General features: G+C 39.9%; 4 protein-coding genes and 1 long non-coding RNA gene across 15 annotated transcripts; 2 read left to right on the top strand and 3 right to left on the bottom strand.

The window, feature by feature from the left end:
- Positions 1–3,521: 3,521 nt before the first annotated feature.
- On the bottom strand, positions 3,522–56,666 carry fasn (fatty acid synthase). The gene is made up of 42 exons (XM_048232636.1): positions 56,274–56,666; positions 43,681–43,821; positions 43,075–43,227; positions 42,790–42,963; positions 42,476–42,676; positions 42,092–42,214; positions 39,472–39,587; positions 35,737–35,871; positions 35,046–35,520; positions 34,750–34,937; positions 33,894–34,083; positions 33,223–33,317; positions 32,930–33,064; positions 32,062–32,265; positions 31,781–31,896; positions 29,254–29,429; positions 25,022–25,213; positions 24,819–24,899; positions 24,536–24,715; positions 24,168–24,347; positions 22,835–23,038; positions 22,163–22,476; positions 21,381–21,764; positions 20,289–20,453; positions 19,883–19,998; positions 17,387–17,541; positions 16,876–17,079; positions 16,522–16,672; positions 16,106–16,284; positions 14,544–14,663; positions 14,309–14,431; positions 12,223–12,446; positions 11,904–12,108; positions 11,498–11,649; positions 11,203–11,294; positions 10,115–10,512; positions 9,817–10,005; positions 9,013–9,240; positions 8,531–8,742; positions 7,214–7,312; positions 5,357–5,608; positions 3,522–4,677 (listed from the first exon to the last, which is right to left on the bottom strand). The coding sequence occupies exons 2-42, from the start codon at positions 43,805–43,807 to the stop codon at positions 4,555–4,557; spliced, it is 7,530 nt and encodes a 2,509-aa protein (XP_048088593.1). The 5' UTR covers positions 43,808–43,821; positions 56,274–56,666; the 3' UTR covers positions 3,522–4,554.
- An 870-nt stretch (positions 56,667–57,536) lies between these two features.
- On the bottom strand, positions 57,537–178,441 carry ccdc57 (coiled-coil domain containing 57). Of its 8 annotated transcripts, none has more exons than XM_048233079.1 (19): positions 178,276–178,441; positions 169,365–169,775; positions 169,107–169,215; positions 161,081–161,182; positions 159,174–159,331; positions 151,856–151,930; positions 150,491–150,691; positions 146,503–146,661; positions 129,255–129,417; positions 121,877–121,996; positions 112,025–112,202; positions 100,199–100,369; positions 100,007–100,107; positions 99,539–99,649; positions 86,892–87,045; positions 86,663–86,748; positions 85,952–86,071; positions 85,667–85,847; positions 57,537–57,875 (listed from the first exon to the last, which is right to left on the bottom strand). In XM_048233079.1, the coding sequence occupies exons 1-19, from the start codon at positions 178,320–178,322 to the stop codon at positions 57,676–57,678; spliced, it is 2,847 nt and encodes a 948-aa protein (XP_048089036.1). In that variant the 5' UTR covers positions 178,323–178,441; the 3' UTR covers positions 57,537–57,675. The 8 variants fall into 8 exon arrangements, with proteins under 8 accessions (XP_048089036.1, XP_048089037.1, XP_048089039.1 ...); XM_048233080.1 differs by having other exon boundaries at positions 169,365–169,769; XM_048233082.1 differs by having other exon boundaries at positions 178,360–178,383.
- A 2,117-nt stretch (positions 178,442–180,558) lies between these two features.
- Positions 180,559–192,292, top strand: galk1 (galactokinase 1). The gene is made up of 8 exons (XM_048233602.1): positions 180,559–180,870; positions 183,674–183,863; positions 187,841–187,960; positions 190,345–190,480; positions 190,571–190,752; positions 191,497–191,647; positions 191,770–191,932; positions 192,053–192,292. Exons 1-8 carry the CDS (start codon positions 180,703–180,705, stop codon positions 192,122–192,124), a joined length of 1,182 nt encoding a protein of 393 aa, XP_048089559.1. The 5' UTR covers positions 180,559–180,702; the 3' UTR covers positions 192,125–192,292.
- A 1,111-nt stretch (positions 192,293–193,403) lies between these two features.
- Positions 193,404–197,929, bottom strand: nme2a (NME/NM23 nucleoside diphosphate kinase 2a). 3 transcript variants are annotated; one of them, XM_048233604.1, is made up of 5 exons: positions 197,808–197,929; positions 195,728–195,860; positions 195,029–195,130; positions 194,790–194,902; positions 193,404–193,726 (listed from the first exon to the last, which is right to left on the bottom strand). In XM_048233604.1, exons 2-5 carry the CDS (start codon positions 195,854–195,856, stop codon positions 193,612–193,614), a joined length of 459 nt encoding a protein of 152 aa, XP_048089561.1. In that variant the 5' UTR covers positions 195,857–195,860; positions 197,808–197,929; the 3' UTR covers positions 193,404–193,611. The 3 variants fall into 3 exon arrangements, with proteins under 3 accessions (XP_048089561.1, XP_048089562.1, XP_048089560.1); XM_048233605.1 differs by lacking the exon at positions 197,808–197,929 and adding an exon at positions 196,058–196,205; XM_048233603.1 differs by lacking the exon at positions 197,808–197,929 and adding an exon at positions 195,936–196,070.
- Positions 197,930–219,866: 21,937 nt separating this feature from the next.
- Positions 219,867–222,739, top strand: LOC125287085. Of its 2 annotated transcripts, XR_007192314.1 has the most exons (4): positions 219,867–220,323; positions 220,953–221,072; positions 221,408–221,507; positions 222,418–222,739. It is a non-coding gene; the product is annotated as an uncharacterized LOC125287085 (long non-coding RNA). The 2 variants fall into 2 exon arrangements; XR_007192313.1 differs by having other exon boundaries at positions 219,867–221,072.
- The last annotated feature ends 11,953 nt before the right edge of the window (positions 222,740–234,692 follow it).

Here is a 234,692-nt window from a genome sequence, read left to right as displayed (position 1 = left end):
TTACTACGATGCAACAAAAAAATACTTTGGTCACACCCAAATGCACGTCTGATGACACCTAAGTGCATGACAAATTTCTAAACTGTAAGGGTCTTAAAGCCACTGTTCCTTATCACCCTAGTGGAGCTACATGCTTGTTTAGTTTCATGTGTGCCGGTGTTACGGTGTCCCGCAAAATTTCTTGGAAACAGGAGATGCTTTATTAGTAAATGGTTTGTTCATCATTTGTAAAGTATTGCTCATACATTATTTCTCATTAGTAAAGCATTCGTATGGCTACACAGTTATAAATTGTTTGTTTATAGTAAATAAGACTATATCTTACCAATAATGTAATAGCATAATTACATAACTGGCTTTATTACATTAAAATTATAATGGTATTGGTCATTATTACATTATTGGTTGTTATTACATTACTGGTTGCTACACAAGATAAGAGCTTAAAAGAAAAAGTGGTAAAATTACACAAAAAATAGCCTAGGCCTCAAAGGTAATATATGTGGTATTTAACAGTGGACACTATTAAAGGAGTACGGAAGCTTATTGCTGCCACACTAAAATAATAAAAAAGGCTCAGTATTATGTAATTACGTGAAAAGTTTACAAGGATACAAGGAAGTTTATTGTCACATGCATACAGTATAGTTACTGGAAGTAAGAAATGCAGTGAAATTATGTCTGGTGTCAGCCTATTTGTGCATTTATGGGGGTAAAAAGTGCAGTAGAAGGGGTTTAGTAGATTAAGTGGCAAGGGCTGCATAAGAAAGGTGGGGGAGGATTGGGATTGGGCGGGGGGGCACCAACAAGGAGCACCCAAGAGCAACAGGGGCAAGGAAAAACTCCCTTCCTCATGAGACAATGTGCTGTGTATTGGGGGGGTGTCAGTGTGCTGTAAGTATGTTGGGGATGTGTGTTGGAGAAGCTTCCTGATGAAATAATGTGCTGTGTATGTAGGGGGGGGGGGAGTGTACTGCAAGTATGGTGAAGGGACTTACTATTGCAAGCAGAGTACTGTATGTATGATGTATGTGAGTGATGACAGTGAAGATGTGTGTGTGGGCAGGAGGGGAGTGGAGCAGTGACTGTGTGTGTGTGTGTGTGTGTGTAGTATTATGTAATTACGTGAAAAGTTTCTTGTTATAACAATATCTTCTTCAAGATATGTATCACGTTATTACATGAAATTATCACGTTATTTCATGATAGGCCTACTGATATTTTCACGTTATAACGTGAAAATATCATGTTATTTGAAGATATGATATTTTTACAAGATATATATCACGTTATTGCATGAAATTATCACGTTATTCAAGATAATGAAACTAAACGAAACGAGAGGCAAGAATAGGATATGCTCGTTTACATGACTCAATCAAATTCTATTTTAAGCTCGGTTTAAGACATTCTCGTTATTGAACACGGAATCCTCCCGACTCTCCCGATTGGTACTCCGCTAGCCTACTGCACACAGGTGCAGACTGGACAATACTTGGGTGTTCGCATACGCTATAGGCCTATAAATATCATCCACTGTGTTCAATAATGAGAATGTCTTGCGAACGTGATAATTTCATGTAATAACGTGATAAATATCTTGTTAAAACATGAAAAAGATAGTTATAACAAGAAACTTTTCACGTAATTACATAATACTGAGCCTTTTTATTTCTTTTAGTGTGGCAGCAATAAGCTTCCGTAAAGGAGGATATTGACCTAAAGTGTGTTGAAACATGATACCAAGTGTGAACGTATGTCTCATAGTTCATCATGGCTTGTCCCCTGCACTCCGAAATCTGGCGCTAGTTAGCCGATGCTACCAACAGTTTTTCGATGGGGTTGCGTCGGGCATCGGCCTAGCCATGCAAATAAATCACTGTTTTACACCATTTACAAGGTTCAAAGTAGCTCCACACTTCATTGGTAGACTTCTGAGGGCCTTGACATTTAAAACGAGACATTGAGAACTTTGAAAAGGCACTGGTAGTTTATTTACAAGACGATTTATACAGACAGTACTTCAGGAAGTTTACCGTTCGCCGCCATCTTGAATTTAGTCACGATAAGTCGAGCGACGAGTACAAATGAACAGGTATGATAAGGGATCAGATTCCAAAAATAATTCTGTGGAAATGCATGGATTCCAGTTGCTTCAAGTGAGCTTGTTTTTGAATAAGTTCACTGGAAGTTTGCCATTATTGGCTAAATGTGGTGGCAAATCACCTGTGAAGACATTTGCCACTATTGGCAAACTTCTCATTGTTGCACAATGACAATAAAGTTGAATCTAATCTAGCCTACTTTAAGAGAAAATACGTGACAAATGTCAATTTGTTTTTCCTTGACCGGCCCAAAAGTGAAGCGGCCCACCGATAATTCTCCCGATTCTCCACCCCGGGCCTGGAGATGATGAGGTACTGACTGAGATGAGGTACTGACTCAATAAAAGATTTATAAAATAATGTCATTCATTTTTGTGCACACATCCCAGATTGCAAGAGGCTGGCGGTCCGCTGGCATTTTGCTCATTGGTTCTCTGGCGGTCCGCTGGCGAGTTGCAGACAAATTGCTCAATATTTTGCCACTACTGGTTTAAAATATTTTTTATTTGTTCAGTTATACTCCATATATAATTGTAATAACTTTTCTTAATATTCATGACAAGTTAAATTTAAAGAGATGGTGGTCCAACGGCGGACCACAAGTGGCACGCCACCAGCAGCATAGCCTACCACCAGCGGTCCGCTATCTGCCAATCTGATTTTGCTATTTGGGCATTAAATTAATTCATTTTTCTTAAAAAGTAGAGACACTGTTGGACCTTCTTATAGATGGCTTCTGAATTAGTCTGGGAACTCAGTTTATTATCTAGCACCATTCCGAGATATTTCTCAACTAGCTCCACCTCCAGTCCCCTTATCCCAGTAGGCTTGGAGTAGATGCAGACTTCCTAAAATCAAATCACCATATCCTTGGTTTTGGACACGTTCAGTTCAAGATAGGACTCCTCACACCAAGAGACAAAGTCATTCACCACTGGGCAATGCTCTAGTTTCCCTCCCTTAAGCAGACTAATTATGACAGAGTCATCGGCATCGCTAACTTAGATATCCATCTGATTGTTTCTCGTCTGGTTTCCTCTCCTTGCTCGTTTCAGGCCATCAGTGAGTCTTCACCCTAGTAACTTTACTCTGACTCGACTTGCATGCACAGAATGCAAATTTCACTGGCTGAGTAGCAGCAGGCAAAATGATGCTTCCTGAGGCTACTGAAGTAAATGCTGTTATCCTACAAAACATTTAGTGCAGCTTTGAAATCTTACGTGAAAATCTAAATTAGGCTATTATGGTCCGGGTCGGGATAGGATCACGTCAGGGTCCGGACTCGGACCGCCATTTGACGACCTCTGGTGTACACTTTTCAACTTTACAATTCACCATTTCTAAAAGGTAATTATTTGAGTATTACATGAAAGGGTCTTATGGAGTAAACGAGAGTGAAAACAGGACACATCAGACTGAACTGTTAGTGGTAGCATTTAATTGAGACTAGTGCAATAAATACTTGAAAAATTACAATAAAAAAATAAAAATGAATTACAAACCTTTTGACAACTTGTGCAGCAATTCACAACACTAAATCAGAAGTTGATGCATTCGTCATAGACTTGCCGAAAAGTCTCAGAAAGACCAAGAGACTAGTGCCAGAAGTAACTAATCCCACTTTGTTGTATTCAACCATAAAAAATAAAATATGGTACTTACACATTTCTATGACTTTGACAGAGCAGTGTTAATCTACAAGAAAAATAACAGCTATATGCCTAAAAGTTGACCTATAGTGACTGAATTAATTCCACAGGTGCCTTTCACATATACATCACAACATTCACTGTGGATAAAAAATAGTCCATTTTTGGGTAAGCTCACTATGCAACACATTACAAGTTATCCTATTGATTAGATAGATAAGCAATTTAAAGCGGCATTGTTTACCAATTATACATGTAACAGACCAAATACTTCTTTTCAAATAATAGTTATTGACCCACTTACAACTGTTCCTTTCAACAGTGTACCATGTAAACTTCAAGAAAAAAAACAAGATTTTGGGAATGATGAATGGGAATCACTGCAAAAACATGATGCAATAGGGATGTGTATGACTAATGATACCTGTAGAGGATTATTCTTTAAACTGGATCCCTTTTTAAGAGACACAGTCATCTTTATTGATCCCTTTTCAAGAGACACATTAATCTTCTACAACTGTTGATACACTCAGTTCATGCTGACATGATATTGACATACTCCATTTGTGCAAGACTTGCATTAAATCAACATAAATGTAACAATGCAACACCTGTAACAAGACTACCCAAATCCTTGTTTGAGCAATTAAAGGTAAACAATCTAGAAGCCAGAGATGAGTTTTTGGTCACAAATAGAGAAATGATGTTGGGGAACTGAGATGATCTCACAAGGTGATGTTTAGGAAGCATGCTGGAATGACGAGTTAGCTGTCAAATAAAGCCAGTATGTCAGCCCTCCCTTACATGGTAATGGGTTTCAGTGAGCTGTGGATAATACCAGTGATGGACTCCACGCCTTCACCTTCCAGGAATGTGTGGTGATCGCCTTCAATGACCTGAACGGACACTTTCCCATCACAGACCTGTCAGGGATAAGACACAACTTAACAAAGTTACTAACTAACTAACTAACTAACTAACTAACTAACTAACTAACTAACTAACTAACTAACTAACTAACTAACTAACTAACTAACTAACTAACTAACTAACTAACTAACTAACTAACTAACTAACTAACTAACTAACTAACTAACTAACTAACTAATATATATATATATATATATATATATATATATATAGTCTGAAAGGAGACTACCAGAGACTAGTGTCTCCTAGACTAAGGGTCACATGTCTCAATGGTGCATACACATGAGAAAATACTCGCTGGGAAAACGTGTATCTCTGTAAAATATAACTTGCCATCTTGAGACAATGCACAAATTGCCATCAACAAGAAGAACTCACATTAATGCAAGCTTAAAAGTCCATACATTGATCATTGTGTTCTTGCGCACATATGTTTATTGTGTAGGCCTGCTGCTGTAACTGATCTATAGCCATCCTGCCAGTTATACAGGAAATAGTCACTTAAAACAATATTTAACTGAATTTAACTGTACAGAGCCGGATATTAAAATTGGTTTTGCTCATTTAACAGATTCAGCACTCACAAATAATTTAAACTGTGTTTTATTTGTACACTTTTTTTTTCTTCAGAAAACAATTATCTGCTATAATGTAAAATATCTGAAATATCACCTCATGGAGCTTGTAGTCTGCCCCAAGGCCTTCTCCGTAATAGCTACTGGTCTTGGCCTTCAGCAAGGTGATGGTGCCATGGTATTTGGTGGCAGGTACATAGCGGTCTGCAGCTTTCAACTTATGGTAGAAGGTGGAAGCAGCAAAGTGTAGTGATTGGCGGCTGATGTTCTTGTGGCTGGAGGTGATTAGGTCTACAGCCACATTCACTCTTGCTTCCAAGTCTGACAGTGGCAAAAGAGTCTCCAACAGCTAGTAAAAGACAGATTTTTCACTTTTAGTTCATTCACAGTAATCTTTGCAAAAATTAAAATATCTTTATAATTAGTAGACAGGATATACATTCATTCTTTTTGCCATGAGAATGTATTTTTATAACCTCCCCAAAAGTGTATTTTAGTATATGACTTTGCATTCATCTTAGTCGTACTTATCTAATTGTGGTCTACATTTTCAGCATTATATGTCTGCAAGAAATGCTACTACTAGCCTCGTTTGACACCACCGCATATCTCAATTACGATTGAGTGGCTCTGGAAAGGCTTCATTGACTTCCAGGGGCGTAACCAGCAGTGAAATGAAACTTAAATTGGTGCATTAAACTTATCGTATCTGTCATCATATAAAGCCCGCCCGCCCTATGCCAGACAAGCAATTGTGATTGGTGCCTTTTGTTTTTGGAATGTTGGAAGAGGGTGTCACAATGGCCTATGGGGGATGCCACGGCACGGTTTGTGGGCCACGCCAACAGTGCAGTTTTGGTATTTTAATATATATATATAAAAAAAAAATACCCTACAGATTCAAACAATTACATATATTTTGCCTATAGACAAAAAAAAAAATGGTAGCGTGACTGATTGACTAGGCTTAGTTTTTAGCTATAGGGTAGTTTTCAACTGCTTTCTTCAAACTATCAGTGGAGAGAAATGGGGTACCCCTGTGTCAATCTATTTTAAATACTTTTGAACAGCAAACAACTGTATTGACAGTGAGAAACAGATTCTCGTTGCAGGCTACTAGCAAAGAAATCCGGCTGGGCGATAGGCTACATCACCACATTAGAAACGTCGACTCCGGTTGACTGTATTAGCAAAGTAGGCCTAATGCTTGTGGGCTGTAGGCCTAGCCTACTTTGTTTGTTTAAACTTTACAGTCTTCAGTTTGTACTGAAATTCTAAATATTCTCTTATAGTGGATGACAGACAGCAGCACCTACTCAAAATTAGTGTCAGTCTCTCGCTAAGGTCCAGTCCATTAACGTTGAAGCAGCTGTTTGTCAAACTCATTTGCATACAGAGTGCATCAACCTATTGGTGCTTTGCTACATTAGCAGGGAAGCACTGATAGGTTGCAGCGGTGTGAGGGCCCATGCACTGGTTTTCTGTAGGTGTCTGGTGAATGTCTAACGTTTGTGTAGTTTGCACAGCACAATGATATAACGTTTGCAAATCATAAGTTACAGATGTACCGCGGTTCATGTCGGTTCAATAATATACCGTGTACCATTGCATCCCTAATTCTTTCACATGTTGAGTTACTCCAGTCTAGATTTTTTGATGTTAAATCACTCCTATATTGCTATTGTCTATCCAAAGTAAAATACCTGTTTCGAAGTTAACTGATGGTCAAATCAACCAAAACTCTGATATTGTTTGTACCTCCAAGTGGTCTGTGACCTATGTTTGTGTGAAAGAATGGCCTCCTTGCTAGACTGACCTGCAGTGTGAATTCAAATTTGCCAACAGGTTCATCTGGGCTCTCCCAGGCTATGGTACTGCCACAATAAGGATATGTTTGGGGAACATACAATATATGATTGAGGTGTACCTGTAAGAATTGTATGGGTCTTTTTACCTTGTTGTACTCAATTCCTGTGAACTGCTGGATGAAGGCACAGAGGGCCTCGGTCTCAGCTTCTGACTCTTTGCCAGGGGTCAGCTTTGCTCTGTAGCTCTGCACAGGGGTAGAAGAAATTATAGATATAAATCCAATACGTAGCAATACGTTGCTATAGAACATTTAAAACTTTGATGTGGTGGACTACTTGTTTCTCAGCGCAACCCACAAAATGGTGACAAATTGATTTTAGAAGTTTATTTTTCACATGCTTGACCTCTGTAGAAAGCTGTGATGTACTGGCACAGAGTTACAGAGGCTAGAATATTGTTTTTTTTCTTTCTACTGGGTACATTTCAGCCCTCTAGGTCACTTGAGTCACCTGAGAAACACAACTGAGCCCTAGCACCAGGTCTTGTGAAGCTGTGTGTAAAAGTAGATCAATATAGAAGAAAAGAGGAGTAGATTACATAGTTATTTGTAAAGGTATGTCCATGCGTTTGGCAAAATGCCCTATGGAGACTCCATATAGGACTTTTGGTTACCCAAAATGTATACTGAAAATAAAAGGCTTACTGTATATGAACCCCTTGGTAGAAGCATAATCATAGTCTCAAATGAAGGGTAACTCTGAAGTTTTATTATTGGTATGTCAGGGGTTCTGATATAGAGGGACTACACAAAATATGGAATAATTACATAAAAGTCTCTATTTTTGGATTTTTGTTGGGTTCAATGGGTGTGTATAAGATGGACTATACACCTGCACAACTTATATTCAATAACACAACAGGGACATTCTATTTCTATGGATTCTTGTGGTTATTTCAAGACCCAATATGCTGCATCCACTTATTGCTAAGGATTCACACAGTGCAAGTTAGGGAAGCACCAAAGGTGGAGGAGGGGGAGGAGGGCATTTTTGATTAAATTTAATTGAGACATAGTAAGATTCATTTGACAATGTAAAGCACTATACAGATTGTACATGAAGGTTGTCATGTATGGATCCCCAACAGTCCAAGCTCAAATGGTGTATAATATTACTATGCTACTGTACATAGCAATGTGGTCCATACAATTGATTTAGAATGTTGGGGGGAGTGGGGTAGGCTTCACACAGTCTCATACAAGAACAAACATTTTATAAAATTTCTGTTGTTCAAATACTGTATTCATGTGAGCAATATTAATATTTGAACTCATAGACCATATACATTATTCGTACGTTGTATCATTGCTGAAATTGGGCTACTTAAGCCCTTAGGTATAAACTAGAATGAAAATCGTATAGGGGACATCAAATTGCAGTCAAGAGCTATAGACTCTACTCACCTGAGTATAGGCTGCCACATAAGAGTGGGAGCCATCAAACAAAAATAGGTGCTCAACTGGGTAGCCAGCTTCTTGAAGTTGAGAGGACATCTCAAAGGCTACACAAGCACCAAAGGAATAGCCAGCAATTCGGTAAGGCCCCTCTGGCTGCACCTGCTGCACACACTTAAGGTAATACGCAGCCATACTGTGAATGCTGTCCAATGGAGCAGCTGTAGAAGAGAGATAGAAGTAGTAACAAGAAAATTAATTGTCAAATCTAAACAATATAAAAAACAAAAGTGACAATGGCAAAGCTTAAGGATGAGAGAATCACAATAACACACACCCCTTTACCCAACAACCTATTTACCCATTACCCAACAACCTATACCCCAGAACATTACATACACGTCTATATATATACATGTGTGTGTGTGTGTGTGTGTGTGTGTGTGTGTGTGTGTGTGTGTGTGTGTGTGTGTGTGGGGGCAATCCCTTACCTTTTGTACATTGCAGCCCATAACAGGGCACACTGAGCTTGCTAGAGAGGGTGCGTAATGCAGAAATGGAACCCTCAATAGGATGGACCAAGAAGAGAGGCCTCTCATTGCTCTGGACCGAATTGAGTGGAGTGACAGTGGGTCCATCTGGGTTCACTAACATCAAACTAAGATCTGACTCCAGCAGAGCCCGTGGGCTGAATTTCTTTGATGACTGCTGCCGAGACTCTGGAGGGAAAATAAATATATCCATTACTGTATGTATGTCTAGAGAGATTAGTGATGTTATCACTGAAATAAATTCAATTGTTTCAGTTCAAGTAAATTAGAGTAATCTACCATGTATTTACATCTGTGAACATGGGTAGTTTCATGATCAGGGTAAGCTCTTGACATTTTCCGCATACATGCCTGTGTGCCTCAAAATAACTATATTTTAACTCTAAATAACTGTATAACTCTTTGTTGTCATTAATGACTAGACTTAGGAGTATCTTGAAAATTGGAAAAAGAAGAAGTGCAAAATACCATTTGTTGGCAACCTGTGTATATTTTACTGTGAGCAGAAAACTGGACCATACTAGGCCATTCTGTAATACGTTACAACTGTGATGTTGAAGAAAGCAGAGAATTATCATAATTTCAATGGAAATGGCGCATATTTGAAATGTGGTCCAAATTCTCGTGAGCTCATAAGTAAACATTCTGTAACTTCAGTGTAGGCCCAACCTTGTTAGTTAGAATAAACTACGTGAGTAACAACAAAATGTAATCATAAAAGACAATTCAGCCTCAAACACATACCTTCCTTGTCTCCTGGCTGAGAATTAAGTTCCTTTAACTTGTTGATGGTTAGCTGACGAATCTCACGCATTCCCATGACAATGTCATAGTCACGTTCCAAAGTCTGCCGCACCTCCACACCCATTAGTGAATCCAGTCCAAGATCTGCCAGTGAAGCATCAGCATTCAGGCTGCTCACATCACGCACACCTAAGACGAAAACGGAGATAAGAAACACAAGAAGAACAAATGCAAAATTACACAATATGTTTATTTAAAAAAATTGAAAATAGTTATTACAGAATGAGATGGTACCTACCCAGTATGTGTGCCACTGCTTCTACCAGGTCCTTCTGCCCACCAGCTTCTCCTTTTACTGCAATTACTTTCTCTACCATCACAAAACTAGACATCACAGGTCTAGACTGGCACAAGAATCTATCCAGTACCTCCATACAGGAAGAAATACGCTGGGGCATGGTGCCACCAATAACTGTGTCATTGCCCCCCATGGTCTCTAGAACAACTCCAACATCTCCAATAGCACCCCACTGGATGGCTAGGGCAGGTAGGCCATCATGACGCCGGCGTTCACAGAGTCGTTCCATTGCAGAATTGGCAAAACCATAGTTGCTCTGGCCAGCATTACCACGGCCACAGCTAACAGAAGAGAAGGCCACAAAATGCTTAAGATCTGGGCAGTGCTGTCTGGTCACCCTGAGAGGAAAAAGCAAGAAGTTGATCAGCAATGGATAGAATTTTTTACGCTGGTTCAAGTCACTTGTTTCTTTTCACCACTAATCAATTTTAACACAAAATGGTTGGATGGATTTCTTCTTATATGTATATTTTTAACACAGAACAGGGGTACTGAGTGAGATGGTAAAGATCCTCCTAGGGTAGATCTTTTAAAAGTGTCTGATAGCCTAACTTCAGGCACATAAAATGTCCTTGATTTAAGCCCTGTAATAGGCCTAGCCTTACCTATGTGTGGTGCTACCAACTACAGGACACTAGGCCTAGTTTCAGTAATTTAGGTTACATTCTTGGAAAAGGTGGTTAGATAGTGATAGTGATTACTAGTCTATTATACAGGGGAGACACTAATTCATAAAATCTGACTAAATTCATTTTATAAGGGGTCTGGGGAACACTGAGTGGGCAGGTGACTTAACCGGTTTTCTAAAATAGAATCTAGAACAATTGAAACTACAAATATCACATACATTGCCTGAGCGCAATGTATCTGTGAAAGGTATACCCTACTGTGGCAAAACATTACCCTTCATTACAGCATTCAATTAACAGTTTTGCAAACCAGTTACCATATCAAAACACCATTAAACAATTGTGTCAAAAACATGACCAGAGAGTCAACAAACAACAAAAAAAGCTCCTTATGGGTACCTGTCAAGGTGGATTGTTCCATGGTATTTTGGTTTGTTGACATCGAGATAATGCTCTGGAGAGAGATTTTCCAACATTCCATCTTTCAGAACCTTGAAGAAAAGAACACTTCCATTTTATGCTTCAGTGCAATATCTAACTTTATTTGCATCTACCTAAATACACATTATCAGTAAATACAATATCATGAGCTCACAATATTCAATGTTTTACATTCCACAAATGAAGTTCCTTCACTGAGGTAAGTTGATTTTAAAGTTAGAAAAGCTACAATGCAAATCAGGATAGTGGTTACCATAGCAAGGTGAAACACCCCTCCTACAGGTCCAAGTTTGCAGGCTTCAGCAATGAGTCGCTCTGTCCCTTCGAGAGTGCTGACATCACAAGTGGAAACCATCACCTTCACACCCATGGCCTGCCATTCTTGAACTCTCTTAGTTTGGTATCCTAACACATACATATCATGTTACTTCCTAATAAAGCAAACACTCTACAACATATATGATAAGTACTTTTTTCCAGCTGGAGAAATGTTCAATATTTTTCTGTTTTCAATGATTCAACGACAAAAAAATAAATAAAAAAATTCAAGACTAAATATCAAACATTAAAGCTAAATTATATGAGGTCTCACCACCTCACCATTACAGGAAAAAATAGTATTATTTAAAAACGTATTTATGTTTTGGTCAAGCAGTTACCATTGCGGATTCCAGAGCGGGAGGTCAAAACCAGTCTGCGGGCCCCTCTCTCTGTCAGCCAATGGGCCAGCTCCAAACCAAAGCCCCCAAGGCCACCGGTGATGATATAAGAGGATGTTGATGGGAAGAATGTGCGGCAAATGGCAGGTATGGAGAGAGGAGTGACTTCAAGAGATACATCACTCTTCTTTGCCTCAGGGCACACCTTACAGGGAGGAAATATTATTATAAATCATTATCTTAGGTGACAGTATCTGTTTCAGAGAAATTCTTTTTTTTTTTAAATCAAAAGAAATTTAGAAGGTGTTTAAGTTTCAACCTGTAGGAGGACTTTTCCGATGTGCTTGCCCTGGGCCATGTAGCGGAAGGCATCCTCAACTTTACTTCGTTGAAAAATGGTAGTGCGCAGTGGCTGTACCACTCCATTGGCAATGCCTTTCTTCAGGAGTTGAGAGACTTCTACCCATTCACGGTTTCCCTCCTCAAACAGTGCATCCAGAAGGATCCCATGGAAAGAAATGTTCTTCAAAAATAGAGCCATGCCTGCATGGGTGTAAAAAAGAGAGTGTGTTAGGTCAAAGTTAAAGCAGTGCTAAAAAAATAACTGCTCTCAGGGTCCCCCTACAGTTGAGAAGTGCAATTGTCTGTGATCACTGTACAACGCGACAAATGAGTCTCTGTAACAAACTATAAACATAACTCGGAGACGATATAGAGGGAATGTATGGACAGCAGTCTGTAGAAAGAGAGCTCTGAATTCCTGTAAATATGTATTTTTACAGTCTATAGCATAGCAGTTCGATTTTTTTTTTGCTGGAGATTCAAATGGAATGATGCCACTCACTTTGTCTTTTTGCCACTCAGTGATAGTAGCGACAGTGACTTGTGCTGTGACATATTAGTGAACATTATATCTTTAGAAGTAAATTACACATTCACAATCAGACATTTATTGTGGTTAGTATCAGTAACTAGCATGCTAGCTGTCGAAGCCAGTAGGCATAACATTAGCTAACCCATGGCTAAACCGATGACTACTTGACTTTTGAACATAGACTGAGGAATCGGCAATTGTGTTCACAATCAGACATTTACAGTATGGTCATCTTTTGCAGGCTTACTCTATGCACATCACTCGCTAGCTAACTACCTACACCGACAAGCCTCCTAGTGGTGGCAGGGGTTCAGTGTTCCTGCCCACTACTAGCTACTTGCTTAATCTTATTCCAAGCGATGAGACACCACACAGAGTGCAGCAAAAGTCCCGTTCACCCCCCTATTAGGACTTTATGTCGTCATCAAAATTATTTTGGGAACATTATATTAAGGTAAACAACTCTGTTTTAATAGCAAAGGTAAGGATATTAGCTTGTATATTGACTTTGCCAGACATTTAAATTAGGGTCCAAGGGCCTCATTACAGAAAATTATCCTAACAGTCGGTTTCCACACACACCAAAATTTTGCTTCGCTCTCATTGAGGTTGAAAGGAGACGAAATTCAGGCAGGTTAGGTTAGGTTACATGCTGCAACACAGGTATGAAATATATTATCTCTTCGTCAAAGATCCTGACTACTCCGCTTTAGCCCTCAGAACACAACAAACATGAACATAAATTGTTGTTTATAGGCAACATCAACTTATGGCCACCTTACACCAAACAACTTTGACAAGATTTGGGAAAGATTCTTGAAAGATTGTAGTTTTTTAACTAATGCCCCCCTTTCAAGCTTCCCTCAAAAGACCCTTATGTTCCCTCAATCTTTGAAGAATCTTTCCCAAATCTTGTCAAAGTTGTTTGGTGTAAGGTGGCCATTAGTCGAGGTATATCTTCATTAAGTACTTAAACCTTTGAACTAGCTGATAGCCTTAGCTCGCTTGCCACCACTGGCTAGACACTGCAGTGAAACGGTTAGCGGTTTGGCCGTCCAGGCCCCCCGAGGCAAAATTTCACTGGCCAAAATTCGTGAGGTGTTTCGCTGTGTGGAAACCTACCGTAACTGCTTGTTATATCTTACCGTAAGTACTTGAGTGGAGCACAAAATGGACTACCAACACATTAACATGAATTAATTACCTAGGTATGTTATAATTTCACAGGAGTTTTCTCAAGTGATCCCAATAAGCTTACATTTGGAAAGTTGCACAGCTTTGCTTGTTGCTTGTTTTCAAAGGAACAACATAATCATAGTTCCCTACTAGGGGGAGAAGAGTTTAAAATGGTTCATCAAAAGATGAATTTGTTATAACCCTTTTTTCCTCTTCATCATCTGTGCTAATAATTGTGAAGGGCACGGTGGACAGATTATGATTCATTTTGCAAAATATTTCACCATAACTTTTTATAACACAACATTTTGGCCATGGAGGCACATTCTCCAAGACTGTTGGTCCACAAACTTACCAAGTGGAGTGTTGTTTGACAGGTCATATTTGCCGATCTCTAAGAAGCGTCCATGTCTTGCCAAACAACGCAGACTTGCTTGTAACTTTTCTTCAGCTAGAGAATTAAGAACTACATCCACCCCTGAATGACACAAATGAAGGATCATATTAAGATGCACAGTATTAGACAGTTGTGAATTTGTAAACTGATGTGAAATTACAGAACTGTTTTAACGAAATGTGTCTGTGTTCACCTTTTCCCTGTGTGTGCTGTAGGATGTGTTGCTCAAATGAAGCATCTCTTGAGTTGGCGAAGGATGTAGTACCGAGCTGTGGAAATCGCTCCTGTAAGTATTGGCGCTTTTCTCCAGAGCCTACAACACAATAAACATTTACACAAATTATATATCACATAAATACTGAAGTGCAGCGGAGGGCAACACATTATCCCACTTATTATGCGGCTACTTGCCAAACTAAGAAAATAAATGTAACATAATGGGTCTTTTAAAATGATATTGCTACGTTTTTATGGCTTCCGCTATAAAACTAAATAAATAGTTTGCCACACAGATAGAACTTGACAGTTTCAGCTGTTGCGTGGCAACATCTTACTGGCTAACTTTCACTTTCAATGAAATTCCATTGCAATAAGCAGACTTCTTGTGGAATGATATGAAAGACGTGAATCAAAAGCACAAAACCCGTTGCCATTGACAGTGGTCATCATACACTTTGCAGCGGTAATTACGTAAGGGATAATGTATAGAACGCCGGTCATATTCTGGAAATAGGTCCCGACCAGAACCCCGATGCGCAGCGGACGGGTCTTGTTCCACCCTGAAGGGACCCATTTCCCGATTATGACCGGTGTTCTATACATTATCCCGCTTATTACACGGCTACTTGCCAAAACGAAAAAATAAACTCCCCACAATATGACTCTTTAGCCTACATACTATAGCCTATTTGTTACTGTTTCATCGTGGCTTTTGCTGAGAAACAAATAGTTCGGAACAGCACAAGCTGAACTTGAATCAAACATTCTTTAGAACACAGCTGATCAACCGTCTGCTTTCGCTTTTGAATGAAGTTCCAGTCCAGTCCAGTCCAGACCACCGAACGTTGGGAAGGCCCATTCTGGTGAATGGAGCATTCTGCAGCATTATGAAGAGCCGTGTAATAAATAGATTTAACAGACCTCTGAATGTTGGGAAGGCCCATTCAGAGAGGGTTCAAGCGGAGCTAGTAATCAAGGATCTTTGGCCCATTCATGTGAATGGAACCAGAAGAAAACTGCAATGTTTCATTCGTCCTCCCTTTCAATCGTCCCGAGCGGTTGTTCTCTCTCCAAACTAACTTTATTCTCGAAATGTCGAGTTTAATGTCGACATGTCGAGTTTAATCTCGTCATGGCAAAAAATATTTTTCTCTTCATGTGTGGCCCTAATACTCCGTCGTACCAACTAGAGCAGGGACATCCCTCTCCATCGTCAAAAAACTCCTGAAGACCCAGCTCTTCAGAGAATATCTCCTCTCCTCACTTACCACCTGACTATATAAAAACAGCACTCACTGATGCACCTTTTCTTATTGTACTCTACCTTTTAAATTGTATTAAATTGTTCTAGAATTGTTTAGAGAATTGTTTTAAAAGCTTTTAACTGTTTACCATGTTGTAAGTCGCTTTGGCTAAAAATGCGTCAGCCAAATGTAATGTAATGTAAAACCCTGTGGAAACCCTGCTCATAACCGGGATACTGAAGTGCATGTTTACACAGCCAATGTTAATTAGATACAGTGTGGTTATTCTTACCCACAGTAGTGAAGACCTGGCAGTTCATGCTAAGTGCAATAGTAATAGCAGCTTGGCCCACTCCACCCGAGCCAGAGTGGATGAGCACACTTTCTCCAGTCTGCAAGCGTCCACGAACAACAAGGGCGTAGTATGCTGTGGCATACACCACTGGCACAGAGGCTGCTTGCTCCAGTGTCCTGTAAAGATAATATTTTCTGTACATTAATATAAGAATGGAGAAGATAAACCAATATAAAGGCCATGTTTGGTGATAAAAAAAATAAGGCTTGACAACACGGTCCTAGCGAGTAGCATTTGACCTAGTTTGACTTTGGTGAGGAGTAACATTTCAACTGTACATCACCATTATTTTGGATCACAAGACATAATATAACCATCATTTTGTTTCATGCACATTCTATAGGCTCCCTCACCAGTTAGATGGCACCTCCCAAAGGAAACGTTTATCTGCATCAACACATGTGGCAAGGCCTTTAGCAGGCAAAAGGCCCATCACACGTTGACCACTGGGGTCCCGCCCAGAGAATTCCATTCCAAGCATGCACTGCTGAAGCGCTAGGTCACCTACAAATGAAAAAAAGAGCAATAATATTTTTTTGCTTACCCTGCCAAAACGAAAAGTATGGCACCGTTAGTTTTCTAATGCATACACAATAAATGTGTATCTGTTTTTTTTTTTTAAATAATCAATGAAAACACAAATGAACAATTACTAGAGGCAAACACAAAACACATTAGAGGAAAATATCAGAGAGAGAGATTCCTACCAGGGATGGCATCTGGTGGCAATTTCCCTGTGGCCAACATGATATCACGGAAATTGAGAGAGGCATAGTACACTTGACACAAGTGCACATTGGGGTTAGAGGGTACAAAGTATTTCAGTGGTGAAGTTATCCAACGCAGAGAGGACAGGTCTCCACGTGTCAGCACATTGACATAGGCATGCTCCGTCTGCTCTTCCTCCAGCTCTGGTCAGCCCAAGACAAAAGTGTAAATGCAAACTGTAAGCTTCAAAAAGCAATAATATAAATAAAATACCACTTCTGTTACAGGATCACAAGACAGAGCACACAGTATATTCAATTACGTTTTAGGAGTTGACATCCCTTTTTATTTATTTATTTATTTATTTATTTTCTTTGCCTTAGCTTTCAGGTCAAGCTTGGTTAAGCTTGCACCTTAATACTGAGACAATATGGTCACTGATGGCTCTAGTCTATAAATTCTGTGTTGAGAACAGTGAATGGTATAAATGTCTGAAGAGACAGGCAATACTTTGTGGGATTAGATGGTGTCTAAACGCTCCCCAGAGTCCGTCACGAAAGACATTCATGGTGAGGTCTTTCTCGATCACATCCTGCATGTCTTTGTTGGTAGGGAGTAAAGAGGGAATGGTGGAGGATTCACTGAGGTTTGACACAAATGCGCACCTACCAAAGAAACAAGAAGGAAGTTCAGCATGGGAAAACAAGTTACAATGACTAAACTGCTCATAGTCTTCACTGATTATTTGTGATCAATCTTTATTGCTTGCAAAAATAGCTGGTTTTCCATTCAACTTTTTAACACACAACTTGGCCATTCACTTAAGAAATTCCTCAAATATTTAAAAAAGAGAATTAAAAAATTGATTTGCTAATGGTTGGTGGATTGATAGACAGACAGACAGCTAGGTATTTTATTAATCCTGAAGGAAATTCAGGTGTCCAGACATGAATGTGGTATTTTAAGTCAGTGTTTGGAGTGGTGCTGGCATACGGTGCAGGTGCCCCAGCCAGTCGCGTCATGGCTGGGGCCACATGATGCATGTTTTGACTGATGCGACTTATACTCCGGAGCGACTTACAGTCCGGAAAATACGGTATAATATCTGTTAGGGACTGAGCCTCATTTTGTGTTCTCGCCATCAGATATTGCTAATTTACATGTCTGGAAAACTTTTAACTAATTTACATGTCTGAAAAGCTTTATGCATAGAAACGCACATCTTTTTTCAGATAGAATGTTTCTATAAATGCTGAGGTTTGCGGTGAAAGATGCATACAGTATGCACATTTCAGCCCTGTTTATGCAACTTTTTTGAGAGTGAGCAGCACAAAATTTCTGGGGGTGCACATCAGCGACGACCTCTCCTGGACCACCAACACAGCATCACTGGCGAAGAAAGCCCAGCAGCTTCTACTCTAACGCAAATTGAAGAAGGCAAGTGCCACGCCTCCTGTCATGACTACATTCTACAGAGGGACCATCGAGAGCATCGCCTCCAGCAGCATCACAGTGTGGGGCGGAAGCTGCACAGATCAGAACAGGAAGACCCTCCAGCGCACTGTTAACACAGCTAAGAGGATCATTGAGCACCACTCCCCCCCTGCAGGACATTTACACCACCTGCCTCACCCCCAAAGCACTAATGATTGTCAAGGATACAACCCACCCTGCACACCTAACTGTTCAGCCTCCTGCCCCTCTGAAAGCGGTACAGGAGCCTCCGCCTCCCGCACCACCAGACTGGCAAGTAGCTTCATCCACCAAGCAATCAGGATGCTGAACACTCTACCCACTCTCCCATCACTGACAGCCCCCCACTCCACCAGCCAGCCAGGAACCTAGGATCCTGTCTACCCTAACCCTCCCCCGTGGAACTGCACTGTGACTGCGAGCCTAACGTGTTGCTGCTTCACATCAAGCCTGATATACTTGAAATTACTGCATACTGCATATCAATGTAAATATACAGGTCACACAAGCACAAGTTTAAACTTCATGTAACTGTTAAGACTATATAAATATACAACACAACTACCTATTTTTATATATATATATATTTATATATATATATATATCCTATATTTCTATTTTGATACATACATGTTCTATATTTCAGTCTTGCACTTTAATTTAATGTTTATTGTCTATGGCTATGTCTATAGTATGTCTATGTCTGTATTTAAAGCATGTCTATGTCTGCATGGGAAAGTAAGAAACGAAATTTCAATTCTTTGTATGACCAGTGCATGTAAAGAAATTGACAATAAAAGCCGACTTGACTTGACTACGACTAGAAATGTCAAACAAATTTCGCCTACGTAGGAACTCGCGACTGCACAGTTTGCATACCGCTTCGTCCTTCTCCATAGTTTGACCCGAAGTGCTTCCATATCGAACTCCTCAAGTTATTAGGGCTTATCACTCGTCTCTCTCATGTCGCAGAGGTTGATCACGCTGTCCTCCATTTTTTGACAAAACACTAGCAGCACAGCAGCCGACTGAAACAGCTGTTTCAGGTGCGTAAAATTGGTGGGAATTTTCTTTTTAGCTTTATGCATTCTGCACTTTCGGAATTCTTTATTTTCTTTTTCTGCTTGTTTGTGAGTTTTGTTACATTTATCTTTTTTATTTGTTTAAAATTAATAGTGTACATATTTGGTTAAAATCGATTCCCTATTTTAGTTTTCGAAATTGTGTTGGTTGGTCCAATCGGTTGTGCAATCGATTTTCGAACGTAAAGTGGCAGCCCTACTGCCTCTTGCTGTAAACATTTCTCTGAACATGCCTGTTGATCCCGCAGCTGTTCACAACTCTTCCATTGATAAAGAGGTTGTCTATTTCTAATTTGCATATCACAGTAGATGGAAACACATGCAGAAATGAATCTTCTTCCGCTGATTTTGTTTTATAAAATGTGCTTCAATTATATGAATGAGCTGAATGGATGGAAACCCAGATTGTGAGCCTTGTATTTGGATAAAGAACAGTAATGCATAACATCACCTTATACGATTGCCACCTGGTTCTTGTTTCAGGCAGTTGACCATACCAACAACTCCACTGTGACTTTGAGTGGCACTGAGCCACAGAGTACTGTCTGAAGCTTCAGCCAATGTATTCTGGGAGAAGAAAAAAAATATTAAATGAAAATGTGCCAAAAACTTGGTTTTACAATGTAGCATGTAATAAAAGAGAACATTATGCTCCTACATGATGACTGATGAGGCAAATGATGGCTGCATGTACGTAGGGCTGGGTTTGTTTCATTGTTTCACAATTTCTACATCCAAGAGGGTATCTTGACAATATTTTCTATCATTTTGGAAAATGTTGCAGAAGCCTAAAGCCTGGTAGAGTACTGTCCACACCAATTAAAATGATGTGTTGTTGTGTTTTCGACTTATCCTACCTTTAAAGTTTCCACCCATTTGTACTGCATGTCATCCACAGACAGGAAGACGGGTTGCTTGCTAGAGGTCCGCTTGCGACAAAGAAACAAAACTGTGCCATAGAAGGACTTCTTCAGAGCAACAACAGTGAGAGAAGCCTGATCAATCAACTTCTCCCATTCAGCCTGCAGAGAAGAACAGGGGTTAGTGACTCTTACACAAACAGTTTATATCTCACACAACCAACATACATTGCATTAATACAAAGCCAATAAAAATGGCAACACTTTATATTAAGGTATACACATTCACCATTAACTAACTGCTTACTGACACATATCATCTAGTAACTTGAACTTAAACGCATATCCAACTTTGACCTGTTGGTGGCGCAAGAGCGCTCGAGGTGTGGACATAAAACTTGGTGAAGAGTCATGGGACTGTTCCGAATCAGTGTGCCAAAATTTCCAGACTGTTCTATGGGCTGCTATTCAGCCATTTCAACACACAGATACAAGAAAACTGCTTAAAGGGACACCAGGCAACGTTTTCGTGTTAATTACTCATCTTCGTAAGTCGGTATATGGTTAAATGACTCGTTACAGGGCGAATGAAGATTCTCTCGCCCGCCCCTACTGCCTGTAGGAAGAATATCCCGCTTGCAAGTTCAGTGTATCCTACCTGCCGACCGAAGCAGGCAGGCTAAAGAAACGCTAAAGATTGTTGCAAACGTGTGTATAATGGCAGAGCCGGCGAAGAAACAACGAAAACCCTTGACTGAAGACGCAAAGAAAAGGAAAGGAGCTTCAGACCAAGCGAGGGGGAGTTTCGTAGAGAAAAAGCATCAGGCTTGCCTGGTGTCCCTTTAAGTGCTCATGTTAGGGGCATGATACGCAAACTGATTCAAGCAATAAGATGGCAATTTTCACAGTGTCATTGATAATTTTGAGAAAGAAAACGTATCTGGGACTCTTCTAAACTAAAATTTCAGATCAACCAAATGGACGGACAAGGTTTTTTGCTTCAGGAGGCAATATTGTTGAAATTTTAATCAATCCAGAAAAATGTGATCCAGAATTCATATCAACATATGAAACCCATATGTACTGTACCTGTGTCATTAGACCCTTCTGGTTGTTTTGTGAGGTGAGGAAGGCCAGCATCTCCCCCAATGTGTCTCCCTTCAGTAGGGTGTGCAATAAGACAAATCCCCCCTCCTTTGCAGCTGAGGCTAGGTTCCCCAGTATTTCCACTGTAGAAATACAACTCAAGACACAGTTGCAGATAACCAGATCAGCCTTTGTCAGAGCCCCAGTTGCAGCACTCTGTCTGGGATCCCATACAGCTGAGGAAACCCCAAGGTCCTCCATAGAACTTTGAAGAGAATCCAGCATATCACCAGAGGCATCTGAGGCTATGTAGTCCACATGCAACATGGGCTGAATATTCAGGAGGTCAGCAGCACGAGTGAAGATCTGACCCTCACCAGACATAACCTGATGAACATTAGAAGAAGGTGTGGATGGAGTAGCTCACATTTTTTTTAATCTGATGGGCAACCCACAAAAGTGGATGATGTTTATGCTACTTACACAATGCATTTAACTACTTGTACACAGCATTCTGAAAACAATGTTGAAAGCAACATTAAGCTAAAGCTATTAACTACAAACGTTCATTATGAAAGTAGCCTGAGTAGGAGTGAGATTAATGAGAATAGAAGAGGGAAGAGTCCAAAATGAAAGAAAGGAAGTGTTTATTTTTGAGGGACAGAGTGCAGGTGTGCGTGTGTGTGTGTGTTGCAAATTAGTAACACTGCTGAATGCATGTAGGAGAAACACTGTGGTGCACTAAAACATGAGGCTTGTATATAGTCGTACAACAGTTCACTAACCTCCAGTACTTTAACTTTTCCAGGTGTGCTGTTCTCTAGGACTGTGTCAAGACAGTTTCTCAGTACTTTGGAGTCCAGCAGACCATTAAGTAGAGAATCGGTGAGCAGACAGTTACGTTCCTTTTGTACAGTAAGCTCCAGTTCAGACTGCAGGTTGCCATTCAATTCCAGACCACAAAGTACTGACAGCAGCCTTAGCAATCCATCCTCAAACTTATCGTCAGTCAAAGGAGCCTCACTGACTTTCTCCAGACCTGGGATAGAGATCTTCACACCCTGATTTTGGAGCTTTCCTTGTAGATGATTGATAAGGACTACAAACACACACACACACCAAGTGAAATAAGTTTTTTTGGGGCTTTCGTCAGTTTTGGGTCAATATCTTCCTTGAACTCTAATAGTTTGTTCATCTAAAACTGGTGAGCTAGCTACCTAAAAGGATTACAAAACCTTAATAATTATTATTAATAAATGATAATTCCTTCCAAACCAAACCAAAGTGAGGCAATGTATTCTAATTGCTATATCTTTCAAGCATATTCCAAGTATATTAAAAAGCCCATCGTTCAACAAAAAAGTTACTATTCTCAAAGTTATCATTGAAGTAGATATGATTGGCTTATATCATCATCATGTTGTGGAATACAAGATCTTTAGATCATGATTGCTTACCTTTGCAGGCCTTCATCTGTTCTCTGAGCTTCGCATTGGTCTCTAAGCAATCAGTCTGCCAGTAGGGAACAAACACGAACTCCTCAAGTGTCGGTGGGCTCTGTTGCTGCTGGCGACGGGGGGCCACAGTTGCATGGAGACCGCAGATCTGTACCCCACCTGCAGTTATGTTGTCCAGGCAGTGATTGACAAAGACATCCACAGCTGAAAAGACAGGAGAGGAGGCGCACATTTATTAACACTCTATCTACAATTGTAATTGTAAATTAAACAGAATTTTCACAATGCAGCTCTAAGAAATGTAAAGAAATGTAAAGCCTTTTAACAAGAACACAGATCCATTCTTATATGGCTAGTGTGAATTAATTAAGATAACTTTTCAGACTTTAAGCATGTGTTCTATCAATTGAATTGATCAGTGGTGCTATCTATGTATTTACTAGCGCTGTGCCCATATCAAACAATGCCCATTCCTGCACATATCCGCAGCTACTTTGAAAGTGGATAACCAAATATTCCATTGAAAGTGGATAACCAAATATTCCATTGCTCAATTGACCATCAAACATTTAGTTACAGATAAAAATGGATAGAACACTAACAAACTGTTTTGAGTGTAGGCTACATTCAATTCAATATCTTTATGAAAGATATGAAGACAATGTTTGGAATGGTTAAATATTGTTTCAAATGTAGAAGTGCCTAATTTGTCACAAAACAGCATCTGCTATAATAACCAGTTTAACAGATAATAGCTGGGTTTCCATTACAGCTTTATGCAAAACGTAATCAATATTTTCACCATAGTGGTGTTTGTTATATTTGTATTGTAGCCTATTCAACACTATTAAACATTGTGTGGTATTGAACAGTATTTTAAGCTATGACCGCTATGCTCTTGCACTATTTTTTCCCCATGATCATATTGTTTCAGTTATTCAAAAGGCTCGAAGGATGTTCTTTATTATATGCCAATTTTGTAAAATAACAAATAATAAAAGTGAGGTGAGCTACCCCCCTGTCAATGCAATGAGGCACCCCCCCCACAGACTGCTTTGGTTTGTCAATACATATTTTAACATCAATAAATTCATTAGTTTATTTAGGATAACAGAGACGAGGACAAGACCATTTGACCTTGTGCTGGTGTCAGTTACTCCAATTTAGAAGCCTAATGACCAATCCTCTACTTTATGTGTTATTAACAAATTGTAGAAAAGTTTATCCATGAAGTCTATGTATAAGACACATATACACTCTCTACACACTCAAATAATTCTACATAACTACATGCTGAAAGAAAATGCATTTTCTTGTTCTTGTTTTTATGTACCTTTCTTGTCATTTATGTAGTCATGTACAAACTTCTTGTGCCATGTAGGGTCCACAGATACAGAGCGGATTCGTGTGGGCAGGCGGAGACTGCGGCCAGACAAACCCACTACAATCATCTGCAACATGGTATCTAGAAAGGTAACCCAGTTCCCGGTCCACTCCAATTTTCCTTGGTCACCTACAACATCCAGTCAGAATCAGACCACTAAAGCTTACATACGGTCTATGAATATACACATTACTGGTTGCTATGAATGCTTGCTTCAATTTCATCACTACAGCATACATATTAAACTGTTCAACTCAAATAATATTTAAAATGTGTCTTAATTAATGTGTAATGGCTCAAGGCATTCAGGAACACACCAGCACAGTTAGATTCCAAGATGCCCTGGAAGGTTTTGCGATAATCATAACCACGCAGTCGCAGCTCTTTATAGAGGTCACTTGACTTCAGCTTGGGATCCTCCTTCACAGTTTTCATTACTTCAGCCAGCTGAGAGTGGTAGTAGTTCAAAGCAGTATCCTCAAGAAGACTAATTTTGCCTATTGAGGGAAAAAAAAAAAAAAATCATCCAGAGGTCTCGTTTTTAATGTTTAATTAGGGATGTTTTTACTTTGAACAGATTTGTGTCTGCCTGTGACTCACCACTGACAGCCAGATTGCCATTCTCAGACACCTCAAAGCGATTCGTCACAGGCATGAGCCTTACCTCCAACTGGACAGAACCTGTAATCAGTCAAGTAACAAAGTTTTCAGCAGATCATTCTTTAACTTCTCTAGCTCATGTCCAAGTCTTCACTGGACCACTTTAACTTGACAAATACTTCAACAAATGTTGTCAGTCTTACCCTCCTTAGGAAGGATGGTGGCATTGTGAATTGTGACATCTTGGAAGGTTACAGGTGTTTGCTCCATCACAGTTCCCAAACTCTTCATCAGAGTTCTCCAGGCTAGTAACAAGTAGCCCGTGGCAGGGTAAAGAACACGCCCATCAATGCAGTGACCCTCCAAGAAGCAGTCTGGAGACTCAGGGTTCAAATCTATTTAAAGGATTGAAAAGCATACATATTTCAGAACAGATGTTTAAATATTTACAGTCCTAGTTATGTGATGATATCTCCTGGTGATAACATGACCACAAACACACTACTTCACAAGCTGTATGGCAAGTGGTAAAGGTTGAATAAAGGCACCATGTAGGCAGATCCCAGCTGGCATTAAGTCGAAAGTTTTGTTAGAGCCGACCAACAGCAATTGTCAAGCAATACCCTTTAACAGAATGAGTCAGATGAGATTACTGTGTAAGAAGATGGCAATATCTCCTGTCCAACTGATCTGGACAGTTTTACTACAAACTGTAGCTAAGTCGTATCAGTCAAAAAATGTGTAATGAAGAGGAAAGAAAAAAGTTAAAGTTAAACTAGAAAAAACATAAGTTGCACCGGACTATAAGTATTTAGAACTTTATTTCACAAATATGTAATTGTACACAGGCGCGCCTGCAGGTGTACGTCCGTACCCTCTGTGTGTACCACCAGGCTACTCAACAACGAGAGAAAATTTTCCTTGTGTGTGTGTGTGTGTGTGTGTAATAATGTGTATTCACACCAAATTGGCCCACCATACCTTCCCAACTATGCACAGTATACCATTAGCTGCATGCCATCAGGATATTTCCCATTTCTATTACGTAAAGTTAGTGAACAGGTTATCAAAATAAACGCGCACACAATTTGTTTGAGCAGGAGACAGAACGCAGGCACGCAACTAGGCTACTTGATTTATTTTACTCGGCTATCTATATATGGTTATCAGCACACAATGTTAAGCTAATTCACTAACTCAATACTCATCATGGATATCACAAGTTTAAACAACGAAAACAGAAAGGATGGAGGCAGCAAAGCTAGAGGAGTTATTTGGGCAAGAACAATGTAGGCAATTGGTGCGCTTGTCAGAACGTTAGACCGCATTACAGCTGTTTAAAGCCAGACGTAACGGTAGGCTACGCTAGAACAAAACTAAAGGTAACTTTAGCCTGTATAGGGCTGTATCAAGTTGTCCAAATGAATAGGTCATTGTAGACGTTGTTGTTGTAGTATTGCATGTGGATGTTGTTATGCTATCTAGGCTACTTTTTTGTTGACTAATGCACGGACCTAAAACCGGGAGATGTTGTCCACGCGTGATTTTTATTTTTTTTTGGGGGCGTGGGTGATGGGTGTGCGTACCATAGCATTAATTCCTGCAGGCGCCTGATTGTACACAGAGGCCAAAAAGATTGAGAATGTTAATGAAGACGAAGGAGTGAACCCCCCGAGCTACCCCCGAGAGAGCGAGAGAAAAAAAGATGGGCGTTTAAAAGAACGTGCGAACTTTCAACAACGCTATACTAAGGAAACAACCCTTATTTTAGAGACTGTTCACATGCCTTTCTTAACCAGTATGCACATTTAATCTGCAAAGGCAAGTTATTCAACTAGCACACAGAATAGGATGACCAGAAGATGCATGTACCGAGTCCCAACAAAAGCCTGTCGGGACGCTAAAATGTCCCGGTTTACACCAACCACTATTAAAGTGTGGTCTTATTATAGCCCAATCATTAACTAAACCCATGTAGAAAGACTATAGCCTAAAGCAGTGGTCCCCAAACTTTTTCTTCCGAGGGCCAGCTCACTATGCCTGGCTCTAAGAGAGGGCCAGAGACTCAGAGTATATCAGTAACCATAAATAGCTTAGAGCTGTAAACAAAGGCAGTCTACCTTAGTTGAATATTCCATTATATTTAATCTATAAGGTATTGCAATTTAATACCATCGTTATCTGTGTTTATATTGCCATGTTGCCATATCAGTGTAAAATGTAGCTCAAATGAAATAATACTAATAATAGCATTCTCAAAACTATAAGCAGGGAGTCCCAAAAGTATATTTTAAACTCTGAACTTTGCATGCACAGCTCAAGTTGTGAACAAGCAATATCCTACAAATTTAAAGTTCTCAAACTATGAGTTTTATGAAGTGGTGGCAGAAACATCTGAAATGACCACCATTCTAACTTTCACTCACCTGATGAGAACTTTGTGAACTCTGTATGAATATTTGAATGAGTGAATAAAAAATATAAATTATACCAGAAAGTTCCAGAATTATGACTTGAACAGAAGTTAGTTAGTTATTAACAATTAATTGATAAACTTTTAGAATACTTTGAGCACTGATGCAGTCAGCAGAGGCCTCTTACATTGTTTGCAGGTACAGTAGGCCTACTATGCATTTCATTCCGTTTTCGATGGCAAACGCGAAACAGCGCCAAAACAACCACCAGTGGACAAAAAGAGTATTTATTACATGTGTACTGTTAAGACCCGCCATAGAGAATGAATGGGGGAAATTACGGAGGTTATAGTTTGACGATGTCGTACTCCCGTGCGGGCCGGATCCTATATACCACGGACATGTTTTGGGGGGCCACCTAAAATGAGGTGGCGGGCCGTAGTTTGGGGACCACTGGCCTAACGCGTCCGGTGTATGATTTCGAAATGTGTGTGTGTGTGTGTGTGTGTGTCGTAACAGTCTGCATAATCTTTGCAGGCAACTTTACAGTGTATCTCTGTAAACATTGTTGCAGTGTCTTGCCATATCTGCCTCGTTTTAACGGTTAGGACAATGCTGAAGAGAAAGTCATCATACATAACAATATTTAACACATTTTCCCGGTGGTGACACCCCCGAACCCCCTCTAACCTTTGGGCTTAAGTATGAAAAAATGTCTGACCTGGCTGTCGCAAGTTCACTAAGCTCCCAATCTCTCGTGGCTGTAGACGGTAATGTTTCACGTAGGGTTCATGTCAATTCATACTGACTAACATTTAAAACCATGTTAAATTATATATACTATGAAAAAAGCGTCATAGATACTATAGTTGGTAACTATGGTTGCATGAAATGGGCCTATGGTATTCTAATTTGATTCGATTGAAATGTTATCCTTTTGATGCATGGCCGTTTACTTAGAGTTTATACAGTTTTTACCTACAGTTTGTTCTATCTGCTGCAGTTGGTTCACCCTAAACCCCGACAGAACCGAACAGGTGAGAGAAAGCCTGTTTAGCTGAGCATTGTTTTAGTGGGAGAGAGTGGCATTGTGATCAAATAATTCACAGATAGATTGCATGTATTTTAAGCGTGGCCTTTTGAAGTAGTGACATTGTGCTAATCATGAAAAGCGGCTTCTACTAGAATTTTTGTAAGATATTTGCCATGTGTAACATTAGATAATATACACAGTAGCTTATAGACAGGGGGCAAAGCTGATGTGTAAAAAGTAAAAGCATCAGTGATCAGTAGCCTACATGATGAACTGGGAATACATAAGCTGCGAGTTTGTGAGCTATGTTTCTGTTTTGAACTTGAACATTTCGTTCTGCATTCACAATCATGAAAACAGAACTTCAATGGAAAATGCATTGGCACTCCACTTCTTCAGTCTAATCAAACTGTAGGCCCTATATGTAAATAAAAAGCAACAAACTATTGTTTACGTCATAGATGACCCATTCTGGGCATTAAATCCAACTGCTTACTGGGTCCAAAGCATTCCATAAAGGTTTGGTCTTGCGGATACAGAAATATGTAGGCATAACGCACCATTCATTCAATGAAGGGAGCATGATGGTTCTTCGCCAGATGATGAATATATCAGACTTGGAAAGTGGTAGCTTGTGATTGCCGCATTTAAATGTTCCCTGCCAAAGAGGGCCACGCATATCCAAAATCCACATCTCGGGGTAAGTTTCTTTTATCACCCGGACGATAAATAACCCACCAAGGTAGAAAAGGCCAACACTGCCAAGGGATTTTGTTCTCAAACTAGACTTTACTCATTACAGAAATATTTCACTGAGTTGATCACTGCAAATCTATTCTGAAAAATGTCCTACAGAATTTTTTAATATTAGGGTTGATGCACATAGAAAAATTGTGGATTAATCAATACATTTAGAAGACCACATTAGTGAAGCAGCACATGTAAAACTAAATATCCATCTCAAAATGTATGTGTCAACTCTTCTCACCAATGTTGTAGACTACAGCAGAGGAGGAACCTCCCGATCCAGAAGGGAAGTCCTCTGCTTTGGGCACATCCCATACTTGTGCATGGTCCCACAAAATATACGGGGAAAGCGGAGTAGTCCCTGCAGGAACTGGGTATTCCATGGCTGGGTACAGTTGGTTGCTGTTCAAGGTGATACTATTGGGGGTGGGGAGGAGAGAATAATATTTATTTATTTATTTATATTTATATATATATATATATATATATATATATATATATATATATATATATATATATATATATATATATATATATATATATATATAAATAAATAATAAACCTCAGCAGTATCTAGCTAATACTCAATTTTAATTATCATATTTATTCTTTGATGAATTATCTATTAATGGAACAATTACAGCAGATTTAGTTGGGTTCATTTTGACCTATTAAATGGTTTGAAAGGACATCCTGCATATTAATGAGGAACAATGTACTCAACAATGTACATAACAATTTCCAAATAATATAAAAACATGTATTTATTCCCTGAAGCATTTGCTTGTGGCAACATCCATGTTGCAGAATGACTTACAGTACTATACATACTGTATTTAAAGAACAATTCATCATCCTGCTAATCATACGGCTACTTGCCAAAGCCAGAAGAGAAACTTCACACAACATGTCTTTCAATTACTCTGTCACAGTTTGGTGGCTTCCACTGGGAAACAAATAGTTCACCACAGAAATACAACTTGATCGTTTTAAGTGTTGCATAGCAACAAAGGACTTGCTGAGTTTCATTTTCAATTAAGTGAATGGACTACTAGTGGGGCCATCCTTAAAAATATTTTCGTTTGCCGTAACCCGACCGACCCTGTCAATTTAGAACCGACCCAAATATTTATTTTTTTCCCCTTTTAGTCCGACCGACTTGCCGGTTGTAAACTTGCGTTAATACCGACCGATTGTTTTTTTACTCTAAACAACCAATACAAATGCAATAAAATAATATTTCTTTTAGTAGGCCCAAGTATTGTGAATATAAATTGCCTACATGCAAACGTGGCTCACTTAAAAAACCTGTGGCGTCATCTCTACACCATTGGTTTTAGCCACGATGTCACACTATGGCCTAAACCCGTTTCATTCACACAAACTGATAACGCTTTTACTTGGCACGCAGTTCTGGAAGAACTGTGGCCAGATCTTTTTCATCCCTCCTCCCCTAGTCTAACGATGACCGTGTCGGAGTATTGAAATTGGTTGTGGTCTATTCAGCATTTTCTCAAAATATGGGTCCGCGAACATGGAGACTGCTGGTCGGCGGAGTCGTGGAGGAAATTAGGCCGGTGCTTCATCTGATAATTTGCTGCGCTTGATCAAGAAACCGCGGATCGATTTAAAAAGAAAACAAACGTTTCTGCTATCGATGTCATTAAACATGGAGCCCTACAATTAAGTGGTGGTATGAGCATTCATTCATTCTTGGCGTCTGTGCGAGAGAAACTGAAACTAATCGATAACGTTGGTATCAAAGCTCCGCTTCAACCTGTTGGAAGGCTATTTATTTATTTAACAAAACTTAATAGAACGACGTTGTTTTTTGGAACTTCCTTAGAAACAGAGCAGAGACTGTATAATACACTGTATAGCATTGAGTATTGTATAGTCAAATTTCAATATAACGTGGCCAAGAGCTATTGTAGCCTTCTTTCTGGGTACATGTAGATGAGCCCTATGACCCAAAAGTCTGCCATGACCGGGCCTCAGGTCAAAGAAGTTTGAGAAAGGCTGGTCTATATAACCTGCATCAGAATGAGGTTTGCAATGGTGCGCCTGAAGGCACGGGTTGAAGACCCAGTCAGTTACGATCCACGATATGCACATTTGTGTAAATTCATTCCTACGTAATCACCATGACCAAAATTGTACTTTTTTTTTTTACTTTGAATCTTGAAAAAAAAAAAAAAAAATATTGACCTACCTACCGACCCATTTTTAATTTTTTTTGGCTGTTACTGCAAACAAAAATATTTTTAAGGATGGCCTGGAATGATATGAAAGACATGAATCAAAAGCACAAAACCCAATGCCATTGACAGCGTTCATTTTTTGCAGCAGTCAAATATAAAAAATATCTGGAATATAGAAAATGCTGGAAAGATCCATTCAATTAATTCATTCTGAAGAGCCATATAATAAAGTGTATTTTCTGTACTATACTTTATATACTATTAAGTATAACAAATATAGTTAGTATAGTGATTTAGCATAGCCTAAAAATAGTGTATATAAACATAGGCATTTCTCATTATAAATGCCATTTGCTTGCCAAGTACAGTACAACACTAATGCAGGTAAACCATCTATAACCAATATCTATGATCCACACCAGAGGCAAGGGCTTTGGTCTATGAATTATAAAGTAATACAATGTATAGACAGCAAGGCCATCTACCTTTGCTATACATCACCAGTTGGACATGAGTTTTCCATAATTTTTGGTATAAGCATATTTTTAAAAGCCAAACTATGCCTACCTGTTCATGTACACTTTGCCTATATGGGACAGGAAGAACTCCAGGTTGTTTCCATGGCCTCTCTTCATCAGTGGAAGAATGGTGCAAGTAGGCTTGAGGCTCCGTTTAAGGATTGCCTGAGTCATCACACAATACATTGTATATTTAAGTACAGACCCACACACTGTTACATTCAGTAGAATTGTGGACAGACCGTTGGGACAGATTAATCCCTCATTACATTATTGCCTTCATGAAATGCAAACAAACAAAACAGAATGCGTGCATATATATATTCTAACCTGGAGAAGAGCATGTGGGGCAATTTCCACCAACACAGCATTGTCTGGCACAAAACCGAGGGCCTCTTGGAAGAGCACAGGGCTCACCAAGTTGTTGACATGGTACTCTGCAGAGGAGTAGAGTGCCAGTGGGCTCTCCCAATCTGCTTGCGGGATAGAGGTGCTGATCCAGCGGGCTGAGCGTGGCTTAGGGCTTTTTATAACCTGAAACCATTTAAAACAGGTTACTGATGACTGCTTAAACATGCCTATCTATCAGGTACCAAGATAAGTTAGACCTTATTAGCCTCTCTGAAGTACTCAGTTTGACAAAAGGAATTCCATTTTGACCAGATGTTTTATCACAATCATATTGTTTCTCTTCTTTAATACTAGTGGTGTAACAGGTCTGTGCAGATCATGGATCAACTATGGTCAAAGTCGGCCCTTAATTTCCAAATTAATGTACTTAACATAATTTTACATGATTCCCTTCTCTGTTGTGCATTAGAACATATGGTATGTTCAATTGGGGCATAGTGTAGGGTCTGTAGTTTGGGAGATACATATCTTTTGTTTGTTTTAAAAGATATACAGGGCTAGACAAGGCAAAACAGCCAAATAGCTAAACTGTGACAAGTTGGTAAATGAGTTACTGATTCCATTTGCTGGTTGAAATCCTTGTGTCTTTTTCAAAATACATATTTGACAGACAGACTTCAACAATAATAAATATAGGAACGTTTTGAGATAATGACCCATATCATATACTTTTATACTATTGTGTCATGTTTTGCATAAAAGTTTGAATAATCTAAATGGGTCAGCATATTAAATAGATATTCTATAGCTGAAGTCTCAATTTGTGCATGTATTCTGTTTTACTTACCCTTTGCAGAGCAGCCAGTAGGTTGGGTGCAATGGAGGCCATGTAGTAAGAGTGAAAGGCCACACCAGCACTGCGCACCTCTTTGGCAAAAATGTCTTTTTCCTTCAGTTCTGCTACAAATTTACTGACTGCCTCCTATGGATAGACAGATTAAAGGCACATTTACTCTGGCATTTATGCATTTCAGATTTTTCATATAGACAATTTGTTACATATACTGTAATGGTGCTTACTACAACAACATTTCCTATCAACTTTTTTTGGCCAAGACAGAATTAATGGTCTTGGAGTACCTGGGGCCCTGAAATGGTGACTGTGTCCTCAGAATTATGGCAAGCAGGAACAACGCCTTGTGGGCACTGGGATTTACACTCTTCCCATGTAAGACCTGGTAAATTAAAAGTAGAAAATGGGAAAATATTATTAACAGAAGGCTTTTTAAAATGTACAGTAAATTGCAAATTCAGTGAGTTATCACAACCTTGTCAATGTTAATAAACAAACATATGGATGTTGGTTGGTTAGTAGTTATGCAGCATTTATGTTAGTAGTTATGTAGACAAACTGATTTTAATAATGAAATGTGAACTGTGTTGTCTGACCGGTTAAGCTCTGAAGTTACTGGAATCTATGAGACTGTTCTAACTTTTCTTCTTTTGAGACCAGACATAGGGTGCGACAGTGCATGTGAAATCAGACACACCACCTGGGCTGAATCATGCCGAAGTTAATTCTTAAAAGATGAAAGTTGACATGTGACTACATTGTGCCAATCATGTGGTATGTTGTGAATACATTATGGCAATTGTGATCTCGCAGCTGGAGCGAGGTTGATGTGTCGTGATTCTTGAAGCCTTGCGCACATGCAGTTCTGCCTGAAATAGATGGCCGATAAGTGCCCAAAAAGTGTTGCCTAAAAGGACTTTATTAAGTCCTAGTATTAAGCACTTGTCTGACATCTTACCAACAGCAGCCATTCCTCCTGGTGGCAGGTTGGCCTCCTTGATGCAGCGTCCCCGCCAGTAAGCTGCAAGGATGGCCTCGGTGTGACTCAATGATCCATCAGCATATCCACAGGCCAGCTCACCTACAGAGTGCCCTACGATCCCATCAGGCTGTAGCCCCATTTTCTGCAGCATATCAATCTGGGCAATCTGGAGGGGCACACACACACACACACACACACACACACACATAAAAGGGCTGGGCCTACAAATAATATTATAACATATACATAACATATGGTAGAGAAATTCTCAATTTTAGCATTAATCATAAAAGAACACATTCTGCCCTATTTGCCAGTAAAATCTCATAGCAAAAATGGGAAGGCATGTTAATGCATGCGCATTCACAGTAAGTTGAAATCGGACAGTCAAGCTGAAGTACATAAGTAAAAGGTTTGGTCCAAGTCGACTAACAGCATTGTTGAGCAATTCCTTCAAACTGACTGCATCAAAGCATTTTATAGCCTAAATCATAAGGCACATGTCTTCTTTTGTTGTTTCAAACAATTACATTTGTTACAACATAATTGTTTGTCAGATCTGTTCTAAGATGTTTCACATATTTCCATACACGGTATGAACTTTTAATTAGGGCACCTGTGATTTCGAACCTGCTTTGCTCGTTGAGACACAAGTCTAGGCTACCCATATCAGGGAATGTTTGATATGATAATACTGAAGAAACCTGTGCTTGCATATGTGCAGATGTCAATCTTCCCATGTCTACCTGATCAAAACGTGTGGTGTTGCCAGTTCATTCATCTCTTTTTGCAAATGTAACACCAGACAAATGTAACACACACACACACACACCTGAATAGCTGCCAGGCCCACAAAAGCATGAACGGTGTCCTCAAAGGTGGTCTCGTCAGCATCCATGAGCAGCTTTGAGATACACAGACCTGTGTCCTTCAGTGCAATGTCTGAGCGCTTGATGGAGTCCCGAAACACCTGGAGCTGCATTAGGCTACGGCCCATACCTGCCCATTGTGTGCCCATACCTGAGGAAATGCACACAGATTTCAGATATGTTAATAGAAAGCAATCTTCTCCGCTTAGATTGTTTGCATTGTCTAAATACAAATTGAGATTCCAGTGTTGTACATCACCTGAGCAAATATACCACAGGGGTCGTTGTGCAGGTGAGGTCTGGAGTATCTCACGGTTATCAGTTTCTGTTCCAGTGAGTACATACCCCCTGTAAGGCATGCTGGCGGTTGGCATGCCTGACACCTCATTCAACAGGGTCAAAAAACTGTGGTCCTCAGCGTGCTTTTTGGCCTGAAGTAGAAGTTCATCCACGGCATTTTCAGTGCGTCCACATACCTGCACCAGTTTTGGCAGCTGGGTGGACTGTGTCTTGACTTTGGATGTAGTTGAGATCTTGGACATGGGGGGTTGCAAGATTATATGTACATTGGATCCACCAAAGCCAAAGGAGTTTATGCCCACAATACCACCACTTGTGGGAATAGGCTTGGTCACCACTTGTAAACGACCATCCATAAGCGCTGGAATGTCTGGATTGGGGTTTTGGAAATGAATATTTGGAGCCCACATGCCATGCTCCAGAGACAAGACCACCTGTTATGAAATGTACCAGGGATAATACCCAATTTAGTTCAGAAAAGCAGAAGTGAAAGTTGTATGACTTAGTATTCAGTTAATGTCTAGTTTATTGATAATTATGCTCAGAGTTTAGGATACGACCAACTGAAAAAAGGTGCTGAAATTGAATGGGGTCCTATCTGAACTTGATACAAATAGTGAGATTTAAAAACAAAAAGTATAAAGACTTACCTTGGCAAGAGCAGCCAAACCAGAGGCAGGCTCTGGATGACCCATGTTGGATTTGGTAGAGCCAATCAGCAGGGGCTTACGTTCTCCCTGGCAGAAAACACTGACAATACCATTCACCTCCTGGGGGTCACCCACCTAAGGAAATGAATTCAACTTGAGTTAGAGCTGAAGGACTAGCTGCACTGTACCGAACATAGTAAACAACCATAGCAGTAGTTCCACATAATTGTGTAAAATTCAAGATGTCTTGAGTTTTCTGCTCTTACATAGATTTGCATTTACACTGTATTTCATATAGCACCTATTGAGGTAAAATGTGGTATAGCGAAAGAGTGAGTCCCGAAGCAGTCAAAGATAGTTGGTTAGCATCATGGTCATTTGAAGTAAGTAAGTATAAGTATATATACACTCTTTTGATCCTGTGAGGGAAATTTGGTCTCTGCATTTATCCCAATCCGTGAATTAGTGAAACACACTCAGCACATAGTGAACACACAGTGAGGTGAGGCACCCACTAATCTCGGCGCAGTGAGCTGCCTGCAACAACTCGGGGAGCAGTGAGGGGTTAGGTGCCTTGCTCAAGGGCACTTCAGCCAGACCTACTGGTCAGGGTTTGAACCGGGAACCCTCCGGTCCGAAGCGCTAACCAGTAGGCCACGGCTGCCAATGGATATCTGGGCAACATTTTATTAAAACAATTATTTCTTCACATTCTTTTAAATAGGTAATTTTGTAAATGTCTTGAACTAAAAATCCTACACATAACACAATTGAGGAAAGGGCCATTCAACCAACCAATCACCACATTTACACAGGGGCCCCTTGACTGGGAAATTCAACAAAGATAAGTGAAAAGATCATGGCCGATAACAGTAAATATAATTGGGAACCTAGAGGGAAATTCCTTCACTATAACATTTTTAAACCATTTTGGTATGAATCCAGGGATTAAAGTGAAAAAAAAAATCGTTTGACTTAACTTTTTTCAGGCCATAAGTCATACGTTGTTCATATCTACCTATAGAGATAGCACCCCTTTTGCGGTCGCGACCTATTGGTTTTCAATGTACAAAAAGATGCAAACAGCAAAATAAAGGGAGTATTCGCCTTATTCACACGGCGGCCATTGTTTAAACCAAAACGAGGCTACAGGGTACACTTACTATAAAATTAATGCCACCTACAGGTGAATGCATAGAACATAACAATCCTATGGTTTGTGTACCCTGTAGCCTCGTTTTAGCCGCCAATGGCCACCATGTGAATAAGGTGAATTGAGAGTGTTCTTGATTGAGATTTTGAGTTTGAGTTGAGTTTTCCTGATGAACAAAAATATATTTTAGTACCATCCCTGACCATTGCTGATTAGCCATTGATGTTCTTTTCTACTGCAGCAATATTGTAGAAAGGCTTTAACACACTCTTATTTAATTACTTCAGGCCAAAAGTGTTTAAAGGGGAGATTTTTTTCTTGTTAATATGCAATTCTACACCAAGTAAAATCTATAAAATCAAGTTTGCAAGACTTGCCATTTCCTCATCAAAGTAACGAATCAGAACATTCTAGATATTGTTCATATTTCCATTTGTTGCCTCATCCGCATTTAATGAAAACATGGTAATTTTGAGTTTTACAGACAACTCAGTTTTCCAATGAGCAGCAATACTGTGTGTGCTCATGCAGGAGGTCTGCGCGATTTGATAAGCGACAATCTGGAGACGGTGCTTTTGTCTTCAGCAACAGATTGAATAAGGTTGACAAAAGGGTTGCGATATGGTGAGGGACAGGTAGGTGTGGCGCTATGAAAGAACATCGTAGCCTACTTTCTAAGCGTAAAAGCGGTCAGCCATAGATAAGCGTAGCCTACCTCTGTCGTGGTGGCTAGTTGCACCAGGTAGGGAAGATGTCCTGAAGTGCCTGAACGTTAACCTTATGGCGGTCTTCTGATTGGTGGCGTGCTAAAACGTTTTCCTATTGCATCCATAAACAATTTTCTTGCAGCGAACCGCGCAAAAGCAAACCCCCGGCGCTTTAATTTCTTTACACCGTGGCTTGTTAGTTCTCCCCCGTTTCCACCAGCTGCCCATCTCCATTTATTTTTTAACTTTTGACACCTGCCTTCCTTTAGCAACAACGCATCCATGACAGCTAGTGGCCTTGCCAAATAGGCCGACACAAATCATGGCGCTAATATGCGAGGGTTCTGGTAGGCCTACTGGTTATGGTTTTGTGCTATAAATGAATAATATTTTATAGCAAAGTTTTAAGTTGATTATTTTAATTGTATGGTTATTTTTTGTCAACATACACTCACAACCTACTGTCGTTAAAAGTGAGGCCTAAGCAAAATAGGCTACAAGGCTGTCTGTGCGTCACAAACAGACTGACCCCCTTACTCAACAGTTGCGATGATGACAGTGATATTATTTTTACAATTAACCGCAGCGCAGTCAAAACCTTCCGTCGCCAAATTGTGAAAAACATTGTTGTACACGCGTCATAACAGGCGGGATAATAAATTGCATAGGCTACGGTTTATATTGCGTCGCTTTACACATAATGTTAGTTGCATTGATTAAAAACTGTAACAATAATAGTAGCCAACATCGGGTGGCATAGAAGGCTATCTGTTCAAGTCATAGGCGACACCCAAAATGAATGACCTCCCCTGACAAGAGGTCGCGATAGTAGAAATTGTCTACATTGATGCGGAAAGAACACAGCCTACGCTTCTTCTCCGAATTCGCACATTGAGCTCACAATATCATATCCAAAAAAGTTAAACGGATTGGCCAACCTCATCAGCTCTCTCTAATGTGTCACTATAATCCAACTTTTAGACCGTTATAGTCCTCCATATGTGTTCTTTGGAAAAGCAAAGGTGATAAGCCGCCGCCCCCCCTCCTATTTTTTTTTCTCATCGGATCTGCATCGATCTTAAATATGACATTTCTAAAATCAAAATGACGGAAATCAGTCCTATGACTGAGAACTTTAATCCTTGGGTATGAAGTGCTGAAATTTTGGAGATATGGATGTGACAAAAGTTTGTTGAGACAGTTGATTTGCAATGACACCATACTGTGCACGCTGTTCATGCCATTTCACCAATGGACTAATTTGATTTATGGATTTGTTTTTTTGGTTTGTCTTAATGTCTACATGTAAAGCACTTTGTGCACATAAATTGTGTTATATAAATAAAAACTTAAATAAAAATTCAATTGCTAATGAGTGAAACAGCATCTTAATGTTAGCTTGGACTGGAGAGATTAAGAGTGACTTGTGTGAATGTAATAAAGCACAAAGCTGTAATCAAATGAACAGGTTCATTTTTTGCATTTGATATATTTCCCTTTTTTGCCTTCTGTAGAGGTATCAGAGGTATTTCATGTCGTTTTCATGGCTTGCGAGGCAGAAGAACAGTTTGCCGCTGCGCCCAGACGAGCCCCGCTCAGTGAGCTCTTGTGACGACCATGGTCATTGTTCAACAATGAATGCTGTGGCAACTTTTATTTCGCTCTGAATCCAGTGGCCACTTTGTATGAAAGACCTATAAATGCTCCCAACTGTAGAAGACCACTGATTTCTAGTTAGGTTAAATCATTAATGGAGACCATGACTTACGAGGGCTTTGTTTTTTTTAATACTCACATATTACCACCTGCCTGGATTTTATTTTGAATGAGAGGCAGGGATTGTACCGTGTTAAGGCTCTGTGAATTTGCCCTTACCTTTGTACCAGTACCATGGGCCTCAATGTACTCCACCTCCTCCAAAGAGATGCCAATATCCTGATAGAGTGACCGAACAAGACGCTGTTGCATCTCTCCTGAGGGGAAGGTTACACCTGCAAGCATCACATTCACATTAGTCCCGTTTTCTCTCTCGGGACCAAGCCTTAACCCCAAGAACTCCAGCCATTTTTTGCAGGTTTTTGCATTACTATGTTTTAATGACTTTATAGAGGTCTCAGGAAAGTGCAATACTATCTTATATCCAGTGGTGTAGTCTACAGGATATGCAGGACTACACAGTATACCCACTTAAAAAGCATCACCATCTCAGTATACCCACTTAAAATGGGCAAGGATATATATTAACATTTGGGGTTGATCACAGAATACCCACTACAGCTAACTAGACTACACCACTGCTTATATCCTTTTATTCAGCACAACCTAAGCAATATGATTAAAGTACTGCCGTTTCATTTTACCAACTATACCAACTTGGTTCTACTTGATCGGAAAACCAGCCAACCAATAATAAAAGTCTGTTAAAGTACGCCGGCGTGGAGTTCTGAGGGTTAATATGACCGTAGCAAATCAAGGAAAACTGTCCCTGTACTATATACAGACTAAAAACATTTTGACATGATTATTGTGCTGAAAGGTGCGGTCTGTGATTCTGTATTTTCACTGACTTACACAAGGTTTGTATCAAGTTTATGTTAAACTGGCAGTGGTTCTACAGAAAATTCAATTTTGATTCAACTTTAAAAACAGGTGTGAGCCAGGTGGTGAGCCAATCATCCAGATGGGCAAAATACTGAAAATACTCTATACAAGGATGTTTATGGTCACATGCATATAGTTACTGGAAGTAAGAAATGCAGTGAAATTATGTCTGGTGTCAGCCGATTTGTGCATTTATGGGGTAGATTAAGTGGCAAGGGCTGCATAAGAAAGGTGGGGAGGATTGGGATTGGGGGAGGGCACCATCAAGGAGCACCAAGAGCAACAGGCAAAAAAAAAAAAACTCCATTACCAAGGAAGAAACCTTGGGTAGATCCACGGCTTAAGGGGCTAACCCAACTGCCAGGGGTCTTGGTGTGTGTGTTGGGGGGGATGACAGGGGAGATGGGATAGTGTGCTGTGTATGTGGGGAGAGGACAGTGTGCAATATGTGCGTTGGAGAAGCTTCCTCATGAGACAATGTGCTGTGTATTGGGGGGAGAGGGGGGGATGTACTGCAAGTATGGTGAAGGGACTTACTATTGCAAGAGTACTGTATGTATGATGTATGTGAGTGATGACAGTGAAGATGTGTGTGTGGGCGGGAGGGGAGTGGAGCAGTGACTGTGTGTGTGTGTGTGTGGGTAGGTGGGGGCAGTGTGCTGTAAGTATGTAGAGGATGTGTGTTGGAGAAGATCCTGAAGACAATGTGCTGTGTATGTAGGGGGGGGGGGCAGTGTGCAGCAAGTATGTAGAGGAGGCTTACTGTAGCAAGCAGTGTGCTGTATGTATGTGAGGTGATGACCGTGATGATGTAAGTGTGTGTGTTTTTTTGTGTGTGTGTGTGTGTGTGTGTGTTGGGGGTGGGGTGGGGGCAGAAAAGCTAGGCAATGAAGGACATGGGTAGATAGATGGAGGAGAAATCAAAAATAACAAATAAAAAGTTGTATGGAGATGTGCAAAAGTTGGCGAAAGTCAGATATGGGTGTGTGTGTGTGTTTTGACGCGTGATGAAATAAGAAAATGTTTCCTAACCCCTTCTTTTAATTCATTTTTGAAGGAAATTAGGAAGAAACGATAGGAGGATGGAGAAATGAAGGAGAGACAGATATGAGAGATGAGATGTCCTGCTTACTCACGCATCACTTATAAGAGACGTAAATTACTGATGATGCGGCGCATCACCTCTTAGGCTAGAATAAACAGACACGCAAATTGCAGAGAATATGAACTTACACCAAAGCCTAAAAATACCATGTGAACATGGACTCTTCCCACTTAGACATGAATAAATACTTATTATACAATGCGTGAACACAGTTTGAGTCTGCATGGTAGCTCATAATAATTCCAGCATAATATACAAAATATTTTCTTGGTCTGTCTACTAGTTTATTGTCGCAAATAAATCCCTACGAACTTGTTTGAAAACGAAAATTGACAGGGAACTTTTTACCTTGGCATCTTGGACCAATGATCGCACAATATAAAGAAAATATCATTTGAACATGGACTAATCCCACTTATGAATAACTACTTATTTAAATACAACACGTGAACAAAGCAGGCATCAACTTTTTTAAAACGTTTGCATGGTAGTTGATAATTCCAGCACAAGCTGGAGGACCAAGGACCGAGGAGAGGCGCCGCCGCATGCAAATAGAGGGATGGGATGCACCTAATGAAACAAGTCCAGACCGAATTTCCTGACCTCAAATTTTGTGGGCAGGGTTAAATTTGGACTGGCTTCCAGGCTAGATGAAAAGACTTCAGGCAATATCCACTGTTTTATCATTAGGTTTCCTTATTCTGCAAACTACAGAATCCCCCCTCTGCAATCTAATTCAGCCTACGAATGGAAAAAAAAACTTTATTTTTTTGTTTTCTAAGTTAGTACCTTGCTCTTTGTAGCCATCTGTGTTGTTGCCTGCATTAAGCACTGTAGCATAGACTCTTTTGGCAGCAGACTTCTTAGTCAACAGCACCACAACAGCTGCTTCAGAACGGCAGTAACCATTTCCTGAAGGATACACAAAGACACACACACAGCCAGTCATTAATGATTAGATAAGTTGCTGTGGTCTACAACAATCCACCAATCCAGTTGGTACGACAATGTACCAAACATAGAAAACCAGGAGCTGTTCAACTAGATTCTTCAGAAGTAAGTAGTAGTAGATGTAAGTATATTCTAAAAGCACTAGGGAGACATATATGATTTTGGGCGATGTAATTAACTGTAACTAATTACCTCAGCAATGACAGAAACATTAATAGTTACCTGAAGAGTCAAATGACTTGCAGGTTCCATCTGGACTTAGCATGCCAAGCTTCATGAACTGTACTGAGGTGTTGGGCTTCAGTAACAAGTTTACCCCGCCTACCAGTGCAGCATCACATTGGCCGTTACGTATGGCATTAAAAGCATTCTCCAGAGCTAAGAGACTTGAAGAGCAAGCGGTGTCAATGGCTGTACTGGGACCTGCAAAGTAAAAAACAATTGTCTGAATGTAACATTTTCCACAATATCCAGAGTCTTTTGGATGAGTTTTAAAAAAAATCTGTTGTGCTGGACTTAGGAAAACAAAAGCATACCATTGAAGTCAAAAAAGTAGGAAATACGATTCGCAAACATGGCACGCTGGCAACCGGTCATGCTGTATCCCAACAACTCCTCTGGATCTCTGCTGAAGGCCTCGCCTGCCTCTGAGCCACTGACTCCGATATAAACTCCAGTTTTAGAGCAACGCATTGTCATCGGGTTTATACCTGAGGCCCCACAAAAAATGACAAAAGACAGATATTTCATCATGGGTGAGATCATGGCTTTTCCAGGCGCAGCATTTTTGACACAACTGATATCTACATCCTTCTCCTCACCTCCATCAACAATGGCCTCATATGAAATTTCTAGCATGAGGCGGAGCTGAGGATCCATGGTGTGGGCCTGCTTGGGGTGCACACCAAAGAAGGCAGCATCAAACCTGTCAATTTCTTTGAGTTTACCATTTCTGCAGGGCAGCCCATAAACACCTAGACAAGGAATAGATTTTTCAAAGAACAGTGAACTACCACATTAATGAGACGTACAGTACATGGTTTTCTTTTTCTTTAAAATCCTATTTACCGTATTTTCCGGACTATAAGTCGCACCGGAGTATAAGTCACACCAGTCAAAAAATGTGTCATGAAAAGGAAAAACACACACACATATATATATATATATATATATATATATATATATATATATATATATATATATATAGCACCTGAGTCGCAGGACCAGCCAAAAAAGTGTGACTTATAGTCCGGAAAATACGGTAGTTCAATCTACAACCAGGTGACCAAGAACCTACATATTTATCTATTTATTTATTTTATCATTATTCATTATTTGGGTGTTTCAGCCAACAGTAACCATAACAGAACAATGAGTAATATCATCCTCCCAATTGTACACTTAATGAAATTAAATGTTTGACTTACCTGGCTTCCACCGTCGGTCATCCTCTGTAACCATATCGACAGAATTAAAAAGATTCTCCCAGAATTCTTCTAAATTGTTGGATTCAGGAAGTCGCCCTGAGATGCCAGCTATGACGATATCCTCCATTGTGTCAAAAAGTGCTGTGAAGTGGGAGGAAAAACACTTATTAATAATTGCAAGATAAAATACAGTTGCATGCAAAAGTCTGGGCACCACTGAGCATGTTTGAGGTGAAAAGAAGCAAGAGACTTTAATGAACTTAAGAAGAATTTAATGTACATACATACATAAATAAATAAATAAATAAATAAATAAATAAATAAATATATATATATAACGATTCCATACGATTTGCGATTTTAAGTTTATGATGCAATTTTCTCATAATTTCTTTAGTTAAATAAGCTTAAGTCAATGTTTCCCACAGGAAATATGTTAGTTAAGGTGTCCGACCAAGAAGAGAGGGGTATATTGGGCTATGTAGCCGATAATATTATTATAATATTATATTGTTATTTAAACTACTGATCTAAAAAGAAAAAAATACTGTATTTCTGACGATTTATTCATGACAGCACACATTATGCAGATATTATAGACTGCATAATGTGTGCTGTCAAGCTACATTCGGTCTCTTGTTGATTCAGCTGTCAGCAGCACTGGTTGAAGCCTGGAAAATATTGTAAACAAAGTAGCCAAACGGGCTACCTCATCATAGTCTACTGGTTGGACCTGAGAGGGTTGAAGAATCTATGGTTGGACTGTTCAGTTTCTCCATGTGTGTTTAAGCAGAGACTTTCTAATGAGGAGACACAGCACTCAAAAAATCCTCCATAGAAATGCATGGGGTTATAGTTTGTAACGCCAATATGGCCGTTGTCTACACATATCCCACCCCTTCCTCGGCAAAACGTCGACATGTGAATACATTGAGCCAATCATGTGGTGTGATGTCAATACATTGAGCCAATCATGGTGTGTTGTGAACTCGCCACTGGAGCAATATTGGTGTCGTAAAGCCTTGCGCACGCGCATTTCTGCTGAATAGGATGCCCGGTGAGTGTCCAAAAAGCGTTGCAATATGGCCGCCGAGTGGAGGGACTTGCCTAAAAGGACTTTGGTTTAGGTTCCAAAGTGATCCTTTTTCTCCTTGGGACAGGCCCTTTGAGTCTGGGAAAATACTTTTCTATTTACATTGTGATTAAGATGATAAAAACTTGAATGCAACAGTTTTGAACAAATTTGCACAGCGTGCACAGCCACTACCACCATGCAGAACACATTGTGCGTAGGGCACCAACTGATGTCGGGGGCACCAAAATTTAGAAGTACTGCTTTTAATTCTTTCAATACAATGTCAAAATGCAGCAATAGCATGTTACATGCAAGGAAGATATGGGTCCTCTCAATCTCCACTATGCAGCAGATCTAATTTGAACATTATGCTACATTTAATTGGGATCACATCTTGAGCACGCAAGAGGGAGAGAGAGAGAAAGAGAAAGAGAGAGAAAGAGAAAGAGAAAGAGAGAGAGAGAGAGAGAGAGAGAGAGAGAGAGAGAGAGAGAGAGAGAGAGAGAGAGAGAGAGAGAGAGATTCCAGCTGCCTTGTCATTGATATCTCCTTTTCGATATAATTTCATGAAATCATGAAGGCAACAAAGACAAGGCTAGAGTTGTCCAGTTCCCACTACTGACCATTTATAAACTGCGAGAGGGTAGGCTACTTTAACAGGCTGCTCTCACTTTGATTTTGAAAATGGACAAGAATATAACAAGTGGCCTTTGCCTTTGTGTAGCCTAATGGAATTAGTGAGTCTTGAAGTCTTAAATAATTTGTTTCCCTTAAACTAAGCATTTACATGAAGCACATGACATGCCGATACGCATTCCACTCAGACAGGCTTATAACTCAAACAGAAAATGTCTAGCTAGCATCATGTCATTAGATGCTTCCATTTCCAAAGCAATGAAGGCTCTTTATACCAACTTAATATTATGCATATGTTAATACTTTGGAATTAAAATAGCCCCACATCACATACCCTTTACCATACCTAGAGATTGGCATGGTTTTATTTCAGTTAGCCTAATTTTGATTTGAATTGAGATGAGCTTGGAAGTGGAAAGTGCCCCATGCCAATCTCTAGGTATGGTTAAGGGTATGTAATGATGTGGGGCTATTTTAATTCCAAAGGCCAAGGGAACTTCATAAGGGAACTTCATAAGGGAACTTCATAAGGGAACTTCATAAGGGAACTTCATAAGGGAACTTCACTGCATAGTATCCTGGACCCATGAAATAACTAGGGCTCAAAATAAAAATATGCCTGCCTCTATGGGAATTTAACATAGGGGTTCACCGACTTATGCTCCCTGTATATTAAAGAAAAACATTTATTTATTTACGATACATTATTCATTCACAAAGAAAATTGGTGTCCTTAAAAGGTTGTATTTTTCCTATGTTTTTTTTTATTAATTAAGACATTAAGAGCAATTTCCAAAAGATGATTTTTTTTATTCCTCTTTTTATTTAACTTTAGCATGGGTGTATCTTATGCTGCTGAGCACTGTATGTAAATGACACGTGTTCATGTGCTTTATATGTGCTTCTCTGCGTGTGTGTTTTCACTTGTGAGTGTGTGTGTGTGGGGGTAATGGTGTGTGTGTGTGTGTGTGTGTGTGTTTTATGTGTCTGTGCGTGTGTGTACTGTATGTGTGTGTGTTCACTTGTGAGTGGGTGTGTGGGGATAATGTGTGTGTGTGTGTGTGTTTTTATGTGTCTGTGCGTGTGTGTACTGTATGTGTGTGTGTTCACTTGTGAGTGGGTGTGTGGGGATAATGGTGTGTGTGTGTGTGTGTGTGTGTGCGACTGCGCCTGCCCTGCATGTGTGTGATTTTATGTGTGTGTGCGTGTGTGTGTTTGTGCATGCGTGCATGTACGTGTTTGTTAAGGTGTGTGTGCATGCGTGTGCTTGTGTGCGTGCCTGTTTGTGCAAGTCTGTGCGTCCGTGCCTGTGTGTGTGTGCATGCGTAGTAATGCCTACTGTGTGTGTGTGTGTGTGTGTGTGTGTGTGTGTGTGTGTGTGTGTGTGTATTTATGTGTGCGTGCCTGTTCTTGTGTGTGTGTGTGTGTGTGTGTGTGTATGTGCGTCCGTGCCTGTGTGTGTGCACATGTGCGTGCCTGCGTACGTATGCCTACATGTCTACTGTGTGTGTATGTGTGTCTTTATGTGTGTGTGTGTCTGTTCTTGTGTATACACGTTAATTTATTGTATGGTCAACCATGAACAGAATTCCACAAAACTTCTTAATTTCTTCTTCCACACACACACACTTACATACAAAAAGTTGCAAAAGTAGGGTATGGAGACAAATTGACAAGTGTGATTTGTTTTTGCGGAGGGTCATATTTTGTACCGCAGTTAGTACGTTAACCCTTAGAACCCTAGACTGTTTTAAGGGCATTTTCACTACCTTTAGTGAGCATTTATCCTGGTCATTGTAAGTGCCATACACACATGCTATATATTGTTTTTTTCAGCTATGAGTCTAGGCTACCCAAATCTGCCACAATTTCATGTATTAATACTTGCATTGATTTAATTTTGATCCTATTTCATGGGATTTCATGTATCTCACCACTGCAAGCTGGCAGCTCGACTTGCCTTTCATGTGTGTATAGAGCAGACTGTCCTGAATCTGGCAATATCATTGCCATGGTAGAGGGATTCTCTGGGGCTGAGCAATTTACAGACATACGTGGTGTGCGCCTTACAGAAATAAATGCCATTTTTTTTTTATTTAGTGATTAAAAATGACCTTTCTGCACTCCATATCTGTGACACAAACTGATCTGACCCGAGTTTACGTGTTAGCCTGTGTGTGCCTATGGTGTCTGCACTCATAATCTACACTCATCTCTACAACTTTTTACTGCATTGCCATGAACAAAGTAAAGGCAAAAAAGGTGTTTCTTTGTTGAACAAATTGGGATGCAATGGAATGCTAGGATCTCAAAACCGGATTATGAACATTCTTTGCCATAGAGAAACACACAATAGTGTTGGATTATATACATGCTTTGCCACAAAAACAGACAAAATCGTGAGGCAAGTCGAGCTATATGAAGTTATTATTTTGCCGTCACTTCGTCTGTTTTGATACCAAGTACATCCTTTTGGGTTATAAATGATAGCTCTCCGCCTTCATCTGACATGCGTGGCATATCTATCCGATCACAGGTCCGCAAAGTAATTTGAGAAAACGAGAGTAATGGGTGTGCAGCGTTGGTTTTTGTACATGACATTATTTCAGTCACTTCATCTGTTTTCATAAGCCAGAAGGATCGACATACTTGGTAACAATGGATAGCCCTGGGTCTCCTCTTTCATCTGATATGCTTGCCATATCTATGCGATCATGGGTTCGCGAGTAATTCAAACGAGTGTAATGGGTGCGCAGGTGAACGCAGAGAAGTACAGACTGAAAATATGATGCAACCCTAACGTACAGACAAGTGTGAGGTGTCGTTGGAAAGCCCTGTGATGAACAGTTGCGGAGCAATGTAACAGAGAAGAAACGGTGTTTTTTGACGCACTTTGCGTCAATCGGGTTCTAAGGGTTAAGTAACTGTGCAGTATTACATGTCATTTTTTTTTTTATCTTAAACAGTCCAGCCAACGCCTTAATTCCGGCACAGAGAAAGTTAGCCCTGATGACTCAGAACTTGTCTTTCAGGATGGATAGCTCATGACATTTCTAAAAGCTTTTCTATGTAATTTTGCATTTAACAGTGTTTCCTCTATGTTTATTTTAGGATGGCGGCCCGCCACAACAAAATGAATACTGCCATGGTATCAGAATCAGGGCAGACGCACAATGTAGTGCCATAATCCTGCCGACGTATCCTTCCCCGCTGGCACTTGCAATTTAACAATAAGTAAAACTAGTCAGAGGTTATTACGACCAGTCCAGTTTCACTTTACATATTGTATTGATGTAGCGCCATCATGAGCTTCCATGTTTGTCAGCATTGCAAAAACTACAGGTACAATTTTGGCCTGGCCCCACTTGTAAATCTAGAGGAAACAATATAGCTAGAGGAAACACTGTCTAAGTACTTTCCCCTTTTCAGAAAAGTGGCCTTGAGCTGTCTGACCAACATCAGACTTTTTATCTCAGTAAATAGTAGGCCTACTACTTGAATTTTAGGTGTGCAAGCAGTCCAGGCAATTCAGTGTCATCCATGTGTCCAATACCGGTCATCTGTCATACTGGTTGAATTACTAGGCCTATCTGCTGTTGACGGGACAGTGTCTTCCTTGTTTACCCTCTCCATATTGCCAAAGTCAAGATGATTTGCACAAGAAGAATTCAACTTCGAGAGCACAATACACCTTTGAAAACATTCGTAGCCTTGCCAAACAGAAACTCCTTTGTGCATGGTGACTACTTTAGCCTATGTGCTTATTATTTAGGCCTAGTTCTGTACAGGTGACATTCTTTGCCTCTCCCTACTTTTTTCTATCCAGTGTACAGCTGCTACTCTTGATTGTGGAATTTGTATGCAAAAAGGATATAGGAGTGCCAAATAATATCTGTTTAACTAACTTGAGTGTTCATACACAACATATAACTAATCTAATGCCATAACATTCCCAAACCAGGTTAGCAGACTAGTAGGCCTACAGGCTTAAAGCCTAATGTGGACATGTCCGGCCACTTTCATGAGTCATTTTTTTCTGGCCATCCCAAGAAAACATTTACAGTACCAAAAATCTATTCCAACCATTTCTCCTGTGTTTCAATCTAACATGATAATAGCTCATGTGAAAAGATATAGTCTTGATGAAAACTGCAGTCCCATTTAAGGAAGCAATGAAACTCATTAATTCAAAAACACATAGTCTGACTAACAGATGCTTCACTGATCCTCAGTCTGCAATTTTATGAAAACACACCACCTTCATCTTCAACAATTAGAAAGTTGCTTTAAACCCATTAATGTCCATATTTTTCCTATACAACACTTAATGCACTAAGTCTAGCTTTTGTCAAAATGGTAGGCCTATGTTTTTTTTTTTTTGACAAAACAAATAGTTTTTTTTAAACATGAACGGAGAACATCGGACGGACAAATCTTGCGAGAATCGTGAAACAACACTGTAGATATCGGAACTCCCCCTATTACCGTCGGTCCCGTATTTCCGCCGTCTTGCGTGTATGTATGTGTCACTTAATATCCATTTCTATACAAACCAAGACGGTGGACTCCTAAAAAAATGCAACCACCCACACCATAGGTGTATCTAAATTAGCTATGTACCAAAAATGACATTTTGCCGTGACTCGAAGAGCTGTCAACAGTGTTGTAAGGCTGTGTGTACACATCCACTTGGAGCTCCAGTGGAATTTTAATTTCATGACGAGAAATCTTGATCTAACCGTTCATGCGCCGTTGAAACGGAGTAAATAGGCAACCCATCAGGCCAGCACTATAACTCTGAGCGTGGTAAACAAAATCGGATATTTCAGGCAGTACATTTTGTTCAAATCTACACACCTATGGCTACTGAAAAATGTAAGGTTCATTTAGCAAATGTTATTTTGAAGTGTTAAAAAACATTGTTGTTTTAGAATTTCTGAACAAAAGTGGTGATAATTGGGGGTGTTACGATACAGCTGTTTGTAGATGGGATTAACAGGCAAAAACTTCACCTCCACAACATGACAACTTGAATTTCCCCTTGGGGATCGATAAAATATCTATCTATCTATCTATCTATCTATCTATCTATCTATCTATCTATCTATCTATCTAACACATTTTCATTGTGTACAGGGGGATAAGTCACAAGAAGTTTGCTATTTACAACAGCAAAGGAAAAAAATCTAAATATATCGCGACTCTAGAGCAGTGTTTCTCAAGCTTATTCAGACCAAGGACCAATTAACCAATAAAAACATCACAAACCACCTAGCTAAAAAATAAAAAAACAGTTTATCTACTTCAACAGTATATTACACAATAGGCCTACTCACTGAACCACCTTGCTTATTGTCTTTGCACTCTGCTTATTGTGTGATTTAAATTGTCTCTGTCTCCTCAGATCCTGGTGAACTTTTACCGCTGCACCATCGAGAGCATCCTCACCAACTGTGCCACAGTTTGGAATGGCAACTGCTCTGCCTATGACTAGGGCTGCAGCTATCGATTCTTTTTGTAATCGATTAATTTAGCACTTTATCAATTGATTAATCGGATATTTTTTTTTTTTTTATTTTTAAACGACCAAAACAAATAATGCATAACGAAAATGTCATTGCTGTAAAATGATCAAGCAATTGGCACAGAGGTATTTATTCTAACTCAAACATTTGGCTCCAAAACTAAGCCCATTTATTGCAATTTACCCATTTAGTGTTTATAAGTGCCAGTGCCAACAATTAAATAATGTTCAAAATGTTCTCTGTAAAATTGCAACCTCTTGTGCATGACTTAGCTGGGTGAACAAAGCTGTCCATACTATGTTGTTAAGTAATGGGAGGGAGAAGAGGGGAAGCAATTTAATGTATTAATATGCACAACAGGTTTCATGCTGATGTAGACCTGATATCAAAGTAAATATCTGTTTTATGTAGATTTCTACACCTGCAGTATTTGGCATTAGGCTACTAATATATAATTTCACCATTACTAAAAAAATAGCCTACCATTAGGCTACTAACAAATAATTTTACCATTACTAAAAATAGCCTACCATTAGGCTACTAACAAATAATTTTACTATTAGGCTACTAAAAAATAATTTCTGGGGTGAGCCCTAGGTTACCATTTGCTATGGTAACCTAGCAACCTGTGTGTGTGTGTGCACGCGTGCGGTGCGTGAGGGAAGATGAGGGTGCATGCATGTGAGGGGTTCTTTTTTAGGCATACTGTCTTGCAATTGAACGTGAATAAGTTTACTAGGCTACTTAAAAACATCAAAGCTAAACATTATATCACGACATCGCTACAAATATAGTATGTGATTAAAATCAGCCAACATCAATGTAGGCTATAGGCTACGTAGATAGAAAGATAGGCTAGATAGATTGATAGATAGCCTACATTATAGACGCTTGGTGAAACAGCATGGAGTGGATGTTTTCGGTTCAGATGCTCGTTCTTTTCCTTTTTGAGTATGTAATGATCCCAAAACTTTACTTGAAAACTTTAGACATTCTCTGCCATTTATGGACATCTTGACTCTGCAATCGCGCCAGCTAAATTCAGAATGCGCTAGTGGTGTGCTTCCTGAACAACAGTCCGTGTGGAACAATCAGATCCCTGTGCGTATAGTGCGCATCATAGGAATTTAACGAGGCTTCGAGGCAGGGTTTTTGCCTCGAGTAATTTTTGTAATCGAGTTATTCGAATAACTCGATGCATCGTTTCAGCCCTACCTATGACCGAAAAGCACTGCAGAGAGTGGTGAAAACTGCCCAGGGCAACACCGGTTCCTCACTTCCCTCCATCGAGGCCATCCAGGACAAGCGATACTTGCATAAGGTGCGCAGCATCATCAAAGACTGTTCACCCCACTCCCCTCCGGGAGGCGCTACAGGTTTCTCCGCACCCGAACCAGCAGGTTCAGAGGAAGCTTCTTTCCTGTGACTTTGCATTGGCACTATGACATCACAATGGGCTAAGTAAATTGATTTGCACCTGTATCAACTGCCAGATGCTCAACTAGGCCCCCTCAAAGAGTCAATTGACCGATCCCAAGCCCCACCTCCCATTGTCAGTCCCATAGTTACTGTTGCTAAGTCGGACAAGTTTGCAGGAAAGTGTGCGAGAACGCATGTTCAACATGGGGATGCAGCTCCCCTATTTAGCCTAGTGCAACAGTGTATGCTGGATTTTTGAGCGTCAAGTAATATCAATTCAAACAACAGAGGCCAGAAAGGCCTTCAGTATGCGGAAGGACACATTCACAATGTCCGCTGTTATCAACGAGGTGAAACCATGGAGGTATTATATGGGTGGAACACCACAAATTGAGGACAAACCAATCCGGTGTTACGGATCTTAATGGGATGCATGTTAACTGGGGATAAACAATTAGCAAGTTATCACAAGCAGGTAGTTTACCTTATTTGCTGCAGATGCGATCTGATTCAATAAACAGGTCTGTGCAAACACATGGTGTTGACGTGTCTATAACAAAATCTAACCATTTTTCGAGGATTAATTGAAGACGGGACCAAGTGCTGCAGATCCAAGTTCCCACGCAACTGTTAAGCAGCTCATGTTGAGGTGGAGAGATAGCTTCGCTACGGTAGGCCGATGGCCTACTTATTATTTTGAATGGCTGCTTTAGAAGGAAGAGTTCAAATAAACATGATGCAAGTGTATTGAAAAGAAACCACTAGATCTATCCGAGTTTAAATCCATACCACGCACGACATATCTGCATGGCAGACGCTATCAAGAGCAATTGCAGACGTGATTTGTCTTGAACTAGACTTCATCAGTGCCCGCTTATAGGCAGAAACTTAATTTAAAATATGGGCAATGTAGTCTATTGGCGATTTCGAGACTGCATAGCCTATACAGCAAGGCATAGTTTTGAATCGGCACATGATTTTATCTTTAGAAGACATTGGCTATCTCGCATTCAGCCATCAATAATGCAGTAGGCCTAGGCTATTATTGCGTTTGTTGAAAAAATGATCGTTAATTATTTCTGTAAACAGTCTTCTATCCCAAGTTAAACAAGGCAAGGTAGCCTGTGCCTAAAAGCTGAAAGTATTCTTGTTGTGTGTAAGGCGATACGTGATTGAAGGTGTAGCCTATTTGCACGTCTTCCAATCGTATTCTGTGCGAGTTCAGGTCCTGCAAGGTATCATTTTTTGCATAGGCTTATGTTGATCGTTTCAACAGTGTAAACCAGGTTTAATTGTGTTTTTGTGTGTAGTTATGAACACAAATAAAGGGAACATTTTCGTACACACTCAGATTTCTTTACTGAAAAGTAGCAGCCTATCAAAATGCAAAGTTAGGCCTTTGTGTGTTAACGTTTCACACAATATCGTATGTCACTTCTACAAGTACCCAAGGCATATATTTGAACCTTTTTGAGCTCTTTAGTTATTTAGGCTAAAAGCAATAGAAGCATTATAGCATTCGCATAACCGGCGTATTGTCATACAGAATAGACACTAGAAAATTCAAAATTGACCAAGGTTGAATTGAAAATGGACCTCTTCTCTGTGTCTCTCTCCATTGAACTGGATAGCTCACTTTTCTCTTCCCACTTTTTCACTTCTTTTTCTTCACTTCATACATTAAACTATCTGTCTATTAACATCCATTAAACTATCTGCACATCTATTAATTCACTATTAAATAATACTACTAAAACTACTGTCTACACTGCACTATATTTCTTGACCTGTCTATGCACCACCTGTCTATACTTTGTATCACATTGCACTTCTCTGTTTTTTTTGCACTTCTGGTTAGACGCAAACTGCATTTAATTGTCTTTGTACTCTGCACAATGACAATAAAGTTGAATCAAATCTAATCTAAATTGGCGTATCTTATATAGCCAGTGTTGCAGAACTGTTTGGATTTACATACAGTACAAGTTGGTTCAATCTCATCTATATTATATTTTACCACGTCTGCTCGCCAACCACTTGGGATAGCTTGCAGACCACCAGTGGTCCCCGGACCACACTTTGACAAACACTGCTTTTTAGGCAAAAAATACCTAAACCTGCATACTGTACCTTTAATTTTTGTTTCTAATATGTTATGTACTGAAGAACTGCAGATATGGAACTTTATTAGAATCCATATTAGTTGAATAGGCTGCACATTAAATCTAGGGAGCACTAGGCCTACTGCATCTGATTCAAGGATCCACAAAAACAACTGCCAAAGCTGTAGATGTGCGCCTGGTATGCCTCCATCACATGACACTGACAGAAACATGGAACCAGCTTCAGATGTGAGATAGAAAGGTTTGAAGTTGCATACAGCCTTAAGGTACAATACAAAGTTCATGTACTTTGCATAGAGGCAATGCAATGTGCCTTTATAAAAGCTAAAAACAAACAGACTTCCTCTAGATAAAAAATGACATAATTCTGAGATGGGCCTAGTTTCCATCTGTAAATTAATTTGACAGATCGGTGTGATTTTCATAAGTATTTTTTTTAAATTATGAATTTCAAGTACCTACCAACAAGGAAGCTTAGGCCTAAACCTCCATTTTGTCTGTGGATGCCGGCTGATTGGAGTTAACTCCACCCGACAAAAAGACAATGGGCAAAGTTTGAGAGTGGAATCTCACGGCAATAACTGGAGTGCATGTGTAGTGTTGCATATGTGGTAAGCGGTAAGGTGTGATCAGGGGCACTAAGTGGGCTGATTCAGGCTAAAGTTAATTAATCTGTGATGACATCACGGCATGGAATCGCCATCATTATTAGTAAGGCCTCGCCCATATCAGTCCCCCTCCAGAGTAAAAAAAATACCTGCCAAGGAGATTCTGTTCTCTCACTCACCCAATGACTCAAAGAAGTGCTCCTAATTATGTGCAGTCAATCTTTTATTCAAATCACATTTTTGAAAGACGTTTACATTAATCATTACTACAACAAATATATATATATATAAACTTTCAGCAACAGCTGAATTGCTTAACGTTAGGCCTACTTCCCATAGCCTACACAATGAGTGTAGCCATGCAATCCTAACCGTCGCTGTATACAATCGTTAAAGCACAATGCATTGACTGATAGTAATTAAAGTGGTAGCAAAAAATGATCACACCAACAAATTCAAATGTAATAGGCTCGATCTGTTAGAAGACGTGTCTGACAGCACATCGCTTGAAAGTGAAACTTCCTCAAAATGATGGAGCATCATGACTAGGCAGCTGCAGGCCCTCAAGACCTCTGCGGGTCGGATTAGACCGATATCTTGACGCTGCAGACCTTATATTTTATACTAATGCAACAATATTTCAATAGGTTGCAATGCCCTGATGAACATCTCATGTAAAGTAACTACATTAGCATGACACACTGCAGTTATAACGTTCACAAACAACTGATGTCAAAAGAAGTTAGCTTCCTGACTTGCTAGCAGGTCATCTTCAAAAGTGGTTTATTACACATAGCCTACGTTACATTATGCAAACACCGTGAACCACAACCGTAAAGTTACGAATTCAAGACATTCGTTCGGTTTCAAGGTTGGTCTGCGTCAGATAGCACTAGCCCTAGAAGCTATCCGTCCCATCTGCGACATGCGTTGACTGTTGTTCCACTCCTAACTTTATTTTAGGATAATAACGATAGCCTACGTTGACTCACCAGTATACGGTAACTTACATCCACACAATTATCATAGTCAAGGACCACACTGCGATGTCGTCCTCGACGTGGAAGTAGCTATACTGCCAAATTACGTTTTTAAGAGCTGCCATCAATTACATAGAATAATATGTAATGCTAGCTATTAATGTGCTGACGATAGCCTATAACATTGCAAAGCATCATTGACAGCAGTTAAAGATGACGCCACTTACCTGTGAACAGTTAACGTTAACGGCACCTGACAGATCTGAATATCCTCTCCGTAAACTGTACCGTGAACTTCAATATTGAAGCAAATTGAGGACAACGCACTAATATTCCTGTGGTCGCGTTTATCCTCGTTCACTTGATTTCACCGAAGTCTCTCCTCGGCAGAACTAACCCTACACCTCAAAAATTGTCTTGCCGATTTGGTTCTTTCACTGCTTAATTTAAATGGCTGACATGCTCTGAAGCCACGCCACATGGGCTGACAACTTGGCTGTGCAGCACAGTCCAATAGGAGAGGAGGAAGGTCTCGTATACCCAGCCAAAGATGGGGTGATTGCCCGCGGTCCTGTAGTTTCATACAAAATTTGAAATGTCTAGGATGGGTTACTCGAGTTCATTCAGGAAATGATGTTGCGTTTGAGACAGACGAATTGCATGTTCAGTCTTGCCTTCACGTTCAAGGTGATATCTAGTCATAGGATGGCTTTGTCAACAGACCAATACAAACTAACATTAGGCAACATTTCGAAACTGATGAAGAGTGGTGATTGTAGCGTGCAAGACCGGTGGATGCATTTCGGTAGGACAGGTTGCAAGATTGCACAGCATATTTTGAAACAGTAACGTTATTGAGGTTTAAGTGTAATTTTATTGTTTCAAGAATTCCCTACTTCCAATGAATTTCCAAATTGCAATGTAGGCTACTAAACACTGCAGGGTATCAATGCTGAATGTAGCCTATCATAGACAACAAATAGGAAACGTTTCAGGCTATATGATATATCGGAGCCACTTATATATACACATAATTGTATGGTTTTGATTCTCATTGTAAATTAATGTGATGTGTTTGTAAGCATAACAATGAGGAGGAAATGCCGCTATTGTCAATTCAACTGTTTATTCTGAGTTGTTGAAAAGTGAGCATAAGCCTATCAAAAACAGAGGTGTGTCCATTCCTCCAATCACAATGAATGTAAGGGTGTTGCTAGGTGATAGGGTGATGTGATGACACTGTGGGAGGTGGAGCTTCACCCAACTAATGATGTCATGTACCGCCAGAGGGTTACTAGAGTTCATAGAACTGCAGACATGAACGTGAATGATCCAATGCATTGCAAACATTTAGTAAGTATGAATACCTTATAAATTATATGAAGGAAAAAAACTGGTATCTGCAAATTACAGAGAATTAATAATAATAATTAAAAAGGCAACAACAGTGCTGTCCCGTGGCTTACAGAATTCAACCAATAATCACATTATTTTCATATAAACAATGTATTTATTAAATATTTATCTTCCATCATATTCTAGCTAACAGTCATTCTTATATGGAAATTTAATGTATAGCCTACAAAATACAAAACAATTCTGGGGCAATATCTACTAAAAGTTATTATCTTAGTCTTTAATGTTGTAGTGCCTTATCTCCACTCTCTTTCCAGGAGCCCTTGTTGTTTTGACTTTGTGCATCATTCCTGCTTGTTTCTTTCCCTCCTGGTCTGATGTGTTATACTGAATTCTGGGGGAAACAGTGATGGTTATCGACTCTGATTTTTCTTCACAACCCTCTTTGAGCTGTGGTTTGAAGACAGGGAGTACTGGAAAAGAAAAATAAATTCAACATTAAAGATTAGGCTATGGGTCTCTTAACCTGTTGTTAAGCTCTTGTGAAAATGGCCTTAATATTTACTTAAAAGTTAAGATGTTTTACTTTTGCCTTCAAATGTAACCATATATGGCTACATTTGTGTATGGTCTAAATATACACTTTCTAGTTCCTCCTTAATCATGGCTAATGATAATCACTCATCTCTCCAACAGACAGCCAAGTATGTTAGGTATATACTGTAAAATGATATTAATTAATGAGGTGAGAGACAAGAAGGAAGGGGAGGATGAAAGAAAGAAGAAAGGAAACGGAAACATATTACCAATTTATATAGCTTACAATAGGGAATCAACAGGAATTTGCAGGCCAAAACTTAATTCTTATTCATTGGAGCTGTGAGACAAGTGGAGCCCCAGTGGTAAATTATAATTGCAAATATGCAACTAAGTATACCTAAGTGTAAATGTATCAGTAAGTGAAATGTTGAAAATGACACACTGATCATCATGACATCCTTTTTAGATTAGAGAATTTTTCAATTAGTCATCACAGTCACTTCATCACAGAATCCTCAATAACTCATAGTACCCAGGAAAGCAAGATCATATTTGTTTGTTTGATGTCAGTGGGCAATGCCCTATATCTTTTTATTGTGGCAAATAGAGTTCTTTGTCTTTCCTGTCAGTACAAGTAATGGTTTATAACTTTAGTTTTCATGGAGGAGGAAGAGTTGTAAAACCAGCAACTTAAAGATGACTTTTTATTAATAAAATAAGACATTTAAGATAATTTCATATTGAAAATGCATAGGCATGTTATGAGAGAAAGTGGAATAGAGCATTATGTCCAATTCCAATATGTGGTTTAATGTTCTGCATTATGTCCAATATTCCAATATGTGGTTTAATGTTATGCATTTCTCTCTAGTGGGTCACTTTGACACTAAAAGTAAGATTCTATGTAATGACTGTATGATATCTGTAACTGTCCCTGTGTATATCTGTGTGTGACTAAGTCTTTAGAGATAAGCGGGAATATTATGTCTTTGCAATGTTTCACTGTTCTGTTCTAAAACCTAGAGCATGTGACAAAACCTCAATGCATCACATCAGTATATTTATTTGACATTCATACAAACGTATAACAGTTACACTTATATTCTATTTATTTTCTTTATTTATTTACTGTATATCTACATGATATACAGTACACACTGCACAGTCATTTAAGTCAAAGGACTAAGCATTTCACTACATATTGTACTTTGTATAAAAATGCATGTGACAAATAAATAACTTGAACTTGAAACATGATGTACAATTGCTTTCTTTGACTTAGAACACTGGGTCAAATGAAGTACAGTGAAGCAACTTTCATGGATTGCAAGACCTCAGATTTTGCCTCGTGGTCTCTTGATTGCAAAGACTCTTGGGTTTAGACCAAGACACACAGAGACAGCAGTGGTCTGATAAGCTTGCTACTGTGCCAAATCCGAGCAGAGATTCATATGATGACACAAAATAGTTTGGATACAGAAGTGGAAATGGATCTCAAACATAGACATCTCCAATGTTATGGGACATCATTAACCAGATTTATTTCAAATTAAGGATATACCATGTCACCTGGCATTACAAAGGGTCTTGGTCAGACAGCTAACCAAGGACCCATTGGCCACTATGAATAAGATCCAGAGTTTGTTTGTGGAGATGGGAGAATTCCCTAACAGAATGACAACCATCAGTGCAACTCAGTGCCTGTTTCTTCCACACACACCATTGGGAATTGTGGGCAAATACAGTGGGTCCCAGTTAAGAATTGACACTTTATTCACCATCAAGGTGATTCACGCAGCTGGGTGAAATGTAAGTACAACTGCAGCCGCTTGGGGGCAGCATAGTCCGCTGTGGCGTTCCATGGTCGAACCGGATGGAGCATTCGACAGCAAGGGCTGTGATTGGCCGAGTTTTCAGTGCATTTCTCTGTGTTTTTAGCAGCCCCTGCAACATGCTAGTCCACTGTAGCCTATAAGCTTTGTCCATAATGTTAAACATAGTTTTGGATTCAGTGGCAAGATGTCTTGATTGTACAGTGCCTGTCTCTCAGTAATGTTTTAAAATGAGAGCTTCGTCAGCTGGCAGTAGGCTACTTTGTCGGCGGTCAAGTGGGTTAATGCGCGTATTTCCAGAACAGGTCTGCAACTTTCAGGCAGCTCTGACTTCGATTCTAGGCAGGAGCAATATAAAGGCCTATTGTTATCATTTTTGCAAGGTGTTGATAGCTGTTTTGGGACACGTTAAACGTTCTTTATAATGAGCGCATACGGGGAGTAAAACGACTGTTACGTGCTGTTACAACTGTAGGCTACAATGATTGCAATTTTTGCACTTTTGCCTCATGTGTTTTCAGGTTTGAGGGCTTTTTTGGCAAGATTGACCTTGGTTAGACTCTGCATATGGAAAATAAAGTCAGTTTTCGACACACGTCTGTTATTAGTTCAATAACAAGTGTTCCTTGTTAAAACATGTGACTAGTGAAACTCAAATGATTTTAGAAATATTTAGCCAAAGCCAAAGTGTTAGAGAAGAGAGTTGCGGTGCAGCTCAGATGTCTTCTTAATTTTTTTTTATCCTTTAGTAAAAGGTGCAGAACATTATTAAACTTTGACTAACGTTTCGATGTTAGTTAGTCAAAACATCGACACATCGAAACGTTAGTCAAAGTTTAATAATGTTCTGCACCTTTTACTAAAGAATAAAGAAAATTAAGAAGACATCTGAGCTGCACCGCCGCTCTCCTTCTCTAAAATATCTGCCCTGGCCTGGTTGCACCGGATTGTCGCCAAACGACAGAAGCTGGAGAACCCTCCTCTGTCTACCAAAAGTGTTACTTTGTGCCCGCCTCCCCCACTGCTTGTGAAAGAAGGGGTGGGGGAGGGGGCTTAATGTGAAAAAGCTTAATGTCCCAAAACGACAACAAGTCATAATGGTAGGCTACAGGAAGTGGGGGGAGGGTATGGGATGACCAGAACCGTCTTCGCTGTGCTATTCAGAAAGCATCTTCTATTGTTTTTCCAGACGCACACAGCTCGTTATAGCCTATCGAGTGCCTTAACAGATAGGCTCTGCTCTTGGGTTGGGCCTCACAGCGAACTCAACCCTCTTGTTGCTTGCAGTTTGTTAAATAAAGCGATGCAGATTACATTATTTATTTCTGATTAATTGCGTCTTTTGATGTCTTTTGCAACATCTGCTTGTTAGGCTGGGCTAATGTCCTGTACAGGTAAATGTTCAACAATTGCTGGTGTAGGCCTACAGGCTATCATCAATTAGGGACTGTTCAGGGGCTACCAGAGGAGTTTTGGGAGCGTTAGTCAAAAAGACCCTCCCTCGCCAGCAAGACATTTCAGCAAAGGGGTGCGAGACCCTGTGCGAACTTGACAGATGCATGAACTTACGTGCATGAAATCATGCGATAGCTTACTTTACACATAGCCAAGGCTACCGTCGGTGCATTTTAATAGTAGCCTAGTCTAATAAGCTACACCAGCTTGTCTTTAAGAGGGGAAATTGAATAGCCTATAACATTAGGGCAAATTGAATAGCCTATAACATTAGCTGAGTCACATATTTGGCCATATGGTATCATAGGCTACATCACGAAACCAAATAGTGTAACAAAGGCGAACACTTTAACAGGGGAAATTAATTGGGCATGAATCATTGTGCTGAACGGTATTTGTCAATGAGCAGAAACACACACGACATTCAAACTGTTGATAAGATGTGCACTATGGAAACTGGTCTGTAGGCTAACATTGGACAAATAAATGACACTGACTCGCCATATCTTGCTTTGCCGCAAACTCAGCAATGAAATCATAGGCCAGTTTGCAGGTAGCATAACGTCTTTTTCAATTAATAGAAGGGAGAGCCCAGTCTCTCCTGTGACATTGAGGCGCGCAAATAGTTTTTAATAGCCTGTTCAACTTCGAAAAGCTTCGTTCACCCGATGCCAGTCACTGATCGCAATTTCAAATTTCGAAGTTTTAAGTGCAGTAGGCCCCTATCTGCCCCCTTTGGAATTATATCTCGAGCCTATTATAAGGTCCAGTGCGTTATGTCCTGGGATTCGGACGTGCTCAAAAAGAAAAGAAAAAACACTTTTTTTTATAGACGGTTATGATCGGAGCAATATGAGTCGTGTCATTCAGACTCAATCCTCTTGTTGCTTTGATATCTTTTTCGTTGTCGTTTGAACGTCGGCAAGCAGGCATGCGGTTGCAATTTAAATGAAATTTCTACAGTAGTCCTACAACATGCAACATGCTTGTTAGGCTGGGCTACTGTCAATGTACTTGTACAGGTAAAATGTTCAACAATTGCTGGTGTACAGGCTATAATCAATTAGCTAAATAATTTGTCCAGCTGTTTAAAAAAAAATCGTGCTACATTCAAACGCAAAAGATGCTTTGATATCTTTTTTCGCTTGAACGCCGGGCAAGCAGGCATGCTGCGGTTGCAATGAATGAGGATAATTGGTTTTATCTGCGGATTTATTTTTGCATTATTTTGAATATGACTCGCTCCAGTCTCAACAGCACGCCTACTTTTTTCCACACGATCTAAGTTCTAACACACCCCTCCCTTTTCTCTCTCCATCCCCCGACGATGCTTTCTTAAAGGAGCTGCACCTCTTACAACAATTGCATCTACATTTTCATATTAGAATGTTTTGTCAAGTGTGTTTAAACTACCGCGGATCAATTTAAGTTCCCGGTCCCCCGCTGAAAGTCTCATGTGCTTATCGTTACACTATCAAATCTATCTTTGTCAAGTAACCGTGACAAATAGGGTATGATATATAAACTCACGCTATTGTATTATCATATATGTTTGGTAATGGCTCAGCTTTCTCTGATTGTTCTACTGACTTGGAAACTGCATCATGGAAGCAGTAAGTCAAGTCGCATCAAAAATAGTAGTGGCAGAACTCCAAAGTGACACCTTGTGGTTGTTTGTGTCGACTGCAGTTTGTGCCATTTCTGCTGAGAAAATGGGGTGCGTGATTCCTGAAGGAACCCGTCCAAACTTAACAGGGACCCACTGTAGTTCAATCTTTGTTTCATCAGACCAAAGGATTTGACTTCTTAAGGTCTGAAAGTCATTAAGGTGCTTTTTGTAAAACTCCCAGCAGTCAATGGCTTCCGTCTGGCCACTACCATAAAGGCCTGGGGTTCGTTTCCTGAAAGCATAGTTGCTAACTATGATAGCAACTGTCCTGGTAGTGTGACTACCAAATGTGAGTCCGTAGATTTGAGCACATGCACAAACACTTAAACTCCTTATTAAAATGTGATCGAAATATGACCAATATCAACACTGTACGAATTGTACGAACTGTACGAACACCATGACTCAAATACGGTCGATGCTTTTGGGAAATGGACCCCTGATTGGCAGTCTTTCTATAAGGTTCTTCCATCTCCACAAAGTAACTCTGGATCTCATTCATAGTGACCATTGGGTCCTTGATTACCTGTCTGACCAAGGCCCTTAAATTTGGCTGAGGGGCCAGATCTAGGAAGACTCTTGGTTGTTCCAAATGTTTTCCATTTGAGAATGATATACCGTGCTCAGCACTTCAGTGCTGTAGAAATGTTCTTGTATCTTTCCCCAGATCTGTGTCTTGACACAATCCTGTCTTGCAGGTCTACGGACAATTGTCTCGACCTCATGGCTTGGTTTTTACTCTGACGTACAACATCAACTTTGAGACCTTATAGAGACAGATGCGTGCCTCTCCTTATACTGTCCAATGAATTCATTTAAGCACAGGTGGACTCCAATTAAAGTTGTAGAAGCATCTCAAGGACTTTTGATAGAAGTAGGATGCACGAGAGCTCAATTGCAATCGTTATAACAAAGGGGTCTGAATACTTCTGTATTCTGTTGGAAGACTCATTGCACGTTGATATTACTGCGGCACCGGAAACGGGGGCTGTTTACATTTGGTTGTAGTCTTTCCACGAGACCTTATTTTATATTGAGTGGAAGTTTATACGCAGTTGTTAGGTATCTGAAAAAATAGTTCCACAATAGCAAATAACACGGCTGGAAATCATACATTGCGCCGATATATTTGTTTTTAATAATCAAAGAACACCACTAACCACTCGGTGAGTTGCACAGTTTTGAACGTTAAGGGTTGTTTTAAGGACATGTTTGTGCATGCCCATAGGAAGCCACTCTGAAGCAGTAAAGCCGATTCAAAACGAGTCAGAAAAGTCGAGACAGGATCAATCGTCAAAATTTCGGTGTCCACCACTCTAGTTTATCCAAGACAAGCCAACAAGTGTTAGACAATCAGAGAAAAGAAAAGAAAAGTTGCGAGCGTCTTGTTGCCAGCGTCCTCTTCTATGCTGTGGTATGCTGGGGAAGGGGAAGCACTAAGAAGAGGTATGCTGGGTGACTAGACAGGCTGGTAAGCTGGCTCTGTCGTGGGAGCTGAACTGGAGTGCATCACTTCAATATCAGACAAAAGGACCCAGACAAACTAATCAACATCTTGGACAATGACTGTCATCCACTCCACAGCACTATCATGAAGCATAAGAGCTTGACCAGTTGGAGACTATACTCACTGCCTTGCACAACTGACAGACTGAGGAAGTCATTTGTCCCCAAGGCCATACAACTCTTCAATGCATCACTTAAAGGAAGAGGAGTTAGACTTCTCTGCATAGTCTATCTGCCGCCACACCTCCCTCCACACTTACACATCTGTGACCTCTGACTGTACTGACTGTCCACTAGCCCACTGTGTTACTGCTTACACTGTCTGTCTACACTGTTTACTGGCTATATTAGCCCATATGTACAACCCCTCCCTCCATCTCCCAATCTGGACTGTGGTCTAACATCACTTGACCAATGGCTGATACCCTATTACTGCAACACTATGCTTGCATTGCTGCTATAATTCTTATATTACTATGTTTACATTTTTCTCCATTTTGTCCATATACTATACCTGTTATATTACTGTGCTTACATTTTTCTATTATATTGTACATATTTAATACTGGTCTCTTATATTGTCCATATTTATTGCTGGTCACTAGACTTTAACCCTGCACTGTTGCACTTATTTGCACTACCACCATGACACACAACTTACTGAGTACCTTACCATGGCATATTGAATCACAGGGTCAGTCCCTGCCCTGTCATTGCAAGTGCCTCATGCTTATACATTACATTCATGTGATCATTCATGCTTATACAGTACAGTACATTCATGTGGATCCTTGTTTTAGTATCTTTAGTGTCTTTTACTGTTCATTTTAGTCTTGTGGATTTGTTTTTTTTTTATCATCCTTTTTATGTTGTTGTGTGTGGTGTCATAAGCTACTGGGACGTTGAATTTCCCCTTGGGGATCAATAAAGTAAGTATCTAACTATCTACTGTATCTAACTATCTACTGTATCTATCTATCTATCTAAAGCACGATGCTACAGATGGCGCATGATGTGCAGTGATGCCTCGTGTTTTAAAAAAAATGCTGGAGACTTTAGTGGCATCGAAATGAGGCACTTATATCCACGTTGTTATTCGATGTTGTTACTACCATCTGCCTCGGTGCCGGTTACCTATTGGAACCGAGTTTCAGTGCCCAACCCTAGACTTAGTTAACCTGACTCTCGCCAGATGAATTTCGTTCCGCCTAGCTACGCCTAACTTCACTCACATCCATCTGGGATCGGTTCCGTTGAGAGTGATTTCAGCACGAGATTGTACGGTAGAGCCAATCAGGACGCAGGGCGGGAGTTTCATAGATGTGACATAGCGTAGAAGCGACTGTGAGACTGTTCTCAGCGTCACGGGTTGGCTTCGATGTGAGTGGTTAAAGTAGCACTTCAATAGATGACGGACAAGTGGCTTATCCAATCTTATGCAAGGATTTTTTAATAATGCCCAGCCTTCTGAAGCACCACTCCAATGGATCGATCCCAGATGGATGAGTGGAGCTAGGCGGAACGAAATTCATCTGGCGAGAGTCAGGTTAAGACTTAGCTACTCTCAATGCTTCAGTCACAGACAGAGGAGCAATTTGAGTAGAATGATGTAAGACCTGAGACAGTGCAGGCTGCATGATCACAACAGACATGTCCACTTCAGCCCTGCACAGCTTCTCTGGAGTTTTAACTACACCTAGGACTAATCACTAATTAACCTGCCCTTTATATTCACTTTGAGCTCCTCTTCTCGACATGAGGTATTGTTGTTTGTGACTCTACTAAGCCTGTTGTACTAGAACTTGTTTGATTCCGAACTCTTCGTTTTCAACCTGTTTGCCTGTTCTTCGACTAACTCCTTGGATCTCGCTACTTGGATTGTTTATTGGACTTGTAACCTGCTACTTGAACTACATACAAATAACTTGGTTGCTGCATTTGAGTCTGAGGTTCATTCATTACAAATGACTTCTTGAAGCCAGACTGCATAGGGTCTAGTAGGTTATTCTGATAAAGGAAGTCACACTTCACAAGTCACAAGGAAGACCACTTTCTCCAAAACCTTTGATAAGAAAGAAAGAAGGGAGACAGGTCTGTAGTTCTTCACATCAGTTTGATTAAGTGTACTTTTCTTTAGCAAAGGAGCAACCCTTGTCTGAAGAAGGAACAATTCCAGAACCGAGTGAAGTATTAAACACATGTGTGACTGCCCAGGATGGGACAGGATCCAAATGGCATATTGTTGGACGACTTTGCTGAAGCAGTTGAGAGACTGCTTCCTCATCAAGAGGAGAGAAATAGTCCAACGATGCCGTCATTGCAACACAAGGCAAAGGCCCCCTTATAGGTTCAACCTGAGCACTTATTTTAGCAACTTTTTCAATGAAGTCATCTGCTGACAGTGAAGTAGCTGATGGCAGTGGTGGAGGATTGAGAAGAGACGGTGGCGCTCTTAATCTTGCTCTGATAGAATGCCTTTTTTGCAAGTGTGACAATTGATGAAAAAAGATGACAGCAAAGACTGGTAGTTATTAAGATCATTTCCATCTCTAGATTTACGCCATTTCCTCTCAGCGGCTCTAAGTTCCTTTCATACTGATTCGTACTGATATACTGTTCGTCAGCCATGGATGATGAGGTTTAGAATGAGTGGGTCTTGAGGAAAGAGGATTGCTGCATACAGACAAGATGCCAGTGTAGAGCTCTGTAGCATCATTAACCTCATGTGTCAAGAATGAGCTCGGAGTAGATAAAGCAGATGTTACTAATGTTGGAAAAAATGGTCGTTTGAGAGGCTTCTGAGGTTACGCCGGAAAGAAATTGTCGGAAGAGGAGCTGCTGTGTTATCTAGGAGACTAGGGATGGGCATTCGATTCAATTTTCTTAGTCGAACGTCGGGAGAATTAACGATCTACTATCGATTAATCGTTAACTCATTGAATGCCAAGCTGTTTCCGGAAGCTTTGTCCTAGAGTGCCAGCAATCTAGACCATTGTTGATGATTTTTGTACAGCCACAGCATATTCTGTGTTATAGCTATTAACACATACAATGGCTTGTTTGAAAGGTGAGACTTTAAGCTCTTAGTGGGTGCAAACCGTGTATTTCTACACGCTTCTGTTCCTGAGAAATCGCAAGCTAAACAGTGGCTAGTTTTCATCAAAATCGCTGTTTTTTTCTAGAAATGTTGCCTGTAAAGTTTCCGGGAAGTGACCTAGCGAGACCTGACGAGACTGCCACCTAGTGATAGACCCAAGAAAATGGCCTGGTTTTGAGCTGACGTGCATGTGTCACTGATTCGACCCAAAGCGGCAACCGAGTTATGATAAAATGTCCAGATAAAATGTCCAGATTGTGCGTTTTCATGAGTTTTCGATCGTCATATATTTCATTTCCATTCATCACAGAGTTCCCAAAAGCACATATAAGGTGTGTTAGAGTGTCTAGTTTCGTAATTTAAAAAGAAAAGCTAAAAACGTAATATTACGTTTTTGGCACTCAATGAGTTAATATTTCTTTTATAAATTTAAAAATGCAATGAAAATACAAAAATACAGCCTGTTTTTCCTCGATGAGATCTTTCTCACAAGAAGAATAATTTGTGGACGTTTGGTTAGGCTAAACTTGAAGATATTAAGCACTGAGGTGCTCTAAAGCAGCGGAACCTGCAGCTGTGAGCCGGCGTTCAGATTAAACAGAGACCCTTGATTGTTCGAAAATAACAAATTATAAAAAATAATCATGTTAAACAATAACTTAACCAAAAACATAATAATGCTTAGATCTGACAGGTTTCGCCAAAATGTAACTCAAAACTATCCAAGGCACGGAGTCGGGAAAAAGGGTGAGAGATTAGCTTACAATTAATAAGGCTATTTAACAAAGCCTCATAAAAAAATAACTACCCTAAATCTTCAAATTATGGCCAGGGTCTTTTTTTATTTACTTAGGCTGCGCAAAGCACAGGGCTTTATTTGGGGCAGGTGTAGGCTATATTGAGCAGGCCTTTATTTCTATGTGTGTTTTATTGTGAGACATGCGGTTCGTTTGGAGCGCATACCGCTATCAAAAGCAGAAGATTTACCGTTTGGTTTGGGATTTAATTTACTTTTGGACAGTTTGTTTATATTGCTTGTTGGGACTGATGAGCACTGAAATCTGGGGGGTATTTGATGGCTCACTATTACATTTCGTGCAGTTGAATAAGTCGGGATTTTCACTGGCTGTTTATTGCGAGACAAGGCAGCCGCTTTCATTCATTGAAAGCGTGCGCTGTGCTGTAACTTATTCCCTCGCCAAGTAGCCTAAATTGAGTTTGATTTGTATGTATGATTTACTTTATTAAATTTGTAGCCTGGAATGCCTCCAGTCGCGGCAAAAAATGTGTTTAAATGTAGTACTAGCCTAGGCCTACTGCTTCAGCCTCTGGCAAGCTTGAGAGCGATGTGTTGGAGACCCATGGTGTAGGACAACGACGTTTCGTTGACTAAGTTCGTTCGTTGTTTTGCTAAGAGAGAAGCTACAAAGGGTGCAGGTGGAGACATCAATAACATCATGGATTGTTGATTACCTGACGGAAAGACCACAGTTTGTACTGATGGGAAGATGTGTGTCCGAGAAGGTGGTTAGCAGCACAGGAGCACCGCAGGGGACTGTACACTCTCCTTTCCTCTTCACATTATACACCTCGGACTTTCAGTACAACTCTGCAACCTGTCATCTGCAGAAATACTCTGATGACTCTGCAGTTGTAGGGTGTGTGAAGGATGGGGAGGATACTGAGTATAGAGAACTGGTAAACAGCTTTGTGGCGTGGTGTGGAAACAACCACCTACTCTTAAATGTGGCCAAGACCAAAGAGATGGTAGTGGACTTTAGGAGGGCTAGGACAAAGTTGAACACTGTCTCCATCATGGGGAAAGAGGTGGAGGTAGTGGAAAACTACAAATATCTGGGTGTACATCTGGATAACAAACTGGACTGGAAGTGCAACACTGAGGCTGTTTATAGGTCATCAAATTTAACATAGAGAGAAAAAAATTGATGGTTGCCTAAATAATTCGGAGAATAATGAAAGCATACATTTAAAACAACATTGCTAATGGTTTGAAATCAATTACTGGAAATGCAGCCATGATGATGATGATGAATATTTATTTTGGCTTTCTAATGAGTTTGATTGTCTTCACTCTTGAACAAATTGCATGAATGAATAAATAATATAAACTCAAAAACAATTTTGGCATATGGCTATTCAAAACTATCTATAGCCTACGTTCTTAGATTAAAAGGGTTCACTCCAAATTATTGTCTAGGTGTAGATGGTCATAAAAAATAAATTATGTATTCAACATAATATGGCCTATTGTCAGGGATGGGCAGTATTTCTAATACGGCGGTCATAATTAGTATCAACATAATATGTATTTAAAATGTATTTCAAATACAAAATACTATTTTGTAATTTGTATTTTATTGAGATGATGAAAATGCCTTCATTATTTTTGTATCAAAATACTTCAGTGTTGTGTATTTTGTATTTTCAAAATACTGTAAAATACTTTCTGTGAAACACTGTGATGACATCTATCTAACTATCTATAAAGCACAAAATCTCTGTCTCTGTCTGTCTGTGGCACCCTCACATGGTCAGACCCCATAGGCGTCGTCTGAATGCAACACTGTTTGAGAAGTTAGTTGTGCTTAAAGGCATCAACTGAGGAGACACGACTAGCTAAGGATACACACACTCCTTTGCTCACACAAGGACAGCACAAGGACTTGAGTTCACAAGTTTATATTGCAACACTTGAGTTTGCTGTTTTGCCATGTTCTCTGACCTGTGAAATATTTCAGTGCTATGGTAACTAAAGATACCTCAAACAAGGGCATTTCCAATTTTGCACATTTTAAATAAGAAATGATTGATAATGTCATAATAATTGGCTTCTAATTGGCTTAACTGATTAGATGGTATTAAATGTGACAACTTTTTACTTTTTTTTGTATTTACATTGACAGAGGTTGTGCACACACCAGTTTCAAGTGTATACAAAATTAGATACATTTCTAAATAAGTCATCTATTTGGATTGTTTGTCTGAGTTATTGTCACTGATGTCACTGAAGAGGAGTCTCTTGCTTTCAGATGTTTTTCCAGGTAGTGTACAAGTGGGGAAAGACGAAAAAGTCTTTTAGAAAGTATTTTGTAGTATTTTGAAAATACAAAAATACAGTATTTTATTTTGATACATTTTTTGGCTGCTGTATTTTGTAGCTTATTTTGATACATTTTTAAGGTGAGTATTTGGTATTTTATTTGGAAATACATTTTGATGTAGTTGTGCCCATCCCTGCCAATTGTCTCCCATAAGTCCCAAAGTAAATGTGAAATATAATTATCTAAAAATGCAATGGCACATCTGAGTCAATGGGCTACTCCAGTGCCAAAAAGAGAGAACATGGTCAAGCAAATAATTTTTGCTTCATAAAAATGTATTTGCTTTATGATGTAACCTTTGCAGATGATTTCTTATCTTTTGCTACTGGGAATGTCCAACCATTCCAGGATACACAAATACGGGTCAGCTGAATGTAGGCTAGTTTACCTCCCAGTGTTAAACTCTGTGATTAAGAATACTTCACAACTTGTATAGTAAAGTGACATTCGACTTCATAAAATATTCATGAAATATTTACAAAGGCTGGAGAGATTAAATTAATGGTATCCAGGTTACACAAATACGATGTTGGACTTTTATTTTGACAAGTTGTCATCATTCTGTCTTCCACATTCATGAAAGGTTTGGTCTGAATGTTGAGTCATGTCTCATGAAACAGTCATGAATGCTTTATGTGCAGTTTATGACAGCTGCTTTGAATGTGTTATGGACTCACCCGTCAAGTAAAGTGTTACTGAATTATCCTTTGGCTGGCATCAGATATAATATAGCCCACTGGCAAAGCATATTTACGGTCACTGAACAGCCTACCAAATGTGCATGACCCTTTATCAACAGTAGGACATGTCTTTCAATAAAGAGTATAACTAAAAAATCCATTATCAAGGTGATAAGCTATGTAGCCTAAATACTTTGTATGGGAAGCGAACCTGTGAAGACGCAGGAATATAATTCCTTTCCCATGCCGTCTCGCTACATGTTGCACCATCACATAACGTAAATGACACAGAGTAGCTGGAAATGAAGATTCCTAGAACCACATGCATGTCAAGTTAAAACATTTTAAGTCACATAATTTTCATAAATTCTTTGGAGCTAGTGAATGTGTAAATCCATGCTTGGTGACACTGTCGAAAAAAAAAAAAAAAAAAACATTTTTACTTCTATTTTTGAAGTTGTAGGCTACAAGTGACAAAAGCACAGGTTGACAGAACCATCATTTTGGACTCGTTTTCCGACTGATTGTTTTTTTTTTGCAACACAGCTAGTGTCATGTCACTCTTATGTCGATACTGTCAAGTAAAGTGTTAACGAAAGTTAACCTGCTACGGACCAGGTTAGTTTTGTGGCATAAATTCCCATAGTTACCAAGCTGGGATTCACGTTAACCTTACTAATGGAATGGAACTCTAACTAAAATTAAAACACATCGAAATAAGCCAGGTTTGGCCTTTAGCGAGGTTGATGGAATACCCCTCTGGACCAGGGCTCTCAAGTTTTGAAGTTTGCAAGGAGTGAGACTTTGTTTCTCCCCCCGATCGAAGTACATAAAAGTCCTACGTCTGCTTGAACTACTCGTGGCGCCACGCCCCCTCCCCCGATCAACAGACCCACCCTTCCCATAACCCATCGACCCAGCTTAATGAGAGAGCACAAATTCCATTATTTCAAACACACTGTTTTATTTATTCTAGAACCCTATAGTAAATAATAATAAATAATAATAACATAAATTATAATAATATTTTTTACCCAAATGGGCCCTTTGAACAGCAGTGGCTCGTTCTGCTCTAAACAAACAGAAAACAACCAGATGAGAAAAAGCACATTTAGCCCCAAAATGGTCTTTTGAACAGTGGTGGTTCTGTCTGTGTGTGTGTGTGTGTGTGTGTGTGTGTGTGTTTATGAGTGATGTTGTGTGTTGTAACTGTTTGTGGCAGATTTTGATGCCTTGATGACTGATACTGGGGGCTCCCATTTAAAGCACTGTGGTTCAATGTCAGCCATTTTCACAGTCATGAGGCCATCCTTAAAAATATTCTTGTTTGCAAAAAAACAGCCAAAAAAAAAAAAAAAAAAAATGGGTCGGTAGGTAGGTCAATATTTTTTTTTTTTTTCAAGATTCAAAGTAAAAAAAAAAAAGTACAATTTTGGTCATGGTGATTACGTAGGTATGAATTTAAACAAATGTGCATATTGTGACGTAACTGACTGGGTCCTCAATCTGATGCAGGTTATGTAGACCAGCCTTTCTCAAACTTCTTTGACCTGAGGCCCAGTCATGGCAGACTTTGGGGTCATAGGGCTCATCTACACGTACCCAACCCCACTCCCTCCAAATCAAATTGTCATTATCATTATCACAATCATTATTATGCCTATATTGTTACACATGCACTTTTACTTAAATGTTTTGTGACATGCACATCAGAGGACTGCTTTACTAATGTAAGATATAATTAGTTTCATTGCTTTTGCATGGTTGCATGATGCTTGCATAAGAAAATAAATACTTCTCAAAACACTGACTATACAATACTCAGTGCTATACAGTGTATTATACAGTCTCTGCTCTGTTTCTATGGAAGTTCCAAAAATCAACGTTGTTGTCAAGTGTCGTTAAACAATTAAATAACATTCAACAGGTTGAAGCGGAGCTTTGATACCAACGTTATCAATTAATTTCAGTTTCTCTCGCGCAGGCGCCTGCATTGAATGAACGCTCATACCACCACTTTATTGTATGGCTCCATGTTTAATGACATCGATAGCAGAAACGTTTGTTTTCTTTTTTTGTAGGTCCGCGGTATCTTGATCAACTGCGCAGCAAATTATCAGACGAAGCACCGGGCCTAATTTCACTCCACGACTCCGCGGACCAGCAGTCTCCACGTTGCGGACCCACATCAAAACAAAACAATTTCTTGATTGGTTGAGAAATCCTATTTTCGGATTGGCCGATAGGTTAGTAACTCAACAGCAGCTCTCTGAGATGAATGAGCGCACAGACAGCAACGTTGTGTGACACGTTTGTAAAATATAGCCCTTAGAAATTTCTGTGCGGGCAAGTTAATAATTTCTCGGAGTGAGAAATGCCATGTGTGGCGTGTGAGCGTATGAAGTCATTGAAATGCGTGTGTCTCACGCTCAATGCGTGAGACTTGAGAGGTCTGCTCTGGACTATACAAACATAACAAACTGTTCAACCCCTTCACCAACGAGATGCATGTTTAGGAGAGTTTAAAGGGGAGGGAGTAGTGAGCTAGCTCTCTGTTTTGTTTGAATGTCAACAGAATTGACGTTACCTAACATCGCCTAGAGCACCATTAATTAATGAAACAAAACTTGAAGCAAAAATACAGAGGACATGACCCTGGTGTCCTCTATGGTAGCCATGCATGTAAGCCACTCTTTCTTCCTCTCTCTTAAACACGTCCCTGTCCCACATGTCCCTGTCCCATACTAACAGTAGTAGTAACAACAGTCAGTAAGTAAATTGCCAGCAATCAGCATAGAAAAGTTTTAGCTTACTTCACATGTAAGGCTTATGTATAATATGATATCGCATTGAGGGTCCAGTCCTAAAATCTCTTCCCCTTAGCTTTTGCAGCTGTAGTGTTGCGTCGTCGAGCTTGTTAAAGTTTGGCAGTGACATCCATGGTAGTGTTTGATTGATTTTTCAACATTATTTGGACTGATAGGGTTTCCAATGTAGACTGGATCCCTGAAGATGACAGATGTAACTTGAATTGTTTGAATATATGTTCATGATTTGATGCAGTGTTTGAGGCATATTGAAACAATAATTGGCTATTTTATAATAGGTCTACTTGAAATACATTTATTATGACCGCCGCTAGCGAAGATAGTGAAGCGGTAATTTAGGGACTATCTACATCCTGAATTTTTGGTCAACGATACCCGGGACACCGAAACACCGGGGCACATGAAATTTGGTGGGTATGTAGCCCCACTAGACTTTTACGGGAAAATTTTGTTTGGTCCCCGGGGGCCACTCCCCCCGCGCTGGGCCCCCCGAAACCCAAAAAATGCAGTTTTTCCTAAATAACTACCTGAACCGTGGCACTGAGGATGAAGATTTTTTTATGGTATGTTGGTCTCAAGGGCCCACATTCTGCTTTAATCGCCCCTATCTTCAGTTAAGATGTTCAGAACTGCACCAAATTTTATGTGTATGATTAACCTGGCATTCTCTGGGGGTAGGGGGGTCTAAAAAAATTTAAGTTATGTGTACATTTAGTGACTGTACACTCATTGTAAATGGCGGTGCACACACACACACAGTCACGCACATACTATCGGTGTCGGCAATTAGAACGGCCGATACATAATTACAAATTCAGTAGGATTAAAGGAAAGCCGTCTCAGTCTCACGCATGTATAGCCATAGGCAAAACTGTATCGGACCGGTGTAACGTTGGTAAATCATCCATTGCACAGAGTGATTTTTGTAGCACGTGCAACAAATAATATTACGATTATGTGTACAGCCCTGCCTTGGATACATCTCTCAAAGTGCGCTCTAAAATATTTTGTTTAGATGTAGATCATCATGGGTGCGTTAATTTTGAAAATAGAGTTTTGAAGTAGCCTAGTGGGTGTTTGGGAATGAACGTTAGCTTAGATGCTTTTTGAGACTTTTTGTGGTCTTAATGCAACACTTTACAAACCACTGACAGGGCCACCAAGGACTGTGACCAAATCAACAGCAGAAAAAAACCTTTCTGTGCAGCTGCACACACACACACAGGCATGCCAAACAAGCATACACAAAAGTTTCAAGAGTGGGGGATGGAGTAAAAGATGGAGACAAATTGATTATTGTGATTTATTTTCGCGGAACGGATGTACAGGACTGAGCGGCGGTCATATTTTGTACCGCTATGCGGTACATCTAGTTTTTATTCGTATACATTTCTTCTTATTTTATAAACCGTTCAGATGTATGCGGCTTGAATGCAATGCAGTAGCAAAATACATACTTTTTTGTTGCAAATAAAACTCAATAGCCTATTTCAAAATGAAAAATAAGGGCAAATCATGAATTTGTATGACTTGACTTGACCTGCTTGACCCAAGCTATGACTTGACTTGACTTGCTTGATTGTCGCAAAAAACGACTTGGACTTGCTTGAGACTTGGTTAAGACTTCAGATTTCCTTTTGATTTGCACATGTGTGACTTACTGCCATCTCTGTAAAACACCATCCATTGCCATTGGTTGAGCAATGTATGCGTTTAAGGCTTCATAGCCCAAAACTCTTACTGCTTGTCATTACACTCCATTCTTCTGCCGGTAAGTGTCCCTTGTTCAAATATGGCGACTGTGTCGACGTATTCTGCCTCTGGCTTTAGCAGGCAAGGGGACATCTACCGATATCTATGCTAGACGAGTGCAGACACATGTATACTCTGATTCACACACATGTTTTAACAAGGCAAGCAGAATCCTGCTGTTGCATACACAGTCTTGCGTGCAAGAAGATTCCTTCTGCAGAGATGCGCTCACTCGTCATCAAAATACCAACACGCTGTTTGATTTTGCGCTACCATAATCTGAGAATTGCTTCAACACCTCACCCTCGACATTCACGTTAATGTTTGATTCACCTGTTGCATCCTCTGTTGCAATGTGACAGTTCATTTAAACTTATATCGTAATGCTGCCAAATGCTAGCCTAGAAATCTAGACGCACCCTAGCGGCGGCAAATTAATTTGCTCAGCCTGTACGTCTAGTATCAAACCATAGGGATTTCTATTGGCTGACGCCATGGACGTCATCCAATCACAGCGCTCTATTTTGTTAGAGAGTCTTAAGGCGGGCTTAACAGGATAAGGCGGGATTAACAGTCCTGCCACGGTGAACAACAAGGAAGGTGGCTATGGCGAATGAAGAGCGGTTGTTTGAATCGGCGTTGGCGTCAACTTTGGAGGAGTTGGACTTGTGCTTTTCTTTGAAAGTTGAGCAACACAATGCACTTAAGTCATTCCTTTCAAAGAAGGATGTATTTGCCGTTTTGCCGACCGGATATGGATCTGGTCGTAGCGCTGGCCTATTGAATGCCTAGGCAGTTTGAAAGACAATTCTCTGCTCGCCCCTTGGATTAAGCGAGGTGAATGGTTCGATTCCAGACTATACATTTCAATGATATAGGATGGCCCGCCAGGCTAGCCAAATGCTCAAACTACTTCATAGTTCTGCAAATATCTGAAAGTTAAATGAAGTTCTAAAGAGTGCAGGAAATTCAACTAAGCAGTGGTATAATTACTATTTTTGACACAAACATACCGGCATTTGTGGGTGGTAATAGGTTAGCCATGCTGTTGGAGGTGCCAACAAAAGCTGCATCGCCATCACATAGAAAGAAGCTGGCTCAAGGGATATATAAAAGTATTTTGTTATGTCAATTTGTATAATGAGAGCACAGCTATCCATATGTGTTCACCTCTGGCACTTTGGCTATAATTTTGGTAAAAAGCTATTTAACATTTTCAGAACACTAAACATATTGGAGGTACCTAATGTTGAGTTACTCAAGGCTAGATTTTTTGACGTTAATCACTCCTCTGAAATAATGCTATTGTCTATCCAAAGGTGCCTGTTTCGAAGTTAACTGATGGTCAAATCAACCAAAGCTCGTCTGTCAATCTGTATATTTCAATCCACAAAGCTTCAACTTACATTTATGCAGGGGCGGAGCCAGCGGGGTAGCTACGGGTGGCACAGGCCACCTTTGAGATTCGATTGGCCACCCCAGGTGCCATCCCAAAATCCTAGTCTACGATTGGCCATTAACATTGTCAAACACGCTTGCCGTTATAGGCTACATGGCTTATGGTTTTTAGAATGTGAGTTTACAGTAGGCCTACAGGCTACTGCTTGTGACACGCAAAGATATCTATTTACCTATCGCATCTGCCAGTGCCTGTTTATCTAAATCACACACACAAGTACCGTCTGTTGAATCACGTCATGTAGGCTAATTTTTCTACCTGCTTATTATGACCGCCGCTAGCGAAGCGGTCATATAGGGATTGTCAAAGTTTTATTTTTATTTATTTATTTTTTCCCCCGTCATCTACTTCCTGAATTTTTGGTCAACGATACCCGGGACACCGAACCACCGGGGCACATGAAATTTTGTGGGTATGTAGCCCCACTACGGAAAAAATTCGTTTCGTCCCCGGGGGCCACAATCCCCCCCCACCCGCCGTGCTGGGCCCCCCGAACCGCATAAAAATAAGTTTTTCCTAAATAACTACCTGAACCGTGGCACTGAGGATGAAGACTCTTTTATGGTATGTTGGTCTCAAGGGCCCACATCAATCTGGCCCATAATCACTCATTGGTGATTTGCACCCCCACCGGTAAAAAATGAAAATGCAATATTATTCTGCTTTAATCGCCCCCACCTTCAGTTAAGATGTTCAGAACTGCACCAAATTTTATGTGTATGATTGACCTGGCATTCTCTGGGGGTATGCCAAGTTTCGTAGAATTTCATCCATGGGGGGGTCTAAAAAAAATTAGGTTATGTGTACATTTAGTGACGGTACACTCATTGGCCTGTAGATGGCGGTGCACACATATACACATGCACACACACACAGGCACCCAAATACTATCGGTATTAGAACGGCTGATACATAATTACAAATTCAGTAGGATTAAAAGAAAGCTAAAATAAATATTCATCATCATCATCATCATCATCATGGCTGCATTTCCAGTATTGGCGATAAGTAGTCGTTTGTCCACTAGATGGCGCATCGTTGCAGTGAGACGTAATTTTGTTGGAAGTTAAAAGTGGGTTGGAAAAACAATGGACGCTTCCTACAGGACTGTAGTTTACCGCAGAGAACGTCTAATAAGGATAGGATGATGTTCACATGAAATATAATTCCCATTTCTTCTTGAAGCCGAAATAAATCTGAGGATGTTTATCGGACATGCTTGGTTTTTACTGCAGGTACGTTAATCTTATAATATCAATAAGGACCTAGGTAATGTTACCGTTAGCATTGGTTGAGTGATGGAGGCCAATTGATTGATTGCATTTGTAGAAAACTATAAATGCGGTTATACCAAGCAAATTGATAGCAGCGCTGTAATTGTATCTTTCGACTGTCATTTGTTGCACGTGCTACAAAAATCATTCTGTGCAATGGAAGATTTACCGTTACACCGGTCTGATACAGTTTTGCCTATACATGCGTGAGACTGAGACGCCTGTTTATTTTGTTTTAAGTGCATGCAGGGTGTGAGAGGGGAATCGATGTGCTTTGATTCCAGCTTGATAGTTGTAGTCTGTGAAATTAAAAAGCACGTGTGTGTGAATTATCCAAACAATGACCCCTTCATTTCATTATGGCTGCTTTAGCAACACACCTTAAGCTACTGTGTAGTGGGTCCCATTTAGAAGTGGCTACTTCATTCGCGCTTTCCTTGACTCATGGAGCTGCGTGAATTTTATTACAACTTTTCACCACGATATGGCAGTTTAAGTCCGCTTGATACTGTAAGGCGTAAGCCATTGGTTTCCAAAGGAGATTTTATTTGTGTAGCCAGCATAGCCTATTGACAATTTATGTTGTAAATAGGCCTACCTTAGAAGCCTACCTGTAGCTTAGGGAAGCTAACAGCTTTCTATTAGGATCTAGTTTGTTAGTTACAGTTTTGTCAAAACTCCCTGATGCATTTTTGCATTTAGAATAGCCAGAGCGTGGATATCGCATAATCGGAAAATTAAACAATATCGGTGCCTATGGACTAGGCTGGGTGAACCCAGCCTGATCTGCCCCAGCTATTTTTTTTTTGATTTCTTAAAAGATTGAGCTTGGTCTGGTGAAAGCCAGACTAGCCATGGACCTCAGTTACACAATGCAAGGGAACATGGATCAGCCTATATTTTAACGAACAATAACGGACAACAGCTCTTCAACTTTGGCCCGTTAAAATGTGTATGAACAGTCTAGAAACGCATTTCATCAAGTCCCATTTGGACATGTCAGTTATTTGCATCACTGGTTAGATGTAAAACAGCATTTCGTTTCAGACTACTGTTACTTAATTTGTGCATTAACAATAACGTTTCAGACTACTGTTACTTAATTTGTGCATTGACAATAAAGTATTACATGAACTAAAGATGACTAAAATCTTATGTAGAAGAAGAAACATTCACAAAAAATCCATCCATCCAAAAATGACCTTTGTTTTTGATAGCTGTTGAAAACGGCATGGAACTGACAGAGATGTTTTTGTTTATAAATAAATAAATAAATAAATAAACTAGAAAAGCATTTCCTGAAGGAAATACAGTGCATGAAAATGCAAAAATATGGAATATGATGTAAAATATCATACAGAGTAAAAACAAACTATATTGGTTGCTAAGTAGATGAGGTTTAATATAGTTGGAATGACTGAACAGTTAAATAGGTGGATAGTTTATATAGTTAAATGATTTACTTGGTAGATAAGGTTTAATATAGTTGAATGATTGAACGGTTAAATAGGTGGATAATTTAAATGGTTAAATTATTTAGGTAGATAATTGACAGTTGGAATGGCTCTAATGTTTGCTAGCAGTTATGCTAGCAGATAACTATGTTTTCAAAGATAATAATGTTAACCAAGTTACTTAGCTAATGTTTTCATTTTTAGTAGTTATGTTAACTATGCTAACTAACATGCTAACATGTTAAGTATGCTAACCATGTGACTTAACTAACTTAACTAATTATTTTTAGTAGTCATGCTAACTAGCATGCTAACATGCTAACTATGCTAACCATATTACCAAAGATTGTTAAGGCGGAGCAAGATACTTCGTCGTAGTTCATGTCTATAGGCGCGAAATGGGGATCGAATCCTGTCTGCATAAAGAGGCGTGTCGATGACGCATTGATGGCGTAAAGTTGCAACCGACCAACAGCAGCGGCAGAAATAACCGGCGCACACCTGATATAAGGTTGATTTTCTCCAGACTGGATTGCTCAAAAATGCTAAAAATGTACCTGAAAAGTTCAGAAGGGTTTGAGGATCATGAAAATGTGCCCGAAATTCACATTCCTAACTCTATAGAACCAAGACCTTAGCATATGTGGTGAAATTCTGAGCTATGCCCATAGACTTCAATGGAGCAGTCGCTGCCTCTGCTCTGCATAAAGGGGGATTTTGACCCCCCCCTCGTGCGATCCGGGTTCCCAGAAGTGGCTCCTGATGAAATATCTTGCTCCGCCTTAACAATCTATGATATTACTTAGCTAACTTAGCTAATCATTTTTAACAGTTTTGTTAAAAATGCTAACTAGCATGCTAACATGCTAACTATGTTAACCATGTTACTTAGCTAACCTAGCTAATCATTTTTAGCAGTTATGCTAACTATGCTAATTATCATGCTAACATGCTAGCATGCTAACTATGCTAACCATGTTACTTAGCTAACTTAGCTAATCATTTTTAACAGTTTTGCTAAAATGCTAACAATGTTAGCAATGCTAACATGCTAACTATGATAACCATGCTAACTAGCTACAGTGGGTAGGAGTCATAGTTGATGACAAGTAACAGTTACAATGGCTGAACAGTTAAAAAGTTCAGTAGTTTAAAGGGTTAAATTGTTTAACAGTGAAATATTGTAGTGAGGGACTTTTATTTTGAAACAGTTTTGGCAGAGGAAGCAGTTGAATAGGGTGTGTAGTCTTAATAGGGCCAGTTTGTATGCTTAAAGCCTGAGACTGGCAGTTGGGACAGGTGGCCTGAGCATGCCATAGGATTCTAATTGCTTACTTGGCTCTATTGTGATGTCATCAGCCCATGTTAAGTCTATGGGGAAATTTTGAGTAGTTTTTAATTAATAGTTTAAAAAGTATAAAAGTTACAAAGATGAAAAATGCATAGCCCACATGTCCTAAGTAAGACCTACATAACATAGTTTGAATGAAGTTGCTACGTTAAACGGTTGAAGCTGCATTAACTGCGTTAGAAGAAGAAGAATAAGAAGAAGAAAATGCCTAGGAAGAACAGTACAGTGCATTTTCTTACACTGTAATAAATTAATAAATAACATTATGCTGATACCTTTTGCTTTTCCCAAATACAATGTAGCCTACAGGTGTAAGTGACCTTTCATCAATCCAGTTGCAATGGATGAACTGTGATGAACTGCCCTACTTGTGATTGTTTAGAGATTTTAAAGGTTTTATAACAATGCTACATCTTCTTTGGCTATTCTACAATCTATTCACCTTTTCAGCACCAGTAGGCTACTTTCTGTGCAGCCGCACACACACACTCAGGCATGCCAAACAAGCATACACAAAAGTTTCAAGAGTGGGCGATGGAGTAAAATATGCAGACAAATTGAAGTGTGATTTATTTTCGCGGAACGGATGTACAGGACTGAGCGGCGGTCATATTTTGTACCGCTATGCGGTACATCTAGTTTTACCTAGCCTACCCAGCCGACATTTGCTAGGTCATTAAGTGTTAACTGTAGGCTAGGCCTACTTTTGTAAAAGTGTTTAATGACAATACTGCCCTAATGTAATGTTAAGAAAACTTTTCATTTATGGTTCATCAACTCACTCACTAACACTAGTCACATCTAGGCTAGGCCTGTAGCGATAAACAATCCGATGACATGTATGACCATTCAACCAGTTAAGCATTTGTTGTAAAATATTGAAATTGTGGGAAGTTTACATAGCTTAGGCTAAACTGTATGTTACTTTCGTACCCCATGCCTGTGTTATTAGTCCCGATCAGGAGGGATAAATGAAACATTGTGCACGTTCCACTTTTGCTTAAATAATTCCTGAACGGTTTTGTTCAGAGATGAAAATGCAACTGTATTTGACAAAAGACAGATGTAAGTTATTGCTAGTGACAAATTATTAACTTTCAGTGTGGTACAATCTCTTTGTAAGTAGCGTTTAATTAACTCATTGAATGCCGTTGAAGCTGTTTTCGGAAGCTTCGTCCTAGAGTGCCAGCAATCTAGACCATTGTTGATGATTTTTGTACAGCCACAGCATAATCTGTGTTATAGCTATGAACACATACAATGGCTCGTTTGAAAGGTGAGACTTTAAAGTGGAAATGAAGCAGTGAGAACTGTGACCATTTTTGGTTGCTTTTTCATTTTTGAAGATACATGGATTTTCATTAAACCCGATATTCAAGTAGTTTCACTGGAAAATTACATGTCAATGCGACTTTAAGCCACTAGGGCTGACCATGTTTAAAAATGCAGGCTTCACGTCATCAGAATGGTTAAGCGTTTGTTAGTGGATGTTTTATCCATTAGCGGTATGTTCACTTTATTTCAACATAAAATTATGTTGATGTTTGTTTTGTGTTTGTACAAGAACAAGGGCGCTGTAATGTAGCCTGTAGGCCTATCAGAGACAGTGCAGTAATTAGATTTAACTTCAGTTGCAATAATGTGTTTGGATTTTCTCGCACAATTTGTGGATTACCGCGACCTGAAAATGCAGTTGCATCGTTGATGAATTGGTGAATAAACTCGGGGGAGCGAACTTCATGTGTGAGTAAGATGTTTCTTTTTGTGATTGAGTAGTATCGATGATTGCATTTGTTTCGCTCAAGTAGTAGTGGAAACTATTTGCACAGACTTGCGAACCTGGTGAGAACCTGTTGTGGGTACGCTAGCCTACGTCTGACTTGTGTAGGATACTCTGTAGTAGCCTAGGTCTGTGATTGTGACAGGCATGGTTTTGTGGGTAGACGTTGTTTATGGACTGTAGGCTAGGGGTCTGAGTTTTTATTTGTTTATGTAAGCTGACAAAATAACAAGCTGTTCACTTTAAGTAAATAAATGCACGGATGTGCCGCTTGTAGCAACCATAGATTTTAGGGTTCATGCTATGCTAGTTACAGTATGTGCTTGTTATGTTATGCTATGCTAGTACTGTATCGCAGCTTCTACCATGATAATACATTGCAGAACAACTGAGTATGGGTGTAAAAATTAGTGTAGTCTCAGGTGATCAGTGTAGTCCCCTAGCCTACCCCCTCCGCACAACCTATAAAGTGTATGTTAGTTGGTTAACTGCTGTTTTTTGGGCGTTCCAGTGTTTCGGCTCGGATGTCCCTCAGCGACCGCATTGCGACCTCCAACGTCTCGCTTTAATGATAGCATTTGGCACGTAGGACTGGACATGATATATCTATTATTTTGGATGAGATGTCCCAGGTTCATTTCCTAGCAGCAGACACTCTCCATGTGTGCCATGTCAGTGAACATAGGGACACAACCCCCACATAAGCACCACCGATGGTTTTCTGTGCGCTCAGATACACCTCTCTCTCGATCATCTATTTCTCCTCCATAGTAAGGCTCTGTGGGGGGCACTAAAACTCCCACTGCTCTTACTGGCTCAAAAGCATAGGCAGTTGGATGCCTGTCCTCATTGGTGGGTCTATCCCATTCGTCCATATCCATTTTGTTGAGGCAGTAAGCTAACTGTGAGGCTATGACAGCCGCTGTGTAAACAGCATAGAATGTTGTACCAACCATTCTTGTGACGTCATTATTTTCTGAAAACAAAGATGGCGGCGCACAGCTGAAATTAATGCAACTTGTTTGTGCTTTATTCTGAAAAAAGGGTCATATTTCTGACTTTATTTTGTATTTATGGTATATTTAAATATTTAACTAGTGCTATAGACATCTGTTTTATTTGACTGCTTCATTTCCACTTTAAGCTCTCAGTGGGTGCAAACCGTGTATTTCTACACACTTCTGTTCCTGAGAAATCGCAAGCTAAACAGTGGCTAGTTTTCATCAAAATCGCTGTTTTTTTTTCTAGAAATGGAGATGTAACGTCTTTCATGAAATATGAAGTGTTGCCTGTAAAGGAAGGGGAAGTGACCTAGCGAGACTGCCACCTAGTGATAGACCCACGAAAATGGCCTGGTTTTGAGCTGACGTGCATGAGTCACTGATTCGACCCAAAGCGGCAACCGAGTTATGATAAAATGTCCAGATAAAATGTCCAGATTGTGCGTTTTCATGAGTTTTCGATCGTCATATATTTCATTTCCATTCATCACAGTGTTCCCAAAATCACATATAAGGTGTGTTAGAGTGTCTAGTTTCGTAATTAAAAAAAAAAGCTAAAAACGTAATATTACATTTTTGGCCCTCAATGAGTTAATCGTTTCAATCGTCCCAGCTGTCCCCATGGGCTAGTGGTGTCGCATACCCAAGGGGAATATTCTCACCCCTATGTCTTGCCACTCTGTTTTGAGGGACAAAGGGGTAGGCTAGAGGAAGGGCTAGGCTAGAGGATGGAGAAGAATGAGAAATGAGATTGAGCCTTAGGGTCTGTTGTAGCATTATGAATATAACATTATGCTTGTATAGACACTACCTCATGGGTAGATAGCTGGCCTAATGTTTTTAAAAACTGACTTACTGGTTAGGCCAGCTATCTACCCATGAGGTAGTGTCTATACAAGCATAATGATATAATCATAATGCTACAACAGACCCTAAGGCTCAATCTCATTTCTCATTCTTCTCCATCCTCTAGCCTAGCCCTTCCTCTAGCCTACCCCTTTGTCCCTCAATTGGTGTTTATTTCATTCCTGTTTCATACAAAAATATTTTAAGCATTTAGTTGAGAAGTGTTTGTTGATTTTGGACGACTTTGTTAAGCTCTTTGCCAGGTCAGACAAAAAAGCAGGTCAAATTATATTTTGACAGCTACAAAAATAGATAGCCATAGATAGCATAAGTTATTGTGGGGGAAAATGTCTTGGATGAGTATATTTTTGACTCCACTACTACTTGAGCGAAACAAATGCAATCATCGATACTACTGAATATAGAGTAGAGTTTATTTACAGACAACTTACTCTTTAGTGTGTATACCTGAGCATGGGGCTGATCCATCCATCTTTGTGTGTAGGATGTGGATGGTATCAATTTAGCAAAATTATTTTGCCTACTAATTAAATTCATACATCAACAGCGTTGCCTGCCAATGCGTGACACAAAATAGTCTAATATGTTTCTATTTACCTTGGTCAGTACTTCCTGTGGGTGTGAGGACAGTTGGACTCAGACCTTTCTCTAATATTTGCCAAACATCTTGCAAAGAGCAATCTGTGTCAACAGAGGATATCCAGGGAGATGATGGAATGGTGGAGGACTTAAATTCACTTGACAAGGTGGGGGTGGTGTCTTTCCTGCAAACAATATTCTTAGAGGTATAGAAATGGGTAAAATAAGCCAGTTGTAGAAATGCTTCAGGATATCTTATCAAAAAAATGTGATGTAGCTTCTGATGCTTTTCTTTTGGCTTACCTGTGTCCATTGATTAGTTTGACTGGGTTGATATTTGTCTTCATGCTGACTATTTGAGACAGCAGGCTTCATTATTGGGAGTGACTTGTTGCTATGATCCAGTTGAGCATACTGTAACTCCTGACAGACAACAACACAGCTATGGTTTAACTAAATAATTCTCAAAAAGAACAAGTTATTTGATAGTGAGTCTTTGGGGAGGGTAGCACTATAAAACATGAAACATTGAAAATAAACTTTCATTCCTCTTCCATTCCAATTGAAACTATGCAAAAGCCCTGATAATTGATTTGCAAATCCCTTAATTTTACCTTAATTTAGCCAAGCCAATAATAACAATAACTTAAGCAAAATTCAAGGTGTAGCAAAAGGAGAGAGCAGTGACTTTATTTAATCCAGCGCACAGCTTGTCCACGACGGCAAAGTCAAGTCAAGTCAAGTCAAGTCAAGTCACTGCTTTCCAAACAACAAGCCTTGGATAACCAGCAATGTCAAGAGCCTTCTCAATAGGAAAAAGATGGTTGTGTTTTACTTGCAGTTTTTACTGTATGTCTTGTGAATGAGAAAAATATCAGTAAGTTGTTAGTCTTATTATGGATTCTCTTTGATGACAATGATTTAACTTGGTATTAAATCAGTTAAAATGCAGTAAATGAGATGAGAGAACTAAATAAAGATGAGATGTAGAATGGATATAGAATATATGATTACCTGAGAAGTGAGTTGGTATTGCAGGAGCTCCAGGGTGGACAGGTGACTATGGTCTTGTCTTTGCCCTTTTGTTGTTGGGACCAGTTCTTCCTCATGGTGAACAAGTACCATGAAAAAGAAATTCACATTGAGTATATCCATGGCAGCCAACAATAACACCACCAAAATTATCATTAGCATTATTATCATAATCATTATTATTGGAACTCGTTTTCCAGTCTTAATGTACCTTCCAGTCCTGCCTCTGTGAGTTGTGCTCGAAGACAGTTGCCTAGCTCAATTAGCTGTTGTTTTTCTCTGCTAAGCCGTGACATCCACCACACTGCTTGTCTGAGTTTTTCTGGTAATGTGGAGTCTTTAATGATTAGGTCCTTTGAAACATCCTGGTCAGAGAATACTGTACATAAATATCTCAGTATACTGTTGTTTGTTGTTCCTGAAGGTCATGTTAATGGGCTGGGACTGTTTATGGCCCAGTCTAAACCACTACGTTGGTTTACCATTTCCCCTTACAAAAACAACACATTTGCGGCAAACTTGTTGGTGATTTGTGGCAAACCAATGAGTTCACTAGAAAATGTTGCCACAAGTTTGCTAATGTTGGCCACTAGAGGCAAACTTTCAGCAAAGTTCTGGCAACAATCAGAAGCCCTAGTGGCAAATGTGTTCGCCAAGGATTTGCTGCCAAAGTTAGCCAGTAATGGGAAACTTCTAGTGAACCTCTGGTGACAAATTTGCCAGTAGTGGCAATCGCCAGTTTTGACATCACAGTTAGCCAGTAATGGCAACCTTCCAGTGAACTTCTGGTGACAAACTTGCATGGTAGCACCAAAATCGTGAATCCTGTTACATATTTTAACACAAAACACTGCTGGATCAAACAAAGACGGTCCACATATAAAATTAACAGAAAAGTGAGAATGTAAGATTGATTGTTAAAGCTAATTTATTGTATGAAATGATTAGCCATTGCTAATCAGCACATCGGTATTTTGATAGTCAGCAGTGATGGCAAAAAAATTAGGGTTTCAAAACTAGTTTTAGTTAGCCATGTGGCCCTTCTTGGCATTAAACAAGACACCCTCCCCTCCCCCAATGAAATGCTAATGTACTGGTTCCAAGGGCTATCAGTTCCACAAGAGTTATACTATGCTATACTGTATCCATGTCATGAAATGTTAATGTATTCATGTTTGGCATCATTGTAATAGTCTCAGTACAAGGATTGTAATGATTTAATTGTAAAAATGTTTGGAACGTTCTATAAGTGATATTTCTGATGCATAGGATATCTCTCCTCATGCTGATTCAGATAAGAATGCATAGGTGTGAAGTAGGTGTGTGTAGGCGTGTCTGATGCCATCTGGAGAACCAACCACGTGGGCTTGTTTTGCCGCCAAACTTCTTTCTTTGTTTAACCCATACAAAAGTGACTAACTTGCATTGTTAGAAGAAGAACAAGATGGAGAACTGAAGAAGAGAGGGAGAGGTTGATCCAACAGAGGTCAACTGAAGTTTGCCAGTCTAAGTAAATATTAAGTAATTATTCACCACAATTACTTTCAGCAGTGCATTGGAAGGAATCTGCTTGCACGCGAGACCTTATGGAACAGGGATTCCAGGGATTTTAATTATGTTTTGGGGGTCTAAATGTTCACTTTTTTGTTTGCTATTGAACTATTATTTGACTGTTTAATGTATGGTGGTTTTCTTTGTACACGTTCTAGTGTAGTAGCCTAATGTTTTATGGGCTCTATCTTGCACTCCAGCGCAATTGACTTTGTATAATCGCGCTTTTGTCTTTTCTATTTTGCAGTTAGCGCATATTGGAATTTTCCTTCCACAGGTACATGTCTGTAAATTAGGGAATTCAGCGAAAAGACGGGCCGTGTTCCAGTGCAAACGCTCCCTGTTGATATTTTGCAGTTTCAGAAAACAATTCCGCCACAGACCAGGAAGTTTCTGGTCTAAAGTCAGTGGCGCAAATGCGCAGATGCTATTTTAAGGGCGCATGCTTGACCAGAGGCCTGCAGGAATGAATGTGTTGCACACCGATCTACAGACACCCCCGTGCACAGACGGAAACATTCAAAGCCTTGATAATATTTGTCCATTTCCCGGTTTTGTTTGTGCATTGGTCACCTAAAAATTTAGTAGCCTATATAGTACAACATCTACTGTACATGCAATATCTTTACAACAACAACGCCTAATTACGACCTATTAATCAGCCCTATAAAGGTTAAAGTTACCTTTAGTTTTGTTCCAATTTACCATTGTGTATGGCTTTAAACATTGTGTGCGCTTTAACATCAGCCTAAGCATTATTCCAGCTGCGCTAAGGTTTTGACAAGCACCACAATTTTGCCTACCTTGTTGTAGCCCATCTGAAATAACTCCAAGCTTTGCTTGCTGCAACTGGAATCCATGCATTTCCAATTAATTATTTTTGGAATCTAATCCCTTATCATACCTGTTCATTCGTACTCGTCGCTCGACTTATCGTGACTAAATTCAAAATGGCGGCGAACGGTAAACTTCCTGAAGATACTGTCTGTATAAATCGTCTTGTAAATAAACTACCAGTGCTTTTTCAAAGTTCTCTGATGTCTTGGAGCATTAAACACAGCAAAGTAATAATCCATGCCTTCAAAGGTCCACCCAAGGTTAGTTTAAAACTGGAGTTACAAGGCGTAAGGTGAGATGGGTGTCAGTCCAAAACTACACGTGTCCACTACAGTGTGTCACATGCCTTTTGGCGAATACCCAAAAAATAGCAATATTCAGACCTGAATATCTCTGATGAGCAACCTCCTTTTTTCAAAATTCTTTCTGCGCATGAAAGGGCCATCTGTGGTCTTTATGAATCAAAACAAGCCTTTTTATTATTTTTGTCGCTGTAACTGCCTAAATAGTGTGATCCAGCCAGTGATTTCAAATACATATCTACTTCAATGATTGGTTGAAAAATAATATTTAGGTAATTTATGGTGGACAAATTGAGATATATTATCATCAATCATGTCTACTGTTCAAATTCAAGCTAGATTTAATGTCCTGAGTGCAATATTCCTTAAGGTAGCTCAAAATGACATCATTGGGTGAAATACACCAGTATACCCGTAGGTCCAATATTTGCAAAATGTGATATCTCCAACATATCTCAGGGCTAGACACAGTCACTTGGACTCAAATAATAACTTGTTAGATTTTGATAGCCAAAGGTCAAAGATCAAGGCTACTGTGACCTTGGTGTCCCCTTCTTTCAATATTCTGCCTTGCGCGCGACTAACATCAATTTTATTTAGCCTATGGTCTGTCAAAATGCATTCACAGTGCAAATTAATTTAGTCTTTTACGCAATGGAGAAAGCGCATGGCAAGAAAGAAAGTGCGTCCAAATTCACTTATTCTTCTCTGTTGAACTACCCGCGAAGTAGCCTACTCATCGCACAGACATGCTGAGAAAAAGCTTGTTTATGTGATGTGATGCATGTAGCATCACATCACATAAACAAGCTTTTTCTCAGCTTTTAAACAATGTTAGCGCTAGCTGCTTTGGTAAACGGTTCGCCAGAAAAGTAACTTTAATTACAGTATATGAAAATGCACTGTTATGTTATCCGAAGTCGTCTTCTTATTACAGTGCATGAAAATGCACTGCAGGGGAGAGCCAGAACGATTGAAACACGGGACTACTATGTCCTTTTATCACAGAGTTTTGATGGTCAAAAGTAAACTTCATTAGCTGTTACATTTTTGCGATGATGGTCAAAAGTAAACTTCATTAGCTGTTACATTTTTTAGATTATTAATGAGTGTTTTTCATTTAAAGGTTCGACTTAATGCTTACTCAGTAGACCATTTAGTGTTCTCGACAATCCCAGACTTTCATATCGCATGCTTGTTTACATGGAAAGCAAACAAGCTATAGTGACATATGTCTTTGTCGGGCCCGACCAGGCTGTAACTCCATGTATTTTAAGTAAATGCACAAATATCTGTGTTTAAACAATCATTTATGGAGGTGAGACATGGAAAAACAGTTTTAGGAAGATGAAAATATATTTGGGCCCACCAGGTAGGGGGTCGAGTTTTCCCATGTTATCCTATGGAGACTGATAGCCTGTGGGTCGTAAGGGTACTTATTTGGATGTGCAGTGGCCTAACCCACATAAAAACCTAGTGATAGAAACAACAGAAATTTAACAATAGAAATATGATATGGCAGAATCATCCACAGGGCATGATGTTAAAAAAAAACGCTTCATATACGCTTCACGATGATGGCAATGAGTTGTTAACAGACATGCACGAAGACGTATAGCCCTGCAACAATCTATCTAAAATAACACCTTTTGGGAGTACCATTAATGATATGTAGTAAAATTTTGAAGTTGTGGGAAGTTTATATGGCTTAAACTGTATGTTTCATTTGTCTCCTTATGGTGTTTCAACTGTCCCGACCAGGGGGGGACGAATGAAACATTATGCACATCCCACTTTTGCTGTAGTAATTCCTGAATGGTTTTGTTCAAAGCTGAAAATGCATTTGTATTTGACAGAGGACATATATACAGTAGGTTACTAGTGACCAAATATTAGCTTTTAGTGTGGTACGATGGCTTTGTAAATTACGTTTAATTTCAACTGTTCCGGCTCTCCCCTACTGTTCTTCCTAGGCTTCTTCTTCTTCTTTTTCTAACACGTTTAATGCAGCTTTAACCGTTTAATGTAGAAACTTCATTCAAACTGTGTTGCGTAGGTCTTACTTAGGACATGTGTGCTTTGTAACGTTTATACTTTTTAAACTATTAATTAAAAACTATTCAAAATTTACCATAGATTTAACATTGGCGATAATGACATCACAGTTGGGCCATTAAGCAATTAGAATCCTGTGCCAGGTGTTCAGGCCACCTGCAGCAACTGCCACTCTCAGGCTTTAACCCTTTAGTGACAAACCATGTAAATATTGTTCCTCCAGCCGATGGCATCTCGGTTGTTATGACAACTAAATATCATCTTAAAAAGCCAAATATATCTTGCAAAATCCTCTCTGTACCCTAGCCAATTAAAATACAAAGACAGGAAATTTTTAATTTGAGATTGGTTGAGTTTATCTGTCAGATTTTGAGTAATGCCCACATCAGCTGAGCGTGGTACATTCGAGATGGCGTCCCTTCGTAAACAGTTCACGGTTGCTCAAGTAAGGGCAATGCTCTAAGATGGGATTCCCTTGGATATTTAAAGTAAATAAAGTAAAGTTTTTTGTGTGTCACTTTGGACAAAGGCGTATGCAAAATCCCATAACCATAATATCGACAGTGAAACTGGCTGCTTCTCCAGCGATGATGAGATAGATTTTGACCAGGAATTACAAGGTCAAGAAAGCGATCCTGAGTCTGAAGAAAGGTGAGGCAAATTGTTATCTTCCATAATGTTAGCTGGTGAAATCATGACAGCAGTGAACAGCTGTCATACGACTTCACATTTTGGCTCTATGTTACTTTCCTCTGTGGTTATGTAAAATGATGCTCGTAAGGATCCCTAGCATGTTAGTTAGAAAATAGGCCTAGTTTCATTCATTTGAACGGGAAATGTCAAGCGGAGGAAACTTTTCGTGAATGATCATAGTAGCCTATTTTTCAACGAGGCAAAAGAAGGAGCTGCTCACTTGCTTGTTAGCTAATGACGTTCTACCGCGAAAAAAAACATGTTAGCGCAGCATAGGTCAAAATAACATGCTGTATCGATGGTGAAGATTATATTGGGGAACAGTATGATTTTGATTAGGAAGTCAAGCGAATTTAATCCTAAATGTAATGTCGTTTCCCAATCTTGTAATCAAAACCGTTTAAACGACCACGTTTCCAAACTCCACTACCAAGGAGTGGCAGAGGAATAGGCAGATGAAGAGGTCGAGGAAGACCCTCAGCGATGTGCTGTGGTCCAGGGTATGAATGGCTACAACACACCTGACACACCAAACCTGTTGCCAGCATTCACCCCTAGAAGACCACCAGGTTTACATTTGGAGTTCCCTCTACTCAGAGGTGGTATGAGCAATGTCCTTGATTTTTTCCAGCTCTTTTATACAGTTGAGCTGATGCAGCAGATCTGCTCTGGATACACCAATGCCTATGCATGGAGTGCAGTACCCAACAAGGCAACATATGGCGACAAGCATGGGGCATGGACAGAGAAAACACATGAGGGGCTGTATAAGTTGATTGCTCTCATTCTTTGCTGCGGCCTGGTCAACATCTCCTCATTCTACCGGTACTGGAGCACAAAAACCATGTTTGTACCATGGTTTGTGGGCTCGCACCATCATGCCACGTGACCATTTCAAAGCACTCATGGGAATGCTCCATGTTGTTGACCCTGATGCTGAAGAGGAGAATTAAAAGCTACAAAAAATAAATAACGTCCTTGCCCACTTCAGACACCGATGCATGTCTCTCTATCAGCCATTTCAGCAGGTTGCTGCTGATGAAAGAATGGTTAAGTCCAAACATAGATCTGGCATAAAACAGTACATAAAAATAAGCCTGTAAAATTGGGGGATCAAACTTTGGGTGTTGGCAAACAGTCTGAATGGCTACACTTGTGATTTCGATTTGCTTAATCAAGGCTACCACTTGTACTTTGACAATTTTTACACCTTGGTCAAGTTGGTGAAAGATTTATTCTATTTTGGAACACCATCAACAGGGACTGCATCAGAAAACAGAAAAGGCTTCCCAGAGTCCATGAAAAAAGGGAAGGTGTGGGCAAGACATAAGCAACATGGGAATATGCGGTGGGAAAGAGACGGTGTTTGTCTTGCACAACAATGGAGAGACAATAGAGCGGTAACTGTGCGGTCATCTATTGATAATGGCAATGATTTTGTTATAGCGGAGAGGAGAGAAAAAGTGGCATGGTGGCACACGGTTCAGGTGCATGAACCAAAAGCAATTCATATTTACAATCATTTTATGAATGGTGTTGACCGCTCTGAACAATTGATGATGAGCAATAATGTTCTGAGGAAAGGTGTGAGGTGGTGGAAGACTTTGTTCTTTCATATGGTGGACATAGCTGTTGTTAACAGCTACATTTTGTTCCAGTTGCACCAGGCAGGAGGAGCCTTTGCCCAAGAGGCCTCAGAAATATTTCATTGCTGAGTTTAGGGAAGAGTTTGTGCAACAGTTAGTGGGAATGGGCGAGTATGGTGATCCACCTGTTTTCAGACCTCTAAATGGGAAGGCTAAACTATAACTCTGTCCATCTACCTCAGATCAGTCAGACAAAGAGGAATTGCAAGGTGTGCTATGCTACTACAAAAAAAGAACTGAAAGTTCTTTCTTTCTGCAATGCACCACAATGCCAAGTTTACCTGCAATGCACCGCAGATAAAAACTGCTTTGCGATATGGCATAGCAAAGAATATCAAAATAAAATGTAATGTACTGTTAAATTAATTTTAAGACAAACGTACATGGCAATGGTAATGGTTTCTCTTGCTCATGTACGCTCTCTCTCCCTCTTCCACTCTCTGTCTTTCTTCCTCTGTCACTGTACAGCTCAAAATTACTTATTTTTTGTTTTTTTATTACTTAAAATTAATATACAGTAAGAGTGGGACATTTCTATAGTAGCTGGGGGTGGTGGGATGGTTGGTGTAATCCTAGACTGGAAGCATATGTATGGGAATCTGTGATGCCATATGACTTGATTTATTTTGTATGTATTTCTACAAATAATAGTTATATTCAAAGTCAATTACTAAAACAAAAGAATGGACATTTTTTATAGACCAGATACAAAATAAAGATAAAAAACAGTGTACTTGTCTTCATTGCCAGTTTTCATGCTTTTGTGTTTTCGTGGAGAGAATGTGTTTGAGTAAGAATTCGGACAACATTCTAAATCATATTATTTGTATTATACACTAAATTCATCACAACCTTTGAACAGAATAGGATATCCACCTTCAGTTTTTTTTCCTCGAATATCACATAAAATTGTGAATATTTCATACACTCTACATTTTTATCTACCTTGTAGAAAAATACTGAAAATTGATTTTTATGTCAAATAAATGATTTATTTCTGATTTTAGGACATATATTTGGAGAGGACTTTCAAATACTACTCATTACTTTGTCAAAATTACCAGATGTATTTTACCTCATTTAATAGAGCTGATCCTTCTTATTAAAATGATATGCCCATTTAATTGGTGGTGTGTAGTATGCTTGAGAATTAGACCTTTTTTGTGCAAGGTGGACATCCAGCAACAAAAAACAGAATGTTCAGCACAGGCACCAAAGGGTTAAGCATACAATCTGGCTCTTTTAAGACTACACATCCTATTCAACTGTTTCCTCTGCCCACAACTATTTCAAAATAAAAGTCCTCACTACAATAATTCCCTATTTAAGCTGCTGTTGGCAAACATTTTTTGATCATATTCACTGAAACCGACAGAACAACATACATCAGCCGGTTTTAGAAAAAAAAACCTCACTTCTACCTCCACCTAGAGCCTGTTATTTGTTTTACAAAAATCCACAGCTCCCGGTTCTTCTGGTCCAATCAGAGCAGGGCTGTGTGAGATCTGACTGGCAATCACAGTCTGGTGCAGTCTGGTGTGCACTGACGAGCACAAACTCGATGAGAGGGTGCTCGGTGGTAGTGGGGGAGGGGCATGAGAGTTGTAAATATCCAAAATCCAAAGAGTCCCCTCAATCTGTCAGACTTGCCAACTGCAGCCTTAAATAATTTAACCATTTAAACTATCCATTTATTTCACTGTTCAGCCATATTAAACCACCACCTACCTAACAAACAACATACCAACCATTGTTGCCACATTGCCTAGTAACGGGGACACTGGCCAGATGCGCCACTCTGTTTGGCCTATTTTTGTTTGATTATTTTCTAATATTTACATAACTTTATTTACATATTTTTCTGATATGTATATTTTATCAAGTCATTCGTTGGTTTTGTTGCGTTTTTTTTCTCTATCCTTTTTGTGGTAGTTTTTTGTTTGTTTTTGCCTAAGAGACGGCATCCATTAAAAAGACTGTCATAATTTGCTATCCAACATCATATTTGCAATCCAACTCATCAGCATACGGAGTTATTGGCTGTTTCAGTCGGCTGACTGTCAGTTGAGAGTAAGACTCCTCATCAATTTATGTACTTCAATGGCTGATGTAGTCAGTTGACTCTCAGCTGAGACATCAGTGGCTGATCTAGTCTAGCTGGCCTAATGCAGGAGAAGGATGCAGCTTGTGCATAGCTCTCGTTGGACTGTGTCAGTTTGAGCATGCCTTGCTGATGTTGGCCCTTCGATACACTGCCCTACAACTTTTGCAGTTGTCATCCATCATCACGGCTATCAGCGAAAATGTGCTCCACCTCTGCCGGGCGATGGGAATATTACGCAGGAAACGCTACATCCATCGAGGATCCGGCCGCACTTTCATCAAGCGGACAACAGAGGATGGTATCCTCCTGTATCCCTGTGTCCCTTCACTCAGGTACAACCCCTCAACTCATCTTCCTGGTGCCTGTCAACAGCGATGGTCAGATGAGTGCGACTCACCAGAGCGTAGGACAACTGGCTGTCATGTCAACTACAAGCCATCTCATCTGCCGAAGTTCTGCCCCAGCAATTACAAGTGTAAAGAAAAAGGAATCATCTGCGAAAATAGAAATAAACAACAAAAAGGCACTTTTAAACATGCCCACTGACAGCGCACTAACTCTTGCTGGCGAGTGCTTATCTGATATTGGCGATCGTCTTTTGGGTATGCCTATATTATCACAACATTTTAAGGGCTTGGTTTTGTTCACATAAATGCTAGGAGCCTTTTGCCAAAGATGGACATTTTAAAGATGTGGGTTAATGACTCCAACCCTGACGTCATTGTCATTTCAGAAACTTGGTTGAATACCAATGTTAATGACTCAGATATTTCCCTTTATGGTTATAATATTTGTAGAGCTGATAGAGTTAAACGGGGTGGTGGCGTAGCTAATCATGTTAGAAAGAAGTTAGGGTCAGAACTGTAGAAGTTTAACAGTTTTCTCTATAAGTGTATCCACCTCTGTCCCGGGTCAATTTGATTTATTAGCCATTGGCGTAAAACTCGGTGGCTGTTCTCTGGTAATTGTGGGCGCTTACCGTCCACCCTCTGCCAATCCTGATGCACTACATAGTCTCTCAGAGCAATTTACTTCTGTAGTTAATTCTGAAGCTGTCATTTTAGGGGACCTTAACCTAGATTGGATGTCTCCAGCAGCTGATGACTTAAAAATATGTGTGTAATGAGTTAAATCTTACCGAAATAGTCACAGAACCCACACAACCTAATATGAAAATTCCCAGTCGTTCATCCCTGTTAGATCTCATTCTTACCAATAAGCCTCATAATTATATGCATCGTTGTGTATTCTCAATGGATTTCAGTGAGCATTGTCCTGTGGGCTGCATTAGAGATGGCAGAAGAAAAATATCAGGGCCTCTGTATGTAAAGAAGAGCATTTGTACATGATCTACATGCCAGTGACCTTACTTCTATAAATCTTATTCCAGATGCCAATCCAGAACACCTTAGCAGATAAACATGTCCCTTTTAAGAGATTTAGGATAAAAAATAGATGCAACCCTCGGTTTAGTCATGATCTAGGTGAGATTATTTCTCAAAGAAACAAAGCTTGGGCATTGGCAAGATCCACTGGTAGTGATGGAGATTGGCAAACTTTCAGACATCTTAAATACATGCACTTACTTGGTGAAAAGGGCTGAATCTACCTATTATTTGAACAATCTGTCTGACTGTGGTAGCAATCCAGCAAAATTCTAGAAAGTGATTAAGTCACTTAAGTCCTTATCAATCTGGGTTCAGAGCTGGCCACAGCACAATTACAGCAGCAACTGCTGTAGTAAATTATATAGCTACTGTTGTTAACAGTAAGAAACATTGTGCAGCTTTGTTTATTGACTTGTCAAAGGCTTTTGACACTGTTAATCACAGGTTACTTCTTGAAAAACTAACCTCTTTTGGTCTAGATAAAGTTTCCTTTAAATGGTTTCAAGACTACCTCTCTAATAGAACACAGTGGATAGATGTGACCGGATCAACCTCAGAGCCATTGAGACTAAATAATCGTGTTCCACAGGGCTCAATTTTGGGGCCACTGTTGTTTACATGGTATATCAATGACATCTGTACTTCAATAGAAAATTGTAAAGTGCATTTCTATGCAGATGACACAATCCTTTATGCTTATGCACCATCTGTAGAGCAAGCAGTGTCATATCTTCAATGTGCATTTGATTGTGTGCAGAAAAGATCCTAAACTGTAGCCTGGAAATCTAGACGCACCCTAGCGGCAGCAAATTACATTTGCTTTCAGGGCTAGTCTAGAAACTCTCCGTTGGCTTGTGAGCTCGAAAAATTAAACTTCTATCAGGCCAATCAAATCGTGTATAGAGTCGTTAGGTGGGCTTAACATAATGATTGATGGCAGAGTTACAACGGTTTGGCTTGAATTCTCTGCTACTTGAAAACAAAGAAGATGGATGTTGCTGCAGAGGGAATTTGAAAGACAACCGATTATCCCGCCCCTCGGACTGAGCACTGCGAACGGTGAGTGCCCAGACCCTACATTTTAAGTACAGGCTACTTAAACTGGTTCTGAATGAAGACAAAAACTAAATGTATGATCTTTACTAGATCGGGAAAGTGTGACCTTGATACCTATAACATTTGTTCCCTAAATGAGACACAAATTGAGCAAGTTTCTCAATACAAATATCTGGGCATTTGGCTAGATAACGAACTATCATTTAGAACACATCTGCTTGATCTCACAAAAAAGGTAAAAAATAAATTAGGTGCACTTTACAGGATTAGGTCTTGTTTCTCTTTAGAAAGCAGAATGACCATTATTCAAGCAACTATAATGTCAGTCCTAGACTATGGTGACATTGTGTATATGCAGTCCCTTCCACTCTGAAACCACTTGATGCGGTTTACCACAGTGCACTATGTTTTATAACTGGAGATGGGTTTAGAACTAATCACTGTAAATTATACCAAAAATGTAGGATGGTCTTCCCTCTATGACAGGAGGGAAAAGCACTGCCTCCTTTGTGTTTATAAAGCATTACTGGGAAAGTTACCTTTTTTACCTAAGTTCTCTTCTGAACATGAAATCAATCTGCCACAATACACGCTCACAGGGTTTTATATCTCTTCAAAATCCTCAAAGTTTTCAGTTTCAAATCTCATATCATTAAAGCCCTAATAATTATCACTATTCCTCAATGCTATCACAGAAAAGTGCCACTATCGGTTCTTTGAAAACAGTTTGGGAAACAGATCTGGGAACTATGCTAAGAAAATGAACAACGCTAACTTATGTCACTAATGAATAGTAGTAAAACTGATGTAGATTATGTTGACAAATGGAAATAAAAAAGAACAGTAAATAATAGGGCCTGTGGCGGTAGATGTGGTAGCTGCCGAACAGCTGATTAGAACGGTATTGTTTTAAATACTAAATACTTTTAAATACTTAATACTAACTTGCCGTCAATGCTAAACACACATTGCTACTAAACCCCTCTTCTACTGCACCCCCCCCATAAATGCACAAATAGGCTGACACCAGACATAATTTCACTGCATTTCTTACTTCCAGTAACTATATGCATGTGACAATAAACTTCCTTGTATCCTTGAATGCATTCCCTCTATATTGTCTCTGAGTTCTGTTTATAGTACAAAAAAAAAAGTTATTTTTTCCCATGGTTTCTAATTACTCAGATTTATGTTTCAATTTCGTACTTGTAACAGGAAGCCTTTACCTGCCCTGATTTCTGGCTATCTTTTTCATCTTCTTCTATAGTAACACTCCATCTCTTTTTACTGAACAGTTCTTGGAGTAGCTCCTCATTCTCTGTTTGCGTAGAGTGACTCTGGGAAAAGGCACACAAAATATACATAGAAAAGGCAGAACACAAGAACCTGAACTGAAACTGAACTCAACTTTTGTAAAGTAGAGAAAAGTTGAAAATTTAATATTTAAAAAATTAATTACAATATAAATATGTTATTATTCATATTTTGTTATTTTACTATTCATATTTTAATATTAATTCAATTACTTAGACTCACACCATTCTCGGTAGTCATAAGAAGATGCAAGACAACAAATCTAAACATCTATAAAGCAAATTCAATAACATTTCACAAAGCAAGCAACCTTTCAAATAGTTTTATTTCAAAGCAGAATATTTTGTGAATTAACTAGGAAGTTACAATTACGTACGTACCTTTTGCAGAAAATGGGCAACAGCAGTCTCTAGAAATGCTATCCTGATTTGTTTTTCCTTCAGTGCTGCAAGATTGGATCCTTTTTCCATTTGAAGTCTATCTGGAAAAAGCAAAAGATTTTTAGACCATAAGTAAGGCAATACCGTAAACTCAAAAAACATTTCAAACAGACTTATTAGAGGTAGATTTACTTATGGTGCTCCTTAGACTTCTGATATGGCTCACAAGTTTCTCAGAGGCAGTAGGATTGAGTGTAGGTGTGGCTGTCGTAGAGCCCTCTTCCAAGCAGCCATCAATGTACAAGCACCTGGCTTTCAGTTCTTTCATTTCTTCTTCCATGGTATGGGTATCCTCTGTTCTATCTGTGGAAGTGCCATAACAACTGTCTTATACTGATGTCAAATATAATGGTACTTACTGTAGCATAGGCTGTTAAAACAAGTTAAAACTACTCGTTTTGGTGTCATTCTGTATGCTATAGAAATATATCGTACTGACTTGACATTATATCTGAAATATGAATATGCTTACGTATTATATTATTAATAAAATACAAAAATTGTAAAATTTGATTACCCCCCAAGGCCACATTATAACTTTTTACTTTAGCTGAAGCTGATACAAATTCAACAAAACACAATAAATATTTGAAAGTTCAGTTTTGAGGACAGGGATGAAAGTTTTAGGACTTTTTTCTAGGATAGGGGGTTTAAGGAGTAAAGAATATTCTATGAACTAGAGAATGTAATTCCACGGAATTACGAGTGCATGAAAATTACGCTAGGACAGACATGGTGGTTGCACAGCTTAATAAAACTTGATAGTTTAAAAGTAAACAGTTTAAAAGTCAATCGCCAATGTTAAGTCTATGGGGAAATTTTGAATAGTTTTTAATTAATAGTTAAAAAGTATAAAAGTTACAAATATGAAAAATACATTCCACACCTGTCCTAAGTAAGACCTACGTAACACAGTTTGAATGAAGTTTCTACATTAAACAGTTAAAGCCGCATTAAACGCAGAAAAAGCGTTAGAAGAAGAATAATAACTAGAAAACGCAATTCCAGGGAATTACCAGTGCATGAAAATGCAAAACATATGGTGTGAAATATATTGTTAAAACAGATGATGTGCTAATTGGCAACCAACATAATGAGGTTTAATATAGTTCAAATGACTGAACTAGGTAGATGAGGTTTAATATAGTTGGAATGACTGAACAGTTAAATAGGTGGATAGTTTAAAAGGTTAAATTATTTGCTAGGTAGATGAGGTTTAATATAGTTGGAATGGCTGAACTAGGTAGATGATGTTTAATATAGTTGGAATGACTGAACTAGGTAGATGAGGTTTAATATAGTTGGAATGACTGAACAGTTAAAAAAGGTGGATAGTTTAAATAGTTAAATTATTTGCTTGGTAGATGAGGTTTAATATATTTGGAATGACTGAACTAGGTAGATGAGGTTCAATATAGTTGGAATGACTGAACAGTTAAATAGGTAGATAGTTTAAATGGTTAAATTATTTGCTAGGTAGATGAGGTTTAATATAGTTGGAATGACTGAACTAGGTAGATGATGTTTAATATAGTTGGAATGACTGAACAGTTAAATAGGTGGATAGTTTAAATGGTTAAATTATTTGCGAGGTAGATGCCTACTGGAAAAAAACCCTCAGAGACCTCTTTGCAATGCTTCGCCAGCTGGGTACCCCAACATTCTTCTGTACATTTAGTGCTGCCGAAATGAGATGGCCAGAGGTCATACAAACAATAAAGGCACAGCAAGGAGAGCAGGTTGACTTTTCTGAGCTCGACTGGGCATCAAAATGTGAGATTCTACGTAGCAACCCTGTCACCACCATGCGCATGTTTGACAAGCGTGTTGATGCACTTCTCAGACACCTAATTTTGTCACCAGCACAGCCCATCGGTGAGGTCATTGACTACTTTTTTCGAGTGGAGTATCAAGCTAGAGGTTCGCCTCATATACATATGTTGGTTTGGTGTAACAACGCACCTGTATTTGAGGAGGACCCAGATGAGAAAGTGTGTGAATTTGTGGACAAGTACATAACATGTCAGCTGCCTGACCCAAATACAGACCCTGAGCTTTTCAAAATAGTGACAGAGGTGTAAACCCACAGCAAAAGGCACTCCAAGTCATGTAAGAAAAGAAATAAGCACTGTCGGTTTGGATTTCCGAAACTGCCTGTCGAGAGCACATTTATAACACGCCCAATGCCAGCAGAGCTCATGGACGAATCTGACGATGAATCTGATCATGACCGCTCTTCCATGTCTCCTGAAGACGCCAAAACTAAGCTGAGGCCTTTATGGGAATTGATGAATAATCCAACAACATCATTTGAAAGCATCCCACAGCTACTTGCCCAATGCAACTTAGGCTATGAGGAATACCTAAACTGTGTCAGTTCATTAACAACGTCCAGTGTGCTGGTAATGAAACGTCAACCAAAGGACTGCTGGATTAATGGCTATAATGAACATTTGTTAAGGGCCTGGAATGCAAACATTGATATTCAGTTCATCCTGAACCCTTATTCCTGTCTGATGTACATCTTGTCATACATTTCCAAAGCTGAACATGAGATGAGTGAGTATTTGAAAAGAGTTGTCTCTGATGCTTCTCAATCCAATACCTCTCTGACTGTGAGGAAATGAAACAAATCATGCAAGCATACTCCAAAAACAGAGAGGCTAGTGTTCAAGAGGCTGTTGCACGAGTCTGTAGCTTGAAACTGAAGTCTTGCTCTCGAAACGTGATATTTATACCCACTGATGACAATGCTTTGAAAATGAGCGTCCCTTTAAGGTACCTGAATGACAGAATCCCTGATTCAGAGAATGTTTGGATGTCCGGAATGGCAGATAAATACAAAAACAGACCAGATACACCAGAGTTTGTGACAATGTTTATGGCAGAGTTTGCTTCCACTTATAGAGTTGTGTATGGAAGGCAGAAAGAAGGAAAAAAGGTTTTGCCACTTCAAAATGAAATGGGCTTCATTCAGAAGCTTAACGAAAAGGAAAGCCTGCCATTATCAGATACGCCCGATTTTCTGAGCAAAAAGCTCCAGAGAAATTCTATGGCACATTGCTCAAACTGTACCTCCCTTATCGTTCAGATTCACAGCTGAAACCCAGAGGTTTTCCAACATATGAGTCATTTTACACATCAGGTTCTATACGTCTTCCTGGAAGAGACTATAATGAGAGAGTAGTTTCTGTTGTCATGGAGAACAGGTCACAATTTGAAAAGAACAGTGATGCAATAGAGAAAGCTATTGAGAACATAGAAGAAAATGGACCTATGGAGGATGCATGGACAACACTTGCACCTGAGACAGAGCTTCTTCGGCTTGAGTGCATTTCTGAGCATGAGGAAATAAATCCAGACGAAATGAATGAACGGGATGACATTCCTGAATATAGCTCAAGTACCACAGACAGAGGAAGTGCAGCACCAATGTTTGAGGCTCCTCAAATAGACCCTACTGTAGTCTGTAACATGTATCAAAATCTAAATCAAACGCAGGCATCTATATTCTATACAGTGCGTAAGTGGTGCATGAGACGAGTGTGTGGACAGAGTGCCGATCAGTTTTTTTACTTTGTCACTGGTGGAGCTGGAACTGGCAAATCTCACCTTATCAAATGCATCTACACAGAGGCATCAAAGATACTCCACAAGTTACCCCGCATCACAGAGGAAAGAGACATGTCCATGCCCACTGTCCTTCTCACAGCATTTACCGGCACAGCAGCTTTTAACATATCTGGCATAAGACACTGCATTCTGTCCTGAAACTGCCAAGAAGCCTTAAACCACCTTATCAGTGCCTTGGAAACCGTCTAGATGAAGTGAGAGCAACCTTGTCCAATGTTGAAATAATTGTCATTGATGAAGTGTCCATGATATCAAAATCACTCTTTGCATATGTCAATTGGAGACTGCAAGAAATCAAAGGCAGCAAGAAACCCTTTGGCGGAGTCTCAATCCTGGCCTGTGGTGATTTCAACCAGATAAGTCCCCCTGGTAAAGCCAAACCTCTCTGTGTGTTTGAGAATCATGTTCTTGATATCTGGAAAGATCGATTCCAAGTAGTCACTCTCACAGAAATCATGCGCCAGAAAGATGATGTGCCATTTGCTGAGCTGCTCAACAGGATAAGGGTGAAACGCAAAGGAGAGGCATTATCTGAAGCAGACAGAGCTCTACTTGGCCAGGCCATAAGTCAAGCTGATGACTGTCCCAAAGACATTCTGCATATTTTTGCTACAATTAAACAAGTAAACCAACACAATGCAAACACAATATCTGCTCTATACTCTGAACTGGTCAACATTGATGCACATGACTATAAGAAAGATCTACAAACTGGTCGGATGGAAAGGCAGAGAGCACCTTTTGAAGGACGTAAAGGGGATTTACCAGACAGACTACAAGTTGCTAACGGTGCCCGTGTGATGCTCATGAGAAACATAGATGTGGAAGATGGACTGGTGAATGGTTCATTTGGAAAGATTGGTAAAATTGTTTATCACGACCAAGATGGCAGATCACTTGTAAAAATGCTTGGTGTTGAATTGGACAGTCCCAATGCAGGGCAAAGACATCGCAATAAAGGACCAGAAGGACCGGACAATTTGGTGTACATTGAAAGAGTAGAGGAACCTCTTAGTAAAAAGGGTGTGGTTCGTCACCAATTTCCAATGACTCTAGCCTTTGGTTGTACCATACACAAATGTCAAGGCATGACGACAGTTTCTGCAGTGGTCTCGTTGCAGCGCATATTTGAACCTGGTATGGCATAACGTTGCTCTCTCAGCAGAACGACCTCACTACATGGTCTACGCATAGTTGATTTTGATGAAAACCAAATATATGCTGATCCAGAAGTCACGGTTTCTGTGGACAGTATGCAAAAAGTTGAATTTGGAAACACCATGTCCCTTCTTCACGGTCTCCCCACTCTGAGATCACCATCTTTAACACTGGTCCATCACAACACTGAAGGACTGTCAGCCCACATCGATGACGTGAAGAGACATCATGAACTGTGCCTCGCAGATATTTTGTGCTTTACTGAAACACACCTTTTTGGCACATTTGTCCCAGAAAATATCCAGTTGGAGAACTATCAAATGTATAAGCGCAATAGACATGTGTCATACACTACTCTTTCACATTTTGCACAGAAAAATGGTGGGGGAGTTGCTATGTTTGTAAAAAGCCATGTTCTAGCCCATCACATGCCATACATACAGGGTGTGACTGATCTCGAATTCCTGGTATTGAAAGTTGTTGCTCCAGTTCCACTATTAATTGCAGTGATTTACAGACCGCTGGATTACAACACAAATCTATTTTTGCCAAATCTCTGCCATCTACTGGAGTCTTTACATGTTATTGCTGATAGTCCAGTTATAGTCTGTGGGGATTTTAATGAGGACATGTTGACCAATGGAAGGAAGCCAATCTATGAGTTGTTCCAGTCAAAAGGATTCACAAATCTCATTACTACCTCCAGCACTGAGAATAACACATTGTTGGATAACATCTTCATCTCTGATCCTCAGCACTGTGCCCATTCAGGTGTTCTACAAACATATTACAGTCATCATGATCCTGTTTTCTGTATTCTTCATTAATTTAAATACATCATCATTTACATTCCTCCAATCCATTATATCAGCTTCAGAATTAGGTTAGACACAATGTATGAAATATCGATGTGCATGGTGTGTCAAGAAGTATGATAACATTAATTAATTTGGCAGATGCATTTGTCCAAAGCGACTTATAGCAATAGAATAACATTTAAGCTATTAACATTGAAGCATTTAAATATTTAAGATACAGAGCTATAACTACAACAATATAATAACATTTAAGCTATTAACATTCAAGAATTGTAACATTTAAACTTTTAAACAGCAGTTATAACTACAGCATTAAAACAAAATTTAAACTACAATGAAGAGAAGACAACAGTGTTTGAGGTTGTCAAAAGCACAAGGAGAGGAGGTATTCATGGAAGAGTTGTGCCTTTATAGTGGAGCTGACAAATACAGATGAACATTAAACAAGTTACACAAAGTATATTATGCAGAGTTAACTAAAATAAAATAAATTTGAATATTGATTGCTAGATTGATTGTTCTTTGACCAAAACATACTGGCACAATTTTAATTGATAGTCAAGCTCAATAAAGCCTTTTTACTTGCAAATATCTTCTTGAGTGTCTCAGACTCACTACTAAAGATTGATTGTTAGACATTACAGGGTTCCTTTGTGCAAATATAATAGGTATAAACACTCATTTCTCCCTTTCAGTGAATGTATGTCAATGAATGTATGAATGAATGTATGTTTATGACTGTATGTACAGTATGGTTATGAATACAGGAATTAATGCATATCTATGATTGAATATATGTATATATTTATGAATTAATAAATTAAGGTATTTGTAAGACTGAATGCATGGATGTTTATGAAAGTTTGTAACATATATGGTAGAATAGAAGAATACATGAAGGATGGCAATTTACACAGCACATTTTGAGTAGCCCAAATGTTTACTGAACATTTTCCCTTTAACTTTTTTTTTTTTTTTTTTTTTTTTTTTGTGCTGGTTGTGTATCTGTTTAGCATTTATTGCAGAAATTTTCCTGGTGACCAGGTCAAATTTCTCCCTGGGGAAACTAATAAAGTAACTTTTGCTTTTCGGCATTATTAAGGGCAATTCTTGTTTTTTTAGAATCCGCATAGCATTTAATTGCAACGAGACAACTAGATGACAGTCCAGAGGTGCAATACAACATAATAGGTAAATATGCAGTATGCTAATAGAACACTGTATGAACAACCAATTTAATGTAATCATGTTGATAATGTAGTGGGACAAACATCTAACTGAAGTCCAAAATGAAGAATTCTGCTGATTTAAACTAAAAGTTCAATCCAGAAACACCAACAATGCATGAAAACGTGTCAGCAAATAATGAATAAAGCAAAAGAAGACTGTTTGGAACATTTGACCTACCAAACTACCAACCTTGGTTGCGTAACTAGTTAACTTAAAGAGAAAAGTAGAAAACACAAACAAGGAAGTAAATGAATGAATTGACCGGTTTATTGATAAATCAAAATAAAAGTTCAAACGGACAATAACAAAGCTAAGGTAATTGTAGGCTTGGCCCATGACAATGTACACATACCGTAACAATCAACAAACAAACAAACAAGCCATCCAGGCTATAAAATGGCCACACAAACTCCCCGCGAGGAGCCTTTTTGCCACACTAGGCCAGGATGTGCTACATCATAGTCACTCAATCTCCCCACTGGGAGAGTAGTTGCGGCACTCAGCACACACTACCACTTTAACCTTACCGTACCTTTAAAATGAGCAGGTCAAGATCTCACAGCATGACAGCAGCTGAGGACAAGACCCAACATAAAACATACTGTACACACTACACACAGCCATCCATGGCTCTCACACAACCAATGCTGGCGGGCTCAAAAGGCACTGAACTAACGCCATCTTTTAAGGGCTGTCCAATCAACCCCAACTAGCTGACACACTGACAATTTGAAATAGAAGTTTGTCTACAAATCATAACCTTTAAAATTATATATTGCATTAATCAATTAAACAAACAATCCATATATTTTTTTACTGATCTCATTTGATACCATATGAAGGAAAATGACATTGGATGTTAAAACTAAATTTCTCTCTCTCTCTTACTCCCTCATTGTGGTGCATGAACTATATTATAAATTGAATCTCTTACTTTACATCTGAATTCAATTTCACATCTTTGCATTTTTGCATTTTCATGCACTGCATTTGTGCATTTTCATGCACTGTATGCTTTTATAGTTATTATTCTTCTTCTAACGCAGTTAATGCAGCTTCAACCGTTTAACGTAGAAACTTAATTCAAACTATGTTGCGTAGGTCTTCCTTAGGACATGGGGCTTTGTATTTTTCAACTTTGTAACTTTTATACTTTTTAAACTATTTATTAAAAACTACTCAAAATTGTCCCATAGACTTAACATTAGGCTGATGACATCACAATGGACTAATTAACTTGATTTGCACCTGTATTAACTTCCAGCTGCTCATCTAGGCCCCATCAAAGAATCAGTTCAACTGATTGCACCTGTATCAACTGCTTTCTGCTGAACTAGGCCAACTCTCTCTGTGTCTCTCCATTCTACAAGGATATAAGGCACATTTCATCCAACTTTCTATCCATTCATCCTCTTCAAACCATTCACTCATCCACCCATTAAACTATCCATCAACATCCATTAAACTTTCTGTCTATCAACATCCATTACACTATCTACATTTTTTAACTATATACTCTGTCTCAGGCTTTAAGCATACAATATGGCTCTATTAAGACTGCCGTTAAGCAATTAGAATCCTAGGCCAGGTGGCCAGGCTATATTAAACCTCATCTACCTAGTTCAGTCATTCCAACTATATTAAACCTCATCTACCTAGTTCAGTCATTTCAACTATATTAAACCTCATCATGTTGGTTGCCAATTAGCACATCATCTGTTTTAACAATATATTTCACACCATATGTTTTGCATTTTCATGCACTGGTAATTCCCTGAAATTGCGTTTTCTAGTTGCTATTGTGATGTCATAATCCAATGTTAAGTCTATGGGGAAATTTTAGTAGTTTTTAATTAATAATTTAAAAAGTATAAAAGTTACAAAGTTGAAAAATACATAGCTGAAGTCACATAAGTAAGGTCTACGCAACACAGTTTGAATGAAGTTTCTACGTTAAACAGTTGAAGCTGTATTAAACGCACAAAAAGCGTTAGAAGAAAAATAATAAGAAATCGGATAACAATAGAGTGCATTTTCATGCACTCTAATTAAGAATAATTCGGATAACAGTAGAATGCATTTTCATGCACTCTAATAAGAAGAAGTAGGGATCGACCGATATGGATTTTTTAGTGCCGATACCGATACCGATTTTTTTCCATCAGCCTTAGCCGATGACCGATACAGGCTGCCAAATTTTCTTGAGCTGATATTTGGAGCCGATACTGCTTTTGGTCCCTCAATTTACATCATACAAATGACACATAATTACACAAATGATGATAACAAATGTTATAAGTCTCAATTTAACATTTATTGAACTTATGGATGGGTGCACTACATATATGGTTAACTGTGCAAGGGTAGAAGGCTTTCATCAACATCCTACAACACAGCCTTGATGATGCATTGCTTGCTGACATATTATTAGACATAATTCAGGTCATCATAAAATGTCCTGTCAACACATTTAAATAATTTAAGAAAACAATGAGCCTGAAAAGTAGCTGAAATAAAGTGCTTGATTTGTAATTTAAGACTGCATGGTTTCAATTTTATTTTCTAAAAAGAGCTGCCAGATTTGTCAACCACAGAACATAAATCAGCAGAGGAAAATAACGTGGCGTCAGATGTTTCTGTTCTAAACGGCATCAACGTTTAAAGGTATAAAAACATATCTCTCAAAGTTTTAAAAGCGCTCCTTCAGGTACCGCAGCACTCTCATATCGCTGTGATGCATGTGTCCCACTGAATGAGACAGACCAGACGCACACACAAACTTCTGTTTGGCAGCTGACGAAAACTCAACTACCATTGAACTGGATTGATAATGATAACGTTAGCAAACAGCTCTAAACACAAGGCATACACGGTACATTTATGTCTGGTACATGATAAACGTTAACACGAATTAATATTCCACAACGTTTAACACGTCTCTCATTGTTAAAGCTCTGATATCACTGCGATGGCAACTCCGCCCAGCTCAAAGGGAGAGGGGTAGGGAGAGACACACACACACACCACACGTGTCCAAAACTCAGCCAGGTGGTCGCTGAATTAAACTCCCACAAATACCACGGAACAACGTCGGCATTAGGCTACTTAATCATATGATTCGCCAGTGTTCGTAACAGCTACCGCTACCGCATAGGCCTACATAGTCTACGGATAGCCTACAACTTAGCAAATTTGCAGCTCCCTAAATACAATGGAAAGCAGTTTTATAGACGAGGCATTCAGGTAGGGAGACACACAAACACCACACGCGTCCAAAACTCAGCCAGCGGTCACTGAATAAAACTCCCACAAATACCACGAACAACGTTGGCATTACTTAATCATATGACCAGTGTTCGTAACAGCTACCACATGCATATGGATAACCTACAACTTAGCTATTTGCAGCTCCCTAAATACAATGGCAAGCAGCTTTATAGATGAGGCATTCAGCATTAAATAAAGTATCTATCTATCTATCAATCAATCATTTGCGTTTTCCATTTGGACCCACAAACTTGCTTCCACTTTCAAAGTATGGCAATATTTCAGATCATAAAAGATGTTTACTGTTGTCTTGAAGAGCATGCCTTCAGCACTCTGCTAGTGGGGAAGGGGCACTCTGCATGTGAATTGCAGCATCTCCAGCAACAGCCTGTATGTAAATAATGCGGGGGGAAAAATATCGGCGAACGCAGCCGTTTATTGGCCGATGCCGATACACTTAAAAAACGCAAATATCGGCCCGATATATCGATCCCTAAGAAGAAGAAGAAGCCTAGGAAGAACAGTACAGTGCATTTTCATGCACTGTAATAAAAAGACTTGGAAGAACAGTATAGTGCATTTTCATGCACTATAATAATAAGAAATCAGATAACAGTAGATTGCATTTTCATGCACTCTAATTACATATGGCTATTTTACTTGCAATTACAGTAAGATCCATTGGGTGTGTGCAATCTACATGGGTTCTTTCTTTTTGACATTATGGTTTGGACATTGCTCAGGGCTGAAAGCAAAGAAAAAAAGTTTTCAGATATTTTTGAAGATGTCATAGGCCTATGTAGCCTGGAAAGCCAGCCCGAACTTAGCCCCGCCCACAAAATTTGAGTTTGGGAGGTTCGGTCTGGATTTGGTCCATTGACAAGCCCCTTTGAAAACTTGAGAAATGCGCGGACCAATGGAATCATCCGGGTGGGCTTTATACAATTATGGACAGGTGCCTATTCATTCACGTGACCTGAGCGCACTTAGGTTACATTTGTTTACAGCAAAAAGCTTGTCGCTAGAGAAGCTACACATTTATATCTAGGGCTGCAGCTATTGATTCTTTTTAGAATTGAGAATTCTATCAATTATTTAATCAATTAATGGAGTAATTGGATAAAAATATTTTGCGTTATTAAGTGCAATTTATTAATATGCACAACAAATGTCATGCTGTAAACATTTATGTAGATGTATGCATCTGCAGCATTTACCATTACTACCAAATAAGCAATAATAATTATGTCTGGGTTAGGCCTAATAGGTGGGGTAACCTAACACTCGGGAGGGTGTGTGTGTGTTTCCACACATACCGTACGTTCTAACTAGCGCTAGTACATTAAATCAGCTAACAGCAATGTTTACGTTGCCTTGTGTCGGCTACGCTTGGTGAGCTGGTGTTAACAACTGGATGCTTTTGGGTCAGATGTTGAATCATCGTTGACGTACTGTTGTGGTATGCCAGTTCTGCTTTGCAGTGGACACATTTCACCTTGTATTCTTTTCTAAGTTTGAAATGATCCCACAACTTTGGACACTCTCTGCCTTTTACGGATGGTTTCTTGGCTCTCTGTCATCGCGGCCATAGATACAGCAGGGAAAATAAGTATTGAACATGTCAATCAAGTAGAGTTATGTGTAATAAAGCGGAATGACACAGGAAAAAGTATTTCTAATATTCTAGTCTAATATAGGAGATTACCTACTCTCTTAGCACTACTAACAACTGGACATGCTTTATCTAGCATTTACCACTACCTTTTTCCCTATCCTGACTATCCCTCTACAATGGCAAGTGGTTTTATGACAACCGTTGCTGAAATAAGATGTGTTCCATTGGAGGACTCACCTGTTGGGCAATATTGCATTTTCTTGTTCTCAGTGTGGCTGACCGTCGGTGTGGGAGAAAGCTCTCTAGTTAGGTTCTCCATCTCTTTTCTCATTTCAGCAACCACAGCACGCAGACTTGCATTCTGCTTCTGCAGCTTGTAAATCTCTGAGGTGGCATGACCGAGTTCAGGAGTCTGCTGCAAATCACCACACATTAAAGCAATAGTCATGAGGTGTTATCAGGTCACCCTACAGTACTTGCTAGGTTCCTCATGGGGGCCCTCAAAAACTTAACTGATATGCGTTGGCATACACACTTCTGCTTCCATTTTATGGAAGTTGTTTACTGAAGTTTTTTCAAGCTTCCAGCTTCCTTCTGGGTTACCCTTCCTTTTGGGACAGCCCTAAAGCAATGCGAACAGCAGCACCGACATTAACCCGATAAAACACACCCTTCCTTCTCTGTTACATTGCTCCGGAACTGTTCATCGCAGCGAGATGTTTAAAAATCAAAATCAAATCAATGTAAGTACTAATTTATGAAATGTTGGCAGATTTGGGTAGCCTAAACTGTACTGAAAAAAATATATAAAATAAATGACACTTACAATGACCAGGATAAAAGCTTATAACTAAAGGTAGTGAGAATGGCCAAACATAGATAGGGCTCATAGGGCTAAAAAAATGGCATTTATTTCCGTAAGGCACACACCACATATTTTTCACATTTGCTCAGCCCCAGAGAATCCCTCCACGATGGCAATGATATTGCCAGATTCAGGACAGTCTGCCCTACACACACATGAAAGGCAAGTCGAGCCGCCAGCTTGCAGTGGTGAGATACATGTCAAAATATAAGAATTTGTATAATAGGCTTTTTGTATTTTTATTTTTTAAAAAAAAAAAATTAAATCAATGCAAGTATTAATACATACAATTATGGCAGATTTGGGTAGCCTAGAATCTGCTGAAAAAAATCAATATCTGTACAATAATCTGCACCCCTTATACTGTTGCTAACTCGGTCAAATTTTACTGATTAGAACTGCAATGAGAGCTGTCAGCATATGTCAGTAATAATTAACACTCAAGAGGCACTTTTGGAGACTGATCAGAAAGATCTGATTTCGTTTACAACCCCAAATCAGAAAAAGTTGGGACATTGTGTAAAATGCAAACAAAAACAGAATGTGATCTGCAAATCTCGTAAATCCATACTTAGCTACAAAAAGGACATAGACAATAATGTCATCTTTTTGATATAATAATGTCATCTGCTTCTCCACCGCAGTCTTTTAATGCCATCTAATCATAACGTTAGCGTGCACAGTCTGCACCATACTGGCTTAAGCCCAATTCACACCAAAGATTCGCGACGAGATCAGTTGCAACATTCTATAAACCAGCAACTTGATGCAACATTCTAAAACCTTGCAACTGTGACTAGACATGGTGAATGATTTGCAATGGCGTGCATCATCTACTTCACACCGCCGCAACTCCTTTCTGCAATGGTTTCATCTCAATGCAAATCTTTGGTGTGAACTAGGCTTTAAAGGTTGTATCAGCGATAGCGGGGATACGTCACTTCTGTTGATGTTCAAACAAAACAGAGAGCTAGCTTGCTACTCCCTCCCCCTCCCTCCCGTGCATTTAAAACTCTCCTAAACGTGCATCTCGTCGGTTATTGGTTGAAACACTTTATTTTGCCTTTGAGTGGGTTGCCAACCCTTGTTGGTAGCAATTGAGACCAGGGGGGGTATTCCATCAACAGTGTTGGGCAAGTTACTTTAAAATCGTAATGTATTATGTATTACTGTCATTTCAAAGTAATTTGTTACATTATAATATTACTGTCTCTGAATTGTAAGGCATTACACTACTATTGCATTACTTTTAAGTTACCAAAATATCTAGAAATATGGATTTGTCATTCTAAATGCAGTTTATTACGCTCAATGCAGCTCATTGCTCTTCCAATGGAGGGAGATGTGGTATAGCATAATGATTGAGCTAGGAATGCAATAGGAGCAGTGCTCATGATGCAATACAAGGAACAATCATAGTCAGAATTTTGTTAAAAACCGACAAAAGGTCAAAGTCTGGTAAATTATGATAGAAATACTGTAACTTTAAGGCCTAGGCCTTCTCATTAAAATCAACAGAGAGCCTAAATCAAAGCTTACATAAAGAAATGTCAAGATGGTGGCCAGCTGGCCATTTCGGTGCCCTAAGTGAGTGGCTTTGAGTGAGTGACATTTAAACTATAACTCAAACACCTAAAGTAAAATAAAAAGGCTTATAATTTAAGACCATTACTGTGTGTTTTTAAACATTAATTTCTGAAGAAATGCTGTTTTACTTATAAATGGTGCACTGTCACTTTAACAACATTTATCTTTACGTTCTCATAATGCCCTTTTGCCAGCTCTTGTTTATTTAAGTTACATTGATAGCACAATATTAACAATAATATGCACAATGTTAAGTTGTTATAAGCAGCCTTCATTGCTTTGGAAATGGAAGTGTGCAATGACATGTTGCTTCACATTTCTTTTTGCAATTAAAAGTGAATTAGGTGCCTGGTAGCCACCTAGCTATCTGAATGGAATGCGTTTCAGTCGACTCGGCATATCATGTGCTTCATGAAATGCTTGGAAAACGAATTATTGAAGACCCACCAATTCCATTCTAGTACTACGTGGTGGAGATTGAGAGAACCCAAAAAGTATCAAACTTGCATGTAACATGGTGTTAGTGCATTTTGACATTGTAAACGTTATTGAGTGAAACGCCGTTTGCAGTAAAGCTACTTTTCATTGGCTATATTTGGGTGCCCCCTCTGTCCTTTGGTGCCCTATACGCAAAGTGCATGATGCGGGTGGTGGGAGCGGTGGCATTAGATAGATAGATAGATAGATAGATAGATAGATACTTTATTGATCCCCAGAGGGGATCTCAGCAGCATACATACAAGACAAACACATTCTTTAACAGCAGAAGAGTAATTAAAGTATATAATATAAAAACACAACTAAGCAGTAAGGACAGTAGAAGATAAAGAATATGCTAAATATACTAAAATACAAATTATACTAACACTTAATACAATATATAAAAATATACTAAAATACAAATAACAAAATTACAAATTATACTAACACTTAATCTAAATCAATTCTAAAAACAGTATCCACATAGTGGTGATTAATAAATCAGAGCGCTTTGCAATGACTGAGGCAGGGACTGAGCCTGTGATTCTCTGTGCATAGTAAGGTATGGTAAGGTGCTCTAAGGTGCTCTGTGTGAATGAGTGTCATGGTGGTAGTGCAATTGTAGTAGTGTAGTGCATTGCCATGCTACACAATCTTTTTCTGCATTTCTATCCCTTTATTCTCTTTAATTCAAGTTCACAGCATAAAGCTGACATGCACTACTAAGAGCATAGTTTGTGTTTTAACAAGAATCAAAAAAAGATTAGCATGGCACCACTTTAGATGTTTCATTAAACTACTTGTGCTATTTTTCATGGAGGCATAGAGAGATCTTTCGGTTTCGCACACAAAGTGCACTTACTTAACTATTATGTTCTTCATATCCTTGTGTCTGACAAGCTGAAAATAATAAGTTTTAGGCTTATGTCTATCCAGCAAATAATCCGACTTGAAGTCTGCTGCAGCCACAGTCATCTTCAACTAGTATCAGGAGATAACGTTCTACTATTATGAGCGATTTTTTTCTTCTCTGTTGTTCTCAAGCGGTGGTGTTTTATAATATGTATAAAAAAAAAAAAAAAACCACTTAATTTCGGGTTAAAATGCATTGTAACGCGCGTTACTGAAGTTTGTACCGAGTAAAATATTACCCATTTTTTTTTAATAATGCCTTACATTACCGCGTTACTGCAAATAGCAATATATTACAGTAATTACCAGACATGTGGACTCGAGTCACATGACTTGGACTCGAGTCAGACTCGAGTCATGATTTTAATGACTTCATTCGGCATGACTTGCGACTCGACTTGGACTTGAATACTATTCACTCGAGACTTGACTCGGACTTTGCCTTTTTGGCTTGTGATGACTTGACATGTCTCGAATCAAAAACTAAATTTCCTGATCGTGGACCAGTCACCCCAGAGACGTTTTCCCTCCGCGACTAAAAAATAAATAAATAAATAAAAAAATAGCGGAGACAAGCGGCCAGAGCACAGTTCAGTGCTGCCGCTACCTCCACACGCGTTACGCACTGTGTGTAGGGCACCAAGAGACCGAGGAAGGACCAACATTTCGCCGATAACTAGTAGCTTTACTGCAAACTGATTTGCACTCTTGTTAGAGAATGTTTAATGTCAAAATGCACCAACAGCATGTTACATAAAGATGATATTTTTCTAGTCCTCTCCATTAAGATCCAACTTGAACTTAGCCTACTGCATTTAATTAAGAACGCATCTAAGCATGCACGAGAGGGAGAGAAAACGAGTAGGTTCCAGCTGGCTTATATACTCTTTTGATCCCGTGAGGGAAATTTGGTCTCTGCATTTATCCCAATCCGTGAATAAGTGAAACACACTCAGCACACAGTGAACACACAGTGAGGTGAAGCACACACTAATCCCGGCGCAGTGAGCTGCCTGCATCAACAGCGGCGCTCGGGGAGCAGTGAGGGGTTAGGTGCCTTGCTCAAGGGCACTTCAGCCGAGCCTACTGGTCGGGTTCGAACCGGCAACCCTCCGGTTACAGGTCCGAAGTGCTAACCAGTAGACCACAGCTGCCTTAAATTCAAACATTGTTAAATATAAGAAACGTATAAAAGGAAATTGTGAAGGCAACAAATACGAGATTAGGAGATTGCGAATTTATCCGGTTCTCACTAGCCTACTGATTTGAAAAGTGGACAAGAATATGAAGAGTTGTCTTTGCCTTGGAACTGGTGGTGATGGTAATGGAACTGGTGAGTCTTGAAGTATTCAATAATTTATTTACATGAAGCACATGATATGCCGACTGAAACACATTCCACTCAGCTACTGTAGCTAGGTGGCTACTGGCTACCAGGCTCATAATTCACTTTTAATTGCAAACAGAAAATGTCAAGCAAGCATCATGTCATACATGCTTCTCTTTCCAAAGGAATGAAAGCTGTTTGTGCCAACTTAATATCATGCTTATAATTGTTAATATTGTGCTATACATGTGGCACAAACAATGTTTGAGTTTGTGGACTAGCCATAGGCTATATTTGAATGGAGCTGGTAAAAAAAGATCATTATGAGAACGTGTGGACAGTGGCACACAATGGGCTTAAAGTGACAGTGCACCATTTACAAATGAGATAAACAGCATCAAATGTGTAGTATTTCTTAAGAAATTAATACTTTAAAACAAAATTACTGTCATTATTATCTTTTAAATAATATAAAAGTGTTGACCTTGGCTTCCCTTATGAGTCGCCACTGGCAGACAGCCTAATAATAATATAATACCTATAATATATAATAATAATAATAATAATAATAATAATAGTTTGCAGGCAAATCTGTGGCATAGCGCAGTGAAATGCCATCAGTCAAATTATTACTCATCCTTACAGTGGGCTCCGCAATTTGGAAAAACAATATATATATTTGCAGCTGTGCTGAGTGTCATGTAGCTATCCGTTTTGTACAGATTACTCAGGTATGCACATGTGTATATTACACAGGTATGCGCATGCATATGTCGTAAAAGATTACAAGACAGAAACATTGAACATATTTTAATCTGTATTTATATAAAAAATACTGTGGATTACATGGAAGTGCTAAAATTATGATCGATAGTCATTATTAAGAAGAGTACCTGATGACTTGCTCAGGACTTGAAAAAGATTGGGACTTGGACTTGGACTCGACTTGGCTTTGATGTGACTTGACTTGGACTTGACTTGCCCTTCTCTGTATTTACTTGGGACTTGACTTGGACTTGACTGCTAAGACTTGGGACTTACTTGTGACTTGCCAAACAGTGACTTGGTCCCACCTCTGGTAATTACATTACTTTTGTAACGCATTACTCCCAACACCGTCCATCAACCTCGCTAATAAAGGCGGCGTTTTACAGAAATAGCCTGGCTTGAACTAGCGTAGACTTTCACTTGGGGCTGAAGTCGTTCCATTAACTCAAGTTAGTAGTGATGTAGTACTCGAGTCCGGTCTCGAGACCAATTTCTGCTTTCTCAGTCTCGTCTCGGACTCGTTCCTTCAAAGACTCGGTCTTGACTCGGTCTCGGACCACAGTGGGAGGAGAAGGACTCGTAATTTCAGACCGAATCCTCGAGAAATATAAAAAAACAGACAACACATAACAACAATAATAATAAAATGCAATGTTGACCGGCATTATTTGAAAATGACATCCCATGGTGCAATGCAAAGATACTGCCGTCAGAGCAGTTTTTTTATCTCTATGGCTCTGCTGCCGATGAGTGTCTGTAGGTCAGCATAGTCCATATTAAGACGTTAAGACTGCTCCTCTAAACAATTCCCAATCTAGCTTAGTCTGTAGGCCTAACTGTTGATTATTAACTGGGGTGGTATTAAATTATGAATATTAAAACTGAATTTTTTTTATGGTCTTGGTCTCGACTCGGTCTCGACTCCTCGTCCCCATCACTACAAGTTAGCGGCATCTTGGCCTCGTTTATTCAAGCGAAGTTTAGTTCAGCTTCATCTCTGCTCGTGCACGAGGTAGAAAAGTAGACCAAAACAGTAGATTGACGAAAAGACGATATATGTCGTAAAATTAAGACAATACTAGACGATTTCTGTTCGATAGGCAAGCGCCATCTACAGGATTTTCATTGAAAGTCATCAAATTTAACATCGAGAGAAAAAAATAGATTGCCTACAGAAATTGGAGAATAATGAAAGCATACATTTAAAACAGCAATGCTAATGGTTTGAAATCAATTGCAAGTTTTATAGGCTTCACTCTTGAACATATACAGTCTTGAACAAAACGAGTGAATAAATAAATGCTATAAACTTAAATACAACTCTGAGCTGCTCACGCTGGCTATCCTCACATACGCGTTGACGTCATATCCATGTACAGTACAGCCAAACAACAACAAACGTCGGATTATTTCCATCAGTCGGACATTCAAGTTGCCTTAGCTGCTTATGATAGCTATTCAGGAGTCCTTTCAGTAGCATAATGAGTGTCTCTACATGTAAACCGAAGCATTGAGAACCTTGTAAGTGTACAGGCAGTGAAACTTCCTTCTACTTCTCTCCGTAGTAGTGTTTCACATCCCAGAGTTTTCCCAAGGCGCCTGCCTGTATGTGAACCAGACGTGAAAGGTAATGTGTTTCTTTTTAATAAACTGCCTGTACACTTACAAGGTTCTCAATGCTTCAGCGTGAGCAGCTCAGAGCACACTTTTGCGTTTTCAACCCTTTAGACGGGAATGCGACAGTGGAGCGTCTTTAAGATTTCCACTCTGGAGGGTGTTTTCATTTTTTTGCGTTTTTAAGCCCCCAAAACGCTGTCGCCGTCTAAACGAAAGGCACATCTGATAAAATATTTTGTCGGTTTCACCCGGGAGCGTTGTCGTGTAAAGCCGGCCTTAATGTAATGCAAATGAGGACCATTGTGTTCCCCTACCATGGATTCAGGGAGAAAGTAGGCAAACTTTCTTGCATGATTTCTCAGCTTGTAGCTTTGAGATGTGTATACTTTAAATTGGCTACAACTTCTTCAAATGTTATCGGATTTCCATGTGTAAGACGTTGTTAGAAAGCTTAAAATCTACACTTTCAGAATCTGTGAATAACTCAAAACGCACTTGTGACCCTCAATTCCATGCCTGGTCACAATTGCTTTTGTGTACAGATCTTGGAGTCTAGGCTGCCTACAGGGACGTGGTTTCTTGATGGCCTGCTTATGGGGCAGACAGCTAGCGGATCATTAGGAAAGATTAGATGAATGTGATCATTTATGTTTGGGCCTTTTTTGGGCCTGAAATCGCTGATACAATCTTTAAACACACAATCTGACGGGTTTTACAGTAGAAGCCGAAACGAAATAACAGACCAGGCATTTATTTGAGACTGGCCTTTAACCCAAACCTGTAGCCACGCCAGGCGTTTAAAAGAGACAGGCGTCTATTTGGGACTCGGCTATTATTTGTATAAGTTTTATGATATACGATTTTCTAGGGGTGCCAATGTAACGGTGTTAATAAAGTGCTCCATATAGTTCATGTTAAATCCTGCATAAATGGGTCAAGACTTGTATTTTGCATTCTGTACAGTAGTTGCATTGTGGGTGTCCTGCAGCAGAAGGGAAGTTAACTGCTGCAGGTAAGCTGGGCAAAAGAGGGTCTAGTCCGGCAGCCATGGGGTCAGACCTGGTTTTGTCGGTTAAAGTTTTTTTTTTTGCAGAATCTTGTAGACCAGGGGTATCTCTTTAAGATTTAGGAGGGTGCCCAGTGATATCCCTTGGGCAATTTTGTATATTAACCCTTTCTTGTTTAATGTATTGAATACAAGGTGAGACACTACAGGTGAATAGGGTAAAAAAATTAACTAGCAGATCTCACTATGAAACTTCCCCAGTTGATTACTTACATTAATATGGAAAATGTATTACAAGTTATCTGTAATATAAAGTTTAAATATGCAAATTAAGCATAATCTAATTAAATATGTGCTGATTTGCATAAACTAAAAAAACTAAATCAGAACATTAGATGAAGCCAGGTTCAAAATTACTTTTTCATTGTGTTTACATATTAGATGAAAAGTCTTTTACACAGGAAATTTGTATTACAAGTTTTCTGTAATTTAATGTTTAAATATGAAAAAGCCCAATGTGCCAAAATCATGAAATGGATATACCTCTTGGGGTGGCTCTTTAACATTTAGGAGGGTGCCCAGTGATATCCCTTGGACAATGTCCTACATTAACCATTAAAGCCCTACAGTATGTGCCGAAATCATGAAGGAAAAAATAGGAAAAGCAAATAATTAACTCAAATAGAATGTACTAAAACACAGTTTGCAGTGTGATAGTTATTCAGACAATACATTCAAATTGGGAAAATGTAACCCTTTTCTATGTCAAGTAATGAATTTATAATTTCAGATATTGCCTGTAATAATTCTGAATATGCACACTTTTCCTAGTATTAGTTCTAATAATTGTCCAGTTCTGGCTCATCCTACCCTAAAACATGCAGAGAATATTGTGCAAGGCACCATTAACCTAGCAACTGCATCTGTTAGAGCTACAAGGATTTTCACTCTTGCAGCCACATCTGATCATCTCCAAAATGTAGTTTGGTGCAAGATTGACATTTTCTGGTAGACTGGTTGGGCTTAGTAACAAATCAATGAATCTTTCTTCAAATGGCAGTTGAATTTCTAACTGAAGTATTCCTTCGTTTCAGGCTCCAAATACTTCAATACTTAAAAATTAATATTCTCTTTTTGAATGACGAGTTTAGGCTCTGAGCATAGACTACTACTGCAATAAAGAATACAAATAAATAGAACAGGGCTCCTGGTCTCCTGGACTTCTACACACCCCTGTTTCCTGGAGTACTAGAGGGCAGCATTCTAGGTCCTTGAACTCTCAAAGATCTTCCTGTCAACATTTCTAACAAACGACGTTGCTACTTGAAACTGCGATTCATCCCTATTATTTCTAATCTTATACAAACAATAAGAATGATTGAGGCACAATGTCATATCTTGTAATTGGAAAACCTTTTCTCTAATATTAAATAATAAAGCCCCTCTAACTGGTGGGAGGCCTATTTCAGCCACCCAACATAGAGGTGTTCACAATCTAAAAGATATTTATAGATTATTATTTAACACCTTATTTGGTAATCCATGATGTTTTCCCTCCAAGGTCTGCGCCTTTTCTGTGGTGAATGTATTCAGCAGGACTTTCATCTCTTTCAATTCTTTGTCCTTGTCAAACAGTGCAGCCATTGCCTAAGAATACAGACCAGAGGATTTCAAACAATTAAAATATTGACATGAAAAAACGTATCATAATTTCCTGAATATTAACCGAGGTTTATACATAGATTTTGCAAAATTTCTTCAGCTGTGAGGTTAACACACAGGAGCGGGCTATACATGGAAATACATTTATTTTCTTTTTTTCATGTTTCTTTATGATTACAGCACAATCTGATTATGTTTCATTGGGCTATTACAGTAGGCACTGCAGTTAATATAGAGGTGCAGTTACATGTTTTTTTTTTTATTTGTACAAAACACTGTCCTGTGGTTTATACACAATGTGGCTAATACACAGGAAATTACTGTAATGACCAGTAGTTTTCTTACTTTTACTTGCCAATAGGTACAGTATCTAGCTCCAATTGTACAACTATGCTCCAACTGTCAATGTTATTGCATGCATATTGAACACCCTGCAGAGCAACATCCATTGTACAAAACATGCACACGGGCACACTATATAAGACACTGAATGCCATATTGAGGTCAAGATCTAATCAATATTTTTAAGACTGCAGGCCCGCTGCTTCTGGCATCAGTCACCATATTGTTGAGGTTAACGGTCAACTGAATAAAAAAAAAGTAAAAAAAAAAAAAAAGTAAGTATAAAAAGTATAGTAAACACTAATTACCACATGTCTGTATAAAAATACATGTATAATTCTCTACCTAAACATACATAACCTACAGTTACACAGCATATTATATTATATATAGGCTATGGCCTGAAGAAAGTGGAGTGTTAGAGACATATAGTTGTGTGCAAGATCTGCTCCAGTGAAATCTGTGTAAAAGATCTGAACAAATTGCCAGCCTTCGCTGGCCCTAGCAAAAAAGCTATTTAAAAGGGAAACTTGGCAGGATTTCCCCCCTTTGCTGGATAAATTGTGCATTATGCTATTTCAAACTGGGGAAAAAGGTAACAATAAATCACATGGATTTCTTTACAAGCTAGCAAAACGGTTAGCATAAGTTCGGCAGACAATGTGGATGTTATAAGGTAAGAAACACGATTTAAAACGAGTTTCTTGTTTCTCACTTCTCTTTCTGGGACGGTAGTCTCAATGTTTCAAGGATGGTTTTCTGCCTGGGGACGCTAGGGGCAGCGGGAAAAGTCACCATTTTCACCGGAACAGGTCATGTAACCATCCAAATGATTTCTAAACGGGTTTATTACGTTGAAATAGTTGCCAAGTTCCCCTTTAAGACTACGATCACGGTCACTCATCTAAAATCTTAAGTTGATTAAGAACATTTCTGTAAATTTGCAACCCTACTTCATATCTGTGACAGTGGTCGCGATGGAAAGATTTGCTGTCAGTGTCTTAAATACACTAGGCTAATGTTAGCGTTGCATTATGTTTGTCTTGCCTGTCTGTCATTAGGGGAAAACTAGCAGCTCAGCAAAGGAAAAGAACCCATAAACTGGCCGGATGCATGAATCAAGCGGGATTCACATTACACATGCAAACGACAGCGCTGCGCTATGAAACTCATTATTTTCAATTGCTTGAGGACGCAAGATCTGGTCTGCCGCTGCACCGAACAAAGCGCTGCGGGTCGGGCCGTATTACAACCTCGACTGCGCATTAATTTCTTTTATTACACGGCTCTTTATAATGCTGCAGAATGCTCCATTCACTTGAATGGGCCTTCCCAACGTTCGGTGGTCTGCAAATTCTCAATAACAGACCGTTGCTAAGTATAACAGACCGCTGTCAAGGAAAATGGGCTTTGTGCTTCTATTTCACGTCTTTCATACCACTATGCAAGGACTGGAACTTCATTCAAAAGTGAAAGCAGACGGTTGATCAGCTATGTTCTAAAGAATGTTTGATTCAAGTTCAGCGTGTGCTGTTGTCGAACTTTTTGTTTCTCACCAAAAGCCACGATGAAACGATAACAAATAGACTATAGCCTAGGCTATGTACTGTAGGCTAAAGAGTCATATCGTGGGGACTGGGGAGTTTATTGTTTCGTTTTGGCAAGTAGCCGTGTAATAAGCGGGATAATGTATAGAACGCCGGTCATTATTGGGAAAATAAGTCCCTTCAGGGCGGAACAAGACCCCTCCGCTTTTCCCAATAATGACCGGCGTTCTATACATTATCCCTTACTTAACAGACCACTGTGTCGTCCATTATCCCTTACATACGTTTTTATTGACATAGCATTATCCTGTCACAGTAAACCAACCAAAAGACACTATAGGAGAGGGCTAATAGAGGAATAGAAGAATGGCACATAGCTTTGAATCAGGTTGTCTAATCTTTGTGCATGTTAAGTCACCTCAATAAAACAGAGTGGCAAAATATGTGATGACAAACTGTTCTGGGCATGTTTGTGACCATCCAGATTCTGCCTTCCTCACCAAAATAAATCAATCTTGGTGTTAATGAGACAACACCAGGGGCATGCTAGGCCAGTCACACGGACAAAGGGGTTTGATTTGATTATTTGAGAATCTTGGAGTACTTATTAGCAGTAGCTTGTATCAGTATACTGTTTTTTATTCTATCTTATTTTTTTATAAACCAAAAATGAACCAAACTGTGACTTCAAAAGTGAAGTGTACACCCCTATCACCCCCCTTACACATCTACATTGCCCTCATAAATTATTGAGAAAGGGTTGACGTCACATATCCTCAAGTCTCATCAAAATAAAGCCGCCCGCCATTACTCATGGTACAGAGTAGGGGTGTGAATCTCTCATGTAAAAGACGATACGATTTGCATCTAGATACATGGGCACGATTCGATACAAGAAAAGATACATGTTCATAAAAAACAATTCAGTACGATTCGATGCGATGCGATGCGATTCGATGCAATTCGATGCAGTTCAAGAATGGAAAGCATTCTGAAAGATTTTTTATCATTTGCTCAAGGTGCACATTAATTTTATATTATCAGTTATCATGGTCATGGTTGTCAATTAGGCAAAAAAATGTGTGAATATGATTATCTAAACTGAGGTTTGTTTCATATACTGTATTGAAATGAAAAAAGAATAGTCTACATTTCAGTCAAACACAGCAGCCAAATACAACATTTTTTTCTAGACTTTATAGATTTTATAGTTATATCTGATTGTTTTTATGGAGCTGTAGCCTTGTTGAGGTAAGACAATACCGAAATAAAATAAAACAGTGCTTAAGACACTTGGCCTTTTCTCATATAGCCTACAAGAATAAAATAGGCCTACATATCAATGAACTCTCTGGGTTTATTTTGTTCCAACGGTAGACCTAATGCAGAAACCTATAATGCAACAAGTCTGAGTGAATATGAACAAAATAATTGGCTAATAATTTGTGCATCGTTTTAGCAAGGGCCAAACTATTATTTAACATTAAGGAAATCCCTTCATCAAACGTAAGGCTATACTCTACAGACTATCGTTGCTGTTTTGTGTTTAATTTCGCGCTGGATTTTGAAAAACAAAAGAGTAAAAACTGTAAAACAAACGACTGAGTGTGAGTTGTCACGTGCTTTAAGTTGCAGTAGATGTATGGGTAATGAGGTCATTTGACAACTTTGGGCAATGAATGTAGCCAAAAACGAACTGCATTACCCACAATTCCGTGCCACATATAGTTTCAAAACCGGACGTGGGATGAACGCGCTGCTTGGAACGTAATTGAGAGTCTGAGCAGGCAGAAAAGGTTGTGAACCGATTCGTAACAAGTAAATCGATATAACGACCAGTTCATTTCAGTTTTATTCCGATACTGGGCTTCACGTATCGATGTAGCCGTATCTTACACGTTAAAAACGGATACGATACAGATCGGTTAATCTTTACACCCCTAGTACAGAGTAAACAGTTCAGCGAAAGCGACAGCCTAAAGCCAGGTTCACATTGTACGCGGCATGCGCTCAAACGTCACCAAATGTATTGTGCATCCTCAGGATGTGGTCACAAGTCCGCGTACCAAGTTTGGTGTCGATACGAGAAAGTGTTGCTAATTATAGTGCCCCTAGTGGTAACAGTGTAACTGATGCCCCCACAACATAGCTTTGTAGACACTTCGCTACCCCCCCCCACACACACACACACACTTTTTACCCTTTAATAACATTCTCCTTTAATAAGGTTCCCAGGGCCCTTGACATAAAAACCGCCACACAATATCACAGACTCTCCACCATAATTATCATTAGGCATCGAGTTCTTTTTAATATAATCATTCTTCTATGTAAGCCAAATCCACCTAGGCCCCATCTTGCATCCGGCACCGCGGCACCGCAAAGCTTATTCTTATCTTAAACCGTCAGTAGTGGATTTTTTCTTACTTTTATTAAACCTTGCGCCCAGGGGTGTGTGTAACATAAGGTGTGGTCTGGCGCATGATCCAAAAATCGCTATCTTACACCCTCTAAACATCATTATGCCACTGAAGAAGAAAACCCTGGTCTATAGAGAAAGGCGCATATAAAGCACAGCTGAAGATCCTCTGTCACGAGATGTAAGCAGTAACTCCTGCAGGATAAATACCATTAGGATTTTTATTCAGTCATTCGAACATTATTGGGGTAAGTGTTACTTTTTTCAGGATATGTTTTCGATGGTAACCTTGTCAGTCAATAGTGAAAGTAATTAACTGTGTAGAACTGCTTTGTCGTTGACTATGAGACCACAGTGAAGTTAGTTTCATTTTGTTCAAATAATAGAGGAGTGCAGATGCGTGTAGGCTATACTCTGCTAAACAGGCATGGTTTAGTGGAATACCTGTTCAATACAGTCTCACGTGCAAGCAAATTCCTTCAAATGTGCCGCTGACTATCAAAATACCGTTGCGCTGTTTGAAGTTGTGCTGCTTGCTGTTAAAGGGAATGACAGATGTCATTATCATTGGTTTAAAGGATGTTTCACCCATGACTGATTAAGAAACATAAAAACAACCTTTTTGCACCAAGCGCCCAAAGTTTGATAATGAAAACTGGACAACCCACTAAATTTAATTAAAGGTAAACTATGCAGTATTGGCAATTTCCTTACTGTTTTCTGTTTTTGCTGGCTCTGTCATCACGAATGTCTGAGAAACTCCATCGCTACCTTTTTCTAGCCGGTGCCTGGCGTGTATGTGTATTTGAATGGAGTAAAGCAATTTGTTACACTCGTTATACTTCTTGACACTGAGGCCGTCGGCCCGCCGGCCCACAGTTGCAAGGGTGGTTTTTCCCGCTCACAGGCACTAGGGGGAAGCGAGACGGCCACCATTCAACCCGAAAAAAGTCATATAACCATCCCAATGACTCTGAAGCTGTTAAATGAAGGTAAATTAAGCTAAAAAACTTGCATATTAAAGGTGCGATTTGTAGGATTGTTACCGAACGTTCTGCAGGCCAAAATCAAAACACTGGTGAACGTTCTCAAGACTACCAGACGCGAGCCTCTTCTGGGTTGCCAGATGTAATTAAGACTTAGCTAACGTTAGTTGACCTGCAGCTGCTTTAACGTTTCTTCAACCATGACCCAGCTACACATTACGGAAACAGTGAAAACAAAAAATACCTCTCTAACCAACCTAACATATTTAGCTGAAGTTAGCGATGCAGATGAAGTTTAGCCTAGGCTACCTGTTGTGGAGAAATATGGCCAGCTCGTCAGACTTGATATTCTTCGTTTGATCTAAGACGCCACCATCTCAGGAAGCTCCTCCGATGTCCACTTAATTTGTTTCTTGTTTAAATTTTGGAAATTTGCCTGCCTCTCGAGGGCGTTCATGACTACAACTGACAGCTGTTGACAGTTGGCCTTTGCTAATTTGCCAACCCAAATAGGGAGGACGCGCGCTAGCCCATTATTAATACGCTTATTCTAGAATGAATCGTTCAAAACATACACGAAAATTCCAAGACATTCCTACCCGTAACTCATTTTTTTCATGGGTTTTACGGGTTAGAGTAATGTTGTCAAATAAGCCATTACTTCAATTCATCGTGTTTCCTTACTCTCTGACAACATATGGTGATCATTTTTGGAATGGTTACAGTTTATTTTCCATTATTTCCTACATACTGGACCTTTAAGCTAAAAAACCTGCATAGTGTGCCTTTAAACTATTCGCTAGTGACCATGCGTTTTAGACCGCTAAAATAGGGCCCAAAGACTGATTTATGTTCTTTCTGGATATAGATGCCATTCATAAGGTCAATGAGAAAGTCCACATTTTCATATCAGCCTAGGTGAGGTGGTGGATCAGTCTGGTTCTATTTAATATAAACCACGTCTCTTTCATAAGGCCGCTTGATTTCGAACTTGCACGCTTGTGGGTGTGACAGAAGCGGGAATGGGAGAATGTGCATTACTGAAAAGTGTGTAACCGGAAGCGCAAATAAAAGGACTTATGCGCGGATATGTGCTTGTTTGCTGCCTGTGCACAAGCCTTACAATAAATATATTTTGTCTTTCTATTGTAAATACAATAAAGGAGCTGCCATTTTTAGTTAGTAGAATATGCTAAACAAACAGCCCTGTCATGTGAGAGAGGCAGAAGAGTGATATGACACTGACTTGACTTAAGACATTTCTGTAATACACCTTTCCTATTTTGAGTTAGGATAAGAACACTGACTTAGAAGCGGCCGTTCTGTAATTACTTTTTTCATAAATCAGAGCCATGGTTACCATGGTTACCAAACAGATAAATTAGGATTTGCGAGTTAGGAAGTTTCTGTAAAATGGCCCTAGGTGTGCAAGATGACTGGTGACTGACGTGGGGATAAGAGGCTTGCTCTCCCCATGCTGGGCGTTTTTCATTCCTCTCAGCTTTAGGCTTTTGTTTTCCATTTTGCATGACGAACCCCTAGACACTGATTAACACTACACTTTTGTTTCACACTCCATTATACTTACCTTCTTAATATTCTTTATTATATTCTTTAATGAATGTACTTGTATACTTTGAAATCTGCATGTGCCTCCCCCTCTATGTTTCATGCTAGAGCCACGTGTTACAATTGTAAATAATAATTTTATGTGTTGTGCCATTTCATTTTTTCATATCAATTTCTACCAATATGTAAATGAAAAAGCTAAAAATTAACACAACCGGAAAACATGAATAATCCTGTTTATAAGTTTATAAGTGCTGTAATAATCATGCTTTGTTAATGCCATCTTTTTTTCAGTTTGACCTTTTTTGGGGAATATTCAAAGATTTGCAAGCATCTGTCATGAATGGGTGCCCAATATCTGACCCTTTATGCTTACTTACTTTGTCTCTGGAGAAGGTGAGACTTTCTACAAGCTCTTTGTCTCTGATGTAGTCCTCAGCCCGCACATCCTCACAACGCCTCTTCCAATCCAGCTCCAACTGCACCAACTTCTGTTCTAATGTCTGTTCATGCTTCAGCCCATTTGTTAACTGCTGCTTGTACCTATTGGAAAATCACATCAGAGAACAGAAAAGTTTGTCAAGGTTACTCATCATGTTTTACTAAAACATACTAAAGATGATGTTCAAGACCTGCGAATTGACCCTTCGCTAAGTCCCCCCGCCCTAGTTACTGTTGCTAAGTCCGTTAGCTATCTACAAATCTAACGTTAGCTATCTACAAGTCTCCTATACAAAGGATAAGCATATCAGGGACGCGTCAAACAATGTGTGGCATAACTTCGTAACTTCATAATGCATGCTTAGTATCCAAATGTCTAGTTAATACAGCTTATAGACAGGGCAAAACCCAGAACGATCTAATTATACTGATGATACTATACCAAATTTTTCTCAATTGATTCTACAGTAATTTTTCGCGTAGAATCCATTTCTGCTTGGGACATTTTTATATCACGCATAGTTAATGAGATAATTTGCATATTTGAATACATTAGCGAATAATGCATAATAAAGAAATGTATTGATAATATGGCTGTAAGTAGGTAAGTTAATGACTTAGGCTCAGTTAATGATTTAGGCTCAAATAATATTCAAATTGTGTCAAATATAACAAATGATCATACAAAAATATGTTTTTAGATGGGATATTGCAGTTACAATATGCAAATTAGGACATTTTTTACCTTTTTCATTCATGTGCAACTTTACCTTTACAATAACATCATGCCAAAGCAATTATGGATGTTTTTACTTAATTAGTGTAAATATACATGTAACCCAGGCCTTATTGCCTGGGCACAACATGTAGTAAATAGCTTTACTTACTAAAAATAATACATATATTAAAAGTAATTAATATATTATTGTATTTTGATATAGTATGGTTAATAATATTTATTGTTGCCAAAATAGGTTAAGAGGTCAAGTCTGTTCTTTGATTTGCTCCGTTTGGCCGTTTATGCATTTATGTAGCTCCTGCCCCTTTAAAGTGGAAATGAAGCAGTGAGAACTGTGACCATTTTTGGTTGCTTTTTCATTTTTGAAGATACATGGATTTTCATTAAACCCGATTTTCAAGTAGTTTCACTGGAAAATGACATGTCAATAACGACTTTCGCCACTAGGGCGCGGCCATGTTTTAAAAATGCAGGCGCTACGTCATCAGAATGGTTAGCGTTTGTTCGTGGATGTTTTATCCATTAGCGGACGTTCACTTTTATTTCAACGCAAATTATGTTGATGTTTGTTTTTGTGTTTGTACAAGAACAAGGGCCGCTGTAATGTAGCCTGTAGGCCTATCAGAGACAGTGCGTAATTAGATTTAACTTCAGTTGCAATAATGTGTTTGGATTTTCTCGCACAATTTGTGGATTACCGCGACCTGAAAATGCAGTTGCATCGTTGATGAATTGGTGAATAAACTCGGGGGAGCGAACTTCTCATGTGTGAGTAAGATGTTTCTTTTTGTGATTGAGTAGTATCGATGATTGCATTTGTTTCGCTCAAGTAGTAGTGGAAACTATTTGCACAGACTTGCGAACCTGGTGAGAACCTGTTGTGGGTACGCTAGCCTACGTCTGACTTGTGTAGGATACTCTGTAGTAGCCTAGGTCTGTGATTGTGACAGGCATGGTTTTGTGGGTAGACATTGTTTATGGACTGTAGGCTAGGGGTCTGAGTTTTTATTTGTTTATGTAAGCTGACAAAATAACAAGCTGTTCACTTTAAGTAAATAAATGCACGGATGTGCCGCTTGTAGCAACCATAGATTTTAGGGTTCATGCTATGCTAGTTACAGTATGTGTTTGTTATGTTATGCTAGTACTGTATCGCAGCTTCTACCATGATAATACATTGCAGAACAACTGAGTATAGGTGTAAAAATTAGTGTAATCTCAGGTGATCAGTGTAGTCCCCTAGCCTACCCCCTCCGCACAACCTATCAAGAGTGTGTTAGTTGGTTAACTGCTGTTTTTTGGGCGTTCCAGTGTTTCGGCTCGGATGTCCCTCAGCGACCGCATTGCGACCTCCAACGTCTCGCTTTAATGATGGCATTTGGCACGTAGGATTGGACATGATATATCTTATTTTGGATGAGATGTCCCAGGTTCATTTCCTAGCAGCAGACACTCTCCATGTGTGCCCTGTCAGTGAACATAGGGACACAACCCCCAAATAAGCACCACCGATGGTTTTCTGTGCGCTCAGATACACCTCTCTCTCGATCATCTATTTTTCCTCCATAGTAAGGCTCTGTGGGGGGCACTAAAACTCCCACTGCTCTTACTGGCTCAAAAGCATAGGCAATTGGATGCCTGTCCTCATTGGTGGGTCTATCCCATTCGTCCATATCCATTTTGTTGGGGCAGTAAGCTAACTGTGAGGCTATGACAGCCGCTGTGTAAACAGCATAGAATGTTGTACCAACCATTCTTGTGACGTCATCATTTTCTGAAAACAAAGATGGCGGCGCACAGCTGAAATTAATGCAACTTGTTTGTGCTTTATTCTGAATAACGGGTCATATTTCTGACTTTATTTGTATTCATGGTATATTTAAATATTTAACTAGTGCTATAGACATCTGTTTTATTTGACTGCTTGATTTCCACTTTAAGGTTTAAGGGCAGCAGAGGTTACCATAGTAATTAAAGTCAGTTTTTGTTGCTGCACGCACTGTGTGCTGTTTGGCGATTGGTCTTTTCATGTAACTGTTAATAGTGTAATGTTTTGATTGGCTCAGGGGCGGGTCAAAAGGAAAAAAAGGGTTCTGTCAAAAAGTTTAGAGGAGAATTGTTTCGGAGTTTATTTCTGATTGCAGAGATTGGTAGAGGGCAATTCAAATAACCTTAAGTACCTTTCTGACGGACTGGGAAAGAGAGTTTGTTTATTACCGTTGATTTATTGATATATTATAATTATTATTAGTATTATAGTTAACGGTGGTTATTAGTGACAGCTTGGACGCTGGGACTCAACATAGCTTAGGCTCACAAAGCCTGAAAGCTAGCGGCTGGTTTTCCAACCTTGAAAAAAGAAGGACATTCACATTCGTAGCTGAACGGTTCAGTGGAAGAGAGTATTGCGACGTACACCACGCACCCCGGAGGATTTCACATCGACCCTGCTTAACGGGACTGCGAGTGGACTGTACATTAGCTGGTGAGCTAACCTCTCTTTTGCTTAGCTACCTCATGACGTTGCCTATGAGGTGAAGGGGCTATCAGCCACGCCGTTCACGAGCCTCAACCAGGCCTGCATCACTGTAACGTTATTGTCCGTGCGATACAATCCACCCACGTTTATTCAGCTTTTGAATGAGATACTTGCAGAAGAGGGGTACGAAACATCACGCCAACAGCTTAAGTCCAACCTGAAGCCTGTTCGTGTGAGAAGTGCTGTAGCGCATGCTGACAGTGATATGCAAGCACTCAGGAATGAGATAGCAGCAGTCAAACTTCAGACATCGGAACACAGAACTGTGCAACCCATACATTCAGCAGTTGGCCAAGAATTTCCCTCCACTGATGATGAATGTGAGAGTGGAGATGTGAATGCTCTGAAGAAAGAGGTGAGAAAGTTAAGAAAGCAGCTCAAAGTTATAACTGTCCGTCCAGCCACAGAGAGGCCAGCCTGCCAGCCGACTTCCTCCATCTCCCATCAGCGTAGTGCATACCCCCAGACACGGTCTAGTGACTTCTTTTGCTACAGATGTGGTGAGGATGGGCATGTTGCCACAAAGTGCAGAACTCCTGAAGACCCACAGAAAGTTGTCCAGAAATTCATTGACGCACAGCGGAAAAACAGACAGAGGAGGATGAAGTGGTCCAGCTGGTAATGACTCCTCTGATATCCGGGTAAGAAGAGGGGCAGTGAGAACTCAACCTGGGTGTCTGCCTGAAGGGCTTGTAGGGCCACCATCCACAGCTCAGGTTAAAGTGGAGGGGAAGAGATGCACAGCCCTCCTCGACAGTGGATCACAAGTGACCATCATTTTTGACAGCTGATACACCAAGCACCTGGCCCATGTCCCCCTTCAACCTGTCAGTGGGCTAGCCATATGGGGGCTGACAAGAGTCTGACAAGCTCACCTGTTCTTGCTTTTGCCGACCCCACCAAGTCCTATGTTTTACACATAGATGCCAGTCTGCATGGTTTAGGGGCTGTGTTAAATCAACACAGTATCCTGAGGGTCTACGACCAGTTGCTTTTGCCAGTCCCACTGAGAAGAACTACCCAGTACATCAGCTCGAGTTCCTGGCATTGAAGTGGGCGGTAGTTGACAAGTTTTACGACTATCTGTATGGTGTGAACTTCACCATCAGGACAGATAACAACCCTCTGACTTATGTCCTGACCACTGCAAAACTTAATGGCACAGGTCATCGTTGGGTCGCTGCTCTGGCTTCCTACAGTTTCACCATACAGTATAGGCCAGGGTGCAGTAATATTGATGCAGACTCACTATCCCGGAATGTGTTCGGCGGGAACAGCAGTCAGTGGCAAGACATCCCCTCTGAAAGCATCCAGGCTCTTTGCAAGCAAGTTGAGGATGGGGAAAGTGCGGCCCTTCCTATGTGTGCAGAGGTTCTTGGTGTCCCACCTGACGCAATTCCAGACTGTTATGCTTTTCCGGTCCATCTTGATGTCAGACACCTGGAACAGTTGAGCAACTCTGAGCTTTGCAAAGCCCAAGATACTGACCCAGTCATAGCTCCAGTGAAACAGTCTGTGGAAAGTGGATGTGCACCTAATAATACCCAGTACTCTCCCTTGAGCCTGATTCACGGGGGTTTGCCAACATACTCGTGGTGACCGACCATTTCACCCGATATGCTCAGGCATTCCCCACCCATGACCAGAAGGCTGCAACTGTTGCAAAGGTCCTGTGTGAGTACTTTGTGCACTATGGGTTACCTGGTCGAATCCACTCAGATCAGGGGCGGGATTTTGAGTCCAAGTTGATCCATGACCTTCTGAAGACGCTGGGGGTCAGGAAGTCTCGCACAACGCCCCATCATCCTCAGGGAGACCCCGCAACCAGAGAGATTTAATAGGACCCTTCTCTCCATGCTGGGTACATTGGATCCAAAGCAGAAGCATAGGTGGAGTCAGCAGATCAGTCAGTTGGTGCATGCCTACAACTGCACCAGGAATGACGCCACTGGATTTTCCCCCTACCTGTTGATGTTCGGCTGTGAAGCTCGTCTGCCTGTTGATATGTGTTTCCAAGTGTCTCCTGAGAAAGGTGGAAGTGTCAGTCATCAGCACTATGTTAAGAAGCTGAAGACAGATCTACACAGGGCATACCAACTCGCTACAGAAGCTGCTGGGAAAAGTCATGAGCGGAACAGAAGAGCGCATGACAAACTAGTCAAGGAACAGGTCCTGGGGACAGGAGACCGTGTCCTACTCAGAAACTTCGGGGTCACTGGAAAGCACAAGCTTCAAGACAAGTGGAAGTCAATGCCATATGTTGTTATCGGGCAGATGGATAATCTGCCAGTGTACCAGGTGAAGCCAGAGAGAGGGATGGGAGCGATCAAGATGATCCACCGGAACCATCTATTGCCCATAGGATATCTGGTGAGGTTGCCTGGAGATGACAGTGAGTCTGATGTACCCCAGAGGCGAGTGACCAGATCCCAAAGGTTTCGTCAGTAAGCAGTTTGATTCCACAGCTCTGGTTGAGGTTGCTGCTACAAGCTCCTCTGAGTCTGAAGATATCCACCTTGGATTCCGACCATCCTCAGCATCTGGGAGAAGAAGGAACCTGGAAAGAGAGAGACCTTTGATCCACTTACCTGCAGCTGAACGATGTGATGTTGCTGATCCGGGTGACATGCCAGTCATAGAGGTCTTGTCCAGCCTGGATCCTGCTGCAGAGATGGCTCTTGAAGGGGAGAAGACTCCAGAGACAGTGAGGCTGATGTTCAGAGAAGCCCAGTGGCTGAGAGACCCCGAAGAGAGCGTAGACCTGTGACGAGATTTGGCTATGATGCTCCAGGATATCCTTGTGATAGAACACTGAACATCTTGAGCAGAAGAGTGCTTGCTGGCTATGGGGCCTACGAAGACCTGGCAAGATGTGGAAGCCACACCTTTTGGTGTCACCCTTTGGCACTGTGCTCTGGTTGTGCTAGATTCAAATAGTGTCCATGGGGTTTATATCTTAGCATTATATTCAGTGCCCTTAGCACTAAATTCTTACTTTAGTTTGATGGGGACATCAAAAACTTTTAGAAGGGGGAGAGTGTAACCCATGCCTTATTGCCTGGGCACAACATGTAGTAAATAACTTTACTTACTAAAAATAATAAATATATTAAAAGTAATTAATATATTATTGTATTTTGATATAGTATAGTTAATAATATTTATTGTTGCCAAAATAGGTTAAGAGGTCAAGTCTGTTCTTTGATTTGTTCCGTTTGGCCGTTTATGCATTTATGTAGCTCCTGCCCCTTTAAGGTTTAAGGGCAGCAGAGGTTACCATGGTAATTAAAGTAAGTTTTTGTTTTGTTGCTGCACGCACTGTGTGCTGTTTGGCAATTGGTCTTTTCATGTGACTGTTAATAGTGTAATGTTTTGATTGGCTCAGGGGCGGGTCAAAAGGAAAAAAAGGGTTCTGTCAAAAAGTTTAGAGGAGAATTGTTTATTTCTGATTGCAGAGATTGGTAGAGGGCTAACATTCAAATAACCTTAAGTATCTTTCTGACGGACTGGGAAAGAGAGTTTGTTTATTACCGTTGATTTATTGATATATTATAATTATTATTAGTATTATAGTTAATGGTGGTTATTAGTGACAGCTTGGACGCTGGGACTCAACATAGCTTAGGCTCACAATTAGCCTGAAAGCTAGCGGCTGGTTTTCCATTGAAAAAAGAAGGACATTCACATTCGTAGCTGAACGGTTCAGTGGAAGAGAGTATTGCGACGTACACCACGCACCCCGCAGGATTTCACATCGACCCTGCTTAACGGACTGCGAGTGGACTGTCCATTAGCTGGTGAGCTAACCTCTCTTTTGCTTAGCTACCTCATGACGTTGCCTATGAGGTGAAGGGGCTATCAGCCACACAGTTCACGAGCCTCAACCAGGCCTGCATCACTGTAACGTTATTGTCCGTGTGTGAGTGTGTGTGTGTGGGCCCACTATTAAGGTTTATGTTGCGAGTTGTGTTTTGTTACTGTTGAACTGTTATCGATAGGCTATGATGGTGTAAACGGTCATTTAAAATAGTCTACTTTCATTCTGTAAATACTGTGATTATAGGGCTGCAGCTATCGATTCTTTTTGTAATCGATTAATCTAGCACTTTATCGATCGATTAATCGGATATTTTTTTTTGCATTTTTAAACAACCAAAACAAATAATGCATAACGAAAATGACATGGCTGTAAAATGATCAAGCATTTGGCACAGAGGTATTTATTCTAACTCCAACATCAGGCTACAAAACTAAGCCCATTTATTGCAATTAACCCATTTAGTGTTTATAAGTGCCAGTGCCAACAATTAAATACTGTTCAAAATGCTCTCTGTAAAATTGCAGCCTCTTGTGCATGACTTAGTATGGACAGCTTTGTTCGCCCAGCTATGTTGTGAAGTGCTCGGAAGGAGAAGAGGGAAAGCAATTTAATGTATTAATATGCACAACAAGTTTCATGCTGTAATCTAGACCTGACATCAAAGTAAATATCTGTTTTATATAGATTTCTACACCTGCAGCATTTACCATTAGGCTACTAACAAATAATTTTACTATTAGGCTACTAAAAAATAATTTCTGGGGTGAGCCTATTTGCTATGGTAACCTAGCAACCTGTGTGTGTGTATGTGTGCACGCGTGCGGTGCGTGAGGGAAGATGAGGGTGCATGCATGTGTGTATAAGGGGTTCTTTTTTAGGCATACTGTCTTGCAATTGAACGTGAATAAGTTTACTACTTAAAAGCATCAAAGCTAAACATTATATCACGACATCACTACAAATACAGTATGTAATTAAAATCAGCCAACATCAATGTAGGCTATAGGCTACGTAGATGATAGATAGGCTAGATAGATTGATAGATGGCCTACTTTATTGACGCTTGGTGAAACAGCATGGAGTGGATGTTTTCGGTTTAGATGCTTGTTCTTTTCCTTTTTGAGTATGTAATGATCCCAAAACTTTACTTGAAAACTTTAGACATTCTCTGCCATTTATGGACATCTTGACTCCGCCATCGCGCCAGCTAAATTCAGAATGTATCACGATTCACGCGCTAGTGGTGTGCTTCCTGAACAACGGTCCATGTGGAACAATCAGATCCCCTTTGGCATTATAGTGCGGCGTCATAGGAATTTAACGAGGCTTCGAGGCAGGGTTTTTGCCTCGAGTAATTTTTGTAATCGAGTTATTCGAGTAACTCGATGAATCGTTTCAGCCCTGTGATTATCATCTGCATCTTCATCCACTTACATTTTTAAAAGTAAATTATCAACCTTTTTCCTTATAGTTTTTACCGTGGTCTGGTCTGTATATTTAACTAGTTAAGTAGGATATCGAACCCTGTGACACCCCATTAGGCCGATCTCTGTCCCCCTCATTCCCTAAACTGGCGCCTGAGGGTTGGGGTGCTACTGTCAGGGTTGCAGTATGGAGAGCTGGACCGAGGCGCAGGGCAAGTCGAGAACGAGGCACACTTAAACTTAAAAACAGGAATCTTTAATGCGACTGCACACTACAACCACGAAACAACATCAATGACCGACAGGGGACTGAGGGGAGACAGAGGGTTTAAATACACAGGGGTTAAACAAGGCTAACAAGGCACAAGTGGACAAGAAACAAGAGACAGGTGAACACAGGGCTGGAAATCATAATTAAACTAGCAGACTAATAATGAGGAACAGGTGAGGGGCGGAGACACAGGGAACTGAGACATGGCAAGACAAACAAAGGAGCACATGGCTGACAGGAACTAAAACACAGGGACAGGAAGTAAACACAGGAGCACATGGCACAGGAGGTAAACAAAGGAGGGACAGGGAACACAGGATCGTTACAGCTACATACACTCTGTGCATTAACATGTAACAATGATATGTGTGAAAAAGATTATCCTTATAGGACAATAAAGACTCGATACTATACTATTATTTTGTGAGCGCTAATTTGCTTATGAGTATCATTTTATTGACTAATTTGCATACGAGAATGGGCCTGTGAAGAAATATTCTTCTCGTTTTTATGCTGTGTTGTAACTGATCTTAGTAGTAATAGTAAATAGCATATAGAAATAGTATACAGTAATAGTAAATATCCATATTTTTTAGCTAGTTTGCTAGTTTGCATATTTTTACTAATTAGCAGAAATAAAGGGTATGGATTGTCACACTTATGTTTGGGTGAGAATTTATGATTAGTTAATGAATATTCTATTACTTACAGGTGTAAAGTTATCTGCAGTGTAAATCATGTCATGTATATGTTAGTAAATTTACATAAATAATGCAAATATAACAAAAATGCCAATACAGAATCAAAGCAAGCACATGTGTTAATTTTCTGTTTAATAACATTACAGCTACTTCATTTCACACAAATTCCCCAAATCTGTATTTGTTCATGTTATAAACAAATGGCTATAAAAAAGAATACAATATAAACAAGCTAAGACAGCAAGAATGATAGTACATAGAACTATGTACAGTGGGCGTTGCTTTCGAATGGCCACTTCAGTCGCGCATTACGCGGCGTGAAGCTGTGTGAAGCTTTAGTACCACTTTCAGCCACTGTGTGTCAGCCTGCCTGCCGCCCCTTTTGAAAAAGCAGGAGGCTACCGTTAAACATAATTGTTGCCGAGAGGAATCCCAGCCTACTAATTCAATAACAAAATAAATCATGCATAATTAAACATTACCTCGATTTAGGCTACTTGGGTATGGCTTATGGCTTGACTACACGGTGGTAACGAAAATCGAAATCTGCTTTTGATAGCCTACAGGTGCCGCTCCACAAAACGAAAAAATATCTTAATTTGCTGTCTACATTATTGTCAGTGTTGGGGGTAACGCAACTACGCAAATCAAAACAGTGTCTTGTGTTATAATTGAGCCAGTAGAGAAATAACAGTTCAGAATTAATCTGTAGCCTTGGGTAGGCTTCTGCAGAAAGCAATGTTGTTGGCGATTTAATACTATCTGGCGACGTTTTAACAGGCTACGCAATAGAGGCTTAGACAACTATAACCCACCTTTTGGTTTCGTAAATTAATTTGCCCTACTTCTTGACTGCAATGTAGTCAACTGACTGCTTGACATGTCATTTTTATTTTTCTGTACAATAAACAAATACATCTGCTTTATGCCGCAGAATTACATTCATATTTGGCTGACTTCTGCAGACACGCAAAAAAACACTGCCACTTCCCTCCCCATATTCCACTGATCACACATCAGACATCAGGGGTGCGTTTCCCAAAAGCTAACTACGCTTAACTCAGATTCGAACTCTTGGACAGGGAACTGATAACTGCTGCGTAATGGCGGCTGTCATCAGCCGGCCTTAACGCACTGCGCCACAGAATTGACTGTGGTGGGTGAATAGGGGATAAATAACAATAGAGTACACAACTGTTTCACCAGCACATTTAAATGACCCGTGTTAAACGTTAATTCAAAGCGGTGGTGAATTTACAAGGTCAGTCTATATGAACCAATGAATTAACTTGATGACCCTGAGAAAAACAGATTTCACGGATTAAACTAAGGTAGTCCATCATTACAGTGGGCAGTGCTTCGACTTGGCCAGCTTCACTCGCGGTCCGCGCGTGGAATCACGCGGTATCACACGACTTTAATTTGTATTTTTCCAGTGAGAAGCTGCAACAACCCAAACAACCGGTAGATGGCTCAAGTGAGCAGGGTGTCTCATAAAAAGAAATGGAGCCTGGAAAACCCTACACAGACTTCACTACAGACTTTAGCAGACTGGTTTAGAAATAATTTAATAGCTAGAAATATGCCTGCCCTGCCCTAATAAAGAAATATTTGGTTAACTGCGAGTGAATCCTGTTTGCAGCCGTAGAAAAAATGCAGGACAAATTAAAACGCAGGACAAATTAAACATTCTGGTTTTCTCCGAGTGCAACGATGTTAAACAGACATCATTTGGACAAAATATAGAGCATATTAACCTCCGTTGCTCAGCCAAATGCCTTCCTGTTACGTCCTGTTATCACAGAGTTACAGGCGATAAACAATTTTTGATGGAAGTTTACTTCATTAGCTGTTTATTTTTTTTTTATTATTATTAAAGAGTGTTTTTCATTTAAAGGTTTGACTTTGTGCTTATTCAGTAGAGCATTTAGTGCTCTCCCCAATCCCAGATGTTCACATTGCATGTTTGTTTGTAATGGATGCAACCGCGAGATAGGCTATGCGTTTGACGGCAATGAGTTGTTAACAGACATGAACCAAGACATATAGCCCAGCAGCAATCTAGGGACTGTTCGTTATTTATTGAAGGGGCCACCGGAGGAATTTTGAGTGCTTCAGTTGCAAGTTGCATGACCCTCTCTTGCCTGCTAGAAATTGTTCAATGACCCTCCGAAAGAATTGTTAAAAAAGACATGACCCTCCCCTGCCAATTGTCGCCGTCTTCCGCCCGCGCCACAGCCACACACTGTGATAACGTTCTTAAATCAATTTTTCCCGTGAGCTTGCATGCTACCAGTCCTTCCTTTTCAAATGGGTTGCGCCTGTTTGCACAATTTCACAAATAATCATATGTGATTAATAATATGACAAATAATCCCTGTGCATGGGGACCGAAACAATGCATGCCAACTTTTTCCGTGTTTATCACGTATTTTAACTTTCCCCCGCTGTCTTGCCATTTTAAATGTTTTCCCGTGGAATATCCCATATTTTAATACTCTCATAACAGCCCTGCCATCGGGCCTGTCTCTGTGTTGCCCTGTTGCTACCCCTTGCCCTTCCAACGAAACAGATGTCTTCAAATCATCGTTTTCCTTGCTTGAAGGCTTAACTTAGAGTGATGTTAACCTATTTAAGTTTAACGGCGTGATTGTCGTGAGAGCACGATTCATTGGCGCTTGCATGTTCGGCCTTATGTCTACGTGCGCACCTGAGGCTACTCAGCTACAAGAGAAAGAATTTCCCATTTGTATGTTCATTGCAAGTTGGCCTACCATAACTTACCAACTCTGCACTGTAGACCCTAACTGGCTATTTATATTTTTCTGTGAAATAAGCAAATGTATTTGTTCAACTTTATGAAGCAGAATTACACATAGGCTACTTGGAACATAATACATTTAACAAAGGACAGATGTATGTTGCTAGTGACAAAATATTAACTTTCAGTGTTTTACGATGTCTGTCATGGGGAAGTGCTTTTCCCCATGCATTTATTCTAGGTTACTGTCAGTGATTGACGCGAGAGAAGCGGGGTCTGTGTTGTGTTGTGTTGCGTTGCGTTAATTTATTTTCATTGGGCATACCGTGCCGTCCACAGCTCTTCAGTTCTGACAAAGCCAAAATTACTCCTTTTGAAACAATGAGTGCAGGAAGCGCGTTTGTTATATTGCTTGACGGGGGGATCCCAAGCAGCTTTCAGCCATAAGGCTACTTTGAGAACATTTCAATTCACCCGACACTAATATTCAAAATGTTGAAAACTATTTCGGCATAGCCTATAAAGCAGTTTAATTAAATGGAATGTTAGTTGTAAACAAACGAGCTACTTGGTGAGGCTTGGCCTCACAGATGCGCTCGTGCCTTAGATGGCAGGAAAAATCTTCACGATAGGCCTATTAACTAACCACCCAATTCACGTTGGCTGGGGGGAAGGGGGGGCATCAGACATTTGTGCCCAGTTAATCCAGCCCTGCCCCCAACAAATCCCACCTTCCCACCTCTGACAGCTTAAAAGAAGTCAAGAGGACTCCTTACTCACAGACCTATTCACAAACCTGCGGCATTTTGACGTGTTTTGAAATCCTATGCAGCTACAGGAGCTTCCAATCGTGAGGAAGCAATTTTGCATTGTAGGCATAACTAACATGCAATAACGCCGCCAACAACAACCAAAACTAGGCTAATCATTGTCAACATGTAAATTAAATGTAACATTATTGTGAATCAAATTAAAATGTTCTCTTTTGCAAATGTAGGCATAGTAACATAATAATTTAATAAAGATACTACATAAATTCATATGTTTCATTAGGCTACTAGGCTGTTTTGCCTTGATTCATTTAGGCTGGCCTTTTTATTCAGGGCCGTATTCACAAAGCATTTTAGACCTAAAAGTAGCACCTAAGTCTGGGACAGCTTAAGTCGAGAGGACTCCTAACTCACTAAGACCTACAAATAAACAGCTTTTTGTGGCATTTTACGTTGCGATGTTTTGAAATGCGTAGCCTATGCGCAACAAGAGCTTCCAATCGCGAGGGAACAATTTTGCATTCATAAAAGGGATGCAATAACGCCACCAACAACAACCAAAACTACTCATTGTTAACATGTAAATGAAATGTAACGTTTCATTGTGAATCAAATTAAAATGTTCTCCTCTTTGCAAACGTAGCCTAGGCATATGGTGACAGATTAATTTAATAATGTTGCAAAGGTAGGCTACTGCATCAATCCATAGGCCTATGTTTCATTAGGCTACTAGGCTATTTGTTTTGCCTTACTCTTTATTAATTTAGGCTAGGCCTTTTTATTCAGTTATTAATCATCTTCCGTCCTTCGCACTACTTGTGTAGCGCACGCATTCTCCGACCTGTCACCTGTCACTCATCATCGGAAGAGAGGTGTTTGGAGTCAGCTAGTGCATGAGTAATGACGTCATCCATAGCCACGAAGACTCACTCCTAGTTTAGGAGTTGTCTGAAAGGCTTTGTGAATAACTTTTAAGAGAAAACTCCAAGCTGAAATCTTTTTATGCGATTTAGGAGTAGCCTACTCCTAGTAGTAAGATAAAAGCCTTTGTGAATAGCCCTCTGGCCCCAGTTATTCATCATCTTCCGTCCTTGTGTAGCGACGATTCTGAGACCTGTCACTCATCATCGTAAGGGAGGTGTTTGGAATCATGCCAGCGTTACAATCATTAACCAATCAGCCAATCAAGGTGGTCACGCTTTGCCCATTTACCCAAATTAATGGTTGAATATTACTGATGATCATTGTTATTTAAGAACATGCAGTGTGCGAGGGTACCAAAAACATCTTGCTCGTAAAAAGCATCATAACGCACATTCTGGCTGGTCTGTTATTTACTGTAGGCCGCGCAAAACCACAGGCCTTTATTTTGGGCATTCATTCATTCATTCATTCATTCATTCAACCTTTATTTATTCTCGAGGGTCATTGAGGGAAGCCCTCATTTTCAATGAAGCCGAGATTACAGAAGCGAAGCAAAGCGCTCCACAAAGAAGATAACATTCGAGGCCTTCTGTTGAAGAATTTTATATAAAGCCTGGCGCTTAACAGTAATCCTCCTGCCCTGATAGGCCTACCACAGCTGTGGATAGTGTGGAATGTTCAAGCATAACACAATCCAATGTGTGTCTCAATTGTCCCCCGCTGACCACCTCACACATTTCTCTAGATTTTGCAACGAACTTACATGACACAATGCCATAAAATATGCCAGTTTTAGGACACAGAATAATGTTTGTAATGATACCAGGTAGGCCTACGTTTAACAGTAACAAGTGTAATGAGCTATTCATTGTCGAAGGTGCATGGTGAAGTGAAATTCTTACTTTGGAAAACAACCATTTGCCGATATCATCGCCTATCATCAGAATATTGCAACAGATTCTGTGTTCTGGACTGCAGGTAACTTGTTAAGCCAGTGGTTCTCAAACTTTTATTTCATTCCCCACTTTGATCAAGGGGCATGACTGATGATAGTGGAGATAACATGTTATCCCGAGGCTTTTGCAAGTCAGCATCTTCGACGGTAGTCTATTAAAAATATAAGTTTTCGATGTCCCAAACGGAGAGCCATACTTTATTGTTTTTAACGATCTCTCTGCTACTCACAAAAATGTAGGCATGGGGACATGATGAAGTAGGCTATCCGTAATAACTGTCGGTGTTAAATTATTGTGATTACGAGCCAGTGGTTTTCAAACACATGTGGACTCGGACATCTAACTAAATGCAACAGGCTCATATCGTCCTCGCATTCGCAAAATGAGGACCAGTGTTTTGTCAAATTGCAAATAGTTATTCGTTTTAACGATTTTTTTTTATGATAGTATGAAGTGCTTTTTGTATAGGCTACTATCTTAATCTTGGAATATGGGGAGGGAAGTGGCGGCGCCTGCAGTCAGCCAAATATGAATGTAATTCTGCGGCATAAAGCAGATGTATTTGTTTATTGTACAGAAAAATAAAAATGACATGTCAAGCAGTCAGTTGACTACATTGCAGTCAAGAAGTAGGGCAAATTAATTTACTTAAACCAAAACGTGGGTTATAGTTGTCTAAGCCTCTATTGGCGTGAGCCTGTTAAAACGTCGCCAGATAGTATTAAATCGCCAACAACATTGCTTTCTGCAGAAGCCTACCCAAGGCTACAGATTAATTCTGAACTGTTATTTCTCTACTGGCTCAATTATAACACAAGACACTGTTTTGATTTGCGTAGTTGCGTTACCCCCAACACTGACAATAACATAGACAGCAAATTAAGATATTTTTTCGTTTTGTGGAGCGGCACCGGTAGGCTATCAAAAGCAGATTTTGATTTTCGCTACCACCGTGTAGTCAAGCCTTAAGCCATACCCAAGTAGCCTTAATCGAGGTAATGTTTATTTACGATTTATTTTGTTATTGAATTCAGTAGGCTGGATTCCTCTCGGTAACAATTACGTTTAAAGGTAGCCTAGCCTCCTGCTTTTTCAGAAGGGGCGGCAGTCAGGCTACTGACAGAGCGATGTACAGTGGCAGAGCGACGCACAGTGGCTGAAAGTGGTACTAAAGCTTCACGCAGCTTCACGCCTCGTAATGCGCGACTGAAGTGGCCATTTGAAAGCGATGCCCACTGTAAGTCTCTGTTACTGTATGTGCAGGTGTGCCCGTCACGTGCTACTAAATGTCATTAACCACCTTAGTCCAGACTGCTGAAGTTTGGAAACTATCATGGTCCAAACATACAAGTTCTATGTAAGTATGACAGTTTTGGGAAACAGTCGTAACTTACATGTTCGTTAGTTGAACGATGCATCGCATTATCGCTAGTAAAAAGCTAACCTCCGTGTTTAACGGAAAACGCACCCTGTTTTTTTTTATTTTATGAAGCCTATAGGCTACAGTAGATCACCTGCCACATTCTCACTTACAATAGAAAGATGCAATAGCCATTGGTCAAGTATTGAGTATAAACCAATTAAGATAGTAGTCTATACAAAAAGTACTTCATACTATCATAAAATAGTATTTTAATAGTAATTTGCAATTCGACAAAACACTGGATTAAATATCATAGGCACAGGAGAAAACTTGTACATCCATTGGCCTGTGGGGAGATCACATGCCAGTTGCCTCTCCCTTCAGTGCAATGACTCTGTTGATGACTTTGTCCAGGCCTCAGGCCCCTCCTCCTCCTGGACAATAGGCCAGAGGTGGAGAGGTGAAAAGTTGAGTTGTTGGGGGCAGGGCCAGATTAACAATTCATAGAAACACACACACACACACACACACAATGACACAGAGCATTTCCAATTCAAAAGGGAAAGCACTGCTCATTGCAAAATGCAGAATGCTGAACCTTTAAAGGTAAACAGGCCTATAACTTGACTAAAACCGGCCTATAACTTGACTAAAACCGTGCAAAACTGGAGGTGCACCTGTTATCTGAATAGTCTGTATGTCCTCATTTTGCGAATATGGAATAGATGTGGAATAGATATGGAATAGATGATGGAAAAAAGTTATTAAATGTGAAATTACGCAGGCTGGAATGCATGTCACGGACCACCTGCAATGACACCGCGGACCACCGGTTGAAAACCCCTGCTTAAAAGCATCATGAGTTGAAATATCAAATAGAGTATCCAATTCCAATCATAAAAATGGAACACCCACATACCGTTTCACATCTTCATTACATCTGTTCAATTCTTCCCGCAGTTTTGTTTCTTGTTCTCTTATGGTCAGAAGCTCTGTGTCTTTGATGACCATGTCTTTTGACACCTGTGTGATGTAGGTGTCCCAGCTGGATCTTGTTGCTTCAAGCTCTGAGCGAAGCCTTTGAGAAGTATGAGAAGTCAATAAATAGGGCAACTAGAAATGCTGAAATAGCTACCTGAACTCCAGTGGACAGGATCCAAAGGCACACAATAACTTTTTTAAGGACAGGAACAATTGTACACTTGAGCAAAATAAACTGCTACTAAGAACAGTAACTTTTTAAGATTAATTTATCAAAGTTTGACAAGGCAGGGTACATAAGCACAAAAACATGGTATTTAAAAGAGTGCAACCTAAATTGTGTTGATTGCAGTAAACATTATAATGACACAGAATGAAAAGAAAAAGTATAATAATCAATAGTTTGTAGGGGCACCACGTTGTACATAATTCACATACAGCCATTACATGTTCACTTGAATGGTACTGTTGCAGTCACAGCCTGCACTTTCATCTGTTGAGATGTTGTGTACTGTTTACTGTGTCGTGTTCTGATGGCGTTCGCTGGCGCGACTTGTGTGTAACTTTAAACTGACATGCGAGCTAAATTATGAGGATTAAAGTTTCCCTGAGTTCGGGCTTTTAAACCTATTCGCCGTGTCCATGTCTCCCCATAGTGTCGACTCCTTTACAAGTTCATTTACAACTTAAATGCTTGAGGTATTTTAGTTCTACAGATGGGCACTACGACAAAGTGAGTCAGGGAGAATAGGGGACTGCAGGCAGGAAATCATGCATAAGGGAAGAACGATTATTTAGGCTGTTGCTAAAAGTCAAGGTGAGATCCTTCAAGGCTGCTATTTGAAGGATGTTATCAAGTCCCGCTGAAGTACTGTTCAAATGTCAAGCATCCATCAAAGTCTACGGTGGTAGCACAGGCAAGTGACTTCCTGCTGAACATTTTTGCTTGCCGCACCTCCGACGGTGCCATTGCGGGTAGCTGCAGGGTCATCAGCCGGGAGCCACCCTTCATTGATGTTTCGCTCCATTAATCCAGGAACATCTCACGGTGGTGGAGCAATGACAGGGATGTCTCCCTGCCGCCCCCTGCAGCTAACCCTAGGACCCTTGCTTTACCCACGCCTGGTCCTTCCTTCTTAAACAAAGCCAGAAGCTTCCCTGCTCAGCCTCCTCGGCCAGGTATTTCAGAGCCTTTCTGAGTTTGGGGCCTGTGACTCCCATGTTCTTCAGGAAGCGCTAGGGGGATGCTCCCACAAACCCAGCCGACTTCCACCGGGTAGCAGTTGACCACCCAGCCTCTCTGCAATCGACTGTGAGGTCGAGGTACCTCTCTTTTTTCCTCTCAAAGGCCGCCTCCATTCCTCCCTCCAGTGTATGAATCGGTTTCATATCTATGGCGTAAACGCTCAACGCAGATAAAAGGCTAAGCTGGGAAAAACCTATAGCCTACCACAAGTCGGCTCTAGGTAGGCTGAGCTCCGCTCTGCTTAGGTTAAAGGAGAATCATTCACGAGAGGATTTTGGGCTGCACAGATTCAACGCAGATCCACAGATCTTGTTGGTGAAATACATCCACACTGCTGACATTATTTTGAGGAAGTATAGACAACCAAGCTCAAGTAGGTCAGTGTAGCCACGCAAGCCTTACATACGCCTAGTTGAGAAATTAGGGCTTTAAAAAAATATAACTTTCACGATATCGACCAATAATATATCGGCCGCCGATATATCGTGTATCCCTACCTTGAAAGTATAAGTATATATACTCTTTTGAGCCTGTGAGGGAAATTTGGTCTCTGCATTTATCCCAATCCGTGAATTAGTGAAACACACTCAGCATACAGTGAACACACAGTGAGGTGAAGCACATACTAATCCCGGCGCAACAGCAACAACAGCGGCACATACTAATCCCGGCGCAACAGCTACAACAGCGGCGCTCGGGGAGCAGTGAGGGGTTAGGTGCCTTGCTCAAGGGCACTTCAGCCGTTTCTACTGGTCGGGGTTCGGACCGGCAACCCTCCGGTTACAAGTCCGAAGTGCTAACCAGTAGGCCATGGCTGCCCAACCCACATTCATCCGACTAATTACAGTGCATGAAAATGCACTGTACTGTTCTTCCTAGGCTTCTTCTTCTTCTAACGCATTTAATGCAGCTTCAACCGTTTAACGTAGAAACTTCATTCAAACTATGTTACGTAGGTCTTACTTAGGACAAGAGTGCTATGTATTTTTCAGCTTTGTAACTTTTATACTTTTTAAACTAATTAAAAACTACTCAAAATGTCCCCATTGACTTAACATTGGGCCTTTATGACATCGCAGCAATTAGAATCCTATGGCAGGTGTTCAGGCCACCTGGATCAACTGCCAGTCTCAGGCTTTAAGCATACAAACTGGCCCTATTAAGACTACACATCCTGTTCAACTGCTTCCTCTGCCAAAAACTGTTTCAAAATAAAAGTCCTCACTACAATATTTCACTGTTAAACAATTTAACCCTTTAAACTACTGAACCTTTTAACTGTTCAGCCATTGTTAACTGTTACTTGTCATCAACTATGACTCCTACCCACTGTAGCTAGTTAGCATGGTTAGCATAGTTAGCATGATGGCATCGCTAACATTGTTAGCATTTTTAACAAAACGGCTAAAAATGATTAGCTAAGTTAGCTAAGTAACATGGTTAGCATGCTAACATGTTAACATGCTAGTTAGCATTTTTAACAAAACTGCTAAAAATGATTGGCTAAGTTAGCAAAGTAACAAGGTTAGCATAGTTAGCATGCTAGCATGTTAGCATGCTAGTTAATCATTTTTAACAGTTATGCTAACTAAGTTAGCTAAGTAACATGGTTAGCATGTTAACATGTTAGTTAGCATAGTTAGCATAACTGCTAAAAATGATTAGCTAAGTCACATGGTTAGCATAGTTAGCATGCTAGTTAACATAGTTAGCATAACTACAAAAAATTATTAGCTAGGTTAGCTAAGTCACATGGTTATCATAGTTAGCATGTTAACATGTTACTTAGCATAGTTAGCATAACTACAAAAAATGATTAGCTAGGTTAGCTAAGTCACATGGTTAACATAGTTAGCATTTTAACATTGTTAGCATGCTATTTTTTCATGCAATGTATTTCCTTCAGGAAATGCTTTTCTAGTTTCAAACTTGGCATGTGTCTTGCTAAGAGCACGAGTGAGTGCAGTACTACCAAGTTTGATGTTGTTTGGATAAGAAATGCAAAATATATTGTCACATCCATTTCATTTAATGACAGGAACATCCGACTTGTCTGTGTATGTGTGTTTGACGAATATCTCTCAAACCATTCGTCTGACTGATTTCAAACTTAAAATGCTACGGGCATGAGTGAGTGCAGTGCCAAGTTTGACGTTGGTTGGAAAAAAAGAAATGCAAAAGATATCATTAAATCGATCTATTGATAATAGGAACTGACAGGAACGTCTGTCTGTCTGTGTGCATGTAATTGGGCTACGGGTTTTCTATAGGAAAGTTTTGAACGGGCACTGCACTAGTACCGTTAATGCTCTCTTTTAATGCACTAGTACCAGAAAGACAATACATTCGAATTTCGGAGGGTAGTGTACACCTACAGATAGCCATGAGAATGTAAAGCTCTCAATACAATCAAAACTCAATAAAATGACAATGTAAAGCGCTCACAATCAAAACAATTAATTCAGGGAACAGTAGCAAAAGGCTACTGCATGCTGAGACATCACTTACAAGAACGCAAGAAAAAGGAGAAATTGCACAGTGCTATGACAATGTTTTGAAAGCAATTCAATGTGACAGCTCATTTATTTATCAGAGAGAAATGTGCAGATTTTTTTTTTTTTGATGACCTACAGTACAGTACATATCAGAAACAGCATGCAATGTGTTATTACATTCTTACCTCAGAATCTCCTGATCCCTCTGCTGCAATTCTTTTGTATGGCTTCTGTCTCTCATGGTCTGTTCAGCCAGTAAGACATCCAGCTGTGTTTGTAGCTCTCTTCTCCTAGTCTCTGCTTCACAAAGCTGTTCAGCATGGACATCACTCATGTGGGTTAGCACAGTCTCTCTATCCCGAGCATGGGCCTCCAGTTCTGCATACCTGCAAACATACATGTTTTCCTTTAGCACGTTTCATATTGATAGGACTAAGTATCTTGGTCTCTCATCATAGGGCTTTGTGCAATTTTCCAGATACATACTCGGAAATACAGTTTCTAGCCTAGAAATCTAGACGCGCCCCCTGCCAGGGCTAGTCAAGCAACTCTCCGTTGGCTTGTGAGCTCCAGAAATCGAAACTCAATCAGGCCAATGAAATCGTGTATAGAGTCGTTAGGTGGGCTTAACATAATGATTGATGGCAGAGTTGCAACGGTTTGGCTTGAATTCCCTGCTACTTGAAAACAAATAAGATGGATGTTGCTGTTGGCTTAACAGTGTGACACGAAGTTAAGCTTTTATTAAGTTGGTAAATGTTTGAACTAGCCAACCAGCTCCGCTGGTGGAAAGGCATGGCACTCCATAGCTGCCGCTGTCCTATTTGCGTGCAGAGGGAATTTGAAAGACAACTGATTATCCCGCCCCTCGGACTGAGCACTGCGAACGGTGAGTGCCCAGACCCTACATTTTAATGTGGGTCTGGCTCGTCAGGCTAAATCTTCTCTTCACCGACCACTGAATCGCTGTGCATTCTCTGTGTACCTAGGAAACAATGCTGCTGCGTGCAATCACTGTGCCCAGGTAGCAGTGTTTCACCAACAGGAGAATATAGTTCCAAGAACATATACAGAAAATTGCTGGGTCTCATTTTACATTGTTATTTCTACATGTGGTACACAAGTCACAACATTTAAATAAGATAAAATAGAAGTTGTAAGTCTAAGTAGTCTAAGTCTATTTTGTCACTTTTAGAGCTATACAGTAGGCCAACTGGTTTAACTTACTTCCAATGAGTTATGCTAATCCAGACTAGCGGTGGGGGCATTAGACTGGGTTATTGCACACACAGAGAGGAGAAGGGTATGTATCCCCTTATCTAACTCTGGTAGACCGCAAATAAGCTAATTTCCCAAAAAGTTAGCATGTTTCTTTAATATTCTGATATACCTTTACAGTGTGGAACCGGTTCAAATGAAAAACCTAAACCAGATAACAGGTGTAGTTTTTTTTCTTTGTCATTATTGACTTCCAATGATGTATTGTCTAGCACCACATTGTCAGAACAAGTAGATTGTCAAGACAAAATATTGAAGAGCTAAAATCATACATTCTGCATGCTTTCTCCTCTTCCTTTTCGTGTTTGTGCTCCATTTGGCTCAGTTGATCCTCAAGCTCCTGTATTCTAAAAAAATATCACAAGCATAAAAAAAAAAAACAATCATTGTGGTTTATGGTTTGTCGCTAAGTGATATTGTCCCAGAGAGCAAGACCTTTTGGGGTTTTTCAGTATTATTCCGGCATATGCCTGGCTTGTCTATGCATTGGCTGGAGAGTGGCAAGCCTAAGTAATGCCAACATCATAGGAACAGGCCTTTATGGCTTTAGTTTGTTTACCCAAAGCAGAAACATACCCTTCACCATACCTAGATATTGGCATGGGGTACTTTACATAAGATCATCTCTCAATGTAAATCAAACCAGCTATTAGGCTAACTGAAATAAAACCATGCCAATCTCTAGGTATGGTGAAGGGTATGTGATGATGTGGGGCTATTTTAATTCCAAAGGCCAAGGGAACTTTATCAGGGTGCAATAGTATCCTGGATCCATGAAATAACTGGCCTTTAAAAATGTGTAAGGTACTTCTATACTCTAGAGCTATGAAATGATTAAATTATTATTTTTGGACAACGTAGTTAGGGCGGGAGGCATGTGTTGCTTAGGTGGCCACCTAAGCTGTAAAGCACTGTGGGAAATACTGGGATTTTGGGTAGTGTAGTGCTTTTCTGTGAAATCACAAACAAAACACGTTTTCCTTAAAGGCCCACTCTGTAACTCTAGTCGTTTCTTCACATTTTTTCTCTACAGAGCACCCCCTACAGCTTTGGGGTGCATATTTCACAACACTGCTGTTAAAACCTCTTCACCTCCTCCGCAACCGTCTTTGGTCTAGTCGCTGGCTCTGCCATGATGAACATCTAAAAAATGAAGCCATCGCTGCTTGTTCTTGGGGGGAAACTTTATGCGCATTCTCCCATTCCCGCTTCTGTCACACCCACAGTGCGCAAGTTCAAGCGCAAGTCCAGGCGCCTTATGAAAGAGGCGTGATTTATTTAAAGTAGAACCAGACTGATCCACCACCTCGTTAATTTAGGTTGATGTGAAAACATGGGATGTGGACTTTCTCGTTGACCTTCTGAATCCTATTTAAATCCAGAAAAAACACAAACCAGTCTGATTTTGAAAAGCACGTAAGCATGGTGAACTGAATAAAGAACGGCATACAGTAAAATAGTGTCATCACATAGCCTAACAAAGAATTGACTTCACGAAATTTCACTTTTGCTTTGAGGTTTGTTTATAAAGAGGCAAGACGTGCTTGAGGTGTGTAGATTCATAACTTAAAAACTCAGTGTTGATATCAATTTATCTATGCTAACGATTCTGTAGACTAACACCTGCAGCTTCGAATACAGTAGAGAGACTGGCATAACAATGCCAACCTCCATTACAAACAAATCAAGACAGGAGAAAATAAACTATGCTACTCGACAATTAGTGCAGACGTCTGTGCAAATGTATGGATGAATTCGGTCAAGTTGGAAAGAAATGGACAGATTCGAACGAAGTAGGCTATAGGATTATGACTTCACGTCAAGTTAAAACTCAAGATGCACAGTCGGTAAGCTCCAATATCCAAAGTGGGTGATTATAATTGGGTTTTCACTATTTAAAAATGTAGCCTCATGGATAAGGTAATGTCGGGAAATATGTCACCGTGTGACACTGTAATGGGGAAAAACATGAAGCCTGACACCACTCTGTGTGTCGCTGAGCATGCACGAGAACTCAAGCGTTGTTGGAGCTGTGCATATCGAAACAAATCAGCGGCATTTTTTATTTTGTGCCCGTGAAAAGATATGCACATGTGTAATAGAGTTTTGTAGCTGTTTAAAACAATTTCTAAAACTAATAGTGATTGTGATTGGCTGAATCACGTTTGATGCCGTTGTAAAATGCAGCATAAACATACACCTTGACCGCATTTCGTTCTATATTACTGCACTACCATAACTTGATACAAAAGTTAAAGTAGCTGTGTCTCGATGTTGCTTGGCAACCCTTCCAATAGAGGAAATATATTTCTTGGCGGAAGAGTGATTATCTATGAATAAATCGGTTCCATTTCTAGTTGTTGTGCCTTTACTTTATGAAACTTTGCCAGGTATTTATAGTAACAGTTTTAGTAAAGCAATAAGCCACTCGAGTCCGAGGTCCGTACGACCTCTCGGGGCTTATTGCTTAATTGTGCTTGTGCACAGAAACTTTGTACTTTGTAAAAAAATTGTCTTCGAGGATAGGATTTGCACATGTGTAGAACCGTTTTGTAGCTGTGGAATTAATTTGTCTGTGTGCAAAAAAAGACCTACCTGCAGAAATATTTTGTGCATTTTGTGTGAAAAACATTTGTCCACTGGGATTTAGTTTGAACGTGTGTGGAACAGCTTTACGCATACAACTAGGCAGAAATTGGGAGAAGTGCGACATCTATGGTTCGTGTGCAAACTGGATCTACAAAGCTACAAAACCTTTTTACAGACACAAATTTTGGCAGTGTTTTGTTGTCGTTTCTGAAGAGCCAATCAGCGAATTTTGGCATGGTCTTGACCAGAGGGTCAAGAGCGTGCAGATTAGCTTCGGCATGTTGGCATACGCCATTTTCAAGTATGGCGCCGCATGGAGCATTTGGAACCAGCTCCGTGCACGAAAGTCTGTGTTGGGCACGAGCTCTCATGCGCCTACATGTTGGTGGGGGTCGGGTGCCTATCCGGCGGCTACAGCCAAACGTTATTCAGTGCGTATTTATGGAGGAGCCTATGAGAAGACGTGTATATTATGGTTATTTATGCATCATATGACAAATAAAGACAATTGTATTGATCTTGTTTCCTTTTTTGTTTGTCCTGAACAAAAATAGCCTAAACATGATTAAAGACAATAAATTACACAACAGCGGCATTAAGCCCTTGTCTCGTTATACACCAGGGTCTCCAACACGTTGCTCTCAAGCTACCACTAGCCGCCCCCTTTTGAGCTTGCCAGAGGCTGAAGCAGTAGGCTACTACATTTAAACACAATTGTTGCCGCGAGGCATTCCAGCCTACAAATTTAATAAAAAGTAAACCATGAATAAATATAGCTGCAAGCAGCAATGTGGGGGCCAAGCAGTTAAGCAGGAGTTGGGATTGGATTGGATTGGACTGAACTGGACTTGACTGTGATGTGTTAGATTGGATTGGATTGGAAGTCCACATACCAAGTTTGGTTTAAAGTGGTGAAAGTGTTGATAATTATAGCACCCCTAGTGGTGAAAGCACACCAAATTAATTGTGCATCCTCAGGATGTAGTCCCAAGTCCACATACCAAGTTTGGTTGCGATAGGTGAAAGTGTTGCTAATCATAGAGCCCCAAGTGGTCAAATGTCACCAAATTTATTGTGGGTTCTTAGGATGTGTTTACGACTCAACGTACCAAGTTTGGTGTCAATGTGAAAAAGTCTTCCTAATTATAGCGCCCCTAGTTGTCAAAGTACACCAAATGTATTGTGTGTTCTCAGGATCGGGTCCCGAGTCCATATACCAAGTTTGGTTTCAATAAGTAAAGGCGAGATATGAGCTAATTTCCTGTATCTCTAGCGCCCTCCTAGTGGTCGAAGGTCACCAAATGTATTGTGTGTCCTCAGGATGGGATCCCAAGTCCATATACCAAGTTTGGTTTCTATATGTGAAAGCATTGCTGAGATATGACACACTTCCTGTGATTATAGCGCCCCCTAGTGGTCACAAGACTCCAGATGTATTGTGCGTCTTCAGGATGGGGTCTCAAGTCCGTGTGCCAAGTTTGGTTTCAATATGTTTAAGCATTGCTGAGATATGAGCCTTCTTTCTGTGATTATAGCGCCACACAGTGATCAAAATGTACCAAATTTCTTGAGCCTCCTCCTTATTGGCACATGTGATAAGTTTAGTCTTGATACGAGAAAACCTTGCTACGATATCACTTAACTTCCTGTTTGGTGGCTTTGCAACAATTTTAATTGGCTGTTTCGGGCGAACGGTTTTAGATTTAAAGACGAAAAGGGATAACTTTTATGAGGCTTGGTCTAAAGATCATCTGCACCAAGTTTCGTGAAAATCGGACAAACTTTGTGACCTGTGAAAATGTTTAGGTGTTTTTCATTAAATCCAATATGGCGGCCTAATCAATTACGATGACATCACAATTTGGCTTGGGTCAGCCTATGGACCACCAACAGCATTAACAGACCCCACTAGTACATTTTAATTCCAAACACAACAGCAGCTACAAGCCAAAATGCATTTTTCGTAATTAAATTAAATCCCATACCAAACCGAAAATCGTCTGCTTTTGATAGCCTGGTATGCCGCTCCAAACGAAACGCATGTCTCACAATAAAACGCACAATGTAAGAAATAAAGGTCTGCCTCAAATAAGCCTGCCCCAAATAAATACCTGTGCTTTGCGCAGCCTAAGTAAATTGCAGACCCCGGACATAATGTAGGATTTACGAAAAGCATACAATCATACGATGTTGGACGCCTGGCGATGGTCTGGCTGTCTACTGTGCCTGACTCCGCTGCCTCATTTGGATGGTAACTCGACAGGTGAGCTGTCAAGATTGGATGGCGTGGATGCGTAAGTAAACTGTTTTTTGCAGAGTCGGCAAACTACATTATCTTTATCGGTTACTTTACCATCTGCGGTGTACAACCCAAAGCATTTCCAGACACCACATTTTAGATGAGTTGGGGACGTAATTGTTCGCTCAGGCTGGCCGTTCTGTGCGTTATCTTCCATTTTCGAAACAGGGTGGCTATTGAGGGCTCTGGCTCCAGTCATTATTGTGGCTACTGGCTATTATTGGCTTGATTTGGTCATGGGCCAAAGCTAGAATACGTTTAGAGCACCCGCTACTGGATGAGATTGCAAACAATAAAATAAAAAACAAACTAATGATAGATTGTAAAAATGCGCTACACGGCACAAAAAAACTAATAGTTTATTTATATTTCACAGATTTTCACATCATGTTAGAATGCATATTTGAATATCGAATAAAAAGTGACAGCCCTATAGAGAAGTCTTGCAGCAGCAGGACGGCAGGCAGACCGCTCTTCATTAGAGCCGCTGTTAACCAATGCAATTAAGTTGCGCTTAGGGCGACTCCACTCGGACTCCACACGCGTTTCCGAACTTTTTGTTCTTGTTGTTACGTGGCAAGCGATGTATGTGCATTATCGCCACCCTCTTAACTGGAGGACGACTCTTTTTACAGAATATCCAAAAAAAATTGGCGTTGATCCATGCGTCATTTCCAGCTTTGAAACTTGGCGCATGGTCAGAGCCGACTGGCGCTGGATCCGAACCCCAGTGTTCAATATGGCGTTGACTATGAATTGGCCGGATTTCTAGCCTAGCCTCCACAATTCATTTGTATGGAGGGCGGGACTTAAGTCACTCTCTCCAGTTATATATAATAACTCCATGGTCTTGACAGCGTTTCTGAAGAGCCAATCAGCACATTGCATCACCTACTGACTAGAAAATCAGGGGGCATCCTGCGTCACATCTCTCATGCGTGTTCTCGTCGACCAGGGTCGGCGAGCACCATAGTGCGCACAGGCAGGCATAGAGCTAGCGAACTTAGGTCTTAAATCTAACAAGTTATGGCTTTTACAACAAGTTTTTGATGGAAAAGTGGTGTTCAATTTCCATAATCTTTGTTTAGTGAACGCATAAAACCGTCCATTTGTAAGCAAAATCAAGAAGTACGACCTTTGAGTTTGTTTATCGTTACCTAGCAACCTGACCAAGATGAAAGCAAACCTTTTCGGCTTAGCTTTCGCATGTCTGCCTTAAATTATGATTCATTCGCAAACGGTTGGGGCTAGTAATGAACCGTGGCGCTTACTTAGCTATAAACTGAGAATGGAATAACAATAACGGTTTCCACACGTACATAGACTCAAGTAGGCTAGACCTATCCTGTCCCGGCTTAAAGTAGGCCTTTATAGCCTTTGATGAAGGTATACCTACAGTGCTGGCCAAAAGTATTGGCACCCATGCTAAAGTTGACTGAAAAGAGGAATATAAAATCATCTTTTGGAAATTGATCTTAATGCCTTAAGTGACAAATGAGGAAATATCTAACCTTTAAGGACAAAAATTTTCTTAGTGAATGAATAATGTATCAGAAATAAATAAATGTTCTTCCTTAAAATACAGGGGTCATAAGTATTGGCACCCCTATGTTAAATTCCCATCGAGACAGGCAGATTTGTATTTTTAAAGGCCAGTTATTTCATGGATCCAGAATACTGTGCATCCTGATAAAGTTACCTTGGCATCAAACCAGCTAATAGGCTAACTGAAATAACACCCATGCCAATCTATAGGTATGGTGAAGGGTATGTGATGATGTGGGGCTATTTTAATTCCAAAGGCCATGGTAACTTTATCAGGATGCACAGTATTCTGGATCCATGAAATAACTGGCCTTTAAAAATACAAATCTGCCTGTCTCTATGGGAATTTAACATAGGGGTGCCAATACTTATGACCCCTGTATTTTAAGGAAGAACATTTCTTTATTTATGATACATTATTCATTCACTAAGAAAATTGGTGTCCTTAAAGGTTAGATATTTCCTCATTTTTCACTTTAGGCATTAAGATCAATTTCCAAAAGATGATTTTATATTCCTCTTTTCAGTCAACTTTAGCATGGGTGCCAATACTTTTGGCCAGCACTGTACATTAAAAGAAGACAGCTTTGTGAATTACAGTATTTTAATCGCCGCCGCCAAAGCAATACAACCAACCCATAACCGGCAAACAAAGTCCTTATCCTCACTAATCACTAGCTAGCAATATAAATGCACTGTAGACACACACTAACAAACTTTTATTTGGCTACTTTTACAACCTTTTGTGTTGGCATGTAAATATCCAAAACTAACAGTAGCAGAATGATTGATGCTGGATTTGAACCAAAGATCCTTAGGTCAAAGCTCGCTCCTCTAACCACTGTGCTACGGCACATCTTGCACATAGTGAAATTATAATTTGACACTTAAAAAGGGGATTTTTAAAAAGTCTTGTTTTTGTTATTCGGCAAGAAAAACGGGGGTTGCCAAAGCCATGAGAAGTCGTCACCAGATTTGTTGCTAGTCACTAGACAGGATTTTTAGTCGCTGGTCAAAAACTATCAAAAAGTAAAAAACTGGTATTAGTTTTTATTACTCACTTCATATCAAGAAACAGCTTGCCATCATCTAGCTGTTAGTATACATTATGGACAGCTACTACTAACACAAATAGCCAACAATCATGTAGAAAATACCTAGTATCCTTCATTGAAATTATACTTTTCAGGACCCAGTCTTTATGCTGGATTTCTTTGTGAGCCTGGTAGCACTGATCCTCAGAGGCTTGTAAGGCTTGAGTGGCTTGACTTTGAGTTCTGGTGTGTACCTCCAGCTCCTTATTCAATAGCTCCACCTGCAAAATTAAGTAAATGATTTTACCCAGTTTGCTAATCAGTCACAGAATCTGTATATTTAATACACATACGTATGCAATTGCTGATCAGCAGTGAAACTATATGACAGTAAGGAATGTCTGATTAACTACAATGGGAAAGTAAAAACTGATGCTTTTTCTGTCACAAAGCGGTATATTATAGCATACTATAGACCAGTTTTTTTCAAAGTGGGAGCCGGGGCCCCCTGGGGGGCCGTGAGGGGGTGCCAGGGGGGCCTCAGCAAGTTGGAAGGAAAAATAAAAGCAACATTTGAAAAATTGAAAATATACACTATTACTATGAGGGTTGTTATATAATGCCATTATATAACAATATAATAATTTGTCGCATATCGGAACATTATATTTTCCATGATAATGACTGGGAATAATAGTAGAGTGATAGCTCACATATAGCAGAAAGCCCCAAATGAAACACACTGTATGCTCCATCGCGAAGTGCTTGTGGCTAAAATAATTATTAGGATTAGCTTAGTGTATTTTTACATTTGCCGTAGTATTGTCGATGGGTTTTAAAGTATTTTCCGGACTATAAGTCGCACCGGAGTATAAGTCGCACCAGTCAAAAAATGTGTCATTAAGAGGAAAAAAACATATATCAAAATATATATATATATATATATATATATATATATATATATATATATATATATATATATATGTATATGTTGCACCTGAGTCGCAGGACCAGCCAAACTATGAAAAAAAGTGTGACTTATAGTCCGGAAAATACAGTAATAACACATCAAGGGGGTCCTTGGCCAGAACCTAGTGGTATTTGGGGGGCTTTGTCGTGGAAAAGTTTGGGAACCCCTGCTATAGATGGCATGACATTCTGAAATATAGTTTATGGTAATTCAATGTCAAATTAGATAAACTTGTTGTTGCTCAAGTTTTGTTCAAACCTTCTTTATATCATGAATAGGTCCCAAAACCAAGGCATGTAAAATATTTCGGTAACACTTTATTTTAAGGTTCACATGTTAGCCACTAATACATACCTAATTAATGCCTGTATTAATGACTTGTAAGGCATGTGTTAGGCAACATTAATCATTTGCATGTATTCACAAATTTCTTGTTCATGACGAATTAGGCCTTTATTCTTGACATAATCTTAATAATGACCTAGTAAGCCTTAATCTCTATTCACTAATTAATAGTAAGTACCAAAAGAGAATATGTATAACTCACTATATACTGTCTGAGATCAAGGCTTACTAGGTCATTATTAAGATTATATCAAGAATAAAGGCCTAATTCGTCTTGAAAAAGACATTTGTGAATACACGCCTAACAAATTATTAATGTTACACATGCCTTACAAGTCACTAATACAGGCATAATTAGGTATGTATTAGTGGCTAACATGTGAACCTTAAAATAAAGTGTTACCAATATTTTTATACTATTCTATGTCTTCATAAACAAATTATACAGCGCCCTCCACAGTTATTGGCACCTATGGTAAAGATGATTAAAATGGGGTATTCAAAACTTATCTTTTGCCATTTTATCTTGTTTTACCCCAAGATGCTATTTTTTTCTGTATCCAGGGACTGACTGGCAATCTGGACATTCTGGAAAAGTCTTGAATGGCCAAATTCCATTTCAAAAATTGGAAAAAACAATGGCGGAAAAAGCTAAATCTAAGACGATGTTGCAACCTTTTTCCTGGATTCTGTCTGATTTCACACAACATGTTACCTTGAGCTTATGAGACAGGACTTCATTGCACAGGTCATCAATCCTCAGGTTGAACTCATGTTCTTGTTTTCGCATTTCAACATCAAAGTATGCCATCATTTCCTGTGATGTTCAGACAGAACAACAAGTCACTTGCTTTAAAGAATTGTCTTGCATGATCATTTGAAACATTTTGCTTTATTTTGTCAGCGATGAAAATGGCATACCAAGCTACACCAAAGGACTAACAATCTATTGTTTGTCCCAGTCTTGCTTTTGCAGTCACAGAAGGACCTGACTTGATTATGGTTTCTATTTTATGGAAGAATATTAGACTCAAATGTTTTGTGCGTGTGTATCACGTTTTGAAACTGTAGAAATTATTTGTAACTGTAAAAAATATAAACCTGTAAAATATGTTTATAGTGGTTATCACCGCACTGTTTAATTTTTGTTACTACAATGACCATAATGCTTTATGTTTTTGCAATATGTTGATATGGAATTCGGTACAGACCAATCAGATTTGTTTGTTCTCTGTGTTTTTATTTGAATTTTATATCGTCCAATGATAATTTATAAATGTTTAATGCCCGCGAAATGGTGAGCTCTCTGAACATTCGAACGCCTCAGGAGAGGAGCTGAGAGTGCAGTCCCAGTCAGAGTTCGGAGGAGCGAAGTCCTGTTTTTGATAGGCTACTCCATCAATGCCATTCTGGTGTGTAGCGCTATGCCCACTGCGAATCTGTATCTGTGTATCATGTTTTGTCGGAGGTCTCAGGATCACTGTTAGTGTCCACTGCTGTGTTGCGGCTGTGTTGACATTTAGAAGCTCGCGTTTTTTTGGGCTGTTGGCAAGCTAAGGGCTTCTACATACTCGACGCACCCGACCGGTAGCGCGACAACATGACATCAAAATGATGTAGATCTTGCTGGCGCGCCAGGATTGAAGCCAGGTAGCGCACCACTCATTTTTTTTCAGACGAGCGCGATAAGGCGGAAACAGGAAGACGGACTAGTTCGAGGGCAAGCGAGAGTTGCAGTGTTTTGTTACAGTCGTGAATTTTTAATAGTTTGCTGGATAAGTTAACAAAGTTACCAGTGAGAGTTGCAACACATGGAATAGAAAGAATAGAAACGATTTATTTTCAAACAAAGGATATCTATTTAGGCCTGAACAAAATCTCTTTCCACTTCAGGAAATTACACAAACTCAAACTGCTAGCTAGCTAGCCAGCTAACTAAACTGTTTAAATTATTCAAATTTCCCTCGGGATGACTATCTATCTATATATCCATTTATCTATCTATCTATCTATCTACCTGTGCACACACCTTGGAAACTAGATGATAATGATGATGGTAGTTGTGAATAGTAGCAACCAAAGTCTGAAGTACCATCACAGAGGCTAGCTAGGTAGCTACTAGTGTTTCTTACTGCAGCTTCTTCTGCTGTGTAACGTAGTTAGCGTTAGTCGTTTCACAACAGTGACACCTCTGTTCAGGAGAATATTGCAACTAGTGTCGCGACCACCACGCGCGAGTATAAATGGTTACGGCGCTTCTGTGACGTCACATTGTCGCGCTACTGGTCGGGTGCGTCGAGTATGTGGGACATTTAAGGCAGACGGATAGCTAGGGGCAGATAGCTGCTGCCGCCTTAGTTAATTCACCTCTGGGACTTGCCTGATACTTGTCGGGACTCGTTTTCTTCCTCCGGTGCTGGGCCCACCGGAGGTCGACAACCATCACGGACATCTCCTGCCACTACACTGCTGACGTCGAGGATCCTTGTTTGAGGTCGCATCTCACTGCCGCTAGCCAACGCTGCAGGGGCGCATTCTGTTCTCTGGTGCTGGGCCCACCAGAGAGCCACCACTGGCTGCGACTGCTAACGGCTAGCTTTGAGGACGACTGAGAGGTAACCAACCCCAGGGTCGGCTGCGAGCTGATTCGCCAGGTCGGGACGGTGGATCGTGAGTAACTTAAACCCACACTGACACACACACACACACACGTTCTCTCATTCTCGTTTGGATCACCGCTAGTTTTGGAGGGCCGTTTAGCGGTTGCTGTCCTGCCTGCAGCTCATAGAGCTGCCACTTGTGCACCACCGAGCTCCAACGGCCAGCGAAAAGGGGGGTTGGGGCTATCTTTATTTTAATAAGTATGGGGTTAATACTATATTAATGTGATTATTCTTGTGATTATATGGTATGTTGTTTGTAATGTATCGCTGACTGTTTGTTTCTTTCCAGTTTAGCTTAAGCTAACATAGCATTATATGTTAATCTTTAACATTACCATTCGTTAATGTTTGGTTTTATCCTAACGTTACCCTTGAGTGAATTGTTCACTCCCTGACATTTGTCAGCTTTTGGGTTGTCACGTTCACGACGTGGCTATTATTAAATAAATATTTAATTATTATATTTCTTTAAATCCAGGGTGTATTGGCAATTAATTTAACTACATTCACTAGTCTGATTATTATTTTCACATTGTTAATTTAAATTCTGCAGAAGTGCATAATACACTAGTCTAAGGTAAGTGTAGTATTTTTACAGTGGAGGCACCGCACTACTAAATTTGTATTTATAATTATTCATATTCATATTTACCATTTATAATCCTACTACACAGCTATACATTTATATTTATGGTATCAGGATTCTCAGCCAATTCGCTATTCCACCGCTGAGAATTCAGGATCCTGTCGCGCCATTATTTAGTGTAACTAAGTTAAGCTTTACTGTGCTGAGTGTGCACACCTGTTAAAAAGGGTTTACATTGATATTACAAATATACCCTACACTTACAAATCATCCTACAGTTACAAATACTTTACCATTACAAAAATATTCTACAATTACACATCAATATTCTACAAAAAGTCCTACATTTAGAAAAGTTTTCAGCAGGTGCACAGACTTTTGCACCACCTTAGGGATGAGAAGCATCTCATATTGTGTGTATCAGGATTTGTAACTGTAAAACTGATTTGTGATTTAACAAAAAATAACGATTTTCAATATTAGTCATGTCCTTCACTTATATTGCCATTACGAATCTCTGCCGCTTGCAAGTAACATTCTTGCAGTTATGAGTACTTTTGAGACTGTTCTAGCGCTTCCTGTTGAATAGCCAGTGGCGATGCTCAGGCTTGGCTAGCCAATCAGGAATCTAATGTTAGGTGCTGCTTTACAGCATGAGCTCATTCTGGAAGTCTAAAGCTAGCACACACACACTCATTCTCATCAACGAGACTGAAGTGGAGCGTGTCACCAGCTTCAAGTTTCTGGGAGTCCACATCTCTGAGGACCTCTCTTGGACCCTCAACACCTCTACCCTGATCAAGAAGGCTCACCAGCGTCTCTTCTTTCTGAAAAGAAAGTTCACCTATCTCCTCAGATCCTGGTGAACTTCTACCGCTGCACCATCGAGAGCATCCTCATCAACTGTGTCACATTTTGATATGGCAACTGCTCTGCCTACGACCGAAAAGCACTGCAGAGGGTGGTGAAAACTGCCCAACGCAACACCGGTTCCTCACTCCCCTCCATCGAGGCCATCCAGGACAAGCGATGCTTGTGTAAGGTGCACAGCATCATCAAAGACTGTTCTCACCCCAAACACAGATTGTTCACCCCACTCCCCTCCAGGAGGCGTTACAGATCTCTCCGTACATGAACCAGCAGGTTCAGAGGAAGCTTCGTTCCAGCGGCTGTCACCCTACTGAACTCTAGCTCTGCATCCAGGTGACAACCAACTAACTAAGGCGTTCTACATACTCGACGCACCCGACCGGTAGTGCGACACCGTGACGTCAAAATGACGTAGATCTTGCTGGCGCGCCAGGATTTTAGCCAGGTAGCGCGAGGTAGCGCTACCACTCATTTTTTCAGACGAAGCGACAAAGCGGAAACAAGAAGATGGACTAGTTTGAGGGCAAGCGAGAGTTGCAGTGTTTTGTTACAGTCGTGAATTTGTAATAGTTTGCTGGATAAGTTAATAAAGTTACCAGCGAGAGTTGCAACACATGGAATTAAGAGGAAAGAATAGAAACGATTTATTTTCAAACAAAGGATATCTATTAAGGCCTGAACAAAATCTCTTTCCACTTCAGGAAATTACACAAACTCAGCCAGCTGCTAGCTAGCTAGCCAGCTAACTAAACTGTTTAAATTATTACAATTTCCCTCGGGATGACTAAAGTATCTATCTATTTATCTATCTACCTGTGCGCACACCTTGGAAACTAGATGATAATGATGGTGGTAGTTGTGAATAATAGCAACCAAAGTCTGAAGTACCATCACAGAGGCTAGCTAATAGCAGAGCCTGTTTACATTCTCTGCTACTAGTGTTTCTTAATGCAGCTTCTTCTGCTGTGTAACGTAGTTAGCGTTAATCTTTTCACAACAGCGACACCTCTGTTCAGGAGAGTATTGCAACTAGTGTCGTGACCACGACGCGCGAGTATAAATGGTTACAGCGCTTCTGTGACGTCACATTGTCGCGCTACAGGTCGGGTGTGTCGAGTATGTGGCGCACTTAAGCCCCCGACCCCCACCCGCCCCCGCCCGATGCCTCCTTACCTGTGCAACATTGACAGGGCAACCTTGACAGGGACAACAAGGAGGCGGACATCACTCCACTATTTTCTTGACCTTACTTTGTATATCACATTGCACTTTTCTGCTTTTTTTGCACTTGTGGTTAGACGCAAACTGAATTTCGTTGTCTCTGTACTTGTACTCTGCACAATGACAATAAAGTTGAATCTAATCTAATCTAATCTAATCTAATCTATCTAGGCGATCTAAAACGCATGGTCACTGGCGAATAGTTTAGGGGTTTGTCCAGTCCATATTGGGGGTGGTTTTGTTATCAAACGTCGGGCACCTGGCGCAAAAAGGTGGTTCCTATGTTTCTTAATCAGTCATGGGTGTGTTTTGGGCGTAACATCATTTAAACCAATGAAAATGACATCTGTCATTCCCTTTAAATGTATACAATGCAGGTTTAGTTATTTTTGGCGAGTTTAGAGCTCCCTCTAGAGTCGCGATGTATTTATATGTTACTCTGCTATTGTAAATAGCAAAGTTCTTGTGACTTATGCCCCCTGTACACAATGCAAATGCTTTTGTTGTGGAGGTGAAGGATTAACAACAGGCAAAAACTCTCCAAAATCTCCAAAGAACTATATCTATTGACAAGGTAATGTTTCAGATTCTTGCAAGTTTTGGCGGGGCGCTCGGTAGGGACTCGCTGCGTGTATGCTGTATAGCTATGCTAGGCCAACGATTTGCCTATTACAAGTTCATTTACCAGCAAATTGGCTTCATAAAGGTGAAAATCTTGCATAGTGTGCCTTTAATAGCAAGCAGCACAACTTCAAACAGCGCATCGGTATTTTGATAGTCAGTGGCGCATTTGAAGGAATCTGCTTGCACGCGAGACCGTATGGAACAGGTATTCCACTAAACCATGCTTTACTAAAACCTAGCAGAGTGTAGCCTACACACATCTGCACTTGTTTATTATTTGAACTCATTGGCAAAGTGAAACTAACTTCACTGTGGTGGCATAGTTGAAACGACAAAACAGTTATACACAGTTAATTACTTTCAATATTGACAATGCGTTACCATCGAAAACATGGCCTGACAAAAGCAACACTTACCCCAATAATGTTCAAATGACTAAATAAAAAAACCTAAGGACTTTTATCCTGCAGAGGGGTTGCTGCATACATCTTGTGACAGTGTGCCTTCAGCTGTGCTTCATATGTGCCTTTTGCTATAGACCAGGTTTTTCTTGGTCAGTGGCGTAATGCTTTTTGGATAGTGTAAGATAGCGATTTTTAGATAATGCGCCAGACCACACCTTAGGTTGTTAATTGCCATACCCCTGAGCGCATTGTTCAATAAAAGAGACACACATGGCGAAAAATAGGAATATAGGATAGGAATACGCTTTGCGTAGTGGTAACAATACGCTTTGTGCTGAGTTTTAGATCGCCAAGATAGAGTCAATAGCCTATCACAACACCAATCCATAGCTTTAACACAAACTGTATCCTACTTGACGTCACTATCATATTCTCCAACCACGACGGCCTCTCTTGCAACAACACAAGAGGCGAATCTTACTCTCACAGGCAAGGTAATTTATCACTAAATTAACACTACAGATAGAAACACTTACCCATGATATTTTCCTTTTTGCTCAACCATAGTAAGCAATTCTAATAACTTATTTATGTGATTCCTTTATTTGTTTTCCGAGCTGATCTCATGGACACACATTTTTAGTCGGGTCCTCTGAGTTTACGGTCGGTGTGAAGGCATATAAACAAACTGCTGGTGCTGAAATATTACCGGACATTTTATCCGGCCAAAAAAAAGTCTAGTATAACCTCTGGTGGCTGGGTGTCTCGGGACACTACTCGGGACAGTGGCTGGGTTTCTCGGGATACTGGACATGCCCTTCTCTGTCTTTACTTGGGACTTGATTTGAACTTGACTGCTAAGACTTACTTGGGACTGGCCAAGCAGTGACTTGGTCCCACCTCTGCAATAGACCGACTGGTGAAGCAATGGTAATATTATGAGAAACGACGATTAATCTGACTCCATGAAATTAAGAACTTGGCATCTCTAATAGTTACCAAGTAGTTTATCCACTTAAAGCTGAGTATTGGCATGGCATACGAGAAGAGAGATATCTGTTATTCCAAAGATTATCTGAATATGCATGACCCTCCTATCCGGCCTGTAGTTCGTTGGATAGCTGGTGGATAGGTGTAGGTGTGAGATTTCTGAATCTCACACCTAAACACTATAATGTAGTTATTAGTCTACAACTATGCACAGATACATTAGATTATAATGAAACCATTATCAGACTGTTGCCCACATTACAAGTATTAATTTAAGACCAAACATGAATGTTATATTCACAACATACATTTACAGAGATTTCAGAAGTGATCATCAAACCAGTGACTCTGTTGGTTTCAGTTTTTACTGTGTGATAATTAGTTAGGCCTGGCACCCTGTGTATTGAAGAATGTTCTTTGTTTGAGATGGGGGTGGCCTTTTGGCTGTTTTGGCCAAAAGATGTCATAAAATGTGGCACAATCTCTTTGTAAATTATGTTTCATTGAAAATGTTTCAATCATCCCCGCTGTCCCCTGTGGTAGGTTAATGGTGTCTCATCTCTAAGGGGAATATTCTCACCCCTATGTCTTGGCACTCTGTTTTGAGGGACATGAGGTAGGGGAAGTGGAAGGCGTAGGAAAAGGGGTAAGAATGAGAAATGGGAGCATGTCCAGTTGCAAGTAGTGCTAGTAGAGAAGGTACTCTCTGAATAGCTGAGTTTTCAGGGGGTTTATTGCAAGACATAATGCACTCTCAAAACAGCAGTGTTGATAGCACTAATACCCGAATAACAATTATTCTGTGTGAAACTTGGCAGGATTAGCTATATTTCCCTCTCCGCTGGAGAAGTTGTGTATTATGCTATTTCAAACTCTGGAAAAAGGTAACGATAAAGCACATGGATTTGTTTGTAAGGTAGCGAAACGATTAGCATAAGTTTGGCAGAACAATGCGGATGTTACAAGGTAAGATACACGTTTTAAAACAAGTTTCTTGTTTTTCACTTCTCTTACTGGGATGGTAGTCCCAAAGTTGCAAGGTTGGTTTTCCGCCTGGGGACGCTAGGGGGAGTGGGGAAAGTCACCATTTTCAACGGAACAGGTCATTTAACCATCCAAATGATTTCTAAGTGGGTTTATTAAATAAAGGAAAAATCCCACAATTTTACACATAGATCTCTGTTTCTCGAGGTCACCGAGTACTGTCGATATGTAAAACAATTATGGCATGGCATAAAAAATAAATTACGTATCAACTGTACTCGGTGACCTTAAGAAACAGTAATCTATGTGAAAAAATGCCGGCGTTTTCCTAGCAATAGTTCTCCTTTAAATAAGCCTACAGACAAGTACAAGTTCCCTTTGAACGCCAATCAAACTCACCGGTTTTTGCAATGCCAGCTCCCCCTCTGCCTGTTGTACCTTAAGCCTTAAGCTGTTCTTTAGCCCTTCATTCTCTTCCTCCAGTCTCTGAATTTCTTCATTCTTTTCACTAAAGGGAGTGACAAAAGACAAAAGGTGACAGCTTAAGTGCTTGTGGGTTAGAGGTTGGTTTGGTCTGACAGGTTATTGCAACAATTTGAGGGAAAACAAAATAAAAAAAAAATGTAAGCATGGTGAGCATGGTGTTTGTGAGCCTACCTACACACTGTGTTCAAATGTAGCTGCAGGTCGGCCATCTCTTCTTGGTGTCTGGTATACAGTTCTGAACACTGTCTCTTCTCTTGCATTCTGGTTTCCTGAAGCTTGCCGATTTGTACATGCAGCTCACTCACTTCTTCTTGTCTTGTACAGTCATTGACTTGAAACTTTGTAATAATGGCATCATAACACTGTAGTTTATGATCCCTTTCTTCCAACAACTTGAGATTGAATTGAAAGTCCTCCATAAGGCACTGGAAATGCTTCCTTTGGGCATAAAGTTCAGTTGTGGCTTTCTTTAGGGCAAACTCTAGCTGTCGAGTGTGTAGTGCCTGTAACTCCTTCCATTCCCTCTCTTTCTTGACAAAAGTAGACTCAAAATCCTCAGAGTTCAGCATCTCCACACTATGGCTGACAAGAAAAACAAAAACACCTTCCTTCTCTCAAATGTCCCAACACAGCTTTGCTTTTTTTAACCTTCCCATCTGTGTACATTAAATGGGTCATTCTATAATTCGGGATACATTTCAAGTGTATAGAGAAAACAAAAAATGTAATGAGTCTTTATCATTAAACTTTTTTATAGTCATAGAACAAACTTCAAAGTTAACATGACAAGTACTTGCTGAGCTTAAACCTGTAAGAAACAAACTTAGTAAATTATATATATTTAGCAAATGTGATAATTTTTAAATGATGCTTTCCCTAAGAGAACTTTGGCTCTTTGTACATTTGAAAAAAAAAAAAAAAACATATTTAGTCATCATTTTAAGAGCAAAATCTTAAATTAACAGAGTTGACACTCTCATTAAATGCTATTGAAAACAGAGTTGGCAGCACATCATTGTCAACTCTGTTATCATTAATCTATGCAGAATTAACACATCTCTCTGTGTAGGCATCATGCTTCATATTCAAAGTATGTGTGGATTTTAAGCAGTTTTATAACAGAGTTGACAAGAACTTTGAGACGGACCAAAAAGATATTTTGTTTATACTTAAATATTGCATAATATAGAAAATAGACAATGTATATAACTGATGTTATAACAGTTAGTAAATAAAAAAAAAATCACATTAAGGTCTAATGGATAGGCTATAGGGCATAGGCCATTTCTATTTTTTGATGCTCTCTTAATGGGGACTTCAACAAGGCGAACCTCAAGCTAGTTCTGCCGAACTTTTTCCAACACATCTCCTGTCCAACTAGGGGTGAAAACACGCTGGACCACTGCTACTCTCCATTTAAAGATGGACAAAGCCACCCGTCTCCCGGCGTTTGGGAAGTCCGACCACGCTGCCATCCTTCTTCTCCCGAAGTATAAACAACGTCTAAAGCAGGAAGCTCCGGCTGTGAGAGAAATGAGACGGTGGACTGACCAATCAAAGATCATGCTGCAAGACGCGTTGACTGATGTCGACTGGGACATGTTCAGGATGAGCTCTGACAACAGCGATGAGTTCACCGATGTGGTGATGTTTCATTTCACAGCTGACTGATGAAATTATCCCCAAGGTAACTGTGAAAGTGTACCCAAATCAGAAACCTTGGGTTGATAGATCTATCCGAGAGGCTTTGAACGCACGAACATCTGTATACAACAATGGCCAGTCATCTGGTGACATGACATCCTACAAAGTGGCCTCCTACCAACTGTGTAAAGCAGTGAAAGCGGCGAAGAAGCGGTACAGAGAGAAGGTTGAGACGCACTTAGGAAATCGCGACAGCAGGAGTGTCTGGCAGGGACTGAAGTTGATGACTGACTACAGAGGACGATCGGCCACCTCCGCAGATGTGGACCCTACACTGGTAAATGACTTGAACTTATTTTACGCACGCTTTGAGGTCAGTGACGAACATTCTCACAACTACGCTGTTAGCCCTGCAGCCAGTTTTAACAACGGTGCTACGTGCGATCTGCCCGAAGACCAGTCAATCTCCGTCTCTGAGCATGACGTGAGAAGAGCACTTAGGAGGAGTGAAAAGCAGAAAGGCCGCTGGCCCAGATGGCATTCCTGGGCGGTTGTTAAAATCATGTGCTGACCAGCTTGCACCAGTGTTAACAACCATCTTCAATCTGTCTCTAGCCCAATCTGTAGTTCCTAGGTGCCTAAAAAGATCCACCATTATTCCTGTGCCCAAGAAGACCAACCCAGCACCGCCCTATAGCCTTGACGTCAGTGGAGATGAAATGTTTTGAGAGACTGGTAAAAGATTTTATATGTTCATCAACACCTGGCTCATTAGACCCTTTTCAGTTTGCCTATCGACCCAATAGGAGTACTGATGATGCCATATCCCATGTTCTCCACACCACTCTCTCCCACCTGGACAAAGGGAAGGGGAATTACGCACGCCTGCTGTTTATTGACTATAGCTCAGCCTTCAACACCATTGTGCCAAACATTTTAGTCACCAAGCTCAAACATCTAGGACTTAATACATCTCTCTGCTCCTGGGTTCTCAGCTTTTTGATGGACAGGCCACAGGCGGTGAAGATTGGGAGCTGTATGTCAAATACAGTCACCCTCAACATTGGTGCCCCCAAGGATGTGTTTTAAGTCCCCTGCTTTATTCCCTATACACCCATGATTGTTCAGCCAATTACAACTCCAACTCCATTGTCAAATGTGTGGATGACACAGTAGTGATTGGACTCATCTCCAACAACGATGAGACAGCCTATCTTAATGAAATTAAGATGCTGACATCATGGTGCAATGACAACAGCCTTGTACTAGACATTGCCAAAACCAAGGAATTGGTGGTTGACTTTAGAAGGGACAAGCCGCTCCATCACACACCATTGAACATCCAGTGAAAAAAGCAAGACAGCGTTTGTACCATCTTAGAAAGCTGAACAAACTCAGAATATCCAAAGAGCTGCAGAAAAAATTCTACTTAGCAACAATACAGTCTGTTATTTCTGGTAATATCACAACCTGGTACGGAAATAGCAACTCTCAGGATAAGAAGGCCTTGCACAGAGTTATCAGGTGTGCAGAGAAAATCACCAACACTGCACTTCCTGGACTTCAGGACTACACTAGGCGCTGCCTGTTAAGGGCAAAAAGGATTTTAAAGGACTGTCATCACCCTGGCCATAACATTTTTCAATGGTTGCCCTTTGGAAAGCGGCTTCGATCTCAAAAGGCCAGAACAGAAAGACTAAGAAGTGTTTTCCCCCAGCCATATGGACAATGAATGTATAATTCCCCCCACTTCATAAACTTTTTAAATTTAATTTTATTTAATCCCCACCCCCCTTCTGTTTTCGATTTTCTACTTTTCTATTATTATTAAACTTTGCACAGCTGGGAGTTGCAGTCGCAATCCCATTTCCCTGCTTTTTGTTCCACAAATTATGCATGTGAAGATTCTTGAATCTTGAATGGTGTTGGTGTTTGAAACGCATTTTTATTTTAATAATTGCCAGATGATATGTGAGGCTTCACATCTTATCACAAACGTGGAGGCAAAATGGCCAGGGCCCAATACACAATGCCAGAATTTAGCCTACCGGGAATCTAATTTGAGCGACACATTTCAACAGGGTGCGTTAGGATACAAGGATACAAGGAAGTTTATTGTCACATGCATATAGTTACTGGAAGTAAGAAATGCAGTGAAATTATGTCTGGTGTCAGCCTATTTGTGCATTTATGGGGGGGGGGGTCTAAGTGCAGTAGAAGAGGGGGTTGGTAGATTAAGTGGCAAGGGCTGCATAAGAAAGGTGGGGGAGGATTGGGATTGGGATTGGGCACCCAAGAGCAGCAAGGCCTATACCTTACTAGAATAGTAACTTAATGTTATATGTGCAATTACAGGAGAACTTGATGGGTACTGGGGGATAGAGGATACCCATGCCTTCCAACACTCATCACTCCATAGGGAAATGGTATGCTCTTCCGTCACATTTGCGCGTGTCGAAGACGTGCGTCATTTTTGACATGTACACAAGTCATACTCCAATTTCTGTTGTCCTGAATGTGCGCTAGATGATTAAGGTTAGCGCCTGCGCACTACGAGTTAACTAACCTAGCCATACAAATAAATGGGCCCTGACATTTAAAACGAGACATTGAGAACTTTGAAAAAGCACTGGTAGTCACATGGGACCGCTGAGAAAGATGGCAGCACGCTAGTGGCGCTCTTGACAGACCATCATTTAATTTCCCTTTCTAGAAACACACACTTCGTTATCGCGTACACTTCGATTGTTTTATTGGAGCTGATTATTCTATTGACCGTCAGTCTGCAGATTATCTAAGGTCTAACTGTGAAATGGCGAACAAACAGGCAAACTTTTTCCAAGGCGCGAGAAAGAAAAGCAAGCAGTCAGCGCGAAGCAGGGTGGCCGACGACGAGAAGCCCGAGGGAACAGGTGATCAAGTTATGGAAGAGATACAAAAGATGAATGCAACACTTGAACTGGTAGCAGTGGACGTTGCTGCCATTAAACAGTCCTCAAAAGAGCTAAAGGACGCTGTGGATAGCATACAAACTAGGCTTGGAGATGCCGAACAATGAATATCGGACATGGAGGATGTAAATGAAAGAATAGAAAAAGGTGTCGAGAAACATAACAAAACAAGAGAGACACTGTGGACACGGGTGGAAGACCTCGAAAATCGGAGCAGGAGAAACACTTTTAAAGTTGGTGGGACTGAAAGAAAACAAAGAGCAGAAGGGCAAAGTGATACAATATGTGGAAAGAATATTATCCGAAGGACTTGGGCTCGCTGGCCAGGACTTTGAGATTGAACATGCACACCGCTCAATGGCTCCTATGCCCGACCCGAACAAGCCACCAAGGACGATCCTGATCCGCTTTCTACATTCAACAGCTCGAGATAAAGTGTTACAGGTGTCCAAGGAGAAACGCGGAATCGAATGGGAAGATTGCAAGATGTCGTTTTTCAAGGACCTGACAAGGGAGTTGGCAGAGAAAAGGAAGGAGTTTGCACCGGCGAAGAGACGACTACAGGAACTAAACGTGAAGCATCGATTGGTATACCCTGCTACGCTCATCTTCACCTGGAAAGGGCAGAGGAAAATGTTCAAAGATTTGAAGGAAGCAGACGAATTTATTCAGAATGACAAGTAGACGACCACGGGTCCTGCAGATGACTTCACGGGCCTCACGGACCGAGTAAAGTAGTTGAAGGGAATTTAGATAGGGAAGGGGGAGGGGAGGTAAGGTTACGTCAGAGTGACAGAATGTTAGATGTTGCTGACTAAGGGGAAGTTCCTTTTGTTTTTGTTGTTCGTGTTTGAGCGTTAAGACAGCACTGAGTATAATAATTAAGAATTGTTGTAATTTAATGTCCCATTTTTCTTTGGTTAAAAACATGATGGGTGATAGTAAGACCATGGCCGTGGAGGGGCCCTCAACTTCTCATATAAATGGTATTAGGTTTACTTTTTTTATTGTTATTAGGTTGCCTCTGTGTAATGCTTTACCTTAACATACGGTCGTGTATGCTAGGTTTTGCTTATGAGTTACCGTCATAGACAGTAAGGTGGACTGAGCTTCTTATCCAAACAATACGGTTATCTCCCTACGGCGCGAAAGAGAGATTAATCAAAGCTAGCTTCCCTCCAACTGAACAAGCTAACCATTCTTCTTACGGGTAACCAACGTTATGGACGAGGTAGTGGAGTCTGTTTTGCCTTTGTAGTGTTTATGTAGATTACACAGAAGCTACAATATCGACACAGGATATATGTTATATGACGTTATGGTATTTCAAAAAAATCCTAGAATGAATGGGCTTCTATGGGAGTTAGCAGAGAGGTGGTCCCTCCAGCCTACATCGATTCTTCTACTTCCGGGAATTCGCCTGCCCCCTTGGTCGGGGTCCGGTTCGGCCTGTCGGGACTAATTTTCCCAGTAATGACCGGCGTTCTATACATTATCCCTTATGGTGTGTTTCCACACACCGAAATTTCGCGTCGCTCTCATTGAGGTTGAATGGAGACTAAATTCGCCCTGGTTGGGCTTAAATGAAAGTTTAATCGCCGAGGCAGGCTTAAACAAAGTTGGCCAAAGTTTAACTTTATTTAAATGAGGACCATTCGAGAACCAATCAGGTCCGCGTCTTTGTGTTTGGAGGCGGGAGTTACAAAAAAGTCTGACCAAGATGGCGGAGACTACCTGAGCTGTAACACGAAAATTTGTATGGGATTAAAATGTTTCTACACGAACATTGCCACTTGTATCAACACGAATTGTGGTTTATATGCCACACGAACTTAGTCAGAGCACATACACTACTAAATAGACCATTATATATGTTAGTGTAAGCACTCGATCTTTTTAGCTAGCTGACAGGCGAAATGCTAGTATTTTAGGACATTGGATTGCATTGTAAACCTAGCTAGACAGCTAGGCTACATGCTGCAACACAGGTATGGAATATATTATGTCTTATTGACCTTGTTGTTTCTATGAACATGAATTGTTGTTTATAGGCAACATCAACTTAGTCGAGGCATACAGACCCCTGGATATCTTCATTAAGTACTTAAACGTTTGAATTAGCTGATTAGCCTAATTAGCTCGCTTGCCACCACTGGCTAGACACTGCAATCAAAAGGTTAGCGGTTTCGCCCATAGACAGTAAAAGAAATGGACGAACAGACTCCGTCGTTCTCAATGGGAGGGCAATCATTTTTCAGTTGGTCCCCCCAGTACTGCGCAGACTCGCACTTAACTTTGTGACGTTAGCTAGGGATGGGCAAAGCGAGGCTTTATGAAACACTGAAACGTTCGAAGCAATTGTGCTGAATTGTTCCGAAGCTTTGGGTGTACATTGGAGTGGGTAAGACTGTTTTTAGTGGCAGGCTAGCACATACCGTTGACTTGCGCTAGCCTAGCACCTGCGAACTCTGCAATTAGAAGGACTGGATGAAACGTGTTGAAAACGGTCTCCACTGATAAATATCACACTTGCTTACTTGGAAATGAGGTCCTATGTCCAAAATCCTGAACCACCCCTTTAAGAGAAAGCTACACTGTTAATTGAACGCGTGGGCACGCCTGCCGACACCGGTTAAATGCACCGAAGGTTCACCAAAGATTGTTAAGGCGGAGCAAGATACTTCGTCGTAGTTCATGTCTATGGGCGCGAAATGGGGATCGAATCCTGTCTGCATAAAGAGGCGTGTCGATGACGTATTGATGAGCATACGTTGCAACCGCCAACAGCAGCGCATAAATAACCGGGCGACACCTGATATAAAAGTCGATTTTCTCCAGACTGGAATGCTCAAAAATGCTAAAAATGTACCTGAAATGTTCAGAAGGGTTTGAGGATCATGGAAACGTGCCCGAAATTCACATTCCTAACTCTATAGAACCAAGACCTTAGCATATGTGGCAAAATTCTGAGCTATGCCCATAGACTTCAGTGGAGCAGTCGCTGCCTCTGCTCTGCATAAAGGGGGATTTTGACCCCCCCTCGTGCGATCCGGGTTCCCGGAAGTGGCTCCTGATGAAATATCTTAACAATCTAACAATCTTTGGGTTCACTTAACTTTGGTCACATGACATGGGGATTTTGAACGATGTTTCGAAGCAGTGGTCACATGACATGGCTGTTTTGAACCACGTTTCGAAGCAGTGTTTCGAAACACTTGTGCTTCGAAGCCTCTGGTTTCAAAAGTCGAACCCCTAACGTTAGCCATCGAACTGAATCTTGTAACTCATATGATAGATACACAGAAATTCTTCTCACACTTCCTTCGCCTTCAAAGTCATCAAAGTTAAACATTTATGTATGTATTATTATTAATATCATCCTCACAAGTGATATCAAGTCGTGTTAAAGTTGAAACTACCACACATGATCATCTTCAAAAACAGTCATGGTAAAACAAAACAAAAAAGTTATAGCTTCTAGTCTTGAAGCTAATCTTCTTTCCACTTTTCTGACCTACGGTCAATCCATCGAAAACCTCTGAAATGATTATCGTTAGACTACCTAACGGTAAAACTACGGTTTTTCATTAGGTTTACTTGCCTCTATGCTTTATTGTAGGCTACATAGCTTTGTTCACGAGTTTCCGTGCTGGCTGGACTACGCTGTTATCTCCCTTCAGTGCGTTAGCTTCCCTTCAACCGGACATGCTAAACATTCTTCTTACGGGAACCTAACGTTTACGTACGAGGTAGTCGAGTCTTATTTTGCCTTTTATTGTTTATGTAGATAACACAGAAGCTAAAATATTGGCACATGATATATGTTATATGAAGTAGTGATGTTACCCGTGAACCCGCTGCTTCGAAGCGTGTATCGAAGACACGAACCAATTTGGAGTGAAGCTTTGTATCGGAGCTTGATTCGTTTTGTGATAATCACGTGATCAGTGACGTCCGAAGCTTCGTTTCACACACACCCACGTGACTGCTTCCAAATTTAATTCAAAGCATTAAAGTTGCGCGACACGGGGGGTGCCGTTGTGGGTTGTAACTTTGGCCAACTTTGTTTCGCCTGCAAACTAGGGCGAATTTCGTCTCCATTCAACCTCAATGAGAGCGACGCGAAATTTCGTTGTGTGGAAACACACCGTTAGCCTCTGAAGTTCACGTTGACAGCCAAAGTCAGACGCAGTTCATCTCGAACAAGCCTGATATTCACAAGGTCTGCCACCTCTCTGCAAGAAAAGCTTTGTTCAAAATCAGAGACATTTTCCCCTTAATCCAGGCGTATTCTAGACTAAAAGTTCAGACAACCAAGAGGTTACGTTTTATCTCAGTGTTTGTTAAACCTCCTAGTGCTACCCCCGAGGATCCCTCAACAGCAGCTTGTAAACAATTGCTCAGTTGCTAAGCAACGTTAAACTAGCCTAGCCAGATACCAGAGCTGAGCTCTCAGATAAATTTGGCCAAAGAAAACCGAACCTTACCTTACAAACTGCAACGCGAGTTGACAAAAGGATGGTCCCGCACACATATGCAATTTATTTTAGGATATGAAAGATGTAACATACTTTTGATAAACTCATTCGCCTAACCGGTCTCCTTGCAGTTATGTCGCTGGGAGTAGTGTGTGAAACTAGTGACAGTAAAGAAAATTCCAATATGGCCGCCATTCGCCAATCCTTCAAAATAAAAGTCAGAACAATATTCATTACTTTTCAATTCATGAAGACGAAAATTATTACATTAAAACTGTATGGTGTTACCAAAAGGAAAGTAAAGTAAGAAAATAATGAAATAAGACATTTAAATCGAAAATACACCTTAGAATGCTATATTTTTTCCACACCTTATAATATATTTGTTCTACCTAAATTAGTGCTGAGAGCCGTGACAGGCAGCACAGCGTCTACTAGTAGAATGGGTAAAGAACTACTACTAGGGCCTACATCACATCTCCTCCTGACTCAATGTTGTTCTCACATGAATATGAACATGACATTCCAACTTTTTTCACATAATTAAGTCACATAAATAAATGTTGAGGAAGGGAGTAGACTGTCCCAAATGTGAGCAGTCAGGGGTTTATTCTGCCCTCACTCTTGAGACATGACTCATAAGACTTGTTATTTGGGTTCATTCAAGTTAGTGTATATTTATTTACAAATGTATATACTGTAATTACACTTATACATAGCCACATTCTACTGCTCTTCATCCTGCACACACACTTATTCTTAATACTATTATAATGTTACTGTTTCTGCACTGTTACACTGCACATAGCTGTACTGTACATATCTGTTTATATGGTTCTTACTAAATATCCATATTTATTCAGTTTTTCTGTATTTGTTAATACACTGCATATATCTATATTGTTCTTACTACATTGCATATGTCATGTTGTTCATACATTGTTCATATTACATATCCATATTTATTCTGCTCTTATAAGGTTACTGCTAATAGACTGCACATATTTATATTTAATTTATACTACCGGTACTCTAAACCACCTTCTGAAAACAACTGTATACTTTTGTCCTGTCTGTGCACCAACTGCTTTGTATATTACATTGCATTTTTCTGCTTTTTTTTGCACTCCTGGTTAGACACAAACTGCATTTCGTTGTCTCTGTACTTTGCACAATGACAATAAAGTTGAATCTAATCTAATATAATCTATTCTTTCCACGTTTCATGGTAATCGGCCGGTAGCTTGGCGCCGTCCTAGATAAACTAACAAAACCACACCAAAAACACGCTTAATATTTCCCAGATAGGTTAATAATAAAGGCTGAAGTCACATTTGCGGGTGAATTTGGATACTATCTCAAGATTCCATCACGTTGGAGAAAAATGTTACAATGTCATGTTATTCAATAATATCATGTCCCATCCATACACATTTAGGCAAAGCAAGGCAACTATATTTTACCAAGGCAGTTTGATGTGCTTTAGCCCTCTTCAGTAATCAACAGAAATGTAACTTTTAAATTCTATATTAAACATCACAGTAAGAGACTTGACCCCAGCTCTCTCCACTGATAGTTGCACTAAGCAATTGAAAATACCCTACAGTTAAAAACTAGGCCTAATCAGTCACACTGCCTTTTTTGTCTATATAGGCAAAATATAGTTAGTTATTTAAATATGTGGGTTTTTTATATTAAAATTACAAAACCGTACCGTTATTGTGGCCCAAGAACCATGATACCGAACCGTGGGCACACTGTACCGTTGTATCCCACACACACACACACACACACACACATAAAACGGAAATGCTTAACCCCCTTGGCTTGCAGATGGATACTGCCAAACTGCTCAAGCTCTGGATTGGAAGGGGATTGGGTGTGAACAGGTGAGATGCAAAAAAAAAAAAAACATTCATTTGAGGTGTCTGAATAGTCCAACTCAGAACTGTTATGCATTGGTCTGGGGATTCTAGGTCATCTCACATCTAAGGTGTTTTTAAAGAACAAATTAAATTCAGAAAGTAATTTATTGACGGTCCCTTGGTGAAAACTAAGCAGTTGGACTAAGGGGGTGTCCCATGGTTGTCTGCCAAGACTGAGTGAAAGCACAGCAGAAACCGCTGATGAACCCGAAATGAATCCAAATATCTGTAGAATATCCAACATAAAACTAATTTCACCGCGGTATGTTCCCTCCATATAAAAGGTTCCCTTTTGCGGGGCCTCCAAAGAGGAAGCTCTGGCCGCGACACGCATTCAAAGTAAACTCCGCCCATATAGTCTGCTGACACGCAGAAATCAATCATATGACTTCGACAATATATTCATGTAATCATATGACTTCGAGAAATATCGATTCGTGCAGGTATAAGCTACTGGTAGAATTCTGCTGTTTGATGTTGTGCTGAACAAGCCGATAACTTAGCCGGCAGTATGGCAAATTATCCGATCCCTACTGTAGAGCAATTGGTGGACAAGGCTCGGCGAGTGCATGTTGAAACCTTCGGAGAGAAAGGTCCTACTATTGCCGTATGTGCTCCAGGGAGAGTTAACTTGATTGGAGAGCACACCGATTACAACGAAGGATTGGTCTTGCCTATGGTAAGAGAAGGCTAGTTTAGCCTACTATTTTTGTCATCAGGATGACTATTATTTAAGCCTAGGCTACTTACAGTACTGTCTATTGTCTTGACATGTTATCAGAATGCACAGTGTTCGGAGAGGTGCTTTCGAAAAAGCTAAACTTTGAGACCAACTGATTCCTTTCACACAAACACGTCACAGACCACTCGGAGGTGCAAACGGTGCGTTGTTCATGGGCATGGGAAAAACCTTGAAAACATCATCATTCACGTAGACACACTTCATGTGGGAATAATGGTGCGTTCATGAGCACCTGGGAAGCGGGAGAAATATAGTTTTGGGGCAGTGGTTTTCAACCTTTTTTGTGCCACAGCAAACTTTTGACACTTAAAATGCTGACTACAGGCATGCTCAAGCATGTCCTAAAACAACCCTTAAAGGAGAATTCCGGTGTGATATTGACCTAAAGTGTGTTGAAACATGATACCGAGTGTTAACGTATGTCCATCTCGGCTTGTCCCCTGCACTCCAAAATTTGGCGCTAGTTAGCCGTTGCTACCAACAGCTTTTTCAATGGTGGTGCTTCGGCATCGGGCTAGCCATGCAAATAAATCACTGTTTTACACCATTTTTACGAGGCTCAATGTATCTCCACACTTCATTGGTAGACTTCCGAGGGCCCTGACATTTAAAACGAGACACTGAGAACTTTGAAAAAGCATTGGTAGTTTACTTACAAGACGATTTATGCAGACAGGATCTTCACAAAGTTTAGCATTTGCAGCCATCTTGAATTTAGTCACGATAAGTCGAGCGACCAGTAAGAATGAACAGGTATGATAAGGGATTCCAAAAATAGTTCGTTGGAAATGCATGGATTCCAGTTTCTTCCAGTAGCATCAACTGGAATCCATGCATTTCCACAAAATTATTTTTATCACTCGGTGAGTTGCACAGTTTTGAAAACGAACGTTAAGGGTTGTTTTAAGACATGTTTGAGCATGCCTGTAGGCAGCCACTCTGAGTAGTCAAAGGCGATTCAAAACGAGCCAGAAAAGTCGAGACAGGACCAATCGTCAAAATTTCCGGCTCGAACAGAATTTTCAAAAAAGACAGGACCCTCCACTGCCCTTTCTCGATGTCTTAAGTTAACCTATTTAGGATAACGGCGTGGTTGTCGTGAGCGCACAATTCATTGGCGCTTCATAGTGTTCGACCATATGTCTACGTGCGCACCTGCCTACCATCAGGCTACTCAGCTACAGAGAATTTCCCCTGTTTGTATATTCACTCCAAGTTGGCCTACCATAATTTACCAACTCTGCACTGTAGTAGACCATAAACTGGCTATTTATATTTTTCTGTGAAATAACCAAATGTATTTGTTCAACTTTATGAAGCAGAATTACGCACTAGGCTACTTAGAACGTAACACATTTTTGTTTGCGCACGAGAGAGAATGACGGCGATTAACAAATTGCACTTGTCGCTGGTTACTATATAATACTATATATTTTTGCAAACAACAGAAACAGAAAGAATGGAGACAGCAAAGCTAGAAATGGGCAGTAACAAGGTCAATTGGTAGATATGCTTGTCAAAACGTTAGGAGCTGGATGTGTGGATGACTGAAGCACAAGGATGCTTTACTAATGTTAAGCATGCACACTGTTTAAAGGAACCGTATGTAAGAAAAATATTTCAATTAATCATAAAATGGCCCTGATATGTCACTAGACATTAAGAAATCATGTTCATTTCAAATACTTATATCACTGACAACAGTAGTCCGGCCAGGATATTGTCATTTAAAAAGTGAAGTTGCAGCCCTCAACTGATGTTGATGTTTTGTTCAGGGAGGGAGCTGTCACCATCACAGGAGAGTGGAGCTGGCCTGTAGTTGGTGATCACTTGTATTCCCTGCCACAGGCGTCATGTGTCTTTGGTGTCTGTGAAGTGGTTGTGAATTTTCTGAGCATGCGTGCGCTTTGCTGTTTTTATGGCCCAGGACAGCTCGGCTCTCACTTTTCTCAGAGCTGCCTCTTCCCCAGACCTATAGGCAGCATCCCTGGCTTTCAGTGGCGACCTCACCTCTGCAGTCATCCATGGTTTCTGGTTGGGATGTGTAGTGATGGTCTTCGAGAAGATACATCGTCAATGCACTTGCTGATGTAGCTAGTGACGACTGATGTGTATTCCTCTAAGTCAGTGGTGTTGTAGGTGGCTGCCTGCTTGATTTCTTATACGATATGCACCACAACTTCTCATGCAGGCCCTTATTATTTCTAGACTTGGCTATTGCAATGCAATGTTAACAGGCGTATCTGCAAGTAAATCTACTGCATGAGTCAAAGTGCAGTGGCGCGTTTAGTTTTTAAACTAACTAAGAGACACATGTAACTCTACTAGTCTCTTTTTATTGGCTTCTTATAGTTGCAAGAATTGAATGTAAGTCCCTCACTCCACTGGATCAGCACCATCCTGTCCCTTCTCAGCTACTTTGGTCATCTGATTAGCATCTAGTGCCCTTCCTCAGAATGTAGAGATCACAGTAAAAACTCTTTCCCTACCTAGTGCAGGCTATTCTAGCAATAGACTTGGTTTGTTATTTTTAATTTGTTTTATTGTAATTGATTCTATTATATTATCAGTATTTTGTTTACTGTTATTGTTAATTATTGTTATGACATTGTTTTGGATAAAAGTTGCTTTGGATAAAAGAGTCTGCTAACTAACCATACAAAAATTCACTCAAAAGTTATGTGAGCCATGTTAAATTATATTTAGATGGTTTCTAACTATATATTTCCATGTCATCTAGGCTCTGCCTCTTGTAACTGTGGTAGTTGGCAGTCAGATCTCAGGAAAAAATGTCTCAGTGTTAACTGTGTCAGAGGTTTTGGAAGAATCCAAAAGGGTTGACTTTGATCTGCCAACATCCACTGCACCCCTTCTGCCTGGGAAACCCTCTTGGGCTAATTATGTTAAAGGAGTGATTCAGAACTACAGAGGTAGGCCACTGGGCTACATTAAAGGATATTTCATATATTATTATATAAATTAAGCTATTTCTGATTATGAATGTAATACGTATGTTAAATCAAACCTCCATAGAGTAGTTTGCCGAATCATTCAACCCCACTGAAAGTCATCACCATTTTTACAATACCTAAAGATACTGAGACATATATTTTCTATCCTTATTTATTATGAATATTAATGCTGAATTTGCAACATTTTTTTTGTTTACTAACACTGAAGATAAATCTGACTGAAATACTACATGCATTAACCACAACTGATCATAGTAGACTTGCCAGAGATGCATTGATCAACTTGTTTCCCTGTACTGATCTGATTCTGATACCCGTATTTGGATATACTGATTTGATGTCAGAGCTCTCGGGTATGCAGGTGTTAATATGTAATAACAATGTAATACAATGACATCATCTATTTTGTACAAAATTGTTTCTTGACATCAGTCTTCACACAGACTATGAGCTATTAAAAACTGTAGAGAAAAGGAAGGCAGCTGGTAGCTTAACATTCGGCTTTGCAATTTACCTGTAGGATAACAATACTACAATCACAGGAGGAGTGTAGTGGTAAAAAAGGTGGGTGGGAGTATAGTAGTAGAAAAAGGTGGGAAACTATGAATTCTGTTATCAATGTTGGGCAAATCTACGCACTGCTATCATGGCCCAGTTTCCTGAAAGCATCGTAAACCTAAGTAGTTCGTAAAGTCCCTCTTACATTTTAAGACTTTGGGACCATTTCCCAAAACCATCGTTGCTTAAGAACGTTTTGAAAACACTCGCAGATCTACGAGTGATATAGAGTATTCGAAAATGGCTATGAGCATCTTAACAGAAACTTCTCACTGAGGTCACCAGCAGGACATACAGAGAAATTACAACTAAGAATATATTTGTCAAACATACATTCCCATTCTTTATTAAATTTGCTTGTAATTAATCAGATTTTAGCTTGAGAAAATGTTAATACATGTTATGCTCATAGTAATATGATTTGAGTATGAAATGAGACATTTAGAAGAATAGTTTATGATTCTATTTAGAGGTATCTTTTATTAAGCCTAAATAGTTTTATTTGTCTAGGTGTATCTTTTATTAGGCCTAAATTGGTCTATAAGGTAAGAGCAGAGTAAGGAACATGTGGTTTAGCTTACAAGACCTGTGCTGCATCAAAATAACCAAACAAATCATAAACCTGTTATGTAGGCCTACAGATTTCCTCACTGTCCAACATCAATGTACTCAACATCTTCCTCATTTTCCAACATCTTCTTCAATAACACTCCAAAACACTATTGCACAGACAATGGGACAGTCACAAGTGGCAAAGAACAGACATGGCAGATTAAGTATTGAGTTGTCTAAGCCTAATATGTTCACACCTGCAACAAACATGAAAACAGTGCAACAATCTAATCTTAAATAATTTGCATTAGTTATGTCTGAGTGTGGTATATGACCTACCAGGGGATGCTTATATGCAGATGTAAAAGTTTTTCTATTTTCACATTTAAGTTTATTAACATATAGGTCCGAAGTTCAAATGCCAGCTGTGATGTAAAGTCACATGATATCACCACATTAGGGGACATTTCAGAACTGTTAACGTAGACAGCTGACCTGAAGAACATCTTAAAAGCAGTGCACACACATTCACACTACGAACATCTTCAGAAAACAGTTGGAAAAACCATCGTAGACAATCCTTGATTGCCTCAATCAAGCTGTGAAAAAAGCCAGAGAAGATGCAAAAAACTACTAATTATGATGTTTTAGGTTTGTGATTACATAACTTCTTCCTCAAGATTGAATGATTCCATATTTTTCCTCTACATCAGGGGTCGGCAACCTTTTTTGCCTGGAGAGCCACTTTTACCAAATTTATTATTTTTTTAATCTCAGAAGAGCCACATAAAGACAGTTACAAGAAAAAGTTTGGATATTTAACGTACAGTACTTTCATTCAACAGAGGATTTTTAAATACATTTTCTACTAGTTGTGCAAGTAACTTGAAATGTAAAGTGAAATGACAGAAGTAGGCTTCCCATGTAGGTAAACACCACCCCCTATTTTTCCAGTGTCCTTTGGTATGCAAAGTAACATCATAGCTAACAACACAACACTCAATTTTCGTTGACATGTCATTGGCGAAATTGAACATTGGGCCTACCAGAGATTAGATTTGGTGATGGCCTTGGAGTCTGGCTGGCTCATATTCAGTGAGATGAAGTTTCATGCAAGAATTGAGGCTGTCACCATTTAAGGGCAACTCCACGCAAAAAAACTCATATCCATAACGTCAACTAAATACCATGGCATTGTGTTGGCGTTATGGATGTGACAGTTTTGCGCGGAATTGCCCTTAAACGTGAGTGCAGGTTTGTCTTTATATTTTTCATGTGAGAAAGATTTCTCACAAGCAAGTGGAACCGAACAGGGTTAACACAGCAATACCAAAGTCCTTTTAGGCAAGTCCCTCCACTCGGCGGCCATTTGACAACGCTTTTTGGGCACTCGTCGGGCATCCATTTCGGCAGAAATCTTGGCGGCGCTAAGGCTTCCACGACACCAATCTTGCTCCAGCGGCGAGATCACAACACATGATTGGCACGATGTCTTCACAACACACCATATGATTGGCTCAATGTATTCACATCACACCACATGATTGGCTCAACGTATTCACATGTCGACGTTTTGCCGAGGAAGGGGTGGGAGATGTGTAGACAACGGCCATATTGGCGTGACAAACTAGCCCCATGCATTTCTGTGGAGTATTTTTTGAGTGATGTGTCTCCACATTAGAATGTCTCTGGCAATACTAACTCGTTGGAGTGTGCGATATATAACGGGCAGCATTCCGCATTTTCAGAATCAGTCTTCGGATGGAAACTTTCCCATTTCAGCCTTGTGTTTGCGCTCGCAAGCTGTGGTCGCTGACGTTTCCTTTTTGATATTTTCCTTATCTAGCCTACAGCAAGCGCACACATCAACAATAACAAAGTGTTCTCGTTGACTGAAATGGAGGGAAATCGGTGATTTTGTTTGATATTGACTTGGCAACAAACCGCGAATGTAACAATATTGTGCAGGCTACGGTTCGGAGTCAAGTGAGGTGGAAAGTTATATAGGCTAAATTACTCAGATAGACCTACAATATTACATTTTGAAAATGAACTAAAATAAAATACATTTTAATTAAATACTCATTAATTATTTTCAAAAGCTGAGCCGCATCAGAGGGATCAAAGAGCCGCATGCGGCTCCGGAGCCGCGGGTTGCCGACCCCTGGCCTAGGCTAAATTACTCAGATAGACCTAGAATATTACATTTTGAAAATGAACAAACTAAAATAAAATACATTTTAATTAAATACTCATTAATTATTTTCAAGAGCTGAGCTGGGATCAAAGAGCCGCATGCGGCTCCGGAGCTGCGGGTTGCCGACCCCTGCTCTACATGATCTGCAAAATAAATTACCTTAAATTACTACAATTTTTGGTAATTTTTTGAGCTAGGTTTCACAAAGCCAGAATGTTCATCTGTTACAGAAAAATATTTGTTGAGGCAGGTCTGTGGTTTGTCTTTTTTCTAAAAAATAAAACTGAATGAACATCTTCCAAGAGTTGCCAGGGGTTGTTTAAACAAACAGGGCGAGATTACATTTATCCTTTACTCTGCCCACTGCTGGGTTAATCTCTTCATGGAGATGAAGTCTTTCCCAACTCTAACCTGTTCATGATTATAATGTGTTAAAAATAAACATGTGCTTGAGTAACACACTTGACGTTAAGGGCATTACTGTAAAAAAGGCTAAATCCTCAGTCAGTCTTCCCTGGATAAACAATAGTTTGATTTTTGGCAAAGTATGTTTGAAACTGTAATTTGGCTCTTTAATGGCTAGTGATGTGTTGGGGTTCACTCTTTTATTCACACTCTCCTTTGGTAGCACATCCTTTGCCTGGATTTCAAGCTGTTATCATCAGCAGTGTACCTTTGGGAGGAGGACTATCAAGCTCAGCTTCACTTGAAGTTGCTTTTTACACATTCCTTCAACAACTTTGTCCAGGCAAGATTTATTTTCACTAACCTTCTCTAATGGTATGTTCTGTACTGATAAGATCTTGGTTTACTCCACAGATGGTTTCTAGAAATGGACGAAATTATGTTTGGGAAGAGTGGGGTTAATTGTGTCAAGTCAAGTCACTTTAGTTATATAGCACATTTAAAACAACAACCGTTGTTATACAGGCCATCTTACAAAAAAGCAGAGGAGGGAGATTGACAAATAAAGTGATCACCCAACATTTAGTGAAGGTCACCCAAAATTGAGCTTAGCACATCTTAACACACCTCCACCCTTCTAAATTAAAACTATGACATTCATACCTCATTTCATGTTTTTTTTTTTATATATATATTGTGGGTGTTTGCATTTTTAACTTTTCTAGTGGTGTTTAGTAGCGTGTGATTTGATGATTTTTACCATAGTGAGAGGCTATCAAAAGCTCTGGAAAGTTCTTTCCCCTGAATTGTAGATGCAACTGGTAGGTACTAAACCTGTTAAATTTGGTTCCTTTTAAGGATTCAGGTTCCTGTGAGTAACTCACTTAAAGGAGAACTCCAGGCGATTTTAACACAAAGCTCTGTTGTTTGTGGTCATGGAGTGCTGTCAGTAGCAAGGAAAAACAAAAAAAAATTAAAGCAACACCAAAGAACTTTTCCTTTGTAGCACGCACGCTATTTGTTTATCCAGCTCCGGCTTTGCAAATAACGATGTCCACAGACAAGGTAGAATATGTTGCATGATTTTATGAAAGTATGATGTATTGCAACATCATACAAGTCAAATTTGTGGTTTCTTATGTCTCATTCCATCAAACTACAGATCTGCTACCCGATCTGGCAAACTTACATAGTGCGGTTATAGCTGATAGAGGGCCGCAAAGCGAATGCAGAAGTGCCGTTCACCCTGTTACGAGTTGATGAACCACTGAAAAAATTTTGGAAACATTATTTTAAGGTACAAAAAACTCTTTGGTGTTGCTTTAAGTTATGCTGCAGTAGATGTGAAATGAAACCGCTGATTTATTTTTCCCCCCTATATACATTTGCCATTATAAACTGTTTTGCATCCCTTGTAAACAAACATGCAATGTGAGAGTTTGGGATTGTAGAGACCGATAATGGTCTAAGCGTGAAGTCGAACCTTTACCTTGACTATTCCATACGGTCTTGCAAGCAGCCTCCTGCAAATGTGCCGTTGACTGTCAAAATACCGATGCATTCTTTGACATCGCGCCTTAAAGGGATTGACAGATGTCATTGTCATTGGTTTAAATGATGTTACGTCCCAAACACACTCCCATGACTGATTTAAGAAACCTAGGAACACCTTGTTGCGCCATGCGCTCGACGTTTAACTAAAACGCTCCTAGTTTTATAACTAAAAGACTCCTGGACTGCTACTAGACATCCTACTAAATTTGAATACGCTTTTGACGAGTGACGATGCGCTTTAGAATGTCATGATGGGGCCCACAGACTTTTTTGGCAAGTGGCAACAGTGGTATGGTTATGGATTTAGCAGACGCCTTTGTCCAATATATCACTATACACCATAACTAAATAAGCCGAAGACGAAATAAGCACAAATCCGTATAATGGACCAGTGTTCAGTTCGCAGAAAAAAATGTATTTACGAGGTGTAACGGCCCTCCACTGGCGCGTTGGGTCCGTTTTACCACCTCGAATGTGTATGTCTTTCTGTGAGCCGAACGCTGTGTCGTCCATTATCCATTACATACATCACTATACACCATAACTAAATAAGCCGAAGACGAAATAAGCACAAATCCATAAGAAAGACAGGGCCCTGGGAACATAGGACCCTGGGAATATAGGACCCTGGTAACATAGGACCCTCTAACTGGGGAACATAGGGCATCAGCTAACTAATAGGCAGAAAAAACGACTAATACTAAAACAAAAACAATCGAAAATAACATCTATATACAGTGAATAAGTTTAACTAAACAAGTAAATGCAAAACATTACATAAAATTACGAATTGTTTTTAGAAAAAGGACAGGAGGGGCTTAGTGGGGCAGCCGTGGCCTACTGGTTAGTGCTTCGGACTTGTAACTGGAGGGTTGCCGGTTCGAACCCCGACCAGTAGGCACAGCTGAAGTGCCCTTGAGCAAGGCACCTAACCCCTCACTGCTCCCCGAGCGGCGCTGTTGTTGCAGGCAGATCACTGCACCGGGATTAGTGTGTGCTTCACCTCACTGTGTGGTCACTGTGTGCTGAGTGTGTTTCACTAATTCACGGATTGGGATAAATGCAGGAATCAAAAGAGTATATATATACTTATACTAGTGATGGGTCCATTGTCTTTGCTAACATTGAAACACAACACATTGAATGACTATAAATTAATATCTGGACCCGCAGATGATCTGGACGATGTGGCAAAGGCAATGTCATGCCAAAAGGCAGAACACACATTTGCAGGTGTGCCATGTGGTATTATGGACCAGTATGTGTCTGTGCTGGGTAGAGAAGCTCATGCACTGCTCATAGACTGCAGGTACCAACACTACGAGTACACATATCCCATTTTACGCTTTATAGTGAAATCTTGACGAGTTTCATGACGAGTTACATTTATTTTTCCCAGATCATTGGAAGCTACACCAGTGCCTCTGGCTGACCCCAGTCTTGTGATTCTCATCACAAACTCCAATGTGAGGCACTCTCTCACAGGGAGTGAATACTCCACACGAAGACAACAGTGTGAGGAGGCTGCTACTCTGCTTGGAAAGAACAGTCTGAGGGATGCTACCCTAGAGGACCTAGAAGGTGAGAAATACAGATGCTAGTCTTTGCAAGCTGACATTTACAGTACGGTATGCAACTAACAGTTAGTTTCACTATCTAAAGTTTTAATATTTTGTTACGCACTTCCTAACATGTTAATATGACATATTGATTTGCTATTTGAGAATTTGTGTTTTGTGTTTTGCATACAGTTTCCAACTGACGAATTGTTGAGTGGGCTTTTATAGTCATTTGGCAATTTTTCTGCCATTTAGACCTTTCAAGCAAATAAAAATATAAAAAAATATTTAAAAAAATTGGCATTTGTGTCTTTCCAAAATAGCCTTGAGAAGTACCACAGCCATTATTTATCTGGCGTGTAGCCTACAGCTTGCAAGGTTATGTTTTTATCATCTTATAGCCTACCCAATGTTGGAGAAGCTATTTTGAAAGAATAGCTTTGTAAGCTACCTATTAATTATTACTGACTTAAAATCTTTACTGACCAGTATGCTAGTGTTTAATGTATCAATTTAACAATGTACCAATGTTTGATTTCACTACTGGAACATTTCTTGGAAATCGGAAGTAAATCCCCAGACCAATTATCTTTTGAAAATCGGTCCGGTGTTAGCCAGGTTATTCATTTTTAATAGTAACATATTTAAAGTGGAGGATAATGGCCAAGGGCATGATCACTTCTAAAGGATGCTACACTAAATGGCTAAAACAGTATTTCCTAACTGTCCTTAAAGTGGCTGTATACATTTGTGTGATGTTTTGTAGCTGCTAGAGGTGGGATAAACGATGTGACATACCGGCGAGCCTGCCATGTGATTGAGGAGATCAAGCGCACTGCACAGGCTACTGTGGCTTTAAGACAGGAAGATTACAAACAATTTGGGAAGCTCATGGTGGAAAGCCACAACTCACTCAGGTGAAAATATGATGGATCAGTTCCATAACTTCACACCGTTACATGCTTCACTGATGTTTCCCTTTGATACACTTCCCAGGAATTTGCTTTGTGCATTAAAAATGGAATATTTTCTTTACCAGGGACCAATATGAAGTCAGCTGTAAGGAGTTAGATGACCTGGTAAATGCAGTCATGGAGGTGACTGGTGTGTATGGGAGTCGCATGACTGGTGGGGGATTTGGTGGTTGCACAGTGACTCTTCTTCAGGCCGATGCTGTCAACCAAGCAAAACAACACATCATGGTTAGTTTGCACTCCAGCCATTTTCTGGAACTATTGATGACTGAGTTTGTATGTATTGGATAATATCATAAATATAATTATAGTGATTAAGATGATAATATAATTGTTGATTTTTCTTAGGAAAGATACAATGGACATCCGACATTCTACATCACAACTCCTTCAAAGGGAGCCCGGGTGCTCAGTCTTTGAACAGCAAACATATGAAATGTTAGACCATAACTCAGAAAAATGATTCTTTATAAATTGTCTTATAAACCTCAAAACTTTTAGATTTCCCATTTGTTCTCCAAACTATAATATATTTTATCAGTGATGAATAGATTTAAATTGACCAAAGTCCAGTATAAATGGTACATTTTCCTTCACACTTTACTTAAGAATCACCGAGACATTTTGGGAACACCTAACTTGAACCCTGCTTCATAACAGTAACAGTATGTAACATGTCATGCTTGATACTATATGCCATCATCAGTGTCAAGTGAAGTGATCTAACAGTCATACAATTGGTAATTGTCATTCTATTGCAGCTTAATAATCTAATGTCTGAGTTGTGTTGTGCCATGTAAGACGAGATGGCACCAAAAATCTACAGTCAAAAACACAGCCAAGACTAGACAATGGAGGTAAAAGTACAGCAAGGGACCTGGCAAAACTCATTAAAACAACAAACAGGGAATGGTAAAAAAAACAAGATAAAGGGTATCACATGGCTTTTTAACAGTTTGCAATGTGGGAATGAGAAATAGGGTAGTTGAGTAAATACTAGTTGATGGGTGAACCTAGAGGGACAGGGTGATCTTATAACGTCGGTAACTTTCCCCTTGTGGTATAAACAAGGTCAAACAGTTACAACCTGAATGTCCTGTAGGTCTAGACATAGAAAAAATGATGAATGAGTGCTGACATTGGATGCCCTTGCCCATGCACCATTTTGAAAAAATAATAATTAGCTGGCATTATTGCAATGGTAAATAAAAGCAAGACATGTAACCTACTTATATGTGGGCATGAAGTCAGTCAAATTATTGGCTATAGCCTTAATGAATTAAATGAAATGAGACAGCGAGATGAAAGAGACTATGGTTGGACCAACAGGATGTTGATCAATGGGCGTTGTGTTGTCGAAATAACAGGCTGTCGGACCGAAATAGACCTCTGAAGTTTTCCTACAAAAAAGAACCAAAGCTGCCATCTTTGCCCATATAAGGAGATCCGGGTGTTAATTGAAGCTCACAACAGTACCTATGGCAAGTTGCATTGCAGGTTCCGGAGTATCACAAATCAAAGTTCGCCTTAATGTACTGAACTTCACAGTACCCACTCGAAGGCAGAGGACAAAAGTGTGTAGAGCAGAGGTGTCAAAGATAGGGGCCAGATCCAGAACTCTGGCATGAAAGCCATAAAAGCCACTGCATTTCAGAAACTCTGTTAATATTCAATCATGATACCAATATGGATGGTCATATGAATATCATATCCTTTATTCCATGTGGTGTCTTACAACAAAGGAATATCCAGAAAATAGAACTTGTTATACAAATACAAACGTCACAACACACAGCAGAAAAACTCCAAGAAAATAAGATGAAGTTACTGTTGTCAACTGTCATAAATCAATGCAAAGTACAACATGAAAGGTAACAACAAAAGAAGAGAAACTGAAGGACATAGGCCTAATACAGCCAGCTGTGGTCACATTTAGTGTAAGATGTGAGCTCTTCTGGTTTAAACCAAAGGTTGATCTCTGTAGTGGCACTGTCAACTGCATCACTGCCATGGATTATATTCCTGTGAAAGAGACATGATTGAGAAAATAATTTCATTGTTTTTTGTCAAAACAGAAAATACCAGCTTGATTCAGGTCTTGGGCTGAAGCAGGTTCCAAAATGCCAATATGCACAGAGATAATACAGTGCACATTTAATGGTCCAAGATGGCCATAACAAGCAGCAGGCAAAATTGTGTTGTTTAGCTCCATTAGGTCATTAAGATTGACAGAGTTGTGAAAATATATATACTTTTTTACATAGGCTATAATTTTTTATACAAACATAACTTTATATACAAATATACTTGTATAACACATAATATATACTTACTTGTAAAAAATACCTAAAGGATGGGGGTGAGCGGGGAACTCAACTCAACTCAACTCAAACGTATAGGGTCAGACAGCCTACCTCAGTAAGACTGAACCTACTCACTAGCCGTTTTTGTTGAACAAACTCAGTGTTTCTCTATATTATATCAACTTCCTCCTGGTTAGTAGTAATTGGACATGGGGTGTCATTTTCTTGTTTAACCATTCAATGCAAAATCAAATTAATTTGTAAAGCCTTTGCCCGGAATTATGAGATCCCAAATGAAAGTGCCACCATTCCTTGATGACTAATCAATTGTTACCATTTATAAAATTAAAATGGAAATGCATTCAGTACCCTAATATATCCCCACTTTTCCAGGTAGGCTAATATTAAAAGTGTACTATATCAAATTAATAGACTGCATTCAGACACATTGAGTGGCGCAACAAATTAATAATATCCTATTGCAGTTTGTGCTGGTTTGTGCCTTACTAATTATTAAGTTTGCTCTACCCTGTACCATCTCAGTGTACAAACTTAAGAGTTCATGGTTAGTCTCAGAGTTCCTTAAACCTGCTCTCTGTGATAACCCTGTGTAGCTTACACACTCTGTTTGTTATGCCAGTCCCCTACCACTGCCTAAATCTAGTCATACATTTTCCTATCATTCATTTTGACAAAATTTTGTCAAAAATGTAAATGATTAAAAAAAATGTGTGCCACCTTCAAAATGCATTTCTATGATTGAAGTGAGGGGAATGCAATACCTGCCAACTTGAATGCAGAAGTCCCCGCGAATTGTGCCTGGCTTGGATTCAGCGGGATTGGTTTCTCCCAACATCACTCTACCCGTCTTAACAACATTCATACCTTCCCAAACCTGTTGAAATAAAATTTTCAAATTAAACATTTAATTTCATCATGTTAGATTACATTACCTCCAGAAAACATCTACAAAGAGAGAAACACTGAACATCCATCACTGATCTGTTATCAATCTCTTTACCATGGCAACAACAGGACCAGAACGCATGTAGCTGACAAGCCCAGGGAAGAAAGGTCGGTCTTTGAGGTCAGCATAATGCTGCCGGAGAAGGTCCTCAGGTGCCTGATAGGAGCATACGTTTTAAGCACTGTGAGAATTTTCATTAATTGCATCTCTTTTCATGCATTCTGTACATCTTTATAGCAGATGATGCACAATCATCTGATGAAGAGAAAGCAAACTAATCAAATTATCTAATCATATATTAAGTCTAAGGGGTGTGAGGTGTATAAAGTCAACGAGAAAAAGCTTGACCTACACAAGCTGGTTAAGCATCCAAGAATACAATGGTGGACTAATCCTCTGGCTTGTGAATCTATTTTTAGGGGTCTACTTAAGGCTATATAGACCACTTTCATTAAGTAACATGCCATCAGACAGAATTTGGCGAGATTGTTGGCCTATACTACTAAATCTGTCATGACCTCTTACCCCAAAAGTATAACTAGGCTAGGGTTCAGGACGGGAAGCCTCAATTAATTAAAGTCGCTGTAGCTGATGCAAAGTGAGACTAGGGTTTATATAAACTGAAGTCATCCCAACTATATCTAAACGAGTGTAGCGTTTCATTTCTGCGATATAGCCTATAATAGCTATGCATTATTAGCGTAGGCCTAGGTGATAATATGTTGGAATATAGTAACGTGGCATATTTCTTACCTGAATCATCTTCATTCCGACCAGTTTGAATCCTTTTTGTTCAAACCGCTTGATTATCTCTCCAATAAGTCCTCTTTGCACGCCATCCGGTTTGATAGCTATAAAGGTGCGCTCTTCGTTTCCAGACATCGCTCTGTAGATGAAACATTTTGATTAATTGCAATACACGCCATGAAATCACAAGCATCTCACTACCATTTAGACTTACAGAGATTGGCATTTAATACACTGGCCTTCAGTACCGACGGGGGGCCGTGATGAAGAGCCCCCCGACCCCATCAAGAAATTCTCATGCGTCTTGACGCACGACGTGGCACACATATATCATACCTGTCCACTAAGAGCTTGTTTATTCAGCACTCTGGACCTAGCAAGATCTAAATTGCTACCACACAAACTGCGCCGCCGATTGTTGATTTACCTAATGACTGTCCCAAGGCACCCAACCTAAGGCGCATTTAGCCTAATCCAATCACGTGCAGTCACTACCAGGGGCGCCTGCAGGAACGAATGCTAGACTAGGTACACACACCCATCTACAGAACCCCCCCTCCCCTGGCCGCAACGAAACTGTCAAAGCATTGATAATACTTGCCTGTTTTCCGGTTTTAGGTTCGTGCATTGGTCAGCTAAAAAGTAGCCTACCGTACATAGTAGGCCTACTAACAACATCCACATGCAATATTTTTACAACAACAACGGCTATACGACCTATTCATTTGGACAACTTAATACAGCCCTATGAAGGCTAAAGTTACCTTTAGTTTTGTTCTAGCGTAGCCTACCGTTCACGTATGTATGGCTTTAAACAGTGCCGGTTCTCCCTATGCGCAAATGTTGCTTATGGGCCCTGCAAATTAATGAAGGCCCCCTCCCCCGTCTCCCCTTGACTATAGAGTTATAGCGACAGTCTCTTATACATTAACAAGATTATCATGAAACCTAATTACCCTTCAGGGAATGAGAAACGGAAGTCGGGTAAACTTGTGCTCGTTCCTTGGTTTGATGTCAACAAATAATCTGAGTAGCTATATATATAACGTTAAGTTGATTTTGAACTTGTTTACAAACTTTACTTTACAGAAAATTGTAAATAGCCTACTGTCATGCAGTTAATGGGATACTGTGCAGAGTTGAGAAGTTATAGGCCAGTTTGGTGTGAATAGGCTACACACACACATGGAAATTATCTCTCGTTGAGTAGCCTGGTACGCACAGTGTGCACGGCCGTACACCCGTACAGTGGCGCGCCTGGCCACTACCACCTTTAACTAAACTGACTACTGGTGATAGGATACGTCCAAAGATCAAGCTTTGAATTATCAGCGGTATACGCAACGATTTCTGAAAACATCGATTAACACACATAGGGTAGAGTGGGGGAAAACGCCCCCCCTCCTATATTTCACAAACTAATCACTAGATGAAGTAAAATGTTGTTGTTTTTATTTCTATGCACTATGTTGACAATGGTAATGTACAAGTACCGACCATAAAATGGATGCATGCTCTGTACTTCAAGAAAACAAAAGAAAAATGGATTTTTAGGCAAGTGTTCTAATTTTCAGCAGTCACTAAAACAAAGTTGGATATTGCCAATATATTGATCAAATATAGTAGCTTGTAATCAATTTATTGATTATATTTTATTGCTCCACAATAGATTTTGTTTACTTTAGTTGTTTACTTTTGGTTTTGCTATTAATGTATGAGGGGCATTGCTTTGACAGCTGGCTGGGGCAAAACGCCCCTTTTGCACAATTTTTGTTGTTAGTAAAATACTAATTAACTGTTAACTCTGGACAATTTTTATATTTGGTTTATAATTCATGACATTGTAACTCAAAACTAGGATAGCAATTCTACATATATTTAGCTTTTTGTTTCACAGTAATATCACATTCCTTAAGGGGGGCGTTTTCCCCCACTCTACCCTAATAGGAATATAATGAGCATCCACAACTTTGCTTGTAGTCGAGGCTATATCTAGAACTATAACAAATGTACACTTTACCAATATGACAGAAAAGAGAAACTGGCTGAATTTTCCAAAGAACAAAGTAGTTTCGTTGGGACAAACCTTATGGGACGAACAGCAGATTACCCTCGCAAAGATAATATAATGTATCCTTATGCAGAGATTTCTGTCTGTAATTCCGTGACAGAGACGTATCTGTTTTTATACTGGGTAGGCGGGACTGGTAAATGAACTGGCCGATTGGCTTAACTGCAGGATGAGAGCACTCAGATTATCTACACTAAGGTCATCCGCAATTTGTGGGTTCAAGTAGTGCATAGCCAGAAAAGAATAAAAACAACGTTTAGCCAATGAGAAATATGATGAGATCTATATCTTGTCTGATTTTCAGCCAGGAAGTAAGAAACAAATATGTGTTCAGTATTAAAATAGCCTATGTTATTCCACAACCTTCTGGTGTATTAAGAGCAATGACTACTCCTGACATTACCAGTTGGTTATGCAAGCCCCTTATGACTTTGCAGTTAGACACAGATGGCATTTTGTAAAGCAACCTCAATCCAGTGCTTTAGAGATTATCAGATCAAAACTGATCTAAGGCTTAATGTAGCAGCCCATCATATATTAAGATATCATATCATTTGACTGTGTCCATTAAGAGTCATTTCCTTGATCATCAAATGTCCTAAACATATAGGTTTTACCTATATTAAAACAGGAAGCAAAGCAGGCAGCAGGCATTTTTTCATGACACATGGGGGGGGGGGCACGAGCACTTAAAAAAAGTATTTTTTAGCTTTCATTTGCACATCAATCATTATGTCAACATACCATGTGGGGAGTGGCACCCTATATAGGCTACTTTGCAGGCGCCCATGCTTGCTGCTGAGAAGATCTCACACACAGAAGTTGAGAAGGGAAAAGAAGGAGGGGGCGGGGCGGCTGGGGGATTTACCTCTTGAGCACATCTCCTTACTAACGCTAAAGTCATTCATAACATTGGTTACCTGTGATTTTTCTGGATTGTGAAATAGTAAAAAAAAAAGAGATAATACCTACAAAACGAATCTGCACACCAAAATTAACTGGTTTCGTTTTGACAATGGTTGACTGTGCTGAGAGATAGGCTAGGTGATTTGTTTATGGAGTGCCAAAGAGGTTAAACCATTAGGTCAGAAAAAAGAGCAAAGCAGAGGAGAAACAACCAAAAGGCGGGTGATCGCCCAGGGCGTCATACAAGGTAGGACCGCCACTGCCTTCTCTTAAATGTTAATAAGATGCACCTTACGGTAGATGCATATGATTTAATATTTTTTTTAATAATAATAATAATAATAATAATAATAATAATAATAATAAAAGACCAACGTTCGGACCATTGATTCATTTTCTATACTGACACTGTGCAAGCCCAAAAACAGCTCTTATCAGGCCCCACCCCTCCCATTTTGGCGTGTTGCTGAGATAGATCCGTTGGGCATGGAAAGGTTAATGTCCCCACAAGGGGGGAAGGCAGGCTAATAGCACAGCATTGAGTGAATGGGGAAAATCACTAGCACATTCTTCAGAGTTGTCACAGGTGCCTTGGTGGCTTGCCCACCGTTATTCTTCTTGAATAGTCACTCAGTTTGTGGTGACGGCATGTTCTAGGCAGATTTGCTATATTCCTTGGATTTCTAAGTATAGTATGAGTATAAATACTCTTTTGATCCCGTGTGGGAAATTTGGTCTCTGCATTTATCCAAATCTGTGAATTAGTGAAACACACACAGCACACAGTACACAGTACACACAGTGAGGTGAAGCACACACTAATCCCGGCGCAGTGAGCTGCCTGCATCAACAGCGGTGCTAGGTGCGAGGACGATATGAGCCTGTTGCATTTAGTTAGATGTCCGAGTCACGCATAATGTTTGAAAACCACTGGCTCGTAATCACAATAATTTAACACAGACAGTTGGATAGCCTACTTCATCATGTCCCCATGCCTACATTTCTGTGAGTAGCATAGAGATCGTTAAAAACAATAAAGTATGGCTCTCCGTTTGGGACATCGAAAACTTATATTTTTAATAGACTACCGTCAAAGATGCTGACTTGCAAAAGCCTCAGGATAACACGTTATCTCCACTATCATCAGTCATGCCCCTTGATCAAAGTGGGGAATGAAATAAAAGTTTGAGAACCACTGGCTTAACAAGTTACCTGCAGTCCAGAAGACAGAATCTGTTGCAATATTCTGATGATCGGCGATGATATCGGCAAATGTTTGTTTTCCAAAGTAAGAATTTCACTTCACCATGCACCTTCGACAATGAATAGCTCATTACAGTGCATGAAAATGCAATGTACTGTTCTTCCTAGGCAACAACTTATTATTATTATTATTATTATCGCAAAACTGCTAAAAATGATTAGCTAAGTTAACTAAGTAACATGGTTAGCATAGTTAGCATGTTAACATGTTAGTTAGCATAACTACTAAAAATGATTAGCTAGGTTAGCTAAACCATATGGTTAGCATAGTTAGCATGTTAGCATTGTTAACATGATAGTTAGCATAGTTAGCATAACTACTAAAAATGATTAGCTAGGTTAGCTAAGTCACATGGTTAACATAGTTAGCATGTTAGCATTGCTAACATAGTTAGCATGTTTAGCAAAACTGCTAGAAAATTTTAGCTAAGTTAGCTAAGTAGCATGGTTAGCATTGCTAGCACTGCTATAAAACATTAGCTAAGTAGCATGGTTAGTATAGTTAAAAATCTTAGCATAACTGCTAGCAAACATTCGAGCCATTCCAACTTTCAGTTATCGTCAAATATCTACTTATACACAGCCATTAAACTATTTGAATATCAACATTCATTAAACTGCTAGAAAATGTTAGTTAAGTAGCATGGTTAGCATGTTAGCATTGCTAGCACTGCTATAAAACATTAGCTAAGTAGCATGGTTAGCATAGTTAAAAATCTTAGCATAATTGCTAGCAAACTATAGAGCCATTCCAACTTTCAATTATCGTCAAATATCTACCTATACACAGCCATTAAACTATTTGAATATCAACATTCATTAAACTTCCAGTCTGTCAACAACTTTTAAACTATTTACCTTCAACTTTGAAACGGTCTACTTTTAAACTATCTATTAAACTAGCTGTCTATCAACAACTTTTAAACTATCTACTGGCTATCAACAACTTTTAAACTATCTACATTCAGCTTTTAAACAGTCTACTTTTAAACTATCAACTTTTATTAAGCTATGCAGCCACCATGTCTATCCTAGCATCACCGTAGTAACCATCTCTGTATTATCTATTTTAACTATACATGATATTTTACATCACAACTTTAGCATTTTCATGCACTGGTAATTCCTTGGAATTGCATTTCTAGTTACACTTGTTACTGTTAAACGTAGGCCTACCTGGTATCATTACAAACATTATTCTGTGTCCTAAAACTGGCATATTTTATGGCATTGTGTCATGTAAGTTCGTTGCAAAATCTAGAGAAATGTGTGAGGTGGTCAGCGGAGGACAATTGAGACACACATTGGATTGTGTTATTACTTGAACATTCCACACTATCCACAGCTGTGGTAGGCCTATAAGGGGCAGGAGGATTACTGTTAGCGCAGGCTTTATATAAAATTCTTCAACAGAAGGCCTCGAATGTTGTCTTGTTTGTGGAGCGCTTTGCTTCGCTTCTGTAATCTCGGCTTCATTGAAAATGAGGGCTTCCCTCAATGACCCTCCGAGAATAAATAAAGGTTGAATGAATGAATGCCCAAAATAAAGGCCGGTGGTTTGCGCAGCCTACAGTAAATAACAGACCCGCTAGAATGTGCGTTATGATACTTTTTTACGAACAAGATGTTTTTGGTACCCTACGCACACTGCATGTTCTTAAATAACAATGATCATCAGGAATATTCGACATTCATTTGGGTAAATGGGCAAGCGTGGCCACCTTGATTGGCTGATGATTGACGCGGGCATGATTCCAAACACCTCCCTTACGATGATGAGTGACCGGTGACAGGTCTCAGCAGTGGCGTGCACAGACATTTTGGGGGGCAGGTGCTCAGGAGGGGGGGGGGGGCACTTTTTAGCGCACGTGGAACACTTAGGCCTAATTATAAAAAAAAATTACACGCACATGTTGAATGAAATTTGACTTGTGCTGCAATTAGTAAATCAATATACAATTAAGACAATAAAGAGACCAAATTGTGTTAATTTATGTTGCCTAACAAAATCTATACAACAGAAAACGTTCGTCTTAACACATAGATTTGCAATTGCAAACTCTACCGAAATTATTTGTAGCCTATGTGGTCGTCCTCACGTTATCTGTCATTGACTTGGGCTACAGCGTAAAACTTTATCAGGTGACCAGTCAGCTAAAAATGCTTAGTTGTTTGATGCTGTATGAGACATTTTACTGTTCACGTGACAAAGGAAGAGAGATACATGTAGGCTGGTCGGGTGTGCGCAAGGAGGTGGCTCATTTCGGGGCATTGTTTCAGTCGTTTTTAATGGCTCAGGTTTTCAAAAGTTCATTTCAAAACCGACCTCAGTAAAATCTTAATAATATTAATAATTAAAAAAAAAAGGGCATTTTCGTTGATAAAAGGCAAACTTCCTAGTGCTTTAGCACCACCTGGTGTCTATGTATGCACGCCTATGGGTCTCAGAATGCGTGCGCTACACAAGGACGGAAGATGATGAATAACTGGGGCCGTAGGCTATTCACAAAGGCTTTTATCTTACTACTAGGAGTAGGCTACTCCTAAATCGCACTTAAAGATTTTAGCTTGGAGTTTTCTCTTAAAAGTTATTCACAAAGCCTTTCAGACAACTCCTAAACTAGGAGTGAGTCTTCGTGGCTATGGATAACGTCATTACTCATGCACGAGCTTGACTGAAGTGACCACCTTGATTGGCTGACGATTGTAACGCGGGAATTCCAAACACCTCTCTTCCGATGATGAGTGACAGGTGACAGGTCGCAAAATGTGTGCACTACACAAGTAGTGTGAAGGACGGAAGATGATTAATAACTGAATAAAAAGGCCTAGCCTAAATGAATAAAGAGTAAGGCAAAACAAATAGCCTAGTAGCCTAATGAAACATATATGGATTGATGTAGTAGCCTACCTTTGCAACATTATTAAATTAATCTGTCACCATATGCCTAGGCTACGTTTGCAAAGAGGAGAACATTTTAATTTGATTCACAATGAAACGTTACATTTCATTTACATGTTAACAATGAGTAGTTTTGGTTGTTGTTGGTGGCGTTATTGCATCCCTTTTATGAATGCAAAATTGTTCCCTCGCGATTGGAAGCTCCTGTTGCGCATAGGCTACGCATTTCAAAACATCGAACCGTAAAATGCCACAAAAAAGCTGTTTATTAGTGAGTTAGGAGTCCTCTCGACTTAAGCTGTCCCAGACTTAGGTGCTACTTTTAGGTCTAAAATGCTTCGTGAATTACTTTTTGTGAAAAAATTAGGAGTCCTAAAGTTAGGAGTGAAACGCCCATTATTTGTAGGAGTTGCTCCTAAATTCGCCAGTTAGGAGCTACTTTTAGCCTTAAAATTCTTTGTGAATACGGCCCTGAATAAAAAGGCCTAGCCTAAATTAATCAAGGCAAAACAGCCTAGTAGCCTAATGAAGCATACGGATTGATGTAGTATCTTTATAACATTATTAAATTATTCTGTTACTATGCCTACGTTTGCAAAAGAGAACATTTTAATTTGATTCACAATAATGTTACATTTAATTTACATGTTGACAATGATTAGCCTAGTTTTGGTTGTTGTTGGCGGCGTTATTGCATGTTAGTTATGCCTACAATGCAAAATTGCTTCCTCACGATTGGAAGCTCCTGTAGCTGCATATGATTTCAAAACATGGCAAAATGCCGCAGGTTTGTGAATAGGTCTGTGAGTAAGGAGTCCTCTTGACTTCTTTTAAGCTGTCAGAGGTGGGAAGGTGTGATTTGTTGGGGGCAGGGCCGGATTAACTGGGCACAAATGTCTGATGGCCCCCCTTCCCCCCAGCCAACGTGAATCGGGTGGTTAGTTAATAGGCCTATCGTGAAGATTTTTCCTGCCATCTAAGGCACGAGCACATCTGTGAGGCCAAGCCTCACCAAGTAGCTGGTTTGTTTACAACTAACATTCCATTTAATTAAACTGCTTTATAGGCTATGCCGAAAAACATTTTGAATATTAGTGTCGGGTGAATTGAAATGTTCTCAAAGTAGCCTTATGGCTGAAAGCTGCTTGGGATCCCCCCCGTCAAGCAATATAACCATACAAACGCGCTTCCGGCACTCATTGTTTCAAAAGGAGTAATTTTGGCTTTGTCAGAACTGAAGAGCTGTGGACGGCACGGTAAGGTATGCCCAATGAAAATAAATTAACGCAACGCAAGACAACACAGACCCCGCTTCTCTCGCGTCAATCACTGACAGTAACCTAGAATAAATGCATGGGGAAAAACACTTCCCCATGACGGACATCGTAAAACACTGAAAGTTAATATTTTGTCACTAGCAACATACATCTGTCGTTTGTTAAATGTATTATGTTCCAAGTAGCCTATGCGTAATTCTGCTTCATAAAGTTGAACAAATACATTTGCTTATTTCACAGAAAAATATAAATAGCCAGTTAGGGTCTACAGTGCAGGGGAACTAGCCTGGCTAGCGCCACCGCTGGTGGTCTGGGAACCAAATGTTCATTTTCTCGTATTTGAAAAAAATGCTCAGATCCGTTTATTGGGTGCCACGGATGTCTATCAAATGCGTCTGTGCATCGCTCCTCATCGTCTTGCTTTCCCCCCTGTTCTGTGATTGGTTCCCTATCTCAGGCGAAAATTTGCTCCATGGTCTCCAGGCTGCCTTAGCAGCGTGAATCAAATTGCGCGCAAGGCAGCATGGGAACACCCAGGCTACAGGGGAACATACAAACAGGGGAAATTCTTTCTCTTGTAGCTGAGTAGCCTCAGGTGCGCACGTAGACATAAGGCCGAACATGCAAGTGCCAATGAATCGTGCTCTCACGACAATCACGCCGTTAAACTTAAATAGGTTAACATCACTCTAAGTTCGCCTTCAAGCAAGGAAAACGATGATTTGAAGACATCTGTTTCGTTGGAAGGGCAAGGGGTAGCAACAGGGCAACACAGAGACCGGCCCGATGGCAGGGCTGTTATGAGAGTATTAAAATATGGGATATTCTACGGGAAAACATTAAAACGGCAAGACAGCGGGGGAAAGTTAAAATACGTGATAAACACGGAAAAAGTTGGCATGCATTGTTTCGGTCCCCGTGCACAGGGATTATTTGTCATATTATTAATCACATATGATTATTTGTGAAATTGTGCAAACAGGCGCAACACATTTGAAAAGGAAGGACTGGTAGCATGCAAGCTCACGGGAAAGATTGATTTAAGAACGTTATCACAGTGTGTGGCTGTGGCGCGGGCGGAAGACAGCGACAATTGGCAGGGGAGGGTCATGTCTTTTTTTTAACAATTCTGTCGGAGGGTCATTGAACAATTTCTAGCAGGCAAGAGAGCAGTGGGCATTTGATGTCAATTCAACATCAATATGACATCAAACATTGACGTCAAAAAACAGGTCTAGAATGAAAGTTGTATTGACGTCAATGTACTGATGTCAATTTGATGTCAAGATTTTGACCTCCGCGATGTCGTTTTGATGTCATACTGTGTTGGCATTTGATGTCAATTCAACATTTATTTGACGTCAAGATGTTGATGTCGTTTTGATGCTATTCTGACATCATTCAATGTCAAGCTTTGATGTCGATTCGACATTTATTTGACATCAAGATGTCATGATGATGTCGTTTTGATGCTATTCTGATATCATTTCATGTCAAGCTTTGATGTCAATTCAACATTTATTCTACATCAAGATGTCATTTCCATGTCAAGCTTTGTTGGCATTTGATGTCAATTCTACATCTATTTGATGTCAAGATGTTGATGTCGTTTTGATATCATTTGATATCAAGCTTCAATGTCAAATAAACATAAATGCGACAAACATTGATGTCAAAATTACATCAGCATATTGACATATATTTTGATTATTTGTGCAGAATACAAGTACAAAGACAACAAAATGCAGTTTGTGTCTAACTAGAAGATCAAAAAAGCAGAAAAGTGATATACAAAGTATAGACAGGTGGTGCATAGACAGGACAAGACATAGTGCCGTGTAGACAGTAGTATACAGTTGGTTTATAGAAGGTGGTTTAGAGTAATATAAATGAAATATGTGCAGTGTATTAGTAGTTATCTTATAAGGGCAGAATAAATATGGCCAAATATGAACAATGTATGACAACATGTACAATGTAGTAACAAGTAATGGAATGTTTGAGAACATTGAGAGATACAGAGAGACAGAGAAAAGGTTTCTTTTAACAGAGTTCCTACACATTTTCTATTTCAAAATCCCATACTTTTTCCATCCTTTAATTTACAAACTTCTTGGTAGATTTTTCTGACCATTCTCGACAATGCCACTCCAAAACCAAACGTTTGTCTCAGCATCCAGGAATCGTTGAGCACCTACATTTGTGCTTTAACATTGATGGTGTGCCACTTTTTAAATCCTCCAACTTCCAAATGTGTCCCACACTTTCACAACTTTGCTCCTTTCATTGTGGCCATCTACTGTGGAGTTGCTAAACCAAATTCAATGGAAGAGTACTTAAGTGACTTTCTCCAGGAGTTGCAGCAGTTACAGCAAGATGGCATTGTTCATGGAGGCAAAGCACTTCAACTGTCTGTGAAAGCATTCATATGTGATGCTCCTGCCAGGGCATTCTTTAAGTGCATTCTTGTTACCATTCTTGTGAGTGACGCACTATCAGAGGCACCTATGACGGAAGGTCTGTTCTTGGGGCAAAGAGCCAGGTGCGGTTCCAAGGACTGAAGACTGTTTTGTTTAGGCCAGCTCTGCTGCCACACTGCCGCCACCGTACTGCTGCCACTCTGCCTCCACCGCACTGCTGCCACCTGTGGACAAGGAGGAGTGAGAGTTATACAACAAAATTAGTTATTAGTTGTAGCACTAGTATAAAACCTCTAAAATCTAATACGAGAAAATGAATGTCTAAATCCCAGACCCTATCTCAATGAGGTCTGGCGTTAGCCAGGCTAAAATGACTATTCATGGAAGAGGCATGCGTGTTGGAAGTAGTTTTCAGCTAAAGAGACACTGAAAACATGTTTTAATCTGTATACCATTAACATTGCATAACAAATAACAAAGTAAAACATTAATTTGTATAGTACCAAAACCAGACGTCTTTTGAGTGTAATCAGATTATGGCAATCATTTTTACAATCATTTACAACTTAACTCTATGTCCTCACTTGAACCCATTTGCAAGGATTGACGATGCTGAGTATAGAACGCGCTGGCAGCGACAGATAACATGTAAACGCGCCATATGTAAACGCGCCATAGCAGAGACGGGACGCACACACCATACAATCGGCCTGACATTTTGAGTGAACTTAAATGAACTACCTAGCAACAATTCCAACACCCACAAGTTAAGGATGTCTTCAGAGAGTTACACTTGATAAGCATGATGGGTCTACTTTCGGCGCATCAACAATTGAAATGGAGGGGCAGCGTGACTATTTCGGGAAAGGCTACAATCTTTGATAGGTGTCATCTCAAAAGAAAGTTCACTTTCTCCATCATCGAACTCTTGAATACAGTGATGGTACAAACCAATATCTGTAATGCAGTGGGTAAATTAACGTTACGTTAGCAGTAGTTTTTACATTTTATGCATAAAATATATGGTTTATGTAACAAACCCTTCACATTTGAGAGAGACTGAACAAAAATATGAGTTTATTGTATAGTTTTTGATGGGGAATTCAGAGAAACCCATGTTAAAAAAAAAAAAAAAAAAACGAAAAACTGATGCATTTAGTCCAAATTAACTGTGCTAAAAAAGTAAAGTGAATGGGTGTCCAACTCTTGAAATAGCATGCATCCCTTCTATGCAATCCCCGCCCCACCCCCACCTTTTTCCCACGCATAACGGTAGTGTTAGATAAATTACAATACTTACAGTATTTGAAGTAGCTGCACATTGTGCACAACCATGCTAAATAGTATAGTTTTGGCACACAGTACACAAAGACAATTCTGCCATCATACCGGAATGTAAACTATACTCGTAAACGTGCTAATTACCAACCATTTCGTTCGAAAATTCTAAGACAACAATGTTTTTTATTACTTCAAAATAACATTGTGGGTGTGTTTGTGCCTTTACCTGGTGAGTGAACTCTCTTACGAGCTTGGACGTGGCACACATTTGGAATATTCCAGAATGCAGTCAGTGTTCTTAGGGCAGCAGTCCTCACAACACACCACCTGCAAACAGAGGGAACAGAGGGAGACTAAGATTAATACGTTGCAAAACACACAAAACATGAAAAGACCATCACTGAAGCACTACTACACTCACATGCATCTTAACACATGCCTCAGAGCAAGTCAGGTACATCAAACAAGGGGCAAATAAGGGCTATGAAATGAAGAACATGTAGCCTAACACTACCCTTCACAAAGTAAAGATCCCTTTACTTGTAGGCATGATATTGAGGTGCCACCCACCCATCACACTTGCCCCATTCACATCCATTAAATGACCGGTAAATCAGTGGGTAGATAACTGATATATTACTTAATTCATACTGGACCTCTTTGCAGTTATGGCAACACTACATATATTATGTATCAACACTAGCACTACATGTATTAAGTTTAAATAATGTGACCTACCTATGTCCCATGGAAGTTCGCAAGGTAACGTTAACCGTTATTAATTTTAACGTTAACCCTTTGCAGACTGTGCCGAACATTCCATTTTTTCATACTCGATGGCCTTATGGCACAAAAAGGCTTATTGTATGATTATGCTACATGACAAAGATACAATATACCCACCACTCTAATCAGGAGAAATAGCCCTTTCAAATGGTATAAAATATAATTAATAAGTTTGAGGAGAACATACATAATTTTTAAAAAAATATCTTTAAAATTCAACCCCAAAAAACACGAAAAAATCAGTTTGTCAAGATTAATCTAATTTTTCTCCCAATTTCTATTGTAGATAGAGAAAAACATAGAGTGTATGGGAGATTCACAATTTTGTCCTCTACTCAGTGATAAAAACAGAATCAATGTGTCACCTTTTGTTCAAAAGTTATGATAAATATATTAGACCTTTGCAGGCGGCCGCGAAACATTCCGTTTTTTCATACTTGATGCCCTTGTGAGACAAAAAGGCTTATTGTGTGGCCATGCTACATGACAGAGATAAGATATACCCACCATTGTAATCAGGAGAACTAGCCCTTTAAAATGGTACATATCATAGTTAATAAGTTTGAGGGTAACACACATTGTTTTTAAACAAAACCTTCAAAATTCAACATCAAAAAACGTGAAAATATCAATTTGTCAAGATGAATCTTTCTTTTCACCTAATGTCTGTTGTAGATATAGTGTGCAAAGGATAGCCAGTGTTGTGTTCTCCTCAGTGAAAAAACAGAATCAATTTATCACCTTTGGTTCAGAAGTTATGATTAATTTACGCATAACAGTAACAAGTAGAATTTTTAAAGAGTAGAATGTTTTCATTTCCCGGTTTGGCATCTGACCTAAAAATACAGATATAATGGTCATGTAAGAAAATAAGCTGTTTTACCATCAAAACAAGCTTAATATGGGATGTCTTACTGTACTCTGAAGAGGCTAAATCAATTGTGGGGAGGACAGATAAAGGCTGAAAGACAGACTAGCTGATTGTAACTGCTTCTCCGTGTGCTTCATTCTACTATGAAAACAAGAATATAGAGACACTGGCACATGTGAAAGGGGAAATAAATAATTTTATTTAGAAAAGTCTTAAACAATGTGATTAAATAACCAGGAACAACAACTGCAGGTAAATAACATAAACATATGTTTACAAACATGCAGTAGCTATTAGAACTACAAGAATGACAAGACAACAGTATAACAAAGATCAACAAATCTTACATGGTGAACAAAACATCAATTCATACTAACATTCACACACATATATATAAACAATTAAAACGTTAGAAGAAATTCAATACATTTAACAACCATACAGCATATAATTCGATACAATATATAATTATCCATATCATTTGCCCCACACATGGGTGATACACTAGCCACATTCACACCAGATCCGTGGTGTGTGCATTATCACAGCTGTGGCATGGTTGTGTGTGTGTGTGTGTGTGTGCATCGTGTGTGTGTCCATCTAAGCCCTAGCAGGCGATGGGGTGTAAATGCTATTGGAGTTGGTGTCTCTGTCTGTGTTGGAAGGATAGGCAAAGTGTATGCTTTCTACCTGACATGGGACTTGACCAAACTCAAAATAAAGAAATTGTCAGATAAGAAATATAGAAATTGAATTACAAATCTAACCAAACTATTATCATTATATTCCCTCTCATTATTGTTATAAGCAACACTCTTATCACAACCAGAAATGTGCTTGCGCCCAGATGGATGCACACACACACACAAACATGCTTACCCAGCTGAGGATGATGGAAGATTATCTCCTCCTGTAGCACATCATTGTCTTCTTCTTCATCCAGAAGCTACCCATCCATGTCCCATGTCCATGCCATCGTGGTCCTTGGGGTCATATTTGCCATCAGCAGTCGGCTGCTTTCACCCCAGTTGCGTGCTTCTCTCCCTCCATCTAAAATAACAAATCACAGGTCTGATAGTGAATAGGTTGTTTAGTTTTATTTTACATTACTTCCACATAATCTTAATCACCACCAACCATGACTCTTTTCACTAAAAGTATTATTGTCACTGGAGGACTCCAATATTGCTTGGAGAGGTAACATTAGTCTCACGAACAGTCCCTAGATTGCTGCTGGGCTATATGTCTTGGTTCATGTCTGTTAACAACTCATTGCCGTCAAACGCATAGCCTATCTCGCGGTTGCATCCATTACAAACAAACATGCAATGTGAACGTCTGGGATTGGGGAGAGCACTAAATGCTCTACTGAATAAGCACAAAGTCAAACCTTTAAATGAAAAACACTCTAATAATAAAAAAAAAAAAACCCTAATGAAGTAAACTTGTGACCATCAAAAATCGTTTATCGCTTGTAACTCCGTGATAACAGGACGTAACAGGAAGGCATTTGGCTGAGCAACGGAGGTTAATATGCGCTAAATTTTGTCCAAATAATGTCTGTCTATCATCGTTGCACTCAGAGAAAACCAGAATGTTTAATTTGTCCTGCGTTTTTTTTTTGCTCTGGGCTGCAAACGGGATTCACTCAAAAAGTTAACCAAATATTTCTTTATTAGGGCAGGGCAGGCATATTTCTGGCTATTAAATTATTTGTAAACCAGTCTGCTAAAGTCTGTAGTGAAGTCTGTGTAGGGTTTCCATTTCTTTTTACGAGACACCCTGCTCACTTGAGCCATCTACCGGTTGTTTGGGTTGTTGCAGCGTCTCACTGGAAAAATACAAATTAAAGTTGCGTGATACCGCGCTTGGCCTGTACTAATTATTGTTTCTGCAAAGGCAGTGATGTTACATGTGGCAAAATATTTACACAGCAAAAACAGCAGAAGGACAGGGATGAAGAGTCTAGAGAAGATGGCGACAGGACAACGGATGAGGACAGTGAGGAGTAGTAGAGGCTAGTTCTTCCCTTTGTTACTCAATTGTGAGTCACAGCAGAGGGCCAGTGAATAGCTATTTCCAAAATGATTGTGGAATTCAAAAATAATTTTGAACTCCAAATTATTCCTAAACACTGAACATTTTTATCTTCCAAAAATCCGTCTAAATCACCCCCAAAAACTATAGTGATTTTGAATCTTGAAAATGTCAGATATAGACTCAGCATCTCCAGGAACCCCTAAAAACATACTAACATGGTCCATTTTGGCCAAGCGGCTCTTATAATATGATCAATATAGGTGATTATGCTAATTTATGCTAATTAGCTAAATTACACAAATTGCCCAACATATGCAAATTAGCATCCGGCAGTTTCTGCATGCTGGAAACCCATACTATATATTTCCATCATAAAACTTTGGTGTACTCAACATTTCCGGGTTCACCTTTCTGTCCACTGGACTAATATTGCATTCATACAAAAATAATAAAGAACATTCTCAGGCATGCCCGAAAGACCCTCTATCTCCAGAGAGACCCCTGTACAATACTGGCTCCGAGGTCCAAGGCTCAGTTGTTCAAAAGAAGTCTGATCGGATTTCGGCTATCGGATTGGATCAAATCTTGAAAATGGGTTGTTCAAACCAGGAGGTCAAGAGCATGCAGATTAGCTTTGGCATGTTAGCATACGCCATTTTCAAGTACTGTATGTGCATTATCGCCACCCTCTGAACTGGAGGACGACTCCCTTTTCAGGGTGTCTATTTACAGAATGTCCAATAAAAATCGACGTTGGTCCATGCGTCATTTCCAGCTTTGGAACTTGGTGCATGGTCAGAGCCGACTGGTGCTCGATCCGAGCCCCAGTGTTCGATATGGCGTTCACTATGAATTGGCCTGATTTACTAGCCTACCCTCCGCCATTAATTTGTATGAAGGGCGGGACTTAATCACACTCTCCAGTTATATATAATACCTCCATAGTTCAAACGGAAAAAATTATCCTGAAATCAGATTGGATCACATAATCTAATCTTGGTTTTGATCTCGATAAAATCTTCACTTTGTGTTGCTCAAAACCTTTGAGTTGGATTGGGATAAATTTGATCAAACAAAATAGGATTATCCTGATCCCTACAGAATGGTGGATTCAGGGTGGATTTCAGGCACAAAATGTAATAAAACATTAAAGTTGGTCAAATAATATTGCGTTTTTATCATGCATTTGCACTTGATTTATTTAAATGCTACAATAATAGGAGACAATGTATGATTGTTTGTATTTATTTATTTGTTGTTGAGGGGTCTGATTGGAAACTGACAATGGAAGGGGATGTTTGTATTGTTTTATTGTGGCATTTTGTCTCTTTAGATAAAAGAATCAAAGCTACCCCATGCCACCTATCCTAACTGTTGTTCCTTACCTAGCCACTAGGCTAGATTGTGATATGTAGTTCCGAACCACAGGTAATCCGGATTTCATAATCCTGAAAAGGTTGTATCTGGATCAGTTTGATCCAATCCCAAATTGCTTTAAAAAACCGGCATGATAGTAAAATGGATTACCTGATCCTGGATTGTAAAACATGGGATTTCCAAATCCGGATCGTTCTGATCCAGATTCAACTTTTTGAACAACTGGGCCCAGGGAATAACCACAAAAGGTGACGACATTGTCAAAGGAGGGGCTGGGAAGCTGCACTTAGTGCTTTAAGGGGCTGTATCCACCAACTGCGTTTTGTTGTGCCGATCTAACCCAAAAGTCTTAGCTGCTAACCTCCTCTCGACCAGGTTTGGTTGGCAGCATAAGACACCATGGTGATACAACGACGCTAAAACAGAGCCACTTCACACCCTGGCTTTGAGCGCAACATACGTACCTCGCTAACCCACTAATTGAGCTTCGTAGTATACCCCACAGATCAATGAGGCCTGCAGGCCATAAATAGCAAATTTGTAATATTCAAAATAAGTTGATACAAAGTTATATCGCATCAGATTATGATGCATGTATGATTATGGATTTATAATAAACTATAATGCAGCGGTCATTGTTGACCAGGAACAGAACATTAGTAAACATGAAATGAAAACAACACAACAGGAGGGTTAAGTTGGTGGGAAGTTATTACGTTGGTGTTACAGACATTAGACACAATGTCATCTGCAGGGTGACTTCAGGATGAAATCAGAATTCATCTTATACATTTTTCTTCATAAGTAGTTTGTCTTTATGTTTGTTATTATGTGTCCTCATGTTTACAATCAAAATAATGGTTGGGTAAATTAATCTAAGTTGTGTTACATGTTCTTCCATATGTGAAATCTCGATCTGTTCCTGTATTGTCCCTAAGTATATCTGTGAGTGACTATGTGATGAGAGAGGACGAATATAGTTTTGCAGTGTTTCGCTGTCCTGCATGGATGTATCCCTATGTCAGTAGCTATCTGCTCTGGATTGCCAGGTTGGCACTAATCAGTGTTTAATTCAGTATGGTAAACTATTTCCTTGTCTAGTTAGAGTGGATTTTTATGTGAAGTCATGTGGTCTCTCCCTTGATATGCATCATTATAAAACTCTGTTCCTGTTTTTCCCTACCATTGCCCAACATGAATCTGCAGTATCAAAATAACCATCACTAAGATGCATATAGAATTGTCAGGAACGGTGAGGCCAAGTAAAGACTGTGGACCCAAAAGCAGACTCTGAGGCAGAGGGTAGATTATGTAGTTTTAATGCAGACAAACACAAAATTGGTAGACAGGCAGTACCACTTGGTAGGCAACGGAAAAGACAAAAGGCAACTAAAACAAATGTCAAAAACCACGGCAGATGTACAGGCAGAGAGGTCGGTAACAATGAGCAAATAGTCAGGTTCACTTTATATTTTTGAGGGACTTTTTTGGGGTTTTGCTAAACTATACATTTTTGGAAAGGTTATTGTATAAGGAGTCAGAAAATCAATGTTTCCATTTGCTCAGATGTCTATATGGCGGCCATATTGAAGTTTAAAAAATGGGCGCCGTCAAATTTAATATTGTAATATCTCGACTTCTGAGTAAGCTGGAATGAATTTGAACTGCTAAACCCACATTTCCAGGGTCAGGGAATCCAACAGATGCAAAGATGCATATCCATAGATGCATAAGTGGGTCAAAAATGACCTGGTGTGGTTGTTTTCTTGCAATATCATTGTACTGAAAAGTTGTTCGTATTTCATATTCCATGTTCCTCAAAAAACATTTTTTTTTATTACCCCATTGAAATACATCCACAATATAGGTAAAAGAACTACACATCACAAGCAGTTGGTCAGATAACTCAGAGTTCCTTTTATTGAAGAGTTTAAAATTAGCTTATGTAAAGCGTGGATGTTCTGGAACTATCGAAATGCATATTTGGACCACAGTATGTTTAAGCAACCTTTTTAATTAAGACAGTTTTTATACAGTACGTCATCATAATCATCATCGCTTTCATACATAATGGCTTGGCAATCATCATTGTTCTGGCACTGGCTGCTGCACTGACACATGTCAGTACAGGCTTCCAGAAGAGCAGTCAGATTTACACTTGCATTAAACCAACTTAAGGATGGCCTTTGGGGCTGGGAGGACCTCTGTGGTCACTGGTTTGAGCATGCCATCCGAGTGTTTGAAGTATCCGTTTTGCAAAGGATCCAGCTGTGGATCCTGCAGAGCAATGGCTGCCTGTACCCATAGTCTTAGGATACAAGGAAGTTTATTGTCACATGCATATAGTTACTGGATGTAAGAAATGCAGTGAAATTATGTCTGTTGTCAGCCTATTTGTGCATTTATGGGGGCACCAACAAGGAGCACCCAAGAGCAACAGGGGCAAGGAAAAACTCCCTTACCAAGGAAGAAACCTTGGGCAGATACACAGCTCAAGGGGCTAACCCAACTGCCAGGGGTCTTGGTGTGTGTGTTGGGGGGATGACAGGGGAGATGGGATAGTGTGCTGTGTATGTGGGGACAGGACAGTGTGCAATATGTGTGTTGGAGAAGCTTCCTCATGAGACAATGTGCTGTGTATGTAGGGGAGAGGAGGGGGGGCAGTATACTGCAAGTATGGTGAAGGGACTTACTATTGCAGAAAATAATACAAATAAAAAGTTCTATGGAGATGTGCAAAAGTTGGAGAAAGTCAGATGTGTGTGTGTGTGTGTTTTGATGTGTGATGAAATAAGAAAATAAATAAAAGGTCTGTACCATAGGGAGAGGGATGTAAAAGTGCTAAAAGTCATGTAGGTGTGTGTGTGTGGGGGGGGGGGGGGTGGGTCATGAGTGCTGAGGAGTGAATGAGTGCAAAGTCAGTAAAGTGTGAGTTCAGAGTTGGGAAATGTTTGAGAGTGCTGAGGAGTGAATGTGTGCAAAGTCAGTAGAGTGTGAGTTCAGAGTTAGGATGGCCTGGGGATAAAAACTTCTCCTGAGTCTCAGTTCTGGCTTTGTGACTACATAGGCGTCTTCTTGATTTCAGCGGTAGGAATAATCCATTGTTAGGATGAGAAGAGTCCTTCAGAATCTTTTGGGCTCTTAGGAGTACTCTTCTGAAATAGATATCTTGTAGAGCAGAGAGTTGAGTTCTTATAGTACGTTCAGCTGAGTGCACTACTCTCTGCAGAGTACTACAATCTCTAACTGTGGAGTTCCCATACCAGGTGATGATGCTACCAGTTAGAACCGCTTTCTATGCCTTCTGTAATCCACTACCATTTCTTTGGTTTTATTGACATTCAGTGTCAAGCTGTTAGATTGACACCACTGTGTCACCTCATCAACCTGATTGTTTGGACATGGACTCTCAAGATGTGCTGCTTCAGAGCTCCACACTGCTTATCTAATAAAATCTAACTAAGATTATTAATCTTATATCAAGATAAAAAAAACTAGCTTGTATTGTTTTTAGTATAAAGAGACTTACCTAGTGCTTTCTCGTGAAATCATTTGACTTAATTTAAGAACATTTGGATTTATTTTAAGACATCTCATCCTGAAAACAAGCGATGAGCAAATTTGTCCTAAACACAAGCAAATTTGTCTGCCAGTGCGTTAAGTAAATTTGTCTTGATAAGACTCCTTAAAATAAGTCAAAGTCTTCTTAAATTAAGTTAAAATGATCTTTCGAGAGAGCGCTAGGTACCAAAAACAATACCAAATAGATGTTTTGATCGTATTATAAGATTAATAACAGTTGGTTAGATTTCAATTTTTGTGTGGAGTGTTGGAGGGAGCTCGTCACTTTCTGCCCCATGTTTGCAGAAGAGATGCCATCGCAGTTGAGGGATTGCCTTGAAGTCAGGGCAGGAGTCACCATAGACATTAATATTCAGACATAGAAAAAGAAAGAAAAAAAAAAAAAAAAACGCTATAGGCTACTACAGGAAACCAACAAGCTTCACCATCTGCAATGTAATCAAACGTAAATAACGCACAAATGACCTATTGCATCACAAAAGCTACTGGTAGGCCTACAATTCTCGCAAAACTTGTTAGAAAGGTATAGCACAGTCTAAGGGAACTTCGAAGCATTTTCCATATTGTAGCCTATTTTCTCGCAATAATGAGCGAAAGTGAAACATAGTGCCCTTTTATTTTAATTGAGGAATTTGTGCGTGCCTGTGTCATTCATTTCTTTCACATGTCTTACAACATAAATAATGCATTCGTATGCTAGTAATGTCAGAAATAACCCTGTTTATAAGCCTCTTAGAAATGTTGTTGCATCTTGCATGTTACATTAAGATACGCACTCAATCACGCATCCATACAGGCAAAACGTATAGGACTCAAATGTGGCGACAGCACACAAGTTGATAAAATGTTTACAGTGCACTGGCGGTGATAGCCTGTTAATGCGAATTGCGGACAATAACCAAAGAAAGGAATTTGTACCTCCATTCATCAAATAAGGCTGTAGTAGTGTTTCTACAAGGGCGACGGATCAAATTGAGTTTTGAACAAGTTTTGAGTCTGATACTGGTCTATTGGGACATGATTATGGAGTGTGTTTCAACCGTGGGTAAATGCCTCTGAACTCAATTGGATAGACCTAACCAATCAGAGCAACGACATAGCTTACCGTGAGCTGTAGGAAGAACACCTGAACCATCCTTCTTCTCCACAAATGCCTTAAAGTTGCTTGAAGCGATCTGTTGTGGGTTCATATCCATGTGTTACAGCCGTGGCCTACTGGTTAGCGCTTCGGACTTGTAACCGGAGGGTTGCCGGTTTGAACCCCGACCAGTAGGAACGGCTGAAGTGCCCTTGAGCAAGGCACCTAACACCTTACTCACTGCGCCGGGATTAGTGTGTGCTTCACTCCACTGTGTCCTGAGTGTGTTTCACCAGAGCCCGTCTACGGAGAGCCTGGCCACTCCGTATTAAGTCCCATTGTACCGAATTTTGGTTGCAGTTCCACCAGAGTTCCACTGGGGGCGATCGCCATGAGTGCAGAATGAATGGGAGTCAATGGAGCTAGACTGCTAAATTTGTCTCTTTCACCTGATTGTCGTTGACATCTCAGATTTGATTGTAGTTTGTATAACTTCAACATGGGTTATAGGTCAAAAGTTGAATGAACGAGTACTTATGTCCTTTTGATTTCTTACAGGTTGGGTTGTTGTCGCCCATAACACGCTAGCATTGTGCTAATGAATGACTACCTTCTGGATCCAAATCAGTCTGGGTTCAAAAGCGGCCACTCTACCGAAACGGCTCTGCTGTCTGTAACAGAAGCCTTAAAAGAAGCCAGGGCGACCGCTCGGTCATCAGTACTCATTCTGCTTGACTTATCGGCTGCCTTTGACACGGTTAATCACCGTATCCTTCTCTCTATACTCGCTGACATCGGAATCTCCGGTTCTGCTCTCTCCTGGTTTGAATCCTACCTCACAGGACGCTCGTTTAACGTATCATGGCTTGGTCAGCTATCCGCACCTCACCATCTCACCACAGGGGTCCCCAGGGCTCAGTGCTGGGCCCCTCCTCTTTGCTATCTACACCACCTCCTTGGGACAGATTATCCGTTCGCACGGCTTCTCATACCACTGCTATGCAGACGACACACAGCTCTATCTGTCCTTTCCACCTGACGACCCCCTGGTTTCAGCACGGATCTCAGATTGCCTTTCAGACATAGCTACATGGATGAAGGCATACACCACGACATCAACATCAAATTTGACTCCCTGTCTGTTTCACCGACCAGGACTGCAAGAAATCTAGGAGTTGTTCTCGACAACCAACTAAACTTCTCAGATCATGTTGCCTCAGTCGCCCGGTCATGCCGTTTCGCACTCTACAACATACGGAAAATCAGGACTTACTTGACTCAAGATGCTACCCAACTTCTGGTTCAGGCAATAGTCATCTCACGACTCGACTACTGCAATGCCCTCCTGACAGGTCTCCCAGCCTGCGCAGTGAAACCACTTCAGATGATCCAGAACGCGGCGGCGCGCCTGGTCTACAACCAACCCAGAAGGGCACATGTTACCCGCTGCTCATCCAGCTACACTGGCTACCTATGGCGGCCGCATCAAATTCAAGTCTCTAACGCTTGCCTACAAAGTAGTCTCGGTTCTGCTCCCACCTACTTGAATGCCCTCATACAGACTTACACTACCTCCAGACCGCAAGCGCTCCTCTGATCTAACGACGCCTAGCTCTACCACCGTGCGCTCAAGCCAATCCAAACTTTTCTCATCTGTTGTTCCTCGTTGGTGGAACACACTGCCAGTTCCTACAAGGGCAGGGACATCCTTTTCCACTTTCAAAAAACTCCTGAAGACCCAGCTCTTTAGAGAACATCTACTCTCATAGCAACACTTACAACAAGTCTTACTGATCCTAGCACTCACCAGCCGTTTTAAACTGACAAGTAACTGCTAAAACAGCACTCACCGACGACTTATTCTTACTGTACTCTAATGTTTTTTTGAAACTGTCCTAAAATTGTGAGAATTGTTCTAAAACTTACTGTTTACCATGTTGTTAGTCGCTTTGGTTAAAAATGTAATGTAATGTAATGTAAATGTAAATGAATGACGTCATTGACACGTTTGAAAGGCTTTTTAGAACAATTAAGTGACTTTAAAAAATATAATACTCAACCAAGTGTATTTTATTTGCCTCCCCTTTCGAATACAATATTCAAATTACTTGAAAAAAAAATTATATCCCGAGAAAAGTGGATTTTGAGGGGTACAGCTCCATAGACCTCCATGCATTCTGCACTCGTGGACGAGCGCCCTCATGTGGAACCACAGTAGGAACTGCAACCAGTTCAGAAACCGGAAGTTTTCCCGAGAGTGGCAGTTCTCCCCTTGTTAGACATTCTCTGGTTTCACTAATTCACGAATTGGGATAAACGCAGAGACCAAATTTCCCTCACAGGATCAAAAGAGTATACTTTATATATACTTTACACTGTAAAACCGAACAGTACAAGTAAAACAATGTTTTTGATTTGTAAACACTCAAAAATGAAAAAAAGTTAATAGTACTCTAATCGTCTGTGTTACTTGAACAAATTTGAACTTTTAAGTTGACAGCACTCATCCGCTTTAAGTCATTTGAAAAAATAGAAAGCGTGGGAAACTTCCCCACGCAAATTGTAGCAAATTTGTAGGCGGATCTTCTGCCATACGTGGACCTTGTGTACAGCACCAACTAGCCAACACCGAGTGACAAGCGACGCCGGCAACGGTCGACCACCAGATGACAAGAGACGAGAACAAGATCAGTGAAAATAGAAAACGAGAGAGGAGACGACGAGAAGAGAGAAAAACCGCAATTAAACGTAAGTGGAAAAGTGAGGTGCATGATGACCCTAAAGCACGTCCTTTATCATATTGTTTAAAAACCCGAATGTTTGAAAATATTGTCTTAGGCTACATGACGTAACTTTATCCAGTTAGAACTAGCTAGCACTAGCAGCTAAGAATTTGGCTGCTGTATGCCAGCACTTGCTGGATCAGCCAGCGATCTAACTCAATTTGCCAATGTGAGTACTAAAAATATGAACTAATTAACCCCCGTTAGCACTATTTAACACAATAGCTTGGAAGTGCAAGCTTTGTGGTGCACTGCTTGATAACAGGGCACAGGTCCTGCAACATTATCGTTTACAGCATGTTAGCAATGTTTCCTCCATTAACGTTAGTCCACTGTCATGTTACCGACTGTCTGCACATTTAAGTCAGTAGCCTAAATTCATTTGACACGGTCACACACAGTTCATGCTCAGTCAGAATGTGTATTATTCGCATGTCAGCTGTGTAGGTGAAAACAACCATTTAATGTGCAAACTGTTCTCGCCCATTTAAGGATGCATTTAAAGTGGCATTTAAACCGACATCATGAGATGGTGGATTGTCCTAATAGAGATTGGCAGTATGTTCAAATGTGTATTCGTCCTTCAATTCACAGATTCAGAAGTTGATGCAAACAACATTGGCATTGAGAAGGAAGAAGATCATATCAGACGTCCTTCCCCGCAGACATAGCCTATTGGTTCGGTGGTGGCCTGCAATCATGTTGGAATCCCAGGTAAGCATTTCTTTTGTACAAATACTTGGAATAGATTCATTTCATGTGTGGTTCTGACCAAATGTGTTAAATCTTTACACTTACCCCCCTATTTTGAGTTTTTGCTCGAAATTGCACACCGCCTACTAACAATGGCCCTGTTTCCACATACTTTGACTTATATTCAAGTGCTTGACCCCCTTTGAAAGCAGAGGTCTTGTAGATTACAACTCCTCCATGGACTTAAGATAAAAAGAATGCTTTGGTTTCAGAAGCTGTACTATCAAAGAAAGGTAATCCTATTGAATTGCATTTTGTAGTTATTAACTGGCTTGACTCCATGTTTTCTCATGCAGGGATCCTCAGATGTAAATATCAGACGTGCTGTGGCGCTCCGTGGCCTTCCTTTCTACCTCCACGAGGATGATGCCACTTTTCTAAAGACATGGGATGTAAGTAAGTATGTTTTCTATTGACATGACAGTTAAAGCATAACTGTGGCATTAAGCGACCCATGGCCTGTTGTTTCGAGGTCAACGCATGCTATTAGAATGAAAAACAATGAGAAAATTAAATGGGTGGTTCAGGATTTTGGACATAGGACCTAATTTCCAAGTTAGCAAGTGTGATATTTATCAGTGGAGACTGTTTTTAACACGTTTCATCCAGTCCTCGTCTATTCAGGCGTTATATTTATTTGCCTCGGTGTACTATAAAGTGGGTAAGACTGTTTTTAGTGGCAGGCTTACACATACTGTTGACTCGCGCCAGCCTAGCACCTGCGAACTCTGCAACTAGAAGGACTGGATGAAACGTGTTGAAAACGGTCTCCAACTTGTGTTTTTATCTTGGATCTTGGCACAAGGGATCATAACACCTAATCCTGTGTATTAATGTAATATCACACTTGGTAACTTGGAAATGAGGTCCTATGTCCAAAATCCTGAACCACCCCTTTAAACTAACCTAACAAGGCATTTGAACTGAACTGAAACTAAAGCCAAATTCCCTGGTAGGTTATCAATAGCTGCTGGGCCACTACTCAGTCTATGTTTTTTTAATCAGTTTAAATTTTTTAAATTCTTTTAATTTTATTCTTACGAACAGCCGTGACCTCGAACAACAGGGCTATGTGACGAATAACGCTGGAGTTACATTTCAAGCTTTTGTTTTTCTGTTTGTTTTTCAATGAAGAAACTCCAGGGAAGTTACTTAGTATTATTTCAAGTAATTATTTCAATAATGCAACTGCCCTGGAAAAGTTTGAAGATAAAATGTTAAACTTAATATGACATGGTATCACTTGACATGTAATGCCTATTAGATATTCAATTAACACACAATTGTTCTTTGTTCATTTCTTCAGGTCTCTCAATCGGAGTTCCCAGATATTGAGGACCTTACTGTTGAACTCATTCTGATCAGCACGAACAGTGCAAATGCATCCCTCTGCCCAAAGAAGACTCCTGTTGTTTTGGATTGAAATGATTGTTGAATTTCCTAGCATTGGTCAGGCATTTGTCATAAAGTATCTATCTATCTATCTATCAATCTATCTATCTAGTCTTTATGCCCTTGATCTAAACTGTGTTTATTTGAATTTAGCCTCCACTACAGCCCTGTTCTGAACTCCAACCTGTATTTGTTTCCATGGTTTACATGAAAATAAAAGATTAAGAAGAATTTCACTGGCCTTTGTCAACCTTTTTAATAATTTTCTTTCAAGTCCTTAGTTGAAACTAATCAAAATGGACAAGTTTGTTCAACTTTCTGGAAATTAAAACTGAAGTTTTAAATTTAATTTAAAGAATTGGTTGAAGCAAAATGAAATATTTCAGGCTGACATCAATAAATCCAATTAAGCTATCTAAGCTTAATTTTATTAATTACCGTGAACTCATGTAGTTGATGTTTCTTTAACTTAAAAAAACCTTGTTGAACACACTCAAAATTTGCTAGTGAAGACTACTTAAAGGTAAGTTTCTTTGACTTAGCAAAACCGAGTTACTATTACTTAATTTTTTTTGTGTAATCGGTTTCACCAATTTTTTTGAGTTCAATTAACTTGTCGGGTTTTACAGTGTATATACTGGGCAACACAGGTGTTCTCCATGCCATGATCACATTCTCAAGGGAAGGCCAAAATTCTCTACACTCACACGAAACAGTTCCAGTACACTTCCAGTGACCAGTTTATGGTTTCCATCTATATGCCTATGGAAATAAAATTTGATAATTATTTTTTTACCATGTGATAGAGATCCTAACCGTTTGTTTAATGTAGTACTTTTTTTAAACAAAGACAAAACTTACCATAATTGATTGGGATTTTGAACAGAATAAATTCTTCTGTGAATTGTACGGCGTCGACGGAAATCCTGACCATTTGGGTCAAGATGTTGCAGGCAGCATCTCACATGCCAGCGCTGTATGCTAAGGTTGCGTGTTTGAAGTGCCGCACGGACATACCTTTCCCCTGAATATGGAGTGGTTTGAAGGATCTCTCTGATGACGTTACACAATGCCTTATCAGATTGCTGTATAGCTAAGGAAAAGAATTTGTAGCTGCGGTCTGTGATGGTGCAGTGTCCTCCTGCTGATTCCAAAGCATACAGCTATTTGTTTTTGTCACACACACTACTAAACTCTCTCACTATTATACTCTCTCACATACACGACTATACACTCTCAAACATACATGTAAAAGAAGTACAATAGTGAGTGTGTATGAGTATAATGGTGCATATAAGATTTTTATAGTGTGTGTAAGACCAAGTATGAATTATTTTCTTAGGCAGCCCCTCATAACTGTACACACAGGAAATTGGACAGTGTAAATGATACTCTATACAAGTACATTTTACACCCTTTTTGCTGTGTATTTGGTTCCAAGTGTCCAGTGTTCTCCCAACACTGGACACCAGAGTTAAAATATTAAAACATCACAGAGTTAAATTCCTAACACCACAGGTGTTCAAATGCACTTGTTCACAGGCAGCATTTGACACTACTTTGAATAACTTCAACACCTGTAATAGTAACTTCTGCAACACTAAAATAATAAAATTAAACTCTGAGTCAGTGTCCTTTCAACACCTGATAAGGTAACCACTTTACCACTTTCTACCACTTTAAAGATCATATAAAGAAATACAGATTGAGTACAACTTACTCTTATGCAGACAGAAATTATGCAAAACTGTTAAGTTTGTATATACACTCACCAAAATAACATTTAACACCTATGACTACAATATTAAGAAATTATTTTACTTCAAAAGTCGACATGTGAATACATCGCGCCAGTCATGTGATGTGATGTCTTGGTCAACTTTGATATGGCGTGTTAACATTTGCTAGTGCACTAACGTTATCATTAAGCTAGTTCTAGCGTTATTAATGTTAGCGCGGGAATTCCACAACACCTAGTTAACCCAGTACATCCTTAGCATAAACATTAAGTTTAAACATGGATGACAGGAATGTTAAAAAAAGTTACAAATGCTGGGCAAAGAAAACTCCTTAGACAAACTACATCTTACATTTCACCTTACCTTTTGCCAAAGTCAGACAGTAGTTGTCAGGCAGCCATTGTTCTTTCCCGCTGAGGCGACTTCAATTATGCAGAAACATCGGACGACGTAATGATGTAAAATGCAAACCCGAAGGACTCAATCAGATTATAGACATCCTGGGAGTTCGTGTAGTAAAAATAAATGTTGGACCAACACTGACAAAATAATGGACACCGCTAAAACACACTGACAAGTGTACACAATCCTCAATATACTCCCCAGTGTAAAAAAATGCACTCTTTAATCTCATACTCTGGGAAAATAACACTCTGGCATTTGCTGTGCACCAATCAGCCTGTAGATGGTGGTGTTGAGTGTGTGTGTGTTTATGTGTGTGTGTTTGGGACACATAAGCACACACACACATGCATAAATACACTCGCACACATAAACATACACACACACGCAAGCACAGACAGACAGGCACGCACGCACACACACACACAGGCATGCACACACTCAGGCATGCACACACGCAGGCACACACACACACACAATCTATTTTAAAGCTTGGCTTCACACAGTCTACAGTATGAGATTACCATGGAGAAACTCAATTCATTGTTTAAAATTCATTTTCTTTTGGCTATTCTTTTTACACAGAGGTTTTTTTAATGATCAAGATTATTTTTTTATTTTTCCAGCATTGAGAATTTGTTAAATTGAAATCCTTTCTTGTTCTGTGTGTGAGCATTCCTGAGTGCGTGTTTGTGTGTTTATGAATGAGATAGAGACAGAGAGAAATATTTTGCATTAATCATATATTTTCATTCTTACCTGCGCAAAGTATGCGAGAGAGGAAAACACAAATGCCAATATATGATGTAACCAGCTGTGTTAATTGCATTGTTAACCCTAATCCCCAAGATACCCTGTATTTTCTCTGGTTAGAAAGAGATAATCAGATTTTTGCATTTAATCAGACAAAATGTTAGGTATTAAGGCAGGTGTTCAAGATAAGTACCACTTTGTGTGAATTACCTGCAACAAATAGGTCAATGTGACCTCAGTCATACACAATATCTAAACCATTTTTAATGAAGTGTTTTCCCCATCATCTATTAGTGCCAATGTAACTAAAATTCATATGTTTATGGATATAAGTGTGTTGTGTGCTTATTTTGGACAATAGTGTAACTACTTTGCAGTTAATGTTTTTCACTGCTGGAAAATCAGTTTGTGAATTTTGAAAGACTATTCACTGTGGATTAATTATTCCATTGGCTTTCAGCATTGTCTGTACAACACAGCTATCCCCAACAGATGTGGGATTTGACCCAAAAAGACATTGGGTGGGGGTTGAGTGAGGGCCTGGGAAACTGAGCATGTGGGGTAGAGGTAAGTTAGGAATAAATAGGGAAAAAAGGTGTCTATATGGACCGAACGGAACAATTACCGTTTGGTAATTTAACAGTGGACATGTGTCACTGAGTGTGAGTGTGTTTTGGTCATAACATGTCATAAAAAGCAATGGGATTGTCCTCTCCTATAAGCCAGATGCACTTTAAGCAGTGTCGGCGCCAGAGAGCAACAGGTGGAGGGGCTATGAGCACTGACAGGGGGGGCACCTCACCTCACTTTTATTCGTTATTTTTCCAAAATTGCCATATAATAAAGAGCATCCTTCGAGCCTTTTGGATAACTGAATCAATATGATCAAGGGGGAAAATAGTGCAAGAACATAGCGGTCATAGCCTATAGCGTTGAATTGACTAGCACACAACGTTTAGAATAATATAATTTTTAATAGAATAGTGTTGCATAGGCTACAATACAAGTAAATAGGCTATAACAGACTCACCACTAGCAAGCCTAGGCTACACTTTGCTTCACTGTGTCTTTCCATTCATTTCGAAATGTTCTTGTAAGATCCTGCTCAAAAGCAAATTACACATACTGATAATATCACAACATTGCACGTAGGCTATGTGATCCCTCAAAATGTTCTTTAAAGTACAGAACAAATTCTAACACATTTACGAAGTGGCTAGGTAGATGCACCAACTATGATGGAAATTTAAGAGAGAACAGGACACTGGCTTTTAGTATTTTGTGCTGCTCTGACAGTCCACTTTTATTGCCACTTTTAGTCTACTGTTTTTGAGTTTGGAGAAGTACTTGCAGCGACAGGCTACAGCCTACAAATGCCGACTCCACAACTGTCACAGTTCCCAGCCAGGTCCATGATAGGCTTTTTGTCACTGCTTCCAATAATGTCTCCCTCTGGATAAAGCAGGTTAAGACCTGTGCTGTGTTGCACTCACTAAAGGGCGATTCCATCTCCCCTTAAAGGAACACGCCACCCAAAATCAGTAGTAATATATGTTCTTACCTTAACTTTCACGAGTTGAGTCATACCTCTCCCGCGTCGGTATGTGCACTCAAACGCTCTGGCGCGCGGCGCGAATGTGTTAGCATGTTGCTATGCTAGCGAGCTCTGCTGTAGCCGTAGAGGGAGTAAGATGGCATTAATCAAACACATCCACGTTTTACCTACTTAAATACAGTTGCACAAGTAGTTGATAAAAAAGTGTAAGGTCACACAACATGAAACGTGACGTTTTTCCAAGCGAATAAACAGGAGAACTACAATGTCTGGCGCAATAGCACTTGGGAGTACTTCGACCTAGGTAGTAATATTAATTAACACCTAATTGTAGATCCTATCAACCACAGAGTTTAGAATCCATGCTTGATCGACCCCTCAGCCTCACCCTCCCCTCTGAGAGAGAGAGAGGCACACACACTAGAGATGCGCTGATGGGCTATTATTTCAACCATAACTGCATAGCAAAACTTAATCCATCCATCAGCAAAGTTTTTTGACCAATTTTCAAAACCGCACCCGCCCGCCATCCGCTGTGTTTTAATGTATATGGGATGCAGCGCTGCTGACGTGAGGCTTGAAAGCTCTTGCCTGTTCTTTCTAGAAAGACTGATCCAATGCAGCAAATATATTAAAAGGCTAAAGTCCTACATTGCCTATGTAGCCTATCCCCAGCCTATTTTGGGTGGCGTGTTCCTTTAAAGTAGGCCTAGCCTACATGATCCAAAGCACTATACGTCTCCGTTGCTCGAGTTTATCATTAGCACTGGACAATATTGGAAAATATAGGAAATGCGATGTGTCAGTTTGGCCCTTTATTTACAGTTTCTGCAATTTAGATTACAGCTCATGCATTCAGCTTGGGTCATCCTGCGGTCATACGCGAAAAACCTTGCAGCAGTGTCTAAAAACCAGAGGTGGGACCAAGTCACGGTTTGGCAAGTCACAAGTAAGTCCCAACCCAGATAGCAAACATACACTGGGACGGAACTGGGCTACACCTACCACAACGTCCGGCACGGATCTGCATAATGGACCTGATCCGGCGTCCAAACGCACATCGGTCCAAAATTGGTCTGGATCCGTTTGACGGATCTGGTACCAATAAGGGCTAAGACTGGCCCAGTTCCGTATGGTAGTCTGTGTTACTGACGTGTTCCAAATCTGTTTATCATATGCAATACGGGTCCGCTTATTGTGTGTGGTACGGACCCGTTTATCAGACATCAGCCGGCTTTATTTGACATGTGAAATTATGTGATTGGTAATTAGGGCTAATTATCCTGATAATTATCCTGGGCTAAGTATCTGTTTGCTACACATTTGCTAACAGGTTCGTTATAGGTTCACCCAGGCTAAAGTTCGTAATGTTTTCTCAACAGCTCAACTGATAAACATAAGCTAGGCTACAAACACAAGGGGGGTAAAAAAACTTTACACATAAGTGTCTTATTATTTTTTTTATTCAACAACCTGCCTGTAGAAGTGCCATCCCAGACAAAGTTTAAGTCGTGTTAATTCCACTGTTCCCATCGATATTCAGGCTGTCTTCCTCAGTCATCTCCATGGTCAATCTGAAACAACACAAAATAAACATTAGCCATTTATTCCTTTTTGCAAATAGCCTAAGGCACAATTACACTCGTTTTTTTATCATCAGTGATCCTGTTAGCGTTATCGCTGTTTTTTCCAAAATAGTGATTGTGATGGCTGTTTTGTTTAAGTTAAGCTAGTTGTTGTTGCTGGAAAATAATAGTAAAGTTATCAATCGCTCGGTTGCTTGTTGTTGTCTCTGAATAAACCAACAGAGATAAAAAGCAGATACTACCTTGAAAAGTTGGGCTGTCCTACTCAACTAAAGGTGTTTAAGTCGTGATTCACTCGGATCTTTCACCCGTGTCTTTAAATTAACCCATGAGTCGCGAGTCTCTAGTATCATTAACTCGGATCAGTTGAGTCCTACTACAATTCAATCTAAAACAATAAACAGCGCCACACACAAACCTCTTGCAACATTAGCTAGCCTCCTAGCCCTAGCCATCGTAACTGCCAAAAATGTAACAATTTCGTAGGCAACCACAACTCCACAAATTAACTCAAGCGACTGAGTGAGCAGGCAGTCCGAGATAACTGGTTAACTTCCCGCAGAGCCGGAAACATTGCAGACTCACAGACCATGAGACTCAGATTGGAGCGGCTGAGTAGCAATCCGGGTTAGTCGGATCAGCCGGCTACGTTGTCATGAGTGGATCTGCGAGAGCGAGTAGCTCCTCCTCGAGGTGAAAAGCAATTCCACAACAAAAGCCATTTTTCCACTTCTGAAATAACATTCAATGTTCTGCATGTAGCCTAGACATAATTAGATTTGGTGTATAGATGTAGCATATTAAAATGCAATTAGGTCGTGCAGACAGTCCGAACTGCATGCTCATGGAGCTGCTTGAGTATCTACCTGGGTCAGTCGAATCAGCCGGGCGGTCGGTTACGTTGTTATGAGTCGCGAAGTCAGCCCGAATCAGCCGGCTACGTTGTCATGAGTGGATCTTTAGAGCTGCGAGTAGCCTAACTCCTCGTCAAGGTGAAAAACAAATCCACAACAAAAGCCATGCTTTCACTTCTGAAATAACATATGTTCTGCACGCATAGCCTACTTTAAAATGCAATTAGGTCGCGAAGACAGTCCGAAACATTGCAAGCTTTGTATGGAGAGTAGGCTAGCCTACCTGGGTCAGTCGGATCAGCCAGGCGGGCCGGTTACGTTGTTGTTATGAGTGCGAGTCAGCCGAATCAGCCGGCTACGTTGTCATGAGTGGATCTTTAGAGGAGCGAGTAACTCCTCGTCAAGGTTAAAAGAAAATCCACAACAAAAGCCATGCGTTCACTTCTGAAATAACATATATTCTGCACGCATAGCCTACTTTAAAATGCAATTAGGTCGCGAAGACAGTCCGAAACATTGCAAGCTCTGTATGGAGTTGCTTGAGTAGGCTAGCCTACCTGGGTCATTTGGATCAGCCGGGCGGACCGGTTACGTTATGTTGTTATGAGTGCGAGTCAGTCGAATCAGCCGGCTACATGAGTGGATCTGTAGACGAGCGAGTAGCCTAGTTTCTACTCGTGTCAAGGTGATAATAATAATAGGTCTAATGAGAATAGTAGTAGTAGTAGTAGTAGTAGTAGTAGTAGTAGTAGTAGTAGTAGTAGTAATAATAATAATAATAATAACAATAATAATAATTTATTCACTGCAGGGCATTTACGTTCCTGTATGTCTACATTGAAAGTCAATTGCTTAGGCTAGGTTAAGACAATAAATAAACAGTCTGGCTCAAACTGCTTTCTTTCCCGTGAGTGGGTGGAGGTTTTGATGCTATTATATTAGGCTATTTTATATTATATTATATTATATTATATTATATTATATTAGGCTACCTAACAGTATAGCCTTGATTAATAGTAATATTAGTTGCCTAGTATTAGCAGCCTATAATACTTATTAGAATAGATTCCTAGTAGCCTACTATTAGTAGTAGTGGTAATAAACATTGTAGCAGAGTAGCATTAGACCTTGGCAAACTTTTCTATTGTTAACAAAACAACAACAAATAATTAATTATTATAATATAGGCTACCCTCTCTGTCAATAAGATCAAAGTTTCTGAACATGAGCACCAAAAAGATGAACAATGTGTGGATGCACTTTGACCAGGAGAGCAAAACTCTAAAGGCTAAATGCAAGTGCTGCAAAAACCTGGTTTCAAATCATGGAGGATCCACATCCAACATGAGAAGGCACTTAACGAAATGAAGCACCCCACGGCACTGCTTGAACATAGGACTGAATTTCTTTGCGATTTAGCAATACTGACTCAAGTGACTCAAGTGACTCGTTCAACCCGGATCAGTTTAGTGAGTGACTCAGAATAACCCGGATCCTTAAAAGGAATCGAGTTTGACAGGCCTATACTCAACCCCAGGCTGGCAAATCATGTCAAAAGATTGATAGTGAGCAAACCAAAGATCCTTGATTAACGTTACTGCTTGGACTTCTGCATGCGTGGCAAGAATATGGGGTTGTTTCATAGCACTATTAGATCTGACACAAACAACAATTGACTAATTTTACCACTGCTAGGTAATAATAAAAATAATGAAACGAACAGATGATCAATATTGAGCCAACTATATCTTCTTTTCCAGCCTTACTGTAGAAATGAAGTGGCCATGGGAACATAGTGCACCCCCATGGTTTCTAAATTTGTGCCATTCCAAAATACTTTTCTTTAGCAGCCAGTTGACAATGAAGTAGGGAAAGGACAGTCAATTTAGCAGAATCAGCACCTTAATTAATATCATTACCACCTGGGTCTGCTGTGAAAAAACGGTCCTTCGCTCATATCCATTATCACAGGTTTGGGCCAAATCAGTGTTTTGTATTTTAAACGCATCTCCTGACTTCCAGTTGAGTTGCGGAAATTGGGCCTGGGACAAATCTGTAAACCGGTGATAAAACAGCATTGCTAGCAGAGCTGAAACCTGTATCAGGAGTAGACCTGGCCCACAGTCAGATACCGTATGTCCGCTACAGGCGGATCTAAAGGCTTTTATGCGGATCCGGCCCAAAGGAAATTGCTATCTGGGAAGTCTTAGCAGTCAAGTCCATGTCAAGTCCCAAGTAAATACAGAGAAGGGCAAGTCGAGTCCAAGTCCAAGTCACATCAAAGCTAAGTCGAGTCCAAGTCCAAGTCCCAATCTTTTTCAAGTCCTGAACAAGTCATCAGATACTCTTCACTTAATAATGCTATTATTAGACTATCGATCAAATTTTAACACATCAATCTAATCTACAGTATTTTTTTATAAATACAGATTAAAATATGTTCAGTGGTTCTGTCTTGAAAGCTTTTACGATATATGCATGCACATACCTGTGAAATATACGCATGAGCATACCTGAGTAATCTGTACGAAACTGATAGCTATAATATTGTTTTTACAAATGGCAGCCTTTACTGTAAGGATGAGTAATAATTTGACTGATGGCATTTCACAGTGCTAGGTCACAGATTTGCCTTCTAAATTAGTAAATTGCTGCGGTTAAATATTTTACGTTTTTGTTAGGCCTATCAAACAATTAAAAAAAACAAATTAATCTCATATTTTGAAATGAATTAATCTAGATTAATTGCGATTAAAAAGTATTTTTTCTCCCTAAAGACTAAGCTTCTTATATGACCTATTAAATACAGCATAAATCACAAAATTACTGAGTAACCACAAAGGTAAAAGTAAAACACTTCTATATTATTTAAATGATAATAATGACACAGTCATTTTATTTTAAAGTATTCATTTCTTAAATACTACACACGTGATGCTGTTTAACTTGTTTGTAAATGGTGCACTGTCCCTTTAAGCCCATTGTGTGCCACTGTCCACACGCTCTCCTAATGATCTTTTTTACCAGCTCCATTCAAATATAGCTATGGCTAGTCCACAAACTTTAACATTGTTTGTGCCACATGTATAGCACAATATTAACAATGATAAGCATGATATTAAGTTGGCACAAACAGCTTTCATTCCTTTGGAAATAAAAGCATGTAATGACATGATGCTTGCTAGATATGGATTTAATTTCAATCATAGGCAGAATAATATTTAGATTTTTTTATGTGAGGGAGAGAACTCAGTTGAGGGGGCACATTGGCCTGTTTGGGCGGGCCTGGCCCCCTATGGCCCACCCTTGACGCCTACGCTAACTTTAAGGATGTAGAAAAACACATGGACACATGATTTGGGATTGGGATGTGGGTTTTGGGTCTTTCAACATCACACTCCCTCCTCCAGGTGATCTAGCAGAGGCTGATCTCACCCCTGCTCCTGCTTCCGTCTGCCAGAGCTTTCGGGCAGCCACTCAAGAAACCCACTGTGCTTGAGTGTTCCACATCCTGTGCACAGTAGGCATGTTGGTGACTATCCTGCTCCATTTGTGGAGGATAGCTGGACTAGGCAGAATGTCATACTTAGCCAGGTTAAAACCAGACCCATTCAACACTAGTATGGTAACAGGCATAGAATTTGCGTTAACGTTGAAATCATTGGTACAGCCTAACCAATCATATTCAGGGGTTCCTAATATTACTTCCTACTTTGCCTAAACTTCAATCAAAAAAACATGACAAAATTTCCATGCACACCATATTTCGGTTTTAGACAGAATAATGATTATTTCCATTTATGTGAGTCATGTACATGCTTTATTCCAGCTTCCATAACCTGATTATGGTAGCAATGTTCACATCACCTTGCTAAGTAAGACAAAAGACGGGCCCTGCTTGCTCTGTTTAGGTATTTCTGTCCCTCCCAAACTGTGTTAAAATGGTGTGCTAAGACCGGGCATAGGTTTTGTACAGCCCTACCTGAGAGAGACTTGCCACACACATAAAGATATCGAGCCATGGCGCATGACCACCCAGCTGGCACACTTATGTTGCTGCAATGTGATTTAAAGCTTAAGTCGGCAAGAGTTTTTTGACCATATTCACTGAAACCGACACTATGCTCCGACAGAACAACATAAATCAGCTGTTTTTAGAAAACAGAAAACCCACACTTCTACCTCCACCTAGAGCCTGTTATTTGTTTTGCAAAAAATCCACAGCTCCCAGTTCTTCTGGTCCAATCAGCACAGGGATGTGTGAGATCTGACTGTCAATCACAGTTCGTGCACACGCCACAGATCCCCCTCCGCCTCGCGCACGTTACAATATCGCACAAACGCACGCTGCTCGTGTCGCTTGCAGTCAGGACCCTCCAATTGAAAACAATGTAATTAAACAGATTTTAATGCTAATGTTTGCTTGCATCGCATCCGGTTAGGACATGCCGTGACGCTTAAAAACGCAACGTTCCATTCAGTCATATTTAAATCATTATAGCATAGCGCGAGCGTAGCGCTCGTCATGAAAAAAAAAACAGCAGCTTAATATTTTTCAGGTGGTTAACAGACACGCACACACGCACACTGTTCTTAGCAGTGATGCTGACAGCAGTGAGATTAGCCATTGTACTACAGTCACTGTTTTGCCGTTCAGGTTTCAAGATTGATAAGATTCAGTTAATGCGTATAGAGTAGCCTATGGACGGACGCAGAGTAGGCCTAGGCTAGCCTATGCATCATCTAATAGTTTGGGACAACCAAACAACAGTGCAAGGTATTTAGAGTGTTGCGAGCAAATCCTTAGGCTAATTGTTTGTAGGTTATCATAGCTGTGTTTTTCTCTACATAAGCTCATTGGTTTCTTTTTTCTTTTCTTTCCCTTTTTCCCAGGTTGGGTAGTGAAATAATAATGCATAAAGCAATGTTTGCTTTGCTTAAAGCTTGAAACACCCCTATGTATAGACTAGCCCATGTTCAACTTTTAGCTTACAGCCAGTGTTGTAAAAGTTAGATGCTTTGTGTTTGTGCGGTAGGCTTGATAAGGGATGACATGGGCTGACGTGATTAACTCATTGAATGCCAAGCTGTTTTCGGAAGCTTTGTCCTACCAGCAATCTAGACCATTGTTGATGATTTTTGTACAGCCACAGCATATTCTGTGTTATAGCTATGAACACATACAATGGCTCGTTTAAAAGGTGAGACTTTAAGCTCTCAGTGGGTGCAAACCATGTATTTCTACACGCCTCTGTTAAACAGTGGCTAGTTTTCATCAAAATCGCAGTTTTTTTCTAGAA

This window comes from Alosa alosa, chromosome 22, assembly GCF_017589495.1.
Source record: "Alosa alosa isolate M-15738 ecotype Scorff River chromosome 22, AALO_Geno_1.1, whole genome shotgun sequence".
Classification (NCBI taxonomy): Eukaryota; Metazoa; Chordata; class Actinopteri; order Clupeiformes; family Clupeidae; genus Alosa; species Alosa alosa.
Note: the sequence above shows the minus strand (reverse complement) of the source record. Positions and strands in the feature narration are given on the sequence as shown.

Excerpts from the sequence above, each read along its gene's own strand:
- fasn (XM_048232636.1), bottom strand. The coding sequence starts at position 43,807 with ATGGAGGATATCGTCATAGCTGGCATCTCAGGGCGACTTCCTGAATCC. Across the intron at positions 33,318-33,893 it reads AGGAGGAATGGCTGCTGTTG|GTCTTACATGGGAAGAGTGT; the intron begins GTAAGATGTCAG and ends TTAATTTACCAG. Across the intron at positions 22,477-22,834 it reads ACAGATGAAGGCCTGCAAAG|TCCTTATCAATCATCTACAA; the intron begins GTAAGCAATCAT and ends GTGTGTTTGTAG.
- nme2a (XM_048233603.1), bottom strand. The coding sequence starts at position 196,048 with ATGTGTGCCACGTCGTGCGTCAAGACGCATGAGAATTTCTTGATGGGG. Across the intron at positions 195,861-195,935 it reads TGTATTAAATGCCAATCTCT|AGCGATGTCTGGAAACGAAG; the intron begins GTAAGTCTAAAT and ends TTTCATCTACAG. Across the intron at positions 194,903-195,028 it reads CTGGTCCTGTTGTTGCCATG|GTTTGGGAAGGTATGAATGT; the intron begins GTAAAGAGATTG and ends TTATTTCAACAG.
- galk1 (XM_048233602.1), top strand. The coding sequence starts at position 180,703 with ATGGCAAATTATCCGATCCCTACTGTAGAGCAATTGGTGGACAAGGCT. Across the intron at positions 191,648-191,769 it reads GAAAGCCACAACTCACTCAG|GGACCAATATGAAGTCAGCT; the intron begins GTGAAAATATGA and ends TTTCTTTACCAG. Across the intron at positions 191,933-192,052 it reads AAGCAAAACAACACATCATG|GAAAGATACAATGGACATCC; the intron begins GTTAGTTTGCAC and ends GATTTTTCTTAG.
- ccdc57 (XM_048233079.1), bottom strand. The coding sequence starts at position 178,322 with ATGTGTGCGGGACCATCCTTTTGTCAACTCGCGTTGCAGTTTGTAAG. Across the intron at positions 169,216-169,364 it reads CATTTGAACACAGTGTGTAG|TGAAAAGAATGAAGAAATTC; the intron begins GTAGGCTCACAA and ends CACTCCCTTTAG. Across the intron at positions 121,997-129,254 it reads TCACCTTCTCCAGAGACAAA|GCAATGGCTGCACTGTTTGA; the intron begins GTAAGTAAGCAT and ends CTGTATTCTTAG.